The sequence below is a fragment of the Rana temporaria genome, chromosome 1, assembly GCF_905171775.1.
Source record: "Rana temporaria chromosome 1, aRanTem1.1, whole genome shotgun sequence".
NCBI lineage: Eukaryota > Metazoa > Chordata > Amphibia > Anura > Ranidae > Rana > Rana temporaria.
In genome coordinates this window covers 599,853,968-600,142,325 of record NC_053489.1, presented here as the reverse complement: position 1 = coordinate 600,142,325, position 288,358 = coordinate 599,853,968, and the positions used below count along the sequence as shown (strand labels likewise).

General features: G+C 44.1%; 1 protein-coding gene across 1 annotated transcript; it reads left to right on the top strand.

Annotated features, from left to right (window-relative positions):
- Window positions 1–75,202: 75,202 nt before the first annotated feature.
- STIM2 (stromal interaction molecule 2) lies at window positions 75,203–191,980 on the top strand. Its single transcript, XM_040335155.1, has 12 exons — window positions 75,203–75,567; window positions 121,564–121,694; window positions 152,976–153,090; window positions 174,108–174,219; window positions 175,166–175,281; window positions 175,370–175,547; window positions 175,764–175,941; window positions 177,875–178,042; window positions 180,620–180,720; window positions 183,714–183,952; window positions 186,086–186,281; window positions 190,180–191,980. The coding sequence occupies exons 1-12, from the start codon at window positions 75,342–75,344 to the stop codon at window positions 190,652–190,654; spliced, it is 2,235 nt and encodes a 744-aa protein (XP_040191089.1). The 5' UTR covers window positions 75,203–75,341; the 3' UTR covers window positions 190,655–191,980.
- Window positions 191,981–288,358: the final 96,378 nt, after the last annotated feature.

The following is a 288,358-nucleotide window of genomic DNA, read 5'->3' as shown; positions in this document are numbered from 1 at the left end:
CCGCCCTGGCACCGCTGGAGATGAAACAGAGGACACCGAGGGACAGGAGGAACACGAGTGCCTGCAGATGAAGACTCCGACAGCAGTAGCGGGAGGTGCGAGCCGGGATGAGTAGGAGGCACTCCGCGGGAGCAGTGACACTGGATATCAGATGAGGTGTAGTTCCTGGAAGCCTTGTAGCAGGAAGTCGCAGGAGCAAGTCGCAGACACTGGGGGGTTGCCAGGGCTCAGCACAGGAAGCAGATGCGGGGTCATACAGAAAGTTGGGTCAAGTGGAAGGCGGGCAGCGAGGTACCAAGCAGCAGGCGGTAGCAGTGTCCGGTGAGTAGCCAGGATCAGAAACCGGTAGTCAGGGAATAACAGAGTTCAGGAACAGGGTCAGGGCAAGCCGGGTTCAGCAACAGGAGATCAGCAAGGTAACAGCAAGGTTCAGGGTATCAGGGTACAAGCTGAAGACCAGTCAGCACCGCCTGATGGTCAGAGCTCTCTTTAAATAGGCATCAGGAAGAATCTTCCTGTCGCATGATGAGCCTATGGCTCCCATTTCTTCTACTGGCAAGATTGCCAGTACTTCTTCTATGGCCATTTCTTCTACTGGCAAGATTTCCAGTACTTCTACTACGGACATTTCCCTGACACTCCGTCCTTTCCTTACAGTGACGAATGTGCTATCTCCATTACGAACGCTAGTTTTACCAGAACGAGTGCTCCCATCTCATACTTAATTCTGAGCATGCGCGTTTTTTCCCCTCGGAAAACCATACACACGACTGGTTTTCCCAACGGGAAAAAAGAAAACATGTTATTTTTCCCGCAGTTTTCCTGTCAGGAAAACTGCGATGACGCACGGCCGGGATTCCCAGCCAAAGGCGCTCGTGGCAGTTTTCCTGACGGGAAAACTGGTCGTATGTACGAGGCATTCCTTTTAGCCCCATACTTTGCAATGATGGAACAGCTACTACGTATGCAGTCTAGTTCCTGACATCCTAGAAATGTTTTTGTCTGTGACCATCCTCTTAATTATATCAGACCTACCGGTGTCAAAAAATTTGAGGCACTGACCCAGAACAAGCATGCAGCAAATCAAACATTCCACTTGGTCAGTAACTCAGAAAGTACCGAAGTTGCATTTTGAGAAATAGAGGTTCGGTATTGCAGTCTGTAAGGTTTCCTTTTACGCTGAACTAGAGAAGAACCTCTTGCATCATGGGAGCAAGCTTTTTCACATTCGGGTTTAAATAGGTATGACATTCTGAATACAGGTTGGTAGGTTCTTTGCAAGACCACGATCCAAAGTCTTCAGATGAAGTTGTCTGCTAAGCAGAATACCCATACAGAGTGACCACTGTTGCTAAGACAGAAAGAGACGGGACATGGAAAATGTTATGATTGTCACTGGAACTGCAAAAAGGGGAAATTGTCCAACGGGGGCACCTGTTATGATGAAAACTGTTTCAGATTTCTTCTTGCTTCCTGCAGTGTCTAAAAGGCTAAATTCACACTGCTATTAAAGCGTTAAAAATGGCCCTCAAACGTTTAAGCAAATGATACATAGAACGTTCACAATATTGAAACATGAAGCGCTAGCGTCACGTCACTTCAAAATTGAAGCCTCATGCAGAGTCAGGAGGCATTTGAAGCCTTTCAATACCTCCCATTCAAGTCTACGGTAACGATCCGCAAACGCTCTGGCAGGTGGTTGCGGAGCATTAAGATTATTTTATTTCCTGTAATGGAATAGCCATTTCTGGAGCAGTTTTAACGCTCAACAAACGCTTTAATACTGCCCATAGGGCATTTGGGGAGCATTTTTAACTCATCATTAACGCGTGTAAAACGCCAGTCTAGCGCCTATACTAAGGCTCATTAAGGCAAGTCTATTGCCTATACGAATGCTATAGGAGCGTTTGTTAAACGTTAGAAAATTAGTCAAGTTTGAGCAAGCCCAGACAGCATAAAACAACTCAACAAGAATTGAATTCTTCCCTGCTCTATCCAAAACAAAAACAAGTTTTCACTGTGGATAGACTTTAATTAGATTCTATGCTTTGGATTTGCCATGAGATGTAAAAAGCATGCTGACAAAGACATAATCCAATAAACCTGATCAGTGTAAAGCATACACCAGCTTCAGGGTTGTTGACATACAGCTGAACTGAGGGAAAAAAATAAACATCCTGATTCCAGCTACGTATATGTTCTTTAAAAACTTTTAGGCCAGGTTCACACTGGTGTGATGACAGACATTGCATGTTAATTGCACCGCATTGCTGAGTATTGTTAAGTATTAGAGTCAGAAAGCTATTTGTTGGTTAAATGGACAGGGTCAAATTCCCAATCCTCATTAAATTAGCGGGTACAATGCCCGGCGGGTATGGAGAAGCGACTGTCAACACTGAGGAGACTCTCTGTACAAAAAGAGAGTTGGGGTCGTACCCGGCAGGTGCCAGCACAGAGGCAGGTGGGGACAAAGAGGTGCAGGCACCAGAGCAGAGTAGATGGGTGACAGACAGGAAAGGTAGAGGGGAAAGAGTCAGGGAGGCCGGTCCTGGGCTGGAACATCCCAATAAGTTCGCCCTGTTGCTTGATATTGGGGAAACCAGTCAGGGACCAACATTGCTGGAGCAGAGTGATGCCCCTAGCTGCCAGGGGAAAAACTCCTCCAGTGAGGGCATGGGTAAAGCCGAGGGTAAGGAAAGACAGATTCTGGTGGTAGGGGACAGAGAGGGTAAGCTGTCATAAGGACCTGTAGCGTCAAACTGTATGTTGTTTACCAGGCGCTTGGGTTTTTCACATCATGGATCTAGTGGACTGATTATTGGGAGGGGCTGGGGAAGACCCGACTGTCATGGTGCACGTTGGCACCAATGACAAAGTCAGAGGAAGATGGAGTGTTCTAAAAAACGATTTTAGGGACATAGGTGCTAAATTGAGGAACAGGACCTCCAAGGAAGTATTCTCAGGAATGCTACCAGTACCTCGAGCCACACCAGAAAGGCAGCGGGAGATTAGGGAAGTTAAAGTGGCTGAGGAGCTGGTGTAGAAAGGATGGGTTTGGGTTCCTGGATAACTAGGCTGGCTTCTCAGTCAGTTACCTGCTCTTTAGCAGGGATAGACTGCACCTAAATGAGGAGGGTGCAGCTCTGCTGGGAGTGAAGATGGCTGAAAAGTTAGAGGGGCTTTGAAACTAGGCGACCGAGAGGGGGGGGGGGATATAGAGATAGCCAGCAGGGAACAAATTTCAGAGGGTAGTATTAGGGGCATTAGTAGTAGGCTTACTAAAGTACTTAAACCCGAGGTAAGTAAATAAACAAATCCAAATTGCAGCCTCAAAACAATAAACAAGGAGATAGTATGCGACCAGTCAAAACTACGAGGCTTGTTCACTAATGCCAGGAGTCTGGCTGACAATATGGGAAAACTAGAGCTGCTGTTGTACGAGGAGGATTTAGATTTTGTGGGAATTTCAGAGACTTGGTTCAACAGCACCCATGATTGGCTGGCAACCATTTAAGGGTATTCCCTATATCGCAGAGATAGGGAAGGTAAAAAAGGAGGAGGGGTATGCTTGTATATCAAGAATGATGTAAAAGTAATTGTGAGGGACAACATCACTAAAGGAGCAAGGGAGGAGATGGAATCATTATGGGCAGAGCTTCAAAGGGAGGAAACCAAGGGGAAAGTAATACTGGGAGTATGCTATAGGCCCTCTAACCTGAGGAAGGAGGTGGGGACGAACCTTCTATCACAGTTTGGAATGGCAGCAAGGATGGGAAGTGTCATAATGGGGGATTTTAATTATCCAGACATAGACTGGGCGGAAGGAACTGCACATTCGTCTAGGGCTCGCCATTTCCCAAATGTCTTGCAGGACAATTTCATTGGTCAGATGGTAAATGCACCAACAATAAACAAAGCATTACCAGACCTGCTGATTACTAACAATACAGATCTGATCGCGGATGTGGAAATACAGGGAAATTTAGGAAACGGCGCTCACAAGTCATAAACCACACAAATAGGAAACACAAGGGTAAAAGACACCGAATTTCAAAAGAGCCAACTTCCTTTAACTGGTAAAAGAAATTAAATGGGATAAAATCCTAGGAACAAAGAACACGGAGGAAAATAGGGAGTGCTTTAAGAGCAGATTAAATAAGGGTATTTGTCAGTGCATCCCAATGGGAAATAAATTTAAAAAAGCTAACAAAAGTCCTGGGTGGCTTAACTCCATTGTAAAAATGCATATAAAAGCAAAGGAGAAGGCCTTCAAAAAATACAAGGCTGAGGGGTCATCGTCAGCATTCCTACTTTACAAAGACTGTAATAAGAAATGTAAGGGTGCACTCAGGGTGGCTAAGATAGAACACAAAAGGCACATAGCGGAGGAGATAAAAAAAAAAAAATTAGGTATATAAATAATAAGAAAGGGAGGTCAGAACATATTGGCCCCATAGATGATGACAAGGGAATCTGGTTATAAAAAGCGGAGAGATGGGGAGGGTTTTGAATAAATTCTTCTCCTTGGTCTTCACAAGGGAAACGGGGGGGGGGGGATTCAGTAACTAAGACTGCAATGTTTATCCTAACACGTCACAGGAAGCACCCTCATGGCTAACAGAGGATAAAATTATAAATAGACTTAACATTAATAAATCACCGGGACCAGATGGCTTACACCCAAGGGGCCTTAAGGAACTCAGTCAAGTGATTGCCAGACCATTGTTCTTATTTTTTTGAACAGTCTACTAACTGGAATGGTACCAGCTCATTGGAGAAAAGCCAATGTAGCACTAGTGGCCCAGATTCAAGTAGAATTGCACGATATTTGCGGGGGAGCAGGGCAACGATTTTGCCCTGCGCCCCCGCAAATATTTTGCGCTGCCCTCGATTCACGGAGCAGTAGCTCCGTGAATTGCGAGGGCGCGCTGGCAAATTTTCCCGGCGTAAGCGCGCGCAAGTTAAATGATCCCGCCAGGGGCGGGAATCATTTAAATTAGGCGCGCTCCCGCGCCGAGCGTACAGTGCATGCTCCGTCGGGAAACTTTCCCGACGTGCATTGCGGCAAATGACGTCGCAAGGACGTCATTTGCTTCTAAGTGAACGTGAATGGCGTCCAGCGCCATTCACGTTTCACTTACGCAAACGCCGTGAAATTCAAATTTCACGGCGCGGGAAGGCCGGCTATACTTTAGCATTGGCTGCCCCTACTATTAGAAGGGGCAGCCTTGTGCTAAAAGTAGCCGTACGGAAACTCCGTACCTGGCTTGCGCGGGGCCCGCGCAAGCTTGTTAATCAGTGGTAGTATGCAATTTGCATACTACACGCTGATACACAATGGGAGTGCCCCCTAGCGGCCCCCGCAAGAATGCAGCCTAAAATCTGCAAGGCATAAGAGCCTTATGCCACGCAGATTTTAGCCTGCAGTCGGTGTAACGAGGTTCCTGAATCAGGAGCACTCGTTACACCGGAGCAAGTAAGCACTTGCGCTGCGTAACCTATGGTTGCGCAGGCACAAGTGCTTCTTGAATCTGGGCCAATATTTACAAAAAAAGGCCAATATACAGGGAGTGCAGAATTATTAGGCAAATGAGTATTTTGACCACATCATCCTCTTTATGCATGTTGTCTTACTCCAAGCTGTATAGGCTCGAACGCCTACTACCAATTAAGCATATTAGGTGATGTACATCTCTGTAATGAGAAGGTGTGTGGTCTAATGACATCAACACCCTATATCAGGTGTGCATAATTATTAGTCAACTTCCTTTCCTTTGGCAAAATGGGTCAAAAGAAGGACTTGACAGGCTCAGAAAAGTCAAAAATAGTGAGATATCTTGCAGAGGGATGCAGCACTCTTAAAATTGCAAAGCTTCTGAAGCGTGATCATCGAACAATCAAGCGTTTCATTCAAAATAGTCAACAGGGTCGCAAGAAGCGTGTGGAAAAACCAAGGCGCAAAATAACTGCCCATGAACTGAGAAAAGTCAAGCGTGCAGCTGCCAAGATGCCACTTGCCACCAGTTTGGCCATATTTCAGAGCTGCAACATCACTGGAGTGCCCAAAAGCACAAGGTGTGCAATACTCAGAGACATGGCCAAGGTAAGAAAGGCTGAAAGACGACCACCACTGAACAAGACACACGAGCTGAAACGTCAAGACTGGGCCAAGAAATATCTCAAGAATGATTTTTCTAAGGTTTTATGGACTGCTGAAATGAGAGTGAGTCTTGATGGGCCAGATGGATGGGCCCGTGGCTGGATTGGTAAAGGGCAGAGAGCTCCAGTCCGACTCAGACACCAGCAAGGTGGAGGTGGAGTACTGGTTTGGGCTGGTATCATCAAAGATGAGCTTGTGGGGCCTTTTTGGGTTGAGGATGGAGTCAAGCTCAACTCCCAGTCCTACTGCCAGTTTCTGGAAGACACCTTCTTCAAGCAGTGGTACAGGAAGAAGTCTGCATCCTTCAAGAAAAACATGATTTTCATGCAGGACAATGCTCCATCACACGCGTCCAAGTACTCCACAGCGTGGCTGGCAAGAAAGGGTAAAAAAGAAGAAAAACTAATGACATGGCCTCCTTGTTCACCTGATCTGAACCCCATTGAGAACCTGTGGTCCATCATCAAATGTGAGATTTACAAGGAGGGAAAACAGTACACCTCTCTGAACAGTGTCTGGGAGGCTGTGGTTGCTGCTGCACGCAATGTTGATGGTGAACAGATCAAAACACTGACAGAATCCATGGATGGCAGGCTTTTGAGTGTCCTTGCAAAGAAAGGTGGCTATATTGGTCACTGATTTGTTTTTGTTTTGTTTTTGAATGTCAGAAATGTATATTTGTGAATGTTGAGATGTTATATTGGTTTCACTGTTAAAAATAAATAATTGAAATGGGTATATATTTTTTTTTTGTTAAGTTGCCTAATAATTCTGCACAATAATAGTAGTCACCTGCACACACAGATATCCCCCTAAAATAGCTAACACTAAAAACAAACTAAAAACTACTTCCAAAAATATTCAGCTTTGATATTAATGAGTTTTTTGGGTTCATTGAGAACATGGTTGTTGTTCAATAATAAAATGAATCCTCAAAAATACAACTTGCCTAATAATTCTGCACTACCTGTATATCCTTGGGAACCACAGGCCAGTTGGCCTAACATTAATAGTTTGCAAGCTCTTAGAGGGGATGATAAGGGACTATATACAAGATTTTAGTAATAAAAACTGTATTATTAGCAGTAATCAGCATGGTTTCATAAAGAACCGTTCTTGCCAGACCAATCTTTTAACCTTTTATAAGGAGGTGAGCTGCCATCTAGATAAAGGAAGGACTGTAGATGTGGTGTATCTGGATTTTCCTAAGGCATAAGCGTTTACTAGTCTGTCAGCTCGGACCAAAGGGTAAGTACATGGATTGAAAACTGGCTACAGAGGCGAGTCCAGAGGGTGGTGATAAATGGGGAGTATTCGGAATGGTCAGGTGTGGATAGCAGGGTTCTGTCCTGGGACCAATACTATTTAATTTATTCATAAACGATCTGGAGGATCAGATAAACCGCTCAATATCAGTATTTGGGGACAACATACTAAGCTAAGCAGGGCAATAACTTCTACGCAGGATGTGGAAACCTTGCACAAATTAATGGGGTGGGCAACTACATGGCAAATGAGGTTTAACCACTTCAGCCCCAGAATGATTGGCCCCTTAATGACCAGACAATTTTTTGCGATACGGCACTGCGTCGTCTTAACTGACAATTGCGCGGTTGTGCGACATTGTACAAAAACTAAATTGACGTCTTTTTTCCCACACATAGAGCTTTCTTTTGGTGGTAATTGATCACCTCTGCAATATAATTTTTTTGCGCTATAAACAAAAAAAGAGCAACAATTTAAAAAAACAAAACTATTTTTTTAACTTTTTGCTATAATAAATATCCCTTCAATTAAAAAAAAAAATAATAATAATTTCTTCCTCAGTTTAGGCTGATATGTATTCTTCTACATATTTTTGGTAAAAACAAAAATCGCAATAAGTGTTTATTGATTGGTTTGCGTCTACAAAATAGGGGATAGATTAAGAGCGAACGCGGGGTGCCTGGGCATGTGCATTGGCTCCAGGGACATGCTGTTGCATTTGGGTGCCAAAAATATGAATGCAGTCTACACACTAGGGGGAGAACCACTGGGGGAATCTAGGATTGAAAAGGACCAGGGGGGCCTGGGGGCTGCTGCAAGCAAAGCCAACAGAATATTGGCATGCATTAAAAAAGGGAATTAACTCCAGAGATAAAACAATATTTCTCCCGCTCTACAAGACTCTGGTCTGGCCGCACCTGGAGTATACCATCCAATTCAGGGCACCAGTCCTCAGGAAGGATGTACTGGAACTGGAGAGGGTCCAGAGAAGGGCAACAAAGCTAATAAAAGGAACGGGAGGATCTCCGCTATAAGGAAAGACTACACTGAACTTATTCTCTCTGGAGATGAGAGGGGATATGATTTCAATGTACAAATACTGTACTGGTGACCCCACAATAAGGATAAAACTTTTTCGCGCAAGGGAATTTAAAAAGACACACGGCCATTCACTAAAATTAGAAGAGAAGCGGTTTAACTTTAAACTAGGTAGAGGGTTCTTTACTGTAAGAGCGGTAAGGATGTGGAATTCTGGTTCTTTCACTTCTGAAAAACGCACGGTGTCATGCGGAGTCCCTCAGGGATCCCCTTTGTCGCCTGTTCTGTTCAATATCTATCTCCGCCCTCTTTTTGAAATCATCAGCAACCAGAAGTTACTTTACCACTCTTATGCAGATGACACACAACTGTATTTTCGCATCTGCAACAAAAAGGATCATTATCTCGGACTAGAGAAATACCTTACTTTGATAGAAAATTGGATGACAAAGAGTTATCTTAAACTCAACGGTTCGAAAACAGAACTTCTCCTGTTTCACGCCAATCTAAAGAATTATCCCGCAACAACATGGACGCCCCCGCCCATTCTGGGTAAAACCATCACCCCTAGCACCAAAGTCAAAAGTCTCTGAGTCATCTTCGACACCTACATGACAATGGATGCACAAATAGGGTCAGTAGTCAGCGGATCCCACCATCTGCTGCGCCTACTACGCAGACTCACTCCCTTTATCCCAAAAGAAGACATAGCAGTTGTGGTGGGAACAATTATCAACTCCAGACTTGACTATGCAAATGCCCTCTATCTCGGACTCCCTAAATACCAAATCACTCGTCTACAAGTCGTTCAAAATACGGCCGCTCGACTTGTGACTGGGAAAATAACATGGGAATCAATCTCACCTTCACTGAGATCCCTTCATTGGTTGCCTGTAAAAGACAGAATCACCTTCAAGGCACTCTGTCTAATGCATAAGTGTGTTCAAGGAAATGCCCCCCAATATCTATGCGAAAAACTAAAAGCTCACAACCCCAATCGCGTTCTGCGATCCACCAACCAAAATCTACTCCAGATACCCAAAGCCAGATACAAGTGCAAAGGAGAATGAAGATTTGCAGTCCAAGGACCTAGACTATGGAAGGCTCTACAAACCAGCATCCGACTGGAGGTGAACTACTTGGCCTTCAGAAGAAAAATCAAAACCCATCTCTTCTGAGGGCAAAAAAGTTTACTAAGAATACTAAGCGCCCATGGGCACCTAAACAACCACAATAACATAAAAGCACATACACATGTTGGACTTGATGGACTTGTGTCTTTTTTCAACCTCACCAACTATATAACATCATCACTGGAGTTTAACTTTAAAATATTTTATAAGGTGAGTTTCATAAAATGGGTTTCTGATTAAAGGTTGTGAAATTTCCTTGCAGCAGGAGATAAACTCTGAAGGCCTCAGATAAGAATGATTACACCACACTTCCTACTTCGGAAACTACCACACTGATTACATGTGGCAGATGAAAAGAGACTGATATGGTTTTCATCACACAGACCTATTAGGGAAGCATCTTACATTGACAGAGATGTATTGTGTCTAATGGTGTATGCTAGGAAATCGTGAACATGGGCAGAGTGACGGAAGTCTATGGAATGCTTCCTGCAATAAAGCAGTGAGGACAGTATTCATCAGCAGGCCTCCTGATACAGAACTACTACATCCATCATCTTGTTGACTCTGGGACCATAAAATCTGCCCACCACTAATGAGCATGAAAAGTAAATTGCAGTCTGGTGGATATAAGAACCATAAGGTCTTTGGTGGATGAGTATTGTTTTCCTGTATTTGATGTGTGTTTGAAAAAGCATGGCAGCTGTAGGTCAACAGATTCACTTTTACTTAAATTGTGTAGCACAGTCCACGTGCAGAGCACGCCAGTAAGTCTGCATGGCGCTGCGCTAACCACAGGCAGGGAGACATTTCCCGATCTCTGCAGCCAAGCATCGGGACAATGTGCCTGTGATTAGCGCAGCGCCGTGCAGACTTCCTGGAGGGCTCTGCACGTGGACTGTGCGAACACACCGGGCTCATCCCTAGTGTAGACTGGATGAGAGTTTTGAGGCTGCGTTTGAGGAATTGCATTGTGTTGTTTGGACTCAGCAAGTCCTGTTGAGATACATTTGCATTGCAGAGAAAACAGGTCTTGACTGCATTTTGCATTTGAACATGTTTGAGTAGCACTGCATTTCAAGAGTTTTCACAATATCTACCTTTACGCTGGTTATATCATTGCCACAATGGCCAAATCACTCCAAGCACTGACATCCAAGCTCTGGGTTAAGACCTGTGAGTGGAATCTCCTTGCATGCCAAGGTTGAGAAGAAAATGAAAAAAAAAAATAAGAATATTATTGTGCATGTGATGCATTTCAATACAAAGGGAAGAGATTTGACAATATCTACCTTTATGGTGGTTAGATCATTGCCACAATGGTCAATTAACCACAAAAACTGAAATTCTGGGTTTGGGTTAAGACCTGTGAGTGGAATCTCCTTCCAGTTTTCCAGATTCCAATGGTGAGATTTCACTATCATGATTCGCACATCTTCCCCCTCACATAAGATTTTGGTTTGTACCTCTTCCTCCTCACAGGACCATAGTGAAGGTTTAATTATCTCACAGGAGGATTTGGAGGATTTCCCATTTCTTTTTTATTCTACATTTTAGAGAATCCATTAGAAAAAGACAAAATAATTTGGCTTAAAGCGGGAGTTCACCCGAAAAACAATTTTTAACATTAGATCGAGGCTCATTTTGTCAAGGGGAATCGGGTGTTTTTTTAAAATCGAAGCAATACTTACCGTTTTAGAGATAGATCTTCTCCGCCGCTTCCGGGTATGGGCTGCAGGACTGGGCGTTCCTATTTGATTGACAGGCTTCAGACGGTCGCATACATCGCGTCACGAGTAGTCGAAAGAAGCCGAACGCCGGTGCGGCTCTATACGGCGCCTGCGCACCGACGTTCAGCTACTTTCGGAAAATCGTGATGCGATGTATGCGACCGTCGGAAGCCTGTCAATCAAATAGGAACGCCCAGTCCTGCAGCCCATACCCGGAAGCGGCGGAGAAGATCTATCTCTAAAACGGTAAGTACTGCTTCAATTTAAAAGAAAAACACCCGATTCCCCTTGACAAAATGAGCCTTAATCTAATGTTAAAAATTAAGTTTTTGGGTAAACCTCCACTTTAATAATAGCTGGAGCAGTTGGCCAGCTCTGGGAATTGTGACTCTGATCAGGTGGGATATGTCAAGTCTCATCTCCCGTGATCTGTCCTCGCCATTAATCATATATAACAGGAGAGGTGGTAATTTAATTTTAACATTTTCACACACATACATATGAAGGAACTGGCCCGAACGAAATGAACATTTTAATGAAAAAAAAATAATGGATAACATATGTTGTTCACATATTACTATAGCTGTATTTTTTTGTTTTAACCACTTGACCACCAGGCCTATTCTGGCACTTCTCTCCTTCATGTGAAAATCACAATTTTTTTGCTAGAAAATTAATCAGAACCACCAAACATTATATATTTTTTTTTAGCAGACATCCTAGGGAATAAAATGGCAGTCATTGCAATACTTTTTGTCACACCGTATTTGCGCAGCGGTCTTACAAGCGCACTTTTTTTGGATTTTTTGAATTGGATTTTTTTTTGAATTAAAAAATAAGACAACAATACATTTTGCCCAATTTTTTTATATATTGTGAAAGATAATGTTACGCCGAGTAAAATGATACCCAACATGTCACGCTTAAAAATTGCGCCCGCTCGTGGCATGGCGTCAAACTTTTACCCTTAAAAATCTCGATAGGCGACGTTTAAAAAAATCTACAGGTTGCATTTTTTGAGTTGCAGAGTAGGTCTAGGGCTAGAATTATTGCTCTCACTCTAACGATCGCGGCGATACCTCACTTGTGTGGTTTGAATACCGTTTTCATATGCGGGCGCTACTCGCGTATGCGTTTGCTTCTGCGCGCGAGCTCGTCGGGATGGGGCGCTTTAAAAAAAAAAAAATTTGTTTTCTTATTTATTTTTATTTAGTTTTATAATTTTTTACACTGAAATAAAAAAAAAAATTGATCACTTTTATTCCTATTACAAGGAATGTAAACATCCCTTGTAATAGAAAAAAGCATGACAGGTCCTCTTAAATATGAGATCTGGGGTCAAAAAGACCTCAGATCTCATATTTAGACTTAAATGCAAAAAAAATAAAAAATAAATAAAAATGTCATTTTTTCAAATGACAAAAAAAAAAATGTTTCTTTAAGAGGCTGAGCGGGACTGACGTTTTGACGTCACTTCCGCCCAGCAGAGCTATGAGGACGGGTGAAGGAGATTTCTCCTTCAGTCCCGTCCCCGCTCAGCTGCCGGACACATCCGTTCCCCTCCGGGGGCCCTCTCCCGCCACCGATAACGGCGATCTCGCGGCGGATCCGCCGCGGAGACCGCCGTTATCGTGTACACCACCGCCCCCTGAAAAGATGAATATCTCGATTGTGGCAGCAGCTGCTGCCGTTACCAAGATTTTCAACTTTAAAAACAGGACGTCTTTTTGACATGGGGCGGTGGTCAAGTGGTTAAGGATCATTCCATTAAAAACGTTATATTTATGTTATAGGTGAGGCCTGGTGAGTAGCTCCTGTGTTTTTAGTTTGGAAACTCCCAACAGTGAGATCGCTCTTCACTAGTTCCCAGGCCTGTCCCTGTCCACCCTGAAGTTTTGGTGTTCAGAGTTCCAGGGAGATCTATGAAATATCTGGTTTTGTTCTTCTTCATCAGGTTCGGGTGAACTGACCCTTTAAAAAAGAAATGTGGGATTCTAAAAAAGCAAATATACATAATCACCTCCATGCTGTATATCATCAGGGAGGCGTGTGATTGGCTGCAAATGTATTCTCCAGCGGGACAACAACAAAAAACATACAGCCAATGTCATTAAAGTGTTTCTAAAGGTTAATTTTTTCAAATTAAAATAACAAACATATTATTCTCACCTGCTTTGTGCAATAGTATTGCACAGAGCGGCCAGATCCTCCTCTTTTTGGGTCCCCCTTCAGCAACATTGGCTCCTCCTCTTCTTCCTGTGATCCCAAAGCAAGTGAGCAGTGCCTGCTCACTCCCGACCTGTGTATCTATGGAGCTGTGCTTAGCCCCACCCCCACTTTCCACTCTTTGCATTTGACCGACAGCAGCAGAGTCAATGGCTCCTGCAGCTGCTCAAGTCCCTGTGTGAAGAGGAAGAGAAGGGAGAAGAGATGTAGCCGTGCACAGTCCTGGATCTCTTTTTCTTCTCACAAGGAAGGGGAAGGACAGAGAAATATAAAATGTTTTTTACAATAATGCAAGGTATGCATTAAGAAAAAAAAAAAATCTAGCTTTAGTATCACTGTAACCATCATGTAACTTTGAGTGGAGATATCTAGATGATGCCTACAGGCATTATCTGCATATCTTTTTTTTCAGCCGGCGATTCCCTGCAATGTAAAAGCTATCATAGCAGCTGTTTAGCCACTTGATTGCTTTTACAGGCAGTGAGAGGGGATGCCCTCCTGTGTTTCTCTGAGCTTGCCTGTGCGATTGGGGAGCCAGAGAATGAATCTGCCAGCGGCGGTATACTATAGAGCTGGCCTTGGACCAGATGGTCCCCAGCCATTTCTATGACCATTTTTTTTAGCTAAAAAGCCTGAGATTTTTTTATATCAGGCTTTCCAGCATAAAGGAGAGATGTGGGGACTTATAGACCCCAGATATCTGAGATCACCTGTCATGCCCTATTCATATTACAAGGGATATTTACAATCATTGTAATAGGAAAAAAAGTGATAAAAAAATAAAAAATGAAAGGGAAAGTGTAAAAATAAAATAAATAAATACAATAAACAATAATATTAATAAAAAAAAAATTAAAGCGCCCCCATCCCCTCGTGCTTGCATGCAGAAGCGATATGTAGGTCGCGCCAGCATGTGTAAACATGTGAGGTATTGCCACGAACATTAGAGTGAGAGCAATAATTCTAGCACAAGACCTCCTCTGTAAGTCTAAACTGGTAACCTGTAGAAAAATTTAAAGCGTAGTCTATGGAGATTTTTAAGTACCAAAGTTTGGTGCCATTCTACGAGTGTGTGCAATTTTAAAGCATGACATGTTTGGTATCTATTTATTGGCGTAACATAATCTTTGACATTATACAAAAAAATTGAGGTAAATATTGTTTTGTTGTTCTTTAAAAAACGCATTTGAAAAATTTCTGCGCAAATACTGTGTGACATAAAAAATTGCAATGATCGCCAGTTATTCCCCAGGGTCTCTGCTAAATTACATATATATATATATATATATATATATATATATATATATATATATATATATATATATATATATATATATATATATATTAGTGCTGTCAAACGATTAAAATTTTTAATCGCGATTAATCGCATTAATGTCATAGTTAACTCACGATTAATCGCTCTAATTTATGACGAATTTCCCCACAAATATCGCACAATTCTGCAAGTGATTATAATTTATTATCGCTGTTTTCTAGCTGATCTAAAACCATTTTTGACATAAAGGGACACTTTTGGACAATCTACAGTTTTTCAGGCAGAAAGAATAGTTTTTATTTTATAAAAGAACATGTAGGGCACTGGGCAGACCACTAGGGACAAGGGGGGTGTGTATTTTTTACATACAGTACTGTAATCTATAAGATTACAGTATACTGTGTGTATTGTGTTTGTTTACTTTTTTAAATTTGGCGCCGTTCTCCGCTCCCGTGCGTCGTAACGTCGCAGGGAACGGAGCTCGGCGTCACACAGGCACTGTGAATCGAGCGAGGAGGACCCGCCGAGCGAGGAGGACCCGCCAAGCAAGGAGGACCCGCTCGATCACACAGCGGGGTGGCATCGCTGGATCCAGGGACAAGGTGAGTAACTTGTCTGTGAATCCAGCGAAAAGGTAAGCCGTGCCGCTGCACACTCTGCATGTCCACCCGAGGGCTCCTGCGTTAATCGCGCGACAAAAATATTGACGGCGTTAACATGGGTTTGCGTTAACGCCGTTAATATCGCGTTTAACGCACAGCCCTAATATATATATATATATATATAATTATAATTTTCGGGGGTTCTGAGTAATTTTTTAGCAAAAAAATATGATGTTTACATGTAGGAGAGAAATGCCAGAATTGGCCTGGGTGGGTAGTGGTTAAGAACTATCACCAGTGTAAAAAAAAACAAGGAATCCTGGAAGCAATGGTTTGGTCCCCACAGGGCCCTGATTTCAACATCATCGAGTCTGTCTGGGAGTACATGAAGAGAGGCAGATCATCTGTTGTAAGATGTTTGGAACAAGCGACCTGCCGAGTTCCTTCAAAAACTGTGTGTAATGCCCAGTACACACGATAAGAGTTTCCATCGAAAATTCCGATCGTGTGTACGAGGCATTAGTGTACGTAGAAGAATTGATGATGTTTTGAAGGCAAAGGGTGTTAATTTGATTTGGATTTCTGCTCATTTACTTTCCATTTTGTTAATTGATAAAAATAAAGTAATAACACTTCTATTTCTGAAAGCATTCTTCATTTACAGCACTTTTTTCACACATGCCTAAAACTTTTGCACAGTGGTGTACAGGGCTGGACTGGGACAGAAATTTGGCCCTGGACTTCATCCAGACTGGCCCACTTTGACAGGTCTCTCCCATGGCGGCCGGACAACTCCTAGACCCCCCCCCCCCTGGCCACCCAAGCCCCCTCTCCCCCTTCACTAGCCGTTCTACTTTATTAGAGTAGAATGGATGGTATTGGTACTCTTATAGGCAGTACCAGTGGGGAAGCTAGACATTATTTCACCCGGGGCAAAGAATCAGATCGGTGCCCCCCCCCCCCCTTATGGGACAACATTAGGCAGAAGTGAGAAACTCCCAGGCCATAGCTGTTGAGTCAGCTGTCTGTCCCCTCCCCCATGCTTCTCTGTCGTCCCCCTGCTCCTCAGGTACTCCCCCTGCCTTTTTGTTCCCCCCAGGTGAGTGCTGCGGGGAGGGAGAGGAGGTGAGCGATGCGGGAAGGGAGTCCCAATGGCCAGTCCATCCCTGGTAGTGTATATGCAATATATTACATTTTTGTATTTGAATTGAATACAGCTTTAATTTCTTCTAGTGTATTACATTGACCACCACGGCTCAATTTATTTTAGTTTTATAACAGTATCATATTTATATAACCAAGTTGCCTTTAGGCTTGATGGATTTTTAAACATCAGATCTGCAGGAAATTGTCCATGGAAATTAAAATGTTGGCAGCCATGCTCCTGTCATTTGCGTAGACAAGGAATTCCCCTATCTACTGCAGATTCCAGAACAATCTTTATGAAATGCAGTAATAAGTACACTAATGATTTCATGAGCACGGAGGGACTACTGTGTACATTGGGCAAGATTCTTCCTGTGCTCTTATTTAGAACTCAGGAAACATTGCTTTAATCTCACTTCTGCTAAGAAAGGAAATGTTTTGTTGCAGCTGATTCAAGGCCTCGCTTCACCTACAGCCTCTGAATAGCTCAGTGGAAATTCTGATGTTCATATTCATATGAGGCAAATTTCATCTACATGGTTCAATATGTGAAAATGGCCGGACTTTTTCACTTTTCGTGATCTGAAGTATAAAGATATAGAAACGAAAACGGTCAGTGTACCTATATACAGTAACTGCTAGCCCTGTCAGCATCCAGGTACTCATTGCCCTCAGTTCACACCTATGGGTTTGTTAGTGTGTGTGTGTTTTTTTTTTTTTCAGAAACGCACTACAGTTGGTAATTTAACCACTTCATTACTGGGCACTTAAACCCCCTTCGTGCCCAGACCAATTTTCAGCTTTCAGCACTGACACATTTTGAATGACAATTGCGCGGTCATACAACACTGTACACAAATTATATTTTTATAATTTTTTTCCCACAAATAGAGCTTTCTTTTGGTGGTATTTGATCATCTCTGCGATTTTTATTTTTTGCGCTATAAACAAAAAAAAACAGAACATTTTGAAAAACACAATATTTTTTACTTTTTGTTATAATAATATCCCAATTTAAAAAATAAATAAATAAATTCCTTCGGTTTAGGCCGATACGTATTATTCTACATATTTTTGTTGAAAAAAATCGCAATAAGTGTATATTGATTGGTTTGCGCAAAAGTTATAGCGCCTACAAAATAGGGGATAGATTATTATTATTATTTTTTTACTAGTAATGGCTGCGATCTGCGATTTTTTTTGTCAGGCCTGCGATATTGCGGCGGACGTATCGGACACTTTTGACACAATTTTGGGACCATTCCCATTTATACAGCGATCAGTGCTATAAAAATGCACTAATTACTGTATAAATGTGACTGGCAGTGAAGGGGTTAACACTAGGGGGCGAGGAAGGGGTTAAATGTGTATCCTGGGTGTGTTCTAACTGTGTGGGGGGAGGGGACTGACTGGGGGAGGTGACCGATGCTGTGTCCCTATGTACAAGGGACACAATCGGACTCCTCTCTCCCTGACAGGACGTGGAGCTCTGTGTTTACACACAGAGCTCCACGTCCCTGCTGTCACCGCCGATTGCGGGTATCTGGCGGACATCACGGCCACCAGGCACACGCATCGGCTCCCCAGCGATGCCCCGGGCACAGTGTTTTTTTTCCCGCTGCGCGCCCCCAGCGGCGCGCACGTATGCATTCAGCTTGAACGGAATTCCAATGGAAACTCCGATCGTGTGTACGGGGCATGGGGCCCCCGGGCAATAGAAGATTATGGGGCCCCTGGGCTTACAGATGGCCACCACGCCAGGAGGCAGTGCAGAGGCGGGGCAGCTAAAATCTCGGGATTTTCACATCAAAAGCATGTCGGTTTCGGACATATCAGGGACAGATGTAAAAAAAACATAGATTTTTACATACTGTCCCTGGTTTTACTGAGCCTGGCAACCCTGATGGGGCCCCCTAGTGGTATGGGGCCCTATGGGAAGTGCCCAAGTGACTCAATGGTCAGTCCGCCACTGAATAGATTTCAATGGACCCGCACCAAAAACGCAAGTGTTGCATTTTTTATTCTTTTATTTTGGCTAATGGGAGCGTACTGTATGACAGTTCTGTTCATGAAGTGCGACTTTGATGCAATTTTTTTTAGACTTTACACTAGCACTCAAGTAGCATCAAATTCATATCAAAGTAGTGTAGGAACCTTTAGGCTTCATGTGCACGGGACGTTTTTACAACCTCTCCTGAAAGATTTACCTTGACAGATAGTAACCCACGTTTAACCACTTAAGGACCGCCTCCTGCACATATTGGCAGAATGGCACGGCTGGGCACAAACACGTACAGGTTCGTCGCCTTTAAGAGCCCAGCCGTGGGGCACGCGTGCGCGCCGCCCGGTCCGAAGCTCCGTGACCGCGGCCGGGGGACTCGCAGACCCGATCGCCGCCGGTGTCCCGCGATCGGTCACAGGAGCTGAAGAACGGGGAGAGGTGTGTGTAAACACACCTTCCCCGTTCTTCACAGTGGCACTGTCATTGATCATCTTTCCCCTGATATAGGGAAAGACGATCAATGACGTCACACGTCCAGCCCCGCCCCCTACAGTTAGAAACACATATGAGGTCACAGCAGGAACAAAGATTGTCTCTGGCTATGACTAAGCACTAGTTTCAGTGTGAAACGCGTCAGCAGTTAGGTTTTATTTTATTTTGCTGTGACTTGTAGTGCTGTCCTTCTTTTAATAAAAGGCTACAATTTGTTCAGAGTGCGGCTGTCCAGAGACCATCTTTGTTCCTGCTTTGCTAAGTGCATTGCCTGCACCTGAGTTGTCTGCAACGGAGGATATTCATCTGGGTTCCCACCTGGAGCGGCTACTCCCTTTCCCCCACATATGAGGTCACACTTAACCCCTACAGCACCCGCTAGTGGTTAACTCTTAAATTGCAATTGTAATTTTCACAGTAATCAATGCATTTTTATAGCATTTTATGCTGTGAAAATGACAATGGTCCCAAAAATGTGTCAAAATTGTCCGATGTGTCCGCCATAATGTCGCAATCATGAAAAAAATCGCTGATCGCCGCCATTAGTAGTAAAAAAAAATTATTAATAAAAATGCCATAAAACTATCCCCTATTTTGTAAACGCTACACATTTTGCGCAAACCAATCGTTAAACGCTTATTGCGATTTTTTTTTTTTTACCAAAAATTGGTAGAAGAATACGTATCGGCCTAAACTGAGGACTTTTTTGGGGATATTTATTATAGCAAAAAGTAAAAAATATTGAATATTTTTGTTTATAGCGCAAAAAAATAAAAACCGCAGTAGTGATCAAATACCACCAAAAAAAGCTCTATTTGTGGGGAAAAAAGGACGCCAATTTTGTTAGGGAGACACACCGCATGCAATCTTCTGAACAGATGCGCACAGACAGCAAAACAAATGTTACATGGGTGATAATCCTTCTCTATGTTTTCCAAAAAGTTTAAAAATAGATTTTTTGGCTGGAGCTACACTTTAAAAAAGTACCAGTTCAAAATTACAAACAGATTCTACTTAACAACAAATCTATAATCCCTGTCTTGTTTGCACCGCCTGTATACTGCTGTTAAAAATATATAGGGCCAAGGGGGCTGGTAATGACTTGGGGGGAGGGGGGTAAACCCATGCTATTTTTCTCAATGATTTTCATCCATATTGCAGGGACCAGACATTACATTAAAGCTGTAAGCAGTTTTAAATGACTTTTTCCTTATAGTAATGTCATTTTGTGCAGGGACAGTTCTAAACATGTGCCACTTCACAGGCATACTATAGACACTCAGCAGGTTCGATATTTAAAAGAATTTTGAAAAAAAAATTCACTTTAAGCATCATTAAAATCACTGCTCCCGAAAAAAATGTCAATTTTTAAAACTTTTTTACCATTGATACATGTTCCCTAGGGCAAGACCCGGGTCCCCAACCCCATTTTACGACAATAACTTGCATATTAGCCTTTAAAATGAGAACTTTTGATTTCGAACATTTGAGTCCCATAGACGCAGTGCCGAATCGCAATAAGGGGCAAGGTCCAAACCTGCATATTGGTCCGGGTCTTAAGTGGTTAAAATGTCAGTTTTGCCGCATTAACATGCAGTGTTTAGTGGCATTTTGCCGCAATTGCGTTTTAGAAGCGTTTAAAAAAAACGCCTATAAACGAAACGCTGCTAAATGCGGGTTACCGCATTTAGAAGCATTTGGCGCTTGAAATGCCTCTAAACTCAGCATCTGAACTAATTTTTTTTCCTTTCCAAAAAAGCCTCTAAACTCAACTGCCTAGAAACGATTATAAACGACCCTGTGTACATGTACACATAAGATAACATTGAATGAGTTCAGAGGCAGTTTAAAAAAGTGTCCAACTGCCTCTGAACTTTGGTTTAGCAGCAGCACTGTACATGGGGCCTTATGTGTTCAAAGTCGCATGTTAAAGCGGAGCTCCACCCTAAAGTGGATCTCCCGCTGATCAGAACCCTCCCCCCCTCCGGTGTCACATTTGACACCTTTCAGGGGGGAGGGCAGGGATGGACTGGCCATTGGGACTATGGCTCAGTGGACCGGCTTCAGTGACAGCGGACCGCCGCCCCCCTCCGCTCCTCTGTCTCTCCCTTCCTGCAGCGTTCACCTCCTCTCCCTCCCCGCAGCGCTCACCTGGGGGGAACAAAGAAGCAGGGGGAGAACCAGAGGAGCAGGGGGACGACAAAGGAGCATGAGGGAGGGGACAGACAGCTGACTCAACAGCTATGGCCTGGGGGTTTCTCACTTCTGCCTAATCTTGTCCCATAAGGGGGAGCACCAAACTGATTCTTTGCCCCGGGTGAAATAATGTCTACTGCCCATAAGAGTACCAGCCGTTCTACTCTAATAAAGTAGAACGGCTAGTGGCTAGTGAAGGAGGAGAGGGGGCTTGGGTGGCCAAGGGAGTTGTCCGGCCACCATGGGAGAGACTTGTCAAAGTGGGCCAGTCTGGATGAAGTCCAGGACCAAATTTTTGTCCCAGTCCAGCCCTGGGGGAGGGGGGTGCAGATACCTGTCTAAAGACAGGTATTTGCACCCACTTCTGGCCACACAGTCTCGGGCAGACTGCGGGCATGATGTCACCTCCCGTCCCGTTCTGAGAACACTCGGCTCCCAGTACACAGCGGGAGCCAATCAGCAGGCATAGCGCGACTCGCACATGCGCCGTAGGGAACTGGGCAGTGAAGCCGGAGCGCTTCACTTCCTGGTTCCCTCACAGAGGATGGCGGGGGGGGCGCAGCAGAGTGACGAACGATCGCTCATCCTCTGCTGCGGACGGCGCTGGACTCCAGGACAGGTAAGTGTCCTAATATTAATAGTCAGCAGCTGCAGTATTTGTAGCTGCTGGCTTTTAATTTTTTATTTTCAGCGGACATCCGCTTTAAAGTGTTACTAAACCCACAACAGTAAAATCAGTCTGTGTATGCGGTAAAGCAACCTTGGCACTCCAGCTGTGGTGAAACTACAAATCCCATCATGCCTCTGCCTCCAGGAGTCATGCCTGTGATTATCAGGGTCTTGCAATGTCTCATGGGACTTGTAGTTTCACCACAGCTGGAGGGCCGAGGTTGCTTACCTCTGCGGTAAAGCATGCTTGTTATACTCACCGAAGAACCTAAAGGGTTAACCCTCCGCATTGTGTAAAAAGCCTGTTTGATCCTATCTTTTCTGATCCTCCTCTTCTTCCACTGTCCCCTAACAACCTTCTTAAATTACAGAGCCTTGGAGGCACTCTGCACATGCTCAGTTTGATGTGTATTTTTTTGGGGAGGGTGCATGTGATCAGCACAGGGCCAATCAGCACTGTCCAGACAGAGGGTCAGGGATCATGCAGCGTCATAGGATAGTCAGAGGAGAATGAAAACTCCTCCTACAAGCTTTAACCAGTGCTTGATGGACACTGATAGAAGTCACAAGACTGCTATATACTGCTGATGAGAAAAGGTATTTAGCAGTTTATATTTACTAAAATAAAAATGAATTGCCATGTTCTGTGTACTGTGGGAGACCAAAAATAGTGAACGCAGAGTCCTGGGTTTAGTAACACTTTAAGGTTAGGGTTAAGGGCCATGGTAAGGGTTATGGTTAGCAGTGATTGTTAGGGTTAGAATGCTAACTCTAACAATTGTCGCTAACCCTAATGATTACCTATAACCCTAACATTTAACCCTTGACCCCTAGACCTTAATCCTAACATGCGACTTTGGACACATAAAGGTTCATGCACTACTTTGATGCTGCTTGAGAGTGTAAAGTCACATCAAAGTTGCATCAAAGTCCCACTCCATGAACAGAACTGTTGTACAAAAAAAAACAACTCACAAAATGTATCAAAAACATGTAAAAAACGCCTGTTAAAAAACGCAAACTGCACTGCAAAACACCCCAGAAAAGCACATCAACTGCATAGATGTGAACCTAGCCTTATGCCGCATACACACGATCGGACATTCCGACAACAAAACCGTGGATTTTTTCAGACAGATGTTCGCTCAAACTTGTCTTGCATACACGCGGTCACACAAATGTCAGAAATTGCGAACGTCAAGTACGTGGTAACGCACAACGCTACGACGAGCCGAGAAAAAGTTCAGTGTTTTCGAGCATGCGTCGAATTGATTCCGAGCATGCGCAGAATTTTTGTGCATTGAATTGTGTACACACGGTCGGAATTTCTGACAACAACTTTTGTTGTCGGAAAATTTGAGAACTAGCTCTCAAATTTTTGTTGTCGGAAAGTCCAATGGAGCCTACACACAGTCGGATTTTCCGACCGTGTGTACGCGGCATTGGAGTACTTATCAACCCAAATTGCATTCTTAGTAAAGGTAATATCTCTATATACTCAATTGCAACACGTATGCACACACAGTTCTGGTTGATTGGGTCACACATCTCTTTGTTAATGTTGCCTTTTTATTAGGTATGTGTGTGTGTACATTCTATAGAACACATTTTAACCCCTTCCCACCCAGCTCTGGCACCCTTTTTACTGGGCTATTACGCCGGTCTGCCCGATCATGTGTTCACAGTGATTGGCTGTCACAGACAGACCGAGCGCTTCCGTCTCGTACTTGATTCAGAGCATGCATGGAATTTTGTGTGTAGGAATTGTCTACACACGCCCAGAGTTTACGAGAACGGATTTTGTTGTCGGAAAATTTGAGATCCAGCTCTCAAATTTTTGTTGTCGGAAATTCCGACAGCAAATGTCTGATGGAGCCTACACACGGTCGGAATTTACGACAACAAGCTCCCATCGAGCATTTGTTGTTGGAAATTCGTAGCGTGTGTACGCGGCATTAGAGGGAATTTCATGAAAACCTTTTGTCACAAATAACATGATCCCTGCACATTCCCCAGTGTTTTGTATGCAACAACTGAAACATTATTGGGATACTTCTTTTCTTCTTTTTTTTTTGTTCGTATTTATTTTGGTTTACTTACAGCTGTGCTGATTTCAGGAATTTAATCCAATGCAACACCTGTCATTGCCAGCCCACTCCTGGCATCTATAAGATGCCAAGAATGGAGTCGGATGTTGGGGCGAGGTAACTCCAGAACACATGCACAAGAGTCACGTCATCAGTGGCCATCCAAAGAAGAAGATGGCGGCAGCAGAGAAGATGGCGGCAGCAGTGGATAGGTCACTGACATGGATTGCAGAGTTTTGATCACCAGATATCAAACCCAGAGGTATTCTTGCCTGTTATGGAAACAACTGCCACTGCTAAGCCATGCTACAATCCTGCTTTAATAAAACCAACCTTATCAGTTGTGCTACTTTATTAAAAACGTGGATTCCGTACAGAGTTTGTAATTATACATGGACAAGGAGGCAGCATTTTCTAATTTCATTTTTTTTTTTTAATAAAGAGTCAAATACAGAAGATAAGGAAAAGAAAACACATGGGGAAACAAGCTGTAGACAGTATTTCTTATAAATACAGTTCTTATGCCAAGTACAATATGAATCATCAAAATACAACTGAAGTAGATTTGCTTTCTTGTTTCCAAGAAAAAAAAGAAGAAACATTTTCTAGGAATGACATAGATATTAGGTTAGAAATATAAGAATCAGTGGGTGAAGGTACAGTAGGGTTGGAAAGACTGTGATACCCCAGACTGAGTACAATATTTTATTAAATGACTAAAGAAAACATCAATATAGTCAGCTAAAGAAGGTTACCTATGTAAAAACGGCCCCTGGACCAGAGGATCATGTTTTGGTCATAACAAAGGCAATTCCTCATTGAGTGTGAGCTAGGACACAAGGAGTAATTGAGCTGAGTAGCCAAAGATAATTGCCTGGGGGAACCAACCAACCCATAGCTGAACATTAATACCAGAGTGTAAATGAGCTTGAAAATGGCTGTGTAACAGTGCCAAAGTACTTGCCATGGTGCTCCTGCCACCCTGTCCCAGTGGCAACTGTCCCCCTCATTTTTTGTACAGGTGTCACAGGGACAGGAATGAGGGAAAATCTTCCTTAGTGGGGGTCAGAGAAAGTAATAAAAACCTGACAGAAATTTGAACTCTGCAAAGGTTGATCTGTAATAAAAATAAATTGTCTTGACTTGGTGTTACCTTGTACTGTATATTCTGAATGTTCAAAGTATGAGACTAGAGGACAGCAATCAAGGCTTTCCCCTCAGATTTGCTACACTAGCAGGCCCACTTAGAAAGATTGTTACACAAGATTCCCACAGCTTTTTCCCACGACTCACACATTTTGTTTAATTGGATTCAACTGGAAAAATGAGAGAATCCTGGGAGTAAGTTGTGTGAAAACATTTATAAATAGATCCCTAGGTCATGTGCTAAAATCTTACTAGATAGAAAAAATATAACTTTTATCAGCTTATGTGCACTCCCTATGTGTCCCGTCCGCACTGCGACTCAGCGCAGAGGTGCAGTACAATGGAGACATGTAGCATCTTACCACAGAGCACAGGTAGGTGCCACATGTCCCCGCAGCACAATGCACCATGCTGCCAAGACATGAGTAAAGCATCTCTATGTGCATATCAAATACATTTAAAAAAAAGTAAACAGTGTGATGTGCTGAAACGCGTTCCACACCAATCCCTCACTGCAGCTGAAAACAGAATACTGCCCTCACCCTAAATTGATGTTATTAGCATGTAGGCAGTGTGAATGGGCCCATCTCTGCATAGAAACCAATCAGCTTCCAGGTTTTTTTTTTGTCAAAGCTTAACCACTTACGGACCCGCCCGCCACAGTTTTACGTTGGCTGTTTGAAGAGGAATACCGTTGTTATGGTAGCAGCTAGCTACCATAACCTCGGTATCTTCTTCTTCACCAGGCGGTCCGCTACAAGATAAAAGTGGTCTCTGCGGCGGATACGCTGGAAGATCACTTTTATTGGTGGCGGGAGAGGGGCCCCGGTCCTCTCTCGTGTCGAGTATGGAGACGAGTGAGGGGAAGATGGCCCCCATCTGTCTCCATACCATAGCAGGGTGGAAGTGACGTCAAAACGTCACTTCCGCCCATAGGTCTTAAAGGGACATTTATATTTTTTTGAATGACATCATTTTTTATTATTGCAGTCCAAATATGAGATCTGAGGTCTTTTTGACCCCAGATCTCATATTTAAGAGGACCTGTCATGCTTTTTTTCTATTACAAGGGATGTTTACATTCCTTGTAATAGGAATAAAAGTGGCCCAAATATTTAAAAAAAAGCAGAAGCGAACGCATACGTGAGCAGCGCCCACATATGAAAACAGTGTTCAAACCACATATGTGAGGTATTGCCGCAATCGGTAAAGCGAGAGCAATAATTCTAGCCCTAGACCTCCTCTGTAACTCAAAACATGCAACCTGTAGAAGTTTTTAAATGTTGCCTATGGAGATTTTTAAGGGTAAAAGTTTGTCGCCATTCCACGTGTGGGCGCAACTTTGAAGTGTGATACGTTGGGTATCAATTTACTTGGCGTAACATTATCTTTCACAATATAAAAAAAAATTGGGCTAACTTTACTTTTGTCTTATTTTTTTTTTCCAAAAGTGTTTTTTTTTTTTTTTAAAGTGCGCTTTTAAGACCGCTGCACAAATACTGTGTGACAAAATGTATTGAAAAGACTTCCATTTTATTCTCTAGGGTGTTAGAAATATATATAAGTATATATATATATATATATATATATATATATATAAAATGTTTGGGGTTTCTAAGTAATTTTCGAGCAAAAACAACTGTTTTTAACTTGTAAACACCAAATCTCAGAAAGAGGCTGGGTCCTTAAAGCGGGGGTTCACCCAAAAAACACATTTTTAACATTAGATTGAGGCTAATTGTGGGAAGCACAATCGGGTGTTTTTAATTTAAATCAATGCAGTACATACCGTTTTAGAGATAGATGTTCTCCGCGGCTTCCGGGTATGGACTGCGGTACTGGGCGTTCCTATTTGATTGACAGGCTTCCGACCGTCGCATACAGCGCATCACCAGTTGCCGAAAGTAGCCTCAGCCCTGGTTCACACTGGGCTGCGGGAGTGAAGCCGTGAGAGTTCAGCTGAACTCGCACGATTTCACTCCCGCCGGCAGTCCCGATTTCGGCCGTGATTTAAGAGACATTTGTGCAGGTTTCTGCACAGATGTCTATGTAAATCGCAGCCAGAAATTGCAAAAAGTAGTACAGGAACTACTTTTTGAAATCTGTGCAGCGCCGCAGATGCGGCGTCGCACCGATTAGGACAGTGTCATTGCCGTCGATTTGAGAAGCGATTTCACATGTGAAATCGCATCTCAAATCGAAGGAAATCGTACCCAGTGTGAACCTGGGCTCAATCTAATGGTAAATTTTTTTTTTCAGGTGAACGCCCCATTAAGTGGTTAACTGAACAAGCTGAAGTTGAAAGCTGATTGGCTTTCATGCACAGCTGCACCAGTTTTTGCTCTCTCCAGTTTTAGTAAATCCACCTCAAAGTATTCTCCAGCTTTTGCTGCATGTTAAATATCGGTCAGTGATTCAGAAATATTTATGCCAAAGCAATTAGCTAGGTAACCAGCATTTACAGAATAAGATCAGTTATGCAATTCTCATTCTCATGCAGTGTCAGAAAAATGCTGTTCACCGCATTGTGCATGAATGAGCCCTATGGCACGTAGAGCAGCACCTGAGTTTAAAGCAACTTTGTCATGTGCTCTTCTAAAATGTTAGATGCCTGGCTGTGTCTGAATTCTGACCTGGAACATGTACTGTATATTGTAAATAAGGCTGCACAGATCTCCATGCGTATCCCCCACTGTGTTCTGTGCCCTGATACATGCATCAGACCAACTTGGATGTACACCCCAGGATGTGTCACGTACCTTCAGGTACGTGACACATCCTGGGGTGTCACGTACCCCACATCCTGGGGTCACGTACCTTTAGGTAGAACCTGACGAGCAGAGGAAGGCCTCTCGTACAGCCCCAGTTCAAGGACCACTGAGATTGCAACAGCGGCCGTGAGAATGCGGTGAGATGAGTGCCTGCAGTGTTCTCTGTTAGAAGGTAGTAGATAGGAGAATAAGGTAACCGAAGTAGCAGCAGATGCTGGTTGGCTGTGGATGCTGGGTGTCTGCAGATGCTGGTTGGCTGTGGATGCTGGGTGTCTGCAGATGCTGGTTGGCTGTGGATGCTGGTTGGATCCGAATGCAGGGACGTTGTGGATGCAGGTGTACTGTGGATGCAGAGATGATGCAGGTGCCGGATACTGTGGATGCAGATACGTGAAGGCTGGTGGGGTTGAGAAGACTGGTGCAGAGTCAGACAAGCCGGGTCATACACAGGAAGGCAGATACATCAAAAATACAAAAGGCAAAGAATACTTAAAGTTCAGGCAGAGGTTTGACAGCAGAAGATCAAGCAAACATAGCAGAATAGAGTCAGGACAAGCCAGGGTCAGTTTTGGAGATAATCAGGATGGTCAGGAAAGCCGGGTCAACAAGATCAAAGAAAGGCACAGGAGACAGATGGAGACTGCAGATCAGACAGCAAGGCCCTAGTGCAACTGTCATCCTTATATATGCCTTTTGGAGCCAATGTTAAAGGGAAGAGCACGTGTGTGCATGCACATAGGCGTTCGCATCGCACAAATCCTTGTGCACATGTGCTGGCCAGCCTTTTCCTGACAGGATGATCCATGCAGAAAGTCTGTTCAGAGCAATAACTGGTGGGCATCTGGGCCAATCCCAACATTACTGTGGGGATCTATGCAGAGCCTGGGCTTGCTCTGTGATGTCAGCCGACAGCGGGCCTTTACCTGCTGTTGGCTGAATCTGGGTCACAAGAGTGCGGAACTAAGGCCCCATACACACGATAGAATCCATCCGCTGAAAAATCCCAGCGAATGGGTTTCAGCGGATAGATCCTATGGTGTGTACACTCCAGCGGATCTGTTTCCGCGGATATTTATCCCCTGGGATGGATTTCCAGCAGATAAATATTTGATGACATGCTATCAAATCTATCCGCTGGAATCCATCCCAACGGATGGATCCGCTGGTCTGTATAGACTCACCGGATCCATCCGTCCGAAGGGATCCCCCGCATGCGTCGTAATGATTCGACGCATGCGTGGAATTCCTTATATGACAGCGTCGTGCACGTCGCCGCGTCATAATCGCGGCGACGGCGCGACACGTCATCGCCAGAGGATTTCGGCGCGGATTTCAATGCGATGGTGAGTACACTCCATCGCATGGAAATCCGCACAAATCCTCGAGAGGATTTATCCGCGGAAACGGTCCGCTGGACCGTATTCGCGGATAAATCCTCTCGTGTGTATGGGGCCTTAGTGTACTTCTGTGATTCACTGGAGAACTTTGGCCATTCTTCTCCTTTAAGGGTGTATATGTAAACTTATCATCTGCTTTGCGGTTTTTCCTTTGTGAAAGAAGGTTGAATGTACAATATAAGATTTGCAAACAGCAAAGTAACAGATTAACTTTATTGCGCCCCTCCCCAGCACTATTTACTTGCTTTTTTTTTTCACTTTCTGTGCAGTTTCTATGAGTGTAAGAAAAGTCCCAGGCAGTCTATGAGTCACTGGAGTTGTACTCATTCCAGGGAACTTCTGAAAATCTGAATTCCTGAGAACGGAGGTAAAGTAGGGGGTGGTTTGGTGGGTGGAGCTAGACTAGGATGTTGTGTGTTTATTGATGCGCTTGATTTAGGGAGATACAGCTCTGCATGCATAGGGTTCTGTAGGGGAAGGGAGCCACCCTAAAATAGGAGACCTGGGGCAAAGGCCATGGCACCAACTTAGACTGGAACATAGGCAAGAATTAAAAGATAAAGAAGCTGTATACTCGGTAAGTTATTCAATAAGGTGCTGAAAAAACTGGGGGACCTAGCCCTTTTCTGACATTAGTTATTTACAAGTAAAACATTTTTTGCTAGAAAATTACTTAGAACCCCTAAATATTATAGATTTTTTTTAGCAGAGACCCTAGAGAATAAAATGGCGGTTATGGCAATTTTTTATGTCACACGACTTTTAGGCAGCAAGAAATTTTTTGGGAATAACGTTGTTGTATAAATTGTTGTTTATTGCCAAGGATTTCGAATATCACAAGGGTACAAAAGTACAAAGAAGGTCACAAGGTGATAACAATATATAGGTTGAAAACATATGACATTGCTGGATGCAGTGAGCATGACATGATTGCATAACATGATTGCAACAAAACTTTGACAGTAGGAGGCTACTGTCAAAGTTTTGTTGCAATCATGTCATGCAATCATGTCATGCTCACTGCATCCAGCAATGTCATATGTTTTCAACCTATATATTGTTATCACCTTGTGACCTTCTTTGTACTTTTGTACCCTTGTGATATTCGAAATCCTTGGCAATAAACAACAATTTATACAACAACGTTATTCCCAAAAAATTTCTTGCTGCCTAAAAGCCCCAATGGGGAACTCTCTCTTCCATGCAATTTCGGGGCGAGCAGCCTTTTCATCTCCCCAAATATGTGTCTCCCTCCATTTTTTCAGCTAGATGCCATAACCAATAACCCTGGTATTTTTTTTTTCCTTCAGGCTATTGAAAGTTATCCCAGTGGTGGATTTGCCATGGGATCACTTTTAGAAGCGGCGGGAGAGGTAGCTATTTAGGGGAAAAAAATTGTACCTTTACAACAGGGGAGGGCTGGCAGCCTTAGGCCTGGGGGGCAAGTTCAGTCAAGTGGCCCATAGAGCGTGGAAAAGTGATGTATCGAGGAAAACAGTCTAAGATTTTTCATGATCACAAGAGTCCGCACAGAGGCCCCCCTTACATCAGATTCCGCAAAGAGGCCCCCCTTACATCAGATTCCGCACAGAGGCCCCCCTTACATCAGAGTCCGCACAGAGCCTCCCCTTACATCAGAGTCCACACAGAGGCCCCCCTTACATCAGAGTCTGCACAGACCCCATATACATCAGAGTCCGCACAGAGCCTCCCCTTACATCCGAGTCCACACAGAGGCCCCCCTTACATCAGAGTCCGCACAGACCCCATATACATCAGAGTCCGCACATACCTCATATACATCAGAGTCTGCACAGACCCCATATACATCAGAGTCCGCACAGAGCCTCCCCTTACATCAGAGTCTGCACAGAGGCCCCCCTTACATCAGATTCTGCACAGAGCCTCCCCTTACATCAGAGTCCACACAGAGGCCCCCCTGACATCAGAGTCCACACAGAGGCCCCCCTTACATCAGAGTCCGCACAGACCCCATATACATCAGAGTCCACACAGACCCCATATACATCAGAGTCCGCACAGACCCCATATACATCAGAGTCCGCACAGACCCCATATACATCAGAGTCCGCACAGACCCCATATACATCAGAGTCCGCACAGACCCCATATACATCAGAGTCTGCACAGACCCCATATACATCAGATCTGATGTAAGGAGTGTTCTGGAAAACTTGATTTAAGGGTGCATGCTGTGGACTATTGTGTAAAGAGGGCCTTTGCTCACCAAAGCCTGCCCCCCCCTTTTTATACACTGGGAGCACCCCTTTTTATACACTGGGAGGCAGGAGAGACTAGAGAGGGTGAGCTTACCAGGATGGAGGCTGAGGCGCAGGCAGGCTGTCTGATGCTTTTTTGGGTTCAAACTTCCTGTCCAGTGCCCACACATGCCTGGGGACTGTGAGCAGGGCAGACTCAGAAGGAGTAGATGAGCTCTATCTCTCCTCATATCTGTGCAGAGAGAGAAGGGGATGTCAGCGCTGGTGTGCGCTGAGGCTGAGCTATATGTGAGACGGGACATAGCTCAGCTCTGCAGCCATCTACCTCGGAGCTGACACAGGCACAAGTGCACAGTGGGAGGTGAGCAGCGGCCGTGACCTGTGTTAACAGAGTTCCTGCAGGAATATTCCTGCTCTGCAAAAACAGCATTTGGTAGTGGCGGCCGGTGGCTGTGCATAGTGTCACCAGCCCGGGGGGACATTTCCACCCTGCCCCCCCTGCCAGCCCTCCCCTGCTTTTCAACCCCTTTAAGTATACCATTAAAACAGATTGTTTGCACCGAGCACACTATAGTTTAAATATCTGCATTTCTTTCTGCACTGCCTATGGAGTATGATTGTCTAAGGTAAGGCAGCCAAGTATTACATCACCGTTGTCCATGGGTGGCTCCAGAAGGGATAATCACTGTCTCTGTACACACATCCACCCAATACATACAGAAATCCTGTCAGAGAGAAACACAAAGTTCCCACAACACATTTCTTATTCTCTTTCTCATAAATATAACAAACATACATAATTAAAGCGACCTTCACGCAAACAACAAATGACTTTCACATTTGCTTCCTATCCTCTCCTTGTTATATAATAGCGTCCTTTTTTTTAAAGCAAGTTCTTTTTTTCGTGGTACTAATTCCCCCTACTTTCCTCGCCTATACCCACAGCCTCCTGGGATATAACACCACATAGCCTAGGAGGTGTTGCAACAGTCTCCCCGCAGACTGACAATCTCACGCATGCACAGCAGTACTGCACTCAGGAAGTGACAGCTGACTAATGAATCCAAGATGGCAGCATGGAGCAAAAGGTAGGACTTCAGATGTGATGAAGACAGCGCTGCACTGCATAGGCTGCTAAGTATGTGGTATTTAAAGCTGGATTCTGAGATAAGCAAATATTATCTACATATAAGAGTCATCTGTATTCGTGAACCTGAGTGGGCTTTGTTTATTTCCTCCAGATCTGTGCAGTAATCCAGTGTGAAACTTTGTCTCTGTCCACATTTCGGGTTGTCCCAAGAATAGTAAGAAATGGGAAATCTTGTCATGAGGACACGAGATCTGGTGACAACCAGGGATTCCCTCACTTTGAAAAGATTTCCACCAACTTTCTGCTTTGGTTCTTGGACAGGAAGTGAAGGGAAATATCACCAATGGGACACAGATGGCAAACCTGGCAAGGGTTATAATCCCCTTTTACTCTAAAATAAAAAAAAGTTTTGCCCTTTGTTCTACTTAAAAAAAATAAAAAAAAATAAGGAGAGAAACCAACCAGGAGTGTAAAACTGGAAGCCCCTGCCACATCCCAATTGAAAAGGAATTATAGAAGAGAGGTGCCCCAGGGATATTATGGGCAGGGGGAATAAAACAGGTTTATTCCCCTTGTCCATGATATCCCTAGGGGACCTCTCTTCAATAATTAGTTAGTTAGTTAGTTAGTTACACTATAGCCAAATGATGGCTAAAGCACGGCCAGCCATTTATGGGAGGGTGTCATATGATGTCCCCCCGTGATCGTGCCTGCTGCGGTGCACACGCATTGTGATCGTTGTGTCCTCTGGACACTGCTGATCACAGATTGGGGTAAATGGCCAATCAGTGGCTCTTTACCACGTGTTCACAATGTAAACACACGCCAGTTATCGGCATTCCTTTTGTCAGGTCACCTGAGGCCAGGTGACATATGCAGGATCGCACTGCTAAGGGTTTCGACCCTTCAGCTGACTGCTGCGGATGGAGTTCTGGGTGGTTCAAGAAAGCAGCTCCACCTCAACACGGACCAAAAAGGGAGCTAGAGCATAAGATTCCCCAGGGCACGGAATCTAAGAGCCAGCAGGTTTTCACCAGAGTCTCTGGAGGTGAGGATGGATTTGGCTGCAGCTGACTCCAGGCCATGGCCCCCCCCCGTTTCCTCAGCTTATGCTCTCAGACTGGCTTTGGTGGAAAGAGCAGAAGCAGCAGTACAGGGTTAAAAACAGGATAGTCAGGAGAACAAGCCAAGGTTGGGGCAACTAGCAAACAGGTATCTTCAGGAAGGCACGCCAAGGTCGGGGTCACTAGCAGAAAGGATTGTTCAGATTATCAGTGCAGGCCTGACAGTGTCCATAGACGAAAGGGCCTGTGGTAAGTTAGGCATCGTACACACGACCGAGTTTCTCGGCAAAAACCAGCAAGAAACTTGCTGGGAGATATTTTTCTGCAGAGGAAACCGGTCGTGTGTACATTTTCATCGAGGAAACTGTCGAGAAACTCGACAAGCCAAAAAGAGAGCAAGTTCTCTATTTCCTCCTACGGGAGTCTCAAATTGGCTCGTCAAGTTCCTCGACGGGCTGGTTTCCGACGAGAAACTCGAGCGTGTGTATGCTAAGAAACCTGCGCTTGCTCAGAATAAAGTATGAGTAAAAGTAGCATTTGTAATGGAGATAACACATTTTTCAAGCTGTAACAGACTGAAAAGTGCAAATCGTCTCTTAACCACTTAAGCCCTGGACCAATATGCTGCTAAATGCCCAAAGGCGTTTTTACAATTCGGCACTGCGTCGCTTTAACAGACAATTGCGCGGTCGTGCGACGTGGCTCCCAAACAAAATTGACGTCCTTTTTTCCCCACAAATAGAGCTTTCTTTTGGTGGTATTTGATCACCTCTGCGGTTTTTATTTTTTGCGCTATAAACAAAAATAGAGTGACAATTTTGAAAAAAATGCAATATTTTTTACTTTTTGCTGTAATAAACAGGGCTTTTTTTTAGGGGGAACTTGGGGGAACTCAGTTCCACCACCTTTGGCTCAGACCCTTTGGTGCCTGCTCACCACAGTCCGGTTTCTGTGTGTACAAGTCACAGCTCTACACTCTGTGTGTAACCCCCTGAACTCTAAACTGTATGTAATGCAGTCCTGGTATTTAATGCCCCTTTAAGACCCTTGTACTGTTTTTGAAATCTGAACGGGTCGTGGTTGAGTTCCTGCACCTATTTTCTGAGAAAAAAAGCTCTGGTAATAAATATCCCCCAAAAACATATATAAAAAAAATGTTTTCCTCAGTTTAGGCCGATACGTATTCTTCTACATATTTTTGGTAAAAAAATCGCAATAAGCGTTTATCGATTGGTTTGCGCAAAATTTATAGCGTTTACAAAATAGGGGATAGTTTTATTATTTTTTTTTTTTTACTACTAATGGCGGCGATCATCGATTTTTTTCGTGACTGCGGCATTATGGCGGACACTTCGGACAATTTTGACACATTTTTGGGACCATTGTAATTTTCACAGCAAAAAATGCATTTAAATTGCATTGTTTATTGTGAAAATGACAGTTGCAGTTTGAAAGTTAACCACAGGGGGCACTGTAGGAGTTAGGATTCACCTAGTGTGTGTTTACAACTGTAGGGGGGTGTGGCTGTAGGACTGACGTCATCGATCGAGTCTCCCTATAAAAGGGATCACTCGATCGATGCAGCCGCCACAGTGAAGTTTACAGTTTACACACGGCTCTACCCGTTCTTCAGCTCCGGGGAGCGATCGCGATGGAGCGGCTATAAACGAATAGCCGCGCCGTCGTCCCGGATCGCTCCCCACGGGAATCCGACCGCCGCATGTAGCGGGGGGGGGGGGGGTCCTGATCGGACCCCCGACCCGCGGAAAGGCAAGGACGTACCTGTACGCCCATTTGCCTGTACGTGCCATACTGTGGACGTACATATACATGCGGCGGTCGGGAAGTGGTTAACAAACTTTTATTTAACACGCAAACACATGAAATTAGCAAAACCAGCCCCAAGAGTTTAGCCAGTGGAATCAAACTTCCCCTGCCGTTGTATGTGTTGTATGTCACCGCGTTTGAGAACGAGGAGATTTTGTCTTGACAGTGTGTAGACAGTTCCTCGACAAGCCTAACAAGGAACTCGACGAGGAAAACGATTTGTGTTTCGCCCGTCGAGTTCCTTGGTCGTGTGTACGAGGCCTCAGAAGTGAGACCATACACAAGAGTTGTAATTGTTAACCAAGTTTGGAGTTTTTTGCAGTTGACTTTAATATCTATAAACCCTGAGGGGCACTCCTGATGCCTCAATATCACCCTAGGTCCTGACGTTCACAGAGAGGATTCTTACCCCAAATAACGCAGCTTCAATTTTATGGGACTGGTAGTGTTGGTCCCAGTGGCCGCTGTGGTGTTTCCCTGTCCCTTCTACACATCACACATTTGACAACCGATGCATGATCAAACAACTGATGCATGTTTTTAACTGTGAAATGGAACCATCAGAGGAACATGTTTCCCCCGTTACATTGGTGGTTATTGGGAGGAAGAAGTTCCCCCTCACATTGGTGGTCAGTAGAAGGATGAAGCTCTCCCTAACCATTGGTGCATTGGAGGTGAGAAATAGTGATAAGTAAATCCGTTCACCCAAATAATTTCTTTCAGTGAATCTGGCCGCTTCTACAGGTCAACCAAGCCAGGTCAGTAAACTGGTAAAGGGACCTTTTAAAAATAATAACAATTAGTGGAAGACAAAAGATTTTAGCTGTCAATTTCCTACTGCAGGTTAAACTAGAGAAAGCTACCGACATAACATCTGCGTGACTGCTATAGACACAACACTTTTATTTTTCCTCTACTCAGAGTCCCTTTATCGATCCCTATTTGTAATTGCATTACCAATTCTTCCAGACATTTTGCTGAATGATGGACGTGTCTTGAAATACGTTGAGAAGCATCCAATGTTTGTTTTGACACCTGAGCTCACCATAGAGATCAATTATGTGTACAAGTAAATATATGATACAGCATATGTCTGGAGGGAGCTAAATTCAGCACCTCTCATTTGGTAGGGAGGGGGGCGCTTTCCTTGATACTTTGATTAACAAGCATAGAACACAAAATAAAATCAGTCTTTCAAAAATTAGGCTTAAATACATAAATGATAAGTTTGCTTTTTTGTGTTTTGAAAATACAACGTCTAGTATATGCCGCAGTCCTCGTACCCACAACATATGCCACAATTACTGTGCCTTAAAGGGGTAGTAAAAGTAAAAAAAAAAATCCCTAAATAGCTTCCTTTACCTTAGTGCAGTCCTCCTTCACTTACCTCATCCTTTGATTTTGCTTTTAAATGTCCTTATTTCTTCTGAGAAATCCTCACTTCCTGTTCTTCTGTCTGTAACTCCACACCGTAATGCAAGGCTTTCTCCCTGGTGTGAAGAAAACCTCTTGAGGGGGGAGGGGGCGAGAAGGAAAGTCAGGACACTCTCTACTTTGCAGATAGAGAAAGGAGCAGGACGGCTGACCCCAGAAAGGTAAGTGCCAGGCGGGGGGGAAGGGGGCATTTTACAGGGCACAGTGGCAGCATTTTACAGGGAACAGTGGCAAAAATTAATGGGCTCAGTAGCGACAATTGATGGGCACAGTGGCTACAATTGCTGGGCACAGTGGCTACAATTGCTGGGCACCGTGGCGAAAATTGATGGGCACAGTGGCTACAATTGCTGGGCACAGTGGCGACAATTGATGGCACAGTGGCGACAGATGATAGGCACAGTGGCGACAATTGCTGGGCACAGTGGCGACAATTGCTGGGCACAGTGGCGACAATTGATGGCACAGTGGTGACAATTGCTGGGCACAGTGGCTACAATATTGCTGCGCACAGTAGCAAAAATTGATGGGCACAGTGGCTACAATTGCTGGACACAGTGGCGACAATTGCTGGTTACAGTGGCGGCAATTGATGGCACAGTGTTGACAATTGCTGGGCACAGTGGCGACAAATGCTGGGCACAGTGGCGACAATTGATGAGCACAGTGGTGACAATTGCTGGGCACAGTGGCGACAATTGCTGGGCACAGTGGTGAAAATTGATGGGCACAGTGGTGACAATTGATGGCACAGTGGTAACAATTGATGGCACAGTGGTAACAATTGATGGCACAGTGGCTGCGTCTGATGACATGGCACAGTGGCTGCATTTGATGGCATGGCACAGTGGCGACAAATGATGGCACAGTGGCGACAATTGATGGCACAGTGGTGACAATTGATGGCACATTGGCTGCATTTGATGGGCACAGTGGCTGCCTTTGATGGGCACAGTGGTTGCAATTGATGGGCACAGTAGCTGCGTTTGATGGGCACAGTGAGGCTGCAATTGTTTTTTTTCCGTTTGTTTGCGCCCCCCCCAAAAAAAAATTGAGCACCAGCTGCCACTGGTCCCTGCACTCAAGGAGCTTACAATCTAACATACTGGGGCCAATATAGATAGGAGCCAATTAATCAACCAGCATGTCTTTGGAGTGATTTGATGAGGAGGCTGGTTGTACACAAGTCAATCTATAAATTGACTTTTGTAAAACCAGCCTGTCTAGTTTTTCTCAAATGATCAGTGCCGTCAGCTATAGCCAACAACACTGATCATTGTATTCTGACAGCAGGGAAGGCTTCCCGCTGGCAGAATACAATACCACAGCAGGAGGGATTACTCCATCCACATCAAATGACATCTTTTTTAGTTATGTCCGCTGGTTGAATGAAAACAACGTATAATGTATGGGCTGCCTTAATTGTGATCTGAACAATAAAAAATTTTGTTTTTCAAGATAATTTCAAAGTTGTATTTATTTATATTGGTGGTTAGTGGAAGGAAAAAGGCCTCCTTACACTGGTAGTTAGTGAGAGGAAGAATGCACCCTTTCATTGGTAGTTAGTGGGACAAAGAACGCTCTCATACATTGCTGGTTCCTTTACATTGGTGGTTAATTGGAGAAGTTATTTCCTTTTATATTGGTATATTGGAGGAAGGAATACCATCTTACAGTATATTAGTGGTCAGTGGGAAAAAGAATACCCTCTTATATTTTCAGTGGATGAAGGAATACTCTCCTATATTGGTAGACATTGGTGGTTAACAGGAGCAAGAAATGCCGCCTTACTTACATTAGTGATCTGTGAGAAGAACAAATGCCCAGTTATATTGGTGGTCTGTGGGGAGAAGAACTGCCACCTTACATTGGTGGTTAACGGGAGAAAGAATACCCCCCTGTATTGTTGGCCAGTGGAAGGAAGATGTTTCTTCTTATATTGGTGTTTTGTGGGAGGAAGAAATGCCCCTTTATATTGGTAATTAGTGAGAAAAAGAAATGTCCCTTCCATACATTGATGATAAACACAAAAATAATTGCCCTCTTACATTGGTGGTAAGTAGGAGAAGAATACCCGCCTAATTGGTGTCAGTGGTTAGAAGAGTAAAAGAGAAGACACTCCGCTAGTCCCATGCCACTCTGGCTTAGCGACTGGCTCTGGTACTATACATACACCTGTTCACTTTGGTGGGATATTTTTTTTTTCTGTTTCAATATGTTTATTGTTTTGAAAATTAACAAAATAATTCAAGTAAGTATAGGAATCGTCCCACGCAGAGGCTAAATCATGGTGAAAGCAGAAGAAAGCCCATCCATTAAACAGGTACATTTTTGGCATGTGCCAATGCCGCAAATGTAACACTCCCATTGGTTGTGCTCTCAACCAAACTGTCAAACCATCCAATGGCTGGTGTCATAACTGGTCACATGTGCAGCATAATGCCAATTTTAGATTAAAGAGAGGCCAAGATGGCAGCTTCCTTGGCTGAAAACAATAGGCGGGTTTACTTCCACTTTAATTATTACAAAGAACAATAAAGTTTAATATTTTTTTTATTTTTTTTTAAACCTTTTCATTTTAAATTATTATTACTGCCATAGAAAATATACTGTTTCAGTGTGTTTTAAGCAGATATCAGTGATGATTTCTGTATAAGACAAAATAAATGTTACACATATTTATATTAATATAGGCCATCAGTTTGTGTCTTCCAGGCAGGAACTACATCTAATTTGAAATTTCTCATTTGCTTTGAAAAGATCACATGATGATGAATAATGGCCAGGTATTGTTTCATGCACCTAGTAGGTGATCTGTCATTCTACACCGCTCCTTTCAAAGTGTCTTTGCTTTGTTTATCTGAAAAGTATGTACTTTCTATCTTATTACGGCATTAAGGAATGAGCTTTTCAATGCCAAATGAAGCTTAGCTGAATCTATGTCATTGATATTTCTAAAGCAAAAGTCAGTGTCGTACATTTTTTTTATTATTTAAATATTCGGTTCATCCAAAGATTGTATTTTATTTTTTTGGTATCACTTTTTTTAGTGTTGGCCTTCTGGGTCCCTTCTATAGCTCTGCTCTATGCATAGCCAATGTGCAGAAAGCGATGATGTCAGTGAAATATTTACAAAGGCATTTGGTGCAAGTAAAGTGGATTTCTATCTTTGTTGGCTATTGAGGAATATATTTCAAGAATAAGGGGTTGATTTACTAAAGGCAAATCCACTTTGCGCTACAAGTGCACTGCAAATGCACTTGGAAGTCCAGTCGCTTTAGATCTGAGGGGAAGATCTGAAATGAAGGGAAGCTCTGCTGACTTTATCATCCCATCATGTACAAGCAAAAAATGCTGTTTTTTATTTTCCTTGCATGTCCCCTTCAGATCTACAACATCTGCACTTCCAAGTGCATTTGCAGTTCACTTGTGGTGCAACGTGGATTTGCATTTAGTAAATACCGTATTTATCGCGGTATAACGCGATCCCGCGTATACCGCGCACCCCCAAAGTTGACCCGAATCCTGTGGAAAAAAAGTTTTTTTTGTACTTACAGTTTTGGTGTCTTGCGCGGCGTCCATCGGCGGGTTCGGCATTCGTCTGCGGCTTTGGGTGTCCTCTTCGGCGGGTCCGGCGTCCTTCTGCGGCTTCGGGTGTCCTTCTGCGGCTTCGGGTGTCCTTCTGCGGCGGGTCCGGTGTCCTCTTCGGCGGGTCCGGCGTCCTTCTGCGGCGTCCTCGCGTCCCCCCTGCTCGTTTCCCGCGCCGAGTTTGAATACTGCGCCGACATATACAGAGCGCAGTAAACTCGTGTATTGTCGGCAATGCTCGGCTGACGTCCTGTACATCCAGGACGTGAGCGCGGAAGGAGCCGAGACTGCCCGACTATACCTGAGTGTACTGCGCTCGGTATATGTCGGCGCAGTATTCAAAACTCGGCGCCGGAAAGCGGGTATCGTAGTATACCGCGCACCCACGATTTTCAGGGCAAAAAAGTGCGCGGTATACGCCGATAAATACGGTAAACCCCATAGTCTCCCTTTGGTTTTTATTAATGTGTTTTGTTCCCTTCTTTTAACCACAAAATTAATTCTATGTATTATCTAACTGCACTATAATATTTAAGTTAACAGTAAAAAAGTGCATACAAAAATAAATTACAAAAAAAATCATATAAGCATAATCATATAAAATGATATAAAAAGATAAGTTATCATGTGATAAATATTATATCCACACACACAAAAAAATAAAATAAAAAATAGGTTACCAAATACACCTCCACAGATGTGAAAAACGTGTATAACATAAGTTCATAAATGTGACAGGTCCACACAAATAAGTAATAAAAAAGTGGTGAATCTTCTAAGACAAATAATTTTTTGGCAAGCAAAGTGTTAATAGGAAAGCCTCCACAAAAAAAAAGGGCTCCGCCGAATGAATGCGCCTTCCCAGAAGGTTAGTCCACCCATGACGAATGGGTTAAAAAAGTTCTGTATATACTTCATATGGCAAGGGAATCACTAGACCTCTGAGAAAAACCCTCCTTGCAACACTCAAACACTTTCGCCAAAGGTCAGGACATATAAAAAGAAACTCTTATGGTGTAATTTTTACATAAACCAAATTAATAAAGAAAGGATTAAAAGTACTCACAAACCCAATGTTAAAACAAGTGACATAGTATGCTGCAATATACAGGCATCAAAACTCTCTCCTCGTGCTATGCGTCCACTTCTGGGTCTCAGCTCGTGTCACTCTCACTGGCCCTGTCCGACACGTTTTGTCACAGCAGATGTCACCAGGGGGAGTGGCTGTTTTTTTCCCCTTTTATTAACAATGCCTAATGAGATAGCTCAATAACAATAAAGGGTAACAATGACTATGGAAAAAAAAAAAAATAACTCACAATGGATTGGCATCCAAGGAAAGTGATATTCACACGGAAAATATATATAAAAAAAGCTCAAGTTTTATTACAATGATTAAAAAACATAAATAAAATCAACAATTTTACCCATAATAATAATTTTGATTAGCTTCACTAATTTCCCAAATTGTGTTAAATAACATCCAACACTGGAATCTGATTTCCAAGTAGAATCACTAGATGGGAAACAAGATGCGTTAAACCCTCTACATGTTTTGTGACAACAGCCACTTCATCAGGAGGAAATGAGCCCATATATTCTCTATAGCAGGGATCTCCAAACTTTTCAAACAAAGGGCCAGTTTATTGTCCTTCAGAATTTAGAAGGGCCGGATTGTGGCCAGTGGGTGCAGAAAATGTCCCGGGCCCACCATCAGTGAGAATAAATATGGCCTCAGGGTTGGTGGTCAGTAGGAGGAGGAGTAGTGCCCCTATCAATAGGAGGAATAGTATCCCATCATTGGTATCAGTGGAAGAAATAGTGCCCCCTTGCTGGTGTCAGTGGGAAGAATAGTGCCTTATATCAGTGGGAGGAATAGTGCCCCAAGGGCCGGAAAAAGGCTAGCAAAGGCCACATCTGGCCCTCGGGCCGCAGTTTGGAGACCCCTGCTCTATAGTAAAATAATATTGAAAATTTGTCACAAAAACAGAAATGATGTACATATAACAAGTAATATAATGCAGCATAAAGAAACATCGGTGGTGGATGGCACCAACTTTCCCAAATTGTAGAAGATTAAGCCCAGGTGAGATCTCATCAAACAAAGCACCCGAAAGCCTTCCTCAGGGTGGACATAGATGGCATAGACAAGGCACACACCCCAAAACACAGGGCTAAAAAAGGGAGCAGAGGTAGTATGCTCAGAGTAGATTTTAGATATATAAAGAGATAATAATGTAGATGTATATAAATGAGGTGCCAACTTTGATAACAAAAAGCATAAGTATATGTCGGAGGGGGGTGGAAAAGGCACTCTTTTTTTTTTTAAATAAGTTTGCTATAAAGCATCAGTCGATTGAGTCATCCTGGCAGTCAAGCAATTTTATAGCAGGTCCCCCAAATATATATGTTACACCCCTGCCAAAAACTATGGCCCATAGAGGAGGAGATCTGTAAAAAAATATACAGTATATACAAAGTGCCAGGGTAATATAAAAGATAATGAGGTTAACCCGAATCAATTATACACAATTAGCTAGATTCAGGTACAGCTTTAGGTCGGCGTAGCGCATCCCATTTGCACTACGCCAACGTAACATAGTGAGGCAAGTACTGTATTCACAAAGCACTTGCCTCCTAAGTTACGTCGGCGTAGCGCAAATAGCCCGGCGTAACCCCGCCTAATTCAAAATAGGCAGGTAGGGGCGTGTTGTATGGTAATGAATTCACAATTCACTACCATACATGTAAATGAAGCGCAGATCGTACGGCGCATGCGTGCGCATGCTCAGTGTCACGTCGCAAATACTCCTTGCTTTCAACGTGAACGTAACCTACGCCCAGCCCCATTCTGAATCGGCTTACGCAAACGACGTGAAATTTGACGGCTGTCCGACGTCCATACTTAACATTGGCTGCGCCATCTTTTTGGTGGTTTATCTTTACGCCTGAAAACGCCTTACGTAAACGGCGTATCTTACATGCGATGGCCGTGCGTACGTTCGTGAATAGGCGTATCTTAATCATTTGCATATTCTCAACGTAAATCGACGTACACGCCCCTAGCGGCCAGCGTAAATATGCAGCTAAGATACAATGGCGTAGGAGACTTACGCCGGTCGTATCTTAGCAACAGATAAGCGTATCTCAGATTGAGAATACGCTTATAGATACGACGGCGCCGCATTCTGACTTACGACGGCGTATCTACTGATACGCCGTCGTAAGTCTATGTGAATCTAGCCCATTGAATAAACTGACAAAGTCCAGGTAAAGTGGCTCACCTCTGTTAGTAGTGTGCCACACATCACCTCCGGCATTCCCTGACCTGAACACTCTGCGGGTGTCCCCTTATATACCTCCAACCCAACACGCTCCGCCCGGTGACGTCAGTGGGTCTTTTTTCCCAACTACACTATAATTTTATACTGACATTTTTTTTTTTTATATAGAATTCAATCAGACCTTACTGAATGTTTGACAGTTTGCTTCATAATGCACATGTCACGTATCCATTGAACCAGTGCCGGGACAAGGTCACCTACAGCCTAGGACGAACATACCAAACACCCCCCCAAGATGTATGAGCATTATGTGTCAGCAAAAATCCCCCCCCAAAAAAAGTCGAGCACTAATCTGCATGCTTATCCCCTAAAATTCCCCCTTCTTTCAGTACAAATCTGCCCCCCTGCAAGCAAAACTGCAGTTTTTTTTCCTTGCACATGATTGGGTACTCTTTGTAAAATGAAGCCTTACTTAATTTACTAAGCTCTGAAGCAACTGCACTTGAGGAGGGCAACTGAACTTTTCAAAGTGTACTATCTATTTTCCTTTAGAAAATCAACCCCATTGGTTCCTTTTGTAACGCAAGACTTGATTGCTCCAATTATACTATAATAATAGAGAACGTTCCATTCCAACTTTGATGCTTATAAGTAAAGTTTGTTCATTGTTTAGCAATGGAGAAATACTTAATCAAGTCTGAAACTCTGAAAGAAAAACTGTTAAATGAAAAGCAAGGAAGCAAGCAAAAGTACAAAGAAGATTACAATCGCTTTAAAAAACACTTCCGGACCGTTGTTATATGTCGCTATTTTGACGTTGAATACTGTTGTTATGGCAGCATATAGCTACCATAACCCAGGTATTTAAAAAAACGGCGGGCAGTCCGCTTTCGGATAAAAGTTGTCTCTGCGGCAGGTTCACCACAAGAGCACTTTTATCTGTGGCGGGACAGGTGCCCACCCCCGTCCTGCCGCATTCCCGGTCATCTTCGCCGCTTACCAGAGTCGTCAGTAGCGGTGGATACAATCGGGTCCTTTCCCCTCAGAGGCATGAAGTCAAGTTAGGGAATGATGGCCCCCACTCGACTCCTTACCATTGGATGACAGAAGCAACGTCGAATGTCACTTCCGTCCAATGGTCTTAAAGAGGAAAAAATATGTATTGAAAAAAATATGTTTTTTTTTATTGCATTTAAGTGTAAATATGAGGTATTTTCGACCCCAGATCTCACATTAAAGAGGTCCTGTCATGCTTTTTTTCTATTACAAAGGATGTTTGCATCCCTTGTAATAGGAATAAAAGTGATCCAAATTTTTTTTTTAAAGGGACAGTGTAAAATAAAAAAAGGAAAAACAGAAGCAAACTCATCTTAAGTTGCGCCCGAATATAAAAACGGTGTTAAAACCACACATGTGAGCTATCGCCATGATCGTTAGAGCGAGAACAATAATTCTCCCACTAGACCTTCTCTGTAACTCAAAACTGGTAACCTGTAGAAATTTTTAAGTGTCAGAATTTGTTGCCATTCCACAAGCGGGTGCAATTTTGAAGCGTGACATGTTGGGTATCAGTTTACTCGGCGTAACATTATCTTTCACAATATAAAATAAATTGGGCTAACTTTACTGATTTCCTATTTTTTTTTATTTGTAAAAGTGTATTTTTTACCAAAAATTTGCGTTGGTAAGACTGCTGCACAAATACGGTGTGACAAAAAGTATTGCAACGACCGCCATTTTATTCTCTAGGATGTTTGGAAAAAATATATATAATGTTTGGGGGTAATTTTCTAGCAAAAAAAAAAAAAGATTTTTAACTTGTAAACACCAAGGGGCAGATCCACAAAGCGAGTACGCCGGCGTATCTACTGATTCCCCAGCGTACTTTCAAATTTCCCGCGTCGTATCTTTGTTTTGAATCCTCAAAACAAGATACGACGGCATCTGGGTTAGATCTGACAGGCGTACGTCTTCGTACGCCTTCGGATCTTAGATGAAATTCTTCGGCGTCCGCTGGGTGGCGTTCCCGTCGTTTTCCGCGTTGAGTATGCAAATTAGGTATTTCCGACAATCCACGAACGTACGAGCGGCCGTCGCATTCTTTTACGTCGTCTCTAGTCGGCTTTTTTTGGCTTATAGTTAAAGCTGCTGTTTGGTGGCGTACTCAATGTTAAGTATGGCTGTCGTTCCCGCGTATAATTAAAAAAAAAATTTTGTTGGTGTAAATCGTCCGTGAATTGGGCTGGACGTAATTTACGTCCACGTCAAAACAATGACGTCCTTGCGACGTCATTTAGCCCAATGCACGGCGGGAAATTTAGGGATGGCGCATGCGCAGTTCCTTCGGCGCGGGGACGCGCTTCATTTAAATTAAACATGCCCCCCTACTCGTCGATTTGAATTAGGCGCCGTTACGCCGCGAGAGATACACTACGCCGCCGTAACTTACGGCGCAAATTCTTTCAGGATTCAAACCAAAAAAAGTAAGTTACGGCGGCGTAGCGTATCTCAGATACGCTGTGCCGGGGTAGATCTTTGTGGATCTGCCCCCAAGTGTAAAAAATAGCCCTGTTATTTAAGTGGTTAATCAGATTTGCTCTGGAAAGCAGGCACAGTCTTCACATTAAATTTAAAAAGTTCTTCACCACAAAAATGGTTAAATCTTTTCAGGTGTGCCGTGAAAATTGTTAGATCTTTTTTGGTGAGCCACAAGACAAAAAAAAGTTTGAGAAACACTGATCCAGAGCTTAGTAAATGAGTAGAAGCCCTGCAGACGTCCATCATCCAATCATGTGCAATCAAAAATGCTGTTTTTTTTTTTTTTTCTTGCATGTAAATGGGTATTCTTTACAAAGTGAAGCTTTAGCTCATTTACTAAGCTCTGGAGCAACTGCCCTCACACATTCTGCCTTTAGCAAATCAACTCCATTGGCTGAAATAGAGCTGCATTCCGAGGCATAAAGAAATAAAAAATGCCTCTAAAATCTGCCCGTTATCTGCCCATCTGCCTAAGGCTTAAGGCTTCAGTCACACTGCATCCAACTTTGAAATCCTGCTGCTTTACTTGAAGTCGCACAATTTCAAAGTTGCATGTCAGTGCTGCTTCAGGTGTGACTTGAAAGATATCTGTGCGACCGTTGGAGTCAGAGTTGCACCAATGTCACCGCATCCATTGCAGACAATAAGATGCGACTTGTCATGCGATTTGAAACTATCAAATCGCATGGCAAGTCTCACCAGTGTGACCGGGGGTTAGTAGGTATGGTGTGAAGGATTAGTAATAGTAGGGCCTCATGCACACTGCTGCTGTTAAACTCAGGTTTTTGTGAGTTTGCCTGTTTTTTTCTGCCCTAGGGCTACTTTCACACTGAGGCGCTTTACAGGCCATCCCAACATTAAAGCCCGGTGCGCTTGCGGGACATTAAAAAAGTCCTGCAAGCAGCATCTTTGCAGTGCTTTAGGAGCGGTGTATACACCACTCCTAAAGCGCCCCTGCCCTATCAAATTAACTCTTTATTCCAACGCTAGCGGTGTTTTAAAGCACCTCTAAAACGACAGAAAGGTGCCGCTAAAACTAACAGCGCTTTACCGCCAACGCCTCTGCGCCTTAGTGTTAAAGTGGAGGTTCACCCTAAAACAATTATCTAACATTATATCCAGCATACTAACGACATGTACAGTATGCTGGTATTTTTTTTTTTTGCCGTACATACCGTTTAATTGTTATTTTTCCCCCGGCTTCCAGGTTCTGATTCCCGTGGGACTGGGCGTTCCTATTGAGAGCTTAGATAATTGACGTCTGGTGAAAAACTTCCCATGGCAGAAGTTTTCCGTAAATAGCCGACCTGCGAGTCGGCTCTTTATGGCGCCTGCGCAGGCAGTTCTACACGGCGGGCGCAGGCGCCGTATAGCACCGACTCGCAGGTCGACTATTTACGGAAAACTGGTGACGCGTCTTATGCGCCATGGGAAGTTTTTCACCAGACGTCAATCATCTAAGCTCTCAATAGGAACTCAATAGGAATTTCTACTTCTCCATTGTTTTCTATGCTTATAAAGTCCGGCCTAGGGTTACTTTTTAAGTACCCCTGTTTTTTTTGTTCCCCTCTATGCACACATGGATGTTTTTAGCAGTGTAGTAGCAGGTCTGAATTTTTCATTGTTCTAAAATTTGGACGTTTGTATATTTTAGAATTACAACTAATTTTAACAAATCGGAAATAACAAAACAAAATTTTGGACGGAATTAAAATTTGAATAAAATTTGAAACCTTTTTCGAATTCAATTCGTTTGTGAATTTGATTTGACTTACAATTTCTGAAAATAAAGGAATACAATAGAAAATAATAGAATAGAAAATAATTAAAAATAGAATAGAAAAGAATAGAGTAAAACAGAAAAAAATAGACTAGAAAATAAAAGAACAGAATAACATAGAGTATAAAAAAAAGAAATAGAAAATAATAGAAAGGAAATGAATAGAATAAAATAGAAAATAACTAGCTTCCAAAATTCAAATTTTGAATAGAATAAATTTAGATTTGAATGGAATAAATTCATATTAGAATAGAATAGACAATAGAATAGTAGAACAATAGAATAAAAAAAGAATATAACCATTTCCCAAAATTCAAATAGAATGAATTCAAATTCAAATAGAATAGAAAAGAAAAGAATATAATGAAATAGAAATCTTCTGAAATAATGAAATCTTCTGAAATTCGAATTTCGAATAGAATAAATTAGATTTTTAGTGGAATTTCAACTCGGTCAAATTGAGTTCAATTAGAGCGAATTTGGAAAATTCAAAAGGTATTCGAATAAACAAAACAAATTCTGAAAATTTATTAAATAAATTTAACTAGGGCTGTTACTGATGAAAATCTTTGTGTTCGATTAATCGTTTTTTTTTAATCGATTAATCGACTCATTTTGATTAATTATAACGCACATACAGATCCAACTACTTTTAGCTGATCTCCTTGCAGGCTGATTCCCAGTGCAGCTACCAACCACTGGAAAAATGGATAGCAGGATACAAAAAACACACAAAGGCAGCACTCGATGGGAATAGCATTAAAACTTTTATAGTCTTCAAGTAGGTAACAAAATAACTATTGCACTGGAGATAAAATCGATGTAGCTACATAAACTGTAAAACTGGTGTGAGTAATACCAAACGGTAGCAAAAGCAGTCATAAAAACATGTAGCTAAGTATGATACTGGTATAAAAATGTGTACAACGATACCACTGCTGAATCCAGATGAGGAGAGGTTAACATCATTCCGTCGGCATGTAGATGTCCCGTGAAGGGAACTATGACAACCCCCAGTGGATGGTTGTAGAATCCCAGGGTGATAGAGGGAAGTGATAGAGGGAAGTGTAACAGCCCTTGCGTGTGGCAGATAGTAAGGTCCCGCCGGAATGCAGATATGAAGGCACAGCAAAGGAGCCCTTCAGATGGACACGGCGTTACTGGATCTCCGACGGAACTCCCTGAAGGCCCGGAAGCCGGCGGAGAGGTGAGTACCAATCAAAAGAATTTTGATCGATTAAAACAATTTTGATCGATCAAAAAAATTAAAGATTAATCGATGAATTAATAGTTAATTTCCACAGCCCTAAATTTAACAAATTTAACTAAACAAATGTTTATGTAAATAACGAATCGAAACTTAACAAAACAAATTTCATTCTAGTCTAGTAGCAGGGGAGTTTAGAGGATGTTTTGTAAACGCCCTAAAATCGCATTCAGGAGAAGCAATTTTGCTAGGTGTGTTTAGCACTTCAGCGTTTATTTCAATGGCCAAAACAAATAAAATTTTGGGCAATTAAATAAATAAACGGCCAAACTTTGTTAAACTCACCCAAACAGTTTTGGAAAAACACAGCTTAGATACGTTTTTAACGCTGATTTTCTCCTGTTGGGACAAACAGGCCCAGATTCTCGTATATGGGCGTAAAACTGTGCGGGCGTAACATATCTGATTTACATTACGCCGCCGCAAGTTTTACAGGCAAGTGCTTTATTCACAAAGAACTTGCCTTTAAAGTTGCGGCGGCGTAGCATAAATCACCCGGCGCAAGCCCGCCTAATTCAAATTATCCGGTAGGGGACGTGGAGCATTTAAATTAAGCGCGTTCCCGCGCCGAACGTACTGTGCATGCGCCGTCTGGAAAATATCCCAGGGTGCAATGCTCCAAATGACATCGCAAGGACGTCATTGGTTTCGACGTGAACGTAAATGGCATCCAGCCCCATTCACGGACGACTTACGCAAACAACGTAAATTTTAAAATTTCTACGCGGGAACGATGGCCATACTTAACATTGGTTGCCCCTCATATAGCAGGGGCAACTTTACGCCGCGCAAATCTAACTTAAATGTCGTAACTTCACTGCGTCGACCGCGCGTACGTTTGGGAATTCGCGTATTTAGCTAATTAGCTAATTACGCCTGTCGGATCTAATGGGTATCTATGCGTAACTGATTCTAAGAATCAGTCGCATAGATACGACGGCCCAGATTAGGACTTACGACGGCGTACATTGCGTTGCGCCGTCGTAAGCCTTTTGAGAATCTGGGCCACAGTGTTTACAATAAACCCATGTGCATGAAGCCTATATCAGTATACATTGTTTTTCAGAAGCAGCTGCCCTACACTGAAAACACTTGTTGTTAAGAGTAAACAATTATTGAGCTAATTGTTTTCTAGTTCTAGGATCATTAAGACAGATTGGCTTCTATTCATTTTTTATTCATTCTAATTAAAAGCAAATTATTTTGTTCCATTGCACCCCTCATGCCAAGACTTCTATTCATTAATATAATGTGCGTGGGATAGACTGGAATAAATACATTGTCAAGAGAATGTCAAAACGGAGTTTCAATGTGGGTGGCTCATGAATTATCTCTGACTATTCTTTACCTGTATGGGTGCTAGGAAGATTTATATTACATATGCTAAACATTTCAGATATTGCTACAGTTCATTTTTACAGACTGTGCAGACTGCTTACTAGAAAGCTGCTATTGGCGCACTAAGATCTTTTTCCTCTCGTGTATAAGTCACTTGCGTCACCAGCTTCTCTCTGTCAATATCCAGAAGAACAATGGAGAACAGCCTCAAGATGTTTCATTCAGTTGGTTGAGTTTTGTTTTATTTGTTGTAACCAAGAATTATCTATGATGATCATAGTTCATAGATGACCCAGGTTTTGTCTGAGATTCTTGAAAGTAATAACATAAGGACATACCTCCCAACAGGGCTGTGGATAATGTGTACACCCCCCCCCCCCCATCTGTACGGGGCCCAGGACAGCAGTGGGGCCCAGGGAGCAGGATGAATCAGTTGTGGGCAGGAAGGGTGATTGGCGTGGCAGGGGGGGCAATTACTGGGACCAGTCCCCTGTATGGCTCTTTCTGCAGCAGCTAAATGCAGGCCTCTCCTCCTATCCCTCCTGCTAGCTTTCAGCTTGCAGCTGCCAGCAGGAAGGAGAGGAGAGAAGTTGGCATCACTGCAGGGATAAGGAGGCACACAGGGGGGCCTGGGCAGCAGGGGTAAACGTATAGAGGCTGATCCGTGCAGTGGATAGGGGGGGAGGGGGCAATTATTGAACCTATTTTAACGTATGGCTCTCTCTGCAGCAGCTGAAAGCTGGCTTCTCCTCCTCTCCCTCCTGCTAGCTTCAGGCTTCTGCAGAGAAAGCCATACATTAAATAAGGTTCAATAATTGCCCCCTCCCCCCTATCTACTGCACGGATCAGCCTCCATATGTTACCCCTGCTGTCCAGGCTTCCCTGTGTGCCCCCCTATCCCTTCAGTGCTGCCAACTTCACTCCTCTCCTGCCTGCTGGCAGCTGCAAGCACATAATAGGATCCTTCAGGATGGAGAGTAGAGGAAGGTTCTGGTAAATATGTTATATTTACCAGCCCCACAACCAATATTCGCCCATGGGACTTTAAATAGGGCATAATACAAAAGTCATAAAATATAAATTCATTGTACAAGTGTAGCACTACCCCCGAAGGAGCTGCTGGTTTGTTTTGGGTCTACGCTCTGGTCATCAACTCCTGAAACTGGCTCAGAACCCTCCCTTGGCACAACTGGTATAGTGGGAATTGTGGACCCCAATAAATTGTAAGAGGGCACAATTTCCTGTCACACCACAGTAAATTATGTAAATTAAGTGTTACCTTGAGTTGAATGGATCCCGCAGGATGACAGAGAGACTGTACACAACTTTCAGCTTAACCAATGTAACTCTTTACTTGAAAGGATAAAGCAAAAGAAACAAAGGTAAAACGGTAAAAGACAGCTTGCAGAGCCCTGCAAGAGTCAGAAACAGAAATAGCAAATAAATACACTTTAATTTATAATGGCTATGCAGACCTGTGTAAGCACACAGCAAGGGGATTCCGTCAATAAGCCATCCACACTGAAGTACCTCCTTGCCAAGCCTCACCCAGCTCTCACTATTAACAATACTCACAGTGTAATAGAACCAGTTACTCGATCAACGAGTATGAAAATAGTCTTACATAGTGGATGAATATAAACAGTAGGAAACAACTAAATAGGTAATCTTTGAGTAATATAGCTAACTAACATGGTTTGGCGGGCCAGGCCAAACCTTGATATAAATTATCTTAACAGTTTGTGCACGTATGCGTTGGTATGCGTTGGCGCGCAAAGAAAAAAAACTATTTGTAATCCAAAAGGGAAATAGTAACTGGTGGAAATTTCCTGAACAGTCAAATCACAGTGATGAATACCAACAATCCACCCTCCTGCAAGGCAGTCAGTATGCTTGGGCAGGTGCCCGTCTCACCCAACCAGTTCAGGCCTTGTCCTACAGAAACACTCCGTCCACGATCTTCGATCGCAGTCCTTCAAGATGACAGCCTCCGGTTTTCAGACAAGTCGCAGGGGTACTGGAGTCCCATCCGATCACTCAGTCAGAGGTTCTGTCGCTCCTTCTCAATGGCGCTCCGCCCTGGCGTAGATAGGCCGCAATTCCAGCCTAGACTTCTGGGAAGACACCTCGCACAGGTGTCCTCCTGAGTTGAAGAGGCGGTCCAGAGAGAGCACGCCAAACACGTCCTCTCCCTTAAATTACCTCTCCCAGCAGGCTGTGCGGAGAGCAAAGTGTTCTGGGATTGTACAGTTGCTCTCTGGGTAATGCAGTCTTATAACAAGCCAGGGCAAATGGAGTCCCCTTTCTCCCTGTACTCAATTTCCCAACATTCCCTGCAGTATCAGGACAAAAAATAAGCAGCAGGTGGTTATAACACAATTCGGCCACAGGAGGGAGCTAAAATCCTTCTTGATCAGCAGATGGTAGTCTTTTATATCACATAAAAAAGGTGATATCCCGCTACACAAGGATTTGACACATAAATGTATAAAGTACACATAAAAAATGTTTGGCATACCAAACAAATGGGTAACACGTGACAATATATAATGTACATCAAGCTGCTTTTTTCATGAATACTTTCACTTCTACAAGAGTAGATACCTCCAACAACAGAACTCTATAAACCAGCTTGGAACTTAAAACATAAGGCCTACAAAATAGAAGAGGACCAAGACACCCAATGGAAAAACCAATGAGGTAGCACAAGAGAGCTCATGGCTGTGATGAAAAAGTACCAAAGTTCCAAAAACCAACCTAGATCATGATCTCAAAAGAAAAAAAGACACTAAGCAGTGGTCACCACTTGGAGGCGCTATGTTTTATCAAGTTCCAAGCTGGTTTTTTAGAGTTCTGTTGTTGGAGGCATCTACTCCTGACGAAGTGAAAGTATTCCCGAAATGTGTCAAGTTACAAGATGCATTCCTCTCCCATATTGGAATCATATTGGTTTTGTAAAGCATGTACTTAAAAATATACCAGCTTGATGTACATTATATATTGTTATGTGTAACCCATTTGCTTGATGTGCCAAACATTTTTTTATGTGTACTTTATACATTTATGTGTGTATGTTATATATGGGGGTGGAGGCATAATACGTTAGGTATCTGATCACAGTTATAATATTTACCAGCCCCTTGAATGAACACAGTGAGTGATCTGTTCTAATCACTCACTGTGTTAATTCATAAAAGAAGCAAAGTAAACTGTGTTTATTTGAGAGGGGGCCTGTCAGGTTGGCTGTATGGGGCCCCGTGGTTTCTAACAACAGCCTTGCCTCCTTACTGTCCCTGATCTTGTGGGACTGTCCCAGGATTTCACCAAAGTCCTGGTGTCCCGCAAGTCTGGTACTTATCCAGGAAGTTGTTCCAGCACAGAACAGCAGATCTTTGGTGGGAGGGGACCAGAGGTGGTAATTGCAGTGAGGCTTTTCTTCTATCTTTGCATGTCCATGTAAGCCTGGTCTATAGGATTGTAAACTCCTGGGGCCACATACATTGCACCCTCCTTCCCTCTCACGCTATGCCACAATAAATTTGCAGAAGTTGTGATTTAACCGGCATGTGAACGGCCTCCTTTGCCTATATTTCTGACCTTAGATGGGGGTGGGTGGATACCTGCACATTTCTGAAAATTCAAATTTTCTAATATCCGAAATTTCTAATTTCTGAATTCCCTAAATTTCGATTTCCCTAAATTTCGAAATTTTTAATTTTCAAATTTCAGAAATTCAGAAATTTCGTAATTCGAAAATTCTGAAATTCGAAATTTTGAAATCCCAAAATCCAGCATAGAGGAGAGATGTGGGGATTTATAGACCCCAGATCTCTCCATAAAGAGGACCTGTCATACCATATTCCTGTTGCAAGGGATGTTTATATAAATGTGCAAAAATGTTTAAAAACAATAAAAAATATTTTTTAAAGCTTTCCTGTCCCCTCGTGCTTGCATGCAGAAGTAAACGTATATGTAGGTCGTGCCTGCATATGTAAACGGCATTCAAACCACACATGTGAGGTTTCACTGCGAACGTAAGAGCGAGAGCAATATTTCTAGCACTAGATCCCGCTGTGCAACTCCAAACTGGTAACCTGTAAAAGAAAAATTTAATCGTCATCTAAACAGTTTTTTAAGTACTGTAGTTTGGCGCCATTCCAAGAGGGTGCCCAATTTTTGAGCGTGACATGTTTGGTATCTATTTACTCGGCGTAACATTATTTTTCAAATTATATAAAAATGGGGTAAATAGTGTTTGTGTGTGTGTGTATATATATATATATATATATATATATATATATATATATATATATATATAATTAATATAATGTTTGGGGTTCTGAGTAATTTTCAAACAAAAAAAAATATGATTTTAACATGTGGGGGAAAAATGTCAGAATTGGCTTGGGTGGCAAGTGGTTAATCCCACCTCCAGGGAAAGGAAAATGTGCCCTTGCAGTGGAGCTTCCCCTCAGCTGCAATGGTGAAATGCTCATTTAGGTTTAGGGGGCTATATAAATAGGTATATAAAGAAGTTTTACTTACTTGATCCTGCCCTCCTCCAGCAGCCAAGACACCCCTCTACTCTCCTTAGCTTCAGGCCTCTCGTCGTAAATGAAACATCGTTTTCCTCGACGAGTTCCTTGATAGGCTTGTCGAGAATCTTGACAAGCTTTCTTTGCGTACACACTGTCAAGACAAAATCTTGCCGTTCTCAAACGCGGTGACGTACAACACGTACGACGGCACTATAAAGGGGAAGTTTGATTCCACTGGTGCCACCCTTCTGAGCATGTGTGGGTTTCTAAGCATACACGCGAACGTGTTTCTCGTCGAAAACCAGCCCGACGAGGAACACGACGAGGAAATTGAGACTCCCGACGAGGAGAAAGAGAACTTGTTCTCTTTTTTTTCTCATCGAGTTCCACGACAGTTTTCCTCTGCAAAAAAGCTCTGCCACCAAGTTTCTTGATGGATTCTGTCGAGGAAAACGGTCGTGTGTATGAGACCTCAGAAGTGGGCTGTCTCCCGGTGTCATCACATCCAATGCAGAGCTATGGACTCTGTATTGTACCTAATGACATTGGAGGACCTCAAAGAAGAGATATATATGTAAATAATAATGCGCTAAATCAACTGATCAAGTGAAGTGTCAACACATCAAAAAATACTGGAGGAGAAAAACAATAATATACAAAGAAAAATGAGTTCCACAATTCATTAGTATATAGTCCCTTGATGCTGCAATCCCAGGACAGCTCAGCAACACCTTCCCGGACCACACATACACAATGTGTGGGTTTCAGCAACTTGATGGTTTAGAACAATTAAACTGGTCAGGTCAGAGTGTGCTTTCCACCAGGTATTCAAGTGCTCAAATGTGCAGGGAAAAAGGGAGAAAGAGAAAGACCAATAGTGTGATACCGTATGATGGAATACTGGCATCTCACAGTACACAGAATATCACTCACGAATCCTCAGTAGTAATAAGGCTGCAACGTATGTGCGTGTGTGCTGCTCAGCTTGTCAGGCTCCTCATCCGGCACCTCCGTGCGTCCCGTCACTCAAGCTCCTCCCCCACACGTATCGTCACTAGACACGTGACCCATGAATAAGTCACGTGTCTAGTGACGATACTAGACTAGATCTCTACTTCCTAGAGATCACTATAGAGCAGTGATGGTGAACCTTGGCACCCCAGATGTTTTGGAACTACATTTCCCATGATGCCCCAGCACTCTGCAGTGTAGTTGAGGATCATGGGAAATGTAGTTCCAAAACATCTGGGGTGCCAAGGTTCGCCATCACTGCTATAGAGGATACAAGGAAAGTAAACCGAACAAGAAAAACATGTAAATCTGCCTGCAGCCACGGAACACATATAGACGTCACAAGGAAACAGTAAAAAACAAATGCGTCTTCCTTGTCCTAATTCTCTGTATCACCAAAAGTCTTTGGGCCAGATTCACGTAGAAATGGGCTACGCTGCGGCGGCGTAACGTATCCCATTTACGTTACACCGCCACAAGTTTACAGCGTAAGTGCCTGATTCACAAAGCACTTACCTGTAAACTTGCGGCGGCGTAGCGTAAATCCGCCCAGCGCAAGCCTGCCTAATTCAAATGGGGCGGGGACCATTTAAATTAGGCGCGTTCCCGCGCCGAACGTACTGCGCATGCTCAGTCCCTAAAATTTCCCAACGTGCATTGCGCTAAATGACGTCGCAAGGACGTCATTGGTTTCAACGTTAACGTAAATTGCGTCCAGCGCCATTCACGGACGACTTACGCAAATGACGTGAAATTTAAAAATTCGACGCGGGAACGACGGCCATACTTAACATTGGTTAAACCACCTAGAGGGCATGCTTAGTTTTACGCGACGCATCTCTACAGAAACAACGTAAATTTAGATCGACGGGCAAAGCAGACGTTCGTGAATCGGCGTAACTAGTCATTTGCATATTCTACGCCGACCACAATGGAATCGCCACCTAGCGGCTGGCCTAGAATTGCAGCCTAAGATCCGACGGTGTAAGTCACTTACACCTGTCGGATCTTAGGGCTATCTATGCGTAACCTGATTATATGAATCAGGCGCATAGATACGACAATCGTATCTCAGAGATACAACTCTTTTGTGAATCTGGCCCTTTATTCCTTCTCAGGGTCATCCCTCCATCTATTGTGCTAGGACCGGCCTTAGTAAAAGACACAAGTAGCCCAGTAAAAATATGAGCGGCTCTTATAAATGATGTAAAGAAGATCAGCTATATATATGTTGCGTGTGAAAAAAAAGAGTCAAGTTGACTATTTTCTAAGAAAGATACTGTTTGCTTTCTCTTTTATGTACATTTTCTGTTTCTCCTAAGTTCACTTTATCTTTGTTGACTGACAAGTAGGAAAACACAGTGTAAGGTCTCATGCACACAGAACGTTTTTACAGCTGCTTCTAGAAGCTTCTGGTGTGCCCGCCCCCCCCCCCCCCCCCCCGGTCCTCTGCATGTTAGCCTGTGTCCATGCACACATAGGGGTCAATTCACTAAGAGTTAAATGGGACAAATTAACGCTTGCGGTAAATCAGTTTTGAAAGTACAATTCACAAAGAGTTTTTTTGCGTTGGGGGCAGCAGAGTGACGAGCGATTGCTCGTCCTCTGCTGCCGACGACGCTGGACTCCAGGACAGGTAAGTGTCCTAATATTAAAAGTCAGCAGCTGCAGTATTTGTAGCTGCTGGCTTTCAATCATTTATTTTCGGCGGAGATCCGCTTTAATGTAAAAAAAAAGCAGGCAATTAAAAATGATAAAAAAAAAAAAAATAGCGTGGGGGCCCCCCTTCAAAATCCACTCCAGACCCTTATTCGAGCATGCAGCCTGGCAGGTCAGAAAAGGGGGGTGTGAGCGAGCGAGTGCCCCCCCCCCCCCGCCTCCTAAACCATACCAGGCAACATGTCCTCAACATGGGGGAGGGGGTGCTTCATTTTGCAATAAATAATAATTTTTTATTGTTTTGTGAATTGGACTTTATTTACCGCATGCAATAATTTATACAAAGTAATGCAACTGTGTTTTCGCATGTGGTAAACATTAGTAAATTGACCCCATAGGCATTTAGAAAAGTTAAGAGGCAGCACGTCCTGGACACACATTTTTTGGACAGAAGAAAGACGATTGACACACTTGATCGTTAATTCATCTCAATAAATCAACTCCCAAGCCCTTGTTGCACCTATACGCGTTACACCAGTGTCCAGTGTGCATGAGGCCTAAAAGGTTTCCTTGCATGCTGCAAGTGAAACTGATCAGCATTCAGAAGAAGAATCTCAGCTCGGACAAAAATCACCAGTCAATTTGCATAATATATGAATAACCATTTGGAAACCCTGTATTGCAGTATGATGCCGCGTACACACCATCACTTTATGTGATGAAAAAAAAACGACACTTTCTGTGAAGTAAAAAATGACGTTTTTGAAACTTCAATTTTCAAAGACGAAGTTGCCTACACACCATCGTTTTCTCACAATGATCTTGCAAAGTGAGGTTACGTTCCACCACGTTTTACCATTGAAGCTTGCTTCTGGGCATGCGTGGATGAAAAAACGTCTTAGAAAACGACGTTTTTTGCTACACACGGTCAATTTCTGTGAAGTAAAAAGTGCACTTTTGAAAAACGACACATAAAATTGAAGCATGCTTCAATTTTTTTTGGTCGTTTTTTACAAGACATAAAATGACGTTTTCCCCCACACACAGTCAATTAAAGTGACGTTTTTAAAAACGTCATTTTTTTTCATCACATAAAGTGATGGTGTGTACGGGGCATAAGGGTTCATTTCCATGGACGTTTTTGGACGTTTTTACAGCCACTTTTCTTGCAGCTTTTTTTGCAGCTTAAAAACGGCTCTCCATGTTAGTCTATGGCCACCATGACGTTTTTGAGCTGTAGTTGGCTGAGCCGTTTTTAAGCTGCAAAAAAAAAACAGGACCAGTGCGTTCTGAAGCTCCAGAGTAGAGCTGTAAAAACGCGCAACGTTTAAAAACGCTCAAAAACGCTCAAAAACGCTACCGCAGCGTTTTTGAGCTCCAGCTAAAAAAAAAAAAAGGCTAAAGAAAGTGGCTGTAAAAACGTCCATGGAAATGAAGCCTAAAAGCCAAGCACCTCCAGCAACCAGCTGTTGTACTAATTACTAGTGAGGAGCTTGAGCATGTTCAGATCCTAGTCCAAACGACCCTGAGCAAGCCTGCTCAAAAGTGGGATTTCTTACAGCGAACTTTTGTTCAAGAAGTTTTCAGAAACTCAAATAGAACATTGGACCATATCCTTGTCCCCAGCCTATGTTATGTCTAGGGGTTCTGTATTACATCATGTTCAACTGGTTTTGTTTAAAGTGGAGTTCCACCTTAATTTTTATCTTTTTCCCCCAAAAAAAAAAAAAAGAATATGTATGAAACTTCTATTTTTTTTGAACTGCAAAGGCTGAAGTAGGAAGTAAAAAGATTGCAATTCTTAGTCCATAGGATCTCACAAAGAACGCAATAGGATGGAGATCCAATCCTTGAACCTCCATCATCAGTTTCTTGTAAAGCCCTGTACACACGGGCTAGAATCTTGTCAGGAAAAAACTGTACTTTTTCCTGACGAGATTCTTAACAAGAATCTCTTACCGCCTGAGTGTACAGACACTTCATTCAAAAGAACCGCGGTTCTTTTGAATGGCAAGAACACGGTGACGTCATCGCATACGACGAGCATGCGCTCGTCACATTCAATGCCGTCACCGCCATCTTGCTGCACAATACCTACGCCTAGGAAGCTACCGCGCATGCGTCAAAGTCATTTTGAGCATGCGCGGGTTTCCATGGCGTCAGGTGAGGCCCCGTACACACGACCGGTTTTCTCTGCAGAATTCAGCCAGAAACTCGATGGGAGACGTATTCTGCCGAGAAAACCGGTCGTGTGTACACTTTTCGCCGAGGAAATCGACGAGGATCTCATCGGGCCAAAAAGAGAACATGTTCTCTATTTCCTCGTTAGTCAATGGGAAAAGTTGGCTCGCCGAGATCCTCGGCGGCTTCACAAGGAACTCGACGAGCAAAACGATGAGTTTTTCCCGTCGAGTTTCTCGGACGTGTGTACGGGGCCTGAGTATACACACTCCCGGGTTTCTCGGCAGGAAAACACTGCCGAGAATCACGGCGAGAAAATAGAAAGCAGGTTCTCTATTTTTCTCGTTGTGATTTTGGGCAGTTTTCTTGACGAGAAACCTAAAAGCCTCGTACACACGCTCGGTTTACTCGGCAAGAAAGCTCTGCCAGCAGTTTTCTTGCTGGTTTTTGCCGAGTAAACCAAGTGTGTGTACGAGGCTTTAGGCATCTGCAGATTCCCATAAACTTCTTGATTTTATGAACGTCAATGTACCCCGTCACCAACTACCATTTTACTGTATGATATATGCACAGTGTACCAAAGGTACAAACTGCTCAGTTATTGATATTTGAACACTCTATTCATTCTATTCAAATAGAACCAGTCATGTTTTTAACAAGTTCAGCTGCCCGGGGGACATAAAGAAGGGCCATGTGTTGCTGCTAGTGTACACAAAGCAATGTACTCTGGTGGCTGGAAAGCACCTTCTGTTTCTCCTTTGATAAAAAAACTCTCAGCAACAACTTAAAGCGATCAATAAACTTTTAATGCTGTCTGGGAAACACTATGCTAAAATCAGATAGTAAATTCACTTTACTTTAGCTCAAATTTACAGTATTCATAAGGAATGCTAGGTAGTCTATAGGCAGAGGAAGACAGTGGATTTTGGTAAAGCTTTTGTTTTGGGGGGGGGGACAAACACCCCCCCCCCCTTGGTGACACCTCAAACCCCCAGCGGCATCGGGCATCAGGCGGCAGGCATCGGCTCCTGTGTCCTTTCCTCCATAGCTGCAGTCGTGCAACTCATCCCCTCCTCCTAGGTGTCCAATAGGATCGCCTGTCCTTTCAGCCAATCGAGTGACGGGTCTCACGACCCACTTCCTGATTGGCCGGGAAGAGGATCAGTGATAAAATAGTGAATATTCATTCTCTATTGTAACACACCTGGGTGGGCTCAGAGCGCATCCTCTGCGTCTTGAGCCCAACCTATTTTGAAGCCTATTAGAGCCCCGGCTCTAATTGGTGCTTCAAAAAAAAAAAACATTGGAATCCATGCATCCAGCATCCTGAAAGGGGACGGACGCATGGATAGGGGGGGGCGGCACCTGTGCAACCATAATGGATGGGCCGCCCCTGCTGACTATACACTAAAGGAAATTCAAGTGGGACTGGCTGAATTTTGATCAGTGTGGGGCTGTTCTCACTCAACAGAAGTCAATGAACCAAATTTTCCTTGATCAATGGCTGCAGCCAATCAATTTCAGTTGCGGATCAGTGTATTTTGACAGCAGCAGGTGCTGCTGTCAGAATACAATGTCTTCACCAAATGGAGTTAGTAATTATTTTTTTTTTTTGCATTGGTACATGTTCTCGAGGGCAGTGCCCAGCTCCCCTTGCCCCTTGTTTGATAGTGCCTTGCCTATTAGCCTAAACCATGGTCTTTGTTAATTTCTAAGATTTAGCTCCTATTGATTTCAATGGGGTTTAGATTTTACATCCAAACTACTCCAAACCCACCCCAAAGCGAACCTGGGTATGTTTGTATTTGTCACTGGTATTATTTATTGTATTATATGCAGGGCTTTTTTTTTTCCGGGAATGCAGGGGAACTCAATTCCGGCACCTTCAGCACTGAATAGGGAGCTGAGGTTTGCTGGAGGGTCTGCTGATGCTGGCTGCTTAGGATCTATTGTCATGGGGGGGGGTCCATTGTTGCAGAGGATCTATTGTTGCTGGTTGAGAATATTTTGTTGCTGGAGGGGTCTAATATAGCTAGGAGACTGTTAAAGCGGGGGTTCACCCTATCGACAGGAAAAAAAAAATTTTTTTTTCTTTTACCTTTAAATCAGGCACTGTAGCGCGAGCTACAGTATGCCTGTCCCGAATTTTTTCCCCCCATACTCACCTTGTAGTCGTCCATCGAAGATACCGGGGAATGGGCGTGCCTCTGGAGACGGAGGATGATTGACGGCCGGCTCTGGCGCGTCACGCTTCTCCGGAAATAGCCGAAATAGGCTTGGTCTTCACGACGCGTGCGCATAGCCTGTGCGCACGCGCCGTGAAGAGCCGAGACCTACTCCGGCTGTCTTCGGGGAGAGTGACGTGCCAGGGCCGGCCGTCAATCATCCTCCCTCTCCATAGGCACGCCCATTCCCCGCGGGAGCCGGAATCTACGATGGACGACTACGAGGTGAGTACGGGGTTAAAAAAATCGGGACAGGCATACTGTAGCTCGCGCTACAATGCCTGTCTCGATGGTAACATCATGTGGGTCAGGGTGAACTACCGCTTTAAGGGAGGGTCTATTGTTGTTGGCTAGTGGAGGGTTTATTTATGATGGCTGCTGGACAATCTACTGCATTGTTGCTGGAAGGGATCTGTTGTTGTTGGGGGGGGGGTATTTTGTTGCAGAGGTTCTGTTGCTGCTGGGGGGGGGGTCTATTTTTGCTATGATGATCTATTGTTACTGAGGGGGTAATTTGTATATGATCTATTTTATTTATTTTCTTGTTATCATTAACTAGGGGCATTCAAATCAATTAGCACCACAAAGTGATACTTGGTTCTGTATTCCCTGAAAGAGGTGGAACTTGGAGGTAGGTAGGGGGTGGAACCAAGGGACAGTGTTTGGGGTGGGTGGGGGCAGAAACAAGGGGTGACTAAGAAGGGAGGAGTACCTGCACCTATTCTTTGAGAAAGAAAGCCCTTAATATATGATATATTGAAACATGGTGATGGGGGTGGAAAATTGGGGGGGGGGGGGGTTACTGTAGCTTCAAATTTAAATACTATATTTGTTGTTTAGATAATAGATAAAGTAGGTATTGTATTAGCTCCTGAACCAGTATCACCATTTTCACACATTAGTGTGTGTAGTAAAGCTGTAGTGAAGGACTTTGTTGCTGCCACTTGTTCCATTGTTTTTGTAGCGCCCTGCTCCCAATGAGTGGGCGCAATATGTTGAAATGATAGTTTCCTGGGCAGTAGTTTGGCCCAGAGAGATTTTGTTCAAATTCATGGCTCTGTTCCAGTTTAGCTGGTTGCATGATTTTCCCTCTGGCGGTGGGTGTCACTGTCACCGCTGGTCAGGGTTTGAAAGGCAACAGGCTGAATGCATTGGGTATCTCTTTCCCAGAAGCGGCCCAGAGGGCGTGGTCAACCCACTGTGCATTCTGGGAGAAGGTACTTAAAGGGGCAGACACCATTTTGTGGGGTTCGTCCTCCGATTCCACCCTGAGGGCCCTCCTGGCCTCAGGGATGTGTTGGCAGTTACCGCCTCTGGGCCACGTTGGCCTGAGACCTCGCAACTGAGATGTAGGCCCAGGAGCTACTGGGGCCTACTGATCCAGGGATGATCCTGTGTCGCCTTACCAGCTGGAAGGGACTGAGCAATTGAGGACTCAATTGGAGGATATGTCCGTATCTCAAAGTTTACCTCACAGTGCTGCCGGAACGGCTGAAAGGACCTGGCACTGAGAGCTGAGTTCTACAATTCACCTAGTCTGTGGCAGAGACTATCAAACAAGTTCTACAATTCACCTGGTCTGTGGCAGAGACTATCATTTGATCGAACTTCGCACCGGCTGCTAGACCAGTGAGAGTGGGCCTATCCGGTGGTCGCTGAGTCCAGCGTGAAAACGACTGTTCCTCTGGACCTAGAAAGAAAATCTGGTTTGCAAGTCAGATGCCTGAATCTCCCCTAAACCTCCATCCCTCTTTTCTGAAGTTGTCTTTGATAAAAACGTCTATCTGCAGGGGGAAAAAAAAGAGACTTGGGGCCAGATTCTCAAAAGAGATACGACGTCGTATCTCTGAGTCTGGCCGGTCGTATCTATGCGCCTGCTTCTTAGAATCAGTTACGCATAGATTTCTATAAGATCTGACCGGCGTAAGTCTCTTACGCCGTCGGATCGTAACTGCATATTTACGTTGGCCGCTAGGGGTGTGTATGCTGATTTACGCGTCGAAATATGTAAATCAGCTAAATACGCAAATTCACGAACGTACGCCCGGCCGACGCAGTACAGATACGCCGTTTATGTTAGGCTTTTCCCGGCGTAAAGTTACCCCTGCTATATGGTGGCGTAAGTGCGGCGTACCAATGTTAAGTATGGCTGTCGTTCCCGCGACTAAATTTGAAAATTTGACGTCGTTTGCGTAACTCGTCCGTGAATGGGGCTGGACGTAATTTACGTTCACGTCAAAACCAATACGTCCTTGCGGCGTATTAGGAGCAATGCACACTGGGAGATTTCCACGAACGGCGCATTCGCCGCTCGTGAAAAACGTCAATCACGTCGGGTCACAGAACATTTACATTAAATACTCCCCCCTGTTCCAAATTTGAATTAGGCGGGCTTACGCCGGCCTATTTACGCTACGCCGCCGCAACTTACGGAGCAAGTGCTTTGAGAATACAGCACTTGCCCGTCTAAGTTGCGGAGGCGTAACGTAAATAGGTTACGTTACGCCCGCACAAAGTTACGCAAAACTACGAGAATCTGGCCCTTGGTGTTTGGTGCAGACATTTCTTCCTTTAACCACTTCTTCAAGAAGAACCTCTGACACGAGTGCACGGAACAGTAATGCCGCGTACACACGATCAGTCCATCCGATGAGAACGCGCCTACACACCATCGGTTAAAAAAACGATCGTGTCAGAACGCGGTGACGTAAAACACACAACGTGCTGAAAAAAACAAAGTTCAATGCTTCCAAGCATGCGTCGACTTGATTCTGAGCATGCGTGGATTTTTAACCGATGGTTGTGCCTACTAACGATCGGTTTTGACCTATCGGTTAGGAATCCATCGGTTAAATTTAAAACAAGTTGGCTTTTTTTTAACCGATGGTTAAATAACCGATGGCGCCCCCACACGATCGGTTTTGACCGATGAAAACGGTCCATCAGACCATTCTCATTGGTTTAACCGATCGTGTGTACGCGGCCTTAGGTAACGGCAGGCCCAAATATAAACCAGCAACTCCTTTGGGGGTAGTGCTACATTTAAAAAAAATGAGACATCAGATTTGTGATTGTAAACAAAGCTTCTGCTGTTAGTATAAATGAACCCCGTATGCCTTTCAGCTGATCTGGATATCTAAGCTTGCATTGGCATTGGCAAGAGAGAAACAGATCAATGCAGAAAAACAGAGCCTGCTGTATTTCTCAACATTGATCTGACACTTTGAATTGGAAATGAAAAACGGTCTCTACATGTCAACACAAGAAAGCCCATCCAAAACGAACCCATAGTAGTTCAATAGTAATCAGAGTAATAATCATGATGATAACAATGATCTATTGCAAACTGAAATGTCAACTGCTATTAGACTTCTATTATTGGGATCTCGTGAAGCAAAGATTTAGCAAGGCCAATGATCTAGTCTTCTGTGCCTTGATCCTCCTCATCCATCCCGAAAACAAAAAGAAAAGAAAGAAACAAATAATATCACATAATAAATTAAATGGGCAGCAAAGAGGCTTATGCTGGCCATACACGATATGAAAAATCGGCTGAAATTCGTTCATTTAGACAGTTCTTTTGTTTTTCGGACAGTTAATGGGCACCAAATCGATAATCGTTGGGACGTTTTTGAGCTGAAAAAACGAAGGACAATTTTGGAAATTTTCTGCCGAACGAACGATAAATTGAAAGGTTAATGTGTTTCCCGTCCGAACCGTCTGCACTAGGTATATGTAAAAAAAAAATTTTTTTTATTTATTGCCCTCTGAACGATTTATCGGTCATTACATGATGGCACCATCGTTTGCGCTCACTGCTGAATGTTCGTTTTTTCAAAAAAGGGTTCGGACGATTTTTCGTATAGTGTATGGCCAGCATAAGTGTTTAACAATCCTACCTTGAAGCCTTAGTACAAATCCCAACCAGGAGTCCAGGACAATACCTGCATGGATTTTGCATGTGTAGCACTACACCTGTAATACCAGTGACTGGTTCCCCTACTCCAGGACCATGCATTCTCCACCTGCATCCAAACCCAAGAAGTCAGTCATTTGGCTTTGTTTTTGAGGTTTTATTAGGGATGAAGGGATTCATGGGATGCCCAATTTGAAGTAAAGACAACAAAAGGGGACAACCTCCTTCTTCTGTACAAAAAGATCCTGAACGGCTTCCTTTCATTTCCTAACAGTCCTTAGTATATTAGTAGCAAAAGTCCATCACAGACTAGGAGCTCTCAGCCTTCTTGGAAATAGCACAACAAGATAAGACAAACTGCATGCACGTGTGTACCCTCTCCTTGTGTAGATCTGCTCCCAGCTTTACTGCTTGCAGGCACTACCAGCCTTCCTGCTGCTCTGAAGATTTCCCAGGGCAAGGATGAAAGGGTTAAGTACAATCCTTTAGCTTGCTACATGTGGCATGGCAGTCTCTCCCCTTGAAAATCCCTGGGTGTGCTGATGTACTCGCACTGTTCGCCTAGCTCTCACTGCTCTCAGACAAGATTCCAAATCAAACCGCCCTGCTGAGTGGATCTTCCTGAGCAAACCTGAGCCCAGCCCAGGGCTGGGGTCTCCACTAGACTTAAGAGATCCCTCTCATGCCAACGACAGCCTTCTCAGCACTCCATCTTTCATCTGACTCCCCTGCAGGCATGACTCCTGGCCTAGCCACTCCGCCAGGAAAGTACACCTGGAGATTGTCTAGGTTCCCCTGAGTACGCAGATCAACTCTCTTGGCCTCCGCCCACTAACTTTTAGAAGTTTCTCCAAACCTCCAGAACCGGGAGGAGGCATCAGAAACCTGCCTCTGTGAGTCATCCAGCCTGACCTGCAATAAACCCTGACCCAGATTTCAGACGCACACTTACTATGAGTCAAATAAATTTGCCTGCACTAAATTAATAGCACAATAGAGGGTGCTACACCTGTTCTCCCTGTGCTTGTGTGAGGGTACTCAGGTTTCCATCCACATTCCAAAGACATTCTGGTAGGTAAAGCGGAACTAAAGTCTGACAATCTTTACCTCATAAGCAACTGTTGAGGTCCCACGCCAGTAACCTCTCTATGTCTGGATTGGCCATCGCAGGGTGACGTAACTCCCATGCATGCGCAGGGGTATACTCATCTGGAGCACATGCACCGTTCTGGGAATGTAAACTGTACATCATACAAAACAATAGGAGCAGGCAGATAAGTTTATTTTATTGCAGAAGAGACATTGCATGCGTTAAATGCTAATACTACTGCTACTTCTAAATTTCTCAGTCTAACCTCCTTTTTTTAACCTGCAGCAATGGATACAGGCTTCTACTCTGATATTAACACCCTTGGCCTTGTATTCGCCTATCTATGCACTCCGTGCAACCTCTCCAAAAATACTCTCCCACTCCCTGAAAACCACCTTATTAGTTTCACTCTCTCCCTGTCTTCCACCTAGGGTGACCACGTGTCCCGGATTGCCCGGGACAGTCCCGCATTTTGCAGGTCTGTCCCAGTTCCCGGGCACCTTCATTCCAGGACAATACAGTGTTCCGGAATGAAGCCAACACAGCCACCCGCCCTCCCCTTTATCTGTTGCCCCCAGAAAAGGCCACCACATCGCCGCTTTACTCACTGGCAGCACTTGTCCTGGATGGAAATGTCTGGAGAGGCACAATCCCCGCCCCCTGCTTGTGATTGGAGAAATCATAAATCCCACCTCGCTGGGTAGATTCACATACAAAGGCCTAAAATTAGGACGGCCTAGCCTAGTCTTTTTAGGCTACACCGCCGTAAATTATTTAGGCTATTAGTGATTCTCAAACCACTTACCTTCAAATTTTCGGTGGCGTAGCCTAAAACGAGCGGGCGTAAGCGCGCCTAATTCAAATGACTGGGAGGGGGGCGTGTAGTATGGAAATGAGGCTTGACCTTTTTACACTGCGCATGCCCCGGGCGACTACATTTCCCAGTGCGCATTGCGGCTAAGTAGGCCGTACGGGCCTATTGATTTTGACGCGGACGTAAACGACGTAACTCCCGATTTGCGGACGACTTACACAAACAACGTTAACATTTAGAAATTTGCGGCGGGAACGGCGGCCATACTTAACATTGGCTAGGCCACTAGAGCATAGCTCTAACTTTAGGCGGCCTATCCCTTACAGAAACTACGTAATTTGACGACGTAGGCCTGGCGTACGCTTGCGTTCGGTCGTGAATCGGCGTATCCCGTCATTTAAATCTACGCCGGCCGCAATGGAAGCGCCATCTAGCGGCCAAAAGATACATTGCAATCTAAGATAGAACGGCGCAAGCCGTCCTATCTTAGATATGTTTAAGTGTATCTCTGTTAGAGAATACACTTAAACATAGGTCGGCTTAGATTCAGAGTTAGGTCGGCTTATCTGTAGATAAGCCGGCCTAACTCTTTGTGAATCTACCTACTTGTGTCTAATCACAGAAGGGCTGTGTAAAGCCAGCATTGGAACAAGGTAATACGGATCTCAGCCAGTCAGGACAAGTGCTGTCAGTGAGTAAAGTAGCGATGCGGCTGGCTTTTTTTGGGGCGTGATCAGTTCTTCTGGGTAGATCGCGCATCCGCTGCCCCAGCTGTGCTGTGATTCATTAGAGCACAAGTTGATTTTTGGGAAGGGGGTCCCTGAATGGCCGTTTGGGATTGTGGTCACACTACTTCCACCACCTCTCCCTCAAACCACCTAACAGTTACCCATAGAAACCTTCACCACCTCAACCCCTGTCTTCTTTACTGCTACTGACCACCTCTATGATAAAATCTCACCCCTGTCCTGCCCCATCCTAGCCACTTCTGTTTACAACAGCTCACTGCCATCCTCCCTAGACAAGCTTGCCCCCCCTCGCTACACACACAATCAGCCCCGACCCCTACAACCTTGGCATACAGATGACACCAGAAGTCTCAAAAAACGTAGCCATGCTCTTGAGCGCCTGTGGCGTAAAACTAAGTCCCAGAAAGACTTCAACCAATATAAATCTGCCCTCCATAAATACTATTCCCCCTCCTCACTGCCAAACGGACCTATTTTATCAATCTCATTAACTACGGTAACATGCAGTCCCCGTCAACTCTTCTCTACCTTTAACTCTCTTCTTCATCCTCCACCCGCTAACTCACTCACTGCCCAGGAGATTGGCAATAACTTAAAGAGGAAGTAAACCCTCTTTTTCTACCTGAAAAGCCTGCAAATTAAAAGCATAATGGGCTAGTATGCATCGCATACTAGCCCATTATGTGACACTTACCTGCAAAAGAATCCAGCGATGTCCCCTGTGTTGGCAGCGTCCATCTTCTGTCTCCTCTTCCTTGAGGGCTGCGGACTCCAGCTCTGTGAAACGCCGGAGCCATGTGACGTCACTCTTGTGCATGCGCATGAGGGGAGGGCCGCTATTAACAGGACTGGCTGGGAAAGAAACTGCAGAGAGTTTCGTTTCTTCCCCGCGCGTGCGCCGTTTAGGAGATATTTCCACTACCTCTAGGTAAGCCTTATTCTAGGCTTACCTATAGGTATAAGTAGTCAAAAGGGGTTTACAACCACTTTAAAAACTAAGATTGATGCCATTCATGAGGAGATCGCCAATGCGCAGGTACCTCCCCCACCTAACACTCCATGTCCATAGGTACAATCATTACTTTCCTTATTCAACCCTGCTACTATTGACAAGGTTGCTATACTTCTTTCTAACACACACCTAACCACCTGCCCCCTGGAACCTGCTCCCTCAGAAATGCTATGGTCACCCTCTGCCTATATTCTACACTCTCTAACGCACATCTTCAATCTTTCCCTCTCTTCTGGCATCTTTCCCAACTCTCTAAAACATGCACTAGTCACCCCCATCCTTAAAAAGCCCTCACTGAACCCCACCAATTTTAACAACCTATGCCCCATCTCCTTACTCCCCTTTTCCTCCAAACTCCTTGAACGTCTGGTCTACAACCGACTGAAGCGACCATCTGACTGAGTACAAACTTCTTGATCCTCTTCAGTCCGGATTTCACCCTGAACACTCCATGGAAACTGCTCTCCTTAAACTCCTTAAAGTGGAGGTTCACCCTAAAAAAAAATTCTAACATTACATTGAGAAGACTGATTACACTGCGGGTATGCTGGGGTTTTTTTTTTTTTTTTTTGTACATACCTCGTTATTGCCGTTTCATCCCTTGGCTTCTGGGTATGATTCTTGCGGGTCTGGGCGTTCCTAGTTGATTGACGTTCCTCCGACCGACGCATACTGCGCGTCACGACTTTCCGAAAGAAGCCGAACGTCGATGCGCAGGCGCCGTATAGAGCCGACTCTTTACGGCGCCTGCGCAATGACGTTCGGCTTCTGTCAGAAAGTCGTGACGCGCAGTATGCGCCGGTCGGAGGAACGTCAATCAACTAGGAACGCCCAGTTCAGCAAGAATCATACCCGGAAGCCGAGGGATGAAACGGCGATAACGAGGTATGTACAAAAAAAAACACAGCATACCCGCAGTGTAATCAGTCTTCTCAATGTAATGTTAGAATTTATTTTTAGGGTGAACCTCCACTTTAAACAATCGACTACTGGCTAAAAACAATGGACACTCTTCTATATTCCTACTTCTGGGCCTCTCTGCTGCTGTCACATACCTGGTGATGGAGCCTGACGTGGAGAGGAAGGCGATCTCTTACACCACTGGCTGGGTACCCCATGTAAAGTAACAGGAAGCACCAGAGTCTGGAGTGGCATGAGTGCCTGGCAGTTCTGGTGATGACAGCTGCAGATGAAAGGGCTGTGCGCAATTGGATGAAGGCTGAATTGTGACGCAGGGCAGCAGGATGGAAGACAGTCAGAAGGCATTTGGCAGCTGGCAGGCCACAGGCAGCAAGCACTTGGCAGACCGTCAGATGGCAGACAGCAAGTACGTGGCAGGCTGTAGCAGTAGGGATAGCGTCCTCAGGCTGGACACAAAGCAGGGGCAGGCAAGCTGGGTTGGTAACTAGCAGGCACATCAGGAACAGAGCAGCAGGCAGAAGAGTAGTCAGGTTCAGGCTTGAGTTGGCAAAAGTAAGCAGATAGGCAAAAGGATCAGGCAGGAACGTGGGTGAAGAGTAAGCCAGGGTTCAGGTTCAGGCAGAGTTCAAGCCTGGTCTAAAGGATAGCCCCCACCTAACAGCTGTACACTTATTTTCTACATCAGCCCATCCCCCACAGTTGTTACTTTTTTGTATCTCTTGATCCCACTCTTAGATTGTAAGCTCTAATGATCAGGGCTCTCCGATTCCTACTGTATTGTAATTGTACTGTCTGCCCTCATGTTGTAAAGTTATGCATAAACTGTCGGCGCTATATAAATCCTGTATAATAATAATAATTATTTGGCATGTAATTTTTTTTGGGGGGGGGAGTGGGGGGGTCAGGAGGAGTGGGACTCCTGTCCCACTTCCTCCTTCCGCCGAGGGGCTGGTAAGGCGAATAGCTTAATCGCCTTATTGCAGCCCCTCCCTGTAGGCGAGCGCCTGTCCAATCGGACGGCGCCGCACCGCTCGCGCATGCGCAGTGGGTGCCCGGCCGTGAAGCCGAAAGCTGTCACTACCGGGTGCCCACACTAGGAATGAAGACGCCGGCCGGCGAGGGGGGGGGGGAAAGCGGAGCACCGGCCGGCGCGTCTCTGGAACCGTGGAGCAGGTGAGTGTCTGTTTATTAAAAGCCAGCAGCTACACTTTTTGTAGTTGCTGACTTTTAATAAACTTAAAAAAAGGCTGGAACACCCCTTTAACCACTTCAATACTGGGCACTTTCACCCCCTTCCCGCTCATGATAATTTTCAGCTTTCAGAGCTGTTGCGCTTTGAATGAAAATTGCGCGGCCATGCAACACTGTACCCAAACTAAGTTTTTATCATTTTGTTCACACAAATAGAGCTTTCTTTTGGTGGTATTTGATCTTTGCTGTTTTTTTTTTTTGCTAAACAAAATAAAAAACATTGAAATGTTTGAAAAAGTTTTTCTTCATTTCTGTTATAACATTTTGTAAATAAGTACGTTTTCTCCTTCACTGACGGGCACTGATGAGGCGGCACTGGCGAGGAGGCACTGATATGCAGCACTGATGGGTACTGATATACAGCACTGATAGGCAGCACTGATGAGGAGGCACTGACAGGCATTACTAATGGCCACTAATTGGCATCCCTAATGGCCACTAATTGGCATCCCAGGTGGGCATGGATTGGCATCCCAGGTGGGCACCGCTGATAGGGCTGCACTGATTATCAGACTACCCATCAGGAGAGCCGCTTATTGGCTCTCCTCTATTCATGCCCTGTAAGGGCGAATAGAGGAAAGCCAATAACCATTACTTCCTGGTTATGCTGTAAACATCTGTGATTGGACACGTCAGTGTCAGAGTGACACACCGCACTACCAATCAGGGGCACGCACGAGAGGTTCTTTCTGCTGGACATCATAGGAATCAAAGGTCAGGAAAACGGAACCACCACCTGCTCGTCATTCTGCTATAGGCTGGGCGAGATGTGGTTAAGGGCTGACCCAGCCACCCAGCCAGGCCCTTCTTCCTAGGGATTGGCCAAGTTCCCTCAAATATGCAGACAGGGGCAGACTAACAACTCATGGGCCCCTTGGCCAATACGCAGATTATGGGGGCCCCGGGCAATAGGAGATTATGGGTCCCCCAGGCAATAGGAGATTTTGGGGCCCCCAGGCAATAGATTATGGGGCCACACAGTATACACACACATACAGTATGCATACACAGTATACACACACAGACACACAATATACACACACAGTATACATATACACAGAAAACACATACACACACTGAAAAGGTACTGGAGAGAGGGGGCAGCTAACTTCTTGGAATTTTTAAAAATCAACGATTTTTACATACTGTCCCTGGTTTTACTGAGGCTGGCAACCCTGATGGGGCCCCCTAGTGGCATGGGGCCCTCGGGCAGTGCCCGAATGGTCAGTCCGCTCCTGTATGCAGATCAGAACCTCCTGGCCTCCGTCCACTAACTTCTAGAAACTTCTCCCAGCTTCTAGATCCAGGGGAGTTACCAGAGCCCTGCCTCTGTAGAGCCATCCAGTCTGACCTGCAGTAACCCTGACCCAATTTCTGACTCACAAAACTTACCATCAGTCAAACTTAAAGTGGAGGTTCACCCGGAAATAAAACATTTTAATCTTAGATTCCTGCTCATTTTGTCTAGGGGAATCGGGTAGTTTTTTTTAAAATCAAAGCTGTACTTACCGTTTTAGAGAGCGATCTTCTCCGCCGCTTCCGGGTATGGGCTGCGGGACTGGGCGTTCCTATTTGATTGACAGTCTTCCGACAGGCTTCCGACGGTCGCATCCATCGCGTCACGATTTTCCGAAAGTAGCCGAACGTCGGTGCGCAGGCGCAATATAGAGCCGCATCGACGTTCAGCTTCTTTCGGCTACTCGTGACGCGATGGATGTGACCGTCGGAAGCCTCTCGGAAGACTGTCAATCAAGAAGGAACGCCCAGTCCCGAAGACCATACCCGGAAGCGGCGGAGAAGATCACTCTCTACAATGTTAAGTACAGCTTTGATTTTAAAACAACTAGCCGATTCCCCTAGACAAAATGAGCATCAATCTAAGGGTAAAAAATTTTTTATGGGTGAACTCCCGCTTTAAATTTGGCTGCACTATCACAGGTAGCACACTAGAGGGTGCTACATAAAGGGGGAAAAAAAAAGAAGAAAACTGAAGCAGCCGCCACATCCTAGGGTTCATTCACAGCTGAGCTTTCTGGGAACGCAGGCAGAAAATACAAGACTGACCCAGCAAAATGTGCATCGCACTTGCAGCGCCATTATTTCTTAGGCTGCATTCACACCTTTGCGTAGGCGTTTTTCGACGTATTTGCGGTGACAAAAAATAGGCGTTTTGTCCCGCGATTTGCGGCGACGAAACGCGTCGTATTTAACTGTGGTTTTTTTCACAGTTATTGTCGGCTATGCCGAACGCCGAAGCCGCCCGATACGCGCGTCGAAAAAGGGTCTGGGACTTGTTTGAAAGTCGTCGTTCGGCGTTCTATCGATGTACGGCGTTCTGCGTTAGGAGATGTGAACAGTCTCCATAGAGAACAATGCAATTTCGACCCTCCGGCGTATTGTAGCGTCGCGCTTCAGGCGTACAAACGCCTAGGTGTGAATGGAGCCTAAATTAGACCCCAAATGCAGGTAGAAGTCGCACATCTGTGGCGCAACAAAACGCACAAAAAACTGTCATCGCACACCGTACCTGGCTCACTGCCAAAGAAAGGTACACAAACTACTTTGATGTGTTTGATGCTCGTAGGGCCGCCCATTGAAGTGAATGCGCTGCTCTATGCAGGACAGACGCGTCAAAATATTCGGAAAAAAAGTGACCCATTGTGGAGGTGGGAACGCAGCCTTAGGATTGGTCAGTTATAATATGTGACATTTTGGGGATTAGATAGACAGTACTATCTATAGCAGCAAGGATACGTTTCTACTATAGTCATCGCTGATCACACAGAGAATGACATGAAAATCAGTTTCAGCCTGATCAATGACCTTATCATCCTCCCTGTGACATCATCCCAGTGACGCACTCCTCCATACACCTACACATATTACGACATATCCTATCCCCGCCCCCTTCCCCGTTTGTTCCGCCCACTTGTAATCCGACCGAGCCCATAGAGCCGCCTCAGCTCCTCCCACTCCCTTCAATCAGATGGCGCGGGGTGTCCGCCCTGGCCACACCCCCTTGCTGCAGTGGGTCACCGCCTGCTGACGTGTGCGCGTGCGCGTGGAGGAAAGCCGGCTGTGCGCGCGGCGGCGGCCGGTGTGTGTACTGATTGTCGAAGCGCGCGCTGTGTATACAGGAGGAGACCCCCCCCTCACCTCCTCCCCCCACACGGAACCCCGACATGTGATGAGCCGAGTCCCGGCACCTCGGGCAGACATGAGCGGCCGGGATGTGGCGGCCAGGAGGGACGGAGAGGAGCGGAGGACGGTGGCCGGGGGTTGGAGGCAGTGCCCCGGTGTGTGCCTAGCGCTGCTTCTCGCTGCCCTGCTGCTGCTTCCCCCGGCCTCAGCGTGTACGGTGTGTCAGGCGGAGGGGCCCCGGAGGAGGCGGGATTCCCCGGATCTGCTGGCAGGTAAGACGTATAGAGGATGGAGGAGGGGATCTCTGCTATCCTCCGAGCCGGGAGGACCACTGTCAGGGCGGCCCGGGGGCCACAGGCGGCCCTTTGTCAAATCATGTGTGGCCCTCAGGGACCGTTTATCTGAGGTCAGTGAGGGAAGATTGTGTCCTTTCGTAGGGGCAATGTTATCCTGAGCAGTCTCCTGTAATGTCTCCATGACTGTAGGGGCAATGTTATCCCGAGCAGTCTCCTGTAATGTCTCCATGACTGTATGGACAATGTTATCCTGAGCAGTCTCCTGTAATGTCTCCATGACTGTATGGACAATGTTATCCCGAGCAGTCTCCTGTAATGTCTCCATGACTGGCGGGGCAATGTTATCCTGAGCAGTCTCCTGTAATGTCTCCATGACTGTATGGACAATGTTATCCTGAGCAGTCTCCTGTAATGTCTCCATGACTGGCGGGGCAATGTTATCCTGAGCAGTCTCCTGTAATGTCTCCATGACTGTAGGGGCAATGTTATCCTGAGCAGTCTCCTGTAATGTCTCCATGACTGTAGGGGCAATGTTATCCTGAGCAGTCTCCTGTGATGTCTCCATGACTGTAGGGGCAATGTTATCCTGAGCAGTCTCCTGTAATGTCTCCATGACTGGCGGGGCAATGTTATCCCGAGCAGTCTCCTGTAATGTCTCCATGACTGTAGGGGCAATGTTATCCTGAGCAGTCTCCTGTAATGTCTCCATGACTGTAGGGGCAATGTTATCCCGAGCAGTCTCCTGTAATGTCTCCATGACTGTAGGGGCAATGTTATCCTGAGCAGTCTCCTGTAATGTCTCCATGACTGGCCCCTGGAGCGCGGCCCCAATCTTATGATAACTGACTGTATCGTGACCATTGTCTCCGACCGTCTCCTTGTATCGTGAGTGTTTTGTGTATCGTGACCATCGTCTCCAAGCGCCTCGTGTGTATCGTGACCATCGTCTCCAAGCGCCTCGTGTGTATCGTGACCGTAGTCTCCGACCCGCGTCCTTGTGTATCGTGACCGTAGTCTCCGACCCGCGTCCTTGTGTGGTGACCGTAGTCTCCGACCCGCGTCCTTGTGTGATGACCGTAGTCTCCGACCCGCGTCCTTGTGTGGTGACCGTAGTCTCCGACCCGCGTCCTTGTGTGGTGACCGTAGTCTCCGACCCGCGTCCTTGTGTGATGACCGTTTTCTCCGACCCGCGTCCTTGTGTGGTGACCGTAGTCTCCGACCCGCGTCCTTGTGTGATGACCGTAGTCTCCGACCCGCGTCCTTGTGTGGTGACCGTAGTCTCCGACCCGCGTCCTTGTGTGGTGACCGTAGTCTCCGACCCGCGTCCTTGTGTGATGACCGTAGTCTCCGACCCGTCTCCTTGTGTGTGGTGACCGTAGTCTCCGACCCGCGTCCTTGTGTGGTGACCGTAGTCTCCGACCCACGTCCTTGTGTATCGTGACCGTAGTCTCCGACCCGCGTCCTTGTGTGGTGACCGTAGTCTCCGACCCGCGTCCTTGTGTGGTGACCGTAGTCTCCGACCCGTGTCCTTGTGTGGTGACCGTAGTCTCCGACCCGCGTCCTTGTGTGATGACCGTAGTCTCCGACCCGCGTCCTTGTGTGGTGACCGTAGTCTCCGACCCGCGTCCTTGTGTGGTGACCGTAGTCTCCGACCCGCGTCCTTGTGTGATGACCGTAGTCTCCGACCCGTCTCCTTGTGTGTGGTGACCGTAGTCTCCGACCCGCGTCCTTGTGTGGTGACCGTAGTCTCCGACCCACGTCCTTGTGTATCGTGACCGTAGTCTCCGACCCGTGTCCTTGTGTGGTGACCGTAGTCTCCGACCCGCGTCCTTGTGTGGTGACCGTAGTCTCCGACCCGCGTCCTTGTGTGGTGACCGTAGTCTCCGACCCGCGTCCTTGTGTGGTGACCGTAGTCTCCGACCCGCGTCCTTGTGTGGTGACCGTAGTCTCCGCCCCGCGTCCTTGTGTGGTGACCGTAGTCTCCGACCCGCGTCCTTGTGTGGTGACCGTAGTCTCCGACCCGCGTCCTTGTGTGGTGACCGTAGTCTCCGACCCGCGTCCTTGTGTGGTGACCGTAGTCTCCGACCCGTCTCCTTGTGTGTGGTGACCGTAGTCTCCGACCCGCGTCCTTGTGTGGTGACCGTAGTCTCCGACCCGCGTCCTTGTGTATCGTGACCGTAGTCTCCGACCCGTGTCCTTGTGTGTGGTGACCGTAGTCTCCGACCCGCGTCCTTGTGTGGTGACCGTAGTCTCCGACCCGCGTCCTTGTGTATCGTGACCGTAGTCTCCGACCCGTGTCCTTGTGTGGTGACCGTAGTCTCCGACCCGTGTCCTTGTGTGGTGACCGTAGTCTCCGACCCGTGTCCTTGTGTGGTGACCGTAGTCTCCGACCCGTGTCCTTGTGTGGTGACCGTAGTCTCCGACCCGCGTCCTTGTGTATCGTGACCGTAGTCTCCGACCCGTGTCCTTGTGTGGTGACCGTAGTCTCCGACCCGTGTCCTTGTGTGGTGACCGTAGTCTCCGACCCGCGTCCTTGTGTGGTGACCGTAGTCTCCGACCCGTGTCCTTGTGTGGTGACCGTAGTCTCCGACCCGTGTCCTTGTGTGGTGACCGTAGTCTCCGACCCGTGTCCTTGTGTGGTGACCGTAGTCTCCGACCCGCGTCCTTGTGTGGTGACCGTAGTCTCCGACCCGTGTCCTTGTGTGGTGACCGTAGTGTCCGACCCGTCTCCTTGTGTGGTGACCGTAGTCTCCGACCCGTGTTCCTTGTGTGGTGACCGTAGTCTCCGTGTGTGTGGTGACCGTAGTCTCCGACCCGTCTCCTTGTGTGGTGACTATCATTTCTGACCCCCTCTTCACATGTATGAGTGTTATGTGTGACCCTTTGGTGATGTAATTTGAGACACTTTATATGAAGATGGTTTCCCACCACTGATATAGATGTTTATAGATGTAAAGCAGCTTGTATGGTCAGGTTAGAATGTACCTTTGTCTGACCTCTTCATCTATTGATGGGTGTTATTGTGGCGTCTATAGTGTAAGTCTGGTCAGTTGGTTGTGATGCTTCCTAACTAAACCATAAGGCAAACAGTTTGGAAGGTCTGTGTCTGATCAACAGCCAGCGCTTTCACACTGTAGATGAGGGAAAGCCCGTGTGTCAGGTTGGGGTGACCACAGAAACCCCCCGTGTGTCAGGTTGGGGTGACCACAGAAACCCCCCGTGTGTCAGGTTGGGGTGACCACAGAAACCCCCCGTGTGTCAGGTTGGGGTGACCACAGAAACCCCCCGTGTGTCAGGTTGGGCTGACCACAGAAACCCCCCGTGTGTCAGGTTGGGCTGACCACAGAAACCCCCCGTGTGTCAGGTTGGGGTGACCACAGAAACCCCCCGTGTGTCAGGTTGGGGTGACCACAGAAACCCCCCGTGTGTCAGGTTGGGGTGACCACAGAAACCCCCCGTGTGTCAGGTTGGGGTGACCACAGAAACCCCCCGTGTGTCAGGTTGGGGTGACCACAGAAACCCCCCGTGTGTCAGGTTGGGGTGACCACAGAAACCCCCCGTGTGTCAGGTTGGGGTGACCACAGAAACCCCCCGTGTGTCAGGTTGGGGTGACCACAGAAACCCCCCGTGTGTCAGGTTGGGGTGACCACAGAAACCCCCCGTGTGTCAGGTTGGGGTGACCACAGAAACCCCCCGTGTGTCAGGTTGGGGTGACCACAGAAACCCCCCGTGTGTCAGGTTGGGGTGACCACAGAAACCCCCCGTGTGTCAGGTTGGGGTGACCACAGAAACCCCCCGTGTGTCAGGTTGGGGTGACCACAGAAACCCCCCGTGTGTCAGGTTGAGGCGACCACAGAAACCCCCGTGTGTCAGGTTGAGGCGACCACAGAAACCCCCGTGTGTCAGGTTGGGGTGACCACAGAAACCCCCGTGTGTCAGGTTGGGGTGACCACAGAAACCCCCGTGTGTCAGGTTGGGGTGACCACAGAAACCCCCGTGTGTCAGGTTGGGGTGACCACAGAAACCCCCGTGTGTCAGGTTGGGGTGACCACAGAAACCCCCGTGTGTCAGGTTGGGGTGACCACAGAAACCCCCGTGTGTCAGGTTGGGGTGACCACAGAAACCCCCGTGTGTCAGGTTGGGGTGACCACAGAAACCCCCGTGTGTCAGGTTGGGGTGACCACAGAAACCCCCGTGTGTCAGGTTGGGGTGACCACAGAAACCCCCGTGTGTCAGGTTGAGGTGACCACAGAAACCCCCGTGTGTCAGGTTGGGGTGTCCTCTGATCCTTTTTGGATTAGAGATCTTTGGCCACATGGAAGTGCCCCAGTAACTTCTTGGTTCTCTGGTTAGTGCCTATGTCAGGGGGCCTCTTAGATGTTCTTGTCGACCTTCCAGTATTAATGGACAGCCTTACAAGCCACTCTGGGAATGTCCAGTGCACACAATTTGCTTGTTCTTCCACTCAGGGATTTGGGCCCCTCAGGTGCTACAAGACTGGAACCTGACAAGTCAGATTTTATAGTGCTGTTAATTTCCGTAGCACTTTACACATATATTGTACATTTACATCAGTCCCTGCTCTCAAGGAACTTGCAATCTAAGGTCTCTACCTCACATTCATACATATACTAGGGCCAGTTCAGACAGGAGGCAATTAACCTACCGGCTTGTCTTTAAAGTGTGGGAGGAAACCTGCACAGGGAGAAAATGCCACCTCCAAGCAGGTAGTGCCGTGGTTGGGATTTGAACTGATGACCCCAGAGCTGCTATCAGCAGACTTTTGTCCCACGGGTTGTAGCCTAATATCTGACTGACGCTTAGTATCTTCTGAGGGCCCTTTAGTAGTAGTTGGCTGATTGTCCATTATACATGGAAAGTCCTCATAGACTAGAGATGACGATCTTCTACTTGGATACCTTGACATAATGATCCCCTGTGAAGCTGGCCTTGGACAGCTCAGTCTTGGCCAATTCCTGCTAAATTAGCTGACATTGGCCCCATAGGTGGCCCTGCAAACACCACCCAGCCCCAACAGAAAGTTGATGTAAAATGAAAGCTGGCCAAACTAATAGAAGTTTGTTCAGAATTTTTCATGTTAATGTTTGTTCAATGTTCTGATTGTTGGACCCCTTTCAGACGGTGTGGACTCAAGTGGATCTCCCTGCTTAGCGGGGAATCTGTCCGCTGATCTCTAATCGGGCAGATGACAGATCCATGCCTGCTCTTCTCTATGGGACGGTTGGATGAATGCCTGTCGATTTCCATCCAACTGTCATCCGATCGGCGGAGGCGATTCAGTTCGCATGTGCCACGCTATATACGTTTTTTATTCATTCATTCCCATCTGTCTTTTTGGTGGCCTGGATCGGATTCTGGCGGGTGTCAGCAGACACGTATCCACTGACATCTGCCGCTCCACAAAGAGCTATGGATGGTCCTTTCGGGTCCACCAGAAAAACTGACAGGGAGACCCAGTTGGTCTGTCGGTGTGAAAGGGGCCTTAGTGAGGTCCAATCGATGTTCATTTTTGACCACAGTAGCGAAAAGATGTGAAGGAAGGACATTGTTTTTTTTTCTTAAAATGAATTTCCAGCAGTGTATGTGTTTTTTGTTTGGTCCATTCTTTCCAAAATTGAATGTTAAAAACCGAAACCTTTTTAAATGACTTTTGAACCACATTTGCCAAGTTGAGTGTAGAATTGATTTTAGTATGAATGTTCTTTACTACAATGAAGATTCTCTGTCCATGCTGTTAGTGTGGAATCTATTGATTTTCTCCAGCTGTGTATGGCTGGCCTAACCTTGAACCTTAGGCAGTGCAATCACATTGGGTGACCATGTGTGTGTGCGGCAGGGTTCACCTCTCAGCCAATGAAAAACTGCCAAATCCAAAGACTTGTTATACAGTTGCTTTAAAAAGATGAATAAACCTTGGTTGTTGATGCAACTATTGCTCCCTGTGAACACTTGTATGACCTGTGAAGTATGGATCATCTCTGTTAGTATTTTCTAGTTGTCAGACATTCCTTTGCTAGTTGTCAGACATTCCTTTGCTGATAATAGAAGATCTTCCAATCAAAGTTTCTTGTCCTGTAATTTCTATCATTGATGAATTTTTGTATAATCTCCCCCCCCCCCCCCGTACCCTGCATTGTCTATCACTGCTTTGTAAGTGCCTAGTAGATTGGTGGCCGGGGACTGTATGTGTTCAAGTCTGATCACTTCCTTGCATTACTAATCTCTGTGGTCGGCAGACATTTTTATGTATGTAAAGGTGCTTTTACTTTCAATGTTCTCTCTCTGTAATACATCCCCAATGTTGTGTCTTATACAGAAGAAATGCTTTGTTTTCAGCATCTTCCATGGTCTGGGCCAGCTGCTATCAATATGTAAAAGAAAACCTGTGAAGATATCATTTGTATCCCCACCCTCGGTATACAACCAAAAAACATGGCCTGTCGTCCTTTTTACTAGTGGCAGACAGTTGGTCTCTATGTTTGGGTTGTTGTAATGGAATCTCCTGTAGATATCCTATTTTAGTGGCCCACTCCTCTCCCATTTATGACGATGAAACAATCTACCATTTGATGGCATTCTACTGATGTGGATGTGAAGGGCTTGCTGCTGTTTTTCACACGTTATGTAAGATTTTGGGGTCATTATTTGCTCGTACTATACTGGATGCCTCTGAATGCTGCAAATGTTCCCAGCCACCTGCAAGAATTTTTTTTATTTTTTATCGCGTTTCCTTTTGTGATTGCCGATTTATAGAATGCAGCGTGTTTACATCTTTGCATGTTGGAAGAATCCAGTCTGTAGGGGACAACCTCTCCTGCCTAGAAAGACCGCAAAGAGAAAATAAGCAGCATTGCGGTATTGAGGAAGCCAGGGGAGAAGTAGAGCACACGCTGAATAGGAGATTGTATACAAGGCAGGATTTATGACATTCCTCCGCTTTTCACAGAGGTGGCTACCTGTGATAGGACGACGTGAGAGCTGATGGCTTTGGTTGCTTGGCGTCTGCAGGAACACTGTAGTGATGCTTGGTATTCTCCTGCTTGCTCTGTGAACAGGATTCCTTCTTGTCAGGCAAACCCCTTTGTCATCTGTGTAATTCTCGCTTGTAATTGTCAGCATCCTCCTGGTGGAATGAGGAAGCGACTGGCGGAGCGACTTAAGCAAATGATTATGTTTCACAGTGAAAGTGCTGAGTATTTGCATTAACTCTGTGGGTGCTGACAGCTCCATCATAAACAATGTTTTATAATTTGATGTTCATTTATTATTTTGCCCACAAATGTGTATTTTTCTGAATACTCTAGACTATACCACTGTCGGAATAAATCTGCAGACATGTAATCTCTTATCCATATTTGACATGGATTATTTGCTTTATAATGGAGAATCCATGGTGAACCCAACCCCACAGGTCAACACACAATATGTCAGCTTAACCAGAAACGCCAACAGCTGTGTAATGTTTGGGGGTTTTTCTTCTTATAGGGAAGCTGTGAAGACTGTACTATAGAGCTGCCATTGCTTACTATGAAAGTACAAGCATTTGTTGCTTTCCTCCAGATCGTGGGGTCCATAAAATGTAGCTTTCTGATTGCTTTACAGTATGCCTATCTTTTCTTACTTGGATACATATGGGCTTTGCCATATTTTACTTTGACTTTTTTTTTTTACTTTTTTTTCCTATATGCACTGAGCTTCAGCACTTTATGCAACTTGAAAGTGGAACTAAACTTTATCTGAGCACTGCAAACTGAAAAACACCTTTTAAAATGATGTTTATTATTAAAAGCAAACTTGCCCATCCACATCTGTTTTTTATTCTGTTGAGAAATCATTTTGAAAAATGGGTGTACTTAGATGAGAAAACCCATCTTCCTTTCTTCCAGTTGAAATAAAACAAAGGCCTATGAAAACTCCTGGGATGTATGATGATGTTTTGGGTGGAGGTCTGAAACCAGTAATGGTAAACATATAAAATAAAAATAAAATCTAATATATCCTATCTAGTTACTAATGATAGCAGCATAAAGATTACAAATATTAAAGTGGAACTATACAATAGCATTGGCTCCAACGTTGCAGCATTCTTGATCTCAGCCCTCAAATTTCCCACTCGCAATTTGTGATTGGAAAATGATTGCTGGTGAGTGTGGGGCTGCCTCGGAGGAGGGGGGGGGGGAGCATTAAATGGGAGTTGTTCTCGCAGCCAGGGGGACGAGCCGGCAGGATCAGAGTGGGGATTGCATGCTGTAACAGCTTTTATTTGACTTGTCCGGTGTTGCCGGAGCTCATTGTCGCACAGTCCCACCTCCTGGCCAAGCGCCTTTTATAGACAGAACACTGGTCCAATGCCAGGATGTGTGATGTCATCAAAGGCGCAAGGCCAGGAGGTTAGGCTGTGTGCCAGCGAGCTCTGATAACACTGTGCAATTCCAATAAAAGCTGTTACAGCAGGCAATCCCAGCTCTCTGCACTCTCTGATCCGGCTAGCTCGCCTCTTCCTCGGCACGGGTGAGGCTGCACTGATGGGCATGGGTGAGACTGCACTGATGGGCACTGATAAAGTTGTTGTTATTTTTGTAACTTAATTCTGCATAAAACATTTTAAATGTAATTTCATGATATAATTTATGAGGGTGTGTTTAGGGGCAGGGCATGGTAGGAGTTGGGTGGGGCAACTGGTGGCTAGTAACCCTCAAGGCCTGCCTAGTAGCTCAGGACTTGAAATTTTGAGCCCTGCTTGAGCTCCCCACCCAGGCGCAGACATCTTCGGGCATCTGGCTTTCAGGGCTCGATTGCCAGCCACTTTCATTAGCCGGGTGGGGATGATATCAATCCCATGAATGTGTGGGAGTTCAGTCAGATTCGACATTGCCGAATTGATAGGGAGCTGCGTGACTTGCTGTACAAAAGTGGACAGGCAGGTAGGTCACTTTAATGCAGAAGAGACCAAGCATGTCTCTTCTGTATTAAAATCCTTGCCTGTCTGCCCACTTTTTACATAACATTCCACTTTAATGTTCATTGAGAAAGATTAGTTCCGCTTTGGCTGGGTGTGGAAGAGGTGCCCACTTAGATGCTGCCATCCACTCAATTTGTTGAAACGTGCCCACTCCTATCCAAGTCGAATTCTCCACAAATGATATGTGAACTAGCAGACCACAGCCCATGCATTTTCACATGCATGAGATCTGGTGTAAACATAGTCAGTGGGCTGGACCAGGGAATGAGGAAGAAGCCGGCCACCAATGAGATCTACTAGTGAAAATAGTGGTGCAGGGTTTCTGTGAGGAGCAATACTACATGGAAAAACAAACCAGCGAGGCAAGAGTTCATACTTGGATGCATGTATTTTAGGGCCGAAACAACTAATCGATTATGAAATTAATCGATTACAATTTTCATAATCGATTATTCGGCCAGTAAAATAATGGGGTTAAAAAAACTAAAATTAGCCATTTATAGTACAAAAAAGCAAATCGCTACTGTAAATATTACTTTCACTGTCCCACAGTACAAAAAATGAACCCCTTACCGTAGCGATTATTTGCTCTTTTTGTACTTATTTTAGTTTTTTTAACCCCCATTATGTTACTAAACATCTCAGGCCTGGGGTCACACCTCTGTTTTTTGGTGCTTTGTGCAGAAACACATTACAGTTCATTTACATGTTTTCCTATGGGACACATCCATGATTTTTTATCAGCTGCTGCGTATTTGGTATTTGCGTACTTTTTAACGCAAAACGGTGCTTTTTATTTTTTGGTTCAATATACTTCAATGGAGAAGCTGCAGAAAAGCATGTAATGTGTTTTTGCGGCAATTTGTGTTTTGTAATCTGCCCAACAACAAATTGGCCCCAAAAAAATGCATTTTTTTTAAGGCTATTATCCGATTAATCGAAACAATAATCGGCCAACTAATCGATTATGAAAATAATCGTTAGTTGCAGCCCTACTTGGATGTATGTATTTGGCTGTGGTAACTACAGTAATGGTGACTTTTTCATATGAGTAAAGGGAAAGGGCCCACTGTAAAGTGGTTTTAACGCTCAGACATGAAATATGAGCAAAGCATATCCATCTATAGTGTGTACTTGTCTCAATTAAGAGCACTAGCTGTCATTTCTGTCTGCTGCTTTGTTTTTCTGCTATCGCCATGAATTCCCTCTGACAAGTTTTCCTGACGCCAAGAAAAAAAATGTGGCGGGAGGGAGCTCCAGCACACAGCCTGTGATTGACAGCCTCAGCCCTGTTCTGTGTGCTGTGGGGGTGTGTTCTCTTTCCAATCGGCTCTCAGAGTTCTCCTCCATGACCTCCTTCAGACTGTAACCAGCTCCATACCCCCAGCTTTCTGGAAGCTCACTGGTACAACTTATGTAGGAGGATTTGTTTAATATCTGTATCACCTGAGGCCAGTCACTTCACAGGGTATGTGTAAGGGTTTACAAGTGAATTTCCGACCCCCCCCCCCCCACCTCCAAAAAGATAATTTATATATATATTACACACACACACACACACAGCTGGTTTCCTACTGATATTCCGACAAGCAGCTCCATAGCAGGAGTTTTATCTGACTCCACTATTTATTGTAGATGGAGGAATCTGTTAGATTTTTTATTCGGCCCCCAATACATAAGTTATAGGTTAAAATACAAAACACGTTGGTGCATCCAGCCTGTTTTTGTCAACTAAAGTGATGCAGACTGTAGGGGCCAGACAGACTAGTATTGAAGCCGTCAGGCTAGGGCAGTGTTTCTCAATTCCAGTCCTCAGGCCCCCCCAACAGGTCAGGTTTTCAGGATTTCCATTATTTTGCACAGGTGATTTGATCAGTTTCACTGCCTTAGTAATCACCACAGCCTTTTCATCTGAGGGAAATCCTGAAAACCTGACCTGTTGGGGGGGCCTGAGGACTGGAATTGAGAAACACTGGGTTAGGGACATACAGGCGGCACCATTAGGTACTGCAGACCTGTGCGAAGTCACACCTAACTGACTTGCCCACATTCCTGCTATACATGTAAAAGAAAAACGTAAGACTTTGTCTCTTGATCTTTTTCTTCATATGAAATAAAAGCAGGTAAGTAGGTCAGCAATGATCTGCAGTCCACGGGTCATTTAAATGAACTCGCTGCAATCGGCACTTTTGAAAGGGCTAAATGATGTTTGTTTTAATCTTGTGCTTCAAAGCAGTTGAACCCTTTTTTGCTAGCAGTGACTTCCTTTTCAGCGCACTTCAGGTGAGGTCATTGAAAACAGGAGGGTTAAAGGGGTTGTAAAGGTTTGTTTTTTTATTTTCTAAATTGGTTCCTTTAAGCTAGTGCATTGTTGGTTCACTAAACTTTTCCTTCCATTTCCCTTCTAAATGTTTCTTCTTTGTTTTCTTTGTCTGAATTTCTCACTTCATGTTCCTCCTCAGTAAGCTGTTCTAGCTGACTAACCCCCAGCCAGAACGGATCGGATGACGGGGCAAGCATACTGAGGAGAAACAGGAAGTGAGAAATTCAGACAAAGAAAAAAAACATTTAGAAGGGAAATCGAGGGAAAAGGTAAGTGAACCAACAATGCACTAGCTTAAAGGAACCTATTTAGAAAATAAAAACTAACTTTTACAACCCCTTTAAATAATGTACCGGTATGCACTGCCTACTGGTACATTATTACAGACTTACCTGGACACAGAGCCCTCCATCGCAGCGCTATCACAGCTCCTTGATGCTTCCATCTTCACCCAGGCTTCCTTCCGGATACTCCAGCTGTATGAATGACACAGGTATGCCACCCTTCAGGGTGCATGTATCGGTGACATCACCTGCTGCATGCTGTGTGAATATCTCCTGAACAGCACAAGTTTAGGATGTTCCCTGTACCTACAGGTAAGCTTTCTTATAGGATTACCTGTGGGTACAAGTTATAAACCTAGAATGTGTGTTTGGGTGCCATTCATTCTTAAATTAGTTAAGGTTTTTGTTACCTTCGTGCATGCTATTCATGAAGGTAAAAACTTTAGTGTGTGACAGCCCCCCTTCTACTTACCTGAGCCCCATCTTGATCCAGCGATGTGCCAAACCGCATCGGCTCTCCTGAGTCTCTTCCTACTTGTCTAAGACAGCAGTGGGAGCCATTGGCTCCTGTTACTTTTAATCACAGCCAATGAGGAGAGGTGGGGTTGAGTCATGCTCAGTGTGTGAATGGACAGAGCAGTGGCTCGTGAGCCCCCATTGCAAGCAGCATTTGGCAGGAGGAAGTGGCGCCAGTGGGGGGACCCAAGAAGAGGAGGATCAGGGCTGCTCTGTGTATAAGCACTGCACAGAACAGGTAAGTATAACATGTTTATTTAGAAAGAGAAATCTGCCTTTATCGGCACCTAAAATCTATGCTGTATTATAGCAATGTGAGTGACACCACCCATTTCAGAATCTCCAAATCTTTGTGCACATTGTGTCACAGGTTGCCAGCTGCTTGGACTTCTAATGCACACAAGCAAGCCAGTGATAACCACCCAGAGCTCTCTCATTTCTGTTGGGCTGCTTTACTAAATGAAACGACTTGCAGGAATACGTCAATGAACAAAGGAAGGGTTTTATGGATTTGCCTGGAGTAGTTCTTGTTCTTTGGCTCTCTGAAGTTGTTGTTGCTGCAGGAAGAGGTGGGTGTGGCCTGCCTTTCAGAGTCATGCTTTATTCTCTGGCTTGGACCTATGACAAAAAGTAGATGCTGATGTTTCTTAGATCATCTCATGTCTGGATCCAAAGGGGCAGGATTTCTGAAGAAACCGAAACTCGGGCAGATGTGAGAAAAACAAACAAAATCCTTTAACTAGAACCAGTCATAAACAATTACTAAGAAAATGTTTTTTTTAACAAATGTCAACAGGCATAGATTGGGATCAGGTATTTCAGGCTAAAGAGATTTTTTATTTTTTATATATATATATATATATATATATATATATATATATATATATATATATATATATATATATATATATATTTTATTGCAATCCTTTATTCTGTTTGGTTTATGTGGTGTGATTCCAGCCTCAAATGTTACTGTTTTGGTTCTTTGGTAGGAGGTTCTTCTGATTTCTCATGATTTCCCCGTTAGAGCAATAGGCCCCTTCTTTAACATTGAGCTCTGCTTCTGAACTGCTGGATTATGGTCATATAACTGATATTTAAAGTCACTGTCACGTAAAAAAGTAGGAAGTGCCTGCGCATACCAGCAGCAGCTTTTAAGTTCTGTCCCTACCAACATTTCGATCATTTCTAAGTAGGCAGAGCTCCTTCCACTTCTAAGGTGTTCCTATTGGTCAGTGAGGTAGTCCAATCCTAGTAATTGACCCATGGCTATGTGTGGGTGGCACAGTGGTTAAGTGATTAGCACTAACACCAACACCTGGTTTCTTCCCACACTCCAAAGGCATGCTGGTAGGTAATTGGCTCCTGCCTAAATTGGCACTAGTATGTGAATGTGAGAGGCTGTAGATTGTAGGCTCCCTGAGAGCATGAAGTGAATGTTTAAATGATATGTAAAGTGCTGCGTAAACTAATGGTGCTATATAAGTACTTGAAATAAATTTTAATCTGGCATTTCCACAATTTATTTAAGCAACAAGTGCAGAGCCGTTCTCTGCTCACTGAGAACGGTCAAAAACAACCATCCAGAAAATGTTTATCAACATTGCTCAACGCTGAGATAAAAGGAAACCTTGTAACATTTAGTTGTTTGAGATCAAAGAGATGAACTTCAGTCTGCAAATGAGGGCAGTTTAACCACTCTGACTTCATACTGTCTGCTCTATCTCCTAGTCCTGTGTGCCCTTTTGTGTGATTTATAAAAAATATGCTGAATATTCCCAATTTCAGAGAGGCGCTCACATGACCAGCTGGCTCTGTCCTCTCTGATAGCTGCAGTGGGTGGGGCTGAGAGACCTCCACTGACGTCAGCCGGAAGGGGAGAAGGGGAGAACCAGCCAGTTACGTGAGCGGCGCACTGAAATCGTCTATAATCGGCATTTTTTTAAATAAATTGCACACGCTGGGGCACACTGGGTTAGAAGATAGAGCAGATAGTATTAGGGTAACAAATGCTTTAAAGACTAAGCCTTTTTTCTGACACTTGTTGCTTACAAGTTAAAATCCTTCTGCTAGAAAATTACTTGGGACCCCCAGACATTGTATACATTTTTTAGCAGAGTCCTTGGAGCAGGGGCAGGCAACCTCGGCACTCCAGCTGTGGTGAAACTACAAATCCCATCACCCCCCTGCATCTAGGAGTCATCATGCCTGTGATTGTCAGGGTCTTGCAATGTCTCATGGGACTCAGCTGGAGGGCCACGGTTGCCTACCCCTGCCCTAGAGAATAAAATGGCAGTCGTTGCAATATTTTGTCATTGTATTTGCGCAGCTGTCTTTCTGTTTTTTTTTTGTTTAATGTGAATGATTATGTTGCGCCAAGAATCGTGATCTTTATTTTAAGCATAAAAATAGTATTTTATTATTTTGCAGAATCGTGTAGCTCTAATACTAATGTATCATGACTTGTAGATACAGTATAGTCATTTTTATCAGGGGGTTCCTTGAGAATGGATAGCCATTTCAAGGATTCCTCTGTGTTTGAAAAGGTTGAGAAATTAGTTGATCATGTTTTTCTCTCTCTCTCTCCAAATGGAAGTTTTCTGGGACTATAGTTTCCCATGAGTAGTGTAGAAGGGTTTGCAGTTCGGCTCCATGCACCTTAGTGTTTTTTATAAACTCAAAAAAGCTAGGGAAAAAATGCTGGATGAAAAATGCTGATAATGGCATTTTTGTGCTAGCTTCTAGTAGCATTTTATTAGTGTTTTTGCAGTACATGAAGAACAAAAACTATTTTTTTTTTTTTTTGCTCCTAGACACTGAAGCTCAAAAAATGCTAATGGCCTAAAGTAGTTTGCATGGACACATAGGATAACACTATTTAGCTTCTAGGAGTAATCTCTTCTAGGAGCTTAAAAAACACCTAATCCCCAGTTTACGTCGGTGTGATTTGACAGGTCAAATCGCATGTTAAATCACAGCCTGTTGCACCTTCCCAATCGATGCGACACCAATTTTGTGACGCCGTACCGATTTTCAAATGTAGTCCCTGCACTACTTTTAGCGACTTTGGGTGCGACTTGAAAGACATCTGTGCATGAACCCCCACAGATGTCTTTCAAGTCGCCCCCCGAAGTCAGACTGAATTACGGCTTTGAATTTGTGAGTTCAGAGAAAGTTGCACGATTTCAAAGCGGTGTTCAGTGTGAACGAAGGCCAAGGACTAAAAAAAAAGTAGATTTGGCGATTTTTCTCCGAACTCCTTCATACACTGATATGCTCAACCACTGCAAAAAACAATCATTGCCTGCTGATCTCGGGTAGGTTATTTTTTGCAGTGAACAAAGCGGTGTTGTGGAATTCTGGTACACAAAAATCACTTCGTTTAACCACTTAAGCGCCGGACCTTTAGGCAGCTTAAATGCCCAGGACAGGTTTTGCGATTCGGCACTGCGTCGCTTTAATGGACAATTGCACATTTTGGGACGAGACTTTGGGAGTCTCGTCGTGCGACGTGACTCCCAAAGAAAATTGACGTCCTTTTCCCCCCACAAATAGAGCTTTCTTTTGGTGGTATTTGATCACCTCTGCGTTTTTTTATTTTTTGCGCTATAAACAAAGGTAGAGTGACAGTTTTGAAAAAAATTCAACTTTTTTTACTTTTTTCTATAATAAATATCCCCCAAAAATATATAAAAAAATTTTTTTTTCCTCAGTTTAGGCCGATACGTATTCTTCTACCTATTTTTGGTAAAAAAAAATTGCAATAAGCGTTTATCGGTTGGTTTGCGCAAAATTTATAGGATAGTTTTTATTGCATTTATATATATATATATATATGTACATATACACTAATGGCGGCAATCAGCGATTTTTTTTTTTTTTTTTTGTGACTGCGACATTATGGCGGACACTTCGGACAATTTTGACACATTTTTGGGACCATTGTCATTTGCACAGCAAAAAATGCATTTAAATTGCATTGTTGTGAAAATGACAGTTGCAGTTTGGGAGTTAACCACAGGGGGCGCTGAAGGGGTTATGTTTCACCTAGTGTGTGTTTACAACTGTAGGGGGGTGTGGCTGTAGGACTGACATCATTGATCGTGTCATCCCCTTTATAGGGAGACACAAACGATGCAGCCGCCACAGTGAAGCACGGGGAAGCCGTGTTTACACGCGGCTCTCCAAGTTCTTCAGTTCCGGGGACCGATCGCGGGACCCCAGCGGCAATCTGCTCCGCGGGTCTTGCGGTCCCGAAGCTTCGGACCGGGTCGCGGGCGCGCGCCCACGGCTTGGTAGATGTAAACGACGTGCCGGTACGTCGATCTGCCCAGCCGTGCCATTCTGCCGACGTATATCGTCGTGCGGCGGTAGTTAAGTGGTTAAGGCTCGGTTCACACTGGTGCGATGTGAGAACCATGTGAATGCAGTGTGGGTTCCTGCATTGCACCTGAATCGCATAGTGTTTCACACTGCCATATGTGAACTGCTGGGAGTGTCGATACAAAGTTAATGACACCCCTCATATAGGTTTGCATAACGCAGTGCGACATGAATCAGATCGCATGGGTGTTAACACCTTTACGATCTGATTTTGGTGTGGACCAAAAAAGGGTCCTGCACGACTTTGGTCCGAATGCGAATTCAGCCATACAATCTGTAATTTGCACAGACACCGCATGTGATTTGCACTGCGTTGGGAATTACATGCGATATTGCACAGCACACAAGTGTGAACCGGGACTTGCTCCTAAGGTAGGCCTCCAGGCAGATGGATTAATACACAGCTGAAAACCTATCTACTGAAATTCCTCTACAAAAATTACCTTATTTACGCTCCTGTTGTACTTTAATAGGTAGAAGTCAACACAACTATTCAGAACCTGCAACCAAGAGTTTTATTTTCACATCCTCTCTACCAAACTGCTTATGGACTAAAAATAGGCCTCATCAGACTGAGCTACTTCCTGCGTTCCGCTTACTGTCATTTAGCTGCCACTTCCAGTCTTCATTTCTAAAGGCTCGCTCATACAAGAGCAGTGAATGGCTTTTTTCACACTGGAAGAACCAGTCGCCTTTAGTGCACATAGAAAATACTGGCTGGCCCTTGCTGTGCACTGATCTGTCCCATCCAGTGATGTGGATGTGCTGCTGTGAGCGGACATTATTGAAGTGTCACTTTGTGCACTTCACATAAATAAACCTTACCAAAAAAAGGCCCTGCATGATGCAATAAAACGCACTTCACACCTCACTTCGCCCCAAAATGGACTTCTGCCTACATACTAAATAAACCGCTCCGCTATAGTGTGAATGGGCCCTTGTGTGCCAGGTATTGTGTGAGAGCAAAAAAACATTTTTTTGGGAAGGGTTTTGATGGTTGATCCCCATTGGTGAGATTTCTCTTCACTTCCTGTCATGATGCATCAGACAGACAAAGGTGAACTTCCCCAAATGGGACAAAGTTGGCAAAAAGTCTGTCCCAAGTCCCAGAAGAGTTCTATTGCCCTTTGGGATTCCTTTGAGCCCTGGTTCACACTGGGTACGATTTGGAACGATTTGAGATGCGATTTGACATGTCATCTCAAATCGGCGGCAATTGTCGGCAATGGCACTGTCCTAATCAGTGCGACGCCGCATCTGCGATTTCAAAAAGTAGTTCCTGTACTACTTTTTGCGATTTTGGGCCGCGATTTACATTAAATTAAATTAATCGGCCGCGAAATCGCGGTAAAATCACGCATTTTACCGCGATTTTGAATTCGCAGCAGTGTGAACCTAGGCTGAAGAAAAGAACTTCCATTTTTGATTTTGACAAAACATAACTTGGGGAAATATGACCAATAGGGAACACTGATGGCAACAAATCTGACAGGTTGGCTTTTCCCGCTTCAGCTTTTAATGAAGTTGTACCCTCTACCTCCTGGGTGCAGCCTACCTATAGTAATACCGCTTTCCCTGACCCAGCAAGGTCCCGGCAGGCTCTTCATACTGCACATGCATGACCTGTTAGTTTCTATGAGTAGGCCACATTCATGGGCACTGCTGGAGGCTGCCATGAGTACAGCTTACCAATGGGAAACCATGGGGCCCTGGCACCCGTGTACAGTATAAAGAGGAGCCAGATTGGAAAGATGAATATGTTTGTGACTGAATTGTCATATCAAAACAATGAGATTCTCAAGTAAATGCAGTTTTCTGGACATAATAGTACTGAACTTTATTTATACACTTTCATTAGGACTGAATGAAGAACATGCGCTCATTTCTTGACTTGCTAAGGGCTATAAAAAGCTTTTTTTGTTAGCAAATGTTGTTAATCAGAAACATCAGTGTATCTGCTCGGGGAACTGTCAAGCAATGAGTGCAAGACGTGAGTATGTTTGGTTATATTCTGCAGTGCAATTCATTATTGACTTGTGATGAGTAAGCTGTGTGAGGGAATGCTTCCCATCTGTTACTTCCATTAGGACTGACTCTATTGGCACAGCACGTTTCACAATATTTGATATCTTATTCCATTTGCTTGACTGCTAAAGCTAGTCTGCTATTAATATGAGAGCTAAGAGGCATTCTACTACTATTCGTATAGGAAAAGATTTTTATGCTATCTGTACCTGTTTACCTTTTAGAAATTGGTGTTCCCTTTCTTAAAGAAAAATAAAAGCCTAAATGTCCACTCATAAGTCCCTGTTCACACAGGGGCAGCTTTGAAGTCTTGCTACTTTAGCACAATTTTATTGCTGCACATCAGTGCAATTCGTACATCTGATTTCACTGCGGCTTGCAACTTCATTTACCAGAAGTCGATGCAAGTCGTATTGAAGTCAAAGTACTGCAGGAATCTTTTTCCAAGTCGCAGCTATTTGGTTCCATTGCCAGCAATGAGGTGCATTTTAATCATGCAATTTGTAACGGTCACATTGCATAAAAAATTGCACTGGTGTGAACGGGGGCTTGGGTTCTTTCCTACTCTAATAGACACATTTGTGTATTGTGGTGTGCTTGTTGCCATAGATTACAGGATTTCCAGCTGATTACATTGGGGGTGACAAAGTGTATCCTGTTAAACTTTACTTTTTTTTCTTCGAGGTGGCAATAGATTATTTTTTTTTTTACCCAGCAGATATCTGTGTGTATTAGGACAACATACTTGAGCACTCCATTAACTTGTATACATTAAACTAGGCCCTTCCACTGTCCTGTTTATGTAATTGTGCAATTAGGTTGAAATTTATCAGCTAAACTGCAACTTTATATCTTTCCTATTAGAGTGTTGTGCTCTGTCCTTAAAGCGATAGTAAACCGCCAAACCAGGCCCCCCCTGCAAGTGTATTACATAATGTGCTAGTGTGCATAGCATTCTAGAACATTATGACAGACTTGCCTGCAATTGGAGCCCTTCAGCACAGCGCTGTCACAGCTCCCTCGCCTTCTTCATCTGGTTTTTCTCCCGGTGTTCGCAGGCTCCCACCATTTGAATGGCGGGGGCCTCAATGACATTGCTCCTGCGCATGAATGCGAGTCCCACCCTCAGCATGGAGCTCTGCATTTCACAGTTTACTGTATGCCCTGAAATGCAGAACATTACTGCGCATGCGTGGGTAAAGTCATCGGCTATTGTCGGTGTGAATATCTTCTAAACAGTGCTAGTTTAGGAGATATTCATTGTACTTACAGGTAAGCCTACCATTGGGTACAAGTTCAGAAAGACTCTAACTACCGCTTTAAACCCCAAGGATGTTGTGGGTGCTTTAATGTCCTGTGTTTTTTTTTTTTTTTTTTTTTAGATTTTACTAGGTGATTCAGTCAGTAATACACTTGGGGTAGCTCCTCTATGGAGAAGCAGCTTCCCGTGTGGGCATGCTCCCGAGTCCCGCTGCTGCGTCCATTGACAGACAGTAGGACTCGGCCCCCGCTCCTGTGTCACTGGATTTGATTGACAGCAGCAGGAGCTTTTAAGGTTAAAACTCCTGTGCTGCAGCTGCCCCCTTTTACTTACCTGAACCTGATCATTCCAGCAAGAGGGACAAGCACAGCAGCTCCAGCCGGTGTCTCGGGTCCTGATTGGATAGATTGATGGCAGCACAACCATTGGCTCCCGCTACTGTCAAATCCAATGACGTGGGGAGGGGGGGGGTGTGTCAAGTCCTGAAGTCTGTGTCGATAGACACATGGGTAGCATTCTGTGGGGGCACTCAAGAAGAGGAGGAGCCAGGAGCACCTCTGAGGGACCCCAGAAAAGGAGGATCGTTCATTGGCTCCCTAACGCAGATACCCAATATGTGCAATCCCCTGAGGTGCTTACTGGGTTATATTGATGATGGTATCTCTAAGAATGTGCAAACCTTTTTGCGGATAGTATTGTTTTATGCTAAGAAATCGATAACCTTCCATTGGAAGTCTCAATCCTCGCCCACCGTAGCCTTTTGGCTCACTACCATTAACCATGCTATACAAGCTGACATATGAGGCTAGGGGGTGCCCAAAAAAATTCCTAAAGGTTTGGGGCTCTTGAGTTAACTCCGAGAGCACCATACTACCTAGGGGTGTAACGGATCGTCACCGATCCGTGATCCGAACGGGCCACCCCGTTCGGATCGGCACACCCCGCGATCCGCGGAGCGCTCCGGAGCCTAGGCCTAGGAAAGTCCCCGGCTTCGGCCTAGCTCCGGAGCGGCGGCCAGTCAGCTTGCCAGAGCCCAGCGTGACACGCCTCCCCGGGGAGGCGTGTCACGCTGTGCACTGGGCTCTAGCAAGTTGAATAGGAATGTTAGCAGTGAAGCACTGGTGTGAGAGGAGGGGGGGGAAAGGGGGAAAAAAAGAGCACAATAGCAATTCACAGGGGTGGATTAAAGAGGAAGCAGGTGAGGCTGTTTGGGACTTAAAGTACAATCTTGATGTTTTTACAGCAAAAAAAAATAAATATATATATATATATATATATATTTTGCTGTAAAAACATCAAGATTGTACTTTAAGTCCCAAACAGCCTCACCTGCTTCCTCTTTAATCCACCCCTGTGAATTGCTATTGTGCTCTTTTTTCGGATTAGCAAAAAAAAAAAAAAAAAAAAAAAGGTTCCTTTTTTTAATTGGTCCAAAAAAATATATATTATTTATATATATAAATAATAATAATAATATATATATATATATATATATATATATATATATATATATATATATATATATATATATATATATATATATATATATATATATATATATATATATATATATATATATATATATATATATATATATATATATATATATATAAATATATAAAAATTTTTGGACCAATGAAAAAACGGACCTTTTTTTTTTTTTTGCTGATCCGAAAATGATCCGATCCGTGACTCCTGATCCGAGGATCGATCCGATCCGTGAGTTTTTGATCCGTTGCACCCCTAATACTACCTGCTCCTTAAAATGTGACTGAAGCCCCAGCATACTGAATGGTCCCAATTGGACAAATTGACATAGGATTTTTGGGTTGCTATATACCGTATTTTTCGGACCATAAGACGCACCTAGGTTTTAGAAGAGAAAAATAAAAATAAAGATTCTGACCTAAATGGTATACTGAAATATTTAATAAAATTTAACAGAATTATATTTCAACCATGTAAAGTGAACAGCAGTCAACAATGACATTAAGAACCATCATCACTGTCATTAACAAATAAGGAGGGACTTAAAGGTCTGAGCACTCTTCTAGTTTTCTGGGAACCCCAAGAACTCATCATCGCTAGTGTCAGAATTTATGAAGCTCAGTTGCTCACAATCACTGACATCACTTTCTTTGCGATCTTCATATACGATACAATCTTCAGTTCCATCGAAGCCATTGCTAATGCCACATTTTTTTGAATGACTGTACAACAATTTCCTCCTTCACTGAGTGCCATGATGTTTTCACGCATTCACAGACTTGAGTGATAGTGGGCCTCTTCATCCGTCCAGTAGGTGTCAGATCACGATTACCAGCAGCCATCCATTTGTTCCACTCTTCTCGCATAAACACTTTAAATGGTTTGTTAATGGAAACGTTGAGAGGTTGCAACTGGCTGGTAAGACCCCCAGGAATTACAGCTAGAAGAGTCTTCACTTCTTTAACCACTTCCCGACGGCCGTACGACTATATACGGCCGCACGACTATATATGGCCGCAGGGTGGTTCTACTTCTCTAGGGCGCCGTGTTTTTACGGCCGCCCCTTTCCGCGTTCCCCGCGCAACGGGGAACTTCTGTGCTGGCCGTGTCCCTTGGACACAGCCAATCACAGATCGCCGTGAACGGCCAATCGGAGTGGCCGTTTGCTAGGCGATCTGTGCGGCCAATGAGTGATGATCTCATATGTCAAAAGTGTCCGATGTGTCCGCCATGTCGCAATAAAAATCGCAGATCGCCGCCATTACTAGTAAAAAAAAAAAATAATAAAAAATAATTCTGTCCCTTATTTTGTAGGCGCTATAACTTTTGCGCAAACCAGTCGCTTATTGCGTTTTTTTTTTCTTTAATACTAATATGTAGAATACGTATCGGCCTAGACCAGAGCTGGGCAAACTACGGCCAGTGGGCCGTATACGGCCCGGCGGACCTTTTAATCTGGCCCGCGGATCGCTAGCTACTAGGGGTGCAACGGATCGTCACCGATCCGTTGCACCACGCGATCCGCGGAGCGCTCACGGATTGGCCGCCATCGTGTGTCACCTCCAACTCAGAATGTATACCCGAGAGACAAACCCAGCGCTCACTGGGCGGAAAACCAATCACAGAGCGGGGCTGGAAGTGTCCCTCCCGGCGCCATGTTGTGATTGGCGGAGGCGGCTGGAGGAGGGCGTGGGCGGGGTTGTTGCCCGAAGTAGCCGAGTGTGGAGTTGTAGTTACTCGGCGCTCCCTGTGTGTAGCGGGTGGCTTGAGGGGGGGGGGGCGGGCAGCTCAACTCACCTCCATAGACCGCTCCAGTCTTACCCGGTTCTTAGTGTAGTTCTGTGTGTTCAGTGGCCGCTCAGACTGGCATAGCTCCGTGTCACACGCCCTGCCCCGAGCCTCTTCTTACCGCTGAGGTGGAAGAGTGTTCCCCTCATCTGCAGTAATGCATTCCTCCATTAGGGGGCACCTCACACTCTCAGACTTATCTACAGGTGAGTAGTGACTTTGTATAGGAGTCCTCCAGTCATCCTGTCCTGTGATACGAGAGTCCCATGTAGTGACCCCTCTCCCTATATGTCTGTTACTGTTATTGGAGTTCTCCTTTAACCTGTTGCTGATAATGTGACACACGTGTGGTGGTGGTGGGGATGGCGAATCGTAGCGCACACATGACAGCCGAGGTTTCTGTAATGAGAGCGTGGTCACTATCACCCAGGTGACCGCACTGTCACAGACACTATGATTTCTAGGATGAGCTCCTGATCATCTGATGGCCAATCCCAGCAACTATGTGATCGAGAAGTCCATCCCACCTCCCAGCTCTGGGTCTAAGGTAGGGGTGCAACGGATCATCACCGATCTGTGATCCGAACGGGTCATCTTGCCCCACCCCCGTGTGCTTGTCAGAGCCCAGAGCACAGCGTGACACGCCTCCCCGCGCTCACTACAGTCCCGGGACTGCCTGCAGACATGTGGAGACATCATCTGTGAGCTCTGCAGGTAGGAGCTACACCATCACCCGGGGAGCATGGCTGTCTGTACACCAGAGGAGGGGGGTGGGGGTGACACCGGAGTAATGATAGTGAATGTGATTAGGGGGCAAGTGGACATCTTTTATTACACCCAACAGAGTTTTCGATTCAGTTATTTTCATCACAAAACGGAGCTTATGTGCTTAAATACAATATTTGTAAATCCGACGGACTGTTTAATTGTTAAATTTAATGTGAAAATCAGAGGTGTTCTGTCACATTAGCAATAAACAGTCCGTCGGATTTCCAAACACTGTATTTAAGCACATAAGCTCAGTTTTGTGTGGAGAATAACTGTGAAATCTAAAACTCTGGGGTGTGTAACAAGATTTGTCTTTTTTTTTTGCCGATCCGAAAATGATCCGATCCGTGAGTTTTCTGATCCGTTGCACCCCTACTAGCTACGGTAATGCCTGGGCCTAGTGACATCTCACAGCGTCTCCTCCTCCTGGCTAGTCAGTGGCTGGGCCGGCCAGCAGCTAGTGGGGGGGCGGGGCCGTAGGCAGAGTACGGATTGAGCCGCGCGCCTGTGAGGAGCAATCCATGCGGCGTGAATGTGAGGAGTAGACGCTGTGAGTGTGAGATGTCATTCCGGTGTAATACACAGGTGAGTCCACCCATGGCATGCCATGTATATTACAACCCTAAAACCCCTTTGCTGACAGATGAGGAACAGGGTGACAGACCCAAGAGGCAGGGTTCACCCAGCAACTGGCAACCTGTGTCTCTTCAGAGGATGGGGAACTACAAGCCCCAGTGTTTAATACAGTACAGTATTAAAAAGTAAAAAAAAATATATATATATATATCAATAGGGTACAGTGGTACAATATATATATATATATATATATATATATATATATATATATATATATATATATATATATTTACATATATATTTACAAACCCTCTCTTTGAAGAAACCTAACATTTGATTTTGCCTAATAACTTTTGTTAGCTAGTAAAGAATATCAATACATTTCAACTCCAATCTTCTTTATCTTGTTGCTACGCAGCTAGACCGCCCTTACTGAATCCATGCTGGGGCTTGTAGTTGCCCGTCCTCTGAGGATGGGCAACTACAAGCCCCAGCATGGATTTGATATTAGGCAAAATCAAATGTTAGGTTTCTTCAAAGAGAGGGTTTGTAATATACGGTATATATATTGTACCACTGTACACTATTGCTATGTATATATGTTTTATTTTTTAATACTATACTTATATATAAATTTTTTTTATACTGTACCGCTGTACCCTATTGCTATGTGTATATATAAAGTACAAGTACCCGTACCAGTTGTCCAACAATGCCGCGGCCTCAATTACCGGCCATTGCGGGCCCACCGCGTTTGCGCGACGGGGGAGGTGGTGCACGGAGACACAGGATCCTGTGCCTCCATGCGCCCCCACCTCCCCTGCCGCGTGATCGCGGCGGGCCCGCAACGGCTGGTAATTGAGGCCGCGGCCTCAATTACCGGCAGGCTCCAGGTCACAATTTCTTGTCTCAATTGCGACCGGGCGCCCGGATTATGTCGAACCCTGGTTTACGCAGTACTTTACATAATTCACACGTTTCTATTCTAGCTTTGCTTGAATGAGATGTCGCTGTTCTTCGGAGTAGTGTCAGCACTCGCTGTGCTTCCCCCAAAATGTCTTGGGTCCCAAACAAAGTGGTAATAGATTCAGCTCATCTGGCATTTCACTTTGGCAAAACACACCTAAAAAATCATTAACATTGCTTCAGTATAACAGCTACATAATAGAACCTCCGTTTATTTCCTGGTGGTTGCTAAGCTTCAGAGAAGTTCCTGTTGGGGTACAAGAACTTGGCAGATGAATGAATACAAGTGCGGAAATCCTATTGTTCAAGGTGTACCTAATGGCCATGTCAAATATTGTGCAGAACTTTTTAAACAGTACATGTCATTGCTTTGTTCAAATAAAACATGGACCTAAGGTACAAATAAAGAATGCCGATACTATCATTTACCGTAGTAGCATATAAAAGTAGCTGAAACATGATTGCAATCTATGATGCATATGTCCTTTAAAGCAGAGAATAAAGCCGTACTTGCCCAAAAGCAGACGTTTATTATATTGCAGCTTACCAGTTCTGATGTTTTTGCATTTGTCTTTTTTTTTTTTTTTTAAAGCAGACCTTCAGTATTTTTTTTTTTTTCTGCCAGTAAATACCTTGTACAGCCCACTTCCTGTTTCTTGTCTGGTCATTAGCCTAGGCTTATGACATCATGCATAAGTGATGGTGTGCCCCTCCTAATCCAGGAAGTGAACAGGCAGCAGCTTCAACTGCCCACAATTGAAATGGATGCAGCCAGACTTGGTGGAGGGAGATTTCTGCAGCATATTTGGCAAGTACAGAATCACAGTGTGTGTGATGGCACGGCTGGGCAAATGCATGTACAGGTACGTGCTGTGCTATTGTCCAACCGTGGGTCGCTGGGACCCGCGGACCCGATCGCCGCTGGAGTCCCGCGATCGGTCCCCGGAGATGAAGAACGGGGAGAGCTGTGTGTAAACACAGCTTCCCCGTTCTTCACTGTGGCAGCGTCATCGATCGTGTGATCCCTTTTATAGGGATACATAATCGATGTCGCACCTACAGAAACACCCCCCTACAGTTGTTTATATATTTTTGGGGGATATTATTTATTATAGCAAAAAGTAAAAAATATTGAATTTTTTTTCAAAATTGTCGCTCTATTTTTGTTTATAGAGCAAAAAAATAAAAACCGCAGAGGTGATCAAATACCACCAAAAGAAAGCTCTATTTGTGGGGAAAAAAAGGACGCCAATTTTGTTTGTGAGCCACGTCGCACGACCGCACAATTGTCTGTTAAAGCGACGCAGTGCCGAATCGCAAAACCTGCCCGGGTCCTTTAGCTGCCTTTTGGTCCGTGTCTTAAGTGGTTAAGCTCTCCCTCTTCTGTTTTCAACTGGTGATCCAACTAGCAAAACAAATTGCACTCCTGTGCCCCAGAGGAGAAGACCAGCCGAAAAAGCTCAGGCTGGACTTCTCCTTTAATTTTCAGGGGTTTGCTCTCGCTTCCGGTTTGGCCAATGGACAGGAAGTGAAGGGAAATCTCAGCAATGGGACACAGATGGTGAAAAAAAAAAAAATCTGACAGCGGATACAACCCTCCCTTGCTCCATTCAAAATGTAAAAAGTTTTGCCTATAGTTCTACTTTAATTCCAACAGTGTGATGGCCAAGAGGTCCCTATTGCTTTTCCAGCGCAGGATGAAGTCACTCAGTTTAGTCATCTCGCCACACTGACAATGTGCCAGATTGTGAACTGCACATGCACAGCTCGGTGTACGTTCTGCCGGATTTGTGAACAAGCATGTAAAAGTGTATTTTATTGCAAAACAAACAATGCGAGCCTCTTCTGCAATCAAATGCTTGCTTGTTCACTTTTTTTTTTCTTAAACATTTAGTTCCACTTTAAGCTGTAAATAGTTTTTTGAATCTGATAAGTCTCATTGGCATAGAACAGGCACATGATGACTTTGTTGCTCTCTCATATTTTCTTCAGTTGGCCCTTGGGTTACGGATCAGGTCAGTCAGATAAAAATGTAAATGAGTAAAATATCGTGCCATTTTAGTAATAAAAAGTGTATAGAAAATTGTGCAAGTAACAAAGTTCATAAAAATGTATAATGAAAATACACTTAAGTGAACAAAAATCCAGAGAAATCAAATTGTTCTGAAAGTGCAAATGTTCTGCTGCCTGTCATGGTTTCCACCCTAATTAAAAAGGTTGAATGACAAATTCAAAAAGGATTTTGGCTTCCTCATGTACGTTTTGGCAAACGGATACATTTTTCTCTTGTCCAGGGAGATTAGCTACAGTGTGTTGGGCTGGAAACCTCTTGACAATGTTGCACACAGAGGACACAGGAACATTAAGCTCTCTGGGGATGGGCTTATAACCTTGAGATTGTCCATGATTTTCCTCAATTCTTTTGTTCTCAAATCCTCAGACAATTCTTTGCTGCTCTTTCTCTTCTCCATGCTCCGTGTGAGTACATTTTCACCATTTTATCTGGTTGCCGATGTGATTTTCATATTGTCAGAACCTGTTAATTGATACAGGTGAGTTTAATTACGAATTACAATATCATCACAAACTTGGAATGCAATTAGTTCTTACAATTTTCAGGTGACAATTTTGTAAATTTTTTGAGTTTTGCATGGAATATGTCAGATTTGGTTTTTTGTTTCTGCAATTTTTTGTCCTACCAATACATACAAAATAAACATAAGAATGCCTAAACATTTGTAAGTGTGTGACAATTTTCTGGGTGAAGAGGTGTATTATGTGAAATCCCCTACAGCTTAATCTCCAAAACCTACCTCATCAGAAGGTGCGTTTAGGAGCTTTCTAATTGGTCGGCGCCGTCACATGGGTGGTGCCGACCAATCGGAATCTGCGTAGCCTGTCCTATCCTGTCACCACAGGTGAGAAGAGAAAGCCGTGGGGTATAGTGGCGATACGAGCTGTTAGAGCGGGGAATCGCCGGACTTCAGGTTGGTGGGACCGGGGGGATGGGGTCCAAGTTAAAGGTCACCTTACAGATTTTCTTTTAAAGGAAGAATGTCAACCTATATCCCATGTTCCAAATTGTATACCTTTAAAGCGGTGTTTCACCCTAAAAACAACTTTCTAGCATCTCATTCAGCATAGTAGCGCGAGCTACAGTATGCCTTTATATTTTTTTGCCGCCGTACTCACTGTTATATCGCGTAGTAAAATTCCAGACTCCCCGCGGGGAATGGGTGTTCCTATTCAGAGGGCTCGTGATTGACGGCCAGCTATGGCGCGTCACGCTTCACGAAAATAGCCGGAGTAGGTCTCGGCTCTTCCCGGCGCTATACGGCGCCTGCGCACAGACATCGGAGCTGACTGCGCAGGCGCCGTGAAGAGCAAACACCTATTTCGGCTATTTCCGTGAAGCGTGACGCGCCATAGCCGGCCCTCAATCACAAGCCCTCTGAATAGGAACGCCCATTCCCCGGAAACTTTCGTAGGCGATTACACAGTGAGTACGGCGCCCAAAAAATATATAAAGGCATACTGTAGCTCACGCTACTATGCTGAATAAGATGCTAGAAAAAAAAAAAAGAAAATGAACAGATTCCTCTACCTACACAAGTGAGGTGGATGGCAAATTTCTTTCTGCTAGGACATTGTATTCTGATAGCGGGACTGTCTGCTGCCAGCGTTCACTGATGAGTGGCTATAGCCGGCTGATTGTGAAACAATTTCCAGCATGGCAATTTAACACAAGTGGATCTAATGAATGACTTCAGTTGAACTAGTATGGCCACACATTGATCCAAATATTTCCGGTCCCTGCTGAACTGTCCAAATTTACTGTCGTCACAAAGACAGGAAGTGGTAAGAAATCTGTCCTGAAAAAAATGTAATTCAATTGTACAGACATATTCTATCCTGGCCTAAACTTCAGCAGACATGGGGCAATTCCATGCTTCACGTGCCGTAGATCAAGACTAAGGATGAGCTCCGGCGTGCTCGCAAAGTCCACGTGCAGAGCCCGCCACGAAGACGGCGCTGCGCTAATCACAGGCAATGAGGCATTGTCCTGATGTCTGGCTGCAGAGATCAGGAAATTAGCGCATCGCCTACTTCCTTGTGGGCCCTGCACGTGGACTTTGTGAGCACGCCGGCGCTCATCCTTTATCAAGACCATTCTCTTCACTACTTATGACTGTCTTTCTTGGGTTTTTGTTAAAATAAAAGCTTTCACTGCTTATCTGCCCATGGAGAACTGGTAACCAATAAAGGTATAGGTAAAAAAAAATTAAATCCAATATTTCTTTTTTTTTTTTAAGCTTTTGTTTATTTCAGCTCCTGGTGGTTTTTCTCTCAGTCAATCTAATTTATAGAGATGGGAATTTAATTCAGTTGTGAAATGAGTCTGCTTTTATTTCCTGATGAACAGCTTGGATGTAATCTCAGACCTGTAGGAGGGAATGTGTACCCTGTGATTCTGTGTAGTCATAATGACAAGTGGCCCTCAGCATCGCCACTCCCCAGTCGTCTGCCTTGTCAAGGAGTTGGCAATCCCTCAATAGGAGGATTATCTGTTTGTGCATAGCTTGATAGTTGTGATATTCACCTGCCTGTTCTCCTGAGGGGGTCAGTGGATGACTCGAACAGCTGGGGGGAGAGAGCCGCTGGGGATGTGCCAGGGGGAGAGGCGCCAGGGGGAGAGGCAAAAGGAGCCCAACTTCAGATGTACACCCATGAAACCCATCGTGCAGGGAAGTTTCCCACACTACTCCTGTGTGAACTCAGGCTCAAAATCATTGACAAGCCTGTGTTCATACAGGAGCAGTGTGGGAAACCACATGCAACTTGGGCAGGAATCGTACCGCATTCCTGTTCAGATCGTATGCAGTTCTTTGCAGTGCAATTTGCAGCCATTATGGGTGCAAATCGCTCCGCAGAGCATCGTACTTGTAGATTAAAGGGTTTAGTACATCCCTATCGTGTGATTTGTGCATTGCTTGCAGAACTGTGCAGTATTCCATTGTGAAACTTTCTGTGTGTAAGAGCTTCCTCCTAATAAAGACCAGTCACTGTTCTCTCCCCTTGTTCATGGTGACTGGTCTTGTATCTGCCCCCTTCTGTAGGTTTTGTTAAGACAACCTGTAGTGGATTTTATTTTATATCTTTGCTCTTTATGCTTTTTTTTTTAATACTTTAGGCAAACTCTCACTAAAGGGCATTACCAAAGTAACACATGCATGGTGTAAATTAAGTGAGAATATAATTTCTATGACTTTACATTGTATTTTTTCACGTGTCCATAAACCTTGGACACATATTCATTCTAGTCCTACATAAAAATGTAGTACTAAAATCTAAAAAAAATGTAATCTACATGCTTCATAGTTTTCATCAGAATAATATCCAAATTAGGGATGGACCGCTCTTCCTGGATGCCTGTTTTTGGAATTCTTGTTAAAGCCGTTATCCTAACTTTAATTACTAACTTTAATATCACTTTTAAATAGGTTGTTTGGGCCAAGCTGGATTTCTCCCAGTGACCCACAAAACAAAGATAATGCAAACCCTTTCTTTCTCTCCCAAAGCAGACTTCACATCAGTAGCTCGCAGAGGTTTTTGTCTTCCTGTGTCCCAGGCCAAGAGCAATTCTTTGCTCCGGTCCTGCTTTATTTATACCACCTGTGGCACTTAATCATGACCAAGCCTCTACCCTTTGTCAGATCTGTCAGTGGGGTTGCAATGGTGGCACAATTGGGTATAAAACACCTGTAGTACTCTGTAACACCCAGACATGTACAAAATTGCTTTTTATTTATAGGTTGGGGCCACCTTTGAACCGCCTCAATCATATTAATCTGAGGCTTGATCAGCCAAGGTATTTGGCCTCCTCCAAGCCTATGGCACCCTTTTTGGGTTGGCAGTGAGTCCTGCTTCTTAAGGGGATCTACTACTGTTTGTACTAGTGGCAAATGAGATTCCCAATCTAGTCTGTGGATGACAACGTCGTCCAAATAGGTGGCAGCATATTGTCCATGTGGTCTCGATGTCTTGTCCCTCATTCTCTGGAATGAGGCAAGAACACCATGCAAACGAAAAGGCATCTGCTTATACTAGAATGACCCCTCAGGGGTAGAAAAGGTTGTCTTCTCTTTTGCAGATTCTGTTAGGGGTATCTGCCAATAGCCTTTAGTTAGATCTAAAGTAGTTATGTACAGGGCACTTCTCAATCTGTCAACAAGCTCGTTGACCCTAGGCATTGGATACACATTGAATTTGGACACTCTAGTCAAACCTTTTAGTACCATCTGCCTTTGGGACCAACACTATGGGACTTGACCAGCCACTGTGGGACTCTTATGTCCAACTTTAACATGTTCTTTATTTCATTTGCAACTGCTTCTCCCCTAGCCTTGGGTATTCTATAGGGCTTTACGTTTACGCGGACACCTGGTTCTGTAATTGTCATATTGTAAAACGATGGTCAATCTGGGTAGGTGAGGGAAGTCTTACACTCAAACTCTTTAATGTTGGGTCACTGACAAGGTTTCAGTTATGGGTACCTCAGGTTTCATGAGGGCCACGTCCTTTTGGGGGATTGGCACTGCCAGTAAAGTATGACCATTGATGCGCACGTTGAGCTCAGACTGCAAGTGTGATGCCCAGGTGTGCAAGCGTCTTAAACTATTTCCCTTCTTAATACATGCTCCTGCTGTCTGCATTTTGGTATCGGGTGCATACAGTATACAAAACTGTTAGGGCAAGGCGTCCTGTGAATGGCTAAGCAGCACTCCATTTTGTTCTGGGAATGGGATTGGAAGTTCCTGTAAGGCTGCATTCACACCTAAGCGACAGCCGCGTACGCGTGTAGCGGCAGATTTGCCGCGATTACAAATGTATCTTTTTTTTTTTTTCTAAAGTATTCCCATTGCTGTCTATGGGAAAACGCGCCTGTCGCGTGAAAAAAAGGGTCCGGGACTTTTTTTCAGGCGACAGGCGTTGCGCGTCTATGAGATGTGAACCATCTCCATAGACGGCAATGGGAATTCTCCCCTCAAGCGACAGAAGCGTCCCGCGTCGGGCGTTTTGTCGCTCAGGTGTGAATGGGGCCTAATGCTACCAAACACTGCACTATATACTGATGCTACATGCAGTTTTTATACATCGCTGACTGAGTACTAGTAATTTAGTAAAGAATAGTTTGGATTGGCCAAAACAAATTTGAAGTGGATGTCCAAAGCTGGAGTTGGGCTCCATTACATACCATGCAATGCAGAAAGGGACGTGTCTTGGAGTTTATTCTTGTAGCAGGTTGGTGATATGATCGTCTCCAGTAATAATACAAAAGTCTCTTGGTCTCTAATTGCCTCTTTTTACTTGTTGCGTCCTTTCAAGAATGTCAGCCCAACAGTTTTTTGTAGCATACAACAGATTATTGTAATGGCCTTTTGCTGCATCACATGTAGCGTGTAACTTCTTACTTTGTATATTGTAGATACTACTCTCTTGGGTTTCCATCACATGGTGGATGTTGTATATTGTTCACAAAACTTGGGGCGTGGGTGCTGGAGACCCTTCTGGCAGTGAATGAGACCTTCCATGGGTTGGAGACGAGAGCGAGTGTGTACCGGATACAAGGTGTGACATCGCTTGGGCTCAATTGTGCGGCAAGGTCCATTTTTTCCCTCATTGCCTTGGTTACCTGCTACCTGATATTTGTCAGGAACTTTACATAAAGGACGGTTGGATGAACAAAAAAGAATGTTCTAATTTGTGGGCTTCTAATCTGTGCAGACGGCTTACTTGGAATTGAATTAGGTGTATTCCCTTTAATGGTAGTATAATATTGAAGAGCTTTGCTATTTGGCATTGGGAACAGCATGTTCTTTTAGGATGAAACCTTTCTTTATCCCTAATAATGTGTTCATTATATAAAGATAAAATGGCTTAACTTGGTATGAGATTCTTTTTCTAATTATTACAGATAATGTAGCAACTGTGCACTTGGAGGAATTTCACCCCTACCTAGCTAATAATATATATATTTTTATTTTATTCCTTGGTAATGGTTTCTGTATGTAAAATAAGAAACGCATATTTGTCCATCGTTGCCATCCTTCCACCCCAGTGTTCTTCTTTGTCAGTTTCCTGCACCTCCTCCTTAGGTCAACATTTTGCACTTGTGTGGACAAGCTGCGGGTCTCTGCCAGATCCATGGTGATTTTGTGCAGCTCTGCCAGGTCCTGTAGATCCTGTGGCATGTCTGTATGTGTGAGAGGCTGAAATTCATTCTCACACAAGCAGGAAAGCTGGACACATGGGCTGCTCAGATGTGATGGGGAGAAAATTCTCTGCATAGAAACTTGCTGAAAACTGAGCATGTGCAGAGCCGTCAACACTCTTCTGCAAAATCCCTAGGTGCATTAGGACTTGGGTAGAAGGTGGAGAGAGAGAAGGATCAACCAGGTTTTTGCCGAATACAGCATGTAATACAACATTTATTAGTATTTAGGATGTAAGTTTAGTGGCACTTTAGCACCAGTATCACAATGCGCCCCATGGTGCTGGAGTGCAGTATACAGAACACCAGCATTCTATTCTGTTTATGTAAAACCTTTATCTCAAAAGAAAAAAACCTTTTGCTGTAACTGCAGGGAAGTCTCCCCGTTGTCAGAATACAATAGCTCAGCGGGGAGTGTGTTGATGGGAAAATCGAGTATGTGGATGAAGGAATGAGTCGGTTTATTTTGGTTTAACCCACTGAACGCTAAAAACTAATCTTTGGGCTGTCTAAACGCCCGTACACACGATACGGAATCGCAAGTAAAATTTAATCAGAACAATCTGCTGATTTATCAGATCATTCGTATGGTGCGTTCGATTTCCGATTGTTTGTCCGACAAACGCTGGATGTGCAGACTATACATTTTTTTTGTTGTACGTGAACTCAACGTCTGATTTTTGTTTAATTAGTATGTTTTCTGTGCAAGACTACGCATGCTCAAACAAAAGAATACATACAAAACTATTCAACACTTGACATCACTTCTGAAGTTGTATTTTGTTGTACGAAAATTTTTGTATGGTGAGTAACCTCTTCACTTCCGACATAAGACTAGCATGCAACAAAAAACGGATGAACGGTCACCCCAAAATCATCTCGTGTGTACGAGGCTTAAGACTAGAAGTGTTCTACTCGCTTGATCACCAGGTGAAAATGGGGAATGGAGGCACGCTGTCTTCTGGGACATGTGTGTGTCCCAGAAGGCAGCCGGCCATTCACAAAGAGCTGCGCAATTCGTACATGTGCAGTAGGAAACGGACAGTAAAGCCGCAATGCTCCACTGCCTGTTTCCCTTAGTATGAATGACGGCGCCGACACCCGGTCCAAAGGACGGATCGGCCTTGGGGTGACATCACGGGCACCCTAGACAGGTAAGTGTGCTTATTAAAAGTCAGCAGCTACAATGCTTTAAAAAATAAAATTGCTTTAAATAATATACAAATTACCTACTTGTTTGGTCCAGTGATGTCAGTGGGAAATGTTTCTTTTTGAGAGGCTGCCTATAGATATCTATGGAATTCCCCATTTAGTTCAGCATTCTGTGACGTCCGCTCCTTCATGGCAACAATTAGTTTGATTTTTTTTTTTTTTTTTTTTCATTGGGCGTAATGCAATAAAACCAGGATTTAAAGAGAATTCCTTTCACCTTATCACCTCTGACAGAGCAGTGAGCACGTCTGAATGCATATTCTCTTCTGTACCACTGACTGGGGATTGTCCGATTGTCCCAATTTCTCAGGATTTCAGTCTTCAAACTGTAACACATTGCTCTGCGGTGTCATCCAATGTGCTCTGCGACATGTCTGCATTTTTCTCCCCACACATCAAACTAGCTTTGTGCTGTAAATGGAGAAATGGCGGATTTGCAGTGACTGGCATTGATTCAAAAAAACCTGCACAGTTGGAACAGGCCCTTGAAGCATACCATTCATTTTTCCTCTTTTTTTTTTTTTTTTTTTGTCCCCTAACCGAGTGGCTGACAAAACCGTAGGTTAAAAAACGTTTTATTTGTGGTTCCTGAAGTGCCTGGAGGCTTTCATCCAACAATGCAGTAACCAGCACCATAGATCTGGGACATTGAAGGCAAGGTGACTCATATATTAAGTGAATTTCCAGGCATCCAAACAGCTGTTTATCAGCATGCTCAGAAATGATCTTGAAAAAGGGCAACAACTGTGCCCACTAAGTGCATCCTTCCATTGGCCATGAATGTGAATAAATATGGCTTGCCATGTGAGTCTAGACTAGAGTATGCTTTTGATTGCTCCATCACAAAGGGTCCAACCGTATGTCTGCAAATAGACATTTTAACTTGCGTATTGTCTTTCTTCCAACACTTACAAAAGTTAATACATCTGTAGGACAAATCCATTATTTTATTTGTACTGGTAATGAAATCTTAGGTAATCTCCATGCTCTAAAAAGTAGTGCATATTTTAATTTCAAGTGATTAAGTCAAATTTTCAAATAAAAATAATAAACCGGTTTATACTTGCCTGCTCTGCAATAATGTTGCACAGACCCACCCATTGCCAACGGGGGACCCCAGAAAAGGAGGTAATCTTGGCTCTGTCTGTCTCCATGGCAAACTGTTTGAAATGGAAGCAGACATGTGGGCTCGCTTCTGAGTCGGGCTGTGTGTGTCCATAGATGCACACAGTGCATTTTGACCCCACCTCTCACTTTGTTTACTAGATTTGACTGACATCACTATGAGCCAATGTCTACTGCTGTTCTCTGTAAAGTCTGTGAGACAAGGGAGAGAAAACCTGCAGCCAGACACAGCACTGGATTGATACAGGAATCTAATAAATATTAGGAGGGGGGGGGGGGGGGGGGGATACAGTGGAAGGTTTTTTACCTTAATGCAGAGAATGCATTAAAGTGTTACTAAACCCACAACAGTAAAATCAGTGTGTATATGCAGTAAAGCATGCTTTTTATACTCACTGTGGGACTAAGGGCTTAATCCTCCCCATGTAAAGGCTGTTTGATCCTGTCTTCTCTGATCCTTCCACTGTCCCCAATCCATCTCCTGGTGGTGTGTTTTGAGAACTTTTTGTTTTTGGGAGGGTGTACTGTGGGCGTCCAGATATAGTGAATGCAGGGTCTTGGGTTTAATAACAGGACTTTAGAACCACTTTAACTGAAGTGAGTCTTTGTAAAGCATTAAAGTAAATCTATGGAGAAGATGGGAAACATTGCCGTACATAATATCTATGATCTGTCGATATACATAGAACTATATAGGACAGTTTTATTACATGTTGATTCTATTAGATCATTTTTTCTTTGTCCATAATTAGGACCCAGTAAACTATATTTTATGCCTCGTGTCCTGACATATGTTGAAGCCAACCTTCCCTGCAATAGTTTTCCAGTCTTGTGTCATCAGATGTGTCGTTCCCGTTAAACGTGTGCAACTTGTTATAGATGGGAATCCAAACACCTGTACACCTTGGAGCAGGTGTGTGAGGTGTGTGAGGTTTTGTAAAAACTTCTTTAGATGAAACCTTTTAGTCTTAAATAAAATATGTAAGGGACACGTTCACACTAATCAGTTTTTCGTCTGTTTACTAAATGTCAAAAGTAGAAGAAAAAAGCAGGACTATTAAATCCTATGGAACTCTTCACACCAGTCAATTGCATTTTTAAATGTCCTGCATGCTGCATTTATGGTGCAAAATGTACTGAAAACAGCAAAAATGCATATGTGTTTTTTAGCAGCTTTTTGCAACTGAGCAGTGTGAAAGAAGTGAAGAGGAAAGGCATTACTTCCCCCCCCCCCCCCCCCCCAAAATCTTTTCTTTTTTGTGTGCAAGTCAGGTGCTATCAAAATAACGCTTGTAAAGTTGCATGTCAAATTGCTCTGGTGTAAGCCAGGGCTAAACCATTAAAGGGGGGACAAAATGAGGTCCAAAGATGTCAAATCAATCCCAATTTTAAAAAGCGCAAATAATTTTATGTTCAATATTAAATATTACCTCTTGAAGACTAACAGGATTAAAAAGTACAATTATTCACCTAAAAGGATTTTTTTTTAATCAAACGGCACTTGGACCTTTATGAATGAGAAATCTATGGTATGTAATGAGTGCAAATCTGAAATATTCCGTAAGCGTTGGAACATTGATTGTTGTAACATTAAATGGGTTGTAAAGGTAAACGTTTTTTTCACCTTAAAGTGGATGTAAACCCAAAAATTAACAGACTTCCAGATAAAAACCTGTCTAAATAAAAAGTCCTTTCCGTCCCCTTGCTTCGAGTGACATACATTACCTCTCACAATGAACTGTGGATCACCCCCCATATTATGATAAACATCCAGGAATGTGCATGTGTCCAAGCTAGTGCACGAGATATGTAAAAACTCTGTCACTCGAAGCAAGGGAACGGAAAGGACTTTTTATTTAGACAGGTTTTTATCTGGAAGTCTGTTAATTTTCACTGAACAATAAAAGTGGATTGCTCAGAGCTGGATTAACTATGTGTGGCAAGACTGGGCACAGATGATAGGAAATCCTATTCTCTACATTGTGACATTCACTTTAATGCATTTCTATGCATTAAGGTGAAAAAACAGCTCAGCATTAGCGCCCCACCCCAAACCCCCTTTACTTACCTGAGTCTTCTAAAAGTCCCGCGCTGTGAATGTGCAGGCTTCTTGGTCGGCTTCTCGGCTCATTCATTGATTGAAAGCAGCGCAGCCATTGGCTGGCACTGCTGTCAATCGCATCCAATGACGCAGCGCGCCCGGGCCGAGTGTTAGTGACCGGCCATGGCCGCCGGCTGTAGCACAGGACCGCGCCCGCAAGAACTCATCACCATGCGAGCTACGCTCGCATGAAGGTGATGAGTTCTTGCGGGGAGGAGCCGAGACAGCCGGCGAGGGACCCCAGAAGACCAGGTTCGGGGACACTCTGTGCAAAACAAGCTGCACAGTGGAGGTAAGTATAACATGTTTGTTGTTTTAAAAATAAAATAAAAATTCCTTTACATCGTTTTACGGCGGTAGGCCGGTGCTCCTGCACGAGAGCCCGTAGCTGTACGTCTGCTCTCTCGCAGGCCACTGTATGAACAGAAAATCTGTGATTTCCCCATAGTGAGGCCACCCCCCCTACAGTTAGAACACACCTAGGAAACATACTTGACCCCTTCCCCGCCCCCTAGTGTTAACCCCTTCACTGCCAGTGGCATTTTTATAGTAATCCAATGCATTTTTATAGCACTGATCGCTATAAAAATGGCAATGGTTACAAAAATGTCAGAAGTGTCCACCATAATGTCGTAGTACCGAAAAAAAATCGCCGAACGCCGCCATTACTAGTAAAAAAAAATATTAATAAAAATGCCATAAAAATACCCCTATTTTGTAAACGCTATAACTTTTTCGCAAACCAATCAATAAACGTTTATTGCCTTTTTTTTTTTTTTTTTTTTTTTTTACGAAAAATATGTAGAAGAATACGCATCGGCCTAAACTGAGGAAAATTTTTTTTTTTTATATTTTTGGGGGATATTTATTACAGCATAAAGTTAAAAAAATAATTTTTTTTTCAAAATTGTCGCTCTATTTCTGTTTATAGCGCAAAAACTAAAAACCGCAGAGGTGATCAAATACCACCAAAAGAAAGCTCTATTTGTGGGAAAAAAAGACACCAATTTTGTTTGGGAGCCACGTCGCACGACCACGTAATTGTCAGTTAAAGCGACGCAGTGCCGAATCGCAAAAAGTGCTCTGGTCTTTGACCAGCAATATGGTCCGGTGGTTAAGTTGATGTGTGCTCGCTGAGAGACCTATTGTATATTTCCTTCCTTTTTCATATAAGTGCGTACGTTGGAGATAAATGTTTTGGAATTTCTTCCAGTTAATTTTCTTCTTGTAATGCTGTAAACTGTACACGTAATTTGGGGCATTACCTCCAAGATTTCCTCTGAGGGCTCAGGCACACTACATCTCAAAGAAGCTGCCTCTACCGGCTTTTGAGTTTTTATTCTTTTAGATCTTATTTTTTCTGCCTAGAAACTCCCCTCCATGTTGGCTAATGTGTCCATGCACACTATGGCCCGGATTCTTAGAGGACTTACGACGGCGTAGAGCCATGTACGCCGTCATAAGTCCGAATCCGAGCCGTCGTATCTATGCGCCTGATTCTTAGAATCAGTTGCGCATAGATTTCTATTCTATTCGACCGGCGTAAGTGTCTTGCGCCGTCGGAGCTTAAGTGCATTTTTACGCTGGCCGCTAGGGGCGTGTAAGCTGATTTACGCTTCGAAATATGTAAATCGGCTAGATTCGCGAATTCACGAACGTACGCCCGGCCGACGCAGTACAGATACGCCGTTTACGTTAGGCTTTTCCCGCCGTAAAGTTGCCCCTGCTATATGTGGCATAACTGCGGCGTACCAGTGTTAAGTATGGCCGTCGTTCCCGCGTCTAAATTTGAAAATGATACGTCGTTTGCGTAAGTCGTCCGCGAATGGGGCTGGACGTCATTTACGTACATGTCGAAACCAATACGTCCTTGCGGCGTATTTTGCCGCAAAACACACTGGGATATTCCACGCGTAAGTGCAAAACGTCAATCACGTCGGGTCACAGCACATCAACATAAAACACCCCCCCCCCCCCCCCCGTTCAACATTTGAATTAGGCGGGCTTACGCCGGCCGATTTGCGCTACGCCGCAACTTACGGAGCAAGTGCTTTGAGAATACAGCACTTGCTCGTCTAAGTTGCGGAGGCGTAACGTAAATCGGATACGTTACACCCGCCACAAAGATATAGCGTTCTACGAGAATCTGGCCCTATGGCTTTTTCAGGAGTTTAAAGGCATATGCTTTTACAGGCAAATCATACGCATGTTTTTGAGAGGAGCTTTCGAGCAGAAAGACATAAGTGCCCAAAAAAAGCAACAAAAGGCTCTCACACACAAAATAGGAAAAATTAGCTGAGGGGAGGGTTAGAAAATACAAACAATACAAACGTGCAGAAAAGCACGAAAAACCACAAGCTTTTAGGCAGAATAAAAGTTCAAATGCCTGTAAAAGCAGCCTTTTTTTTTTGAGCTGCAGTGTGCATGAGACCTTATCGAAATAACCACAGGATGCTATGTGAGATGTTATGATGAAGCTACAATGTGTAGCCTGATTGTAAACGTTACATATGTGAAATCATGAGTGATACTAAACACACGCTGTTTAACTGACATTTTCTCTTCTATTTCTTTATATGGATGATGACACTGAAATTAAAAACATCTAAGAACCTTTTTCCTAATCTGTATACAACTGTCACATAACCCAGCTCTTTCCCAGCCTGTCTGCAGGGAAACGGAAGCAGGGGAGCTTCTAGTCTCTGCTGGTAATATGTTCAAAATAAACAGTTTTTGGGATACAGCGTAAAAATTATTTAAAGCGGAGGTCCACACAAAAAGCGAACCTCCACTTATCGGAACCCTCCACCCCTCGGCTGTCACATTTGGCACCTTTCAGGGGGGAGGGGGGTGGGGGGTGCAGATACCTGTATAATACATGTATTTGCACCCACTTACGTGAATAGACTCCCGCGGGAGTCATGCCCCCTCCCGTCCCCCCGTTTTCTTCTGGGAAACAGGTCCCAGGAGACAGTGTGGACCAGCGAGGACAGGCCGCGCCGCTCGCGCATGTGCAGTAGAAAACCAGGCAGTGAAGCCGCAATGCTTCACTTCCTGATTCCCTCACAGAGGATGGCGGTGATGGAAGCCGAGAGACAAGCGATTGCTCGGCTGCCGACACCACAGGCGCGCTGAACAGGTAAGTGTAGGTCAGCAGCTGCTGTATTTGTAGCTGCAGGCTTTTTAAAAAAAAAAAATTCGGATGGACCTCCCGCTTTGACAAAATGTTTTTAAATTGTCATACAAATGTATATTTGAAATTAAATCTTTTTATTTTTCACATGCTGTGGTTGTATTTCTACCAGTCACAGGCTGTCATATCCCTGCAGCATGTGTCTTAGGCTGGCCATACACAGTTCCAATCTCAGCCGGTTCTGCAGGAGCTGGCCGAGATTTGAGCCGTTAATGAGCCTGATCGATCAACTTGGGTACAACCAGCCTGCCCGATTCTCTTGCGATTATTACTAGCAGCTGCTAAAGCCCGCTAGTAATAAGTTTTCCCCTGGCGAGGACAGCTTCTCCTGCCCCTTGCCAGGAGCAGACAATTGCTCAGCAGGATGTGTTCCCCTGTCAGCGCTTTCTGTGTTGATGGGAAAATCGTTCAAATTTCTATCACGGATTGCAGGAAAAAAAATTCCACCGAGTATGATCTGCCTTAGAATAAGAGGAAGGTGAAGCCATTATTAACCACTTACCGTCCGCAGTAAGTCACATGACGTCCTTGACTTTCAGTGGCGATATCTGAATGATACCTGCAGCTGCAGACATCATTCAGATATCATTCTTTTCTGCTAGCGATTTCTGTGCACCGTAAGAACAATCATAGCGGCAGTTCCACCGCTTGATCGTTCTTACAGGTGACAGGGGGGGGGGGCACATCTCTCCCGCCACCCTCAGTGCTTCTCTGGGCTCTCCCGTGCCAGCGGGAACCAGATGGTCACCAGTCATCTCTATGCCCATCGGCGTGACGCTATGTCATCACGTCAGGGCTGCAGATATCAACAAAATGGTGATCTCGGCTGGAAAGCATCATCAGATCTGTAATTTATTTTTTGATCTGATGCTTTTCAGCCTTTTATTTCGTTTTTTTTGTTTCTAATTCATGAAACAGTTTTTCCCCCATAAAAAAGGTGCAATGACCGCCATTGTATTCCCCAGGGTGTCTGGGGGTTCTGAGTAATGTTCTAACAAAGAAATGATAAATTATGATTTTTACATGTAGGAGATGAGTGCCAGAATAGGCCCAGTATGGAAGTGGTTAATCTACATGTAATATCCCACCCCCATTGTGTTTAGCTGGTTAGTGGACATGGAGGGGGGGGGGGGGAGTGGCTGTCATTTACCACTGTGTATACACCCACATGTGTGACACTATAGTTTCATGGGCTACTCAGACGTGATAGGGAGGGAATACTCTGCTTAGAAACTCACTGAAAACTGAGCATGTGCAAAGCTGCCACTACAACTGCATGTCCCCATAGTGTCATAACGGACCTCCAAGCCCTCACCTCAATTCCTATTGGTCCACCACTATGTTCAGAAAACTCACTAACCAATAAGAATATGCATAGCCCCCCTCCTCCCCCATGTGTCATTGCCAATAATAAAAATAAATCTCTGATCATATTGTAGATCATTGTTCTCTGGCCTAAATGTTTCATTCTCTTATCTCGACTGAATTCATGTGAATGAAAGGCTCTATGGTGGGAACGTTTACTTTCAGCACAGACACTCCCATCCTGTGTTTCCTATACATGAAGTGTTATGTGAAATGTGTCATTTTATTTCTGCAGTTCTGGGTATTTTAGCCGTCCGTTTCTCAAAGTGAGTCGTTTTGTTCTCTGCTTACTAAAAGTGCTCCAACGTATTATTACTGTCAGAGGATCGGAGTCTGTGTGCTTCTGATTGGAGAACACTGATGCTGCTTTTTGAGAAATCTGTTTTAATTTGTGCTTTTTTGTTAGACTGTTCCATATATTAGTTGAATGTAGTTCTCATGATAATGCATTGTTTTTTGGAAGGCAGCTGAACCCTCTAAAGTTATTGGTATAATATTGTCAGGGTGCCTATATAGTAATGAAATGTCTCCGGTCTGGCAAGTATTGTAGTAAGGCCCCATTCACACTTGAGTGAGGTGATTTGCGTAATCCTGGGGCTTTTTTTTCTTTTTTTTTAATTGTTAAAAGTTGCCTGGAAGCTTCTCTGGGACGGGATGCCGCGTTTTTGTCCCCGTAGACACATATTCTATAAGCGCTTGAAAAATGTGCATAACACACGTGTTTGGATGTTTTTTCAGGAGCTCCCATTGAAGTCTGTAGAGTCATAGTTCCATTCTTCAGAAATGGGAGTCATTGTTTAATGCAGGACTCAACAAATCCCAGGCTCTAAGTCAACATGGCGACTAGAAGTTGCGTCCTGGCGACAGGGCTTTAGTTAGCCCATTCATTGTTGCAGAGATTAACAATTTGTATCACCTGGGACTTGCAGTTCCAGGCACCGGACTGGTAGTCCCCCCCCCCCCCCCCCCTACATTTAGCCTGCAGCAGGGCTCGCTTGTCAGGAGGTAGCATTCCACTCGATTGCTTCCACATGACTGGTATAAAGTGCCAACCCCCAATGTACCCGAGGTTCCGCTTGCCCATCTGCACACACACATCCACACTCCTCCCCATCTTGTTCCTGACCCAGAAGCGACATGAAGGATGTCACTTTCGGATCCCCATTGACAGTTTCCCTGGCCATAGAGTGAAAGAATGTAATGCAGTGCGAACTGTACTGCATTACATGCATTGGAGCACAGGGGAGACATGCAGGGGTCTTTTAGACCCTGCATGTCTCATTTAAAGAGAACCTGTCACCAAAAAATCATCACACAGAGGACTTTCTGACCTCTATGTGATGGGGAAAAAAAGTAACAAGTCTTTTTAAATTGTAAACAAAGTTACACCCAAATTTTTTTTTTTTTTTTTTAAGCCCCTCCACATATATGCACGTACAAACCTAGATGCATGTGTTGGGGCACCTACACATAACACACGTTGCATATCGCCACGCACATGCACAAACTGGCTCCTAACTTTTCAGCTGGCTCCTAGATTCAAAGCAAATTTGTCCAGCCCTGGTTTAATGTTATGTGATATATTATACAATTGTTGCATCATTGCTTTGTGGTGTGATTGAGCCCTTACACATGGTACAGTTTCCTATAAGGTTTGGTTCTGTGTGAATGACTTGATTGTCCTCGGATCTTGCAGGATGGCAGTAACTAGAGATGTTTCTGGATCATTTCATTCTCTTTGTGGCATGTCTAGGACAACCTTGTTCTTCCTGTTTCCAAGTGACTTTTGACTTGCCTCCAATTTGTGTAAGCAGATATTTAATACATGACATGAAACCTTATTCTAGGGGGTTTTAAATTCTTACTCCAAGCCGTTACAAAATGATTACCATCCCCCTAAGCTGATAAAGGATAGTGGTAGCTTATTCATTCTAGGGGATCATTTATAACACAGTAATACATAATCTCTAGAGTTGCGACAACCTGGGGTACAGTCCAGTCGTCTTCCCAGCTGTAGAATGTGGGCAGGCACTCTTGCAAGCATTCCTGTATTGTTCTAATGACATATCTGCTGGTCCTGCACTGTATGTGATGATGATGGTGACAGACTAATTGGAGACCAGAAAGAGAAGGGGATGGAGGGGATAAGTCGTTAAAGAGGAGCTCCAGTCGGGGCAAAAAAAATAATAATGAAGTACGGTATTTGTACCTGCTGACTGTTAATATAGACATTTGCCTGTCCGGGGATCCAGAAATGTCGGTACTCTGCGCCGATTCTTCATTCAGCTTCGAGTGCAGGCATCGGAATCTTCATCAGGGGAAGGCTTCACAGCTGGTTTCCTACTGCGCATGCGCGAGTCGCACTGTGCTTTCTGAATGGTCCCATTCCCTTCTGGGACCTGTGTGTGTCTCAGAAGGTGGCGTGGGGAAGGAGGAGGGGCTGGAAGTACTCGGATCACTGCAGTGATCATCAAGTGGAAGCGGGTACCTGTCAACCAGCTACCTGCTCTCCCCTCCCTCTCAAAGTGACAAATGTGGCGGTGGGTGTGAACAATTGGAGCACTCTCCTTTTTGGGTGGAGGTCCACTGTAAACGGGAATCAGCAGGTAGGAAGGAGGGCAATGAGACCAAAGGGTTAGTTCAGCTTTAGCAAAGAACTGCCTATTTGGGCAATGGATGCCTGTAGAGCAGTGGTCATCAACCCTGTCCTCAGGGCCCACTAACAGGCCAGGTTTGTAAGATGACTGAAATACATCACAGGTGATATAATTTGCTGCTCAGTTATTGCAGTATTCTAGTCTGCATCTCTTCAAGGTAATGCCTAAAACCTGTCCTGTTAGTGGGCCCTGAGGACAGGGTTGATGACCACTGCTGTAGAGGACACAAACACATGCTGTGCAGCTTTGACTAAAGTTTAGTGTGGGGTTTGATGTGGAAGGGGGTTTAAATCTCAGAAAAAGCTATATGATGTCATGGTGAGGTGGGCAGTATTGGCTGGAACTGTCCAGCAATATCCTCGTTTGGGGGGGGGGGGGGGGTTAAAGATGGTGTAACCCTTTAAAGCGGTGGTCATTTTTACCTATAATAAGGCTTACCTGGAGGTAAAATGGATATCTTTAGGAGATAATCACTCTGCATAATAAAAACAAAGGCAGCCACCACATCCGATTGGTAAAGGCAGACAGGTCACCAGTCCTTGTGGCTTCTACTACAAGTTTGGGAAGAATCAGACAATTCATTGAAGGAAAAGTCCAGATTTATGTATGCTTTGTACTGTAAAATGTATGGTGAACATTTTTGCAGCATTTGATAATAATGACCTCTATACATTTTGTATCCTCAGATCCTTTAATTTCCCTGAATCCGCCATGTCTCACAGAAGAGGACCGTTCCAGTTTTGAAGCAATCCGAACAATTCACAAACAAATGGATGACGACAATGATGGGGGTATTGAAGTGGAGGAAAGTGTTGATGTGAGTGGATTATTTATTCGCAAACATGCTGCCGAGTACATAATCTGGCATAACCTGTAGTACTTGCATTGATGATAATTTTATGATTACATTCATGTTATTGCTTTCTTAAATGATAGACCCTTTACAGCTGATTACTGATCTGTGTATATACATTATAAGGTACTTTATGTAGGTGATAACAGCTACATGGATTGCCTATGTTTGGGCAGTGTTTTGTAAGCGCTGGTCATTTGTTAGCGCTGGTCATTTAATGAACACACTTTTATTATTTTTCCCGCTTTAACGCTAACTTTTGCTCTTCATAACTTGGAACAAAGCTATACGTTTAGTATAAAAGCTATACGTTTTTGTGTATGGCTCATATCACACCAGCGAATCTACTGCTGACTGGCCCTTCCTGTTTTATTCCTGCAGACCTGAGAACATCTATATACAAAAATGAAGTGCAGTACATCCTGTCCTGGAGTGCAGCAACTATAGAGATAGATGGGAATTGCCTGTGTTATGTGGTTTCTGTTAGAGATGCTAATGACGGTCTTAAAAGCTAGATCTTGACTATCTCTCAATGCTTGTTAAAGCACAACTTCTGGTTACGGGGAGTGGACATGATCTCCTGACTACGGATTGAAACTCCCTAGACATTCGATCAACAATTGTTATATTTCTAGCCGTGTTCTTTACAGGAATGGATTTGCCAGTGATAAAACGGAGCTGAAAAATGTAATGTAGTTGATCAAGTTTATCTTGGGGGGGAATATCTTCTTGCTAGGATTTTTAGAGACCTCTTTGGAATTGATGGCCAATAAACCTTAGTCATGCAAACCCCAATGCATAAAACTAATTTGGGGAACAGTAACCATTTTTCTGCCAAGCCCCGCCGCCCATTTTTGCTTAGAGTATTTTTGCAGTTTCACTTTTTTTCTTATTCAGTTTGTTTACAACTAGAAAGTTAGTAAAAACAAAACAAAAAAATATATATTGTTATGAAAACGCAAATGTTTAGCAAATCTATTTTCAGTTAAAATACACTAAGAGGCGGTTCACACATGGGCAACACGACTCTGGCCGCGACTTTGTGAGGTGACCTGAGCGCGCACCACAGAGCGCATTGGGGCGACTTCAAGTCGCCTCCAGGACAGGTGACTTTCCAGTGGCCAATCAGTCAGCTCTGAGGGAGGAGTGGGTTTGCCTGATAAAACAATTTTCTCTTCCTGTATTGTTTCAGTTAAGACACGATCCGACTTTGGAGGCGACTTCCATTAAAAACAATGTGTACAAGTCGCCAAGAAGTCTGATTGCAGTAGTACAGGAACCTTTTCTGAAGTCGGAGCGACTTACTTTAGTAGTGTACATTAAGATGGGTCTCATTGACTAACATGGAATTTGACATTTTGCGCGACTTGGGGCGACTTCAAGTCGTCCCTGTGTGAACCGGCTCTAAGGGAATTATTAGTGCACACAAGTATAGCTTACACAATTCTGACTAAACCTAAAGAATAAACGGCCATTAATTAACAATTACAATTTGTAAAATGTAAATTGTGCCTTTTTGCCAAGGATGGAATGAGGGCAGGCACCAAATTGCTAGAGGCACAAATTGGAACAGTGGGGCATTTTCTGCATCCTGTGGGTGTGATGGGTAGTTAATCAGCGGTCAGATCCACAGAGCTTGGAGCAAGAAGTATCAGCCACCACATTACACAAATTATGGATGTGATCAGTGCCTTGACATCCAATCAGAGTCTCAGGCACCATCTGCAGTTTGTGGTTGCTGAAGCGACCGTGAGCTTACAGCCTTAGAAGAGATACAGCTAGTACACGGGTTACTGAGTCAGCCTGCGGCAAGCAGTTCTGCGCTGCCTGAAACCTCTATACAATTGCAATAAATAGATTGAAGCATAGCAGCATTTTTACCATAAGGCTCCATTCACACCTGTAGATTCCTCCTCACCACCTGCCTCCAGGACAGGGAGTGAAGGAGAATCTTGCAATTGCAAAATGACCAAATAGATGGGTTTTAAACCTTGACATTTTTTTTTTGACTATACATGCACCCAAAGTTTAGCTAAAAATGTTAGTGTTAATACATGGTTTTCATTATATTTCAACTTATCAATCCTTGCATGTGATGGCTGCATTTTTTTTTATTTTTTTTACTGGTTATCTGGCCTGTAAGTCAGTTTTTTTTAACATCCTTTAACAGACCAAGCTGTCCATCAAAAGCTTGTCTCCAGGATTTAGACAAACCATCCAACACTGACAGGGGCGCTTATAATTGGCTTTTAATAATTTATGTAAAACCTTTATCCCAAAAGAGAGAAACTGTTGCACCTAATACTACCCGCTACCTTTGTCAATGCTGCTGTTCAAAGGTGTCCCGGTTTCTTCTCCAGTGGAGTGGGGACACTATAATGCTAGGTTCCCACCTATGCATTTTGCAGAAACACACTACAGTCCATGTAACATTATTTCCTGTGGGTCACATTCACATCTGTGTGTTTTTTGGAAAGGGTCAGTTTTTTTTTTTTCCGCAGCAGGTTTCTTTTTTGGTTCTTTAGACTTCAATGGAAAGGCATTGAAAATGCATCAAAAATGCAGTGCTTGCATTATTAGTGTGCTCCCGCTGCATTTTTTGCTGGTTTATCCCCCATCACAACAGATGTCTCCCAAAAACGCATCAAATTGTCAAAAAAAATGTGAAACCCTCTCCTGCAAAAAAAAACAACACCAGGAAATTTCCTCAACTGCAATCTACATAAGTGTGAACCTAGCCTACGACAAAGTGTTAGGCTCTAGTCACATTAGCGTGTCTCCAAAGGCGCAGGATTTCCAGTGGGTCTTTGATTCGACTTTATCGTCTCTGGACCAAAGTCGCAAATTAGTGTAGATAAAAGCCTAATGCAAAATAAAGTATCCACTTCATTTAAGGATTGTAAGCTGCAATATGCAATTTCTTTGCTTTAATTCCACTGTAATTGCGCCAACCTGAGGTTTGGGATGCAAACATAAATACCCGCCACCCAGGTACACCTAAGCTGACAATAGTAGCCTTATTCTTTCATGTGAAAAATGTATTTTGTGATTTTCTTAAAGCCATTGCAAAAGCAAGAAAAGTGCTTATTAATATGATGAATGTAAAAATCTGCTTCTGTATATAAAGCCGAACCTTTTCAAAAGTAATTTGGAAGTATAGACTGTTTTCATTTTAAAACCCAAGCTTGAGAGGGTCCCACTCGTGAGAGCTTACCGTCTAAAGTGTTTTCGTCTAAGTAGCTCTCTGAAGGCAGTGGCAGGTAAATTGAAAATTCTTTTCAGATTATTGGCGTATCTGTTGCCAAGTCTGCAATATGTTTGTTCTAAACCTTCCAAATCAGCTTATGGTCTTAATTCCAGGGTTATGGATTGTAATATTAAGGGGGCGTGAAGCATTTGATAGCAAAATAAACACAATTAAAGGGCCAGTGCATCCAAAAGTAACATTTTAGTTGTAGATGGCATTTAGGCTCACTTTCACATTTATCTTCAGCAGCCATATAAATATTAGTGCTGCATTAAAGTGACATAAACACAGTAATATGAAAATAGTTCATCAGTCCCCTCCACAGTGCCCACAGCTTATAAATCTTCTTTTTACATTAAAATACTGCCGCTATATACCTTTTTGGATGATCTGTATACCACGGCTACATCATAAACTGTACAGTTCTTCAGTGCTGAGAGTTCAGGAAGGAGGAGATTTTTACTGCTTGTATACACGCCCACATGTGTGATATCAATGTCATGTGACCTGGCTATATCTGAGAACAAGAAACTGTTCTGTCCAGCATAAGACACAACTGAGCATGTGCAGGTCGTCTACCCTGCCTGTGTTAGCTGGCCTTCCCCAGATATCATGGTAGTACATAAACCTTTTCCAAAAATCACTCTATGTTGAGTGGCATCGAAGTGAATGGGCACCATTGTCATGCAATTCTGTACATCAATGTAAATGTATCCTTAGGATGGGACTCTTGTCCATTGTATGCACTCCATCCGCTCTGTGTTTCCATGATCAATAATTTATTAGAGTGCAAGTCTGCTTCCCCCAGTTGTATACAGACTTCTGTCCCCCTCTTTGTGCTGAATCCGTCTTCCCACAGGTGCCATGTATAGGGTTGGCTCATATGATTGCTTGGTCATCAGGTTTTCTGAAATCTTGTCAAGCTCAAGTGAAGGTTTTTTTTTTTTTTAATTTGCTGTGAGTGTTTTTATGAAGGAGAGAAACACAAGCTGTGATTTTATCTTGTATAAGGTTATCGTATTACATGGGATTGTCATTTTTAGCTGGTTCATCAGTTTGTGAGCTGTGTGAAATTTGGGGAAGCGTGTACATCGCCTGGCATGGAGAGTGATTTTATCTATAATAAGCTTTCCTTAAAGTGGCTGTCGGAGCTTCTGCGTTTGCTAGCAGCGGAGGTCTTGTATACATGGCTTCTTGAAATTATCAATAAAATCAATGTAGTTAGGATCTGCTGAAAGAAAGGACTACTGTACTGAGCTGTCATGTTTGTGGAAGGAACTGTCCAATCGCTCATAAATAAAGTTGGCCCAGATTCAACGGCAGCCATTGGTCGACTTGGGTGCAACCAGCCTGTCAGATATTTTACATGTAAATACTGCCTGCGGCTATAGCTATATTCATTGTGTCCCCCTTACGGCAGAACACATTGGCTTTGTGAGAGATTCTTTCATCAACACTGACTGGGTTGATGGGTGATACAAGCGATTTTCTTGCCTTCTACCTGTGGTGGAAGGGAAGAAAATTTCATCTATGGGCTCCTTTAGTTATTAAATCAGAGCAATGTTCATTTGTTTACAGGTCCAATAACTGTCTTGCTGAATGCACAAGTAAAGTATTAATATAGGAATGTCTGGCCCCTTTCACAATTGCAAATCGTGCTGTTGGGGATTAAATGCAGGCGATCCAGTGCAGCTGTTCCCCTAAACTGTTGTAAAATTCCCAGTGTTAGGCCCATATAATGTCACCTGAAGGAAGCGTTGCGTCACTCATGTGTCCATCATGGAGAGCCTATTTTTTTTTTTATCCCCCGCCCTGCTTTCATTTACCAGTGACCCTCCTTTCATTCCTTATAGCAGCAATACAGGATACTTACATTTATTATACTTGTGTTGGTTTCGTTCATCAATTGTTTTTATCTGGAACATGGGTCATATTTTGCCTATGCAAATAGAGAATGCTGTAAACTATACACCTGTTCAAATATTTACCTATAGGCAAACTTTTACCTTTCTAAAAATAAACCCAGTTTTAGAATCCCTGGTCTGCTTCTAAGCTATGGTTTCTATTTTAAAAGCCAGTCCTTAATTTATTTTTTTATCTCTTTCTTAACTCGGAGAATAACCCTTAACTCACCACAAAAAGCATCTATTTAAATGTACATTCGTTCCTAACCATTTAATCCATTTTTTTTATTTATTTTTATATCAAGAAATAGGGGAAGCTGATATTTCTTGGAGTGTTGCAGGTCCTATGGGTTCATCCACACAGGTGTGTTGGCCCCTTTCATTTGAAGGACGGTTTATCCGTTCTGAGCAGTGTGGCGCTAACCGTTTTGTCAGTGGAGATGGATGCACAGACTCGCCCGCAGCTCCAATTTTGACTGACGTTTGCACATACCCAGGCTCAGACAGTACAAGGCTCCACCACCGATATAATCCAGGGCCGGACATATTCCAGTCATTATGATTAGAAAAAGTCCCTATGGTGACTAGCTCTAATCCTGTGGTCCCATGAATTCAACACTGTCACAGCAGTATGGAAAGTGTAGACACGTTTCTATTGATGTCGTAACACTTATTGGTGCATTTTTTTAAAATTCAGGATATTGCCAGAATATTGGTGAGGAAAACCAAATGGGGCAGACATATGGCTTGACATGGTTTGAAAGGAAAGCAGAAAATACAGAAGAATTGATGAAAATGTGCCAACATCTGGAAGCTGAGAACAGTTGGGGCAGAAATGCAGCAGAGCAGGCTGGTACTCTTAGATTTCAACACTTGCTCTTGTGGCTTAAAGGAGAAGTATAGCGAAAGCTATTTGGCTGTACTCCTCCTGTAGTTTACAGGGGTGCAGTTCATTCTGCCCTCCTGTGACCCTTTTTCAGCCAATAGCGGGCTAATATCCGCTTTTGTCTGACATCTCTGAGCCGGTCCAGGCTCTAAAAAGATCCCAACCGTATGGTCAGGATCCACCCAGAAGCCTGGATTGGCACCTGGCTCAGGCTTTCTGTGATCCACCTAGAGCCTGATCCAGCTGTTCCCACCCACTCCGCAGCCCAGCACTCCAGTGAGCTCTGGAGGAGAAAGCTGCTGACGGTTCTGGCTCTCTGCTCAGAGCAGAGGGGGAGAACTGAGTGATCATCTGTGTTTGATCACTCGGTTCTTACTACAGAGCCGGCGGGGGACATCAATCTGATACTACGTACACCTATATGACTTGTGGTGCAATTGCATACGCAATTTTTTTTTTGTGCTATTACCCGCCCCCCTCTCCCAAAAAAATGGAGTTACTCTTTAAATAATTTTCATTTGAAATAAGTATTCTACCTAGAGTATCAGTAAAGATACAACACTTCTATTTTCAACTGTAATGCAAATACAACACATGCAAATACAGCCATAATCCATAGGTGTCACCTCTTCCCAGCTGATTACAATGTCATAAGTGAAATACAGAGTTGAGGCTTGTACACACTAAGAAAATCGGGCGAACATTTTCGTCCAAAGAATTTTCGGATGGTTTTCATATAGTGTGTACACAACTTTCGACAGCCGAATTGCAGAAAAAAAACTCCAAACATTTTCTTGTGCGGGAACAGAATGAACGATTTTCGTTTTAACGTGTACTGTTTTCATACAATTTTCATATAAGAAAAAGACCGGGCATGATTCGAAACGAACAGCAAAAAACGAGGAAAATCGGACGATCCTTCACCCGATTTTCCTAGTGTGTATCCCACTTAAGCCCGGTGTCTGTGTTACACCATTTAATTTTGTTATTCAAGCAGTTTGATATCTTCTTTTTTTTGTTTTTGGAGAAAGGTCTCTCTGAATGTTGAGAATGTAAAATATGCATCATTCACGTGTTTAATATTCTGAGTAACGTGTGCCAGTAAGAAGGCAGCAGCTAACATTAAATAGTATGATTCATCCAGTTATTTGGGAGCTTGTGATCTGCATCTCCAATACTTGGCAGAATTTTTGACATTCTAGACTGTAGAGAAGCAATAGGCAGCACAATATCACTTTCTGCTAATGCTTCATGATGTCGGAGAATGCCATGATCATACCAAGTCTGCTGGCCCTGCATTGACGGGCACGGTTCTCCTAGGCTGGTGTGTGTATGTTGCTTGATTTAAGTTTCACATTTCCATTCATTATAGGTGCTACAAAGGATGTAATGATGCCAAAAGCATTTACAAAAGATCTGCTTCAAGTGTGATTATTTCTATACGGTGTACATCCAGGACATTGGGGCTCGGTTTGCGTATATGTGGTTCAGAGAAATCCGCAAATCCTGAGCACTTCCCGCGCTGCACTGAAATCTAAATTTCCGCTCATGCAATCTGCCACCGCTGTCATTGTTAGTGACACCCCAAACCAGATCGCAACACACAGTGCGATTGCAAAAATTGGATCGCATGGGTGTTCAAACGTTCGGTATCCACGTTTAGGAGAGGGAGGTTAACACTCGCCTAAATGCGACAGATCCTAAACTCTAATGGCTTCATGTACACACAGCCTACTTTGATTTTATGTAATTTTGCTGAGTTTTGCACCTGGTGTTGCGTCAGATTAGGTAATAGAAGTGATGTTCCCTCAGCTGTGCATGCGTCCACCGCTACCAGATTTGCTCATCTGACAGAACACCTGCAGTCAGAAGGCAGCGGACATCTTACTACACCCAGCTAAGTCTTGAATTTCAGTCATTTTAGCAATAAAGTGAGCATATATAAATATAAAGGTCTGGGCCCCAATATGCTATCCTGAATTTTTGTCCCTCTCCTTTCACTAAAATTCGGGTGAATGGCTCATTGTCACCCTACATTTTCCATCCACAATGGAACATGTCAAGGCTGTCCTCTATCTCCCCATTCTATATGTCCTTGCCATGGAACACCTGACAATTGCCTTGCACAATAACCCCAACATCTCTGGTGTATTGGTAGGCCCCACTCATTCCAAACTGGCTCTTTGCGGATGACCTGTTAATGTTTGTAACCCAACCCCATCGATCCTTATAATGCAGAAATTCACAAGTTTTGGGAAGCTGAGCAACATCAAAGTGAATCATACAAAGTCAGAAATCCTGAACATTACACTGTCCCAGGAGGTCCTCCACCACGTCTCCACTAAGTTTGCCTTTAAAACAGGTTCCACTTCCATCCGTTGCTTCGGAATCCAAATACCCACAGAAGGGTCCCAATTGTTCTCCCTGAACTTTGCTCCCCTTCTGCTTAGAACCAAGACAGATCTCTCAAACTACATGAAGAAACGCCTATCATGGCTAGGCAGGGTGAAAACTCTAAAAATTGACATCCTACCTCTGTTTCGCTATTTGTTCCAGACAATTCCCATTTCCATACCCTCCTGGTTCTTTAAGAAGCTCCACCAACTGTTTTCCTCCTTTATCTGTTTTTTTTTATTTCCAAGATTCGTGGTGGAGCTCGAGCTCCAGATGCCTCTATATACTATAGAGCAGCAATACTCGCGTGTATACGTAACTGGTTTCATTATTCCTCCACCAAATTATGGGTTCAAATAGAGAGCCACCTCAATCCAATAGATCTCCGCACCTTGCAGTGGACGCCTGCTGAATTCCTGAAGAGAGGGATATCCCTTGACTACCTCACCTGACAAACTATACAAATATGGACCCTAATAATTTAATTCAAGACCCTATCTCCACTAAAAGGACCCATGACTCTGGCTTTTACACCGGCCCTACAGGGAGTAGGTTTTGGACCTTGGTGTAAGGAAGACCACAGACGACTTGCCCAAGTCCTACGTTGAGACTCATCTCCCCATACTTTGACGCATTGGCTGCAGAGGCAACAAGTGAAATCCTACGTTTGTACCTTCCCCCGTAGGTAAGTCATAACTTTAAATTACATATGCATGTGGTCTCTCAGCTATACTCCCTCCTCCTTTCTAATACTGCCCTCTTCTCATACATACTGGCCTGGAAGGAAGATTTGGGTCACTTCATTTCACCTGTTGATTGCCAAAAGTGCTTCATTCTGACTCACAAAATATCCTTAGCCTCCAAAGCTCAAGAAAAAGGGTTCAAGTTGTTGACCCGTTGGTACAGATGCCCCTTGACTTTACACTGGATAAACCTGGCACTCCCGGATACCTGCTGGCGTTGCTTGTCATCCAAGGGAACATTACTCCACATTTGGTGGGAATGCCCCCTGTGCAGAGGTTCTGGCAAAAGATCCTCGACTTGCTGTACTGCAGACTCATAGCGACCTCAATTACACCCTCTCCTGAGATAGTTCTGCTATCTTTGCTCCCTGGACCACGCAAATCGGTCAAAAAAGACATTCTGCATCACTTTCTGGCAGCAGCTCGAATGGTTTTGCCCTGGAGGATTGGGCGATTGAAGTGGACCTAATCAATAGCTTGGAACGAATGTTGTCGCATGAAACGGGTAAAGAATTACCAAGACCTGGACCTCGTGGTCTGTTTAGATATTCCTAGGAATTTATTCCATAGGCGACAGAGGACTCCACCAATGCAACTGTGTAACCTAACTGGAATGTCTCCCTCTTAATATCTACCTACCATACAGCCCTGACCCCTCTATCCTCACATTTTATTCCCCCTCTTTATATGTTGCAGTTCTACACAATCACCCAAACCATAATCTCTAGTCTCATCAGACGGAAATTTTGACAGTGTTTCCCCCTACAAGAAATTGCGTTTAGCACAACAAAAGCCCTAGCATATTTGTAATGAGTGGGCACCACTTGTTGAGTGGATAGTGGTGCTCACCAACCCTTAAGTCATTATAGATATAGCTACACAGGCTTATATACCAAACTAACTCAATTGAAGCTAACAAAGTATCTATACCATGAGATGTTGTGGTACCAGTATTGAAATGACGTTCCTCTGTGTTATTGAATGACGTCTTTGTGTACTGTACACGTTTCCTTTCTCAATAAAATAAGATTTAATTAAATATAGGATATTGACATCTCCGATGCTGTTTGCACATATAATTTTAAGGCTTCATTTCCACTGGCGTTTTTACAGCCACTTTTCTGAGCGTTTTTTACAGCTTAAAAACGCCTGTCCATGTTATTCTATGGCATCATGCCCACATAGACGTTTTTGAGCTGCATATGCGTTTTTGAGCTGTAAAAAAAACGCAGGACCAGGGCGTTCTGAAGCTCCAGAGTAGAGCTGTAAAAACGCCAGATGTTAAACGCTCAAAAACGCGCGAAAACGCTCAAAAACGCGACCGCGGCATTTTTAAAGCTGCAGCTCACAAACATTTTTATTTTTTTTATTTTTTTACAAAATAAACATGGACAGGCGTTTTTAAGCTGTAAAAAAGCCTAACAGTGGCTGTAAAAACGCCAGTGGAAATGAAGCCTTAAAGCCTAAAGGTTTAGTGATGAGCAGTGCGGGGTGTACCAATATGGCCTCCGCCACCTTCCTACTGCTGCCATCCGGCTTCTTTTAAAAATGTAATGTTCAAACATCACAGATGTCCACATACTATATTTATATATGCAAACTTTATTGCTAAAATTACAGTTAAATTCAAGACTTGGCTGGGTGGACTAACATGTTAGCTGCCGCTTCTGACTGCATGTGTTTTGTCAGATTGGAAAACCTGTTAGTGGTGGATGCATGTGCATCTGGCGGAACGTCACTTCCGTTACCTAATCTGACGGGTCGGTCAAAACATTCCTGTTCTGAACGCAGTTCTTCTGCGTTCTGGTGAGGGAGGTTGAAGTTCCCCCAACCACAGCAGCTCCTAAACTCTAAAAGCCCATGTATGCTTTGACGCACAGGCTTTTATGGAGGTGAGTTTAGGAGCTGCCAGTGTACATAAACCCTATTTATTGAGGAACAAACCAGTTCTATAGATTTTATCTGCCTGTTGGACCTGATGGTTAAATGCTATGGATTGAAAACCCTTGTTCTTCTACAGTCCACATATGGTTCTTATCCATCCTGCTGTTCTCAACTTGCTGTCATTAAATGAGTCATTAGGGCTATGTGAATCATTTAGTGTCATAACGGTATTTCTGGAACCTGCTGCATGAGTCCTTACAGCTGGCCACCTCAATGAAATCCACACAATCTACTATGTTTGCTTGCTGCATAGTACTTGTACTGTCATTTCACTGTGGACATCTCATAAAATGTTTCCCATTTCTTTGCCAATATGCAAATTTGCACCTTATTGCACAGTATAATTTTATTGTGTCCGGATATTGTTCTGCTCGATACTTCGGTTTATTACTAATCACTACTTGCTAAGGACAGAGTTTCCTCAGTGACCACTAAAACTGCCCCCTTCACAAGGCCTCATGAATCATTTTATGGTTGCTTGACATTTTAGTTATTTAGGGCGCTTCTGCATGAAATTTAATGCACTTTATGATATTTAACTTATTTTGGTTTCCCTTTCATGCTTCCCAGCTAGCTACAAAGTAAGTTTTCATTGTGTGTGTGTGTGTGTGTGTGTGTGCTCTTCATGTCCATGATCCCTCATAAATGTCCTTCAGTGTATGTTAGTGTGACACATTGCATAACAGATATGTTTTTTTTTATTAAGTTAACCTCCTGACGTTGGGGCTTGTGTACACAGGCATTTGCTTGTGTCAAGGGCTTTTTTTTTTACCATACAATTCATTAGGAATGTAAAGGCAGCTGGAAAGCCATTTAGGAGATGCCTCCAAAGGAACTCTGAAGGATCACAGAAGCATCCTAAATGCCAGCTGAACACATCTGAAAGCATGCTGTCCGTCTACACCAGCCTAAACCCTGTTTGTACAAAACACGTATGTGGATTATAGCAGAAAACCACATGGACCAGCAGATGCTTATGTTTCTCCGGAAAGAAAGCCTGTCATTTTAAGTGCATAAACTGGGAGATTTCTCTAAGCAAATTTTAAATTGGCACTGACGTTTTATTGCATGCTCAGCCATATCCCACAATGAAAAGCATGTGTAGTGCAGCCACAGTTTGTGTCTTGGGATGCAGGTATACGCTTACCATTGCTCCTTGTCATCGGTCTTCTTGCACCAGGTGTTCACGTTTGTGCTGCTTTTTTTTTAACAGTTAAAGTTTTTTTTATTTTTGATGACAGACAATAACACATACATGAAAATGGCAGTACAAAGATCACAAGGCTTACTCAGAATGCATAAGTTCATACATAGACATCATAGACAAAAGACTACATTGGTGGGGAATTAGTTCAGCAGCATCCACAATGGGACATAAAACACAGACAAAAAACCCGTCACCCGGGGGGAATCGCCAGCCGGCGTCCCCCGGCCGTCGCCCCCCGCCCCGTCACCCCTCCGCCCCCCCCCCCGGAGGGGGGGGGGAAGGGGCGGGGGAGGCACCGCACGCCGAGGCGGGCGGGGAGGGGAGGCAGGGGACGGGGAACCCCGGCCACCCACAGCCCCTCAATATTCAGGACACGGCAGGGGGGGAGTCAACCAAGTCGTCAGGGGACTCAATCCAATTTGACCAGATCTTTTCAAATTTAGCTGGGCAGTTCCTGCTCTCGTACGTCAGCCTATATAGCGGGAGCACTCTGTTGATCGTGGCCAGCCAGGAGGACACAGTGGGAAGATCAGTGCCCCGCCATCGAAGTAGGATCTCCCTTCTAGCATAAAACAGAGCAAAGGTGATGCTCAGTTTGGTGTACCTGTCTCCCTCAATGTCACCCAGGTAGCTTAGGAGGAACAATTTTGGGTCCATGACTAGTTCTATCCCAGAACGATCCGAGAGGACCCCCGCCACTTCTCTCCAATACTGATTCAGCTTAGGGCAGGACCAGACCATATGAATGAAGGAGCCCGTGTCTCCCAGGCACCTGGTGCACTCCGGGGACCTGGAGGGGTAAATCCTAGCCAACCTCTGCGGGGTGTAGTATGCCCTGTGAAGAAATTTAAGTTGAATGAACCTGTCTCTAGAGGCAATCATAGACGGGAGAAAGGAGGAGACACATTCCTCCCAGATCTCTTCGTCCAGATCCGGGATGTCGGCAGTCCATTTGGTCAGTGTCCCCGTCGTGGTCGTGTCGTATGCCACCGTAAATCTCAGATAGAGGGATGAGAGGGGCTTCCCCATGACCCCCGAGATCAGAAGACGCTCTATCGAATCTGACTCGAGCGTCACCGAGTCCGGGAACTGGGCCGTCAATGCATGTCGCAGCTGAGTGTATCTAAAGCCAAATGAGGAGGGGACCTTATAGGTCCGACACAAGTCCTGAAAGGGCATCACCACACCATCCGGCATCACATGCCGGAGGGTGAGGATCCCCCGTCGGGCCCAGACCACCGGGTCTGGGACCGTGTTCAGGTGGGGAAGAAGTGGGTTGCCCCAAAGCGGGGTATGTGGGGAGGCAGTATTTGGTTTCAGCATTCGAGCCCTGGACGATGCCCACACCCTGACCACCGTCGCCATGGGCCTCGTGACAGATGGGTGAGCCCTGCACCCCCGAAACACCAGGTTGGACAGGGCAGCATAGGATCCCAAGACCGCCGCCTCTAGGTTGACTGCCGGATTTTGTCGCGGTTGGGAAAACCACCACCTGACCGTCACTAGCACCGCCGCCCAGTAGTAGGCCAAAAAATTTGGGAGGGCCAGTCCGCCCCCCGAGAGGGGAAGATAAAGAGTTCGTCTAGCAACCCGAGGAGGGCTACCAGCCCAGACGAACGCCATCACTACACTGTCAAGCCGTCGAAAAAAGGACTTTGGTATAATAACCGGGGTCTGACGAAAAAAGTAAAGCAATTTGGGGAGTATTACCATTTTTATAAGGTTCCCTCGTCCCACCGGTGAGAGGGGAAGGTTACGCCATGTCGCACACCGTTTGGTCAGTTGGTCCAGTATAGGGAGAACATTCTTATCTAGGTAAGACCCCGACTCGAGTCCCACCCTTACCCCCAGATAGGTGAACTCTTCCACCCACCGGAGAGGAGTGTGAGAGTCCGCCCGGGACAGTGACTGGTGGAGCGGGAGGAGGACCGATTTGTCCCAATTGATACATACGCCCGAGAACCGGCCGAACATCTCAAAATGTGACAACGTTTTCCGCAGGGAGGCGGAGGCGTCCGCCAGGTACAACAGGGCGTCGTCAGCATAGAGGGACAGTTTCTCCTCCAGGTTACCCACCCTGATCCCCCGAACCTCCGGGTCGCGCCGAATGTGCGCGGCCAGAGGCTCCAAGGCCAAGGCAAACAATGCAGGCGATAACGGACACCCCTGTCTGGTCCCCCGCTCCAGGGGGAAGGAGGCAGACAGGGACCCGTTGGTACGGATGCGTGCCCTAGGGTGAGCGTACAACATTTGTATCCAGGACATGAAGCGGGGACCGAACCCGAAGCGGGTCAAAACCGCCCAGAGGTAGCCCCACTCGACCGAGTCGAAAGCCTTCTCGGCGTCGAGCGAGGCCACCACCCCGGGGTTGCCAGGGCCAGCCAGTGCCAGGTGAGTATGCAATCGACGAAGGTTAATATCAGTACCGCGGCCTGGCATGAAGCCCGTCTGGTCAGGGTGGACCAGGGCAGTAATTACAGTGTTAAGCCTGTTGGCTAGGATTTTCGCAAAAATTTTTGCATCGACGTTGAGGAGGGATATCGGGCGATACGAAGAACACAGGGTTGGATCCTTCCCAGGCTTGGGGATGACCACAATTATAGCCTCGCTCATCGAGTCCGGGAGAGCTCCCGACTCCGATGCACCCGCAAAAAGCGACCTTAGTCTGGGGGCCAAATCTTCCTCATAGAGTTTATAGAATTCGACCGGGAAACCGTCCGGTCCCGGGGTCTTTCCCCCCTGCATCATTTTCAAAGCTGCCTGTACCTCCTCTATTTTAAACGGGGCGTCTAGTTTGCGCACAGAAGAGGGAGTGAGAACCGGGACGTCCACCTCCTCCAGGTATCTCAACAGGTCGGCCACATCATAAGCCACTCTGGAGCTATACAATTGTTGGTAGTAGTCCGTGAAGCATTTATTAATCTCCTGTGGGGTTGAGTGGAGGTCCCCCTCCCCGTCCCTAATCTGGGCTATAGCAGACGCGCCCGAGTGTTCCTTAGACAGCCACGCCAGAAGCTTCCCCGTCCGTTCTCCCTGCTCGAAAATGCGCTGGGACTGATGAAGAAGCTTCTTCTGTGTCAGGGCTGTTCGCAGGAGAACAGCCTGTTGCGTCAGGGACTGGAGATGGGAGTAGTGATTAGAGTCGCGGGTACTAACATAAAGGGCCTCCTGTCTAGCTGCCTCCCCTTCAACTTTTGTGAGCTCTGCCCTACGCTCCCTCCTCACCCCTGAAATAATAGACTGGTAGTGGCCCCGGGAGGAGGCCTTGAAGGCATCCCAGACCGTGGTCTCCGCAGCCGTACCCGGGTTTTCCGCCCAGTAAGACCGTAGGGAGTCCTTGAACTTGGGATCCACCTCCGGGTCTGAGACCCAAAATCTGGAGAGCCTCCACAGGGTGCTGTTTGGTTCAGTCGTCAAGGTCAATGAAAGGAGTAAAGGGGCATGGTCCGAGATCCCACGGGGAAGAATAGTAATGTCCCTTACCTTAGGTAAAACCGACGCCCCCACGTATGCCAGGTCAATGCGTGAAAAGGATCTATGGGTGGCCGAGTGACAGGTGAAGGCCCGAGTCAACGGGTATCTCCACCGCCAGACGTCCGTGAGGTTGTATGTTTCCGCCCATTCCGCCAGACCTTGGCGAGTAGTACCCGACTGGGTGAACCTGTCCATACCAGTGTCCGGGACCAGGTTGAAGTCACCCATCAGGACCACATTGTCACAGGGGAATTGCGCCAATTTGGCCGCAAGAACCCCCAGGACCCCCAAAGAGGCAGGAGGGGGGAGATACAGCCCCACCAGAACCCACGGGAGGTTGTGAATCAGCGCATGCACCAGCACAAATCTGCCCTCCGGGTCTAGGACCAGGTCAAGAAGCTTGAAAGGGAGTGACTTGAGGACGAGAACACTGACCCCTCTAGCATAATTGGAGTACGTGGAATGGTACTGGTGCCCCACCCATGGTTTCTTGAGGCTGAGGGTCTTGCTACCCACCAGATGCGTCTCCTGCAACACACAAACATGAGGTGCATGTTTCTTAATGAAATGAAATACCAGGGATCTCTTGACGGGCGAGTTTAAGCCCCGTGTGTTCCAGGAGAGGACTTCAAGGGTTGCCATGGTGACCTGGCGGGAAAGTCAAGTGAGGATAAGGCATAGATATGAACCCCGGACCATTCCCCCAGGCCACAATGCTGCCGGGGGAAGGGCTCCCACCCACCACCAATGTATGTAAGTTAACGAAAGCTATTAGTACTGTCATAAAACACATCACATTAAAACATAACCGGGGGCCAACAGGGCTCCCCAACCCCCCCCCCACCCCGCCACCCCCCCAAACGCGGAGGAGGGCTTGTATCCCATAACAAACCCCAGCCCTCAGGCCGGACATGAGGGCAGTGAACAAGCGGCTATCCGCTCCTGTTAATATGAAACAGACAAGGAACCTGAGAGTCCATCTTAGGATAAGAATGTGTGGATCACCCGGAGCCCCGGGGGCGCAGTTCTTAGGGAGAAAAACAAAAGGGCAAAAACTGGGGGAGAAAAAACAACCTGGAAAAAAAAAAAAAAAAAAACGGGGAGAAAACACCTAGGGTCACAGCAGGGTGTCTAGGCAGTGTTGCTGTGAGTCAGCTCCTGAAGGAATGAGGGGGGGCACCTCCACAGTCAAAGTCAGCTGGAGGAGTAGGTAGAGGGGGGACATGAGGTAAAGGGGGGACGTGAGGGAGAGGGGGGGGGTCCACCCTCAGCAGCATAGTCAGTGGTGGGGGAGACGGAGGGGGGGCCGATCGATGAACGGATCAGGGAAGCAGGGGGGCAGCCCATCCAATCCCCCCAATCGTCAATAGGGCAGGGTGTGTGTCACGGGTTGTGGTTGCTGCGGAGTTGCTCGGTCTCTGACCCCAGAGGATGAGGCGATGGAACCCACGACTGCCATATGAGAGATAGTGGCCCCCAGTCATTCTCAGGCAAAGGCAATAGACCCCCAACCCCCCTTGGGGAGCCCCCCCAGCAGCTTACTCACAGTCAGGCGACAAAGGAATTAAAGGGTAAAAGTCCAGGTCTTCATCTCGGGAGGGATTCAGCCCAGGCCGCGGCGTCTCTCGGGGAAGTGAAAAACTGCACTCTCTCGCCGTCTTGAACCCGAAGCCTGGCGGGGAACAGCATGCTATACTTAACCCCTCGATCTCTTAGCATGGCGCGTACGTGGTCAAAGGATTTGCGCTGGCGTTGTGTCTCCACTGAGTAGTCCGGGAAGATCAGCAGTCTGGCGTTCTGGAATTTCAGATCTCCCTGCAGACGAGCTGCCCGGAGAACAGTGTCGCGGTCTCGGTAATGAAGGAGTTTAAATATAAAAGTGCGCGGCGGCGAACCTACAGGGCCCCTGGTCGCGGGAATGCGGTGGGCTCTCTCAATGGAGAAGTAGGGGGAGAACCGGGCTCCGGGAAGGATAGTTGGGAGGACCTGCTCCATGAATGACGCCGGATCCGTGCCCTCTGCTCCCTCGGGGAGCCCCAGGACCCGCAGATTGTTGCGGCGGTTCCTGTTCTCGGCGTCTTCCGCCCTGTGCTCAAGGATCTTCACTCTTGACTTCAGGGCCTGGATGTCGGAGTGATGGTCTCTTTGGATGTCCTCCAGGTCGGAGACCCGCCTCTCAGCCTCCGACACGCGGTCCCGGAATGCATCCAGATCGCGGCGTATCAGCGCCGTTTCCGCCTGCACATGATCGATCTTCACCGTGAGGGTAGATTGGCATGTGGAGATCGCCGCCATCAGGGCCTCAAATGCCTCCGATCCAGCTTGGATCGCGCCGTCCCGCGGGGAGTCCGCGCGATCCGCCATGCGGTTGGTTGGTGCGGGTGGCTTAGGCCCAGTGTTCGGTGGAGTGCCCGCAACGGTGGTTTTACGGCGAGTCTGACTCCCCTTGTTGTTCCGGCGCATTCCCCAGGAGGCAGGGCAAGAAAGGGTGAGGAAATAGCCCGAGTTCCACACAGGATCAAGGTAGGAAGGAGTCTCAGAGCGGGAGCTCGGCAGTTACACGTCCGCTCCCGTCGCCATCTTGGACACGCCCCCACGTTTGTGCTGCTTTGTGTTGCTTTTGTCAAATATGCTGCAGCTGAACTGCACCAGGGCATACAGAGCAGCATTCTCAGGCACTTGTAGGCAGATGAGCTGCTGAATTTCCTGGCTGTGGGATGTTAAATTGGTTCTGGGAAATGTAGGGTTCAGTACATCGGACTATACACTGCAGTAATGTTTTTGTATGTGGAATTTGCCATTTTATGACGGTGTTGGGCCCCTTTTACACCGTTCAGATTAGGTCTGTCAGCTTTTCAGACAGACCTGATCAGATTGTTTATTCATCCCTATGGACCGGTGGGTGTGAATGGACTTGTCTGTTGAGACCCGCCTGCCTCGGATTTGATCAACTAAAAACAAACTGAAGGGGACTCATTCTTCATGTAGGCGGATCAAAGGTAGTCTGGTATAAACACAGCGGAGTCCATTTACACCTGACCTCCCATAAGGCACAGCGGGGTCTGTCCGTGTGTAAACTGTGAGCAGATCCCCTGCTAATTGGGAAGGAGTCCACCTCTGTGAAAGTGGCCCAAAGTTGAAATAAATCATATTTCCTAAGATATAGTCCATTTGCCCATCTGAATTTTTTTTTGTTTTTTTTTAACTATTAGGTTAGACTGTCTCAGTTCAGTGTCTTGTTAAAGGTTCAAATTTTGATTTGGTGCCATAGAATGTATATGAGGAAGTAAACCTGTTCAGATTTCTGCTTCTGGAAGCTTTCCATTCCCACTGTACATTGGTGGTATACAGTAGGAAGTGTGTCGATGTTAATGTTTCCGTTTCCAGCGTGAACTTGCTAGATAATGATATGATACAGAGTCTAACCGCACATGCCAGAGGGCTTCCTGTTTTCACTGCTAAGGCAGCTCTATAATATTTTCATGCAAACTTTGCGTAAGTGCTATTAATTACGTGGCTGCAATGCTTCATAAATGTACATCATTATTCATTACCATGCCTGCTATCAGCATTAGGGTATTTTCTGATTTTAGTAAGCATGAGCCTTGACTGCAAGGAAGTTAAAATTGTAAAGTTAGATCTAGTTTGACATGTAATATAGCATGTTATCCTAGTTACAGCCTAGTAATGGATTGTTACCAGGCATAGGCAAGTCTAAGGGCCAAGAAGCCAGAAGTGGGCAAATCCAAAGGCCAGGTATTTGTCTCGAGACACACACGTGAGCGAAACACGAAAAATTAAAATATCATGCAAAAGTTCTTTTATATCAAAATGCAACTTAAAGGTGAAACTAATATAAGATAGACTCATTACATGCAAATCAAGATGGTTCAAGCCGTGATTTGTCATAATTGTGATGATTATGGCTTACAGCTTATGAAAATCCCAAATTCACAATCTCAGAAAATTTGAATATTGTGAAAAGGTGAAATATTCTAGGCTCAATGTGTCCCACTCTAATCCGCTAATTAAGCCATAACACCTGCAAAGGGTTCCTGAGCCTTTAAATGGTCTCTCAGTCTGGTTCAGTAGGAATCACAATCATGGGAAAGACTGCTGACCTGACAGTTGTGCAAAAAAAACATCATTGACACCCTCCATAAAGAGGGGAAGCCTCAAAAGGTAATTGCAAAAGAAGTTGGCTGTTCCAAAAGTGCTGTTTTAAAGCACATTAATTGAAAGTTATGAGGAAGGACAGACAATGAATTACCAGAGCGCTCACAGCGCCATGGTAGTCTATTGAAAACTACAATCCAACATCCGCTAAGGCTGTCGGGACTTGCAATTTTTTATTTACTGAACGCTGTAAATGAGACGCTGAAGGCGGTGAGGTGTCAGTGGAGGATAAAGGGTATGCCTGGGACATAGAGAAGCCTGAAAACAATGGGAAGATGTTTTAATTAAAAAGTAAAGGTATTCTGGATATTTTAGCACTAATGTTTGTCAAGGCAATATACGGTTCATTATAAAAACACATGCTGCACACTCATTTTGGACAAGATAAGGAAAGATTTGGACAAGGGGAAAGATAACGCTTCATGTAAAGTTTTTTTCGTCATACTTCATTAATTATATTTGGTCATTGTGCATTAAAAGCTGAATTAATTTTTCATCTTGTACAAACCCTTTCTAATAAATGGAATCTACTAAAATTTGCTGCCCAAAAAGCTGGAACACAGGAAATGTATCCAAATACCTAAGCCATCAACTATCACCTTTGCCATTGGGAAAGTTGCTCCTCAAAGAACCAAGCAGAAATGACTCTGATGCCCCTGCCAGGTTCCATAGGATGACAGATTTACTAAAATCCCTGCTGTGTAATCATTGAGCTGTACATGGTGGAAAATTTTATATGTTATTGAAATACTTGAACAATTTTTGATCCAACTATTATTTCTCTATATGGGATGTGAAAAATGAGATGTCATACATGTCACATTTCAGGTAAATGTTTACAAAAATCACCAAATATTCTATCCTGGGAAATGCACTTGGTGGAAAGATGCCAAACAGGGATAATCGAATGTCTCTGGATATAATCCCAGTGTCATGTTAATAATCATATTGTTACATAAAAGAAGTGTGTGTTATTTTTTGCTAGTTATACTTACCTCAGTGGTTGCAGCATCCGACTGATGCTGCATCTGTCCTCCTGCGTCTCTGCACTGAGAACCAAGCCCCCGAACACCGCCGATGGCTCGGTTCTCACTCCTCCCCGAGAAGAGCGATGCGGACTGACAGTCAGCATTGGTTCTGCTCTACTTCTCATTGCTCATTAGAGGCGTGGAGGGGCAGGGGGTGGCCATCTCAGCATCTCACTGAGACTGCCATCAATCAATGCAGCTGGCGGATCCCGACTTGGAAGTTGTGATGACGCGCTGCCTCGACTGATGGCAGTGACGTCAGCAGAGAGCTTCAGACCGCTCTCCACTGAAAACGGGTCACAGGAGTGCAAAACGAATTGCATCAAAGTGACCCATAGGAGAAGCCCAGCCTAAAAAGCTCAGGCTTTACTCTTTACTTCTCCTTTAAAAGATTGTATTATGTTTGTATTGCCTTTTGGCTTGGTGGACATAAAGGTATTTATTGCTTGAGCCTCGAGTCCCATTAAAGTAAAATTGTCATCCCTTTAGTGTGGAGAGGGATTATAACACCCTCCATCCTTTTTAAGGTCTGTGCTCCTGCTAGGGAGACTTACCCTGCCCTATTTGTTCTGTTTACCATTATCTTTGAAAGTAAAGAAAATCCAACATTTTGGGTTGACGTCAGAACAATAATTGAGAGGAAATCTTCCAATGGGGAAACTAGTTCTAGTAACTCTGGTGTCATGTCAGGATTCCCTCCCTTTTGGAGGCATTTCCCCACTTCCCTGTATGGAACAGTAAGTGGCATAAAGACTTAAAGTGGTTGTGAAGGTTTGTTTTTTATTTTCTAAATGGATTCCTTTAAGCTAGTGCATTGTTGGTTCACTTACATTTTCCTTCGATTTCCCTTCTAAATGTTTTGTTTTTCTTTGTCTGAATTTCTCACTTCCTGTTCCTCCTCAGTAAGGTGTTCAGTAAGCTGTTCTAAATGACTTTCCACCGCTCGGATGATGGTGGACAGCTTACTTAGGAGAAACGGGAAGTGAGAAATTCAAAAAAAGAAAAAAACATTTAGAAGGGAAATCGAAGGAAAAGGTAAGTGAATCAACAATGCACTAGCTTAAAGGAACCCATTTAGAAAATAAAAGACGAACCTTTACAACCCCTTTAAAGCCCTGTTCCAGTTTGAACCAAAAAAGGACATGGGTCCCAGTACCCATACCTGTCTACCCATTGGCTGTAATTTTCTCGTTCGAATGACACCTGGCATAATTTAACCCACTCTGAACTCCTTTTAGGCTGTCTTCTGTTTTCATCTGGTGATCTGGCCAGTAAACCTGTTTAACAGAACAAGTTCTCTTGCTGGTACAGGGATGAAACAAAACATGTACCACTGGCAGGGGTGCTTAACCACTTCCTGCCCATATGAGGGTCCTTGGTTTGGGATGGTTATACATGGATTCAGCCGGCTGTTCACCCGTGTTCTGAAAAACCTGTATTAAAGTCAAGAAGCAACAGTTAGAACAGGACATGGAACAACCAACTGGTTCAAAATTGAGAAAGGAGTGCGGCAAGGATGTATATTGTCACCCTACTATTTTAACTTATCGTTGCAGAGTACTTCATGCAAAATGTCAGGATCAACAGATCACAAGCCGGAATTGAGATCACTGGGAGAAAAAGATCAACAACCTGAGATATGCAGACAATACCACAGTAATGGCAGAAAGTGAAGAACTAAAGAGTCTTTTATTGAAGGTGGAAGAGCGCAAAAGCTGGCATGAAATTGAACATTACGAAAATTAAGATCATGGCAACCGGCTCCATCACTCCTTGGCAAATAGGAGAAGAAATGGAAACCGTGACAGATTTTATCTTCCTGGCCACCAAGACCAGGGCAGACGGTGACTGTAGCCATGGAATTAAGAGACGCTTGCTTCTTGGGAGGAAATCGATGGCAAACATAGGCACCATTATGAAAAGCAGGGACCTCACCTTACTGACAAATGGCTGTATAGTCAAAGCTATGGTATTCTCTGTAGTAATCTCTGGCTGTGAAAGTTGGACTATAAGGAAGGCTGAACGCTAAAGAATTGATGCTTTTAGGCTATTAGAGAAGACTCTTGAAAGTTCCTTGGACGGCAAGAAGATCAAACCAGACAATCTTGAAGGAAATCAACCCTGAATATTTACTGTAAGGACAGATGCTGAAACTCAAATACTTTTGCGAAGATAGGATTCATTTGAAGAGACCCTGATGCTGGAAAACATGGAGGGGAAAAAGGTGAAGAGGGCAACAGAAAATCACATAGTATATTCGAAACAACATGAAGTTAAGCAAGATCCGGGAGGCAGTGGATGACAAAGAAGCCTGGTGCGCTATGGTCCTTGGGGTCACGAAGAGTCGGACTTGACTGAACAACATTCCCTCTTCAGAAGAAGTGATTTGAGTGGCTGAACAGCTACCCAATCACTTCTGTGGGTGGCAGAAGGGGAACCCATAGCCGCCCCCTTTCCTGGGCTCTGCTGTCTAATTGAGCCCCAGGGAAATGTGACGGCAGCACTTCACAGCGTGAGAGGAACGGACGATGTAACCGGAAGTGATTTCATCACTTCCGGTTTCGGCTCTTTGTTTACCTGGCTGTTAGCGGCTAGGAAAACAGCCAAGCAGACCGATCTGTGTCTGATCGACTGCATTGGAGGTCGGAGAAGAGATCTGGGATCTAAAAGAGGAAAAACCAAGTTTAAGCCCCATTCTAGAAAGAGCTATACTGCTAAAATACATGTGTTTAACCACTTCCCGCCCACGACCATCATAGGACATCCTGGGCTTTGAGTGGAGAGTGCAGCTGCAGGCATCATTCAGATATCATTCTTTTCTGCCGGCGATTCCCTGCGCCATAAAAACAATCAGTCTGTTCAGCCCCTTGATTGTTTTTACAGGTGGTGGGAGGTGCCTTTCAGTGCTTCCAGCAGCTCGCCCGTGCGATTGGCGAGCTGGAGAAGGAATCTGCCGGCGGCAGAGGTTTACCATAGAGAATACAGATTGGATGCTTCCCGGCAGTCTATGACCTTTGGAGGCCTGGGCGTGACATTATGGCATCACTTCTGGCTCGGCAGATGTAAACACTGCCATGTATTTGGCTGGAAAGGTCGATCGATTTTTTTTTTTTTGCTGCGCAAATATCGTGTGACATAAATTGCAAGGACCGCCAATTTATTCCCTAGGGTCTCTGCTAAAAAAAACATATCACGTTTGGGGGGTTCTGAGTAATTTTCTAGCAAAAGAATGATTTTTACATGTAGCAGAGGAGTGCCAGAATAGGCCCGGTATTAAAGTATAACTAAGGCCCCTTTCACACTGGGGTGTCCGTGGGAAAGCGCCGCTATTTTTAGCGGCGCTTTACCGTTGTATTTGCGGGGGTATTCAGCCGCTAGCGGGTTTCTTTTAACCCCTGCCAGTGGGTGAAAGTGTTAAAACCATCTGCAAAGCGCTGCTGCAGTATAGCCACGGTGCCCATTGATTTCAATGGGTAAGAGCGGTATGCACACCGATCCTTCACCGCTCCAAATATGCTGCTAGCAGGACTTTTTTTTTTTTTTTGCCTTCCTTCTAGCTCACCCCTCCAGTGTGAAAGCCCTCGGGGCTTTCACACTGGAGAGACAGCAGCAGCTCTTTCAGGGTGTTATTTTTAGCGCTATAGTGCCTGGATAGAGCAGAGATGGATTAGAACACCTGGCAGTTTTTATTGCTGTCTGTCTCTGATTGGGAGACCCTTCCCCCTCTCTTTGTCCTCGTATTAAAAGTAAGAGAAAATCTAAAATTTTGGGTTGTCCCCAGAAAAGTAAGAGGGAAAATCATCCAATGGGAACACTCGTTCTGGTAAACTATGGTGGCAAAATGGGTTCCCTTAATTTACAGGGATTTATTTTCTCTTCCTGTTTTGGCTATCGGGCAGAAAGTGAAGGAAAAACTCCACAATGGGACATTGATGGCAAAAAAAGGAAACTGACTGGTTCTAACCCTTCTTTACTCCAGGAATCGTCAAAATCCGGGCGCCAGGTCGCAATTGCGACAAATTGTGACCTGGCGGCCGGTAATTTAGGTCGCAAAGCCGCGGCCTCAATTACCGCCCGCTGCGATCACGCGGCGGGGGCGCACGGAGGCACAGGATCCTGTGTCTCCGTGCACCCCACCGTCACGGCCTTGTGAAGTCCCAAGCTCTTCCTTCTGTGAGCTGGCGCCATCTGGTGGTGGCTGTTGGCATTACAAGTTAAACAGCTGTTCTAATGTGTAATCTTTCACTATTTTCACTGCCATCTCCTTCCCTCGAAGTAGAACCCCCAAACATTATATATATATTTTTATTCTAACACCCTTCAGGCTTCTGCTAGAAAGCCGAACATGAAGAGGAACTTCATCTTTTAGCATAAGGACACAAAGCCTACATCCAAATCAACAAGGGAATGGCTTCACCAGAGGAATAAAGTATTGGAATGGCTCAGCCAGAGCCCAGACCTGAATCAGATTATGTTACGCTGAGTAAATTGATACCCAACATGCCACGCTTCAAAAATTGCGTCCGCTTGTGGAACTTTTACTCTTTAAAATCTCCAGAGGCGACGTTTAAAAAAAATCTACAGGTTGCATGTTTTGAGTTACGATTGCGGCGATACCTCACGTGTGGTTTGAATACCGTTTACATATGCGGGCGCTACTCACGTATGTGTTCACCCATGTTTAAAATGTCAGGTTTCTGTGATGTAAAAAAAGACAGATAAATCATTTCAGAACTTTTCCCACCTTTTAATGTGACCTATAATCTGTACAACTCTTTTGAACAACAAACTGAAATCTTTTAGGTAGAGGGAAGTAAAAATAAACTAAAATAATATGGTTGCAGAAGTGTGCACACCCTTAAACTTTGTTGAAGCGCCTTTTGATTTTATTACAGCACTCGGTCTCTTTGGGTATGAGTATCAGCATGGCACATCTTGGCAATATTTGCCCACTCTTTGCAAAAACATCCAAATCTGTCAGATTGCGAGGGCATCTCCTGTGCACAGCCCTCTTCACATCACCCCACAGATTTTCAATCTGATTTCAGGTCTGGGCTCTGGCTGAGCCATTCCAATACTTTATTCCTCTGGTGAAGCCAGCTCTTTCTGACTTGCCACTCTATCCTATAGCCCAGACATATGAAGAATATGGCAGATTGTTGTCACGTGTACCACACAGCCAGTACTTGCCGGATATTGCTGCGGCTCCTTTAAATAGGTTCCTTTAAGCTAGTGAATTGTTGGTTCACTTACCTTTTCTTTCGGTTTGCCTTCTAAATGTTTTTTCTTTGTTTACTTTGTCTGAATTTCTCACTTCCTGTTTCTCCTCAGTAAGCTGTTCTGGCTGACTAACCCCCAGCCAGAACGGCTCGGATGATGGGGGCAAGTTTACTGAGGAGAAACAGGAAGTGAGAAATTCAGACAAAGAATAAAAACAAATCGAAGCAAAAGGTAAGTGAACCAACAATGCACAAGCTTAAAGGAACCTATTTAGAGAATAGACAAACCTTTACAACCCCTTTTAATGTTGCTGTACAAATCAGTACCCATAAGTGCCACCAATTAGTGCCCATACGTGATCAGTGCCTGCTTATCAGTAATGCCCATCTGGGCCACCCATAAGTGTCCACCACTGCCACCTATCAGTGCCCATCTACCTATCAGTGCCCATCTGTGCCGCCCATTAGCGCAGTTGAAAAATTACTTATTTACAAAATTTACAGACCCAAAATAAGAAACTTTTTTTTTTTTTCCTCCATCGGCAGTGATTAAATGCCACCAAAAGAAAGCTCTATTTGTGTGAAGAAAAATGTAAAAAAATGTGGAACTCATTCAAAGTGCAACAGCGCTGAAAGCTAAACAATGACCTGGGTAGAAAGGGGGTTAAAGTGCCCAGTATTAAGGTGGTTAAATGATGGGAGGTGTGTAAAGACTCCTATTTAACATGAGTTTGAATGTGATTGCTTAATTCTAAACACAGCTATGGTACATCCCCAGTTATAAGAGGGTGTGCACACTTATGCAACCACATTATTTTATTTTTACTCCCCCGCCCTAAAAGATTTCAGTTTGTTTTTCAATTGAGTTGTGCAGTTTAAAGGATCCAAATCAACAAGGGAATGGCTTCACCAGAAGAATTCTTTTTGGAATTGCCCAGACCTGAATCGGATTTGAAAATCTGGGGGGTGATCTGAAGAGGGCTGTGCACAGGAGATGGTGCGTTTTTGCAAAGATTGGGCAAGTATTGCCTATTCAAGATGTGCCATGCTGATACTCATACCCAAAAAGACTGAGTGCTGTAATAAAATGCGCTTCTACAAAGTATTTGTGTAAGGGTGTGCACACTTATGCAACAATTATTTTATTTTTACTTTTACCTAAAGATTTCAGTTTGTTGTTCAACCGAGTTGTACAGTTTATAGGTCATGTTAAAGGTGGAAAAAGTTCTGAAATGTTTTTTTTTTTTTTTTTTTTTTTACACATCACAGAAACCTGACATTTTAACATGGTTGTGTAGACTTTGTATATCCTGTGTGTGTGTACACATATAAATTCATTATGAGTTTTGTCTGTTTGCCTGTAGCGCTATAAACATGGTTTAAATTGGGTTACTCGCTTTGGCAGGCTGATATTAAAAGACGAAGCATAGCCTTTAAATTACAGGTTAGCAAAATTATATTTGTAGTCGTATGCTGTTTGTTTTGGTTTGTGCAAACTGTGTGCGACAGGCAAGCATCTAATACACACAGCTGTGAGTTTTATATGTGCCAAGAATTAATTCCAGCTTGTAGAATTCTCACTCTCGTATCACTTTTCCTACAGTTAGATATAAAAAAATATTGAAACAATGCGTGCGTAATGAAGAAAAAATATTGTGAATTCATGTGGCTGTTCTTTAACACCAATGTGATTACTCGGATGATGCTGATGGACTAAAGAAAATTGTTGTGTACATCCACTAATTAGACACTAAATCAATGAAATTACTATCTTTTTACTCTGTGTAATTTGCATTCTTCGTATATTGTGTTGTAGAATGACAAACCTTGGCTACCTGCTTTGGTACCTGTGATACATTGGGTACAGGCACACACGCTTGTTGTGTTAGCCAGCGGAAATTGGCCTGTTCCTTCATAAGTTCCCTAGCAGAATGGTGTAACAGTCTGGGAAACATGAGAATTGTTCAGTTATGTATAATTGCCTTATGCGCTTATTGTTATGCACTGCCATGTAGGAATCCAGCTGAATTGAGATCCATGTATGGGCACTGTGGTGTGGTCTACTGATCGACTTATGTACAACCACATTTTCTGCTTGATTAGCGCTGCCGGCTAGAGATGTGTGCTGATTTGAATTTTAGTAGAAGGCGTTGAGCTCCGCTAACAGCACTGTTTCTCACAATAACAGTAGTGTTGTCAGTCTCCTGAGCACGCGCTTTTAGTTGGCCAGTGAGCTGCCTGTCGGGCTCAATGGTCAGCTGAGAATGCTGCTGCTAAAACCAAGACAATAACCTAATGTCAGCCTGCAACAGGGACTAGAGCGGTTACTGGCAGAATCTATTTTCGAAATGTTGCAGTACATTGATGCACCAATGCCTTTTTTTTTTTTTTCAGTCTTGGAACAAGTATGAGTACCGATACAGTTTATCAGGCACTTGCTGACACCAATTGCAGATACAATTTTTTTTTTTCTGTACGGTGCAATTTGAGCCCATACAGAATGAATGGGCTCAAATCGCACTTTATTGGAACAGGGATGCGGTGCGATTCCTGTCCGACTCGCATGTGGTTTCCAGCACCGCTCCTGTGTGAACCCAGGCTGAAGTCACTATGATGAGACTGACAAACACTGCACGAAAAAAGTATCGGTTTTAGCTATTGGCGCATATGCTTGAGTACAAGTTCACATGCAAATGCTTGGTAATGGCACCGATATTGGTGCATCCCTAAAAAAAAAAAAGTACATTGAGACATGAGTTAAGACCTACATGTACTGAGGTTTGCCTTTTTAACACATAACATCCTTAAACTTTCTGATCCTCAAACTGAGCCGAGTACCCGGGCAAGAGATTTGCATCTACATACAGTTGTGCTCATAAGTTTACATACCCTGATTCATGATTTCTTGGCCATTTTTCAGAGAATAGGAATGAGAACACACAACTTTTCTATCACTCATGGTTAGAGCCGGTTCACACTGGGGCGATTTGCGATCCGACTTAATGTCGCCTCAAGTCGCGCTGTAGAGAAAAACAATGTAAGTGAATGGGAGCGGTGTTAATACACACGACTCAAGGCGATCCGACTTCAGAAAAGGTTCCTGTATGACTTCAATCCGACTTGTAGGCGATTTGTACCCATTGATTTCAATGGAAGTCGCCTCAGAAGTCGGATCACTGTCTTAACTGAAGCAACTTTCCAGGAAGATAACATACATTTCTCAGGCAAACCTCTCCTGCCCCCCTCCCTCTCCCAGAGCTGATGGTGGTTTTATTGGCCACTGGAAAGTCTCCTGTCCTGGAGACGACTTCAAGTGGTGTTGTAAATCGCCCCAGATCGCCCTGTGGTTCATGTCGTGTCGGAGTCGCCTCTGAAAGTCGCGCTGGAAGTCGTGTCGCCCTAGTGTGAACCGACTGGGTTTGGCTGAAGCCATTTATTATCAATCAACTGTTTTTTTACTCTTTTTTAAATCATAATGACAACAGACACTACACAAATGACCCTGATCAAAAGTTGACATACTTCTTAATACTGTGTACTTGGTTCTTAATAACATGTATTGCCCCCTTTAACATCAATGTCAGCCTGAAGCCTTTTGTGGTATTTGTGGATGAAGCTCTTTATCTTCTTAGATGGTAAAGCTGCCCATTCCTCTTGGCAAAAAGCCTCCAGTTCCTGTAAATTCTTGGGCTGTCTCGCATGAACTGCATGTTTGAGACCTCCTCAGAGTGGTTCATTGATATTGAGGTCAGGAGACTGAGATGGCCCCTCCAGAACCCTAAATTGTGTTCTGCTGTAGCCAATGACGGGTCTTGGCCTTGTGTTTTGGATCATTGTCATGTTGGAATGTCCAAGTACGTCCCAAGCGCAGCTTCCTGGCTGATAAATGCAAATGTTCCTCCAGTATTTTTTGATAAAATACTGCATTCATCTTGCTATTTCCTTGTAGCTCACACATCCCCAAAACATCAGTGATCCACCTCCGTGTTTCACAGTAGGAATGGTGTACCTTTCATCATAGGCCTTGTTGACTCCTCTCCAAATGTATCGTTTATGGTTGTGGCCAAAAAGCAACATTTTTATTGTTGTGGCCAAAAAGCTCATTATTGGTCTCCTCACTCCAAATGACTTTGTGGCAGAAGGTTTGAGGTTTGTCTCTGTGCTGTTTTGGTGTATTGTAAGCGGGGAATACTTTGTGGAGTTTGCATAGTAATAGCTTTCTTCTGGCGACTCGACCATGCAGCCCATCTTCAAATGCCTCCCTATTGTGCATCTTGAAACTGCCGTGCTGCTTTGCCCTGCGCTCGCAGTGCTGCTTCCCTAAACTTCTGCTCTTCATAGGAAAGCTGGTGGTTTTTCAGCCAGTCTGTTATTTTGGGAAAGAGAGGAGAAAGTCAAGGGGGGAGTGCCTTGCAATCCTAAGCTATGGGGGGTGTGTTTTTGTTTTCTATTGATGCACACCGTATAGAGACAAAACTCTAGTAAGGCCCTGCATGCAAGGGTGGCTTCATAGGATACTGCAAGAGAAAGGAGCCACCCTGAACAGGAAACCTGAGGCCATGGCACCAACTTAAAATGGAACTTGGGCAAGTATTATTAAAGAAGCTGTACTCGGTAAATGATTACATCAGCTGCTAAGTGTTACAAGGGGTTACTATAGCTTTAATGATCGGTAAAATCACAAAATACACCCTGCTTTGCCTAACACAACCTCTTTAGAACCTATTTTGAGACGCCTTTGTTTGCTTCTCTCCCCATACAAGTCCATAGGAGTTCAGAAACTGCAGGTGAATGCAGCTTAGGAGGTGATCTTCGGGTGAGATGCACCTGTCACTGAATGGTGAACCATCTCAGACTTGTCTCTAATACAAGTGGAGTGCGCCGGAAAGCAAGCTGAATTTGTCCATTGACGCACGCCCTTCAAACTGAATTTTACTTTCATAATAAATACTTCATATTGCTGTTTTATTTTAGCAATTGTGTGTGTGTCGTATTAAAGAGCTTGATTTGTAATGTTTTGCAGTTCCTGCGGGAGGACATGAACTACAAAGATGCTTCTCACAAGCACAATCATTTGCACAGAGAAGACAAACATATTACAGTGGAGGATCTGTGGAAGAGGTGGAAAACATCTGAAGGTGAATACCGGTGCTGTATGAGAAATCAAAATCGCAACTTCACATTTGCTGTATGAATTTAGATTTTCTGGTTCTTTGTTTTCTTTAAAGCCTTACTCTGTTTGTTTAAAAATAAATCTAGCTTTTACTGTCCCAACCCCTGCCCTGACAGTCCCCCGTCCCCCCCCCCCGCTACTTACCTGGTGAAGCCAGGAATTATCACCTAAATCCCCCATTCAGGTTCCTCCTTCCACTGGTTCTGTTAGTCCAGCGCTTCACCAGATCCTGGCCCCTGCCTCCCCCTCTGATAACGTCAACCCTCTTCTTGCTCTCCTCCTGGCCATTCAATAGAAAGTCTCCACATCACACAGTGACGTACACAAAGGTGGACCCCAAGTGGGAAAGAAAAATGGAAGACTTGGGGCTGAAGTGTGCATGACTGCTGCTTAACCACTTCTTGACCATGCTATACCCGAAAAGGTGCTATAAAGAATGTCATCCGAGAACCAGTACCCCTGGGGCATCTGTGTCAGGTGAGCTCTGTGATCACTTTGTACTTTGGAAACAGCTGATCACAGATCGGGGGGGAAAGGGCCAATCACAGCGGCCATTTTCCCATGTGATCATCTGTGTCCAATCACAGCTGGTCAGATGTAAACAGACTTGTTGGTTATCGGCAGTCCTCTTGCACGTTGTGTCTGTGTAAAGAAAGGAAATCTGGCAAGAATGACAGTACTTTGTTTATACTGATAATCAGGGCACTGATCATCGGTGCCGCTCCATCAGTGCAGAAGAAAAATTGCCGTACTTAATTGCAAAACAGAAACTAAATATCTTTTTACAAATTTCTGTCCTTTTTTTGTTTAGCAAAAAAAATAAAAAATTCAGTGGTGATTAAATACCACAAAAAAAAGCTCTATCTGTCAAAGATACAATTTCATATTGGTACAGTGTTGCGTGACTGCGTAATTGTCGTTCAAAGTGCAACCGCGCTAAAAGCTGAAAATTGGCAAATTTTTATCCCAGAGGGAATCTAATGATAAGTTAGAGCAGTGTTAAAGTAAAAGTAAACCCACTCTGCAGCCTTGTACCTACAGGTAAGCCTATACTAAGCTTACTTGTAGAAAACATGGACGATTACTCAGTAAAGTTACCAAAAGTCTGACTTTTAAGGCAAAGAAACAATAGATAGCGAAAAAAATATCATATTTTTAATGAAGAGCATATATTAACATGTTCAAGAATTAAAAACCATACAAGATGATGTATTGTATACATTCCGTCCCTTGTACGGCTACGCGTTTCGCCGTGAGGTTTCTTCAGGACGGACAAAGTAACTTTGTCCATCCTGAAGAAGCCTCACGGCGAATATCTCCTAAACCTTTACGTTTTAGAAGATATTCGCACTTCATGCAGCCGGTATTGTCACCAGTGCATGCGCTCTGAAGGGACAGTATACCTATGTCCTCCCTTCAGAGTTCCATGCTGTGGTCCGTGACTCCCGTGCGCATGGGCATGAGTGACGTCATCATGGCACAACCAGACGGCGCCAAACCGGAAGGAGGACCGGGTGGAAGTGTCTGTTAGAGCTGAGAGTGCAGCGGTTTTGTTCTAAGGTAAGTATTTCATGCGTTGCCTACTAGCACATTATGCCTTTACTTTGCTGGGGTTTAAAAAAAACAAAAAACGATTTAGCACGGTTTACTTCCTCTTTAACCACTTTAGATTTTACCCCCTTCCTGATCAGAGCACTTTTTACAATTTAGCACTGCGTCACTTTAACTGACAATGGCGCAGTCGTACGACGATCTACCCGAAACATAATTTTACCACAAATAGAGCTTTCTTTTGGTGGTATTTGATCACCTCTGCGGTTTTAATTTTTTGCGCTTTAAACAAAAGAACAGTGACAGTTTTGGAAAAAACACAATCTTTTACTTTTTGCTATAATAAATATCCCAATTTTTTTTCAAACAAACTTTTTCCCCCAGTTTATATGATATATATTCATATTTTTGGTAAATAAAATCGCAATAAGCGTGAATTGATTGGTTTGCGCAAAAGTTATAGCGTGTATAATATAGGGGGGTAGTTTTATGGCTTTTTGTTTTTTACTAGTAATGGCGGCGATCTGCGGTTTTTATTTATTTTTTATCGGGACTGCGATATTGCAGCGGCCAGATCAGGCACTTTTGACACATTTCTGGCACCATTGACAATTAAACTGCGATCAGTGCTATAAAAATGCACCGATTACTGTAAAAATGTCACTGGCAGGGAAGGGGGTTAATACTAGGGGCCGATCAAGGGGTTAATTATGTTCCCTATTGTGTGTTCTAACTGTAGGGGGGTGGGACTTGCTAGAAGATAGATTGGTGTTCATACTTTGTATGAACAAACAATCAGTCTCTCCTCCCCTCAGAGAACAGGGATCTGTGTGCTAACACACACAGATCCCGGTGCTTGCTGTGTCACGAGCGATCGTGGGTGCCCAGCAGTCATCGCGCCCGCCGGGCACTTGCATCAGCTCTGGGGGCAAAAGCGCGGCCCTAGTGGCTACAGCGCGAAGCAACGTAACATAAGGTTGTTTCGCCCAGCCGAGCCATGCTGCGCAGTAAAACTGTGGCGGCTGGTCGGCAAGTGGTTAAACACATTATAGCTTACCAATTCTTGTGGTGGCTGTATTAATTTTTTTTTTTTTTTTTAACCTTGTGATACAGCCAGTCTGTTTTTGCAGGGATAGAAAACAAAGGGACTGTTCTCTTTTGATTGTCAACAGAGAGCTCTGGGCTGTGATTAGACACAGCCAATCAGCAGGTCCGCTGTGTACAATCACAGTGGATATTTGGCCCTAAACCTGGAAGCAGGCAGCTACCTACCAGTACATCACTTTGCCTGTACAGGCCACCCATCTGCAGTGCAAGCAGGCAGTCCACAAGTGGTAAAGTTCCTATTGAACATGTTCACATGCTTTTGAGTTTTACCTGGTGATGGTTCAGGTCTCCTCTGATGTGAACTTCAGCCGTCAGGTGCTTCAAGGTGTCAGTGTTTTTGTTCATATTCTTTAAAGGGGTTGTAATGGTAACAAAAAATTCACCTTCATGCATTCTATGCATTAAGGTAAAAAAACTTCCAACTATACCGGCCCCCCGTTATACTTACCTGACCCTCCGAAAGTCCCGCGCTCGGCCCCGACATCCTCTTCGCCACTCAGCCTGGCCAAAGATTGGCTAGAGTGGATGGATTGAAAGCAGCGCAGCCGTTGGCTGGCGCTGCTGTTAATCACATCCAATGACGCGGCTCGCCGAGGGCCGGGGCCGAGTGATACGGGAGCGCACCCGCAAGGACTCCACATAATGCGAGGGAGCTCACATGCGGGGGGGAACAAAGACAGCCGCCGAGGGACTCCAGAAGACGTGGATCGGGGCCAGTCTGTGCAAAATGAGCTGCACAGTGGAGGTAAGTGTAACATGTTTGTTATTTAAACCCCTTTAACCCTGTTTTCTTGCCTGTTGGCAGTTGTTTCCTATAGTTGCCCACCCCCTTTATTGCTTGGCTATACCCCATGGTTGGTACAAGACTTGTGCCCTGCACTGTACAATTAAGATAATAGGAGTTTTGACGTACCTGTAAATATCGAAGAACAATGAAGAACACAAGCCCCTCCTACGTCTTTGATCACTCCTTATCTCACGAGGGTGGGCGTGGGGTTATATGGTACGCTCTGGGGGTGGCCTTTGCCAGTATCCAATCACCTAAAAGTATCTGCAGCTAACCCATGGTCAAGAAAGTAAAAATCTCTATTTTGCCGATACTCCACACCAAAAGATTTTTTTTTTTTTTTTTTTTTACTACCAAGATTTTGCTGAAAAACATATTTGTGATTTTCACATGTTGAGATTTGACATATTTAGTCCCACCTTTTCTGTTCTGTCATTTATGAGTGATGACTAATGTGTTCTTGTAGCCTAATATATTTTATAAGACACAGCCATTGTCATGGTGAGGATTACACTGTTCTAGTCAAGAAGGTAACATTCAAAAGGAGAGAAAAATCCATGCTTACAAAATAAATTAAAGTACAGCCTGGGAATGCTATCCACAAAAATGTTCTAAATATTAATCTGGTTAAATACTGTACAATAAATGATTGTATTAATACTTCAGCTGCTAAATCTGGGCAAGCTGTAGCTTGCATTTGTAGTGTGTAATTACGTATGTGTCAAAAAAAGAAAAACATGTTGAGGAAATTATGCCAAAGTGATTTGTTTTCTTTTTCTTTTTGCAACAACTTTTTTTTTTTTTTTTTAGAGGATAAGGCCCCTTTCACACGACAAGCCTGCTCGGACTCGCTTGTCCGTTTTTCAGGTGGATCCGAAGGGACCATCCATTGACTCCTATGGGCAGGCGGATGTCAGCGGAGAGGTGTCTGCTGACATCCGTCTGCCATCCGATCCGCTACAATCTGGCGTATGGCGATACGTTCAGCCATTTATCGCACGGATGCGATCTGATGAAAATGGACATGCTGTCCGATCTCCCCATTGTAATCAGCGGGGGTCTGACGGGCCCCCCCGCTCAGTGAGCAGAGAGGGACATGTCGTCTGCCGGCTCAACAGAGATCAATGTAGCAATCTCCTGCTGAGCTGGCGGACTCTGCTAAATGGATCCGCCCCGTGTGGAAGGGACCCAACTTCATTTTTAAGCTGCCTCCCTCACCTTGTTTAATGAGTGTCGAACCATTTCATAATTTTTACAGGAAAAGCCAACCAAATGTGCAGGTTGCACTCGGCGCCACATATGCAATATAGGTAGGGTAGGTATGATAAGATAACCATAGTAGATAGAAATTAAATATGATAGTGCCATGTATGGGGTGGAGGCTGCATCCTGTAAAGCTTGACTCGTTTAATCTGTAAATCCGACTCCTCAGGAGCAGATGCTGCATAGTCTATAGAGAGAAAAAAAATAATATATATATATATATATATATATATATATATATATATAGATATATATATATATATATATATATATATATATATATATATATATATATATGTATATATATATGTATATATGTGTGTGTGTGTGTGTAAAAAGTGTCTGTAATGGTCTAGATCAGGGGTGTCAAACTGGCGGCCCTCCAGCTGTTCCGAAACTACAAGTCCCATCATGCCTCTGCCTGTGAGAGTCATGCTTGTAACTGTTAGCCTTGCAGTGCCTCATGGGACTTGTAGTTTTGCAATAGCTGGAGGGCCGCCAGTCTGACACCCCTGCTCTAGATAGAAAAACATGTAAAAAATGTAAGAAATTAATAGTCTAATTTAAAAGACTTGCATTCCATTAGAGGTTCAATCTGAGCGGTACTGGTGTGGGAGGGTCGCCATAAGTGCATCTCCCGTGCTGAGGTGTTGGGGTCTGCAGGAATTTACATTATACATTTGGCAGGTTCACCCTATCCAAGCATTCGATGTGGACGGTGGAATTAGTCCCACAGTGCTTTGTGTTCTGCTGGCGGGGAGCCTTCTATAGCCAGCAGCACTGATCTGGCAAAAAACTAACAGGCTGGTTGTATTGATTTCTGTACAACCAGCCGGCCCATAGATGGATTGAATTTCGACACCAACATTTAAGTAAGCATAGACATGCTTTGCGTTTTAGACACTGTTCACACTATGACACTGAAGGGATATTCAAAGTATGGATTTTTTTCATACAATAATACATTGGTCCAATGTATATACCATACCTGTCTGATACTCCCTGATTGGTGGGAATCACTGATTCAAACCGCGCTACCCCAGTGATCTCCACTTAGTTTTCGGGGTTCCATGCCAGCCTGTTGTCCTGATGAATTGTGACCATGGGCAGTCAGTTTGGCATAGATCACACGTGCATTCAAACATGGAATAGTACAGGAAGATAACCGATTGCTGGGCTTTGGAATATGAAGTGCAACAAGTGCTGACATCTCTGATTACCTGTGTGGTGTTATTGTCCTATTTCTGGAGGTTATATATTGATGTGCATGTGGGTGAAACTGCAAACATACCTGTATGTGAAGTCCATGATATAAAGCACATAACTAATGATGCTTTACATCAGGGGTGTCCAACCAGTGGCCCGGTCACAATCCATACCAAATACTCTCTGTTTGGGACAGCAACATCTTGGGAAAGCTGAATGGAAGACGGTTATTAAAGGTAATTTTATTACTGAAATCACAGTGTATATATGGGCATATCTGTTCTGCAGCGGTTACTGGGATGCTTTTTAACTAATCTGCAGGTGCAGCGCAGTGCATCTGCGGGTTATCTGCACTGAGCCAAACCTGCAGGTTTGCTGTGCTTTGAGAAAGTGCACCACATCTGCAGGATATAATAGAAGTCTATGGCAAAGTGCATCTAACCTGCAGGAAAGCCACAAGTGCACGTGGTGCATCAGTGTGAAAGCCGCCTTAGGACCCAATATACAAAGAAAAAAAGCAGCTGCTCCAGGTGTATGCTGATAACCTGTGATGGAATATTAAAAAAATAAAACGGTAAAGTTATCCCAATTTTTTGTATAATATAAAAGATGTTACGCCAAGTAAATGGATACCCAACATGTCACGCTTTAAAATTGCGCACACTCATGGAATGGCGCCAAACTTCGGTACCTAAAAATCTCCATAGGCAACACCTTAATTTTTTTTTTTTTTTTTTACAGGTTACCAGTTTAGAGTTAGAGGAGGGCTAGTGCTAGAATTTTTGCTCACTCTAACGTACACGCCAATACCTCACGCGTGGTTTGAATGGCGTTTACGTGTGTGTGTTCGCTTCTGAGCGTGAGCTACCGGGGACAGGCATTTTTAAAAAATGGTCCTGCTGGACCTAATCGTCTTGAGTCCTGCATCTCTCCGCACTGTTGAGCTCCTGGAACCCAGTTTCAGGGAACTTCAAGTACAGGACTTGAAAATCTTTTATGCCTGGGGTGATGAGGCCAGGAAGGGGCACACGCAGATGTGTGTGTGTGTGTGTGAGTTTTTCCTTTCCCCAATCAGGAAGAGAGATTGGCCTTAAGTACCATTTAAGGGTCAGATTTTGCCCCTATACATTTTTCTCCAGAAGCTGTTTCGCACTCATTGGTTCATACAACGTGTAACACACAGTCCCGCCTGTTGAGCCACTCTTGTGCCCTTGGGACCTGAATTTGCTTTTGTCTGTCCTTACAGAGGCCTCTTTTTGAACCAATTGGGAGACTGTCCTTTTATCTCGGAAGATGACTTCTTTGGTTGCTTTCACTTCACCAATTGGAGTGGCAGAGCTGGCTGGCTTTTTCATGCTAGGGGCCATTCTTGGTCTTGCATCATAAGGTAATGTTGCGTCCTCGTCCATCTTTATTGCCCAATGTGGTTTCTAGTTTTCACTTGAATCAGGACAATGTCTTGCTTTCTTTTCTAATCCTCAGTTGGCAGGAGTAAGATCGCTGCATACGCTGGCGGTCAGGTGGTCCAGGAGTACTTGGATTGTCGGCAAAGGTCAGGAATCCTGGTTTGTGCTGCCAGTAGAGCCCAGGAAGGGCAGGAGGCATCCAAGTTAATAATTTTCACTGGCTCCGCCATCGGGTGTCGGTGGCTCAGGATTTTAAGGCAACTACATGGTCTTTGGCTCATACATTCACATGATTTTACTAGATGGCTATCAAAGCCACAGAGGATACTGCTTTGGCCAAAGTATGTTACGGGCGGCAGAATAAGTCCTTCACAGGTGGCAGTTTCTGTGATTTTCTCTCTCCCCTCAAGGGCATTGCTTTAGGACGTCCCGCTTTGTAATTGGGCTACTCTGTGTCCAGTGAAGTCGAAAATTGGATTTTTCAAGCAGCTTATCCGTAAAATCCTTTTTCTTGGAGTACATCATGAAAAACAGAGGTCACTCCCGTCTTTTAGGATATTCATTGCTTTGCTACAAAACTGAGGTACTTTCTGTGTAGGAGGGGTTATATAGGGGGCGACTTTGTTTGATCTGCCAGTGTCTGTTCACCTATAGGTGGCATATAACCCACATGGTAATTACTATGGCAAGAAAAGGATTTTACGTGTACGCTGTAGGAAAAATCGAGTTTTTTAATGGTAAACTTGCGTGAGTGCGTTCACAGGAAGCGTATTTTTCTTTCTTATGTCAGTGAATACAAGGATTCCTCTGGCTGAGATGGAGATTGTGACACCTGCTCACCTTTTTATTTCAGCCAATATTCAGAGTGACAGAAAACCTGGCCCTGTGTCGGCATGTGAACCAGGAAGAGCCACCACTGTAATATACAGGGCTTTAATGTTTCAGTGCATTGCTACAAAGTTTAAACTGTATAACTGCTGTTTATTTTATGTGCTTTGGTGTATTTACATTTCAAAATGTCAGATGGTGATGACAGGTGCTATTGTTATAGATGGCAGTCACTTTTTCAGAGATTACTCTGTGATTACACAGGCTGTCTCTGAGGATGATCTGTGTAGAGTAAAAGCCATGATAGTTTGCTCCCAAGTGCACAACAATTAGATTACTGCTGTTAACGTGTAAACATTTGCTGTAAATACAGCTTAAAGAGCTTACTACATAATGAATGTAATCCTGTGAGGATATTTGGGTCAAATTCTGGCTTTACCATTAGTACAATATTTATCTCCTCCTCTCCAACACTGTTTGCCTAGCATGTTTGTTGCTCCACATTTAATTGGGATATCCTTAAAGCTTGGCTCCAGACATTTTTTTTTTTATAGAGTTGGAAAAATGTAACATTAAGCGTGTCGAGATCCTACGGGGTAAATGACCGCACCAGCCAGGAAGACACTGGCTGCAAAAAGCGTCTAGATGCGATTCAGTTCGCATGTGTAGCGCTATACAAGTCACTCATTCATTCTAACATCAGGTTTTTTTAATTTTGAGTCCTTTTGATGCGAGTTTGTACAAAGTGGTTAGAGGCCAAAAACATTTGGAGAGCTCACTGGTTTAGGTTGAAAGTTACAATGAAATTACAAAAAAGTAGTGCAGGAACCGGTTTCAAAGCCGCTAACTTGAGTAGCAATGATTTGAACGGTTCTGTTGGGATGCGACTTGTCATGCAATTTTGAGCTGTCAAATCGCAGTCTGTGGACTTAAAGATATCAGTTTGAGTATTGTAGCATTTGCACATGTACAAGTACTGCAAAAGCTTAGTATCGGCACTGATACCCATATTGGTATCGGTGCAACGTTCATACTTGATACTTTTTTTTCTTTTTAAATCCAATTTCTTCATGAAGCTAAAGTAATTGTAAACCTTCGTGTGTTTTTTTTAAATGACAAACATGTCATACTTGTCTCCACTGTGCAGTCCGTTTTGCACAGTGTGGCCCGAGCCTTGTCTTGCAAGGAGGAGCCTTGCGGCTCCACTTTGCATCGGTAAACCCCCTGGGAGAATCGCTCTTCCTGGGGGTTGCCTTATGGGCGTGCTCCCGGGTCCAGCATTTGTGGGCATAGACGCAGAACGCCAGACTCGGCAATTCCCCCTGGCACCCTTGTCATTGGATTTGATTGACAGCAGCGGGAGCCATTGGCTGCGATCAATCTATCCAATCAAGAGCAAAGAACCCCTGGAAACAAGGAAGAGTGCGTCTCCGCAGAGGGAATGAACAGGCTCAGGTGAGTAGGTCAGGTTTCAGAAGTTTTTTCACCTTAATGCATAGGAGGTGAATAAACACAAGGGTTTGCAACCCCTTTAAACCAAAGTGTATTGTGCTACATGTCTTTGGTAAGAAAAAAAACTATCAGTATATATTGGTTTGTGCAAAATCTATAATGTCTAAAACTATTGTGTATATCATTCTTTGCAGCTATTTATACTGTAATGGCGGTAATCAGCAACTTGTAGTGGGACTGTGATTGGGTGGCAGAAATTTAGTGCTAACTAACACTGTCTGGGTCACTAACTGACATCGCTAGTGGTGATATAATACTGTACTAATGACAATGGGTTAACAAGGGGTTAACTGCCTAACAATGTGTAATGTGTGCCGCTTTTACTTTTCCATCTAGACGTTTTTCCCCCTGATACCTGTCTAATGCAGGTATTTGATCTACGCCATGTCCAGCCCGTCCTCTGTCCCCCCGCTGTCTTCTGGGAGACGCACAGGGACCGGTCAGATAACACAGCGTGACTCGTGCATGCGCAGTAGGAAAACAGGCTGTAAAGCTGCAAGGCTTCACTTCCTGATTCCCTTACTCAAGATGCTGGTGCTCCACCCTGGAGCTAAGGGACGGGACGGGTCGGCTTCGGATAAGGACATCATGGGTGCCCTGGACAGGTAAGTGCGGCTGATTTAAAAAAAAAAATTTGCTTTTAAATAACTTTCTTGGCAACCAGTTGTCATTCAGTGATTTGTTGCCGCAGTCCAGGAAACGCTACATGTCTGCTAAACTGGGAAATGGGTTTAGGTTTCATGAAATTTCCCAGATCAACACTAGAATTGAACAAGGTTTTTATAGACAGGGTTTTGCCCTTTGCGAAAATGTAATCATCCCTGCACACAATACTACCTGTGGATTGCTGAAGGTGGGATCAGGAATGGAGCATTCTGGGGAGAACATGAATAAAAGGAGGAGGATACAATTTATAGGTGCTATGTGTAGACCATTGCTTAACTGGACTGCCTTTTAAAACACCATTTGTTGCTGTGGGTGACACTTCTGTCTTTGTTTCAGTTTCATAAATTAGACCTGCTTTGCCTTTCATCTTCTAAAATGAGCAGCATTAGAAATTTCTATTTTTGGAGCTTTGTTGATGGAAATGTAGAGCTGATTAATCATTTTTGTTTTTCCTCGGCCTTGAAAGGTGACGGCTTAAACCTTTTGTTTTATCTGACTACGCTTCAGATTAAAGGAACACTGAAGGCAGAAATATATATATTTTTTAAAATAACAAACATGTTATACTTGCCTCCACTGTGCAGCTCGTTTTGCACAGAGTGGCCTCGCAAAAGCTTTCTACCTTCATGCAAGCGAGCATGGTGGAAAGCTTTTGCGAGCGTGCTCCCGTGATACAGCGGCGGCCATAGCCGCCGACTGTATCACTCGGCCCTGCCCCCCTGGCGTGCTGCGTCATCCGCTGTGATTGACAGCAGCGCCAGCCAATGGCTGCGCTGCTATCAATCCGCCTAGCCAATCAACGGCCAGGCTGGGAACCGAACAGGATGACAAGCACGCGCCCGGGACTTTCGAGGGGTGAAAACGGGGGGGGGGGGGGGGGGGGGGGGTTTAGCGGAGCTGTCAGATGTTTTTTTACCTTAATGCATAGGATGCATTAAGGTAAAAAAAACTTTTACCTTTACAACCCCTTTAATGGTATTTTCAAATACTTTACTATTCATTGGGTTCACTAAATGGCAGAAGGACCTTCTATACCTTATATGGACCCCATTCTCCGTAGTCATTGAATTTGCCTTGCAGTTCTTTACAGTTCGCATTCTTGATTTCATTGATGATATGGCATTTAACTCTTGTTTTATCAAGTTTGTCAGTGGATTAGCTGCACAGATTGTTCAAATCATAAAGTGGACCAGTCCTCAAATGTATTATTTGATTTCCACTTTTGCAGTCAAATTTGATAAACCCCCATTATATGTTCCCATTCACTCAGTTTACCTTAAAAAAAATTATAATAATGGAGCGAGAGGGGGATGGCTGGAGGGCGAGGGAGGGATGGCTGGAGGGCGAGGGAGGGATGGCTGGAGGGCGAGGGAGGGATGGCTGGAGGGCGAGGGAGGGATGGCTGGAGGGCGAGGGAGGGATGGCTGGAGGGCGAGGGAGGGAGGGCGAGGGAGGGATGGCGAGGGAGGGATGGCGAGGGAGGGCGAGAGAGGGATGGCTGGAGGGCGAGGGAGGGATGGCTGGAGGGCGAGGGAGGGATGGCTGGAGGGCGAGGGAGGGCGAGGGAGGGAGGGCGAGGGAGGGATGGCGAGGGAGGGATGGCGAGGGATGGCGAGGGAGGGATGGCTGGAGGGCGAGGGAGGGATGGCTGGAGGGCGAGGGAGGGATGGCTGGAGGGCGAGGGAGGGATGGCGAGGGAGGGATGGCGAGGGAGGGCGAGGGAGGGAGGGCGAGGGAGGGATGGCGAGGGAGGGATGGTGAGGGAGGGCGAGGGAGGGAGGGCGAGGGAGGGATGGCGAGGGAGGGATGGCTGGAGGGCGAGGGAGGGATGGCTGGAGGGCGAGGGAGGGATGGCTGGAGGGCGAGGGAGGGATGGCTGGAGGGCGAGGGAGGGATGGCTGGAGGGCGAGGGAGGGATGGCGAGGGAGGGCTGGCGAGAGGGATGGATGTATTGGGAGTTGGTGTCATGGCTGACTACAAACGTTTTTCATTCAGTGATTTGTCACTATAAAACGCTTAGGGACACGATGGACTAGCTCCTCTTCATGAACACGTGGTGAAGAAGCACAGCCTATATGTGTTTTTTCCAGTGCTCTCTACTACTATACCAATCCTAGATGGAGGCGGTGACGCACACCCCTAGTCACCTGCCCTCCATACTCATTAGTACTTGTATGCCTCCATTGAGGAAACTATAAAAGTTTAGTTAGGACTACAGGAATGCAGAGAGCCTTGGCGAGGCCTGTAGCTTAACCATATATTTGCAAATGTGTGCAACCAATCCTCTGCTTTTAACAGAAAGTTAGACAGTTGAATTTGGCCTGCTGTTTGGTTGGTAAGTTTAAGCCTGGTTATTACGCATACAACCTTATTTATTTATACCTACTGTTTGCATTTAAACGCATCTCATTTAAAGTCCCAAACCCTTCTCTTTTTCCACAGCCTATAAACTATTGCATTTTGTTAGGACTGTGTTCAAATCTAGTCTACAACTGAGATGAGATCTACCAGCACATAATAGACCAAGTTCTGTTAAACGTGGTATCTCGCGTTTAGCTGCGTTTTTGTTTACAGGCGTTTTTCATTTTTGGCTATTTTGAAGATTTTTATATATACATATATATATATATATATATATATATATATATATATATATATATATATATATATATATATATATATATATATATACATATATACATATACATATATATATATATATATATATATATATATATATATATATATATATATATATATATATACACATACATATGTACATACATACACTTTGGCGCACGGAGACACAGAATCCTGGTCACTATTTCTTGTCGCAATTGCGCCCGTCCGCCCGGATTTTGTCGAGCATGTATATTATATATGTAAATATCTATTTTTTTTTTTTTATAAAAGAAACGCTGCCAAACCTGGCATTTTAAACGTGGCAAAACAGACATTTTAAATGTGGGTTACTTTCAGTCAAGTTAATTCATCCAGGGGAGGTTGTAAAACCTTCCCGTGTACATATGAAGCCTTATTGGGCCAAGTTGTTCCTATATAGTGGAGATAAAAGATCTTGCTGTGGTGTCTAGCCAGAAGTGCCTAGATTGTAGCATTGGTTTTAAAAAAGGCAAATCTGTTAGCAAGTAAAACATTTCATTACATGCACAGTACCTTATGTAAGTAATCCACTTTTTGTGCAATGTTGTGACCTTGATTATGTCCCTATTCTACAAAGTAGTTTATAATCATCTGATTGATCGAAATCCAGCCAGTTCAGCAGAGACCATCTGAATTTCAACCCATGACTTCTCATGAACAAGCTTGCGGGGAAATGTTGCTTTGATCAGCGCTGCAGCACTTATCAGTGTATTCTGACAGCGGGGGGAGTCCTGTTGGAATACAATGACACAGCCGGAAATATTCCGGCATCCATCTAAAATGTGTGGATGAAAGAATTGGTTCTGTTTTTTCATCTATGTATGGCCAGCTTTAAAATGGCACTAAACTCCTGTTTTTAAAAACATTCTATTCAAGTATTTACTCTTAGCTCAAAAAGTATGTTCTATTGCTCTCAGCTTCCTTCAAATCCTTTTTTTTTTTTACTTTTTCTGCTGAGATTAAAGGAACACTAAAGGCAGATTTTTTTTTTAAATAACAAACATGTTATACTTACCTCCGCTGTGCAGTTCATTTTGCACAGAGTGGCCCCGAATCCTGTCTTCTGGGGTCCCTCGGCGGCTGTCTCGGCTCCTCCTCGCAAAAGCTTTCCACATTCATGCAAGCTTCCTCGCATGGTGGAAAGCTTTTGCGAGTGCGCTCCCGTGATACAGCGGCGGGCATAGCCGCCGACTGTATCACTTGGCCCCGGCGCGCCGCGTCATCCGCTGTGATTGACAGCAGTGCCAGCCAATGGCTGCGCTGCTATCGATCCGCCCAGCCAATCAACGGCCAGGCTGGGAACCGAACAAGATGACAAGCAAGCGCCCGGGACTTTCGAGCGGTGAGGTAAGTAAAACGGGGGCTCGGGGGGGGGGGGGGGGGCGGTGCTGTCAGATGTTTTTTTACCTTAATGCATAGGATGCATTAAGGTAAAAAAACGTTTACCTTTACAACCCATTTAACTACCTGTTATAGCGGCGGTCCTCAACCTTTTTTGCACCAGGGACCAGTTTCACAGGGACTGGGGTGGGTTATGGGAGGGGACTTTTATGGAGTCTGTCCTCGGGCCCCCTTTAAAGCACAGGCCCCTTTTATATCCGTGTCGGCTCCCCTTCACGTCACAGCCCCCTTTTACATTGGGCGCCGCTTTACAATGCAGTTCCCTTAACATTAATGTAAAGGGTGACGGCACTGTAGTGTAAAGGGTGACGGCACTGTAGTGTAAAGGGTGACGGCACTGTAGTGTAAAGGGTGACGGCACTGTAGTGTAAAGGGTGACGGCACTGTAGTGTAACACTTCCCCAATTCATTCTCTGCCTCCCCTGCACAGGACTACTAACTTTTGGCAGGGCAGTGGCTGTGATCAGTCAGTGTGTCCTCTCCTGGCTCCCCCAATGATGTCCTCCTATCAGCAGTGCAGGGCAGATAGGATGACTTTGTCAGCCAGGTGGGCAGAGGAGCCAGAAAAGGAGACAGACATGGCCACACAGCAGGAGGTGAGGGCCAACCACGGTCTAATAGCCCTGTGCGAACCGCTGACGCCACTCATCTCCTACTGTGCGAACCAGTGATCAACAGGCCACAGACATGCACATGGTCCCACCCTCTCTTGGACGAGGAACTATGCACTTTGTAGTGTGCATAGAGCAGTATACATGACTGAAGAGCACTACTTGTTCCAAACAAACTGAAGTTGTGGGGGTTCAGAAACTCGTGAAAGACATGGCAAGGAGGCAGAAAAACAAGTAGGAAACCTTCATAAAAAGAGTACAGGGCCATTAAGTAGTGGATGTATAAGGATATTGTTTAGTGTCACATTGATTATTCTCCACATTTGCTTAGAAACCCATAAATAAGGACTGGTAGAACCAGTTGCCTTCAGAAATCGCATTATTGGCTGAATAGAGTCCACTTGGTAATGGTATCGTATGAACGCAAAACAAAAACGCCTATTTTTGGAAGGCCGTAGGATTCTTGTTGTTTTTGGTTCACATGTATTGTGCTGTACATGTTTCAGCTTGATCGGCTTCATCAGTCAACCCACTCTGGCCCAACGCTTCCTTTCTTTTCCTGAAATCTTCACATAGCCGTTTTCATATTTCTATCCTGACTGGTTATTTTTAGAAGATGTTTCACATTACTTATCGGTGCTTTTAGTATTTGCAGGATAGGTGGCTAAAACCAATTAAAAATGATTCTCAGTATATGCATTCTGTCTTGGTTGGCATTTAGTCATGAGATTACTTTTGACCGGCACAATATTCACTAGCTTATACAAATCACAACCTGTTTGTGTGCATTTCTACACATATATACACATATATACACATATATACACATATATACACATATATATATATATATATATATATATATATATATATATATATATATATATAAATGTGTGTATATGTAGAGTTTTAATTTAAAAGAAGTCCATCATGCAAAGAATACAAGAGACACCAGAGATAGATGTTGCTCTTTGCTCCTCTGTTGTATGCTATATTTAGGGAAATTAGTGGAGCTTCTTCCAAATTTTACAATCTTATTCCACAGCCTGGGCACTAGTATGGCACAAAGGGATCTGAGAACAACATATGTTTCTCAAACAGATGTTTTGCTTAGTCACAAATTGTCTTTAACAACCTATGTATTCAAATTTGTCAACACTAGGCATAATTTGTGAGTGGAATTGTTATTTAAATAATCCAGTTATCGTGTTTGCATTGTGTTAGGAGTGCGCTGTGTTTCTGCGTGATTCACATGCAATCCAGGTGCAGTGAGATGGCATGCACTACTTTAAAAAAAGAAAATGCAGCGCACACGGATCACATGGTACTACTGTATCATGTGATCCGGTGCAGGCAAACACTGGGTTTGCATCCTGCGTTTGGGCTGTCAGTTAGCCCTGGCTCGCACTGATGCGATTTCAGATGTGAATCGAACTATACTGAATCGCATGACTAGAGAAATAACATTGGTTCCTATGGAACCTGTTAACATCAATGCAGTGCAGCTGCGATCCAACTTTCCAAGATGGAAAAAGGGTCCAAGAGTCTTGTGTTGCTTTGATGTGATGCAGTGTGATTCTGTGGTCCATAGACTTCAATGGAATCATATCGCTTATCTGTCCTTTTGATCTGATTTTAGTCGTTTTTTCCCCCCCAAAACATAAATCGTAGCTGTAGCCAAATCGTGCCAAAATCGCATCAAGTTGCTCTACAACTGCATTTTAAAATTGCACTGAAAATCGGATCAAAATCGCACTGCATCAGTCACATGCACACTGGTCTTACAAAATGCTGCTTCTACAGGAGTTATGCATTCTGCCTGTAAAAGTAGCTCAAGGTTCTCCTGTGTCCATGCACATTAGGATGTTTTAGAGGCATTTTTTTAAGCTCAGCGTTTTAGAGGCAGGAAAAAAAACAACTTGATTTGCGTTTTATGAGAGGAGTTTTCTGGCAGGGAAAAAAGCCTAAACGTTTTTTAAAGCCCAGTGTGTATGGAGCCTCAGTCTGAACCTAGCCTTAAGGCCCCTTTCACACGGGCGGCTGTTCTGCCGCTGTCAAAAGCATGTTTTGTTATTTTGAAATTTCAAGACTCCAGGCACAGCGATCACTTTTGTACATTGCGATTAGCTGCGTTTACTTGCGGCTGTGTTGGAACACTCTTGCCATTTCTGATGTGCTTGTTTTTCTTTCCTTGTTGCCTCTGCTGAAAATGTGAAATGGCACACTGCGATTACCTGCAGTTGTCCAGATAGCTGCAATAAATCGGTCCTGGATGTAGTCAAATTTCCTAATGGCACAAAACCCCATGTAATGAAACTGTTGCTAAACGCAGTGTATGAATGGGGGTCATAGGAAAGCATTGTCTACGTTTTAGCTGCGGTAGATAACTTGATCTATCCACTGTGAGCTGGCCCTTAGACTAGTTTGTTCTTGGTTACTACGATTGTTATGCCCCTCACTACACATGACTGATGTGTATTCGGGCACACTGATAACTCTTCTCATGCCAATGCATTCCAGTAGGCGCAGAATCCTTATGAACCTTTATTAGTACAAGATAGAGTAAAACTGAAACCGATACAAACAAGTACAATTAGTAAATAATCACACAATTAGAGCATCCCTAACTACCTAGCTAGAGACACAAAGATAAACGTAGCGGAGATGGATCGGTATGGCTAACGTGGGAAAGAACTCAGCAGACATGTGCTTGCTTCCAAGGAGAAAATGGAAAAGAAAGCCTGGAGAAGGAGCAAAGCCTCATGGGATTGAAATATGGAGGCTTGCATGGGTCAAACTAATAAATTATTCTAAATGACTGTATTAAGATAGAACAGGTGCAACTAAACAGAATGTGCACTAGATTGCAGTATTGATTTAATTCAAACAAACTAAAGTCAATGAGGGCATGACAACGATCTTAAAGTGTGATATGACTTATTAACCTAAGACTATGCTCAGCATCAAATTGGAGCATCCACCAGTAATAGCTGATTGCAACTGTGTAGCTTTGTTAATTATTTATCCCAGACTTATAACTGAACTGCAGGGAAGCACTGGCACAGGGAATGGATAAGATGAGTAAAAGTCCTTTTTAATGATCCCACAGGGCAAAAAACAGCATTTTAAACCTGGCAGTGCGGGGGAAGCTCAACTGCAGGGGTAAATTTCTAATTTCCCTGGAGTTTAGTAGTTTTACTTTGCTGCCAGAGAACTCCAGGTATTTGCACCCACTTCCGGGAATAAGTGACTGCGGCAGACACGCCTCTACCCGCAGCCCCCGCTGTCTTCTGGGAAACGCACTGTTCCCAGCAGAGAGCGGGGACCAGTGACGGCGCGGCGCGCCACTCGCGCATGCGCAGTAGGGAAACGGGCAGCGAAGCAGCTATGCTTTACTTCCCGATTCCCTCACCGAGGATGGCGGCAGGTGCAGCCAAGGGACGAGCGTTTGCTCGTCTTCGGCTGACGACATCGTGGGCACCCTGGACAGGTAAGTGTCCCATTTTTTAAAAGTCAGCAGCTGCAGTATTTGTAGCTGCTGGCTTTTAAAAAAAAAAAAGAAAATTGGCTGAACCTCCGCTTTAATGCAAGTGTGTGTGTGTGTGTGTGTGTGTGTGTGTGTGTGTGTGTGTGTGTGTGTGTGTGTGTGTGTGTGTGTGTGTGCGTGTGCGCGCGCTTGCTGTTTTATGCTTGATGCACACTGGAGGTCATAAACGAAGTTTGGGCATTTTTTTTTTTTTTTTTAAAAGCCCATAAACTCCACTCTGTTATCCTGTGTCCACGTTTATCGGCTGTTTTATGAACGCCCTAAAATCGCTTTCTGGAGTCGTTTTTCTGACCACAAAAAACGCCAAACGCTAATAAATGTCAATGCTCAAAAACGTGGCTCACCAGCGTTTTTTAATGCTTTTGATCAATTGAGAAAAAAAAAAAACGCTTTAGTGGAAAAACGCTATTGCAAAAACATTAAAAAAAAACGTTGAAAGACTCGCTGCAAAGCTACTGGCGTTTTTATAACATTATTTTAGCATCCAGTGTTCATGGAGCCTAACTCCCCTAGCTTTAGCCAGAAATGAAATTCTTTGGGGTTGGGCTTTCGACAATTTGGTCACATTTGGATAAAAGGCAATATTTACGTTGCAGGTTTTGGACCTATGGTGGATCTTTACTTGTAGCTAGAACTATGATTTATAGGCCCAAAATATTTAAGGTTTTTGGTTTTTATCCAGATGTGTGGCCAATGTTTTCCACATACATACCAGTCCATGAAGTTCAGCACTGCAAACTTTGCAGCATTGCTTTTCTTGTGCACTGCCATCTTGGAATCGGGAGCAAGCCGACACCTTTCTGATTTTCAGATTCGCCCCCTTCGCTGACATGCCTGAGCTCATACGCAAGATCAGCACTTCCTAAAGCCACCTGTAATATGTAATGTGGATAACCCAGGAGGCTACAAGCAGACAAGGGAGTGTCACTGAAAATAAAGTACTTGATTTTCTTAAGACTTGTGATCATGTAAAGCCAGTGTGTAACAATTGAGAACTTGATTGGTGAAAGGTCTGCTTTAATAAAGATTAGGGAGATTCAAATTGGTGACTTTTCGACTAAAAAGCCTTGAAAGATTTTATTCAGTGTCTATAACCCTTGTTAACCACACATTTGGGGGCTGAGCTCAGAGCAGACTTGTATGGTTAAAAAATATGAAATCTGCCATTGCTTACCTTCCGAAAATCCTAACTGCTTGGAGTTTTGATCCCTACCCCTTCTTTGTTTCTTGCCTCTAAAGGTTTTACCATTCCCACAACCAGAGGGAAATCCACACCTTCTTGCACCCTGAATGCCTTCATATAAGCCCAGAAATTTGCAAGGAATTAACCAAATCATTCATCTCCCATCACAAGGAGATTTTTTATTTATTTTTTGCTTCTGTGTACCTGCATCAGCATTTCCAGGTTTTTGCTGTAGGGCCCTACACTCCAGTCCCTGGCCCTGCAGCCTTTTGTTTGCACTTTTAATGTTCACCAGGGTTCTCACCACTGTAACTTTAGCTGCTTTGTGCTCTTGTCGCAACTCATTGTTTTATACTTGGACAACCTCCTGTTTAGGGAACCGTCGGCGCACAGACTGTCAAGGTGTCTTTGACTGTCCGGATGTTGCAGCAGTTTAGGTGGATCCTGAGCTTTTGGAAACTGTTGCTGGAATGAACTTATCTGGCATATCCGAGTCTAGTCCTAGATTGTCTTGGTCTAAAGTTTGGTCAGTTTCTTTCACAGCAGAAACTTCAGACTTTGATCTAAGATGAAAGCTCTGCAGTCCAGGAGTTGTCCCAACGCTCCACTTTTGCATGAGTCTTGGGTGTAATAGTAGCGTCCTTCAATGCAGCGTTACCATTTGCCCAGTTTCATTCCATACTTCTACAAGGTAACACTTTGTCATCGTGGGAAAAGGCAATCAGGTTCCTTGACAGACTGATTTGATTGACACTGAGGACCAGGTTGTACCTGTCTTGGTGGCTCAGAAATCCAGCTCTGGAAAATAAAAATTCTATTAATCTTTTGAAGGATCCTTCTGATGGATTCCAGCCTGCCAGTCTTGTTTCCCAATCAATATCCTCCACCTTTGTAACATCTGGCTGTCTTCTCATGCATTAAACGATCTGCACCCAGTAGAACAAACATCACTGCAGTGCTGCAAATCAAACATCTGGGAAGAACCAGATATGGTGTTTTTGCTGTGTCTTTTTGCCTATAGATTACTTATCTAGTAAAAAAATTTTTTTTCAAAAAAGCATTTTCACATTCTTAGGAAAAAAATTGCTTTACTTTAGTACAGTATAATAGGTTATTAATCTGTAGCTAAACAGTAATAATTGCTTTGATCCATAAAGGGGTAAACGGGGGAGAAGGAGCTGAAGTAACGAATTTAATAAATACAATTTATATAATACCCCTATATTTATACATGACGTTGTTGTGCCTTTTAGTTCATAACTGGACAGAAGAGGAGACGTTGCGGTGGTTGCACGAGTTTGTAGAGCTCCCGCAGTATGAGAAGACGTTCCGTGAAAACTCGGTCAAAGGAACAACTCTGCCAAGGTGTGTTTTTATTTTATTTATAAAATGGTCATGCTAACCTCTGACATCCCATCAAATTTGAGATTCCAAACATGCTCTGTTCTGGAAACAACTGTTTTGGTGCAAAAAAAAAGTTGCATTTACAAAAGCAAACTCACTGTATTTGTCAAAGTACATAAATACAGTGAAACAATAATGAAACATATTTTACACAATTCCTAAGAGCCGGTGCACACTGGGGCGACTCGTCAGGCGGCTCAGCCACCTGACGAGTCGCGTCCCATTCTATGCACTAGAACCTTTCTAATAGGAGCGAGGCAAGTCGCTCCGACTTAGAAAAAGGTTCTTGTACGACTTTGGGGGCGGCTCGGGGCATTGACTTCTATACAGAAGTCATTCTGCTAATCGCCTCTGAAGTCGTCTTCAGGACGACTTGCAGAGTCGCCCCCAAAGTCGTGCCGCCGCAGTGTGAACCGGCTCTTAGTCACCAGTTGGATCCTTGTTCTCCTGTGTGTGGATTTTGATTGTGGATTTTCACAGGAAATAAAATTTACAAACATTTGTTTATTTGGAAACAAAACCTAATCTAATACCCAGTTAGCTTGTCTCCCAAAAAAAAGATCCAGAGCTTCTTTTAGGCGGCGTGATTTGTCATTTTAGCAGAGCGTTTTGAAATCGCAGGCAGAATTGCAGCAATTCTGCCCCCAATTCAGATATCCCAGGTGTGAAGGCCACCTTAAGTTCTAGAATTTTCCAGGGTATTAGGAGTGATTAAAGACATGCCTAGGATCAGCCTGGTGAAGCAATAACGGGCAAAAAATCCAACTCAACCAATCGGTTATTTCTGTGTGAACAATCGGACAAGAGTCGCTTTTATTCGTGAGCATTTTTATGTATATATGTTGGTTTATTATCTACTTTTTTGTATTAAACATTAATGTATTTTCTCTTCTATTCTCACATACAGAATAGCTGTTAATGAACCTTTGTTTATGATATCACATCTGAAAATCGCTGATCGAAGCCACAGGCAAAAACTCCATCTTAAAGCATTGGATGTGGTGCTGTTTGGACCTTTGACAAGTTAGTAAATTAACAATGGCTCTATATTGTAAAAGAATATGGTTTCTGATTCTATGTATGATGTATTTGTCAAACATGATCTTTGCAGGGCCACCTCATAATTGGGTGAAAGATTTTGTGCTGACTATATCTATTGTTATTGGTGTTGGAGGATGCTGGTTCGCATACACTCAGAGTAAGACATCCAAGGAACATATAGCACAGATGATGAAAGATTTGGAGGGGCTTCAGAAAGCGGAAACAAGCCTCCTTGAGCTACAGGAAAGGTAGGATACCAGAATTTTACACCACTGGATCTTATTTAAATGTATAGTGCAATATCAAAACTCTGACATAAATGTAATGTCTGTACTAAATGGACTTTGAATTTAGATCATTTTTAAATACAATTTTTACTCTTTTCTCTCTCCCCAATGTAAATGTAACAACTTTGAGTAATGCATAAAATCTAATTTTTTTTTTTTTTCAATTTTTTTTTTAAGGCTTGAAAAAGCCCAGGAGGAGAACAGAACTGTTGCTGTAGAAAAACAAAACCTTGAACGTAAATTAATGGATGAAATTAGTGATGCGAAACGAGAAGCTCAAAGATTGAGAGAACTGCGCGAAGGTGCAGAATGTGAACTTAGCCGGCTGAAATATGCAGAAGAGGAGCTCGTTCAGGTAAAGTCACATAATGCTAAAGATTACCTGCATCTTTGAACATTTCTGTTTACTCCAAACAAGAAAATGAGTGTCCTGAATAAAAATGGTTTTAGAATGAGTAGCTTTTATAGCAAGTGACTAAAGAGCACTTAGATAAGACCCAAGATATGACAGCAGCGAATACTCGGTGTGTTATATATATTTTGCATGATGTCGGTAAACAAAAAAGTTTGCTTCTGAGAAAATTTAATTGCATGAAAACCCTGAAAATTAACCTTTCTTATTTGCAACCTGCTGTATGCTACCTTCACAGGGATGCATTTCTTTCCTCACCCGCTGTCTGTGTGAGGAAAGGAGAGCCGATAATGCCAAGTCTGACAGGGCACAGTGAGTAAAACAAAATTCTCCTGTTCTCTGGTGTTTTTCCAAACCCGGGTAGTGTAGTTTAGTCTTAAGGCAAGGTCTAGAGTCTTGCAACCCTCCTCAGAACAATGGGGGTTCATATGGCTGGAGAAAGAAATAAAAAAGGAGGGCGCACCGACCTAGTGCGTTACCACTTAAAAGTTTTATTAAAAATAGAATAAAAGAAATGATCCTACTCACAAAAGGAGCTTAGATAAGCGCTTTTCAGACAGTTAAGCTGGATCTCATGGCACCTGCCAGCAAGACTTGATGACAAGGAGGATCAAATGATGCCTCAAACGTCTGGACGGCTGACGCGTTTGGGGTAAGGACTCTGAGTTTTTGTTTCCATCTATTATCGCCCACGGTCTCTTCCAACCCCCCACCCCTATACCCGGGGAGTTAATGTTGTAGCTGGCTTTGTCCATTGGAGGGTGCATATAGTTACACTACTGGCTAGTAGGGGGTGGCACCATGGTGTCCCCACCTTGGCCACCATGGTTTGTCCACTGGCTACCTCTCGGAGTGGGAACAGAGTCCCATCCCCATGGGTGGGTGAAGCCATGTTTGAGGGGTGGGGCTTGCTGATTGATGGTCACCTGGGCTGGGGCCTCTTTGCATGCGTGTACATATATATTCGAGGGCACACAGAGAGCTACCTCGGATCACCTAGGCTCTGAAGAAAGGGGTACGCCCCAGAAACGTGTCAGCCGTCCAGACGTTTGAGGTATCATTTGATCCTCCTTGTCATCAAGTCTTGCTGGCAGGTGCCGTGAGATCCAGCTTAACTGTCTGAAAAGCGCTTACCTAAGCTCCTTTTGTGAGTAGGATCATTGCTTTTATTCAATTTTTAATAAAACTTTTAAGTGGTAATGCACTGGGTCGGTGCGCCCTCCTTTTTCTTTCTTTCTCAGGGCACAGTGCCCACACTGATCACCAGTGCCCTTATTATTGGTGCAGCCTCATCAGTGCAGAATAAAAATGACTTATTTGCAAAAGTTTATAACTAAAACATTTTTTAAAATGTTCAGTCTTTTTTTCGTTTATTTAGCAAGAAATAAAAAACCCAGTGGTGATCAAATATCACCAAAAGAAGAAAGCTCTATCTGTCTCAAAATAATGATAAAAATGTATTTTGCGTACAGTGTTGCTCGACCGCAAATGTCATTCAAAATGTGACTGTGCTGAAAGCTAAGAATTGGCCTGGGCAGGAAGGGGGTGTGAAAGTACCCAGTATTGTAAGTGGTTAAAACAAGTACTGCTAAAGTACTCTTGTTTGCTAACCGCTTTATTTTTTGTTGGTTTCCTGGACATCCAAGAACACATGCTTGTGAGGCAGGAATGAACTTTGATTTGCTGCTACAGAAGTCCAAAACGTGGAGGTTACATAATATAGACTCCAAGGGAATTTTTGAGCTGACATTACAGACAGCTCAGTGTTGGTGAACTTTTAACCATTGGCTGCATAACATTAGAAGGTCCTTTTTTTTTATTTTACATTTTTGCTTGGAGTTGTTCTTTGAAGCATATTTTTTTTTGTATTTTACAGGTTCGGATGGCTCTGAAGAAAGCAGAGAAAGAATTTGAGCTCAGAGGTAACTGGTCTGTCCCTGAGGCTCTGCAGAAATGGCTGCAGTTAACACATGAGGTGGAGGTCCAGTACTACAACATCAAGAAACAGAATGCTGAAATGCATCTCGCCATTGCTAAAGAGGAGGTAGCTGAATGCTAATCTTTGATTCTCACCCTAAGGCTCCATGCACACTGGACATTAAAATAACATTATAAAAATGGCAGTAGCTTTGCAGCGAGTCTTTAAAACGTTTAACATTTTTGCAAAATCGTTTTTTAGCAGTTTTCTGCATTAGCGGTTTTTAGCTTTTCTCTAAAGTTTTTTATCCATTGAAAAAAAAAAAAACACTGGTTAGCCACGTTTTTTGAGCGTTTATTGACACTTATCAGCGTTTATGCACGTTTAGTGTTTTTAAGCGTTTTTTTTGTGGTCAGAAAAACTGCTCCTAAATGCGCTTTTAGGGCGTTCAGACAACAGCCCATAAACTCTACTGCTGATAAACGTCCAAAAACTTCCATGCGTGCATGGACACATAGAATAACATAGAGGGGTGCTTAAGGGCTGTTAAAAAAAAAATGCCCACACTCCCAGAAACGGCCGTTTATGAGCTCCAGTGTGCATTGTAAGTCATTGTAAATTTGCTGACTTGGTTTTATGGGAAACTCTGGACTTACTACTGGTGCAGAGATGTTTCATTGTGAAATTGGAAGGACCGGTAACCTAAAATAAGTCTCTTCTAGGTAATCCCTACATTAACTCTTATGCAGAAATACCTGTACGTTTTAAAAACTAATAAAAACACATATTTAACGCAGGCATGTATTACGATTGTTGGCATAAGCCAGCTGAAATCTATCTTAACTAGTTTGAATCTTGGCACTACAAACTAATTGGGCTCAAACACATCACCCTTTTGAGATGTTGCTTTATATAGTTCTTGTTGCGTCACTAGCACATGCACAATTCAAAGCCTGTTGCTGGCATCCTGGCTATGTGGAGATCTGCAGAGCACCTTACTCTGACAAATACTCGCAGCCCACCAAGTGACTAATGCATATGTCCCAACTTTTTGAGACGAGAACAAGGGACTCCTATGACCAAAAGTATGTATGCATAGGACATGCTCCCTAAAGGAGAATTATAAAAGCTTAAACCCACAAGTTTTTTTTACCACTACTATTCCTTTATATTGGGTTTTAAAATTTGCAAATGCATCCATTTAGATATTGGATGAAAGGTGCAACTATATAGATCAGACCAAAATGAGGAGGAAAGAGGGACAATCCCTCAAAATCAGGAACAGTTGGGAGCTATGCTAATGGCACCAATGCAACAGTGAATTGAAAGCAAGGCCTGATTTCATTGTTCTGTACATAGGAGGTAGGTGCCAGGACAAATCCAAGATTGCGCTGACTTTGAGGCATAGAGGGTGGCGTGATCTAAAGCACTGTGTGATAAGCATTTTAATCTTGATGCACTCAACATTTTACTTTGGGCTTTTGAGTTTATTTGCTGGTGGATGGTTTAGTTTTGTTCTAGTTTAAGAACCAAAGCCTGAGTGGAAAAGCCATTCCCTTGCCAGCATGTTGCAGGGAAATCATACCTGTAGATTTACAGTCGGCAAAGCTTATGCTCTCTGGAGATTGAGGAGTGTGGAGAATAGGGTGCTCTGGATAACGAGGAGACTTTAACAAACAGTACATGACTGACTCTTGAAATGTGATTAATGCACTGCAGCATCACTTCAGAAGAGTGAAGCACACTTTGATGACACGGAAGGGTTAAAAACACGAACCAGATAGTGGGAAAACAAATGTATCACAGCGGTGCTGTCAGGGCCAGCATGGAATACATGCAACCAGAAGTGATGTCAGAGGGGGCGGGACATATTTTGGAGCATGCCCAGTCACTCCTTAAAACCAAACGTTTTGGTTTGAAAGAGGAGCGACTGGGCATGCTCTGAAACATGCCCCGCCCACTCTGACCTCACTTCTGCCTGCCTATATTCCATGCTGGCCCTGACAGCATGGCTCTCCATCTTGGATCGGAGACAGTGTTTCTCACCGCTGGTTCGCTGGAACTTCCACCTGTAGCTGTCTTTACACCTAGGAGGCATCCCGCTGGACATTATGGACTCATTGATATGCCTGTTTTTCACTTCCATCTTGTAAGTGTTTTTAACCCTTCCTTGTCTAAGTGTTTTTTGCTACTGCACCTAGAAGCACCTTCTTCTCTGCTTTGTTTCTCTGGAGATTGAAGAGCTCTTGCTCTAACTCAGGGGAGTGTCCGACATCTGCAGGAAGATCACTGCTTCCACATAGAGATCAAGGGCTCTGCAGCTTGCTGGCAGGGGACAGGCTATATACTCAAGTTGTTGGCTGATATCTAAAGAAAACAAATTGTAATTTGCACACCGTCTGTTTTGATGCACCTGGAGTGTATTTAGCCAATTTAAACTAAAACCTAATTCGGCTTTAATGACCGCATGGCTATAACACTGTTTTGTCTTCCCGCTTTCTTTGGAAACCTACCAAGATGTATACTTGCCTATCCTTCCACGATCAAGCAAAGATAAATATTATGTAATTGATACCAAAAATTTTAACAGAATAATTTGAGAATCGTTTTGCAGAAGTTGAAATTCTTTAGCTGTAACCTAATTGGTGTTTTCAGATGATGTGGATTAGCAGAGCCATCATCGTTCATATGTTTTTATTCTAGGCAGAAAAAATAAAGAAGAAGAGAAGCACAGTCTTTGGAACGTTGCATGTTGCACACAGCTCATCCCTGGATGAAGTGGACCATAAAATTCTTGAAGCAAAGTAAGTGCAGGCCATTCCATGGGCACACAAGTATTTGTGCTGGGTGTTATTTGCTCTCCCTGTCTCAGCAACTTAAAGTAGAAAAGCTTTTTCTCCCTAAAACAGATGCATTGTGCATGTAAATGAAACACAACCGCACTGTCAGATGGTGTGTAATGTACCTACTTTAGCTGTATACAGTAGGTTTCTGTGTTTGTGATGTTACTCTCTCTCTCATGGCAGAATTTCAAAGTTCTGACTTCCTGTTTCCTTCTTTTTCTAGCCCTGATACAAAATCTCCCATGATTCTTTGAGCCTCTGTAGCTTCAAGGCATGCTATGGGAATCACTTGTACCAGTTCTGGGCCTTCATGTGGTTGGTGAAAGATATAAATGTCATGCCTCCTCCGGTGTCATTTTGGTCTTGCAGCATCCAAAGAATTATTGCTTACTGCAAGACTACAGAGCAAGGCCTATGAGGTTTTTATGAAGGTGTTTCCTTCATATGTAAAACGAATCACTTCACAGAGAGCAGGAATCTGGAAGGGTGAGATCTGAGGGGTGGGACTCTCCCTGTTCACACTGGTCGGCATATTTAACTGGATTGAATTCTAATTGTAAACCATTCAATCCTGCCCAGAGCTGTGAAGGAAGTTACATAATTCTGAAAGACAACTAAGGGGAGTGTTATAGACTCTAGCTGCTACAGGAAGTGGCAGCAGGATATACAGTGTCATATGGTACAAAGTCACAACTAAATCCAGTATATCGGGGGATCTGCAGACAATAGAGAAACATGGTACAGAGGTATGCTGGGATTGATCATTCCCTTCAGTTCTAGTGAAAAAGTTGGAATTCGGCTTTAACCCCTTACAGACCAGACAATTTTTTTCCCCCTTAATGACCAGGCCACTGCCATTGCAATACGGCACTGCATCATTTTAACTGACAATTGCGTGGCTGTGCGACGTACCCAATTTTTCCCCACAAATTGTTTTCTTTTAGTGGTATTCACCTCCTGCTGTTTTTATTTTTTGCGCTATAAAAAAAAAGCGTTTTTTTTTTTTTTTTTTTTTTGCTATAATTAATAAATATCCCAAATTTTATGTATGTAGAATATAGTTTAGGCCAATATGTATTCTTCTACATAGTTTTGGTAAATGCTTTTTACTAGTAATGGCAGCGATTTTTAGTGGGACTGTGACATTACGGTGGACAGATTGGACACTTGACACTTTTTTAAATATATTTCTTTTTATTCAAAGGTTTTCCAAAATTATAACATAATACATAAACAGTGTATTCAATATCAGAAAGGGAAATAGTCCCAAATTACAGTACCTCTAGCACACTTCAAGTCATCTGGTCCAGCTAGGCAACATAAATACATTCCTTAATTCTAACCCACTGTCTATCTAGTTACCACGTCCTAGATTAGGAACTATATTGCCCTTTAGCTATTGGGCTAGAAAAACGAAGAGGAAGAAAAGAGAAAAAAAAAGAAAAACCAAACGCCACAATTTATCAATTTACCCATTTTACCTAATTTCATCCAACAACTCTTAATTAAGCTCTGTCTGCTCCTTAATATAACTTTCCTTCTCCCTCCATTTCTTATTTATCCCTTTGTTTAAATATCCCACTACTTCCTATTCAACTCCTTTACCTTTTACCCCCCTTTCTCGCCCCCCCCCAAAACAATCCACCGAAAAGAAAAAAAACAGTTCCCTCCTCACTCCTCCCTCCACCCCCCCCCTCAGAAGGCACCCGGCCCTCCCCTTACCCATATATGCCAACTGACTTATTCCCTATTTTCACTCCCCAGTAATCTCTTCCCTTCTTCTGAGTATACAAATACATTCCATGCTCCCCAGGTTAAATTATATTGTTCTTTTCTATCTTGGGCAGATAGCACCAAATCTTCTATGGCCCCTTACGTTTCTAACCCTATTCAGCCACTCTACAATCGTGGGTGGCCTAGGGTTTTTCCAATTCCGGGCTATGCCCACCTTGGCCTCATCAATCAAGTGACAAATAATAAAATTTGTATGTCTTTATTGGGATCTGTGATAGATGTAGTAAACAGAAAGCGGGGTCATCTAATATTTGATGGGATGTACATTTTTGAGAGATCCTTTGTACTTCTAACCAATACTTCCTAATCCTAGGGCAAGTCCAAAATATATGTAACAAAGTTGCCTTATTCCTCTTACATCTCCAACACAAATCTGAACTTCCAGGGAAAAACCTACCTAATTTTTCTGGTATATAATACCACCTATTTAAAAGTTTATAGTTTAATTCCTGTGTTCTGGTACAGGTTGATGTCTTCATAGAGAGGTAAATTATCTTTTGTTCTTGACACTTTTTTGGGACCATTGACATTGATACATCGATCAGAGCTATAAAAATGCGCTGATTACTGTGTAAATGTCACTGGCAGGGGAAGGGGTTAACACTAGGTGGGCAGCAATCAAGGGGTTAAATGTGTTCCCTGGGAGGTCTTTATAACTGGGGGGAGGGGGCTGACTGGAGGAGGAGATCGCTGTTCCTAATCACTAGGTACAGCAGATCTCGCCTCCCCCTATCAGAATGGGGATTTGTCTGTTTACGTTGATCCCCGTTCTGGCTCTCCTTCCTGCGATCGCAGGGGCGGACACCGTGGTCACTGGCCACGTGCATCGGGTCCCCGTGTGTGCTATGGCTCTTAAAGAAGCCGAAATGCAGCGATTTGCAGAAACGAGACACCTGCCGCCTTATAACAAAGCCGACTGGTCGGCAAGTGGTTAAAGACAAAAATGTTAGTGATCAGTGATACACCTCGCTGTAAAAACATTCCCTGTGACCCTTCTCTCCAACCACCCTACTCCTTACAAGTGTATCGGATGACACTAGCATTCAACAAATATATATAAATTGCATTGCATGGGATTGTTTTTGTACTGTCCTTATTTATAAGGGAAACATGACTGTTCTAGTCAGCTTAGACCTCATGTTATCAATTTTATTCCACAGAAAAGCATTGTCTGAATTAACTACATGCCTACGAGAGCGACTTTACCGATGGCAGCAGATTGAGAAGATTTGTAGCTTCCAAATAGTCCACAATTCTGGTGTTGCAAACCTAACTTCCACCCTGTACTCCGAACATAGCTGGGTGGTTATGCCCAGAGTCTCAATCCCTCCTTATCCAATTGCCGGAGGAGTGGATGACTTGGATGAAGATACACCTCCAATCATTTCCCAGTTTCATGGTATGTATATCTCTGCAACTTTCAGCAAAGTTATTTTTGAATTGTAGCACATCATGCAAAAAAATTAAAATTGACACACATTGGCATTGCACAGATACTTGTATCTTTAGCGTTACTAAGCATTTGCGTGAATACTTGTGCGATTGCTCAGATACGAAAACTGATACCTTCACATATGTGCAGAGCCGGTTTGCAGCACCATTTCAATCCCCATCCAGTGTGACTTTGTTCAGTGGTTCAGATGCAATTTGGGTGTGAATTAAAGTGTATGACATTAAAAATCACACCTGAACCGTGCTGAAAATCATACTGGACTCTTTGAAATTGGACTGTGGAGGCCTGCACATATGTGAACTGGCTATATAAAAAAACACTTTTCAAAACACATCCAATAGCATATTTGTGAACTGGGACTGAAAATGGATATCGGTAATTGGTATCGGCGAGCTTTTGAGAATAAACTGGTTTCAGTGCTTCCCTAATGCACATAGTTCTACAGGTGCGGACATGGATATTTGGAAAGCCTAGTCGGCTAAACCTGTATTTGCACATTTACAGACTGCAATAGTTAGCCAAACCAGCTTTTAAAGGCTAAGTTTCAGGAAAATGTTACATATTACCACCCTATTTCGGGTGTAACTCCTTAATCGCCCTTATCACCTCCCGAGTCACCCCCCCCCTTCCCATGACGGCAAGCGGAGATAATCTCAAACGCAGCCACTGTTGCATGTTGGTAGATTGACTTCTGTACAATAAACCTGCCCATACTTGGATCGAAATGTGTCCAATCTCTGCAGAGCCAGACGAGATTTTAACCATGTATGGCCAGCTTTATTTGTGTGAAAAGTTTGCAGCCTCGAGTGAGACCAGCATTGACACAGATGTGTGTTTTCTTGGTTCAGACTGCTCAGTTTACATTCAAATCACACAGACGTCAGAGGTCCTATGTCCAACACCTGTTTTACCAGCCCTGTTCACATCTAGCTATTCTTGTTGTATGTTTATGGGGAGTGTCTTTCTTGTAGTTCCTATTCTATCAGGTAGAATGTAAGTGAGAGGGCGGAGAAGTCAGCCATATTTTCTGTGAGGATTTATAAATTCTGCTGCAAAACCAGGCTATTGCTCCTTCCCACATGCAGCGGTGGGATTGCAAACACATAGCTTGTAAAAAGCATACGTGGGTTTTGCTGGCAAAAAAATATGCATTTATTTTGATATTAAAAGCCGTAACTTTAAAAAAATTGTGAACGCCACTATAAAATCGCCTATTAGAATTGGGCTAAGTAATCTTGCTGTTTTTGCTTCAATTAGCATGCAGCCTAGAAGAAAGATCTTTGCAAGCATATTAAAAACACTATACATGCTGCTTAAATACCACTGTCCTTCATCAAACTAAGCTGCAGCATTCGAGACTTTTGAAAACTGTCCACAAACCCTCAAGTGTTTTTTTTTATCTCACAGAGCATATGTAGTGCTGTTTTAGGTACTGCGGAAGACACTTAAGTGCAAAGATGTGTGTATGTATGTATATGTATATATGTATATATGTATATATATATATATATATATATATATATATATATGTGTGTGTATATATATATATATATATATGTGTGTGTATATGTGTATATATATATATATATATATATATATATATATATATATATATATATATATATGGACTACGTTTTTATGAAACTTCCCCTTTCCTTGTAAACATGGTTTCTGGTTTAACTTGTGAGCAGCGCCACCTATTGTCTGCTCAATCAAACTGCAAAAGACCAGCAAACTATCCAAAACATAATTTAATTGTTTAGGCATTAGTAAAATATATGGAGTATATATTATGTTTTTTTTTTTGTAAAGTAATTTCCAAAACATGAGACATGAAGTCCCTGATTTATGGGTCACAAACTATTCCCAGGGCAATGATATCACTCTGTGAGCTGCATAGGTTCTGCTTCAACATTTAGCAGATAACATTATGCTTAGGAATAAGCGATTGCTTTGATCTGGGATAACACACAGGGACTGTGACAGATTTCCTTTAATTTCGCTATAGCTGTTCTTGTTTTACTGACATGAAAGTTGTGTTTCTGTTATGTGCTTACAGTTCTTCTCCTGTTTCTAAAGGTTCTATTATAAAGACCCATGGAACGTTGGCACGCAGCAGCAGCATGTGTCGTCCTCGGCGTAGTGTTGTTCCACCTTCCCCCCAGTCTCAGCATGTTCTGCAGTCACCCGATCCAGATATTCTGTCTGTATCAAGCTGTCCTGCTCTGTACCGCGAGGAAGAGGATGCCATTTATTTCGTAGCAGAAAATCAGTGGTATGAGATATTAAGTCACCCTAAAATGCATAAAAAGTAGATTGTTACAGTGGGGAAAATTTGACCCCCTGCAGATTTTGTAGGTTTGCCAACTTACAAAGAAATTAAGAGTAACTTTTATTATAGGTCTATTTTAAATGCTGGAGACAGAATATCAACCAAAAATCCAGAAAAAAACGAATGTTATAAATTGTGTTGCAGTTCAGTGAGTAAAATACGTATTTGATCCCCTACCAACCAACAATTATCCTGGCTTCCACTGACTAGTTACAGTATCTGCTACACAGATTAGTCCTGTCAATTTAAGGTGGTGCTCCTAACAACAACTTGTGTGTAAAAAGACACCTGTCCACAGAATCGCTTTCTTCCATTAAAACCTCACCATCACGGGCAAGACCAAAGAGCTGTCAAAGGACATCAGGGATAAGATTGTAGGTCTCCACAAGACTGGAATGGACTAAAAGACCATCAGCAAGAAGCTTGGTGAGAAGCTGACAACTGTTGGAGCGATTATTTGCAAATTGAAGAAATATAAAATCACCATCAATTGCCCTCAGACTGAAGCTCCATGCATCATAGGGTAAGGCTGATCATGAGAAAAGTGAGTGCTCATCCCAGAACCACACAGGAGAGGAGCTGGTGAATGATCTCAAGGCGGTTGGGACCACAGTTACCAAACAAACCATTAGTAACACCATACATGAATTGAAATCCTGCCGTGCCCGCAAGGTCCCCCTCAAGAAGGTACATATACAGGCCCATCTGAAGATTGCCAATTAACATCTAAATGATTCAGAGAAATTGTTGTAGTCAGATGAGACCAAATTGAGCTCTTTGGCAATAACTCGTCTCACCGTGTTTGGAGGAAGAAAAATGCCGACTATGACCCTAAGAACACCATCTCTATAGTCGAGCATGGAGGAGGAAACATTATGCTTTGGGGCTTTTTCTCTACTAAAGGTACAGGCCGACTTTACTGCATTGGAGGGGCCAATGGACAGGGCCATGTATTAAAAAATCTTGGATGAGAACCTTCTTCCTTCAGCCAGAACACTGAAGATGGGCTGTGGATGGGTCTTCCAACATGACAATGACCCAAAACATACCGCTAAGGCAACATAGGAGTGGCTCAAAAGGCACATTGAGGTCATGGAGTGGCCTAGCCGGTCTACAGACCTTAATCCTATAGAAAATTTATGGAAGGAGCTGAAACTTCAAGTTGCCAAGCGACAGCCAAGAAACCTTTAGGATTTAGAGAAGATCTGTAAAAAAGAGTGGACCAAAATCCCTCCTGAGATGTGTGCAAACCTGGTAACCAACTACAAGAAATGTCTTGCCTTTGTCAACAAGGGTTTCTCCAACAAGTACCAAGTCATCTCAAGTCAAATACTTATTTTACTCACTGAACTGCAACTCAATTTCTAACATTTGTATTGTGTTTTTTCTGGACTTTTGATTGATATTCTGTCTCTATCATTTAAAATACACCTATGATAAACATTATAGTTTGTAAGTGGGCAAACTTATAAAATCTGCGGGGGATCAAATATTTTCCCCACTGTACATAAGTTTAAGAAGGTTGAAAAAGAGACAGGTCCATCCAGTTCATCCTATGTGTATGTGTGTATATTCCACTTCCTGAGAAATATATCTAAATGTTTTTTGATGTCGACACGCACAGCCAATAACCACTTCCTGCAGGAGGAAGTTCACAATTTAACTGCTCCAACGTTAAAGAACCCTTTCCACAATATGAGGTTACACTTCTCACCTCAAATCCTGGCCATGTGTCCTCTTCAGAGATCTTAGAATAAACGGTTCATTACAGTTAACCTTTGATATATTTTTACATTGTAATCCTATTCCCCACCCCCTTAAAGCGGTGGTTCACCCTTATTAACATCTTTTTAGCATAAAATTCGGCATAGTAGCGCGAGCTACAGTATGCCTGTCTTTATTTTTTTATCCCCGTACTCACTGTGCATTTGTAGATAGAAGATTACGACTCCCCGCGGGGAATGGGCGTTCCTATGGAGAGGGAAGGTGATTGACGGCCGGCTCTGGCACGTCACGCTCCCCGAAGACAGCCGGAACAGGTCTCGGCTCTTCATGGCGCTATACGGCGCCTGCGCACAGACTATGCGCAGGCGCCGTGAAGCGCCAAGTCCTATTTCGGCTGTTTCCGGAGAAGCGTGATGTGCCAGAGCCGGCCGTCAATCACCTTCTCTCTCCATAGAAACGCCCATTCCCCGCTGGGAGTCGTAATCTTTTATCTACGAGTGCACAGTGAGTACGGGGATAAAAAAATAAAGACAGGCATACTGTAGCTCGCGCTACTATGCCGAATTTTATGCTAGAGGGAAATTTTTTTTTTTTTTTTTATCAATAGGGTGAACCCCCGCTTTAAGTAGCTCTTCTCCAGCGGGAATTACTGTAATCTATGTAATTGATCTCAAAGCTGAGGTTCTTTTTTTCCCCTTATTCATTTTGTTGCCCTTCACTGAACTTATTCGAATTCAACATTTTTTTTCATGGGGATTGATGACCAAAACTGAACTATATATTCAAAATGATTGTATAAATCTATAATAATTTATGTAAAGGTAAAAAAAAAAAAAAAACTGCACCATTAGAGCACCCTGTTTTTTAGGACAGTGCTGCCCAACCATTGGCTTTGCTTGGCTCCTAGCAGTCTAACTCTTAAATCACAAGCTTGGCAATGGTTTCCTCGTGTATTTTATTCATAACTAGCAGTAGAAAGACAGATGTCATTTCATTGTGAATGGAAAAATGCATGTTTTCTGCTCACTGTCAAATCTACAATCTTCAGTTCTTTATTTGTATATCACACATTGTAAATAAAGTTATCGGTATAAAAACCTTTTAAGTTTATCTCCAGATGAACAGCTAATCACCTAGTTGAAACGCATGTATTGGAGCTATTTTGCTTGCCAGAGCATTTTTACTTTCATCTATTTGAGATGTACACAGCTGAACTGAACAACACAGCCAACCTATTCTCCTTCCCTGTCCAGTCTGTAATTAGACAGGGCTGTCCACCCCTCCGCACATGTCCCTTCAGCACACCTGATTGGCTCTGTGTGCTGCTGTACTAGGTATTCAAAGCAGTTAATTACAAGTCTAATTCAGGTACTTGGACTACCTGCATTAAAATTACAATTTATTATTTTTTAATACATACAGTAACTGGTGTTTGTTCTATCTGCCTGGAGCTCAGCTTTAAAGTGGTAGTAAAGGCTGTAATTTTAATAAATAAAATTCCCTGTTTCAAGTCAATGGCATAATGTGCTAGTATGCACCACGTACTAACACATTATGAAAGACTTGCCTTAACACTAAGCCTTCCAGCAGCACACTGTCACCACTGACAGGGTTTCTATCTTCACCCAGTCTTCTGGGTTTGTAGGTTTTGGATGTTTGCATGGCCAAGCTGTGATGGTATCACTCCTGCACATATACATGGGAGCCATGGTCATGGCACAGCTCTCTGAATGGATAGCATACTCAGTATGCTGTCCATTCAGAATGTAGTGCGCAAGCGTTGGTGACATCAACGGCTGCAGAAATCGTGCCTAATCTCCTAAACGGTGCTCATTTAGGAGATATTCACTGTACCTATAGGTGAGCTTTATTAGAAGCTTACCTGTAGTTGCAAGTCACCAAGCAGTGTTTACTACCTCTTTAAGTTCTGACAAATACATTTTTTCCTCCGTTATATCAAAAGCAGTTGCCAAATTGTCCTTCATGTTTCCAATCAGGATTTTTAGGCAGTTAAATGAATTTTCTATACATCTTTACTGTAGTAGTCTTTCAAATTGTCAAATAAAATAGCCTTGTGATGTGTTGAATAATAGTGTATGTTTTGGTGGTCTTTTAGGGAAGATACTGGCTCTGAATGTGATTCTTTAAATTCTTCTATTGGAAGAAAACAGTCTCCTCCTTCAAGCCTGGAGATGCAGCTGGTCAGTGCAACTCTTCGAAAGATCTCAAGAGAGGAAACCTCCTGCGAGGAGTCTTTATCTGCAGACTCTGCTTTAGCAACTGATACTTCTAAGACCTCTACGCCCGACGCTGTGGGTTTAACAGAAAGCCAGAGTATGGTTTTTAGCCCACCTAGTAAAGTATACAACGGTATTCTGGAGAAATCTTGCAGCTTACATCAGATTTCCAGTATTTTACCAGCCTCCAAGCCTCCCCACCCTCCCTTCACCTTCTCTCCAAATGAATGCAAGCCAGTTCAAGAGGTGCATGGTATTCCAGTACTTAAAACCACAACCCCAGAGCTTTCTCACAATGGAGAAAAGAAAAAGAAGTCTAAAATTAAAGTCCTCTTGAAGAAAATATCAAAGTAGGTCACTTGAAGGGAAGGGTAAAAGACTATAGGGGCGGCATAAGGCGCCGTTTTTATCCGTTGAAGAATGTAACTCCATGTTGAGTTTTGAAGACTGGATGGACCGATGGGATGCTCCAAAGTTTGTCTACTATTTTAACGACTGTGAAGGTCAAGCCAGCGATCACTGAGTTTTATTGGAAAGCAGATCCGTTTACAGTCACTTTTTTGTCTAATTTATTTCTGCTTATAAAGTTTTTAGTTACTATAAGGTTTTTTTTTTCTAAAGAAGCCACTTTGGACTTCCAAGCTTTTAATGGACTAATGAAGCCCGATTTGGGGCTTTACTCCCTTTTTCTTTTGTTTACTGGAGCATCTTCTTATCTTTCCACGGAGCTATGACATTTTACACCACGGACTAAATAACTAATTGCACTACAGTTTTTCCAGACTGGAAAACAAAAAAAAGGCTATTTGAAAGATAAATAGTTTAAGATTTGTAAAATGACAGATGAGGGTCTGTTTTCAATTTTAATTCACCTGGGTTTTTAAGTAGATCCTAAGAGTTTCTAAGCGATGTGATTTCCCTCAAAGGAACCCATACATTTTTGTATGGGGAGCTTTTGTGTAGATTCCCTACTTGTTACAGATTTGAGTCCTGCTGTAAGAGAGATATATATAGTAATTTTATTCCCAGGGCTTTCACTGTGATTTCACAGAGCTGCAAGCTGTATGATATATGTAGATATTATATAATAACAAGAGGACGTGCTCTTGATTCTATATGCAAGCCAGGCCGGTGGAACGTTGAAGCACTCAACGCGGTGCTTTAAGTGCGATTAATTTAGCAGGGGATTGTTTACAGGGAAAGGGTTACTGGATGTGCTGAACTTTCTGCTGTGTTGAAGCTGGAGGCATTTACTGTATCTTGGGCTGCCCCACTGATTCCATTAGCATGCAGGTGTGCAAAAAATATCAAAAACACGTTTATGGTTGTTTAAAGTGTTACCGCCATGCATTTTCATAGCTCAAACCATCATGGGTGTTGCTAACGTACTGTATGCCATAAACCTCACACTGCCCAAATGACTAATAACTGCAGTGGGTGCCCTTACTGCTCTAACTCATGTTTGTTTCTCTGCTCAAAGAGACTTGTACATGTTGTAACATAACTCAATGCCACTTTTAAACTAATGATACTTTTGCTACTAAAGACCTTGTACGTCTTACCCCATTTTGCCGATACTTCAACATTTTCTCTTGTTTTGCCTGTTTAAAATCTTAATCAGTAGATCTGTTACATTTCAAGATGTTAATTTTTTTTCCAATAAACTAATTTATTCGGTTTTTTGGTAGTGTTTTTTTTTTTTATTATTATTTTTTGTTCATCCAATCAGCCAAGATCTTATGTAAATGAAATTGAACTGATCCGAGAAGGAAAAATGTTCTCCTGAGATATTGCATTATACAGATAAGATTTACCAGGAAGGCACTGGTGATGTAGCTTTCCCATGATGCAGTTGTGAGGTCAGGGCTATATCACCAGTGCCTCACTTAACCAGGAAGTTGATAAACTTAAAGAAGTTGTAAAGGCAAACATTTTTTTTGCCTAAAATGAATGTCTTCAAGCTAGACAGACAGAATAGTGTAATGATTCTGTTAAAAAACAAGTAAATACCTATTCAATTCCTTCATCTATATCACCTCCGGTGTTCTAGTTTCTGTTCTCTCATTCACTTCCTGGTTTGCGACGCTCGTTCATGTAAGAACTACATTTCCCAGTATGAATTGCGGCACGCCCAGTAATTCACACCTCCTTGAAGTCTCTAACAAGTAGAGAGCGTCCTGCCGCACAGATGTAGTTCCCAGGAGGGGGTGAGCACGTTACTGACCACCGCAGTAAAGCCTCCCTTCACGGTGGTGAGTAACAATCAGACAAGCAGGAAGTGAACAGAGAAGAAATAGAGCAACTTCTGAGCAAAAACGAACAATGAGGAAGTGAAAAGAGGAATGTCTGCAGGTAAAGGATGCTTATTATGAAAAAATGTTTTTCCTTTACAACCCCTTTAAGTTAAAGCAAAACATTTATAATCGGTGTAGCTGATTTAAAATCTGAATGCAGAACTTGCCCGTTGATGTGATAGTTGGTAAAGGGGGGGAGAAAACGTCACACGAGGGTCGCTTTGACACAACAAGAGATGCACTATATTACCAAAAGTATTGAGACGCCTGCACACAAACTTTAATGGCATGGAGGTCACTTGAAAGGAAGGGGAAAAGACTGTAGGGGTGGCATAGTCTTAGTTCATAGGGTTCACAAACTTTAATGGCATCCCAGTCTTAGTCCAAAGGGTTCAATAGTGATTTGGCTCACCTTTTTGCAGCTGTAACAGCTTCAACTCTTCTGGGAAGGCTGCCCACAAGGTTTAGGAGTGTGTCTATGGGAATGTTTGACCATTCTTCCAGAAGCGCATTTGTAAGGTCAGGTACTGATGTTGGATAAGAAGGCCTGGCTCGAAGTCTCCGCTCTAATTCATCCCAAATGTGTTCTATCGTGTTGAGGTCAGGACTCTGTGCAGGCCAGTCAAGTTCCTCCACCCCAAACTCGCTCATCCATGTCTTTATAGACCTTGCTTTGTGCACTGATGTGCAGTCATGTTGGAACAGGAAGAGGCCAAACTGTTCACACAAAGTTGGGAGCATGAAATATCCAAAATGTCTTGGTATGCTGATGCCATAAGAGTTCCCTTCACTGTAACTAAGGAGTCAAGCCCAGCCCCTGAAAAACAACCCCACACAATAATCTCCCCTCCACCAAATGATTTGGACCAGTGGACAAAGCAAGGTCCATAAAGACATTGAGCGAGTTTGGGGTGGAAGAACTTGGCTAGCTTGCACAGAGTCCTGACCTTAACCCGAAAGAACACCTTTGGTATAAATTAAAGCAGAGACTGCAAGCCAGGCCTTCTTGTCCAACATCAGTACCTGACCTCACAAATTCGCTTCTGAAAGAATGGTCAAACATTCCCATAGACACACTCCTAAACCTTGTAGACATCCTCCCCAGAAGAGTTGAAGCTGTTATAGCTGCAAAGGATGGGCCAACTCAATATTGAACCTACGGACTTAGACTGGGATGTCATTAAAGTTCATGTGCATGTAAAGGCAGGCGTCCCAATACTTTCGGTAATATAGTGCATCTTGCTTTATGTCTTTTAAATGGTGGGTGAAATAGTGGGAGGAGGTGTAGAGGACATGCCTCTATAGGATTCTCTAAGACCCCTTTCACACGGGCGGTTTGCAGGCGCTATTGCGCTAAAAATATTGCCTGCAAACCGACTTGAAACAGGGCTTTCACACTGGAGCGGTGTGTCGGGGAAAGAAAAAGTCCTAGCCGCATCTTTAGCGCGATGAAAGAACTGTGTGTATACAGCTCCTTCCCCGCTTCCGCCCCCCTGATTTGGAGCAATGTCCCTCATTCGTCCCTCATTTTTGTCTGACAATGGGACATCGCGCCTATACTGCCGGCGCTTTGCGGTGGTTTTTAACCCCTTTTCCGCTGCTAGCGGGGGGTAAAACCGCCCCGCTAGCAACTGAATAGCATTGCGAAATTAGCGGTAAAGCGCTGCTAAAAATAGCGGTGCTTTACCGCCACCGAACCTCCCACCCCACTGTGAAAGAGACCTAAAGTGTTAAGCAGCAAATACTCAGATTCCTGCAGGCTGTGCCCTGCATTAATGTGGCATAGACACTGCAGTGGATAGTGGCATCTACTTTGTGTTGGAATGAGACCCTTGGTACTATTTTCCTCTGTTAATAATCTACCTTGTTAAGTGTTAGTATGCAAAAGGGAAACAATAACTCTCCAGAATAAATACCAGATCACATAAGACATGCGCCTGCATAGAAAAATGCGCACAAGGATGTGTCCAAAAATTGTACACAAAGGTGAGTGACAATTGAGAACATTAATGGGTACAAAACAACTGTCAGGGTAAACGAAACCAATATGGATCAGGTACCAAACAAGTACCCATAATAACAAGATGCGCATATATATATATATAATTATGCAACAAAAGGGTATATCCAAGTAAGTCACATTAATGGGGCACTACGGTCAATTAAAGCAGCTTTATTTGGGAAAAAAACACAATGTACAAAAAAGTAGGCAATAAGTAGAACCTACACCAATCATAAAATTATTCAAAAAGTCAAAGTTGTCTAAACGGGATCTCGCAGCTGCGTGAACCCCATACACACAATCGTTCCTGTGGCTCAAAAAGGGAAGATCCATGATGTAATAGACAAGGACTTCAGCAGGATTAAATCATGGTTGTAGATTGGGGCTATAAAGTCATGGCAATTCCAACTGAGCAAAATAACCGATCAAACCTAATTGGGCCAATATGAAGGCGGGTGTCGGGTCAGGGCTGACTGATGATAGGTGTAGTACTTTGTTCTTGCCACTAGATTCTTTTTTGTACATCACACTGGCAATAAATTGATTTGAGTACTTATTGATCAAGCTCCATACCGATGCTGACTACCCATCTACAGACAGAAGAAGAATCATAGCGTTATGGAGAAATATTTTATAGAAAAACGAATAATCCTGCAGTAAACAAATATAAATGTCATGCCTCCAGAAAGGACTTGTAGATTACACTCATTATTCAAGCCTTGGTGAGACAGAGATCCTAAACTATATATCCACCTTTTCTCATTTTAAAGGAGAATCGTGTCAGTCTCCTCCTCTTGTTGGTAAATTAAGTACATAAATGGCCTTCACTCTTACATCTTTGGGGTCATTTAACAGAACTCTGTAAAATGCACAGCCAGGGAACGTTCATTTTTTTTTCTTGATACTCGCAATGTGTTTGCCTAGTCTGATGTGGAGTTGTCTTTCCCACATAGATCTTATTGCAGGGACAACTTATTATGTATATTACTCTAGTTGTTGAACAGTTTATAAACTGCTTAACTTTAATCTTTGTAGTCCCATCAACGTTTGCGAACATATCTGTCTTATGGACATATCTACAGATGTGACCCTGTCCTCAGGCGTGCATTCCACATATAGGGGTAAGGTCTGTCAGACAATGTTTAGTCTGGGATTCTCTGGTGTTGTGATTGGAGGTTATGGGCTCTCCTTGCTATCATTAATGGTCGTGGGTCAACTATTTCCAAAATACGGGGGGGAGAATGTTAAAAACATCCCAATGTTTCTCCAGGATATCTGAACTATATCTACTAATGATCCTTGGGTGCTCATTTTTTCTTTAAGGCCCCTTGCACACTGGGGCGTTTTTCATGCGGTACAGCGCTAAAAATAGCGCTGCTATACCGCATGAAAAATCATGCCCTGCAGTGTTCAATGTGAAAGCCCGAAGGCTTTCACATTGAAGCGGTGCGCTAGCAGGAGCGCACCAAAAGTCCTGCTAGCCGCATCTTTACCGCGGTATAGGAGCGGTGTGTTCACCGCTCCTATACCGCGCCTTCCCATTGAAATCAATGGGAAAGCGCGGTATTAACCCTTTTTCGGCCGACTAGCGGGGGTTAAAACCTCACCGCTAGCGCCCGAATATCGCGGTAAATACGACGGTATAGCCGCGCTACAAATAGTGTGGCTATACCGTCACCGCAGCTCCACGCTGCAATGTGAAAGCAGCCTTAAGGCTATTTTCACAATTATGCAAATTGGATGAAGGTTTCCCAATTTGCATAGCAGGTGATTGTGACCGACTATGGGGCCAGTTCACTCATCTCCCCACCGGCTCCGGTGTGAATTGCACATCCTGTGTCCTGTGTGTCTTTTGGTCCATTTCCAGTCTGAATTTCAGCCCAAAAATTCAGGCTGGAATCGGACCTAAAACAGTGAATGGAGACGAAACAGACTCCTGCTGTAAGTCGCTGCGTGTTCCAGTGTCAAACCAACCTAAATTGGTTTCTTTTGAAGTGTTTTCAAGGAATGTCTGTCTCCCTATAACATGGCATATCCCTAGCCTCATCTCTGAAATCATGGTCCTTGGAACAGTTTCTCCTGATCCATAGGAATTGTCCGGTTGGGATGCCATGGATCAGGGATGATGGCTATGTGCCTGCAATAGTGTATTGGCTGCTGTCTCTTCTCAAAGGGTCTTTAGTAGTCAATTTAGTTCCCCTCAATGGCACAATTATATTACACACACCCCCCCCCCACCCCCATTATATAATACTGTAATAGAGTATAGGATTTTGCAACCACTTTAACTCGGTTCACACTGGGGATTCCTGACCGGCAGGGAGAGAAGAGAGCACATTACAGAAGACTTTTTTGTTGCCAAAATGAATATAATACCCAGTCTTATTTCCAGGGAAATGTGATAGATCATGGGTGCTAAACCTGCATCCCTCTGGCTGTTGCAGAACTACAAGGCCCATGAGGCATTGCAAGGCTGACAATTACAAAGGCAGAACCATGATGGTACTTGTAGTTCTGCAACAGCTGGAGGGCTGCAGGTTGAGCACGCATGATGTAGGTCAGGGATATGCAATTAGTGAACCTCCAGCTGTTGCAAAACTACAAGTCCCATCATGCCTCTGCCTCTGGGTGTCATGCTTGTGGCTGTCAGAATCTTGCTATGCCTCATGGGACTCGTAGTTCTGCAACAGCTGGAGGGCCGCAGGTTGAGCACGCATGATGTAGGTGATACGACATACAGTTTATACAGTGCTGGCAGCAGCTCAATTAGTACAAGAAATAGGCTGTTTGGCCCAAACTTTTAAAAGTGCTGTAGTTGGGTTATAATAATGCTTTAGAATGGTGTACTGAGGCAGCAATTGCAGAATGATGAATTTCTGAGGCCAACCTGCGTCACACCAGTAAGAACAAAGTGGCGGTAGTCTTGCTGAAACGGCTGATTAGCGGAGGTTAGGTGCTGTGCTTCTCCCAGTGAAGTTGGGCTTTATCATGGAATAAAATCTGCATTTCTTTTTATTTAAAGCAATATTAAACAAAAATGTTATACAGTATATTATAGCGTACCATGTCTTAGATGGGATGGCTGCATTCCTTTTTCTTTATTTAAGCTTCCTTCTGTTTTCATCTGGTGATCCAGCCAGTAAATGTTTTTTCAAAAGATCAAGTTCTTCATTGGAGTTCATCACTTACAGATACGAGACAAGACATGTAATACTAGCAGGGGTGCCTAAAAAGATCAGCTTTTATTTATGTAATACCTTTATCCCAAAAGGAAAATAACTGCTTAGATAAAGTGTTAGCTGGCGTTTGGTTTCAATATGTTGGGCTCCGTTCACAATTGTGCAACTTTGACACTCTTTCTTGCCCTCAAGTTACATGAAAGTAGTGAGAGAACCTTTTCAAAGTCGCTTAGATCTGAACGGGTTCCATTGAAATCAATTGGCTGCAGCTTGTCATGCACCTTTGTGTCCAAAGTCGTATTACAAGTTGCACAAGTGTGAATGGAGCCTTATGCCCTGTACACACGGTCGGAATTTCTGATGGGATAAAATCCGATGGAATTTTCCGTCGGAGTTCTGTTCAAGCTGTCTTGCATACACACTATCAGACTAAATTCCGACCGTCTAAAACGCAGTGACGTAAAACCCAATACGACGAGCTGAAAAAATGAAGTTCAATGCTTCCGAGCATGTCGACTTGATTCTGAGCATGCGCGTTTTCTCTGTCGGTGTTTCACACCGACGATGGGAAAAAAATAAGACGTGTTCTATTTCTAAACTACGACGGAAAAAAAAGTCAGATGGGGCCCACACACGGTCAGAATATCCGATGAAAAAAATTCTGTCTGACTTTTTTCATTGGAAATTACTATTGTGTGTACAAGGCACTAGTGTATTTAAATCTGCTAGTACATTTAAAGCGGAGTTCCAGGCTTTTTTTTGTTTGTTAAAAGTCAGCAGCTACAAAAAGTTTAACTGCTGACATTTAAAGCGGTAGTTACCCCTCAAAAAAAAAATTAAGATTAGATTCATGCTCATTTTGTCTAGGGGAATCGGGGAAACGAAGCAGTACTTACCGTTTTAGAGATGCATCTTCTCCGCCGCTTCAGGGTATGGGCTGCGGGACTGGGCGTTCCTTCTTGATTGACAGGCTTCCGGCGGTCGCATCTATCGCGTCACGATGTTCCAAAAGTAGCTGAACGTCGGTGCGCAGGCGCCGTATAGAGCCGCGCCGACGTTCGGCTTCTTTCGGCTACTCGTGACGCGATGGATGCGACCATCGGAAGCCTGTCAATCAAGAAGGAACGCCCAGTGCCGAAGACCATACCCGGAAGCGGCGGAGAAGATCGATCTCTACAACGGTAAGTACAGCTTCGATTTTAAAACAACTAGCCAATTCCCCTAGACAAAATGAGCATCAATCTAAGGGTAACATTTTTTATATGGGTGAACTCCCGTTTTAATAAACAGACACTTACCTGCCCCACGGTCCAGCGACGTGGCTGTCCCAGAGCGGCCATAGCCACAGTGGGCACCCGGCCGTGGCGGCTTTTGGCTGTGCTCTCCCAGTGGACAGGCAATCTTCTGGGACCTGTCGCATATCCCAGAAGATTGCTGAGAGGGAGGGGCCACATGGCGGAAGGAGGCAGTGGGACAGGAAGTCCCACTCAAAAATAAGTACCCACTCACTCCCCCCCCTCAAAAAATGGACATGCCAAATGTGGCATGTAAGGGGGCGAGGAGTGCTTAAAGCGGAAATTCCACTTTTGGGTGGAACTTGCTTTAAGACCTCGTTCTCCAAGACTGTCCATTCTACTGTGCAAAGGTGTTCCCTGTGCTCGTTCATACAGAGTGAAGGCACTCTAATACATGAGGAAAAGGAATGTAGCCACCTCATCTAATAATTGGTAAGCTGCAATTTATTACATTTTTGGGTTTAATACGGCTTTAAATATAATTTCTGGTTGCAAAAGTCACTTTTAAAATGAACTGTCGTAATTCTTCTGTATCCATCCTGTAATCGTATCTATGACTGCTGTCTTCCATGGGCAGATTTGTTCCCCTTTCAGGCTCCTATGAATGTACATTTCAACTCCTATACCTATCTTTCCGTCGGTTGTGCTTCACTCTTTGCACTCCTTGAACCAATAGTCCATAGGTCGAGCTTTACATAAAATATGTGATGTAAGATTGACATTTTGTTATCTCCAAGTATACAGCTGGAACCCTCCCTCTGCTCACAGGCCTTCTCCCTGCTCTGTACTTGCTGTATGGCTGCTTCTCCTTTCTTCAGGAATTTGTCCCCACCAACCATCAATGCAAAGAGCCTGCAAGAGAGCATATGAAAAAATTGCTTTAGTTTTGTCGTAAATTATCCAGACTTTTCTTTAGTTATTAGATTAGTGATGGTGAAATAACCATGTTAATGTCAAAATGTAGCCAAGTTAAAAAAAAACGTAATCTTTTTTCCAAATTGCAGCCTGCAGGCCCGGATGTTGCTCCGTGCTAGCATTTATCCAGCCCTTGGGGCACTATTGTACCTTTTGACACCAACAGTGGGGCATCATTCCTGCCACTGACACTAATGATGGTGCACTATTCCTCCCACTGATGCCAAAAATCCCAATATAATCGCTGCCCCGCCTCTCCAGTACCTTTTCAGTGTGTGTGTGTGTGTATTCTGTGTGTATACTGTATGTGTGTATCCAGTATGGCCCCATAATCTATTGCCCGGGGACCCCTTAATCTCCTATTGCTCGAGGGCCCCATGAGTTGTCAGTCCGCCCCTGGTAGAGGACAAAGTCTAACTCCACCCAACCTCTGCCATGCTGATGGAGTAATTTAAGGCTCTGATGGGAATAGGAGACTCTTTGACTTGAATTCTATAATGGGGATCTACTCTGAGGTGTTGGGGGGGGCTTCTGATGTAATGAGGGGGACACTGATGTTATGAGTATTCTATGGTGAGGACATTCTAAAGTCAAGGGTGGGATTCAGAAGTGAGGTCAAGAACAAAAATTTCATATATTGCAGCTTACCAATTCTTAGATGTGGGGGCTACATTTGTTTTCTTTTTTAGGCTTTTTTCCTATTATAACCTGACGATCCAGTTAGTAGCACACTTCCAGTCTTAGAGTGTCTCCAGTGGAGGAGCAACAGAGACACCTTTGGACAGCAGCATTGTCAGTCTGAAAGAGGGGAAATGTTAGACTAGGAGCAGTGGCAGTGCGTCCATAAAGGGCACAGGAGCGCTGCCCCCTCTCTCCTGTCACTCCTCTATGACCATAGATAGAGTCATGCATGGCATGACCGGGCGGGGGGATGCACACTGGCAGCATTTGATGGGGCACACTGACAACAATTGATGGGGCACAGTGGCGGCAATTGAAGGGCAAACTGGCAACAATTGATGGGGCACACTGGCAGCAATTGATGGGCACACTGGCGGGAATTCATGGGGACACTGGCAACAATTGATGGGCACACTGGCAGGAATTAATGGGTACAATGGCGGTAATTCGTGGGGACACTGGCAACAATTGATGGGCACACTGGCAGCAATTGATGGGCACAGTGGTGGCAATTGATGGGTACAGTAGCTGCATTTGATGGCAATTGATGTGTTTTTTTTTTTTTTTTCAGTTTGTTTGCGCCTCCCCAAAAATTTTGAGCACCAGCCGCCACTGACTAGGAGATTTGGATGGACATGACTAAGAAATAAAATCTGAACTCCAGCTAACACTTTATAAGCAGATACAGTAACATGTAGAAAGTAGTATAAAAAACACAAAAACCGTCAAGCTGTATCAGTCCTATACCAAAACAGTGCTAATGTTAGTAAATGAGAAGTGGCCAACTCCACAGTAACAGTTTTTGAATAGATGATCAAGTGCAGAGTGTCAGACAGTGTCCATGGGTGATCCTATAGAAATAACAGCGTGCACCTTCCACCGAAAATTCCTGGTCCACCTTGGAAAACACACTCCCCCTTAGGGGTTCTGAACGTCAGAACCATAAAAAGCACTGCACTCGGCATCAATCAGGGAGATGATGGAATAATGAAGGCTCCAAATCAAATAAATGAACAGAAAAAAAACCAACATAGCGTAATTCCGTTTATTTAAGAGAAAGAAACAACGCATTGCCCCTCATAAATTGCACGTACTTGAAAATGTTGTCAATGAGTGTAAGTAAAATGGCACTGCACCGTCTCCTCCATGGGGAGAAACGCCGCTCCAACCTCGGGATGTGTACGAGGAGCTAAATGCTTCCTACTTCCGGATTCGGCTGAGGTGGAGCGCACACGTCACTTCCGTTGCGTCGTGTAGGTCACGCCCTGGTGCGTTTCGTCATATCCTGACTTTGACAGAGGGCGTACCTGGTTGTAACGAGTTTTTTGAGTTACTGTTGCCTTTCTATCATCTCAAACCAGTCTACCCATTCTCCTCTGACCGCAACAAGGCATTTTTATCTGCCGCTCACTGGATATTTTCTCTTTTTCGGTCCATTCTCTGTAAACCCTAGAGATGGTTGTGTGTGAAAATCCTAGTAGATCAGCATTTTTTTTTAAATCCTCAAACCGGCTTGTATGGTGCCAACAACAATGCCACGTTCAAAGTTGCTTTAAATCCCCTTTCTTCCCCATTCTGATGCTCAGTTTGAACTTCAGCAAGTCGTCGTCACCACATCTAGATGCCTAAATGTATTGAGTTGCTGTCATGTGATTGGCTGATTAGCAATTTGTGTTACCAGGCAATTGAACAGGTGTACCTAATAAAGTGTCCGGTGAGTGTACATATCAGGGGTGTCGGGAGATTTTGTGTACTTTTAAAGGGTGCTATGGCTGAAAAAGGGTTAAAACAGAAAACAAGCTGCTTGAACCTCCTCAGAAGGAACTTTGCATGTTAAATATTGTTACATAACTGTAGCTGGAATGTCACGCAAACTCTTTTTTTGGGGTTTCCAGAAATAAAGTGTTTTCAGATAGGAATCTATCCAGCAATCAGTACCTTTCCTTTTACAGCCATAAACACTGAGCTACAAATAATAGAAATTCCACCCAGTCACAACTTGGCACATGAGACCAAAATGAATCGGTTAATCTAACGGAACAAAAGTCTCTTGTAAGGGTAATTGAATTAGTTCTACAAAACATTTCTGAAGTTTGAACCGTTTTATGTTTGTAATCAGCAAAGTTTTTCCTTAACGCCGTATTAAAGCCAAGAGCAGACATTATATTGCAGCTTACCTATACTCGGATGTGGTGGCTGCATTCCTTTTCTTAATTAGGTTTCATTTATTTTATTTTCACCTGGTGATCCAACCAGTAAAGCCCCGTACACACGTATTCTGCTACATGTTTTTGGTAAAAAATCCCAATAAGCGTATATTGATTAGTTATAGCGTATTCAAACTATGGGATGTTTTTATTTATTTTTTACTAGCAATGGCGGCGATCAGCGACTTCTAGTGGGACTGCGATATTGCGGTGGACAAATCGGACACTGAGTGAGTGAGAAACTTATATAGCGCAACACATGCGAACTGAATCGCCTCTGGGCGCTTAGTATCCTTTCCCTACTGTACTTTTGCCCTCAGAAAAGATGGGCCTGGGTTCACACTAGCGCGATCTCAGAGATCACCCGCACTGCAGGTGCCGATCACATGCGATCTCTGAGCAATGGGAGTTTAGCCATACAGTTGTATGGCTGAACTCGCAATGCGATTCGATTCCTGTGCAAGTTTACAGTTCGCACTGAGATCTGTGAACTCAATTGACACCCACAGTGGTTTCGCAGAAGGCAGTGTGAACTGCCTGTGGGAGAGGAGCAATGCTGAAATCGCGCTGATTCCCGCATCGCACTAGTGTGAACACAGGGTAACCGACACTTTTTGAGGACCAGTGACACTAATACAGTGATCGGTGCTAAAATATATGCACCGTCACTGTACTAATGACACTGGCTGGGAAGGGGTTAAGATCAGGGGCAATCTAAGGGTTAAATGCATTCCTAGCCAGTGCTTGTGTACTGTAGGGAGGTACTTTTAGTAAGGGCAGAGGCGTTGCTAGGGGGGTGCGGGCCGCACTCGGGTGACACCAACCAGAGGGGTGACACCCATGGGTAGCAGCACCTCTAACACCACCCGCTGCCCTGATTAGCTGTGCCTCGCACCGCTGTGTACCTCAACGGCGTGGACCGAAGCCGCCCCCTCCTCTCTGTTTACATCCACAGAGGAGGAGGAGCCTGCGCTCGAGGGAAACAGTGGGGTAGATTCAGAGAGAAGATACGATGGCGTATCTCCAGATACGCCATCGTATCTCTGAGTGTGAGGGGTCGTATCTATGCGCCTGATTCAGAGAATCAGTTACGCATAGATTTCCCATAGACCTGACTGGTGTAAGTGTCTTACACCGTCGTATCTTAGGCTGCATATTCACTCTAGGCTCATATTCGCGGCTAGGTGGCGCTTCCGTATAGTTACGCAAGGAATATGCTAATTAGGTATTTACGCCGATTCAGAAACGTACGTCCCTCCGGCGCATTTTTTTTACGTTTTTCGGCGAATAGTTACCCCTGCTATATGAGGCGTAGCTAATGTTAAGTATGGCCGTCGTTCCCGCGCCGAGTTTTGAAAATTTTACGTTTTTTGCGTAAGTCGTTCGCGAATAGGGCTGTACGTCATTTACGTTCACGTCGAATCCAATACGTCCTTGCGGCGTACTTTGGAGCAATGCACACTGGGATATTTTATGGACGGCGCATGCGCCGTTCAAAAAAATCTTCAAAAACGCGGGATCAAGTGAAATTTAAATAAGACACACCCCCCAACATCCCCATTTGAATTGTACTGGTGGGGGGTCTGCACTGAGGTGGGGGTGTCTGTACTGATGGGGGGTCTGCACTTGGGTGGGATAGCCTGCACTTAGGTGTCTGTACTGATGGGGGGGTCTATACTGAGGGAGGGGGTCTATATTGATGGAGGGGGTCTGTACTTAGTGGGGGAGTCTGTACTGAGGGAGGGGGTCTGTAATAGGTGGGGGTGTCTGTACTGCGGGAGGGGGGTCTGTAGTTGGTGGAGGGGTGTATTTAGTGAAAGGGGGTCTGTTCTGTGGGAGGGGGTCTGTAATAGGTGGGGGTGTCTGTACTGCGGGAGGGGGGTCTGTAGTTGGTGGAGGGGTGTATTTAGTGAAAGGGGGTCTGTTCTGTGGGAGGGGGGTCTGTACTGCGGGAGGGGGGTCTGTACTGAGAGGGGACTATAGCTGGTGGGGGGGGGGGGGGTGACACCATTTTGTTTTTTTTTCGCACTGGGTGACACCAACCTTAGTGACGCCACTGAGTAAGGGAAGGCATACACAGGATTAATGACAGAACGGTGATATGCCTTGTTTACATCAAGTCCATGGTACCCGCCGCTGGACTCCCGATGTGTGTGATCACAGTGGTAACGAGCCCCCGGAGGCGCGCATGCACGTCCCAAACCCGGGAAAGTGTCGGATCACATACTAGGTAGGTAATCCAGCACAGCCATGCCTCTCAGCCGCTGTATATTTAAGTTATACGATCGGCAAGTGGATAAATAGATGGAGGGAACATTTCTCTATTCACTACAAATTATTCAGCAAAGGCTTGCTTTAAAATGGAACTTTTTACAACAGGTGTTCTGACTGAGGCTCCAATCCAGATCTGTGCAGCATAACATATGGTGACCTGCCTGCTGGAGAACTAGCACGGCTAATTGTCCAATGACAGCCTACAGCAGCTGGTAGCCTTTAAAATGTAAATGCAATTACTACATTGTTTTAATCAGCCCTTCAACATTTCAAAAGACTAGGTACACACCATGAGATTATCAGACGAATGATCGTCCTTTTTTATTTGCATGCTAGTCTCATATCGAAAATAAAGAGTTTACTAAAGTGACGAAAATTCTCGTACGACAGAATAAAAATCGGTTTTTGAAAGCTATGTACTAACGATCCGATTATCGTACGATCGCTTCGAAAGTGGTGTTTTTCGTATGATTTTCTGATCGTGTGTACGGGCCATTAAGCCTTATACACACGATCAGAACAACAGACTAACGATCGTCCTTGGTTTTGCATGCTAGTCTCATGTTGAAATGAACCTATTCATATTCAACATGAGACTAGCATGCAAAAAAAAAAGTAATCTAGAGTTACGAAAATTATCGTAAGACAGAATACAACTTCCGTAGATGATGTCATTTATTGTATTGTAAAGTATTCTTTCATTTTTGAGCATGTACTGTCTTGTTGACTCGATTTTTTTACAGACCAATACTATAGTGATTAACCACTTCAGCCCCGGAAGGTTTTACCCCCTTAATGACCATGCTATTTTTTGCAATACAGCACTGTGTTATTTTAACTGACAATTGCGCGGTCGTGCGACGATGTACCCAAATAAAAATGTCCTTTTTTTCCCACAAATAGAGCTTTCTTTTAGTGCTATTTGATCAGCTCTGCGTTTTTTTATTTATTGTTTGCGCTATAAACGGAAAAAAAAAAGAGTGACAATTAAAATATATATATATATATATTTTACTTTCTGCTATTAAACATACTCAATAATAATAAAAAAATTAAAAACATGGTATTTCTTTATCAATTTAGGGCAATATGTATTCTGCTACATATTTTTGGTAAAAAAAATCCCAAAAGGCATACAGTAAAACCTTGGTTTGAGAGTAACTTGGTTTGAGAGCGTTTTGCAAGACAAGCAACATTTTTTAATACATTTTGACTTATACAAGCGATGTCTTGATATACAAGTAGCTTCATGTCACAACTGAGTATAAAAGAAAAAAGAGGCGCCTCTAAGTGTAGAAATATGTTTCTAAATGTTGTACCTTTTATTACATGTAACCATATTGCTACACTTACCGTGTCTCCCCGAAAATAAGACCTACCCTGAAAATAAGACCTAGCGCTATTTTCCAGGAGGGCTGCAATATAAGCCTTACCCCGAAAATAAGCCCTAGTTTAAAATTCTTGTAAAATCCTATAATCCACTCTATTACAGTAGTATATAATGTACAATGTGTGTGCTTCTGTAAAATAAATGCGGGGAAGAGAGCTCCGGCGGTTCACAAAAGCGCAGAGCGGCGATATAACGAAGGTATTTGGCACAACTATATTACAGAAAAACACACATTGTACATTATAGAATTCTGTAATAGAGTGTATTATAGGATTTTACAAGCATTTTAACTCGGTTCACACTGGGGGTTCCTGACAGGCAGGGAGAGAGGGGGGGAGAAGACGGCACATTACATGGTAAGACCTACCCTGAAAATAAGCCCTGTCTTTTTTTGCGAAAATTAATATAAGACCCGGACTTATTTTCGGGAAACACGGTAGAGGCACCTCTCTTTTCTTTTATACTCAGTTGTGAAATGACACTACTTGTATATCAAGACATCGCTTGTATATCAAGTCAAAATGTAGTTAAAAATTTTGCTTGTCTTGCAAAACGCTCTCAAACCAGGCAAGAGGCGCCTCTCTTCTCTTTTATACTCAGTAGCTCCTCCTGGATTTTGCTTCTAATTCCCTTTATGGACACTTCCATTTGTGGATGGACATTTTATGGTTACACAACCTGGTCACATTGCTATAATCTTTTTTTTATGGACTATAAACTGATGGCCTATGAATAAATGGTTGTGGAATGAATCATTTTAGTTTCCATTATTTCTTATGGGGAAATTCGCTTTGATACGCATGTTTCCGGAACGAATTATGCTTGCAATCCAAGGTTTTACTGTATATTGATTGGTTTGCCCAAAAGTTATAGCGTCTGCAAGCTATTGAATATTTTTTTTTTTACTAGTAATGGCGGCTTATAGCGGAACTGCGACATTGCGGTGGACAAATTGACACTTTTGACACTTTTTTGGGGACCAGTGACACCAATACAGTGATCGGTGCTTAAAAATATGCACGGTTACTGTACTAATGACACTGGCAGGGAAGGGGTTAACATCACGGGCGATCAAAGGGTTAAATGTGTTACTAGGGAGTGCTTGCTAACTGTAGGGGGATTTGCTCTGACTGGGGGAAGGCAGAGATCCGTGTTTCTGCTTAGCAGAAACACAAGGGCCCGGATTCACAACGGAGTTACGACGGCGTATCTCCGGATACGCCGTCGTAACTCTGAGTTGCGGGGTCGTATCTATGCGCCTGATTCATAGAATCAGTTACGCATAGATTTCCCTAAGATCCGACCGGCGTAAGTCTCTTACACCGTCGTATCTTAGGCTGCATATTTCCGCTGACCCCTAGGTGGCGCTTCAGTATATTTCCACAAGGAATATGCAAATTAGGTAGTTACGCCGATTCCGAAACGTACGTCCGCCCGGAATCCGGCCCAAGATCTTCATCTTCTCGCCTGTAAGAATGGCAATCTGCCTTGTTTACATAGGCAGACCGCCGTTCTGCCTCCCTCGGAAACGATCGCGGGTGGCCAGCGGACATAGGGTCCCCCAGACCCGCTGATTGGCTCCCTGTCTGTCCAATCAGCGCACGATCAGGTCACCAGCGGTGCACGTGTGCCCCCTGGAGGCTGTTGCACGAAATGTAGTACAGGTACGTGATTTCACGCAATAGAGCCACTTTGCCACAGTAAATGTACATTACCTGGTCGGCAAGTGGTTAAACAAAAATGTTTGTTCTATTATCTTCTGAAAAAAAAATCTGTACTTGTCCCTTCGGATAATTTTGCATGAACTGTTGCGATTGGCTCTCGAAAGCTGTGTACTAACGACCAGATTATCGGGCAATCGCTCCTAAAGCTTATTTTTCTTCCAATTTTCTCGTCGTGTGTACTAGGCATTAGTCATTACTACTTGTTTTTAATTAATGCAAAAGAAAATATCCTGAATTCACAAACCCTTTTCCAGGGGGTTATACAGCTAGAACGTTGGCAATGTGTACTGCAGTACAAAATGTTCCAGCTTTCAGAGGCTTCCCTATAATATTCTACATTTCACCTTTCACTAGATGACAGACACAGGGTAACTATATATAATCCAGCTAAGAAAATTGGAATATTTTTGATATAACTGCTAAGGGAATGTGCTTTGAAATGAAAGCTTTATATGAAAATGATCCTCATCCCACTAGGCTCTTAGAGAAAGTGACAGTAGGATGGCGCCGATCGGCACACTGTGATGTAAGGTTCCTCTTCTGAACATGACAGCTTGCTCAGAGTCACTAACCTGACTTCACACTGCGGGTACATCTCTACGTTCCATCCTACAACCATGACAAGTATTTGTATTCCTGCAACCTGGATGAATACGCTTTGTTTCCTACAAGGCTTATTTACGCTACGATCAGCAGATGGCACTCAGCGTGTCTTTGTGATGATTCAAGATGTCCCTGACATGCTGGGCAGAAAGGGGGTACTGAGACAAACAGCTCTGTATGAACATATGCTTAGCATAGTGTCAGCTCTGTGCCAATCTACCATAGTGAATCTACAGGATCTATGACTACCACACATACCCCAGAGCCAGGGCTGTCTTAATGAGAGGGCACTCCTGGGCACTGACCAGGGGTCCCAGCTGCATGGGGGCCCCTGCACTTTCCCCAAAGCAGCTGGTCCTTGAGCCGTCCTACCTACTTGATGTGTTTACCTGCACTGTCTTCATTGTAGGGGCCCCAGAGCATTACTTTGCCAAGGGGCCCATGATGCTATTAAGACGGCCCTGCCCAGAGCGTACCGACAGGCCACGTACTAGAGCAAAGCCATAAACACTTGGCCTTCTGGATCTAAATCCCATCTCTGGGAAATCAGAAAGTCCCAGCCTCACTGCAAGGGTTAACTCCTCGTTTAGGTCAAGGGAAGAGTGAAAGCATTTAACTTACTTGATCCTCTACTCTTTCCAGACAGACAGTGCTCCCCAATGATCAGGCCGTGGACTGTCCCCCGGTTACACCACGTCCAAGAAGGGCTATGGACCCTGAAGATCAGGCAAGTGAATCTTCTTTTCCATGCCCCCATACTAGGGTTGCTATCTCTTCTTCAAGACAAATACTTTAGCAGCCTAGGACACCTTTGGGTGCCCCAAGGAGAGTAGAAATGCAGTGGGCATAGCGTGCCGCAGCAAGCAGAGGGTATGGCCAAATTGCCCTGCCCCCCTAGTGATGTTGAACCTGCCCCCAGACAGCCGCCCGCAGCTTCTGGACGGCAACAGATTTGTGTGCGACTGTCTTGGTTACTTGGGGAGCCACAGCCTGGTCTGAATAATGTGTCCGGGTCTCAGTCTGCCTGAAACCCAGACACATGATTCAAAAACCGGACTGTCCCCAGACCTAAACAAGCAGTCAACCCTTGCGGGAGGAACATAAAATGTTCTGAAAGTTGGACTTTAACCACTTGCCGACCACCTGGGTGGCAGCTGTGCACAGGATCACGTATATATATGTGATTGTGCATTTCTGCCTGTAGGGGGCACCTGCGCTCCTCCGGAGGGCTGTATCTGCTGTTCTGACAGGGGGAAGGGATGGATTGTGAGTGCCTGCAAACCAGGAACTAGAATTCATCTCTTCCCCTAGTGAAAGCAGCACACAGCGTACACAAAAATGCATATTTTTAGCACTGATCACTGTATTAGTGTCACTGGTTCCCGCAAAGTGTCAAAAGTGTCAGTGTCCAATTATCTTCAAATAGTGGTGACAAGAATCCCTAGGATTCAATACATGAAACAGAAATTCCCCCCCAAAAAATATTTTAAAGGCACCTCAAAAACGAAATATATAAAGAGTAAAGCCCATAAAAACAATGGGCTAGATTCAGAAAGAATTTACGCCGCGTAAATTCAAATCTGCGCCGGTGTATCTTCTTTCTGTATTCAGAAAGCAAGATACGCCGAAATTAGGCTAAGATTTGGCTGGCGTAAGTCTCTTACGCCGTCGTATCTTAGGGTGCATATTAACGCTGGCGTCTAGGTGGCGCTGCTGTCGATTTCAGCGTAAAATATGCAAATGAGCTGGATACGCCGATTAAGAAACGTACGTGCGCCCGGCGGATTTTTTTACGTCGTTTGCGTAAGGCTTTTTTCGGCGTAAGGTTACTCCTGCTATATGAGGCATAGCCAATGTTAAGTATGGATGTCGTTCCCGTGTTGAATTTTGAAAATTTTACGTCGTTTGCGTATAGGGCTTTGCGTGAATTACATTCACGTCGAAAGCATTGACTATTTGCGACGTGATTAGGAGCATGCGCACTGGGATACGTTCACATACTTTTTTTTTTTCACTAAAGGCAAATCCACTTTGCATTACAAGTGCACTGCAAGTGCACTTGAAAGTGCACTTGTAAGTGCAGTCGCTGTAGATCACTGTAGATCAGTGGGGAAGCTCTGAAATTAGGGGAAGCTCTGCTGATTTTATCATCCAATCATGTGCAAGCAAAAATGTGTTTTTTTTTTTTTTTTTATTGCATGTCCCCCTCGGAGCTACAGCGACTGCACTTCCAAGTGCACTTTTAGTGCACTTTCAAGAGCACTTGTAGTGCAAAGTTTCTTTGCCTTTTGTAAATAACCCCTAATGTGTCTTCCTCCATCCGACACATTTCAGAGAATTCACATCTCCTTCGTCAGGGGTATGAGGAGGATCATATATAATCAGTCAGGTGGTGTTGTACATAGACATGCCATGTTTCAATTAAAAACAAAGTTTGAGGATTCTGTTCTTCTGCCCACCCTTCAAAGTGATGTATATCATTTACCCTTCAAGAGCAGGGAAATAAGGGCATATCTATACAACACCACCTGACTGGTTATACAGTATATGATATTCCTCGTAGCCCTGATAAAGGAGATGTGAATTCTCCAAAACGCGTTGGATGGAGGCAGACACATTGGCCCAGATTCACAGAGAGCAAGGTGCACATTACGCCGCCGTAGAGTAACCACCGTACGCTACGCCAACGCAGCGCAGAGAGGCAAGCATTAAAGCGGAGTTCCGGCAACAAATTCACTTTTTAAATATAAATACCCCTGTAATACACGAGCTTAATGTATTCTAGTAAAGTTAGTCTGTAAACTAAGGTCCGCTTTGTTAGGTTGTTACAGCATTTAGACACTTTATAAAATAGAAATTGACTGGGGCCATCTTAAGTGTGGGCATCATGAAGCCAGACTGTATGACTTCCTGGATTTCAGCCTTGCAGATCTCGCACATGCTCAGTGCTGCACAAGCAGTGTAATAGGTTTCAGATCAGGTTTCAGCACCTGTACTGTCCAAGTCACATGATTCTTCGAGACTGGGGAGTGCACAGACTCCTGGAAAGTTACACCCACTACATTCCCAGGAGTCTGTGCGGTGTAGGTTAGGAAGCATTAAGCACCTAGGTGCAGGAAGTGGGAAGATTAACTATTCTGCTTAGCAACAACACTTTGAAGGCATCTAAAAAAAAAAAAAAAATTCTTAAAGGACTAATGACATTTTTTACTGATGTAATGTTATATTTATGAGTGGAACTCCACTTTAAATTCAGCAAGCCAGTGCTCCCAACGCTGCGCCAGCGTGGCGTGGGTTTCAAAGGCGTACGCCAGCGTAGGTGGAAGTGGGCGTGACCCATGCAAATGAGGAGTGACTCCATGCAAATGATGGGCCGAGTGCCAGACAGGTACGTATCACGAACTGCGCATGCGCACACCCCCCCGCGCCTGCTCACAACCACGCCGGCACAACTGCCTAAGCTACCCCGGATCACTGCGTATGCCGTGAAAGTAACATACGCCCAGCCAGACACACGTCCAACGCACAATACGCCGGCTTGTGTTCCCTGTTGCAGACCTGAGCATGTCTGTTGCTGGGTTGCACCTCCTTTATGGGGGATAACTTTACGCCGGACGCACAACTTACGGGCATCTCACGTAGCATGCGCCGGGCACACGCACGTTCGTGAATCGCCATATTTCCCTCATTTGCATGTTTGAATGGCTAATCAATGGGAGCAGCACTATGCGCCCAGCCTAAGCCCCCGTTCACACCTAGGCGTATATACGCCTGTAGTGCGACGCCGCTGCAGCCCCGATACGCCAGAGGGATGATTTAACATGCACCTCTATGGATATGGTTCACATCTCCACGCCGAACGCCGTACGCCTGCTGCCTGAGAAAAAGCCCCGATTTTTTTTTTCAGGCGGCTTTCGGCGTTCGGCATAGGAGATGTGAACCATCTCCATAGAGGGGGTGAAGGCTGCATTCACAATCGCGGAGTTTTGTCGCCGCAATTCGCGGGACAAAACGCCGCGATTTTGTACGCCGAGGTGTGAATGCAGCCTTAATGTACGCCCACCCTACGCCGGCATAAGCAAGATACGTCGGAAGGGTGTAGCCTGTTTTTAGGCGCATATCTGTTCTTGGGTGTGGCGCACAGATACGACGGCACACATTTGCACTTACGACGGCGTTACTTGTTATACATCGGCGTAAGTGCTTTGTGAATCTGGGCCATTGTATTATCACATCTTTCATAGTTGGTATACCAGTAGTCCTTGTCCTGTGTACTCGTTTTTATCTGTTGATGTAATAAATATTGGGGTAGATTCAGGTAGCAATTACGCCTGCGTATCCATAGATACGCAGCGTAATTGCTAAGTAGCGCCGGCGTATCGACTTTCTGTATTCAGAAAGCTTGATACGCCGACTGTAGCCTAAGATACGACTGGCATAAGTCTCTTACGCCGTCGTATCTTAGGCTGCATTCTTACGCTGGCCGCTAGGTGGCGTTCCCGTAGTGGTCAGCGTAGAGTATGCAAATTGCATACTCACGCCGATTTCTCTAACGTGCGCGCGCCCGGCATTCGAGTTTTACGTCGTTTGCGTTCGTCGCTTTCTGCGTAAGGCTGCTCCTGCTATTAGGAGGCGCAGCCAATGCTAAGTATACCCGTTGTTCCCGCGTCGCGTTTTTTGAAAATTATGTCGTTTGCGTAAGTGAATCGTGAATGGCGCTGGACGCCATTTACGTTCACGTTGAAGCAAATGACGTCCTTGCGACGTCATTTGCCGCAATGCACTTTGGGAAATTTTCCCGACGGAGCATGCGCAGTACGTTTGGCGCGGGAACGTGCCTAATTTAAATGATCCACGCCCCCTACGGGATCATTTAAATTACGCGCGCTTACGCCGGCCACTTTTACGTAACGCCCCAGCAAATTACGGAGCTACTGCTTTGTGAATGAAGCGTGGCGCAAGTAATTTACGGAGGCGTAGCGTAAAAACGGAACGCTGCGCCTCCGTAAGAGTGCGCAGCCCTACCTGAATCTACCCCATTGTTTTTATGGAATTCACTGTTTATATATTTTGTTTTTGAAGTGCCTTTAAAATCCCATTTTTTTTTATGAATTTCTGTTTCATGTAGTGTCCAATTGTCCACTGCATGAAATGAACGAAATACAATATATGGAGAGACAGATAAGAGACAAAGGTTATATGAAAAACAATTGCCAGGAATACGGCAAAAATGGGAAGAATTTCGGTCCTCGACAAGTATGATAGAATATTTATAAATGGAAAGTAACATCTAACCCCTTAGGGGGAAAGAAAAGGAAAAGAAAGAAGGAATGGGAGATATAAAGGCAGAAGTGAAGATTCCCCCCTTTTCTCTTTCTTTTTTTTTTTCTTTCAGCAGTATAGTTTTCTTTGGATGCGGATTGGTAGGGTGAATGGGAATAGAAAATAGTTGCAGTATGTGAGTGAGAAAGTAGAATTACTTAAAGTGGATGTAAACCCAAAATTATCTTTTTTTTTTGCTGTCACAATGTCGAGTAAAAGATTTCCTATCATCTGTGCCCAGTCTTGCCACAAAGAGTTAATCCAGCTCTGAGCAATCCTCTTTTATTGTTCAGTGAGATAAAACAGACTAACAGAGAAAAACCTTGGTCCGTTCCGCCCCCTTGCTGTGAGTGACAGGTTATTTACATATCTCATGCACTAGCCTGGAGACAGGCATTATTTTTTAATTCCCACCCCCACTCCTTTTCTGAAGTCATGTGGTTACTTTTCTGAGTTTTGACTGGATGTTAGTGATCATAGCAGAATTTAGTATACGTAATACACAGGACAAAATGCATGTTGACAAGGGGAGTGTAGAAGTGGGCGGGGAGTCTACTGACATCACGACTCCACCCACCGAGCTCCAGACAACAGACCTGCCCACAGAATCTGCAGTTTTTCAGTTCTTATAAGGGTCCTTTCACACGGAGCGGACCGTTTCTGTGTCCGCTCCGTGTGTCCGCGGGGATCCTCCGTCATCCCCGCTGAGCTGTCGGCGGATAGGGCGGTCCCCGCACACAGTGCAGGGACCGCCCTGTCTCTGCTCCGCTCTCCCCTATGGGGGCCGGATGCAGACGGACCGTCTGTCCGTCTGCATCCGATCCGTTCCGCCGAACGGAAGAAAAATAGGGTTTCTTCCGTTCGCAAAAGCGGATCCCGACGGACGCGGACGCTAGCGGATGCTCCATCCGCTAACGGACGCGATCCCATAGGGATTCATTACAAGTCCGTTAACGGACTTGTAATGAACGGACGAACGGTCCGCTCGTGTGAAAGGACCCTAACAGACAAGAGGGGAGACATTTAACAGGTAAGGATACATGCAGGAGGCATCTATATCCTTATAGATCAGCACTATGGCAGTAGCTTAGAAAGGATGAGAGTGGGCTTACATCCACTTTAAGGAAAAGGACAAGAACAAAGGAATTAATAGATGATAATCAAGGTCCTTCATTAATACATAGGAGATTAAATAAATGTATATTTTAATGAATTTTGTATAATTGTAAACATCTTTTATATATTAATAAAGAGAAATTGAAAACAATTGTCTACTGCAATATCACAGTCGCTGATCGCTGCCGTTACTAGTATAAAAAAAAATCCATAAATATATCCCATTGTTTGTAGGCGGTGTAACATTCGCGTAAACCAATCAAAATACGATTATTTGCATTTTTTTTTAACCAAAAACATGGAACAGAATACATATTGGCCTAAATTTATGAAGACATTTTAATTGGATATGTTTTATAATAGAAAGTAAAAAATATATATATATTTCTCAAGTCGTCTTCCAGGACAGCCTCTGAGACCTTGGGCTCCTCCCTCCAGGACACCCCCCCACTTCTTAAAAGGCGGTCCTCCAGGCCTCCATCTTCGATTATTTGTGTTTCCTACCGGACGGGAAGGAGCACGCACGCAGGGAGCATGGGAGCTTTAGGTCTCAGGACTGTCCTGAGAGAAGCACTTGGCTATGACCTCCTCAGCCTGGGCACCCCTCTGACCTACTAGGGTAGAGTAAGGTTGCCGGATCTATTGCTGGCCCTTTGCTCGGAGAGAGTGGGACCGTCAGTGATGTTACCCTAACCCCTTACCTTAAAGGTTCGGCGTGCTGGCGGAGGCGGGGGACGCTGACTGGCCAGTATCGTTCCTCCATGCGGTGAACGAAAGACTCCCGGAAGCCGGGGGCGGGGTATGCGTTCCAAGGAGAGGAAGTGACGAGCACTTCCGCCGGAACAACGTCATCGGGGGGCGCCGCGGAGATACGCTCCCATCTCCTTAAACGGCACAGCAGAGAGAGACAGGCCCGGAGCAGGGTGATCCTCGGCCAGGCCGTGAGTATACCCAGCGACATGGAGGAAGCGATCCAGGCTACAGATCCATGCGCAGCAGGCTCCGGTGCCTCCCAGGTAAGGTGGTGAGGGAAGACTACACATACACTGGGAGGCTGGCACTATCTTTACTTAGTTCACTCTCCTAAGGTGGGGAACCTATGGTGGAGGGTTAGGCACACATTAATTCCTTCCTGCACAGAGGTGTTAGGTAAGGGGATGTTCTAATAGCTTCCTGGTCTGTTGTTTCAGGTTAAAGTGCTTCCTGTTCAGACTCCCAGGAAGAAGTGTGCCGTGTGTGGGGCAAAAATGAGCATTAATTGGAAGAAGCCAGTATGCCCAGAATGTGTCAGTGACCTAGTTAAGGACGATTCAGCAACAGAGTGCCGCAAAATCCTGTCTTCCGTTAAGGATGAATTGGCGGCCACTTTTTCATCATTTAGAGGAATGATGGATAGAGTACAAGTGCCAGCCCCTCTGCCTAGGGCAGCCAGCACCCCTTCCTTGTCGGTTCCGGTACAGGAAGAGGAACTAGAAAGAGAAGAGAGATCAAGTGGTTGGTCTTATTCGGGCCCAGCCTCTTCCCAGGCAGATTCTGCTTCAGGGTCCGAGGATGGGGAGGATGCCTCTAGGGTTCTAGGTATAGACTGACACTAGAGGATGTGGGAGATCTGCTAAAAGCGATCTACGACACGTTAGAAATACGTGAGGAGCAAGTCATACTTTCTAAGCATGACCAGATGTATTTAGGGTCTAATGCACAGAAAGCCAGGGTTTTCCCGGTACATAAATCTCTCATTGAATTGATTTTGCTGGAATGGGAACATCCAGAAAGAAGACCATTCTTTTCGGGAAGTCTTAAAAGGAGATTCCCGTTTGAATCTGACGTCTCTCAGCCATGGAATAAAATTCCAAAATTGGATGCACCATTGGCCAAAGTATCTAAAAATACAGATTTGGCCTTTGATGATCTAGGCGCACTGAAAGATCCCATGGATAAGAGGGGGGATGTGCTGCTCAAAAGGGCCTGGGACTCTTCGTCCATCGGTCTAAAACCAGCCCTAGCGGCTACCTGCGTAGCCAGGAATCTTGAATGCTGGCTCACACAGTTACAGTCGCATATTTCAGCAGGTACCTCTAGGCAACAACTGCTAGGATCATTTCCCTTATTGTTTAAGGCAGTAGGTTTTTTAGCAGATGCCTCAGCTGAGTCTGTCAGATTGGCAGCCAGATCGGCGGCTTTAGTCAACGCCGCTAGGCGGGCAGTATGGCTTAAGACTTGGCCGGGGGACTCTGGTTCTAAACTAAAGTTTTGTGGACTGCCTTTTTCAGGCGATCACTTGTTTGGGCCTGGTCTTCAAGAGGCCCTAGAAAGAACCCAGGATAAGAAGAAATCCTTTCCTGAGAAAAAGAAAAAAGGCGACAATAAACAGTTTTTTCGTGGCTTCAGGCAACAGAGGTCAGGGCCGGAGCGCGGTCACCCCAAGAAGCACTGGACAGGGAATAAGGGGCGGGGGAGAGGAAGCATCTTATTTAATCCTCCTCATTCCCCCCCAAAACCCCAGTGACGCCTTAATCCCTGTGGGAGGAAGATTGGGGGAGTTCCTTCCGCAGTGGATCCAGTATACGCCAAGTCCGTTCGTTCTAGATATCATCAGGAACGGTTACAGGCTGGAATTCGATTCAGTTCCCCCCCCCCTATGTTTTTGCTGACCAGGTTATCAAAAGACCGAGAGAAGGCGGAAGCCCTAAGCCTGTTGTTGGGAGATCTTCTAGACCAGAAGGTCTTGGTGAGAGTTCCTCAGGAGGAGGAAGGGCAGGGGAATTACTCACACGTGTTCGTAGTGAAAAAAACCTTCTGGGAAGTTCAGGTTGATCCTGAATCTCCGTCCCCTGAACAGCTTTCTGAGGTACAAGAAATTCCGGATGGAATCGATATTTTCGGTAACAAATTTCTTGTTTCCCGGTTGCTTCCTAGCAACAATAGACCTCAGGGATGCGTATCTCCATATCCCCATACATCAGGAGTATCAAACATTTTTGAGATTGGCAGTGCAGAGAGGCTCGGAAGTGGTCCATTACCAATTCAGGGCACTTCCCTTCGGCCTAGCCTCTTCTCCGAGGAGCTTCACAAAGGTACTAGCCGAGGCCCTAGCACCCTTACGAAACAAGGCGATCACTGTAATACCTTACCTGGACGATCTGCTTTTTGTATCCTCCTCCGGTCCCCAGTTGGAAAAGGACCTAGAGGAGTCCCAGAGGCTACTTCTTTCCCTGGGCTGGCTGGTCAACAGGGACAAGTCCCAGCTGGTTCCGTCCCAGGAAGTCCTGTACCTGGGGTACAGGATTTCCTCGGTGGAAAAGAAAGTGTTTCTTCCGGTAGAGAAGATTCAGAAGGTAGGCCTGGCAGTGGCTCAGATACAAACCAATCAGGTCACCCCAGTCAGGGAGGTTATGAGGGTTTTGGGGCTTATGTCGGCCTGCTTTCCGGCAGTGCCGTGGGCCAGGCATCACCAGCGCCTGTTACAAAATACGATGCTAAGAAAGTGGGATGGCAGAAGAGAAGGTCTAGACCTCCCAATGCACCTTCCGACCAAGCTAAAAAGAACCTTATGGTGGTGGCGGAACCATCACAATTTGGGCATAGGGTTGTTTTGGAATCCGCCCACGGCCATAGTAGTGACACGGATGCCAGCGCGCTGGGGTGGGGAGCCCACCTAGGAGGCAGCTTGGTTCAAGGCTCCTGGTCTCCAAGAGAGGCTCAACGGTTGTCAAACCAGAAAGAACTTCTCGCAGTCCTAAGGGCAATAGAGTCCTTCCAACCCTTGATATCAGGGAGGCATCTGCAGGTCAGGACGGACAACGCGGCTACCGTCGCATACTTAAACAAGCAGGGGGGCACAAGGAGCCCTCCCCTGCAGGCTATCGCAGACAGGATAATGAACTGGGCGGAAATAAACTTGTCTTTCCTGTCGGCGGTTCATCTAAAGGGTTCTCACAATACTCTGGCGGATTTTCTAAGTCATCAGCCAGTCAGCCAGGACGAGTGGTCCCTAAATGCGGAGGTATTAAACCAGATAGTGTCCCACTGGGGGGAGCCAGAGGTGGACCTTTTCGCATCTCAGAAAAACAAAAAGGTGAGGAGATTCTTTTCCATTCACCCACAGGACCTAGCCTTAGGGATAGATGCCTTTGCCAACCCGTGGAGCTTCAGACTAGCTTACGCCTTTCCACCGATAAGGTTGATAGCCAGAGTCCTTCAGAAATTTCTGGTAGAATCCACGGACTTGATCATAGTAACGCCATTCTGGCCCAAGCGACCATGGTTCGCCAACCTGAGGAGATTAGCTGTGGCCCCTCCTTGGTCCCTTCCATTAAGAGAAGACCTAATTTCCCTGGGGCCGGTTCTTCACCCAGAAATAGGGAAATTGAATCTCACAGCATGGTATCTGAGGAGCAGCTGTTGATATCTTATGGGTTCTCAGAAAGAGTGGTGAAAACACTCTTAGAATGTCGCAAACCAGTTACCAGGGCCATTTATGGCAAGGTCTGGAAGAAATTTTGTTCCTGGCAGGCGGAACGGGGGATTACTAAGCCTACCGTTCCGATAGTATTGGACTTCCTGCAAGCAGGGGTTGATTTAGGTCTATCGACCAGCACTTTAAAAGTACAGACAGCGGCCCTAAGTGTGTTTCTGGAGTCTCCCCTCCAGAAAAATCAATTCATCAAGAATTTTTTCAAGGCTTTAGTAAGGTACAAGCCAGTTAAAGTAAGAGCTTGTCCTTCTTGGTATCTGTCCCTAGTACTTAGGGCACTGACCAGAGTTCCCTTTGAACCCTTAGAAAATATCTCTCTAAAGTATTTAAGTTTGAAAACTATTTTTTTTATTGCGATCACTTTGGCCAGGAGGGTCAGTGATCTGCAGGCCCTGTCAATTCAGGAGCCTTTTCTGTTAGTTCTGGAGGATAAGATAATTCTTAAAACAGACCCTTCCTTTCTACCCAAAGTGTCGTCCACTTTTCATAGGACACAGGATATTATTTTACCCACTTTTCGTTCCACTTCAGAAGGTAGTGAGGAGGAATCTATAAGTTTATTAGATGTCAAAAGATGTCTCCTATGTTATTTAGAGGCCACTAAAAATCTCAGGCACTCTGAATCCCTTTTCATTAACTTTGCGGGAGCTCGTAAAGGATACAGGGCTTCTAAATCGTCCATGGCAAGGTGGCTCAGGTTAGCGATCACAGAAGCTTACCAGTCAGAGGGCAAACAACATCCTTTGGTTAAGGCACACTCGACCCGGGCAGTCTCGGCATCATGGGCGGAGAGGGCCGGAGCATCAATGAAAGACATTTGCAAAGCAGCGGCATGGTCATCTTCCTCCACGTTCGTCAGGCACTACAGGTTAGACCTGCTATCGGACAAGGATCAGGCGTTTGGACGCAAGGTCCTCCAGGCAGTTGCCCCCCCCTAACAAGTAAGTGTTTCTTGCTTATCATCTCAGAGGCTGTCCTGGAAGACGACTTGAGAAAACCGGAGTTAGGCTTACCGGTAACTCTGTTTCTAGGAGTCTTCCAGGACAGCCGGGGTTTCCCACCCGGTGTTATTTACCTAGGTATCTGAGGTATGAACTGACGTTGTGTTAGTGTATTATGTCTTTCAGAGCCTTCCGGTAGTTTCTTGTATGAACTGAAGATGGAGGCCTGGAGGACCGCCTTTTAAGAAGTGGGGGTGTGTGTGTTTCCTGTCCCGGAGGGAGGAGCCCAAGGTCTCAGAGCAGGCCCGGATTGGCCAATCGGGAGAACCGGGACACTTCCCGGTGGGCTGGTCGGGTTGCGGGCCGCTACCATTTTGTTCAGGAGGGGGGGTGCAATCAGCCGCGGCCGCTAAACCAGTTTAATCAGTGTGTGTGTGTGTCAGACAGCGCACTGACACTTTCCAAACTGTCTGCCCGCCGAGTCCCACTCACTGGCTGCCGAGTGCGCTCCGAGTCCTGGCTCCCTTTCCTCCTGTGCGTTTCCTCGCCCCCCCCCCCCAATGGAGGATTTAGTTGGTTTATTCCACTGGCGTGCGCGGCGTGACGTCACGCCGGCGGCCAGAGGCGAGGTGAGAGAGGGAGGACTCGAGCAGGGAGCTGTGACTGTCGGCGCTTGCAGAAGTTAGTCACGACTCACGAGGAGCCTGCTGCGCCTGGCCTGCCTAGAAAACTACTGAAGGCTTCACTCTGACTTGACAGTGTGCTGTGTGAAAAGTAAGAAGAAAGTAAAGAAATTATTGTATTAGGGGTTGGGGGGGGAGGGGGGGATTGGACTGAGGTGACCATAATTTCTTTAATAAAAAATAGCAGTTTACATTTTTTTTTTTTTTTTGAGCTTGCCTTCTCTGACTAAAAAAAAAAACCATTAATTGCAGCCACACTGTGCCACCAAACGCAGTCACTGTGCGATCACACGCAACCTCTGTGCCAACACACGCAGCACTGTGCCCATCAAATGCAACACTGTGCCATCACATGCAGCACTGTGCCAATCACACGCATCCACTGTGCCAACACACGCAGCACTGTGCTCATCACACACAGCCACTGTGCCCATTACATGCAGCCACTGTTCCCATCAAATGCAACACTGTGCCCATCAATTGTCGCCACTGTGCCATCACATGCAGCCACTGTGCAAACACACGCAGCACTGTGACATCAATTGTCGCCTCTGTGCCATCACATGCAGCCACTGTGCCCATCACACGCAGCCACTGTGCCCATCACACGCAGCCACTGTGCCACCATCAATTGTCGCCACTGTGCCCATCAATTGTCGCCACTGTGCTCATCACATGCAGACACTGTGCCACCAAACGCAGCCACTGTGCCATCACATGCAGCCACTGTGCCCATCACACGCAGCCACTGTGCCCATTAAATGCAGCCACTGTGCCCATCACATGCAGCCACTGTGCCCATCAATTGTCGCCACTGTGCCATCACATGCAGCCACTGTGCCAACACACGCAGCACTGTGCCCATTACATGCAGCCACTGTGCCTATTACATGCAGCCACTGTGCCCATCAAATGCAACACTGTGCCATCAATTGTCGCCACTGTGCCATCACATGCAGCCACTGTGCCAACACATGCAGCCACTGTGCCATCACACGCAGCCACTGTGCCCATCACACGCAGCCACTGTGCCCATCACACGCAGCCACTGTGCCCATTACATGCAGCCACTGTTCCCATCAAATGCAACACTGTGCCCATCAATTGTCGCCACTGTGCCATCACATGCAGCCACTGTGCAAACACACGCAGCACTGTGCCATCAATTGTCGCCACTGTGCCCATCACACGCAGCCACTGTGCCCATCACACGCAGCCACTGTGCCCATCACACGCAGCCACTGTGTCCATCACACGCAGCCACTGTGCCCATCACACGCAGCCACTGTGCCCAACACACGCAGCCACTGTGCCAACACACGCAGCACTGTGCCATCAATTGCTGTGCCTATACTTCGAAGTGCAAAGGAGGGCTCGGGGGTCTTTTAGACCCCCGATCCCTCCATAAAGAGTACCTGTCACCCAGGGGTGTATTTAGGTTTTGTGCTGCCCTAGGCCTGGTGAAACTCGCGCACCCCCTACTTTATATATGACGCACCCCTTCCTTTTTAAGACTCGTCCTGTCATTTTCATGGGATAAGGACAGAGGGACAGGGTGGGATGAGGACAGGGGGGCAGGGTGGGATGAGGACAGGGTGGGATGAGCACAGGGGGACAGGGTGGGATGAGGACAGGGGGACAGGGTGGGATGAGCACAGGGGGACAGGGTGGGATGAGCACAGGGGGACAGGGTGGGATGAGCACAGGGGGACAGGGTGGGATGAGCACAGGGTGGGATGAGCACAGGGGGACAGGGTGGGATGAGGACAGGGTGGGGTGAGCACAGGGGGACAGGGTGGAATGAGGACTTTTTTGCCGCCCCCCGCAAAGTGCCGCCCTAGGCCTGGGCCTTGTCGGCCTAGGCCATAATACATCTCTGCTGTCACCACCTATTACTGTCACAAGGGATGTTTACATTCCTTGTGACAGCAATAAAAGTGATCAAAATGTTAAAAAAAAAAAAAAAACACAATTGAATATTATAAAAAAAATAAAATAAATAAGAATTTTTTTTTTTAAAGCCCCCCCTTCCCCCGCGAACTTGCGCAGCAAAGAAAACGCATACGGAAGTCACGCCCGCATATGAAAACGGTGTTCAAATCACACATGTGAGGTATTACGCGATCGTCAGAGCGAGAGCAATAATTCTAGCACTAGACCTCCTCTGTAACTCTAACCTGGTAACCGTAAAACAAGTTTAAAGCGTCGCCTATGGAGATTTTTAGGTACCGTAGTTTGTCGCAATTCCACGAGTGCGTGCAATTATAAAGCGTGACATGCTTGGTATCTATTTACTCGGCGTAACATCATCTTTCACATTATGCAAAAAAATTGGGCTAATTTTACTTTTTCATTTTTTTTTAATTCATGAAACTTAATTTTCCCCCAAAAGTTGTGTTTAAAACACCGCCGCACAAATACCGTATGACATAAAATATTGCAACAATCGCCATTTTATTCTCTAGATTCTCTGCTAAAAATATATATATAATGTTTGGGGGTTCTAAGTAATTTTCTAGCCAAAAATATGGATTTTAACTTGTAAACACCAAATGTCATAAATAGGCTTAGGCATGAAAGGGTTAATTGAATTGTAGTGTGCGCATATTGTGCTGGGAGGCACCTAGCAATGTCACAGCTCCCTGTATAAGATCTTATTTAAAGAGCATTATATGAAAGAACACATCCCTGGTATCCATTTAGCTATGCAGGCTCCTCCCTGCTAGCCACCAGACGCTGAAAACTTTAACTGTGCCATCTGCTGATCAGTTGGTTTGAGCATGCACATCTAGAGGGATCCCATGGATGTGTTTTTTCATATAATTCTTGATTGACGGCAGTGAGCTTTCAAAGTATTGTATTTGGGTATATAAGTATATAGGTAGATAAGGAGTATCCTATAGGTATGTAGGTTGTACATATATTTTGAGGTTTTAATTACATTATTTTAATAGTCGTGAACTAAAGTGGGCTGCTCTAAGGCATGAAACTCCAGGGCTGAAAATGAGTCCCACTCCGGCCCTGTCTCAGAGGCTGTCCTGGAAGACTCCTACAAACAGAGTTACCGGTAAGCCTAACTACGTTTTTTTCCAAAATTGTCTTTTTTTGTTTCTAACGCAAAAAATAAAAACTGCAGAGGTGACCAAATACCACCAAAAGAAAGCTCACAAAACATGTCACAGCGGGTGTGCGGCAGGTGCGATCATGGGAAGCTCTCCCAGAACTGGCAGACCACACCATTGCCATCATTCGGCTATAGTGCGATTGTGACATTTTTGAGTGGGGACACTAGTTCTGAGGGCCTGGTGTGGGGGGCAATGGATTCCCTTAATTTGCATAGATTTCCTCTCACTTCCTGTTTGGCTATGGGGCAGGAAGTGAAGGAAGATCTCCGCAATGGGACAGGGATGGTAAAAAATAAACTGACAGGGGCTATAACCCTCCCTTACTCTATCAAAAATGAAAAAAAAAGTGTTGCCTATAGTTCTACTTTAAAGCGGAGGTCCACCCGTTTTTTTTTTTTTTTTATTTATTTTTTTTTTAAAGTCAGCAGCTACAAATACTGCAGCTGCTGACTTTTAAAAAATGGACACTTACCTGTCCAGCGCACCCGCGATGTCAGCAGATGAGGCTAAGCAATCGCTCGGTCCTCGGCTGCTTCCGCCGCCATCCTGCGGCTTCACTGCCCGATTCCCTACTGCGCATGTGCGAGGATCGCGGCGCGCTGTCACTGGTCCCCGCTCTCTCCTGGGAACAGTGTTTCCCAGAAGAAGGCAAGGGTGTGACGTCACGAGGCTGGACTCCCTGCGGGAGTCAGAACCTGGAAGTGGTGCAAATACCTGTCTCAGACAGGTATCTGCACCCCCCTCCCCCTGAAAGGTGCCAAATGTGACACCGGAGGGGGAGAGGGATCTAAAAAGCAGAGGTTCACTTTTTGTGTGAACCTCCGCTTTAAGCACAAATTTCTGATAATTTTATGGAGAGGACAAAGAAGATATAACCATGCAAATGAGGCAGAAGAAACATATAGCACAGTGAGGAAGGTTTGTGGTCCAGGCTGATAGGACAGTCAAAATGATAAGAGACTAATTTGTCTAACAGTGAAGCGCAAGCTGGCAGGGACTTGTTTCATGCTGCCCCCCTGCAAAGTGCTGCCCTAGGCCTGGGCCTTGTTGGCCTAGGCCAGGATACAGTGTTGCCTACAGTGGGATCATGGAGAAGAATGTAGCCACCGTCTAACATGAAATTGGATCATAGCAACAAAAAAAAAGGAATATGGAGATTTGGAGGCAGCTGAGAGCAATAGAAGTTGCTTTGTTAATGTTAAAATGGAACTAAACCATCAATTTAACTATTTCTAAAAACAGTTATGCCGCGTACACACAACCGTTTTTCGGGTTCTAATAAATGAAGTTTTTAAGGGTCTAGAAAAAACGATGTTTTTTTCAACCCGATCATTAAAACGGCCTTGCCTACACACGATCGTGAAAAAATAAATGCTCGAGCAAAGCACGGTGACGTACAACACGTACAACGCACTATAAAGGGGAAGTTCCATGCAGATGGTGCCACCCTTTGGGCTGCTTTAGCTGATTTTCTGTTAGTAAAAGACGATTCGCGCTTTTCAGTCTGTTACACCGTGATGAATGTGCTTACTCCATTACCAGAACGAGCGCTCCCGTCTCATAACTTGCTTCTGAGCATGCACGGATTTTTCAAGTCGTTAAAGCCCACACACGACCATTTTTTACAACCATAAAAACGACAATGTTAAAAACGTAGTGAAAAAATAGAGCATGTTCGAATTTTTAATGCCCATTTTTTACATCGTGAAAAATGCTCTGGAGCCCACACACAATCGTTTTTAACCACTTAACGACCGCCGCATATACATATACGTCCACAGAATGGCACGTACAGGCAGATGGGCGTACATGTACGTCCCTGCCTTTCTGCGGGTCGGGGGTCCGATCGGGACCCCCCCCCCGGTACATGCGGCGGTCGGAAATCGTCTGGGAGCGATCCAGGATGAGGGCGCGGCTATTCGTTTCTAGCTGCCCCCTCCAGATCGCTCCCCGGAGCTGAAGAACGGGGAGAGCCGTATGTAAACACGGCTTCACTGTGGTGGCTGCATGGATCGTGTCATCCCTTTTATAGGGAGACACAATCGATGACGTCAGACCTACAGCCACACCCCCCTACAGTTGTAAACACACACTAGGTGAAACATAACTCCTTCAGCGCCCCCTGTGGTTAACTCCCAAACTGCAACTGTCATTTTCACAATAAACAATGCAATTTAAATGCATTTTTTTCTGTGAAAATTACAATGGTCCCAAAAATGTGTCAAAATTGTCCAAAGAGTCCGCCATTATGTCGCAGTCACAAAAATAAATCGCTGATCGCCGCCATTAGTAGTAAATTTTTTTTTTTATAAAAATGCAATAAAACTATCCCCTATTTTGTAAACTCTATACATTTTATGCAAACCAACCGATAAACGCTTGTTGCGATTTTTTTTACCAAAAATATGTAGAAGAATACGTATCGGCCTAAACTGAGGAAAAAATATGTTTTTTTTATATATTTTTGGGGGATATTTATTATAGAAAAAAGTAAAAAATATTGATTTTTTTTCAAAATTGTCGCTCTATTTTTGTTTATAGCACAAAAAATTAAAACTGCAGAGGTGATCAAATACCACCTCTGGTCATTTAGCTGCATATTGGTCCGGGGCTTAAGTGGTTAATGACATAAAAAAAACGTATTTTTTTAGATGCCAAAACGCCTAGCCATCTAATGGCTGGTGTCATGACTGATCACATCTGCAGCACCATGGCAACTGCAAGTCAAACAAAGGCCAAGATGGCAGCGTCTCTGGCTGTAAAGGAATGGAAAATGTATTATATGCTTTAATAGAAGTTTTATTAAAACCAGAGATTAGTGTCATTTTAGGATCCTCACTCTGGCTGCACTGCTTGGCAGGGTGCCTGTCACAACGCAAGGTAAATTGGATGACAGATCCTTTGGTAAGTAAATCATCTCTCATATATATATATGTTAATTTTGCACTTTGATGGAGTTCAGCTTTGCACAGGTTGGCAAGCACACCTAGCTGCCCAATTCCCTCTTGTTGGAGTGATTGGCATAAAAAAGAACTGTGTAGGTTTTTAGAGGGATAAGATGACACAACCTAAGATGATATAAATAAAAGCTGTTATCTATATTATTTTTACAGTTAGTTCTTGTTCACACTGAGCCACTTTGTTTCAGCAATGTAACTCATCAAGCTGTGACATTTATGAGAAGGTTCTTTAGTGACATATGTTATTTCCACATGCCATATTTCTACGTGTGATATACACAAAGTGAGGAGCTCGTCATGTGTAACTCAGATGTGGCAGATGGATGCTGTAAGTGTGGAGAATAAAAATAATCTAAGTGTTGATAATCGCAAAGGTGAGTTCAGTAAGGCGGTGGGTGGGGAGTTCTGCAGTGAGAAAAACACAAGTTTCCTGGAATTTTTGATAAGTAATTAATACATGAAAAGTGCATCTGAAGCCGTACATAAATATACCAACACACACACCGCAAAATTGCTTCTTTTACTATGCAGGTTTACTAATGATCAAAGTTATCTTTGCTAGAAACTTATACAGTGGGGATGGAAAGTTTGGGCACCCCAGGTAAAAATTTGTATTAATGTGCATAACGAAGTCAAGGAAAGATGGAAAATCTCCAAAAAGCATCAAATTACAGATTAGACATTCTTAAAATATGTCAAAAAAAGTTAGATTTTATTTCCATCATTTACACTTTCAAAATAACAGAAAACAAAAAAATGGCATCTGCAAAAGTTTGGGCACCCTGCAGAATTTATAGCATGCACTGCCCCCTTTGCAAAGCTGAGACCTGCCAGTGTCATGGATTGTTCTCAATCATCGTCTGGGAAGACCAGGTGATGTCAATCTCAAAGGTTTTAAATGCCCAGACTCATCTAACCTTGCCCCAACAATCAGCACCATGGGTTCTTCTAAGCAGTTGTCTAGAAAACTGAAAATAGTTGACGCTCACAAAGCTGGAGAAAGCTATAAGAAGATAGCAAAGCGTTTTCAGATGTCAATATCCTCTGTTCGGAATGTAATTAAGAAATGGCAGTCATCAGGAACAGTGGAAGTTAAAGCAAGATCTGGAAGACCAAGAAAAATATCAGACAGAACAGCTCGCAGGATTGTGAGAAAAGCAATTTAAAACCCACGTTTGACTGCACGATCCCTCCAGAAAGATCTGGCAGACACTGGAGTTGTGGTACACTATTCCACTATAAAGAGATACTTGTACAAATATGGTCTTCATGGAAGAGTCATCAGAAGAAAACCTCTTCTACGTCCTCACCACAAAAATCAGCGTTTGAACTTTGCAAATGAACATATAGACAAGCCTGATGCATTTTGGAAACAAGTTCTGTGGACCGATGAGGTTAAAATAGAACTTTTGGCCGGAATGAGCAAAGGTACGTTTGGAGAAGAAAGGGCACAGAATTTAATGAAAATAACCTCTGTCCAACTGTTAAGCATGGGGGTGGATCAATCATGCTTTGGGGTTGCATTGCAGCCAGTGGCACAGGGAACATTTCATGAGTAGAAGGAAAAATGGATTCAATAAAATTTCAGCAAATTTTGGATGGTAACTTGAGGCCATCTGTGAAAAAGCTGAAGTTAAAGAGAGGATGGCTTTTACAAATGGATAATGATCCTAAACACACCTCAAAATCCACGGGGGATTACATCAAGAGGCGTAAACTGAAGGTTTTGCCATGGCCTTCACAATCTCCCGACCTCAATATAATTGAAAATCTATGGATAGACCTTAAAAGAGCAGTGCGTGACAGACAGCCCAGAAATCTCAAAGAACTGGAAGACTTTTGTAAGGAAGAATGGACAAAGATACCTCAAACAAGAATTGAAAGACTCTTGGCTGGCTACAAAAAGCATTTACAAGCTGTGATACTTGCCAAAGGGGGCAGTACAAGATATTAACTCTGCAGGGTGCCCAAACTTTTGCAGACGCCATTTTTTTGTTTTCTGTAATTTTGATAGTGTAAATGATGGAAATAAAATCTTTTTGACATATTATAAGAATGTCTAATCTGTAATTTGATGCCTTTTGGAGATTTTTCCATCTTTCCTTGGCTTCATTATGCACATTAATACAACATTTTTACCTGGGGTGCCCAAACTTTCGATCCCCACTGTAACGTGTTTCATGCGGCCAATATGTCAGTAATTTATTTCATTTTTATCACATTATTATATAGTAATAATACTTTATTGTTATTGTATAAAAAACATGCAACAAAATTTCCATTTACCTTCCCAGAATGGTGAGTTCATTGCAACAACATTCACTGGGGTGATTTACAGTGGTAGCCTGTCCATAGGGGATGCAGGGGCGTCGCCCCCCTAATCCATGAGCCCGGCCCCTAATCTACATGCAGGGCACCGGACACATTAATTCCAACGTTTTTTTTTTTTTTTAGGCACATGATTAGGGCCTGAGGCTCTAATTGGCTTTAAAAAAGGATTGGCCTGGGGCACAGAGCACTGCGCCCTGAGCGCACCCAGTTGTGTGACACTAGCGAATTAATATTCGCTATTGTCTTACTGATTCTCCTCCTTGCCAATTAGGAAGCATGTCCAGAGACCCAATTGGTCAGGAAGTCTTAGGCCAATCCCATCCCTGGCCAATCGGGTCTCAAGACACACTTCCTGTTTGGCCAGTAGGCTCTTCCTTCCCCCTGCCTCCTAAGTTAAGGTCAGTCTCCCGCAGGAGGGTGCTGGTGGGTCACCACGTGTTCTCGTACAACTAACATGGGTTCATGGGTTCAGGGGCGGACTGACAACTCGTGGGGCCCCCGGACAATAGGAGATTATGGGGCTCCCGGGCAATAGGAGATCATCGGATCCCCTGGCAATAGGAGATTATGGGGCCACACAGTACTGTATATACACACACACATACACAGTGCTACATATACAGTATACACATACACACACACACACTGAGAAGGTACTGGAGTGGCGGGCCAGCTATAATCTTGGGATTTTTAGACCAAAAGGATGTCGATAAGGGACATTTCAGGGACAGATGTAAAAAAATGATTTTTACATACTGTCCCTGGTTTTACTGAGGCTGGCAATGCTGATGGGGCCCCCTAGTGGCATGGGGCCCTCGGGCAGTACCTGAGTGCTCAGTCTGCCCCTGCATGGGTTGGGTGCTTGCAGCGATATCCATCCATCTCCTCCAGGGGGTTTACATGGCGTTAGTTTGTCGCCACCCCCCCCCCCAAATATTTAGCCGCCACTGGTGATTTATGAACTGGAGCAAGAAAAGCTGGGACTTTTCTAGCAATCGGCTGATCATGTTTTACTATTGGAATATGAAATAAGAAACTCCTGTGGAACATTTTGGGGTCCTTTCCTCCATTGCTGGGCATCATGTTTGGGTGAATGTGGAGCTCCTTTTTTACTCCACAGCAGCAGCCACTTTCATAATAATGGTACTAAGCATGCAATTCAGTAATGGAGACGTGGCCAAGCAAGCAGTCACTTCCAGCGCTATGAGGTCCGCTGTGGTTAGATGCAAGATGAGCAACAGCAATCCCAAATGCTAGGTGGATGCAGCCCTCCTCAGACGGGGTAATCCAAATTGAAACTACAAAAACAAACGGACAAGAAGGCGCAGACACACCTAGTGCATTACCAAAAACATTTAATGAAATAAAACTGCTACAAATACATACTCCCAAAGTAGCAACTGGTAAAAGCAGCATAAAGTACATCTGGTAAAAGTCAATGAACCACAAGATGCCATGCAGTGTTGGCGCACGTACTCCAACAACATCATAGGGGTGTAGAACTGACGCATTTCAGGGGTGCACCCCCTTCCTTTATCACTAAATAAATGTTTTCAGTAATGCACTAGTTGCATGCGTTTTCTTACATGACATCCACTTTAGGAATTGCGCATGTCATTGCATGGAGGGTGGGAGCAGTCAGATCTCACCTCCATGCATACACCTCCAAGCATAGCTGGATAGCATTTGATGATCATTAACTCTTTGGGGAGAGACAAGACATATAGGTAGATTCACAAAGAGTTAGGCCGACTTATCAGTAGATAAGTCGACCTAACTCTGAATCTACGCCGGCGTTTGTTTAAGCGTATGCTCAAATAGAGATACGCTTAAACAAAGCTAAGATAGGACGGCTTGCACCGTTCTATCTTAGCTTGCAATTTTTTGGATGGCCGCTAGGTGGCGCTTCCATTGCGGCCGGCGTAGATTATGTAAATGAGCTTTTACGCCGATTCCCGAACGTACGCGAGCCGTAAGGCCTTAGGCGGCCTAAAGTTATTCCACCTATGAGGCGGAATAACAATGTTAAAGTATGACCGCCGTTCCCGCCGCGAGGTTCGAATTTTATACGACGTTTGCGTAAGTCGTCCGCGAATCTGGAGTTACGTAGTTTACGTCCGCGTCGAAATCAATAGGCCCGTACGGCGTACTTAGCCGCAATGCGCCCTGGGAAATGTAGGCGCCCGGCGCATGCACAGTAAGAAAAAACGTCAAAAAATGTGAGGTCAAGCCTCATTTGCATTAAACACGCCCCCCCCCAACCCATTTGAATTAGGCGCCCTTATGCCCGCCGTGTTTACACTACGCGCCCTAAGCAAGGAGGTAAGTGCTTTCTGAATCATGTACCTTCCTCTCTTACTTAAGGCGGCGTAGTGTAAACACGCTAGGCTACGCCGACCTTAACTTTAGGCGCCTCTACGTGAATCTACCTAATAGTCCTTCCAAAGAGGTTTATTAGGGCAAAGAGATAAGCAAGGTCATCCTTGTATCAGGACCTTAGGAAGTCCCCTACCATGTAAAAGAGCTTCTGGTGGTGGATGACACTTCAGAACCCTAATGTTGTGATTGGGTCATTTACATCTGGAAGAAATCATTGAGTAGGTTTAGGCCCGAATTCAGAAAGAGTTTACGTCGGCGTATCTATTGATACGCTGCGTAAATTCTAGGAATGCGCCAGCGTATCTTCTTTCTGTATTCAGAAAGGAAGATACGCCGAAATTTGGCTAAGAGACGACTGACGTAAGTCTCTTACGCCGTCGTATCTTAGTTGCATATTTACGCTGGCCGCTAGGTGGCGCTTCCGGAAAATGTACACGTAGAATATGTAAATTAGGTAGATACGCCGATTCAGAAACGTACGTCCGCCCGGCGCATTTTTTTACGTCGTTTACATAAGGCTTTTTCCGGCGTAAAGCTACCCCTGCTATATGAGGCATAGCCAATGTTAAGTATGGACATCGGACCAGCGTCGAATTTTGCATCGTTTACGTCGTTTGCATAAGTCGTTCGCGAATAGGGCTTTGCGTAAGTTACGTTCACTTTGAAAGCATTGACTATTTGCGGCGTAATTAGGAGCATGTGCACTGGGATACGTTCACGGATGGCGCATGTGCCGTTCGTTAGAAACGTTATTTACGTGGGGTCACACTTAATTTACATAAAACACGCCCACATATTCCAGATTTGAATTAGGCGGGCTTACGCCGGCCCTTATACGCTACGCCGCCGTAACTTCGGGCGCATAATCTTTCTGAATACCATACTCGCCTCTCAAAGTTACGGCGGCGTAGCGTATAGGAGATACGCTACGCCAGCCTAAAGATACACAATTGTATCTGAATCTGGCCCTAAGTCTTCAATGTTCTGAAGACCTTTTCCCCAAGATTTCAGGGAAAGTCAATCCTCCTCCAGATGGACAAATGGGTCACAGTGTCCTATGTGCTTGGCTGGGGGAACATGCACAGCAGAAAGCTGATCCTGGAAGCCCCATTCTAGATTGGGCAGAATAGACTTTGAAAGACCCGAGGGTGACGTAAATGCATTATCTGTTGCATCACGCTATAGAAAACAATTGGTGGTCTCTCAGCTCAGACTTCAGTGTGTCTGGGGCATAGGTGTGCACAGCCTATTGCATTAGTGTATGCACCCTAAAGCTCAAACGCACATGCCTGTCTGTGTGTATATACACTCACCGGCCACTTTATTAGGTACACCTGTCCACTAGCTTGGTAACACAAATTGCTAATCAGCCAATCACATGGCTGAAACTCAATGCATTTAGGCATCTAGACGCAGTGAAGATGACTTCCTGAAATTCAAACCGAGCATCAGAATGGGGAAGAAATGGAATTTAAGTGACTTTGAACGTAGCATGGTTGTTGGTGCCAGACGGGCTAGTCTGAGTATTTCAAAAACTGCTAATCTACTGGGATTTTCACGCAAAACCATCTTTAGGGTTTACAGAGAATAGTTTGAAGAAGAGAAAATATCCAGTGAGCGGAAGTTGTGTGGATATAAATGCCTTGTTGATGTCAGAGGAGAATGGTCAAAAGGCTTGAGATGATAGAAAGGCAACAGTAACTCAAATAACCATTTGTTAAAACCACGGTATGGAGAATACCATCTCTGAATGCACAACACATCGAACCTCGAAGCTGATGGGCTACAGCAGCAGGAGACCACACTGGGTGCCACAACTGTCAGCTAAGAACAGGAAACTGAGGCTACAATTCACACAGGCTCACCAAAATTGGACAATAGAAGATCGGAAAAATGTTGCCTGGTCTCAGACGTCTCGATTTCAGCTGCGGCAATCAGACGGTGGGGTCAGAATTTGGTGTAAACAATATGAAAGCATGGATCTATCCTGTCTTGTATCACTAGTTCAGGCTGGTGGCGGTGTAATGTGTGGGGATATTTTCTTGGCACACTTTAAGCCCCTTAGTACTAGTTTAGCATTGGTTAAACGCCACGGCCTACCTAAGTATTGTTGCTGACCATGTTCATCCCCTTATGACTGCAGTGTGCCCATCTTCTGATGGCTCCTTCCAGCAGGATAATACACCATGTTACAAAGCTCCAATCATCTCATTACTGGTTTCTTGAACATGACAATGAGGTCACTGCACTCCAATGGTCTCCACAGTCACCAGATCTCAATCCATTAGAGCCCCATTGGGATGTGGTGTATTCTGTATTCAGAAAAATAAATAAAAAATACAAGGCGATCTGTGAATGGCAGCAGTGCCAGCCTGTGGTCAGTGTGCAGAGGGGAAGGCACAGGCCCAGATGATCGCTGCTATCACTGTACTAACACCTGATTGTCATTTCCCATCAGGTATGCGCTATGGATAATTATATTAATCCAAGCTGGACCAATGTAACCATGCAATAATAATCATCTAGATTCTAGAGTTCAATACCTATGAATCATACCCAAGGCTCACAGTTCACACTGATGCAACATTGGATCCTACTTGTGAGACCCCAAGTCGGATCACATGTGAAATGTAATGTTTCCCAATGAGAGATGATTCTACACAAGTCTGTCTGATTTTTGAAAAGGTTCCTGCACTACTTTGATACGACTTCAATGCTACAGAGTGTAAAAAGTTACATCAAAGTCGTAGCAAAGTTGGGTTCCAAAGTTGCACTGAAAGTCATGCGACTTTGGAGTCGGGCTAGTGTGAACCGAGCCTTAAGTGCAAAAAATACTTATTTCACACCTATGCAATATTTAAAAAGTAACTCCACTTTTGTTGAGGAAAAAAACAATCCCCTCTGGATGATCAATGTATATTGTTAGCACTTAAAGTGGTTGTAAACCCTCCTAAAAAAAAAAAAAAAAACACCCTGCAATTTAAAGGCATAATGAGCTAGTATGCATAGCATACTAGCTCATTATGAATTACTTACCCGAGAACAAAGCCCCCGCAGCTGTCCTCGTCTCCCCCTCCGGCCGGCGAGGTTACTTACGGGTATCGCAGCTCCGGCGCTGTGATTGGCCCGGGGCCACCGGGAACGCCACAGTACAACTGAGGCCCCGCACACACGGTCGGACCGAACCGATGAGAATGAACCAAAGTTCAGTTTCATCGGACCAAACCGACCGCGTGTACAGGCTATCGGTCTGTTTTCCTTCGGTCCAAAATTTTAAAACATGCTTCAAAACCGAACCGATGGACCGCTGCCCGATTGGACCAAACCGATGGTTAGTACAGAAAGCATCGGTTCAAAACCCGCGCATGCTCAGAATCAAGTCGACGCATGCTTGGAAGCATTGAACTTCGTTTTATTCAGCACGTCGTGTGTTTGACGTCACCGCGTTCTGACCCGATCAGATTTTGGACTGACGGTGTGTACGCACATCAGGCCATCAGGCCACTTCAGAGGTGAACCGATGAAAACGGTCCGACGGACCAGTCACATCGGTTTGGTCCGACCGTGTGTGCAAGGCCTGAAACAACCGCACGTACGTGCTATTGCTTCAGTTGGCTTAAAGGAGTTGTAAAGGAAATTTTTTTTTTTGCTGAAATGACTGTTTACAGGGCATAGAGACATAATAGTTAACTGATTCCTTTTAAAAACGATTACAAATAGATAAAAATCAATCATATAATGTTCCTGTAATTTCTAGTTTCGTTTTTGCATCTAGTTTCGTTTTTGCATGTTATTTCCTGCCTCTGTGCTATACAGAGCCATAGAGCAGTGATGGTTTGGAAAATGAAACTAGAAACTAGACACACAGTAATCACACCTCCTTGATTAGTGGCCACAGAGAGAAAGCTCCCAGTACTGTGGTTATCAGGAAACAGACAACCAGGAAGTGTGGAGATCAGAGAAGAATTACAGCAACTTGAGAGCAAAAACGAACAATGAGGACATGAAAACAGCACTGCATTAAGGTAAAGGAAGCTATTAAGATAAAAAAAAAATGTTTCCTATACAAACCCTTTAAGTGTGCATGTGCCGCATGACGTCGGCACATGCAAATACAGGGATATCTCCTAAACCATGCAGGTTTAGGAGATATCCAGTGCAGCTACAGGTAAGCCTAATTATAGGATTGCCTGTAGTTTAAAGTGGTTGTAAAGGATTTACAACCACTTTAAACTTTTCTGCAGATTTCTACCTGTTTCTGCTCTGAAGAAGTAGCTGTTTGATTGACCATGTCATGTGCAGACTGATTCTGAATAGGAGCGACTGGTTCATTATAATTAGCTAGCACACTTGTTCTGGTGAGAAAAGTTGCAGCATCAGCATCCCCTTGCAAGTAATCAACCGTTAGCGAGTATCTTACCAAATATGAAATTCCATTGCAAAGGAAAGCAAAGTCCATAAAGACATGGATGAGCGAGTTTGGAGTGGAAGGAATTGGCTGACCTGCACAGAGTCCGGACCTCAACCTGATAGAACACCTTTGGGATGAATTAGAGCGGAGACTGAGAGGCAGACCTTTTCTTCCAACATCAGCGCCGACCTCACAAATGCACTTCTGGAAGAATGGTCACACATTCCCATAGACACACTCCTAAACCTTGTGGGAATCCTTCCCAGAAGAGTTGAGGCTCTTCTAGCTGCTAAGGTTGGGTCACCTCAATTTTGAACCCTACTGACCAAGACTGGGACGCCATTAAAGTTCATGTGTGTGTAAAGGCAGGTGTCCCAATACTTTTAAAAATCGAGGGCCAGATCCACAGAAGAATTACACCGGCGTATCTATTGATACGCCGCGTAATTTCAAAGTTCCCGCGTCGTATCTTTGTTTTGTATCTACAAAACAAGATACGACTGCATCTGGGCTCGATCCGACAGGCGTACGTCTTAGTACGCCATCGGATCGTAGGTGCAATTTCGGCGGCCGCTAGGTGGCGTTTCCGTCGAATTCCACGTCGAGTATGCAAATTAGCTAGATACGGCGATCCACGAATGTACGTCCGGCGCTTTTTTTTACGTCGTTTGCGTTCGACTTTTTCCGGCGTATAGTTACCCCTGCTATATGAGGCGTACTCAATGTTAAGTATGGCCGTCGTTCCCGCGTCGAATTTTGAATTTTTTACGTTGTTTGCGTAAGTTGTTCGCGAATAGGGATTTGCGTAGAATGACGTCACCGTCGTAAGCATTTGCTTGTTCCGGTTTAATTTTGAGCATGCGCACTGGGATACCCCCACGGACGGCGCATGCGCCGTTAAAAAAAAACGTCATTTACGTTGGGTCACGACGTATTTACATAAAACACACCCCATCACATTGATTTGAATTGCGCGCCCATACGCCGCCAAAATTACACTACGCCGCCGTAACTTACGGCGCAACTTCTTTGAGCATAAGGAAAATACGATGTAAGTTACGGCGGCGTAGTGTATCAGAGATACGATACGCCGGCCGCAACAATGCGCCGATGTACGTGGATCTGGCCCATAGTGTATATGTATTTGTTTTGTGCTATGTGTCTAGTGAGATTGTGTTTTATGGTTACCTTATGTGGATATTTGTGTTCCTTTAAATCCTAGAGTAAGCCTGTCGGGCCACCAGTTGTCAGATATCGCTGTGGCTCGGCGCGGTATGACCGGTCTGCTACACACTCTAAGCCAGGTGTATTAGATAACATTAAATGCTTCCATCGCTCTGTAAAATGTATCAACGCATTTACTATTGGAAAAAGCGTTGGAGGAAGCTGAAACATGTACTCATCTGTGAGATAAGAGTATATCCTCTGGAAAAAAAAACTCGCCATGGTTGCTTAGAAATCTTCCTGCGCTGTTCCAGACACAGTAACGGTACAGGCCGCAGGAAGGAGATAGGCTTTATAATATATGAAAAAAAAAGATGATAATAATAACCCTCCGAATAAGCGCAGAGTATAATTTTAGTAATAATAGCGATACACATACAATAAAAGCTGGAGAGATAGAAGAGGCGTTTATTAAAGATAAACAGTGATACGAGAGAAAGTTCTAGAACAAAGCAGCTTGGCTGCTAGCTGAGCTTTATCTGGCTGCTACAGAAACAAGATTGGCTCTCTATAGAGATTGTAAGCTGGCGACACCGTAAAACGCCCTGACAGATAGTGCCCTCTAAATCTCCCACTTTACGGGCCCTTTTACCTGGTACAATCAGGAATAGAAGCAATAAAATGGAACCATCTGACTATTTCTCATGTAAATTATTTAACCAAGGCGAGGCGTAACGACGTGCCAGCAAACGACGCAGCACAGCACGAGGAGGAAGCTGACAGCAAGCGGTGAAATGTATGAAGAGGGGAGCTGGAGACCTGCAGATGCCAGCGTATACATCACCTGCAAGACAACACAGCTCACACACACATCATTCTGCCAAGGCAGCGATATGGAGGAACGCACGCAATCTCAGACTCTTCCAACAAACGGCATATGCGGCAAAGGGATATTAATATGCAGAGCAGGAAATGAGCCAGTGCATGAGCAACCTTACCTTTCATTAAGAGGATTAAAGGGTAACTCCACTTTCATGGGGAAAGAAATAGCAAATAAAAAAAATTATATAGTTTATGTAATTGCTACGCAAGTCATATTGTAATTGAATGTTATTAAAAATTACTTTTCCTTTTCAATCTGCAGTGCCGTTATTTTCTTTAAAATGCAATGCAATATGGCTGCCTGGAGGCTTTCTGTACACAGATGGTGTAGAGTGTGGGTCCTTGGGTGGCAATTGTGGGGGGCGAGAGTGCCGGTGGGCAGGCGGCAGGAGAGAGCCTTTTCGGGCAGGCGGCAGGAGAGAGCCTTTTCGGGCAGGCAGACAAGAGAGCAGAGAGATAACATTATCTCTCACCGCCCACCATAAATCACTGCAGTTCCGCACTCACTGTGCAGCCGTGGGGGCAGAGAGATTACATCATCTCTCACTGCCCGCCCTCATTCTGGGACCCAGCCAATGCACATGTGCTGAAAAGCTGGCGAGAGAAGCTTCTTTCTCTGCTGTCAGGCTGGCAGGCAACAGTGGAAAGCTTCAGCTGGTGGCAAGATAGCGACGTGGCAGGTGTTGATCCGCATCTGGTGGCAGTTGTTGGGACAATCCACATCTGGTGACAGGTGACGTGACAAGCTGCATCTAGTGGCAGGCGATGTGGCAAGTGACAAGCTGCATCTGTTGGCAGGCAACGTGACAAGCTGCATCTGTTGGCAGGTGATGTGACAAGTGACAAGCTGCATCTGGTGGCAGGTGACTTGACATGCTGCATCTGGTGGCAGGTGACTTGACATGCTGCATCTGGTGGCAGGTGACGTGACAAGCTGCATCTGTAGGCAGGTGACGTGACAAGCTGCATCTGTGGCAGGTGACGTGACAAGCTGCATCTGTAGGCAGGTGATGTGGCAAATGACAAGCTGCATCCGAAGGCAGGTGACATGGCAAGCTGCATCTGGTGGTAGGTGACGTGGCAAGTGATAAGCTGGATCTGTAGGCAGGTGACGTGGCAATTGACAAGCTGCACCTGTAGGCAGGTGACTTGGCATCTGTAAGCAGGTGACATGGCAAGTGACAAGCTGCATCTGGTGACAGGAGACGTGGCAAGTGACAAGCTGCATCTGATGGCAGGCGACATGGCAAGTGATAAGCTGGATCTGTAGGCAGGTGACGTGGCAATTGACAAGCTGCATCTGTAGGCAGGTGACATGGCATCTGTAGGCAGGTGACATGGCAAGTGACAAGCTGCATCTGGTGGCAGGAGACGTGGCAAGTGACAAGCTGCATGTGATGGCAGGCGACGAGGCAAGTGACAAGCTGTATCTGGTGGCAGGTGACGCGGCAAGTGACAAGCTGCATCTGTAGGCAGTTGACGTGACAAGCTGCATCTGTGGCAGGTGACATGACAAGCTGCATCTGTAGGCAGGTGACGTGGCAAATGACAAGCTGCATCCGAAGGCAGGTGACATGGCAATCTGCATCTGGGGGCAGGTGACGTGGCAAGTGATAAGCTGGATCTGTAGGCAGGTGACGTGGCAATTGACAAGCTGCATCTGTAGGCAGGTGACATGGCAAGTGACAAGCTGCATCTGGTGGCAGGAGATGTGGCAAGTGACAAGCTGCATCTGATGGCAGGTGACGTGGCAATTGACAAGCTGCATCTGTAGGCAGGTGACATGGCATCTGTAGGCAGGCGACGAGGCAAGTGACAAGCTGTATCTGGTGGCAGGTGACGCGGCAAGTGACAAGCTGCATCTGTAGGCAGTTGACGTGACAAGCTGCATCTGTGGCAGGTGACATGACAAGCTGCATCTGTAGGCAGGTGACGTGGCAAATGACAAGCTGCATCCGAAGGCAGGTGACATGGCAATCTGCATCTGGGGGCAGGTGACGTGGCAAGTGATAAGCTGGATCTGTAGGCAGGTGACGTGGCAATTGACAAGCTGCATCTGTAGGCAGGTGACATGGCAAGTGACAAGCTGCATCTGGTGGTAGGTGACATGGCAAGTGAAAAGCTGCATCTGGTGGTAGGTGACGTGGCAAGTGACAAGCTGCATCTGATGGCAGGCGACATGGCAAGTAACAAGCTGCATCTGGTGGCAGGCGACGGTGGCAAGTGACACTCTCAGGGCCCACTGATTCTGCATTATGGTGAGTTGAACTAGTTCATCTTATATTACCATGTAACAATAGAAATAATGCGCTTCAATCATCCTGACACCATTTTAACCATGGTGCAGTGTTGATTAAAGCGCCAACACCAGCCATTGCCCCACCAAATTGCCTGCGAAAAACCTCATGCCCCCCCCCCCCCGGTCTTAGTATAATTTTCTTCCATGCAGCCGGTCCCCAGTGCCAAAACGTTGGGGGTCGCTGGTGTAGAGAACACCTACCAGTTATGTAATTTCCCGCTTATGTGATTGGCTCACTGATTTTCCCCAAGTCTGCACTAAGATACCAATCAGATTTTGGGTATTCCCTGCAACAAAAATTGGAATTTGGTGAGATACTCTCAAAGGGAACATTTGTTGTCTTGGTTTGAGAGCTGGTTCTCAATTTTTCCGACAACAAAAGTTGTTGTCGGAAATTCCGATCGTCTGTAGCCAATTCCGATGCACAAAAATCCTACGCATGCTTGAAATAAATTTGACGCACGCTCGGAATCATTGAACTTCATAGTGTTGTACGTCACAGCGTTCTTGACGTTCGGAATTTCCGACAACATTTGTGTGACCGTGTGTATGCAAGACAAGTTTGAGCGAACAATCCGTTGGAAAAAAATCCAGCAGCACTGAATGTGCGTTCTGAAAGAACACTGGATGCAGGGCAAGCCAGTAGCTCAATTGCGTACTGTGCAAGCTCTGGCCAGTGATCCATCCTCAAGACCCAGTAAGCCAGAGGATTTTCGGTGGGGAAGGAATCCAAGTCTGATCTTGCCCCTAGGTACTCCCGCACCATGTAAACCAGACGCTGGCGATGGTTGCTGGAACCGGTCATACCTTGGGGCTGCGGACTAAAAAATTGTCTGAACGCATCGGTCAGACGGCCACCTTCTGCACCGCTTCTTCTTTGACTCACCGAAGCCTCAGCAACACGTTGTCCAGGACCAGGATTTGGTAATCCCCCAGGTTCTGGGAACGCGTTGCACAGACTTTTCTGCAAGGCCTCCCGAAGATGTTTCATCTTCTGCTCCATCTGCAACGGCAAGATAAGCTCTGCAACCTTACTCTTGTAACGTGGATCAAGGAGAGTTGACAACCAGTAATGATCCCTCTCCTTGATACCATGAATACGAGGATCCTTAGGCAGGCTTTGCAGCATCAGGGAGGCCATGCAGCGTAGGTTTGCTGAGGCATTCGGGTCACAGTCCTCTGGGTCACTGAGGACGACAGGATCCGCAGCCACCTCATCCCAGCCACGTAAAAGTCCATGGGTTCCTTGGGACTGTAAATGATCCCTTGAAGACTGATGCTGCTGATGCTGAGTGATAGGCTCCACCTCCATGCTGATGATACAATCCTCCTCCTCCTCGTCATCTTCCTGTGTGCTAGGCGGGCAAGCAGGACCACTGTCTGGATAAAGGGGGCCTTGAGAGGTAAGGAAGTCCTCCTCTTCCTCCCTCTGTTCTGCCTCAAGGGCCCTGTCCATTATTCCATGTAGCGTGTGCTCCAACATGTAAATAAGAGGGACAGTCTCACTGATGCATGCACAGTGACAGGACAGTGCATGCATCCCTGATCAAGGCCCACTGGCGTGGGGAAAAAAAAACAAGCTCCCCTGACCCAGTTTTGCTGCCATATTGGCACAGGTACTCATTGATGGCCCTCTGCTGCGTGTGCAGCCGCTGCAGCATGGCCAATGTAGAGTTCCATCTGGTGGGCATGTCACAGATTAGGCGGTTCTTGGGCAGGTTGTATTCCCTTTGGAGGTCTGCCAGCCGAGCACTGGCATTATATGACCTTCGGAAATGCACACAGACTTTCCTGGCCTGCTTCAGGACATCCTGTAAGCCCGGGTACCTGCCCAAGAACCGCTGCACCACCAAATTCAGGACATGAGCAAAACAGGGAACATGGGTCAGTTGTCCCTGTCGCAGGGCAGAGAGGAGGTTGGTGCCATTGTCGCTAACCACCATTCCTGACTTAAGCTGGCGTGGCGTCAACCACCTCTGAGCCTGCCCCTGCAGAGCTGACAGAACCTCTGCCCCAGTGTGGCTCCCGTCTCCCAAGCACACCAGCTCTAGCACCGCATGGCATCTCTTTGCCTGCATTCCTGCGTAGCCCCTTGTACGCCTACGGAGCATGGCTGGTTCCGAGGACACATCAGCACAGGAAAAGGCCACAGAGGAAGAAGAAGAAGAGGAGGGGGTGGAGGAGAGAGGTGTGTCACAACCGGTAGTAGTGTTTTGGAGGCGTGGTGGCGGAACAACCTCCAACACTACTGTACCTTGCCCTGCGTCCTTCCCAGCTGCCAGCAGAGTCACCCAATGCGCTGTGAAAGAGAGGTAACGTTCCTGTTCATGCCTGCTGGACCATGAGTCAGCGGTGATATGCACCTTACCACTGACCGCCCTGTCCAGGGAGGCATGGACATTGCCTTCCACATGGCGGTAGAGAGCCGGAATCGCCTTTTGTGAGAAAAAGTGGCGTTTGGAAACTTGCCACTGAGGTACCGCACATTCCACAAACTCACGGAAGGTGGCAGAATCTACTAACTGAAAAGGCAGCAGTTGAAGTGATAGCAATTTCGCTAAGCTAGCATTCAACCGCTGGGCATGTGGATGACTGGGAGAGTACTTCTTTCGGCGCTGCAGCAGCTGGGGCAGGGAAATTTGGCTGGTACAATCTTAACTCGGTGTAGCGATAGTAGATTGCCCGCATGTATTACTAGGTTGTGACACACCTAATTCTTCACCTTTAGTCCTATCAGTGCAGGCTTCAGAGAGGACTGAGGGTATAGTGGGTTTGGAGATCCCAGCTGATGAGGGGCAAGGGGAGGTCCGCTTTGTTCTTTGGTGTGGGTCTTTCAGGTATGCTTGCCAACGAACTGCATGGCAGGTCGACATATGTCTGGTCAAACATGTGGTGCCCAAGCGGGTGATGTTTTGGCCACGCGAGATACGCTTGAAACATATGTTGCAAATAGCAACGGTGCGATCTGATGCACATGTCTCAAAAAAGGCCCACACCAAAGAACTTTTGCAGTAACGTTGAGACACAGCAGCGCCCTGCACAGGCGTAGCTCTGCGATGTAATGCAGTTGGTGTGCTGCCCTTAAGCTGGCCCCTGGAGGGCATCCTGCCTCTTTGGAGATGTGCCTGTGCCTCTTCCTCCTCCTCTCTCCTATCAGGCACCCACGTAGAGTCAGTGACCTCATCATCCCCTCCCTCCTCATCACTGTCGAAAACCTGGCTATGACTAAGCATTGATATCCAATGCAAAACGCGTCAGAGGTTTTTCCCACTGTGTGCTGATACTTGTAGTGCATTTTTCCTTTACCCAATAAAGGGCACGTCTTTTTTAAGAAATTGGAGTGCGGCTGTCCATATCTTTCTTCTTTTGCTTGCCACGTCACATGGCCATGTCACCTACCACAAGTTGTGGATTGTCCACTGGCCACGTCACCTGGCCACGTCACCTGCCACAAGTTGTGGATTGTCCACAATGCAATGCAAGCAATTAAATTTTTTTATGTTTTTTTTATGGTTTTTCATCATTTGCCATCATTTTTGAGATTTCTAATGTAAAAAAATAGGTCACCTTTAAAAACGTCTATAAACGAAATCGCGGCAAAACGCCGGTACCGCGTTTTGCCACGTTTAGCGGCGTTTTGCCGCGATTTGCGTCTGAAACGCGAAAACTTTTGCGTCTGAACCCAAAATTTTGCTTCTGAAAAAACGAGCCTAAACCCAACTGCTTTAAAACACAAAAAAACATGAATGTGTGCAAGGACACATAGGATAACATTAAATGTGTTCAGGGGCAGTTGAAAAAAATGCCCAAATGCCTCTGAACTCGAGTTTACCAGCGTCTCGTGTGCATGGGGCCTTGTGCATGCACTGTCCTTAGTGACAGGACAGTGCATGCATCCCTGATCAAGGCCCACTGGCGTGGGGAAAAAAAAAACAAGCTCCCCTGACCCAGTTTTGCTGCCATATTGGCACAGGTACTCATTGATGGCCCTCTGCTGCGTGTGCAGCCGCTGCAGCATGGCCAATGTAGAGTTCCATCTGGTGGGCATGTCACAGATTAGGCGGTTCTTGGGCAGGTTGTATTCCCTTTGGAGGTCTGCCAGCCGAGCACTGGCATTATATGACCTTCGGAAATGCACACAGACTTTCCTGGCCTGCTTCAGGACATCCTGTAAGCCCGGGTACCTGCCCAAGAACCGCTGCACCACCAAATTCAGGACATGAGCAAAACAGGGAACATGGGTCAGTTGTCCCTGTCGCAGGGCAGAGAGGAGGTTGGTGCCATTGTCGCTAACCACCATTCCTGACTTAAGCTGGCGTGGCGTCAACCACCTCTGAGCCTGCCCCTGCAGAGCTGACAGAACCTCTGCCCCAGTGTGGCTCCCGTCTCCCAAGCACACCAGCTCTAGCACCGCATGGCATCTCTTTGCCTGCATTCCTGCGTAGCCCCTTGTACGCCTACGGAGCATGGCTGGTTCCGAGGACACATCAGCACAGGAAAAGGCCACAGAGGAAGAAGAAGAAGAGGAGGGGGTGGAGGAGAGAGGTGTGTCACAACCGGTAGTAGTGTTTTGGAGGCGTGGTGGCGGAACAACCTCCAACACTACTGTACCTTGCCCTGCGTCCTTCCCAGCTGCCAGCAGAGTCACCCAATGCGCTGTGAAAGAGAGGTAACGTTCCTGTTCATGCCTGCTGGACCATGAGTCAGCGGTGATATGCACCTTACCACTGACCGCCCTGTCCAGGGAGGCATGGACATTGCCTTCCACATGGCGGTAGAGAGCCGGAATCGCCTTTTGTGAGAAAAAGTGGCGTTTGGAAACTTGCCACTGAGGTACCGCACATTCCACAAACTCACGGAAGGTGGCAGAATCTACTAACTGAAAAGGCAGCAGTTGAAGTGATAGCAATTTCGCTAAGCTAGCATTCAACCGCTGGGCATGTGGATGACTGGGAGAGTACTTCTTTCGGCGCTGCAGCAGCTGGGGCAGGGAAATTTGGCTGGTACAATCTTAACTCGGTGTAGCGATAGTAGATTGCCCGCATGTATTACTAGGTTGTGACACACCTAATTCTTCACCTTTAGTCCTATCAGTGCAGGCTTCAGAGAGGACTGAGGGTATAGTGGGTTTGGAGATCACATGGCCATGTCACCTACCACAAGTTGTGGATTGTCCACTGGCCACGTCACCTGGCCACGTCACCTGCCACAAGTTGTGGATTGTCCACAATGCAATGCAAGCAATTAAATTTTTTTATGTTTTTTTTATGGTTTTTCATCATTTGCCATCATTTTTGAGATTTCTAATGTAAAAAAATAGGTCACCTTTAAAAACGTCTATAAACGAAATCGCGGCAAAACGCCGGTACCGCGTTTTGCCACGTTTAGCGGCGTTTTGCCGCGATTTGCGTCTGAAACGCGAAAACTTTTGCGTCTGAACCCAAAATTTTGCTTCTGAAAAAACGAGCCTAAACCCAACTGCTTTAAAACACAAAAAAACATGAATGTGTGCAAGGACACATAGGATAACATTAAATGTGTTCAGGGGCAGTTGAAAAAAATGCCCAAATGCCTCTGAACTCGAGTTTACCAGCGTCTCGTGTGCATGGGGCCTTAGGCCCCATACACACGAGAGGATTTATCCGCGGATACGGTCCAGCGGACCGTTTCCACGGATAAATCCTCTCGAGGATTTGCGCGGATTTTGATGCGATGGAGTGTACTCACCATCGAATCGAAATCCGCGCCGGAATCCTCTGGCGATGACGTGTCGCGCCGTCGCCGCGATGATGACGCGACGACGTGCGCGACGCAGTCATATAAGGAATTCCACGCATGCGTCGAATCATTACGACGCATGCGGGGGATCCCTTTGGACGGATTGATCCGGTGAGTCTGTACAGACCGGCGGATCAATCCGTTGGGATGGATTCCAGCGGATAGATTTGAAGACATGTCTTCAAATATTTATCTGCTGGAAATCCATCGCATGGGAGAAAAATCAGCGAAAACAGATCCGCTGGATTGTACACACCATAGGATCTATCCGCTGAAACCCATTCGCTGGGATTTTTCAGCGGATGGATTCTATCGTGTGTATGGGGCCTTAGAGTGAGGAGGAGACAGACACATCATCCACCTAGGTAAGTATGTTCATAAAAACAAACAAACAAAAAACAATAAAACACTTGTTTTAAAGGGGTTGTAAAGGTACAATTGTTTTCCCTAAATAGCTTCCTTTACCTTAGTGCAGTCCTCCTTCACTTACCTCATCCTTCCATTTTGCTTTTAAATGTCCTTATTTCTTCTGAGAAATCCTCACTTCCTGTTCTTCTGTCTGTAACTCAACACAGTAATGCAAGGCTTTCTCCCTGGTGTGGAGTGTCGTGCTCGCCCCCTCCCTTGCACTACAGGAGAGTCAGGACGCTCTCTACGTTGCAGATAGAGAAAGGAGCTGTGTGTTAGTGGGCGTCCTGACTCTCCTGTAGTCCAAGGGAGCGGGAGAGCTCGGCACTCCACACCAGGGAGAAAGCCTTGCATTACGGTGTGTAGTTACAGACAGAAGAACAGGAAGTGAGGATTTCTCAGAAGAAATAAGGACATTTAAAAGCAAAATGGAAGAATGAGGTAAGAGAAGGAGGACTGCACTAAGGTAAAGAAAGCTATTTAGGAAAAATAAATTGTACCTTTACAACCCCTTTAGGTGATTTCTTGTGATATTCTATGTTTGTACACTCAACCTGGTATGTCAGAGAGGCTGAGGTTGTTGAGAAGGTCAAGGCAATGAATAGAGGACCCATCCTCTCCAGTGGATTCTAATGGGTAGATTCAGGTAGGGGCGCGCAAAACTAGGTCGGCGTAGCCTAGCGTGTTTACACTACGCCGCCTTAAGTAAGAGAGGAAAGTACATGATTCTCAAAGCACTTACCTCCTTACTTAGGGCGGCGTAGTGTAAACACGGCGGGCGTAAGGGCGCCTAATTCAAATGGGTTGGGGGGGCGTGTTTAATGCTAATGAGACTTGACCTCACGTTTTTTGACGTTTTTTGTTACTGCGCATGCGCCGGGCGCCTACACTTCCCAGGGCGCATTGTGGCTATGTACGCCGTACGGGCCTATTGATTTTGACGTGGACGTAAACGACGTAACTCCCGATTCGCGGACGACTTACGCAAACGACGTAAAAAATTTGAACCTCGCGGCGGGAACGGCGGCCATACTTTAACATTGTTATTCCACCTCATAGGTGGAATAACTTTAGGCCGCCTAAGGCCTTACGAAAACGACGTAATTCGACTGCGGCGGCCTGGCGTACGTTCGTGAATCGGCGTACAAACTGATTTACATACATAATCTACGCCGGCTGCAATGGAAGCGCCACCTAGCGGCCATCCGAAAAATTGCAATCTAAGATAGGACGGCGCAAGCCGTCCTATCTTAGATATGTTTAAAACGTATCTCTGTTTGAGCATACGCTTAAACCTACGACGGCGTAGATTCTGAGTTAGGTCGACTTATCTACTGAGAAGCCGGCCTAACTCTTTCTGAATCTACCTATAAGGGTGTAGTTTTACACCAATATCATCTGAAATAGCTGGGATTCATTTATTTTGCATAGTGATGGAAGGTAGTTATTAGTCAGTTTGGTATTAAAATATTTAATCCCCTATTTTACATGGTTAACGTTTTTTGTTTTAGTTTACCTTTTCTTTATGGGGGTGCTAGATCACGTCAGGGAACATTTAATTCAATCCCCAGTCAGGTCTGAAGCAGCAGATTAGATTACAGTAGATGTATGAGCTCTGACTTCTTCAGAGTTGGCCCCTGGAGCTCGGCAAGAAATGCTAATGATGTCAGAGATGGATTTCCCATTAAACCACAACATTGTGCTTACATTGTACTGCAGAGTTCTATAACACAATCAGAAGACCCGGAGCTGATCAGTTTAGTCCCTTTGCTAAGTGCTAACAACTACTGGTTTCAGCATCACACCGCAACGGATTCCCCTCTACCTTGAAAACAGTGATGCAGCCGAGACCAGCATGTTATGCATGCTTTAAAGCAGACTTTTTCCTCTTTCAGCACTTTGGATCTTTATCATGGTTATGCAAATTAAAATAAATACATTTTTGTCTAACTACGTTTTCTGTGAGTCTCACCCTCTTCTGGCTTTCTCACCTAGGTAAGAATGATGTCCCCTCCTCTCGAAGCCTCCTAGGATACTTATGTGACCTATCCCAGCTTCAGGGCAATGTCCAGCACAATGTGCATGCAGCGGGCAATCTGGGGCACCCTGCAGATGTGTGGAACGTCATCGGGGAGGCCATGTGCAAAAAAACAGCCGCCCCACTGATGACATCAGAATAGAAGATGGCAGCTTGGGACCTAGCTTGTTGCACCCTACTTCAATTTACTTCCCAACCTTCCATCCACTTTACTACCCTTCAGTACCACTAAGGCCTTGTACACACGGTCGTTCCAAACCGATGAGAATGGTCCGACGGACCGTTTTCATCGGTTCACCGCTGAAGTGGCCTGATGTGCGTACACACCATCGTTCCAAAAACCGATCGGGTCAGAACGCGGTGACGTCAAACACACGACGTGCTGAATAAAATGAAGTTCAATGCTTCCAAGCATGTGTCGACTTGATTCTGAGCATGCGCGGGTTTTGAATTGATGCTTTTCTGTACTAACCATCAGTTTAGACCGAACGGGCAGCGGTCCATCGGTTCGGTTTTGAAGCATGTTTTAAATTTTTGACCGAAGGAAAACAGACCGAGGGGCTATACACACGGTCGGTTTGGACCGATGAAACTGAACCTCGGTCCATTCTCATCGGTTTTGTCCGACCATGTGTACGGGGCCTTACAGGTAGTCAGAACATGGCAAGTAGAGTGTTAGACTGGTACGGTTAGAGTATCCTCCACAACAGATAACTGCCAAAGACTTGTGCAAAGTCTGCAATGCTTTCATATGCATCCCCAGTGCAGGAAACATACAGGCATGTGTTTCTACTTTGGGCCTCAGCAATACTGAGGTGTAGAGACTGGGATGCCTGGAGAAGGAGCCTGACCTCAACTTTAGCTCACACAATTGTTATCCAAAAGCCTTCCCTCCAATAACACTACTGCCGCTTACAGAAGATCAGACATTCCGACTACAAAACCGTGGATTTTTTTCCGATGGATGTTGGCTTAAACTTGTCTTGCATACACACGGTCACACAAATGTCAGAAATTGCGAACGTCAAGAACGCAGTGACGTACAACATGTACAACAAGCCGAGAAAAATTAAGTTCAATAGCCAGTGTGGCTCTTCTGCTTGATTCTGAGCATCCGTGGAATTTTGTGCGCGGGAATATGTACACACGGTTGGAATTTCCGACAAAAAGTTTTGTTGTCGGAAAATTTGAGAACCAGCTCTCAAATTTTTGTTGTCGGAAATTCCGACAGCAAATGTCCGATGGAGCCTACACACAGTCAGAATTTCCGGCAACAAACTCCCATCAGACATTTGTTGTCGGAAATTCCTGAGCGTGTGTATGCGGCATAAGGCTGATGTCACATGGGTGACTGTGTAAGTCAAGACCTCTCCACTTGACTCTTTAGTATTGCTCCTTTACTGACACCGAAAGCTGGTGAATTTCACTGGATAGCAGTGTGAGTGACTTCTCGTTAGCCCAGCTAGCAAGGGAAAAATCCCATAGCGACTGCTAGGTCTCTTAGCATCCAGATCACCCCTTGACATTAGTTTAACCACTTCCCGCCCGGTCTATAGGAGATTTACATCCGGGAAGTGGTTCTGAAATCCTGACTGGACGTCTATGGACGTCCTGCAGGATTTCATGCCGCGCGCCCCGTGGCGATCGGTGATGCGGGGTGTCAGTCTGATACCCTGCATCTCCGATCTCAGTAATGAGCCTACGGCGGAGGCTCTTTACCACGTGATCAGCCGTGTCCAATCATGGCTGATCACGATGTAAACAGGAAGAGCCGTTGATGGCTCTTCCTCAATCGCGTCTGACAGACGCGAGTAGAGGAGAGACGATCGGCGGCTCTCCTGACAGGTGGGGTTCGCGCTGATTGTTTATCAGCGCAGCCCACCCTCAGATCGCCACACTGGACCACCAGGGAAGACCACCCTGGACCACCAGGGAAGGGCAAAAAAATAAAAGAGGGGCAATAAAAAAATAAAAGTCAGTAAAAAAAAAATGCAGTAAAAAAAAAGATGCCAATCAGTGCCCACAAATGGGCACTGACTGGCAACATGGATACATCAGTGCCACCCCACAGTGTCCATCAGTGCCACCCCACAGTGTCTATCAGTGCCACCCCACAGTGCCCATCCATGCCAGTGCCCACCTATCAGTGCTCATCTGTGCTACCCATAAGTGCCCATTAGTGCCACCCATAAGTATCCATCAGTGCCACCCATGAGTGCCACCCATGAGTGCCCATCTGTGCCGCCTATGAGTGCCCAGTGCCGCCCATGAGTGCCCATCAGTGCCGCCCATGAGTGCCCATCAGTGCCGCCTATGAGTGCCCATCAGTGCCGCATACCAGCGCCGCCAATCAGTGCCCATAAGTGCCACCTCATCGGTGCCCATCAGTACTACCTCATCGATGTCCATCTGTGCCATCTCATCGGTGCCCATTAGTGCCGCCATATCAGTGCCCGAAATTGAAAGAGAAAACGTACTTATTTACAAAAGAATTAACAGAAAAACAAACAAACATATTTTTTTCAAAATTTTCAGTCTTTTTTTAGTTGTTGCGCAAAAAAAAAAATTGCAGAGGTGATCGAATACCACCAAAAGAAAGCTATATTTGTGGGGAAAAAAAGACGCCAATTTTGTTTGGGTACAGTGTAGCATGACCGCACAATTGCCATTCAAAGTGCGACAGTACTGAAAGCTGAAAATTGGCTTGGGCGGGAAGGTGCGTAAGTGCCTGGTATGGAAGTGGTTAAGATCAAAACACTTTGTACCTTAAAAAGCAAAAAAAAAAAGGAGGGAAAAACCAAACCAGTTAAAGCCATCGGATTGAAGTCCCAAATCCATCTGCAGATGAGGGGTTAAAGCACCTAGGAACTCAGAAAGGAACTGAGTAACCAAGCAACTCACATGTTGGAATAATACCAAGTGGATATTTATGGAGCAATATTTGCCTTAGTGCACAGTTCCACATGTAGTAAATCTTTCTAGCTTATTGTTGCCTGACTGCCTGTGACCAATGAAAATTAAAATACATTGCCTGTATTATTTTATTACCGAGGAACTACAGGCCATACATTTCTTCCTATGGCATTTTAATTGTTTGATTAAAAGATTGGTAAGCAAATAAATAATATTAAGTGCTATTCCTAAGGTGAGATCCAGACTGAAGATAAAGTAAATACAGTATTACGATTTTTTTTAATAGTCTAGGTACTGCTAGTTTGTAAGCACATTTTATTCCAAAAATGAAGGTAAACATTGCTTTTTCAGGAAAGAAAATGTGCATTTATTTTACATATGAAATTTTCCGCATTTTGTCATGTTACAACCAAGAAAGTAAATGTATATTATTGGGATTTTATGTGATGGACCAACACAAATTGTCACATAATTGAAGTGGAAGGAAAATTATAAATGTTTTTAAAATTTATTTGACAAAATAAATATCTGAAAAGTGTGGCGTGCATTTGTATTCACCCCCTCCGAGTCTATACTTTTGTAGAACCACCTTTTGTTGCAATTATAGCTGCAAGTCGTTTTGGGGATGTCTCTACCAGCTTTGCACATCTAGTAAATGACATTTTTGCCCATTCTTCTTTGCAAAATAGCTCAAGCTCTGTCAGATTGGATGGAGAGCGTCTGTGAACAGCAATTTTCAAATCTTGCCACAGATTCTCAATTGGATTTAAGTCTGGACTTTCACTGGGCCATTCTAACACATGCATATGCTTTGATCCAAACTTCCATTGTAGCTCTGGCTGTATGTTTAGGGTCGTTGTCCTGCTGGAAGGTGAACCTCCGCCCCAGTCTCAAGTCTTTTGCAGACTCTAAAAGGTTTTCTTCTAAGGTCCCTTTCACACGTATGCTCCGTTTGCTCAGCGGGGATCGCTCCGTTGATCCCTGCTGAGCCGGCGGATGACAGGGCGGTTCCCGCACACTGTGCAGGGACCGCCCTGTCTTTTCTCCTCTCTCCCCTATGGAGGGATCGGATGAACACCGACCATATGTCCGTGTTCACCCGATCCGCAGACGGAAGGAAAAATAGGGTTTTCTTCCGTTTGCAGAATCGGATCATTGCGGAGGCGGACGAGATCGGGTGCCAGCGGATGTTCATCCGCTGACACCCACAATCTCATAGGGACCAATGTATGTCCCTTTTTCATCTGCAAACGGATGGATGAAAAAGCGGACATACGGTCCGCAGGTGTGAAAGGGGCCTAAGATTATTTGGCTCCATCCATCTTCACATCAACTCTGGCCAGCTTTCTTGTCCCTGCTGAAGAAGAGCATTACCACAACATGATGCTATCACCACCATGTTTCACGATGGGAATGGTGTGTTCCGGGTGATGTGCAGTGTTAGTTTTCCGCCACATATAGCATTTTGCTTTTAGGCCAAAAAGTTCAATTTTGGTCTCATCTGACCAGAGCACCTAATTCCACATGTTTGCTGTGTCCCCCACATGGCTTCTCACAAACTGCAAATGGGACTTTTTATGACTTTATTTCAACAATGGCTTTCTTCTTGCCACTCTTCCATAAAGGCCTGATTTGTGGAGTGCACAACTAATAGTTGTCCTGCCGACAGATTCTCACACCTGAGCTGTAGATCTCTGCAGCTCCTCCAGAGTTACTATGGGCCTCTTGGCTGCTTCTCTGATTAATGCTCTCTTTGCCCGACCTGTCAGTTTAGGTGGATAGCCATGTCTTGGTAGGTTTGCAATTGTGTCATACTATTTCCATTTTCAGATGATGGATTGAACAGTGCTCTGTGAGATGTTGAAAGTTTGGGATGTTTTTTTTTTTCTATAACCTAACTCTGCTTTAAACTTCTCCACAAATGTATCCCTGACCTGTCTGGTGTGTTCCTTTATCTTCATGATGCTATTTGTTCACTACAGTTTTCTAACAAACCTCTGAGGGCATCACAGAACAGATGTATACTGAGATTAAATTACACACAGGTGGACTCTAGATGACTTTTGAAGGCAATTGGTTCCAGAGTAAAGGGGCTGAATACAAATGCACGCAACACTTTTCACATATTTGTAAAAAAAAATGAAAAACATTTATAAATTTTCCTTCCACCTCACAATTACCGGTATGTGTCGGTTTGTGTTGGTCTACCTCATAAAATCCCAATAAAATAAATGTTTACGTTTTTGGTTGTAACATGACAAATTGTGGAAAATTTCAAGGGATATGAATACTTTTTCAAGGCACTGTACATGGTGATCAAATCTTCTCAAGAGAGAATACATTCAATTTAGTTAATCATTCCTCATAGCTGAGCTCCCCCATGACCCTGTTGCTTTCTGATATTAATATTTTTATATTATATTAATAATTATTATTATATTGTATATTTAAGATTTAATATCTCGCATATACGATATATGGTTAAAATAAGGGTTCTGTGACCAGAGTGAAAAGCTTTAACATAACACATTTATTTAGAGAAAAGATATTAGCTATCTAACATACTGCATACATATACAGTTTTAAAGTAAGGGAAATAAAAGTTAGTTTCAAATACAAGATAAGCACATCACACTAAAAGTATTAAGAAAACAAATTATGACAAAGTATATAAGTGCAGGGGAGAAGATAGATTCTGATGTTACCTTGGCATCCCGGGCCCGGGAAGTTCTCATCATCTCTCTCTAATTCTATTGATGAGACCCCCTGACTTTATAATCCTGATGTCACTTCTGATTGGCTGAAATAGCCTTTTCCAAATATGGGCAATTTCCTTCTATCTTTAGGAATGAATAGGCTTGAAGTTTAAACTAATTACCTCTAGCTAGTTAGACCTCCTGTCTATTCATGAAAGAGTACAGTCGTTTCCAGGTGACACCATAAAGTGCAAACCTTTCCCACTGTGATTTCTTCCTGACTTGCTTTGTATGTCAAAAGATGTAGTAGACTGGTCGTCTCCGGCCACCTTCATACAAAGCAATCATGCATATCAAATACAGAGAGTGCTAAATAGATATATGCAATCCCTAACTGTCAGCCTATTTAAAGTATCTATCAGAACTTCTCCCCCACCACACATATACTGTTATCGTAATATATATTTATACCTATGTACAATAATGGCGATTAGACATTAACAATTCACCCAGGGCAACAGATGACCCCTTGTGGCCAGTTGAGACAGATGAGACTAGGCCACACTTTAAGTGAGTAATTGTTTATGTCTGATATCCATTAGAATGTTAAGTTTCTCCCTCTGCCATTTTTTTTAGAAGTCAGCCAAGATATATCACCATGCCCGTCATAAAAATCAATACCCCACATTGCAATATGAGAAAACCTTTTCATCCCATTTCCCTCCAGGTCCTAGTGGTGACTAAGCTAAAATCCCCATCATGTAAAAGTTCATTTAACCTTTCCTCGGTTTTCACCATATCATTACTAATTTGATTGTGGAGGTTTACTGACAAAGTATACATTTTTACATCAACATGGGGTATGTATGTGCTAGGATCTGGGACCTCAGGGGTCCTCTCAATGATGTCAACACTGGTATGGGGTTTCTATAGTTTGCCCAATAGTACTGTACTCATGTGGAATGAAGCAAAAATTTGGATAGGGTATTTGGACACGACTGACCCCCATAGAGGAATGTCTGGTAACGACACAGTACAGTCCATCCATGTGGTAGGTGACCCTTGTGCTTGGTGTTCTCCATTTTGACCACTTCACTGGGCAGTTAGCCTCCATTTCACGTGGAATGGTTTCTTGAGTTGGTTGGCGTGGACTTTCCAGTTGGGGGTCCCTTGCTACGTTGGCTGTGGGATCCGGGTCATTGTTTAGACCACAGACTGGGGTGTCAGTTTCAAACACATCACAACGGCATACGTATCTATTGTCTTTGACAGTGCAGCAGGCAGTGTGCGGTGCTTTCCATCGCCCTTGAACTTGAATGAGCATTTCGGGGAGGTGCAGCCTTTCCTTGTACACGTCATTCTCGAGGTATCCGAGGGAGTGTATGGACGCCATTGTGTTAAAAGTAGTCCTCTTGTGGATGGAACACGGCAGCGACATTGTGAAGGATATGTACATTAGGTCACGGTAGGTGCACAGTGACTGGCTTTTCTTGCAAGAAAATGGCCCTCTATTTGGGTGTGGTGTCACTATCCCTATGCTTCAAATTGTGGAAACTGGCAAAGGTTTGCACGTGTCTCCAAAATGTACATTCATTCCACCACTAGTATTAGTGTGAGTACAATACCATTGTGTAAGATCTGTGTCTTTTAAGATAAAATTTCCATACGCGGTGCATATCACCTCTTGGCCCATACCATCCTCTCTAGCTTTATGTTATAAACCGTAAAAAAAATAAAATAACAAAACCTTTCCTCCCCTGCAAGCCCCTCAACACCCTGCAGAACTGGTTTCAGCACTTGCCGAACCTTTTTCCTATTCACCATTTCCGATATGCCGGCGAATCGCTGTCAAATCGGCTTGGTTCCCAATTGACATGTCAGTTTCACAAAGTTATGGGTTGGATGCTAGTATGCTGTCCGTGCCCTTTACCTTTCTGGATCTGAAAATTCCCCTGTGGTTCTGCCAATGGATCCTGAGTTTGCTTGCCTGGGAGGTAATGAAAATCTACTAGCAAGGAAGAGTAAAACAAAGATACATTTGTCCGGGCACATGAGCCGAATTCGGCCATGTTCCACTGGGACAAATTAAGTACCACCTGCACATGAATAAACTTAACGTTATTAAACAATATTCCAGGGATTGAGTTTTCCGTTAGGCTACTTGGTGGTTCCTCTTGCAGTGTTGGGCATTCCAAGGAGGTTGGTTTGTAATAGGGGATTGCAGCTGTATTTTTGGACAAAGTTGTAGGAGTAGGGGTGTTAGTCTTTGGGGACACCTGCAAGGTAATTTTCCCTGGGACGTACTGAAGAGTGGATGCATGAGTGTTGCTGGACAAGAGGATGGAGATAACGAAAGAATATTTCCACTCTCCGGCATCCCTCAACCGTGTCTCTTGAATCAATAAACAATAAAGATCTGTTGTGAAAGCTCATGGCTCTGTTCTGGTAGTCCGTGATCTTCCCAGCAACGCCATTCATCCAAACTAGATGATTATCAATGGGACTCCACCATTAAACTTGCTTCCCTACAGTCCCTACAATGGCCACAGGCATTAAGACGGATTCCCCCTCTAGACAGTAGACCGGATTCTGGTCAACGATCACGCTGATGAGCGGTCCAGTCTTCTCTCTCTTGGTATGTCCGATCAGAGCAGGATCACAATCCACATCGACTTCATGGCTCTAAAAGGGAAGAAAGCAAAACATTTTAGTTGCAGAATTTTGTGAAGGCACAAACAATGGGGCACAAAACTGAGCCCAGTAAATTCAAAGGAATTTCCCAGATCTCCCCCCCTTGTGCTCCTTGTTTGGCCAAGCAATCTGCTACGTCATTTTGTTCCCAGTATGGGGCAGTGCCTATATGACCTTTTACTTTGCACCCCCATGTTTTGACTGGCAACTTTTGCACCAATGTTACAATATATTTCACCAGGAATACGTGTTTACGTGGAGACCCATCTGAGGACATGTACTGGTGGGTGTGCCAGAAGGGCAGAAATTCTGTAAGAGCCTTACAGACCCACGCAGAATCTGTGTATAAAACAATTTCTTGATCCCCTTTCATCATTTCTAGGGCATGCGCAATCGCAGCAATCTCAGTGAATTTTGCTGATTTGACTTGACATGACCGAAAGATTGATGTTTGGGTCTTTGCATGCGGATCGATAATGTATATTCCCAATCCTGCATGTGGGGAACCCTCCACGTAAAAACATGATCCATCTGTGAAAATTGGGACTGCCTTTTCCGGGACCTTTTCATTTGCTGACAAAGGTCTAGAGAAATGTTGTGCCGCTGATTGTGGGGTGATAGCACATTCATGTGGTGTTCCTTGGAAAAGGAGGCCATGGGCAATAGTGGAACGAATATTTGTTTGTTTGACTTTAATGCCTTGATTTTGGAGCAACAGAGCCCAATGGGCCTGTCTGGCATTGAATACATTGCCATCTTCCACTCTGTCTGTGAGTAGAAACTTAGTGGGCATGTGCAGAATGACTGTGTTAAGTCTTATGATGTATGTGTAGTATTTCGCTGCCCACAACGTGACAAGAAGGTGTTTTTCACATAGAGAGAACTTCCTTTCCACAGGAAATAATGCTTTAGAAGCATATAATATGGGTTTTTGTTGCCCATGGATTTCCTGTGCCAGAACAGCTGACAGGGCTGTCTCTGATATGGCAGTCTCAATGTGAAAGGGCAGTTGGTACTCTGGGTTGGTTAATACTGGCGCTTGTGCTAAAGCTTCTTTAAGCTTCTGCACTGGATTGGTGTGTTGCTCCTTTTTCCCCCAAACATACAGTGGTGCGGACTTATGCGCACCATCAGGGATGATATCCCACAAATAATTTACCACTCCTCGGAAAGATCTGAGAGTGGGCATACTCACTGTTAGAGGGAATTGTAGGATGACTTTTACCTTCTCCGTGGCTATCTTACTACCGTTTGCTGCCACTGTAATCCCCAGAAAAGACACAGATTCCTGCGACAATTGTGCGTTAATGGGGTTACACGTCTGTCCCGTTTTTCCTAGGATTCTTCGGAGTTCCTCCAATAGCCGCAAATGCTTTTCTTTGTCGCATGTGGCTATAAGCAAATTGTCATTGTACTGAAAAAGATTCTTAGTAGCAGAAAAATCAGTTAAAATATCTCTCATGGTTACATGTGAAGTACTGTGTTCATGGGATCTAATTTTGCTAATGACATCAGCCATACTCATAATGATTTGTACCGGTTGAATGGGGTATACATTGGAAATCATCTCATTCCCTTCACTATCAAACCCTAAAAATGTTTGATTTCCTTCATTGGAAGATAGGATCTGGGGAGTACCCATGCTGGGGAGCTTGTCCTTCTCCTCATTTCTGGATAGCTGGTCCCCATGGTCTGGTGAGTCCATGACAATGGGACCTTCTCGATTTTCCTGTGGCTTTGCGATTTCTCCCCTCGCCACAGGCAAAGTCGAACTAAGATCCATATCTTCCTTAATTTCAAAGGCACAGGTATTACTGTGTTCTCGTATGCTAGCCACAGCCTGTCCTTTAAATTTTTCTTTGTTAGGTTCATGTAACTGATCTTGCAACACTTTGTATGCAATAGTTACATGGTCCAGTTGTGTTTCAACTTTAATTAGCATGCTTTTGTATTGTACCAGTTCTTTTTGGGCCAATTGGTACTTTTTTAAATTTTCCTCCTGTGAGGCATTAAGTATTTGATTAAGGGTAGATAAGGATTGTACTTGGCTTTTTAAAGCTGTATTCTCCTTTTCTCTTTCAGAAATTGTAATATTTTTATTACAGACTATACCTTCCAATTTCTTTATTTTAGTATGCATAGACATGCAAGCCGCATACATGCCTGCTAAGGCTAGATTTTTAAGTTTTTTGTTATTTTTGGTTGCTTTTGCTTGTTCTTCCAATACTTTAGTATCACAGGCAAAATCCTTGTTCTCATGTTTATGCGTAAACGTTGCTACAACACTTTCTAGCCAGGAATCCATTACGAACAGCTAGTATGCACAATTTGTGAGCTGAATTAAATTAATTGTGACCTTCTACTATAAAGTCATTTACAGTAAAGGAGAAAAAGGCCAAGAGAAAAACAACCAAATAACCCAAAAATACAGTTTAAAAAAAAAATATTTTCAGCTGTCCCTAACACAGTCTTTTTTATTTTTTTTATTTTTTTAGATTAGAGTGGAAACCTAATTATCCTTAACAAAGCATTGTGCCTATCTTGTCTGAATAGTAGACAAAGGAAACAATAGAAGCCCCCAAGGATCAATTAGGATGAACACCTCTAAGCTATCAATAGCAAAGGTAAATAACTGAGTGTTTACACTGTGTAACACTCAATTCAGTAAAAACTGAACTAATCCAAAAAAAATAAACCAAAAATGCAAGATATCACTTTCAGTATTAAACATCCACTGTTTTGTACTGAACTAACAATAATGAGAATGTTACTACTTGTAAAATTTCCTCATAATAAAAAAAAGTCAAATAAAACTACATAAAATTAGAACCAACTCTTTTGTAGATTTGATTTCAATGTTAGTGGACATATAATTCAACTAACAAAAACTCATTGAACTTTTTGAACATCAAAGTCTAGTCAGCTTTTTCTTTTCTTTTTTCAGTGTCTTTCTGCAGACAACAGAAAATAAGCACGTTTTTTTGTATATAAAAAAAAACAATCCATAAAAATAAAAGCTAAACTAATACAAAAAAAAAACAAGAACTAAAAAAAAATCTTAACAGCAAAAATTGTGTAATTTGCAAAAAAAAACAATAAACATTTATTTTTTTTTTCCACAAAAACCAATTGACAACCCTTTCAGTGTGTCAATATACATGATATTTAAACAAAAATGTGTGATCCCATCCTTATCTCTCCCCAATACATTGACCGGTTATAATGGTACATCCGAGATTTTTTATCAATTATGATTTTGGGATATTAATGAAACACAAAAAAAAAATAAAAAAAATAAAAATAAAAAAAAAATCAAATAACCTTAGAAAATATTAACATATATTTTCCCTAGCTAGGATAGGATAAACTGACTCAGTTTGAACTCCTACTAACCTTAAAACAAAATAACTTGTGGGTAAGCTGACTCAGCTTGAATCCCTTAGTTAAAAAAAAAAAAAAAAAAAAAACTTGGTGTATTATCTCTCCTAATACCCACTAAAAAAAACAAAAATATTTTACTTATCTTTTCCTTAGATATTTGTTATTGTTAAATACTTTCAGTCTTGTTCACAACGTCGTGGTCGCCACTGTTGCTTTCTGATATTAATATTTTTATATTATATTAATAATTATTATTATATTGTATATTTAAGATTTAATATCTCGCATATACGATATATGGTTAAAATAAGGGTTCTGTGACCAGAGTGAAAAGCTTTAACATAACACATTTATTTAGAGAAAAGATATTAGCTATCTAACATACTGCATACATATACAGTTTTAAAGTAAGGGAAATAAAAGTTAGTTTCAAATACAAGATAAGCACATCACACTAAAAGTATTAAGAAAACAAATTATGACAAAGTATATAAGTGCAGGGGAGAAGATAGATTCTGATGTTACCTTGGCATCCCGGGCCCGGGAAGTTCTCATCATCTCTCTCTAATTCTATTGATGAGACCCCCTGACTTTATAATCCTGATGTCACTTCTGATTGGCTGAAATAGCCTTTTCCAAATATGGGCAATTTCCTTCTATCTTTAGGGATGAATAGGCTTGAAGTTTAAACTAATTACCTCTAGCTAGTTAGACCTCCTGTCTATTCATGAAAGAGTACAGTCGTTTCCAGGTGACACCATAAAGTGCAAACCTTTCCCACTGTGATTTCTTCCTGACTTGCTTTGTATGTCAAAAGATGTAGTAGACTGGTCGTCTCCGGCCACCTTCATACAAAGCAATCATGCATATCAAATACAGAGAGTGCTAAATAGATATATGCAATCCCTAACTGTCAGCCTATTTAAAGTATCTATCAGAACTTCTCCCCCACCACACATATACTGTTATCGTAATATATATTTATACCTATGTACAATAATGGCGATTAGACATTAACAATTCACCCAGGGCAACAACCCTTATCAACTTGGTTGCCTTTCTCTGCACTCTCTCTAGTTGTTAGATATCATTTTTGAGAACTGGGGCTCAAAATTAAACTGCATATTCCATATGAGGTCTTACTAATGATTTGTGCAAGGGCAAAAAAATGACCCCTCTCTCTGGAATCTATGTCTCTTTTAAAAGAAGAAAATATTTTGCTAGCGATAGAAACTGCAGTTTGGCATTGCATGCTATTATCAAGTCTATGATCTAGCATGTTTTTAGCCTCCAAGTGCATAACTTTACATACATCAACATTAAACCTAATTTTCCACAGAGTTGCAATGGTTGTGCTCTTGTAAATACTGATGCTTATTTTCTTAGCATTTACATGTAGTGCCCTGCTCCTGTTGAACAGGCGCTGCTTTAAATTTAGTGGGGGTCTGAGCTGTTATTTGGATCAGACCAGAATGATTGAGGGCAATTTAGCCTTTGTTCCAGCCATGGCTGTGCTAAGAGTATCCACCATTTCTCGGCTGGGGGTGTCATTACCACCCCAGGCCAAGGGTGGCAGCAGCAAGGTCAAGGTGTATTGAGTGTCCCCCTCTGCAGCGAATCAGTGGGAGTGGTTGCCCGCTGTGCATGCCAGGGAGGGGTACTTAAGGGACAGACGCCATTGTGTCTGGTGTCGTCCGTCCGCACCTTGTGGCCTGAGGTGCGCATTCTGAATCCTAGTTCCGGGACCACGTTGGCCCGGGGCTGCGGCTTCTTCTCAGAGCCCAGTTGTCTGGCTGGGGCCTGTACTGCAAAGGTGATCCTGTGCTGTCCGTCCTGCGAGAGGAAGCCACCTGTTGAAGGGAGCCAGGGGAGGACCTATCCTGGAGAGGGCCATGCAAGAGTCTGGTACCTTGGGAGAAGGCCTGGAAACTTCATCGAAGGATGCACCGTACACAGAGAGGCTTGACAGTGTCGCCTGACAGATCTAAAGTTCTAAATAATCAAAGCTAAAGAGATCTGGGTGCTGAATCCTGTGGCAGGGGATTCCGGACCAAAGTGTCTCATCAAGAAAGGAAGGTCTGTGGCAGAGACTGTACTTTACTTTGTGCGCCATCCCGGCTGCTAGGCCAGTGAAAGGGACCTATCCGGATGAGCAATACCCACTCTGGCTAGAGTGGAGACGAGAGCTGTATGCTGGAAACAGGAGTGTTTCTTACTTTGCACCTGAACCTACCTACCCTTCCACCCCTCATCCTTCTTTTCTTCTAAAGTTCCCCCAAATAAATCCAAGAAAAAGAAGTGCATTGTGTGAACATTGAAATTCTTAAGACCCTCCTTTCACCCTGGACAGCAAGAACATAGAGGTAATGTGCCACCCAAAATATAACCAGCAGCTCCTACGGGGGTAGTGCTACATACATAATTTTTCAATGTGTAGCTTTACACCCTAAATGAGTTGGATCTTCCATTGCTGGATGGAAGAGAGGCCTTCTCTCCAACATCAGTGCCCAACCTCACAAATGCACTTCTGAAAGAATGGTCAAACATTATCATAGACACACTCCTTAATCTTGTGGACAGCTTGCCCAGAAGAGTTAAAGCTGATATAACTGCAAGAGAGGGGGCCATCTCAATATTGAACCCAACGGACTAAGACTTGGATGCCATTAAAGTTCATGTAAAGGCAGGTGTCCCAATACTTTTGACAATTTAGTATTATATACACACACAAAATATTTGGGAGATATGGGACTTTAAGGGTGCATTACAACAAAAGATTAAACCAACAATATATTTAAAAAAATATAAAAATTTTATTAAATGAACAACATCGTAAAATCAGTATATATAATACAAGCACAGCCAAACAACATCCTATTATAGACAATGATTTACTGTAATCACGTTCATGTTTTCTACATGTTATGCCATGTGGCTTCTTCAGGAAAGAACGTGACAATTCATTTATTAGGTATAGGAATCTAATTAGTCAACTCTTGGACTGAGTATAGGAGCCTGGATAGAATTGAAAAGATGAACAGGGAACAGGATCCAGAGGAGCCATACTTCCACATGACCATATACGCCAAGATATTGCTGGGTCACCCATAGGGAGGGGTAGAGAACAATATGATAACCAACAATACCAAAGATAGCCAGGTTTATTTTGAAGAGTATTATAAACTGAGAGCCTCAAATGCCGGCAGGTAACAGAGGTTGTCTAATAATTGGTCAGACCATTTCAACAGTTCTTAATTATAGGTCAATGGGGCCCATCCATGGGTTAACACATACCGTATTTATCGGCGTATACCGCACACTTTTTTGCCCTGAAAATCAGGGCAAAATCGTGGGTGCGCGGTATACGCCGATACCCGCTTTCTCGCGCTGACGTCCTGGACGTACAGGACGTCAGCGCGAGAGTAGCCGAGCCTGCCCGACGATACACGAGTGTACTGCGCTCGGTATATGTCGGTGCAGTATTCAAACTCGGCGCGGGAAACGAGCGGGGAGGACGCAAGGACGCCGCAGAAGGACGCCGGACCCGACGAAGAGGACACCCGAAGCCGCAGACGGACGCCGGACCCGACGAGGCCGCCGATGGACGCCGCGCAAGACACCAAAACTAAGTACAAAAAAATCTTTTTTCCACAGGAATTCGGGGCTACTTTAGGGGTGCGCGCTATACGCGGGAGCACGCTATACCCCGATAAATATGGTACATTCCCAAAAACGAGAAAGAGGGATAAAAAAAGCCCACACACCACAACCGATGCCCACACCTGTTATCCTGTCCGGGTCAACATGAGGCTCCCAGGGATCCCAACTGTTTTTTGGGGAGCCATGTTATCTGCTGGTGTTGGTCCACTGTGTTTTATAGAGTGCAAAGTCAGCGCAGCCCTTTACACAGAAACTCTAGAGCACTTCCTGCTTCCCTTCCTTTATGGGGATGCTGGTTTCATTTTCCAGCAGGACTTGGCACCTGTCCCCACCGCCAAAAGTACCAATACCTGGTTTAATGATCATGGTATCACTGTGCTCGATTGGCCAGCAAACTCACCTGTCCTAAACCCCATAGAGAATCTTTGGGATATTATCAAGACAAAGATAAGACACCAGACCCAACAATGCAGAACCTGGGCTTCCATAACACCTCAGCAGTGCCACACTGTATTGATGCAGCAATTCATGCAAAAGGAGCCCCAACCAAGTATTGAGTGCATACCATACTGTACATGGACATACTTTTCAGTAAGCCAACATTTTTGTATTAAAAATACTTTTTTTTTTTCATTAGTCTTATGTAATATATTTAGATTTTCTGAGATACTGAATTTTGTGTTTTCACTAGCTGTCACCCATAATCATCACAATTCAAAAAAAAAAAAAAAAAATACTTGAAACATATCACTCTATGTGTAATGAATCTATATAAAATATGAGTTTCACTTTTTGAATTCAATTACTGAAATAAATTAACTTTTTGATGACATTATTATAATTCTTTCAGATGCACCTGTATATAACCTGTCATAATTAATAGCATAAAATCGAATACTAAGTAATGTTTTAAACCTGTAAACAACGATGCATGCGATTTCACGTAACACTGAAGATAGGAAAATTATTTTATTTTGACCACCCCTGAATATTAAAGCGGAGGTCCACACAAAAAGTGAACCTCCGCTTTTTGGAGCCCTCCCCCCCTCCGGTGTCACATTTGGCACCTTTCAGGGGGAGGGGGTGCAGATACCTGTATAAAACAAGTATTTTCTCCCACTTCTGGGAATAGATTCCCGCGGGAGTCATGCCCCCCCCCCGACAGCGGGGACCACTGAGGATGCGCAGCGCGACTCGCGAATGCGCAGTAGGGAAGCGGAAAGTGAAGCAGCAACACTTCACTTCCTGATTCCCTTTCTGAGTATGGCCGCGGGGGCAGCCGAGAGCCGAGTGATTGCTCGCTTCGGCTGCCGACATCGCGGGCACCCTGGACAGGTAAGTGTCCATTTATTAAAAGTCAGCAGCTGCAGGATATGTAGCTGCTAGCTTTTAAGATTTTTTTTTTTAGGCGGACCTCCGCTTTAAGACACATATAATTCTTCGCTCACCAGCAAAGAATATTTCACTAATACAAGTGCCTGAGAGTAAAACAGACGAAAAATAATAAAATAAGAGAGGGAATTTGCTGTCTACTATGCAGGTTAACATGTATCTAAAGCCAAAACTTTTGTTTTATGTTTTGGATGGAGTCTGAAGGAATGGGGCCCCTGCTCGTTTTTATTGCTCTATAATATGTATTTTTAAGATGCTGCTCCAGTGAAACATGACAAAGAAGAAAAAAAATGCAGTTCCTCCTATATAGGTTTTCATTGCTGCATGTGTCTCCTCTGTATGTTCTATGACCACCGTCTCCATGAGTGAAAGTGATGGGAAATCCAAAAGTGGGAAGGCAGGTGGAAAAGACAGGATATTAATGAGGACTAGAGGCAAAAGACAAGGTAAGTCGGAATGTAAAAAAAGAAAAAAAAAAAAAAAGAAGAAGAAGGGTATTATAGTATCACTCTGGCTTTACTGACACCCTGCCTGACCCAGGTCAATGTTCCAGAATGTGTTGAAGTCAGATGATGTCTATACATTGCAGTTAATTACTAGGTACATTGGGAGTCTCTAATATTTTTATGTATTTATTTATTGCAGGTACTTATATAGCGCCATCAATTTACACAGTGCTTTACGTATTTATTATACATTCACATCAGTCCCTGCCCAGGCTATCCAAACTGCTCTCTAATCCTGGATGGCAGTCTATAAACTCAAAGTAAAACCTCCTTAGAAAAAAATAATAATTCACCTTTAAACCTTTAAGTAATAACTGGTTACTTGCCTGTTAAATATTTAAGGAGAATGTGAGTGTAACACTTATAGCACTGCTCATTTTAATCATTTTTTACAAGCTAATAGACAATGTGGACTGAAGTCATTGAAAATACAGCGATTATCCTCCAGGGGGCACTAGTGTACTATAGAAACTGCTACTGCAGATTACTGCAGACTTTAAAAACGGAAATATTAAGCACCAATCCATAAACCTAAATAACCATAAAATGTTTTGAAATATGTACTCACTCTGTAGATTATTTAACCTTCGAAGCATTTTTGTTGTAATCTGTAAAAATACGGTGCTAAGTGATTATTAAAGAGGGTTCGGTATTAGAATGAAATTCAGATGATAAAGACTAAAATGCTTTCTTTGCTGATTTTAGAACTACATTGTTTCTTGTTCATTGGAGGCCTGGTCCATGTCCCTAATTTTTATGGACATTCATTGGTTTTTGAAAATGACTGGTAAAAAAAAAAAACCAGTAATAAGTGTATTGTAATAGGAATAGCTTTTTACCAAAACCTGCCTTTGTTTTGTGTGCACGGTTCAGAAGATAAAGGTTTTCATCTCATATCTTATACAGAAGCTGCAGCCCTGAATTAAGCATAAAGCAATTGCTTGACACGCTTAAGGCACCAAAGGGAAGGGGGTGGGGGGGGCACCTCACCGTTTATTCCCTAGCAATCATTTAACAGTTTCATTGCGATTGCGGCAGAAATTTTAGATTGTCCTTATCCTTGTCTTATTCTTTAGCCTACTTTTTTGAAAAAAAATGTCTTTTGCCTAATAAGGTTTAAAAGTTTGGCTCAATGCATACTATTCCTTTGCAGTAATGTGTGGCCATGCAGAATGCATGCGTTGGTGCAATGTGGATAAATGAATCCTGAATGACATCTAAAAGCACCTTACTAGCAGACATGCATTGCAGTGCCCTGCCAGAATTGCTAATTGTTCTGTCCCACTTTTGAACTGTTCCGATCTTGTTATGTTCATTTGGTATCACCCCTCTGTTCTCCACCCTTGTTCAGTACTAGGTAGTACAGTCTTGGCAAGAATCTCCATTCTTCTTTTGTGTTCCCTCAGTTAGTCTTAAAGGGGTTGTAAAGGTACAATTATTATTTTTTCCTAAATAGCTTCTTTTCCCTTAGTGCAGCCCTCCTTCACTTACCTCATCCTTCCATTTTGCTTTTAAATATCATTATTTCTTCTAAGAAATCCTCACTTCCTGTTCTTCTGTCTGTTACTCCACACAGTAATGCAAGGCTTTCTCCCTGGTGTGGAGTGTCGTGCTCGCCCCCTCCCTTGGACCACTGGAGAGTCAGGACACTCTCTACATTGCAAATAGAGAAAGGAGCTGTGTGTTAGTGGGTGTCCTGACTATCCTGTAGTCCAAGGGAGGGGGCGAGCACAACACTCCACACCAGGGAGAAAGCCTCGCATTACTGTGTGGAGTTACAGACAGAAGAACAAAAAGTCAGGATTTCTCAGAAGAAATAAGGACATTTAAAAGCAAAATGGAAGGATGAGGTAAGTGAAGGAGGACTGCACTAAGGTAAAGGAAGCTATTTAGGAAAAAAAAAATTGTACCTTTACAACCCCTTTAAATCTTCATAGCAGACATTAACCAGTTCCCTACCAAGCCATAATAATATGACGTTGGCAGGAACTGTCTGTCCTTCAGAGTGGACTTCATATGACGTCCTGTGCATCGCGGTCGCTAGGGGGGCGCGCGCCGCCGCCAAAGCTCGTGACCCGGTGCGCATGCCCGTCGTTTTTTTTCATGCCGAAAAATGATCGTGTGTACGCAGAATAAAAGCCATTGTTCTGTAGAATAAGTCACCTGCAACAATAACTAGCGTCATAGGGAGGCCAGCAGTGCAGAATAAATATTGTTATCATGACAGGTGTTTTTTTAAGAAAACTACAATTGGTAGCTATTAAGGGGCAAAGATTGGACCTTAAAGTGAAGGTAAAGGCTGTATTTTTTTTAAATTAAAATAAACATGGTAGCTACGACTAAGGCTATTGCTGAAACGCGTCAGTATTATTGTTTTATTGTCACTCTGATGTACCAATAAACGACACTTCAAGGACTACAGTTTTGGCAAGTCTTCTTACTACCATCTATTTAGATGCCAGTCCATTGATTTGCATGTCCCCTCTTGTCGCTGTGGGGAACACTTGATGACATCCTGTGTCCTGTTCCTGCCAGGGTTATAGGTAAGCTGTACTGCTCTTCACCCATACATACCTTGTTATTAGCACTATTGTATGAAATTGTTATTATTTTGGTCAATTGTATTGTTATTGATCATTTGTCAATCAAATTACAGATATCCTTCTGGAAAAGCGGTTAATCTGCGTTTGGTTATTTGCCATGTTTTATTATTTGTGTATTAATAAATCTTTATATATTTTTCTGTCATTATTATTTTTTTTTTTTTTTTTACATATTTGGTGCAATATCAGGGGTGTTAGAAGAATACCTGTAATGAGTGGAGACCAATGGCCAACAACATCAGGCAAGCTCAGTTCTCAGGTCTGCGAAAGATAGGAAAATCTGAATTGCTAGACCAATGATCAGGGTTGGGGAAACAGTTTCATAGTCGAGATCACAAGCCAAGGTGGATGCAGGAGGAGAGTTTTGTAGTCAAGGTCACAAGCCATAGTCATTTCCAAACAGCATTAGAAGCAGCTCCAGCAGTGTGCAGGATCAGACCACAATAATCTGACAACAGGAAGTGCAGAGGCAAGGCTTATATAGGAAGTTCATGGGAGGAGCAAGGAGTTCAAGGTTCAACATCAATCAAGACACAAGGTACGGTTGTCCCAATCCCAATGGATCAGGTAGGATTGTTTAATAGATCAGGAAGTGAGCTGTCCAGCATTCCAGATAGCTCAGTGAGAAGACTCAATGCCAGATGTAAAAGATGTCCCAGGTTCAAGCCCAGGGCAAGACAGGTTCTTCAATTTCTTTCTCTGCACCCTAAGCTAAATGAATGAGAAGTACTCTGTGCTGAGCAGCTTCCTGTTCATTCACAACACAGTTTATCAATAAACAGAATCATCAGTATTTATCACTAACACTGTTTATTCAAAAAAAGGAAATTACATATTTACCGGCCCATTCTCCATTCTGACACATATAGCGGGAGAGGGGGGAGGGCCAGCATTAACTAGAACTGATCTCCATTGGCTGTGATTTTCCTCCTGAAGCCACTGAATCCGGCTTTCAGCATCTGGAGGTGAAATTCAGCCAATTGGTTCTAGCAAATGCTGCCCCTTAGTTCCAGCCCTGTTACAAAGAGATAACAAGGCAACAGAGAAGTAAAAAGGAGTTGAAGATCAGAATATTTAACAATGTCCTGTTTTGCAGATTCCAATGAATAAGCAAAAACGGTACAGTAGGTCTCTCAAGTCCGGTTAGGTGTTATTGGCTTGATGTTGAAATGAGAGCTGTCACAATGTGGTTGCATTCAAGTTTTCTTCACATCAAGGGAAGTGTTGATAGAGACTAAACATCTGGTCTAATGGTTGGTTGCTGGGATGTCACCAAGTTTATAACCCTGATACAATCATACCGCGTACACATGATCAGATCGTCCGATGAAAACAGTCCGTTTTCATCGGACGAACCGATCTTGTGCTGGCCCCATCGTTTTTTTTCCCATCGGTGAAAAAATGTAGAACCTGTTTTAAAATGATCTGATGGTTAAAAAACTAATAGAAAAAAACGATCGTCTGTGGGCAAGTCCATCGGTTAAAAATCCATGCATGCTCAGAATCAAGTCGACGCATGCTCGGAAGCATTGAACTTAATTTTTCTTAGCTCGTCTTAGTGTTTTACGTCACCGCGTTCTGACACAAACGGATTTTAAACTGATGGCGTGTAGGCAAGACTGATGAAAGTCAGCTTCATCAGATATCTGATGGAAAAATCCATCGGTCCGTTTTCATCGGATGAACCGATCGTGTGTACGTGGCATTACAGTTTTTAGGTATTAATATCTCGGAATATCTACAGGTGTACAGTCTGCTAATGTCCATATTATTGTCCAGAGTGAAATTTGCTTTGGAATGAATATAAATATGACAGGTTTCAGATATCTAATTTACCTAGGAGGCTAAGGGGTTCCATGGGTTTGCCATATGATCTGACATAGGGGTGCTTGGTCTTGAAACATTACAAATTAACAGAGGAAAATAAACATGTCCTTATTATGGATGTGCTGTTATTATTTCATGAGTTATGAAATATACTAGGATTATTTAATTTATCAAGAGACAGATACAGTGGGCCGGATTCAGAAAGAAGATACGACGGCGTATCTCCTGATACACCGTCGTATCTCTGAGTCCGGCCGTCGTATCTATGCGCCTGATTCATAGAATCAGGTTACGCACAGATATGCCTAAGATCCGACAGGTGTAAGTGACTTACACCATCGGATCTTAGGCTGCAATTCCAGGCCGGCCGCTAGGTGGCGCTTCCATATCTTTTACGCGTTGAATATGCAAATTAACATTTACGCCGATTCAGAAACGAACGACCGCCCAGCGCTTTTTTTTTACGTCGTTTGCGTTCGGCTTTTTGGCGTTTTTTTGACGGTTTTATTAGGGTTTCTAGACCGAAGTGTGTATTGGTTAATGGAAAGGGTCTCTGTGTCCAATCAGTGGGCTGATAAGAGGGTTCTGGCATCAGTTTGTGTATTTCATGAACTGAATGAGAAGGGAGAGTGCAAGGTCACTGTGGCTATGCCTCTTCTGCTGAGACATGAACAAAATGGATGTTGCATACAACTTTTCATATGCCCAATGTGTACAACCAATACAGCTCTGTGTCTCAAAGTATTTATACAGATTTTCAGCTACCATCTGGGCAACCCTCCCCAAGGATTTGCCAGGGTAGGCCAATTTAGTTGCTGATTAGACTCTTACTGACTATTATTTTCCAAAGCTTTCTGGACTAATCAGGGGGAAGCAGTCAATCCTGCAACTACTGAAACATAGAACAGACCAAACAATCAACACAGCCACACTGGTTACAGTGAGCCAAACCTAAATTTACCTAATTCTAGCACCTATCAAGAAGGGTGCTGGCAAACTGTTTTGAATTTATGTGAAATAAGCAACTCAGGGTATAAAAAGATATTAAAATACTCATATAGAGCAAGTGTAGGCAGCTATAATGGAAGCTGTGTTTCTGAACCCCTCCCTTGCCCTATCCTCATTCCTTCCTTACATTGTGAGCTTTACAGTGGCACAATATACAGCCAGGTTTATAGTTGCCATCTGCTCAGTGAAAAGCAGCTCTGTAGTGAGAACATTTCGAAGCAGATGTACCATTTAGAAACAGTTGATGTCCTTTACAATTTAAAGATAATCTAATATAACAATTTTCCACGTTTTAGGAAAGGTGAAACCTTAAATATGTTCGGTCTCAGAGGAGTACTTTAACATTAAGAGCAATCTCGCAGAATCTATGTGTGAGAAGATGTCATATTTCAGGTAATAATCCATTCCTGGAGATTAGCAAAGTGATATTTTCCTGGCTCCTGTATGTATAATATAAGTCTGTTTACAGAGGATGCTGTCTGCCTGTTCTTGTTACACAGATACTGTTATCTTATAAAAAAATCACAGTATGTTACGCATTTCTCCGTGAGCGGAAATTAGCACGTCTTTAATAATGTGTTAAAAACTTCTCCTTCAATTTGAACATTTGCCAGAACATTGACATTATCCACCATTATATCATGGAGAGGCCGACCATGCTGAGAGATTACTGGAAAGGCAAATTATTTCCATTTAAGAAGTGCAATATGAATTGAATAATGAGAACAGCTAACATGGTCACCCTGCCCAAAGCTTCTGAAATGGGATTTGAGGAAGTATGACCGATGCCACTGTTGATCCCATCTTGATGTCATGCTGACCATCGCTTTCTGAATGCAGATTAGGCTCTTGAATAGTGATTAGAATACTTGTTCTGTGTCAGTGTCTCAGAAAGTAATGAAACCAGGGGCAGCCAGAAAATAAGTATTTTTTGGAGGTTAACAATGGGAGTCTGAACCTCCAAGCAATCTTCACTGCTATCCACCCCTCCTATTCTCTGCTCCTGAAATAGTGCTTTGTTTATATTTATTTTACCTTTTTTTAAAGAAAAAAAAGCCAGAGTCTCCCCCAGGTGCACGTCATTCGTCTAGGCCAGGCATGTCCAAAGTCCGGCCCGCAGGCCAATTGTGGCCCGCGTTCCAGTTGAATGCAGCCCCACTGGTAATTTGGATATATATATATATATATATATATATATATATATATATATATATATATATATATATATATATATATATATATATATATCCATAGCTCCTAACTGTCCCTGATTTGGAGCAATGTCCCTCTTTGCCCCTCATTTATCCCTCATTTCGGTCTGATCCATATAGTTGTATATAAAATGCACATTTTATCTTTTTTTAAAAAGTGTTTCCCAGTGCTAAACATTGCATCCAAATTCTAAATTGCTGCATTTGTAAACTTTAAAAGCCAACATAAAGGAATAGTAGTGGTACAAAAAAAGTACTTGTGGATTTAGTTAACCTTTTTTTGGGTTGATTCTCCTTTAAGGTGTGTCCCATGCCTACATATGTTTGCAAGTAGGTGTCCCTCATTCCCATCTCAAAATGTTGGGAGTTATGCATATCTTTTGTGGCCCCCAACGAATCCCAACAAAAGATATATACCGTATTTATCGTTCTGGCAGCCTTGGAGGGGACAGGGAGGGGGTGGGATGATTACATACAGGAGAATGTCCTGTTTACTCGATGTCCTCTGTAATAGGAAGTCCTGTCTCTTGGGCTGGCATTGGATGACTGTTCTGTCTCTCATAGGAGGCGGGACTTTGTATTAAAGGAGATTCCCCTGTACAGTATGTAATCTGTTGGCACTCGTCCCGCCCCCGTTCCTGTCCCCTCTGAGGCTGCAGATGGGCATCGATCAGGCTGCACTAATGGCAACGGTGAGACTGCATTCAGAGGCTGCATTCATGTTAATGGTGAGACTGCATTTGTGGAAATGGTGAGGCTGCATTCATGGTAATGGTGAGGCTGCATTCATGGCAATGGTGAGGCTGCAGATGGGCACTGATTAGGTTGCATTGATGGGCACTTACCCTTTTGTTGCTTCACAGTTCTCTATTATTTTTTTCCCCCTGAAACTTCCCTCTTAAAGTGAAGGTACGTGTTATACAACTGTGCGTGTTATACGCCAATAAATATGGTATATCCAAATAACACGCCCAAGCTCATCCTTAGACTCTTCACCACACACAGCCACAAAGGCAAGAGAATTCTTGTTGGGCAGTGTATTCATTAATTTGCATTTAATATATAGGTGCATTAAGGTGAAAAAAAACACAAAGGTTTACAACCACTTTAAGGACCAGTTCACACTAGAATGTGGTGGGGAAAAGTCATGTTTTGTGCGCTTTTCACAATTTCACACACCGTGTTCAAAAATGCACTGTCTTTGTGAGCTGCTGCAGGTGCCAATACCTTGTTAATGGCACCCCAAACGCAGATCGCAGATGCAGATTTGCCACCATCAGATCGCATAGTACTGCAGTGTAACGGTGGCTCTCTCCCCTTTCGGTGGGAGACTGACACAGGAGGGAACCCCAAACGGGTTGACTCCGAAGTTAGTCAGTAGATCCAGACCTCCAATGCTGGTATCCATACCGTACCCCAAATAAATTGCTGCAAACAGAGCATTACTCACCCAGCCAACCTCTGCCTCTCTCAGAGAACATGCCTGCCGCTGGGGAGAGGCCTGGACTGGCCTTTCTCCCTGGAGTCCTTTCAGCCGCTGGAGAGAAGACAGGGTGACTGGGCTCAGTCCATCATGCTGTTGGGGATCTGGCCCAACTGCCCCCCATCCCTGGGGTATACAAGTGGAGACTGAAGTCCCATCCACTGTTGGTAGGTGAAAATCCCCCGGTGCTTGCAAAGCAAAGCTGACATCCTTCTGTCTCAGTGCCGCACCATTTTCTGGGGTTGTGTCAGTGAAGACTGAAGTCCCATCCACTACCCCAGGAACTCCCTCTTCCGTTAGTTGAGAGCAGAGGCTTGTGGCACTCTGCTCTGTTGCCAGCTCTTCTGCTGGGTTGCTGTGAGTGGAGACCACAGTCACATCCACTACCACAGGAACTCCCTCTCCTGCTAGTTGAGAGCAGAGGCTCGTGGCTCTCTGCTCTGTTGCCAGCTCTTCTGCTGGGTATGCATAAACCGTAACATTCTCTGAACGGTCCATTAAGTCCATACGTTCTGTAATCTGTGGCTGGGGAGATAGGCCAACTGCCCTAGCCCCCTGAAACTCCACATCATCCGCTTCAGCTTTGGGAATGGCAATCTTCAGATTTTCCACTGCCGATTCATCAGCCAGGATTTCAGAGTTACCATCTAAAATTTCCTCATAGTCCCAGGCAACGGGAGCCCCACCCTGCTGCTGAGCAGAGTCTAGCAGCTGTCTGTAGGCGATCTCCAGCTCCCATTCCTGAATAGCCAGAAACTCCAAATCTTCCTGTAAACAGTGCCCTTCCGAGACATTCAATTCTTCCTCTCTATGCTCCATTATGTCCTCCAAGTGCCACTCCCTATCATCCCTGAAGTCAGGATCACTGGACATCCTCCAATACAATAGTCCCAGGCCATCATAGTCAAAGCCTTCCGTGGGGCTGTCATCCGCTGATCACGGGCACTCTTGGGCTACATACCACCGGAGGGCTCTGTAGCTCTCGTCCAATCGCATCTCTGCCCGGATCAGCCTGCTTAACTCAGCTGTCCACTCCTGCTTCAGTTGTTCCCCCAACAACGGCATTCGTGCGTCATACTGCGGCCAGTACCTTACATGGATGGAGGGGAGGACCTTCCCCTGGTGTTGCTGCTCAAGAGCTAGCGCTTCCTTCCAGAGTTGGCAATGAATCACATCCGACCATTCCAGCAAGGCCTCCTCTGATACTGTACAAAAACAAAATGGGTCGCCGTGACGTCATCGCGTTCCGTTCTGAACGCCGGCGGTGTGTTTGTTCTGGTAGCGAGGAGCATCGGAGCATCGGAGAGGAAGTGTTCTTCTGACTGTTTTTTTTTTTTCGCCCTAACTCACTACTTAATTGTAAGTGTAACCATTTATTAAATTCTATTTGCAAAAAACGTTATACGCTATGAGAATCCTTTTTTCCTTTATCATTCACGGTACACTTCGGACCTTCTGCTGAGCCTTATCCTGATCATCCAGGCGGATTGGTAGTGGGAAGACCTTATTTCCCACATGCCCTATGAGACTGGTGTAAAACAGTCTTTTATTTCGGTAAGCAGGCAATTTTTCTGCACGGGTGTATCGCTGAGCTTCACTTTTCATCACTGTATTATCACCATCTTGGAGCTGGTACATCAATTTCCTGTGTAGCCTCTCTTCTGAGAAAATTTCTTCTGAGAAAATTAAGCTGGATCATTTTTCTTTATTTTCTGGACTTAATGTGCACCTCAGAATGAACTTTTAATTTATCAATTTCTGAAAATGTTTTTCTAATCAATCACATGAATTGTTCATTTATCACTGATTAGCGCTGCATTCCCTTTTGTTTTTGTATATTTTGTTGGATTGTTGTACACAATTTTAATGCTAGCAGCTTATTATTTAGATCATTTATATTTTAATTACTAATTTAATTCAGCGCAGCGCCAGCCTTTGGTTTTTTTTAACTCCTCTGATACTGGTCCTCTGTGCTGTATCCGCATCTCTTGTAACCTCCTTTTGAATTCCTCTTCCATGGAGACTGGTATCTGTACCTCTCCTCTCTTTTCAGTTGGTGCTGCTGTGACTTATGTTGCTGCAGCACCTCTTTGATGTAGCCAAGTGGCATCCACAGCCGCTATAACCAGGTCTATGATCTCCGGTGGAGGATTAGGACCATACTGTGCCAGTCCTCGTTTAACAGCCCGATCAAAACTTTCTTCCTCGGGTGTCCTGTCTGTTATGCCGGGCCTTTCAGCTCTATCCATTTCGACAAGTTCTGCAATATGTCCCTTTTCTTACGGTTGCTTGCCAGTCTGCCCCGGCTCTCCAGTAAGTCCATGAGGGATGAGAGCTTCAGCCGTTCATACTGTGTCTCCATTGTCCTGTGCCCTTGTAGCTGTTCTTCTGGCGATGGAACCATCCCACTGCTGCCACCACTGTAATGGTCACCACCATTTACGATATTCCCATTCCATCAACCCACGACAGCTTATCCGACAGTCTGACAAGCCAGCAGACACGATCCATAATAATTCCCTCAGAAAGACGAGACATACGCTCTGTGTTCTGAGTCAAATGAATGAACTAATGCTTTAATGGTTAGCTCTCTTATATAGAGTACAGGCATGTTACAATAATCAAATGAACAAAGAAACTCTCCACCCACACATCACACAATGGTGCTTCAATCACATTCTTTTAGATAATGACATTCAGAGGAGTTAATTATCCCCCAGACGTTCGGACTCCGCCAATTAGCGATTCACCTATTAATACACATTCCTGTGTCAGACGTTTTGGCACCGATCTGACATAATTAACATGACCTAATTACTACAGTTGACAAGTACATTCCACACACAAAACAGTGTTATTAGCATACATAATGAAAGGTCTTAGGAGCAGACCTAATTAGCACAATGGACACAAAACAGTATTAGCATCACACAATGGAATGTCTAGGAGCAGACGCAATTAACACCTCAAAAGCATGCGTCCCCCCATTGAATGAAAACACTCCATTTGGAGTCAGACTTTAACAACTTGTAATATTCCAAGATATCCTGCAAAACATGAATTATCATTTATCAGTCACCCTATGCCCAAAATGGGCACATGGTGACCCTAGACCCAAGAGTCATCAGTGACGCTGGCACAGGAGTACCCCACATCCTTCAATGGTCTCTGGGTGTCACGGGCCATTCCGTTACATGCAGTATCATGCAACTTGCTGCTGCGCATTTTCAAATATAGTGCGATTATCAGCCTATTTAAATGAATGGGCTGCTAAATCACAGCAGGGGAGCGCACAAGTGTAGCCTAAATGAAAAATCAGATCTGCGACATTTGTACAGCCCTATCAGGCTGTAATGTTAAAATTTGGATGGATGGCAAGGGGGTAGTAAAACCCACCTCAGCCGTCTGTGTTTTACCACCCCCTGGTTGTCCATGTGAAAGGGCCCTAATTGTTACATTGGTTAGCATTTCACACTCCGGTTTGTCATTTTCTCTACCGTTGCTTTATTAAGAGAAATTCCACCAATTGCTATTATTATCTAAAATAGTCATGTTATGCCTCGTACACACGATCGGAATTTAGATGGAAAAAGTCAGACGGACTTTTTTTCCATCGGAAATTCCGACCGTGTGTATGCCCATCTGAGTTTTTCCGTCGGAATTCCGATGTGAGTTTGGTCGGGCTAAAGCCTGATCGTGTGCATGAAGCATTAGACAACCCTGGGCCTTTAATGAAAATTTTGGCATTATTATTATATTACCGACGGGCCTACAGCTGTCAGGACATGCACAGCCATTTGAATTTTGCTTCACTCCTGTGTGCATCCAGTTTGTAACCTGAGGCCTTGCCACCATGACATCACAGAATGTATGAACCCCCATTTGATGAATTTCATGGTTCTGTCCTACACTAACACTACCTTCCCATATACCTGCCATATCAGATGCTGAATGTTATCTTTATGATACAGGTTTGCAAACATCATCTAATGGCTTGCTACAGAAAACATTTCAAATAACTTTTCTTCTAGACATTTTTCATACATTAGCCTGAGCAAGCAACAATTCTGCTTCCTGGAAATAAAACATTTGCATTTTTCACATTACTAAATGTGCTTTTCTACAAATCCATCCTACATTTCTTGTATTATTTTCCATTAAATAGTTTTATACATGGAGACATAGAAAAGTCTCTGCCTTGGCAATCGCTCATTAAAGCGGTGACTTTGTTTACACTCTTCCTGTGTATATTAAAATTTTTGGTTCTACATACCGTAATTCTAAAGCTTTGTCAACAGATAAAGGAGTCTTGCAGGGCTGTAAACAGAGAAAGACAAACTAATTGGCAGGACGGAATAACATTACTCCTTTCAGAAGTACTAATTAGCCTCTTCTGTGATACCAGCGGATCAATAACGACTAAGCTATATGGACGATTTTAATCTTGTGCTACTAAGCAATTTAACCTCTTTTTTTGCAATTCCTTAGTAGTGTTGAGCAGAATATGCCATATTCGATTTCGCGATATATCTCGAATATATATTCGAATATTCGAGATATATTCGCTAAATTCGAATATTCGTGATATTTTATCGAAAGTAAATGATTGCGATTTTTCGCTATTGCGAATGCGAAAATAATTGCGATTTTTTGATAACTGCGGTAGGAGCACTCTGATTGGCTCAGAATATTCGTGATATTTTATCGAAATATCGCAACATGCGAATGCGATATTTATTGCGCAATTTCGAGAAATGCTGGAGGAGCGCTCTGATTGGCTCAGAATATTCGTGATATTTTATCGAAATATCGCAACATGCGAATGCGATATTTATTGCGCAATTTCGAGAAATGCTGTAGGAGCACTCTGATTGGCTCAGAATATTCGTGATATTTTACAATACAAAATAATTGCGAATATTCGGCAAATGCGGAAGGAGCACTCTGATTGGCTCAGAATATTCTTGATATTTTACAATACAAAATAATTGCGAATATTCGGCAAATGCAGAAGGAGCACTCTGATTGGCTCAGAATATTCTTGATATTTTACAATACAAAATAATTGCGAATATTCGGCAAATGCGGAAGGAGCACTCTGATTGGCTCAGAATATTCTTGATATTTTACAATAGAAAATAAAAAGTGTTTTGCATTGGTGGTGATTCTTTACTCTATCCATCTGTCACAGCCGTTTGTCAATCAAACACCTTAAAGATTGAACACGTTCATGCTGCATGCTTTGGACTTTTTTTCACTTCACATATCAAAGACATTTTTATGAAAGATTATTTTTCTATTATTGGGACTATATTTCTTTATATATTTGTTTCACTGTGTATTTCACAAGTTATTTGCGCTTGCTTATTTTATAATTTGCCCACATGTCTTGTCACTAGACATATTTTTTATTCTTGTAGAGCGACTCCATTTTCTGTCTTGTATTAATTTATGTTGTATAACATTTTTGAGTTGCTGCTGTATTCTCCCCTTTTTTAAGGTATGCGCAATTTTTTCCTTCTTACAAAAAATAATAATATCAAACATACAAATATTCATAACATACACATACACAAAGCCCCCCCCTTTTGCATCAGAGACAATCAGAGTTCTCCTACCACAGTTATCGAAAATTCGCAATCATTTTCGCATTTGCAATAGCGAAAAATCGCAATTTTTTTTTTTTCAATTTGGCAACATAATAGGATCGCCTCAGCTTAGCTACTCGGCCCAGGGTCTCTAATCATACCAGCAATGCTTTTAGACGTCGATAGGATGTGATCTGTTTTAAAAATCAAATTGAAAAAATGCGAATATTCGGAATTGCGAATATTCACCGCGAAATTCGAAATATAGCGCGATTTCTCGAATATGCTATATTCGAGTCGAATATTCGCAATGCGAATATTCGTGAGCAACACTATTCCTTAGTGTGCAATTCTCTAAAATCAATAAATGATGAAAAAGATAGTTAAGGGGGTAGAGTACACCTGTCACTACCTATAAATAACTTTACAAGTGAAGACCACGTATCCCCAGATCTTGACTGGTGTCACTTAGGTGAGAATTGAACACTGAAGGATGTCCCTGTAGCTATCTAAGCCTGGGTTTCTTGTAGACAGGTACAGTATACCTACGGTATATCCTCCAACTTGAAGGTGGCACTGTGCTGTTTCTTCAGACTTGTATGAGCCCATTGAGGACTAATTGTCTCCTGCCATGGAAAGCTTCTTGAATAGCTTTGCTCTAGCGGTATTAGGTTTGTAGTATTAGTAGTAATCTCAAAAATAGCCGCCAATAATTCTCTAACCCTATGAGAGCAGTTACAGTCCTTAAGCAGGAACTTCTAGCATCTCACCCTCAAGACGTACTTTAATACCAGGATCTACAGGTGAAAAGTCCCACCTCTCCAGCCAAGCTTCTAAAGCCAAGTTTCCTTTGGGTCCACATCCAATAACACCAGCTGAGGCCTAGTATCCGTAACTCTTCTGAAACACAAACATATGACCCCTCCCAGGGGGGGTGGGGAGCCCCAGGAAAGAGACTAATCAGATCCTTCCAAACTTTTATCTTCTTCCCTGCACACCTTCTGGGTGAGCCTCCCAGGGATTACCTAGGGTCCAATGAACATTCAATACCCTGGGGGCTGACCCTCCCACTCGATTTCTGGAATGTTCTTCCAAAAGCAGACAAAAGCAATCATCCACCAGTTTTAGGGAGAATCTGAGCAGACCTAAAAAATGAATTACAGCTTGCCTGGCTACAGTATAGCTATATACTAAATTAAGCCAGTCCAGGGTAGGGGCATGACACAATTTATCCCTATGGAAAGAGCATTTTGCTAAAAGCTGCACCCAGATACAACAATTAGGATTTTTTGTTACCACAATTGCAGCACACTAAAATGCTAAGGTGTGAAAAGACCATTAGAGGTAGTGAGGTACATGGGTTTCAAATCACACCCAAAGCAATGGTATCTGGAGTAAATAGTAATGATTGATACCTACAGTTGCCTAGTCTTTAACTGAACGGAGTGACAGCTTTGCTTTGTTGCGGAAGATACAAATTCCCCATACCACATTCACACTGCATTCTGATGCTTTTTTCAGGTTTGGCAAATTGCTTGGACAGAAGAAAATACATTGCTTTCAATAGGCTGAGGCTACGTGTAGAATTTTAATTGCATTAATGTACGGTTTTACTGATAGCTGACAAATGCCTGATTTTTAATCAAGATATTGCAAATGAAGTATCTGCCAACAAGGAGTTAAAATTCTTACTAACAAATGATGAACATCCCACATGTAGCCTCGTCCTATTCTTAGGTTCTGACCAATGTCAGATTGCCATCATGAAGGTGTTTTCCATTGCATGCAATCATTTCTCAGTAGTCTCAGGGAGCAAAAGTTCAAGTGCTGCGCTGCAAAAAATATACATTTCCACCAACCAACCCGTCAGAGATTTATATTTGGCTGCACAACAAGTTTTAAAGAGCAAACAAGCTGTTCTTTATGTCCTTCTTTTATAAACCACAAAGATTAGGAAATAAAGTCCTTTAACCATCTGCTAGTCTTGTGTAGCAACCCTGCGTTCTAGTCTGCTGGAAAGTACATAACCTGTAGCCTTTTTCTACGTGTGTGAGCATGACTGTCTAATTGAAAACGCAATTTTCAGGTGAGAGCAGATGTTATTTTACAGAGGAAAGCCTCAGCATGCTAAATACCCACCTAATGTTATCCTGACTCTAGACTGATGCATATACTACAGGCTACAGCTGCAACATTGCTACACCTTTAGAACCCAATCTTACCTTTCTATAAAAATAATAATAGCCCACACCAGGGCAGATTGAATAATTATTTTTTTACTTTCACCCCACCCATCACATGGTCCACATAAGGACTGCTTCCCTGTGTGTGAGAGCAGTAGTCTTCGGCCTCGTACACACGACCGAGGAACTCGTCGGAAAAGACACATCGTTTTCCTCGACGAGTTCCTTGTTAGGCTTGTCGAGGAAAGCTTGCTTTGCGTACACACTGTCAAACAAAATCTCCTCGTTCTCAAACGCGGTGACGTACAACACATACAATGGCAGGGGAAGTTCGATTCCACTGGCACAACCCTTGGGGCTGCTTTTGCTACTGCGTGTTAAGTAAAAGTTTGGTCGGAGACGATTTGCACTTTTCAGTCTGTTACAGCGTGACAAATGTGCTATCTCCATTACAAATGCTACTTTTACTCCCGTCTCATACTTTATTCTGAGCATGCGAGGGTTTCTTAGCATACACACCATCGTGTTTCTGGTCGAAAACCAGCCCGAAAACCAGCCCGACGAGGAACACGACAAGGAAATTGAGACTCCCGTCAAGGAAAAAGAGAACTCTTTTTTCCTCGTCGAGTTCCTCGATGGTTTCCTCGATGAAAAACGTACACAAGACCGGTTTCCTCTGCAAAAAAAGCTCTCCCACCAAGTTTCTTGATGGATTCTGTCGAGTTTCTCGGTCGTGTGTACGAGGCCTTACCCACCCCCTGTACACCCACTACTACTTCTCTCCAATCAGGGATGCTCACACTCTCTGTTGATTGGGAAGACGTGCAGGGACTGTATAGGGGTGGGCAGGAAGGATCCATGCCTTCATGTTGCTTATGCCAAATTCTGACCCTACCATCTGAATGTTGCAGCCAAAATTGAGACTCAACAGACCAGGCAATGTTTTTCCAATATTCTATTGTCCAATTTTGGTGAGCCTGTGCGAATTGTAGCCTCAGTTTCCTGTTCTTCTGCTGCTGTAGCCCACCTGATTCAAGGTTTGATGTGTTGTGTGTTCAGAGATGGTATTCTGCACACCTTGGCTGTTACGAGTGGTTATTTGAGTTACTGTTGCCTTTCTATCTTCTCAAACCAGTCTGCCCATTCTCCTCTGACTTCTGACATCAACAAGGCATTTACATCCACACAACTGCCACTCACTGGATATTTTCTCTTTTTCAGACCATTCTCTGTAATCCCTAGAGCTGACTGTGTGGGAAAATCCCAGTAGATTAGCAGTTTTTGAAATACTCAGACCAGCCCGTCTGGCACCAACAACCATGCCACGTTCAAAGTCACTTAAATACCATTTCTTCCCCATTTCGATTCTCGGTTTGAACTTCAGCAAATTGTCTTCACCACGTCTAGATGCCTAAATGCATTGAGTTGCTGCCATGTTATTGGCTAATTAGTAATTTGTGTTACCAAGGAACAGGTGCACCTAATAAAGTGGTCGTGAGTGTATATATATATATATATATATATATATATATATATATACTGTATATATTGAATATCTATATCAGGAGGGAGAGAGAGGGTGCACAACCTGGACAGTTAATAAATCTGCACACACCAGTCGTCCTGAAGCTATGCCAATCTTCTGGATTGCTTCGAAAAAAATTAAATTCAAGGCAACAGTGGAGTCGACAAAAACAGGAGCAGTTGCCCAAACCAACCACTGAAAATCAAGATTTAAAATAGCTTCTACTGTTTTCCCAACCAAAGATAGGAGCTGTTTGGTTATTTTAAACTAAATATTTTTTTTAAGGAATGGTGATATCACCCAGGTGGAGGTCCCTACAAAAGAAAAACAAGGTGGAGGTCCCCACTACGGGAAAAACATTGATAAAGAGGGGAGAAGTGGAATGGCAGCATCACGCAGAAGACCAAACCCCCATGCAGAAGCTTTGTCTTTTTTGACAATACGTGTCTTTGTAAAATTGAGATGGAACTAAAAGCAACACCATATGCCACTGAAAAGACAGCTCATTCTGAAGAGAATGACGTGCCAACTCAATGACTGTTTTTCATAGGCTAATGTCACACAAATGATCCCTTTTGACTGATCAGTTCACATCCATTTGTGCCATTATCGCCACCTTTGAACTACCATGTGACAATTAGTAATGTTCACAACTTCAGAAGCATAAATGAAAGTATCCATAAAATATTTAGTCATGTTATCTTTTGAGATAAGTAGGATTTTTTCATTTATAGCCTCTCGTTTATGGTGATAGTAGAGCCAGCTCAACTACCAGTACCCACCAGAAATGCCATAGCAGAAAGAGCTCCTTATGGAATATACTGTTGATAGCTTGCCTAAAGAGTTTTAAAGAAATCACATGCATGGGGGCCAGAAGTTGCTGACAAATTCCACAATCTCTCTGACCCTGATGTTATGTTTTGAAGAATGCTGCTATATGCAATCATGGAGGTTCCTCTGACAAGTGTACCAAAATCATAGGTATTTTCTTCAATTTCAGCCCTAGGGATAAGGGTTTCATATACCACATGCCTCTTGTTCCTCCTCAGTGTCTGGCCCTACTCACTATGAGTCTGCCCCATCGATGACCCATCTAATTCCAAAACCCTCATATATGTACTAAACTTACACATCTCATCATGGACTTGGCACAATGCTTTACCTCTTAACTTCAAACTGTCTACTCTCATCTTTATTTTCCATTCTGAATCCCCCATAGATGTAATAAACGAAACAAACCAGTCAGAGCCGGTTCACACTGGGGCAACTTGGGATCCGACTTGAAGTCGCCTCAAGTCGTCCCAAGTCGCGCTGTCGAGAAAAACAATGCAAGTGAATGGGAGCGGTTTTAATACACACGACTCGAGTCGCTCCGACTTCAAAAGAAGTTCCTGTACTACTTCAATCCGACTTGTAGGCGATTTGTACCCATTGATTTCAATGGAAGTCGCCTCCAAGTCTGATCCAAGTCTGATCACTGTCTTAACTGAAGCGACTTTCCAGGAAGATAACATACATTTCTCAGGCAAACCCCTCCCTCCCCCTCCCTCCCCCTCCCTCCCCTAGAGCTGATTGTTGTTTGATTGGCCACTGGAAAGTCTCCTGTCCTGGAGACGACTTCAAGTCGTGTTGTAAATCGCCCCAGATCGCCCTGTGGTTCATGCTCAAGTCGTGTCGGAGTCGCCTCTGAAAGTCGCGCTGGAAGTCGTGTCGCCCCAATGTGTGAACCGACTCTCATCCTTACATTCTTCCAGTTCTGAATGTGTTATTTTTTAATTGTGTTTATTGTTTTAGATATTTAAGTTAAAGGGGTTGTAAAGGTTCGTTTTTTATTCTCTAAATAGCTTCCTTTAAGCTAGTGCATTGTTGGTTCACTTACCTTTTCCTTCGATTTCCCTTCTAAATCTTTTTTTTTCTTAGTTGTCTTTGTCTGAATTTCTCACTTCCTGTTCCTCCTCAGTAAGCTGTTCTGACTGTCTAACCCCCAGCCAGAACAGCTAGGATGATGGTGGGAAGCTTACTGAGGAGAAACAGGAAGTGAGAAATTCAGACAAAGAAAAAAAACATTTAGAAGGGAAGTCAAAGGAAAAGGTAAGTGAACCAACAATGCGCTAGCTTAAAGGAACCTATTTAGAAAATAAAAAACGAACCTTTAGAACCCTTTTAAAGCGTATGTTTTATAAATTGTATTTTTATTAAATGTTTAGAGAAAAGATACAAACAGAAAACAGAAAAAAAAGCCAAACATGTAGTACAGCTCATAAGAATGCTAATTGAAAAGGCCTATAACAGATGTTAAAATGATATATCGCTACAATGCTACAAAATTTACAAGGGCATAGTAAATCAGCGGCGTGCTGACGTCTATAACCGCATACTGTGTCCCGGAGTGAACGGGTTGTGCTAGCCGGCCGGCTATATTTTTACAAGCGAATTTTATCTACTTGTCTGTAAGTGTGATTTTAACTTTTTTATAATAAATTGCTATATGGATTCACACTATGTCAGCTCTTTTCCTTCTCCACATTGGTTTTAAACTACACTGATCATCGGTCCATTGTGGGAGAAATCTCGGCTCTCGGATATCCTGCCACACAAGCCCTTGGCTGGGGAATAAGCCATCTGCTGTCAGAAGATCTCTAGTTGGGATCTTCCCCTCTGGTAAGGGGCAGTGTGATTAAAAGGTGGAGGTGTCTTGTCTATCTGTGCACTATTCTGAGGTTTTCTTGCATTGATGTCATTATCCACTTGAAGGAGAACGATAATTTACTGCCATCAAACATCATCAGATGCACTTTTTTGTGTTTTGTAACAATAGACTAATTTTTCACTTTATAATTTTTCTTTTGGTTTAAGTACAACCATTGGGATTTTTTCACTTCACCTATTGGACAAATCAATCTGTTCCATGCGAATTCATTTTATCTGTACCATATCACTATGTGTCATAGATACTTGTATGTTTATATTAGTTGCGCAGCTTGTTTTCCATTATAGTAAATCAGCTGTGGGGGGGGGGGGGGGCACATAATTACTTTAATAAAATATATTTGACTTTCTGCTGACCGATTCTTACTATAGAACCCTTCTCTTCAGTAAAGATGGGTCCCCTTCATGGGATTGAACTTCCTGTGTTGCATGGGTTACCTGTCTCAGGTAAACATTGAGAGAGGTACTATGGGCAACCACCCCTTTCTGTCCCCCCCTTCATTTGTATTGCTTTCACGGAATGCAAAAAGTTATCTAAAACAGGGGAACGGTTGGATGAATGACAGGATAATTTCCCCCATTCACAGAATGTGTTGCATTCTTCAAAAACAACACAAGAAGCTTTGTGAATGGAGGAGAGGATAGGATAAGCACACATTAACACTGGAGGGAAATAATTAAACAGTAAGCAGTATTCACCAGTGCATTGGACACACTTTGAAAGTGTTACTGAGGGTGTGCCCCTAAAATTGTTCAAACGTCAGTTTAAAAGTTCTATAACAATAGTTAACTTGTTTATATTGTCTGAAAGTGGCAACTTTTGTGTCTCATCTTTAGGGTGAGTCTCACCAGACATGTTGTACCACCAATACATGGAACACAATGTTCCCAGCATTCTGAAAAATGTGTTTACCATGAAAACATGAATAATAAAAAAATGTTAGAACATTTATACTTGTATTTACAAGTACTGATGTCTTCTACCGATAAAGTAAAATAAAATGTGTATCTTGTTTACTCAAAGAAAAAGAGAAAATAAAAGGGTTTATTTGACAATAGAAAACATTTTGTATTTTTTTTTTTAACACAATGGGGTTAATTTACTAAAGGCAAATAGACTGCAAGTGCAGTTACCCTCTGCAAGGGTATTTGGTGCAGAGCTTAGTAAATGAGGTGAAGCTTTACTTTGCAAAAAATATTCAATCACATGCAAGGAAAATAATAAATAAAAAGCTGCATTTTGTTTGCACATGATTGGATGATAGAAGTCAGTAGAACTTTCCCTCATTTATTAAGCTCTGGAGCAAATTTCTTGTGCAACTGCACTATTTTCCCTCTAGTAAATCAACCCCAATATCTTGTAACAATGTGCAAACAATTGTAGCAAACATAGGGGCAGATCCACAAAGCGAGTATGCTGGTGTATCTACTGATACGCCGGCGTACTTTCAAATTTCCCGCGTCGTATGTTTGTTTTGAATCCTCAAAACAAGATACGACGGCATCTGGGTTAGATCCGACAGGCGTACCTCTTCGTACGCCTTCGGATCTAAGATGCAATTTTTCGGCGTACACTGGGACGTCATTTAGGGACGGCGCATGCGCAGTTCGTTCGGCGCGGGGACGCGCTTCATTTAAACGAAACACGCCCCCCTACTCGCCGATTTGAATTAGGCGCCGTTACACCGTGAGAGATAGACTACCCTGCGGTAACTTACGGCGCAAAATCTTTATGGATTTGAACCAAACTGCAGTAAGGTACGGCGGCGTAGCGTATCTCAGATACGGTGCGCCGGGGCAGATCTTT

Bases quoted from the DNA above. Each gene is read 5' to 3' on its own strand.
- STIM2 (XM_040335155.1), top strand. From the start codon at position 75,342: ATGAGCCGAGTCCCGGCACCTCGGGCAGACATGAGCGGCCGGGATGTG. The intron at 153,091-174,107 runs GTGAATACCGGT...TGTGCCTTTTAG, and splicing joins GAGGTGGAAAACATCTGAAG to TTCATAACTGGACAGAAGAG. The intron at 175,548-175,763 runs GTAGGATACCAG...TTTTTTTTTAAG, and splicing joins CTCCTTGAGCTACAGGAAAG to GCTTGAAAAAGCCCAGGAGG.